This window comes from Ranitomeya imitator, chromosome 7 (assembly GCF_032444005.1).
Source record: "Ranitomeya imitator isolate aRanImi1 chromosome 7, aRanImi1.pri, whole genome shotgun sequence".
Classification (NCBI taxonomy): domain Eukaryota; kingdom Metazoa; phylum Chordata; class Amphibia; order Anura; family Dendrobatidae; genus Ranitomeya; species Ranitomeya imitator.
Window position 1 is genome coordinate 7834410 of NC_091288.1, and position 288358 is coordinate 8122767.

Here is a 288358-nt window from a genome sequence, read left to right on the forward strand (position 1 = left end):
TTTTTTTATTCGTTTCTCATAGTGTGGTTTTCTTTCTTCATATATTTTGGGCAAATTCATAATTTGACTTTTTGAAATTTTGCTAAATTTTTGCAAACTTGTACACCAGTGCCCTAGTGGAAGACACAATGTTTGACTTCATGTTTGCATCTTATTTATTAAGTGCTTTTTTCTTTGTTTGTCAATGTTGGTGTGGTTACATTATCCATATTTTTTTAGACTAATGCATCACTTTTGAGTTTTCCAAATATGTAAAATCCGTTTCATTTTGTTTTCACGCAGTTGAAGACTAACGTGCGACATTTTGAAGGAAAATGTAACGTTTTGTGCTAAAAAGATAGAAATTAAGAAAATTGCATCTTTGATTTGAGGCAACATTTATTTACCTTCCCCTGTTTTCCGTTTTGAAGATTTTGGCGCAAAAACGTCAATGAATAACACAAGCTGATAAAAGAAAAGTCACTTAAGCCCCCACAAATCGTGTATCGGGACTGCTCTTTTTTTTCTGTTTTATCTTTTTGCACCTTTTAAAAGTCATATGATCCTGTAAAATGCAAATGTTAAACTGTGCAAATATAAAATTATACTGATTTTCCATTTGTGCTAGCTTACTGGAGCACAATTGTGCAAAAATGTTGTGACATTTCAAAAAGATGTAAATGATGAATTAGGCTAAAACAACGGGATAATGAAAACCAGGCCAACACTGACAAATAAAAACAACACAAAAAAACAAGTAAAGTTAAGAAAAGGTGCAAATTAAATAATGAGATCAGTGCAAACATAAAACATATTAGAACCATTTCCAGAAAAAGGTGCAAAGACAGCGATACATCGGGGGCCAATGTATTTATAATATACGCATATGCGGTGCAAACAGATTTGTGTGTGATACACTAGACACACGACTTTCCTACATTGCGCTGTGCTGTTTCAATCATGCAATTCTCTGCCAAAAAATACATCAGCAGGACAAATGTCAGTCCTGAAAAATTGTTACACTGTATCAGTGCAGATAACATGTATCAGAGAGGAGTTCCGCTTGTTTACATAACACAAAATTGCCCAGATTGGATAGAACTATCATGTCTGTAATGTTAGGTTCTGCATATAGAAAGAATGTTTCTTTTCACTGATGGCATGTGGATATTTTATAAATGGTGATGACGAGAAAAACCTAAAGCTGCAGAAGTTTCTATGATCCTCTAGTCAGCCCTCATAGACCTCAGACGTGACGATCCCTTTGTTACCAACCAGCTTCATTTCTTGACAGCGGGTAGATATGCCGACATGCGAAATGGTGACATGACTCCACACCGTCCTCAGCCCTGTTGGCGTGTCCTTGCATGCACAGACTTTTCCGTTTTCTAATAATCGGCACATGTGAAGAATAAGGGTATGTGCACACGTCAGGATTTCTGGCAGAAATTTTCCTGACAAAAACCGGACATTTCTGCCAGAAATCCGCATGCATTTTTCTGCGCGGTTTTTGCTTGTTTTTGACGTGTTTTTTTTCTTGCGCGGATTTTTGCGTTTTTTTTCCGGACATTCCAATTTAATGGGAAATCCGCAAAAATAATGAACATGCTGCTTCTTTTTGCGGAATGCGGGTTTTTTTTTTGCGGAAAAAAAACGCATACATGTGCACAAAAAATGCGGAATGCATTCTAAATGATAGGATGCATAATGTATGCGTTTTGTAAGCGATTTAATAGCGGTTTTTATCGGTAAAATCCGCAAAAAAAGCGCAAAAAATACTGAACGTGTGCACATACCCTTACAATTGTGAATGTGCAATAATGATTCTCTTGATGCCACTTACGGATCCAGAGGGTTCAAAGGGGAATGTCAAGAATAAATAAGGTTGAGCGTGCTATTGTATGTCCACAATATAAATCCACAATACAGACGTATAATTAATTAATATGCATTATTCTTTTCGCATCTGATCAGCTTTTGTATCCGTATTTGCATGCATTGACGTTTTTTTTTCCTATTGGGTAAAACTGCATTGGAGAAAGGCCGTGTTCACATGTTCAGTATTTTGTACCAATATTTGTAACCAGTCAGTGATGACGCGTTTCTATTCTACTTGTCCTCTCCTGATTTTGGCTACAAACACTGATGTAAATTACTGACTGTATGAACGTGGCCTCAGTTTAATAGACATTGGTGGAAATGAATGCAATTAAGGGGACGAATCCTGATGTTATGATGAATCTGTGCGAGCAGTCCGACAATTGATTGCCCTCTCACCAGAGGCAGTAGTAACAAATGCAATCACTCATCAGTTTAATAAAGGGGCGATATGCGTCGGTGATAAATGGTAACGAGCGTTATAATAACGTTAGTAATTCGTGTAATTGATCTACAGAAATTCTCTGTCGGAGACCGGGGTGACCGCAGGTGGACGGTTGGCGTCCGGTCTTCCTCAGGGTTGACCTGTGAGATCTGAGAAGGTTAAACCTGACGGACGAGTGTCCTTATCGTAAAGCCGTGTTCACATTGCACCAGCGCTCTGCGTATGAGGTTCCGCGGCGCCGGCTGTGTCCATCCACATGGAGTTTAAGGCTGAAGACTTGGCGCCATTGGAGCTCCTTTCTGTCCGTCTTCCTACCTATAGGACACATAAGTGCAGTCATCTTCACAGACCTCCATGGACCACATGTACAGCCTTGGGCTATTCCCTTCATCTATGTATCCACCCTATAGCACCGTGTGACCACCACCTGCCCTGCGGCTCCTGGCGACCGGTCGCGCTCGGGTGCAGCGCAGATGTCATTAACATTCCTCCCCCGACTGGCGGCAGCAGAGCCATGATCAGGCCTAATGTCAGCTGCCGCTAATTCAATCAACTTATTGAGCTGATGTGTCCCTTTATTACAATTATTGTCAGATCGGGGCTTTCATTCCATCACGGAGAATAAACATCGTTTATCATAGTTTTATAGATTAGCTCTTGACAGGCCGGCGCCTGCTTTGCATAAATGTGTATTAATGCCAGGCAGCAGCGCAGACAACCGCGCGCCCCGCGTCTGATTAATCCGTGTCACCGCCGCTTTAAGGAGAGTCTCATCATGGCGGATAATCAGTGAGTGGAACAAAAAAAAGAAGGGAAACCAATTTATTGTGTGGATGGTGCGTTTCCTGAGGAGCAGGCCCAGCCGAGCGGAAAAAACTGGACCCCCACAAAGTCACAAAATACAAATGGAGGCGAGAATGACCCTTCGCTGCCTGGAAACCTGCGGGATCTCTGCCATCACATTCTATCTTCACATTTGACATTTCACCCATGCGGTTGTGTTTTCGCCCCATCGTGTAAAATAGCGATGACCTGGTGTGAGCATTGAGCGCAGGGGCAAAAAGATGCATCAAAGTTTGGGCAAATTGCTCCAACGCTGTGATGAGGCTCAGACCGTGATGGACGTTATTCTATGCACTTGTTTTATCCTGCAGCCAAAGCGTCGCACAGAAACGGCGCTCACACGGTGCAGTCCTGGGGCGGCGCTGCTGCAATGCTTCAAAATAAGGGCAAAACCTCAAGATGTGATATGTTGTTTTCAATAAAGTGACTGCAACATGTGAACACAGCCTAAAACTGTGTCATCAAAGCTCAAAAGATGCAGAAATCAATTCTCCTATAGCAAGTGTTCCATCCACTTTCTGTCCTCTCCGGGGAGACCTACTGGAGCGTGGGAAGATTTCTACTGGATGTTTTGATCACATGATAAAAACCACAAAGGTGACGGGGGCGGTCACCAGATACTGATGATGGAGGAGACGGGCGGTCACCAGATACTGATGATGGAGGTGATGGGAGGTCACCGGATACTGATGATGGAGGAGACGGTCGGTCACCAGATACTGATGATGGAGGAGACGGGCGGTCACCAGATACTGATGATGGAGGAGACGGGCGGTGACCAGATACTGATGATGGAGGAGATGGGCTGTCACCAGATACTGATGATGGAGGTGACGGGCGGTCACCAGATACTGATGATGGAGGAGACGGGCTGTCACCAGATACTGATGATGGAGGAGATGGGCTGTCACCAGATACTGATGATGGAGGTGACGGGAGGCCACCAGATACTGATGATGGAGGAGACGGGCGGTCACCAGATACTGATGATGGAGGAGATGGGCTGTCACCAGATACTGATGATGGAGGAGACGGTCAGTCACCAGATACTGATGATGGAGGAGACGGGCGGTCACCAGATACTGATGATGGAGGAGATGGGCTGTCACCAGATACTGATGATGGAGGTGACGGGAGGCCACCAGATACTGATGATGGAGGAGACGGGCGATCACCAGATACTGATGTTGGAGGAGATGGGCTGTCACCAGATACTGATGATGGAGGTGATGGGCAGTCACCAGATACTGATGATGGAGGAGACTGGCGGTCACCAGATACTGATGATGGAGGGACGGGCGGTCACCAGATACTGATGATGGAGGGACGGGCGGTCACCAGATACTGATGATGGAGGTGATGGGCGGTCACCAGATACTGATGATGGAGGGACGGGCGGTCACCAGATACTGATGATGGAGGAGACGGGCGGTCACCAGATACTGATGATGGAGGAGACGGGCGGTCACCAGATACTGATGATGGAGGAGACGGGAGGTCACCAGATACTGATGATGGAGGGACGGGCTTTCACCAGATACTGATGATGGAGGCGACGGGCGGTCACCAGATACTGATGATGGAGGCGACGGGCGGTCACCAGATACTGATGATGGAGGAGACGGGCGGTCACCAGATACTGCTGATGGAGGAGATGGGCGGTCACCAGATACTGATGATGGAGGCGACGGGCGGTCACCAGATACTGATGATGGAGGGACGGGCGGTCACCAGATACTGATGATGGAGGTGACGGGCGGTCACCAGATACTGATGATGGAGGAGACGGGCGGTCACCAGATACTGATGATGGAGGAGACGGGCGGTCACCAGATACTGATGATGGAGGAGACGGGCGGTCACCAGATACTGATGATGGAGGAGACGGGCGGTCTCCAGATACTGATGATGGAGGAGACGGGCGGTCACCAGATACTGATGATGGAGGAGACGGACGGTCACCAGATACTGATGATGGAGGAGACGGGCGGTCACCAGATACTGATGATGGAGGAGACGGGCGGTCACCAGATACTGATGATGGAGGAGACGGGCGGTCTCCAGATACTGATGATGGAGGTGACGGGCGGTCACCAGATACTGATGATGGAGGAGACGGGCGGTCTCCAGATACTGATGATGGAGGAGACGGGCGGTCACCAGATACTGATGATGGAGGAGACGGGCGGTCACCAGATACTGATGATGGAGGAGACGGGCGGTCACCAGATACTGATGATGGAGGAGACGGGCGGTCACCAGATACTGATGATGGAGGAGACGGGCGGTCTCCAGATACTGATGATGGAGGAGACGGGCGGTCACCAGATACTGATGATGGAGGAGACGGACGGTCACCAGATACTGATGATGGAGGAGACGGGCGGTCACCAGATACTGATGATGGAGGAGACGGGCGGTCACCAGATACTGATGATGGAGGAGACGGGCGGTCTCCAGATACTGATGATGGAGGTGACGGGCGGTCACCAGATACTGATGATGGAGGAGACGGGCGGTCTCCAGATACTGATGATGGAGGAGACGGGCGGTCTCCAGATACTGATGATGGAGGAGACGGGCGGTCACCAGATACTGAGGGGATTTACATTTCTGTTTTGTTCATTCACTTTTCATTTTGTTAATTAATAAAAAATAATCTATTAACTATTCTAGTTTTCAAAGCTTCTTACTTTGCAGTGTATTTTTAACTTATCTAACACTCTTGCAGACTACTATGTATAAGAAATAGCACACTACACAAGCAATGTCAAGAAAGCAAACCTAAAAGTGAAATAATATCACGAAGCTTGCTAAGGGGTAGCTATATAAATGGCAGACCATTCGGAAAATACAGGGCAATAAAAACAAACAAACCGAACAACAAAGGTCCAGAAAAATAAATAAACACATGATACGATACGATACGATATGATACGATACGATACACTTTATTGATCCCGTGGGAAATTGTGGTATCACAGCAGCACGACTTAAATCATAAAAAACATAAAGGAATTACATAGTTGACATGACAGTTTGTTGACAGAAGAACATTATACATTAGAATAGGTCATACACAACGAGTGAACTGAAATGTAGAGAAATAAGTAGACATTCACCTTGGTGGTTTAACCCTAATGTTGTTGTTGTACATCCCCATGGCAGTTGGCACAAACGATTTCCTATATTTTTCCTTCTTACACCTCAGAAGTATTAGCCGGTTACTGAAGGTGCTCTTCTGTCTCATGAATAGCTCATATAGTGGATGTGCATTATTGTTCATAATCGCCACACACTTTTTCAGAGTTCTTTTCTCCACTACCTCCCCAAGAGTCCAGATTACAGCCCACAGCAGAACTTGCCTTCTTGATAATCTTATTCAGCTTATTAGCATCAGAGGCCGCACACTACTACCCCAGCACGTGATTGCATATATAATACGTGAAATCATCAAAAATGAAAATTTTATTAATGGTATATGGGGACAAAAAAAGGAAAGAAAACTATGGCAATGTGGAACCAAAACACACACAATGTGTGCGCGTCTGTCCACACTTACCACACCTTCCAGGTAACCGCTCCCCTATGATTCATATGCTGGGACCGTTACTTTGCAGCTGCAGGTTACGCTTGCTGCTGGGTCTTGCGTAGTGCAGCTGGCATTTCTTGTATATTCTCACATGTTTGCGCATACAGTGCAGCTGGTACTTTTTGTATACATCTTACTTTTACATGTTTACTGACCACTCTATTTTTAGTACACATGCACTTATGTGAATTAGCTGATACTAGTCTGCCCTTTACTGATTGGTTGGTTACCTGTTTATCTATTTATTATACTATATGGACATTTGTATGTACATTTACATGCCCTCTGTACTTATATATATATATATATATATATATATATATATATATATATATATATATATTTTACAGTTTTTATGGGCTATACTATTGACAGATGTTACTTGTATTATATACATTTAGTCCATTTGTATTTGTAATATACCTATTAGGTGTGTTCTGTGTGGGCTGATACACATTGTGTGTGTTTTGGTTCCACATTGCCATAGTTTTCTTTCCTTTTTTTGTCCCCATATACCAGTAATAAAATTTACATTTTTGATGATTTCACGTATTATCATGTGTTTATTTATTTTTCTGGACCTTTGTTGTTCGGTTTGTTCGTTTTTATTGCCCTAGACTACTATGTATGTATATATGTATACAGGGCTGCCACCAGGAATTTCGGGGCCCCATACTGGCAAAATTTTCGGGCCGACTTGAGACTCCGCCCAGACTCCACCCCAGCTCTGACTCCAACTCATTAAACCTTCCACAGTCCCACCACCCGCTCATAGATAAACTCCTCTTCTGCGCCGCGTTCTCACCAATCACACATTATCAGTTCCCATCTAACACCAGATCCACACACACAGCCAGCAGCTTTTCTTTTGGCTAAGACATTTTTTTTAATCCGCCACTACGACTAGGTAGACTCTTTTGGCAGCACCCTACAATACTCTGACCTATTAAATATTTGTTAAAATACCCTTTACTCTTTTTAGATATACAGTATTTTTATTTATGTTTCTTTAAGGAAATGTCACATACTTTTTTTTTAAATGAACAATAATACCACATACAAGGGACAAATACCATTACACCATGACCAGACCACATATTACCACCATATAGTGACCAAATAATACCACATACAAGGCACAAATACCACCACAGCATGGCTGGACCACATATTACTACCACATAGTGACCGAATAATACCACGTACAAGGGACAAATGCCGTCACACAATGGCCAAACCCCATATTACTACCACATAGTGACCAAATACTACAATACTGATCATTAATAGAAATAACACAATACTAATATTACCATAAGTGCCATTACACACAGGAGCTTTGTGTATAGCACACAGTGTATAGTGTCAGTGTACAGGTAATACAGTAATCACCAGTGACATTATATACAGGAGCTCTGTATATAGTGTCAGTGTACTGGTAATACAGTGATGACCAGTGACATTATACACAGGAGCTCTGTATGTCATGTCAGTGTACAGGTAATACAGTGATCACCAGTGACATTATACACAGGAGCTGTGTATATAGTGCATAATGTACAGGTAATACAGTGATCACTAGTGACCTTATATACAGGAGCTCTGTATATAGTGTCAGTGTACAGATAATACAGTGATCACTGGTGATATTATACACAGGAGCTCTGTATATAGTATACAGTATATAGCATCAGTGTACAGGTAACACTGACTCACTGGTGATGTCTCTAGTTGAAGTCCCTCATCTTTTCTTCTTCATCCAATTCAGAGCGCCATCCCTTCTTCCAGCCAGGACTCGTATCTACAGAAAATAAGTTATCTAGAGCACATTCCCCAATTTTTTCCCAACCTCTACACTATGCCAGATGAAGAAAAAAAAGCAATTGTCACCCTGCACAGTAACAGGACCTCTCCTCCCCACACTGAAAACAGTATCCTTAAAAATAATATCCTTTAATTAGCACCTACAGTAATAATATCCTACATTCTGGACCCCATGTGTCCTCCCGTTCTGCCTCATGTCTCTCCATACTGCCCCCATGTCTCTCAATATTGCCCCATAGTCATCCATAATAGTATAATGCATCCAATAATCATAGAAGTGTAATGCAGCCCCATAGCAGTATAATGCAGCCCCATAGCAGCCATTTTATGGGCGGGTTTTTAGGTGAGTAGGTAAGAGATGGGTGGGGCACCTACTCTCCATATCTCCACCTCAAGGGTGTGGCTGGGGAAATAATATATATTAGTGTGTATGTTACAGTGTACATATACATAATACTGTATACGTGATCCATGTGAATATTTTTACTGAAGGTGATAGTATTAAATAGACCTGTTCTTGTGAAGCATATAGTTTATAGAATTATATAGACTTATATAAACCTCTAATTTAGCTTTCCTGCACATATTCACCCCATCAAACTCTGCTGTGCTCTGAGCCAAGTGTGGGAGCAGCACAGCCGAATTTAGCTCTGCAGGTACAACACTGCTTGGAAAATCCTCCAGAACGGTTCAAGCACGCTTTCTTCAAAAACATATGATATTTGCAAAATTGTGGCCATGTCCGTTATGTCCCAATGGGGCCTGTGTGTTGTATTTCTCTAGTAATGCTGCTGTTTGTGATCCAGTGACCAGCAGTATATACAATTGTGTGAAAGTGTTTGCCCCTTTCCAATTTCCTATTCTTTTGCATGTTTTTCACACTTAAATGTTTCATATCACCAAACAAATGTAAATATTAGACAAAGATAACACAAGTAATCACAAACTGCAGTTTATAAATGAAGGTTGTTGTAATTCAGCCACATTGGAGGTTTCCGAGCATGAACCGCCTTTTTAAGGTCATGTAGGAGGGTGGTGCTGTCATGAACAGTAAGGAACACGCTGTTACTTTAAGAGACTGCACCCCCTTGTCTGGCGTGATGGAATGTTCTGGTTCTCCCCTGCAATAGACTGTATGAATGGACTGGACTGTGCAGATGGCAGGGGTGGAGCCTGAACTGTGTGTGTGAGCTGAGGCTGCTGCACAGAGAACTTTGTGCTGATAGCTGCAAGAGAGAACTGTGTCCTGATATAGCTGCAAGAGAGGACCCCCAGCCTGTAACGGAGTGGACTTGTGAGATTTGACACTTTTCCGGGTGCAGCGAGGGTGGCTGACCTGTGTTAGTTCTAGGAGCCACGAAGATACCGAGAAAGGGATTTACAGTTTCCAGGAACAAACTCACGGTGATGTTGGAGACTCAGATCCAGTCCCAGGGGGGCCCCCAGCAGTCTAGTACGGCGGTGCGCACGTCTCTCTGCCAGCTCTGTGAAACGTGGTCTTCTCCTTGCAACTGGGTCCGGGAGGTGCTCTTGGAAACTGTAAATCCCTTTCTCAGTAGAGATGGCTGGACATACTCCTTCAGGATTTTTTGGTAGGCAGCAGAATTCATGGTTCCATTTACCACAGCAATTCTTCCAGGTCCTGAAGCAGCATAAAATCCCCAGCCCATCACACTACCACCACCATATTTTACTGTAGGTATGATGTTCGTTTTCTGAAATGCTGAGTTACTTCTACACCAGATGTAATGGGACATTCACCATCAAAAAAGTTTTAACCTTTGTCTCGTCAGTCCACAGAGTATTGTCCAAAAGTATCATCAAAATGTTTTCTGGCAAAACTGAGACAAGCCTTTTATGTTCTTATTGCTAAGCAGTGGTTATCATCTTGGAGCTCTGCAATGCAGGCCATCTTTGCACCGTTTCTTTCTTGTGGTGAAATCCTGAATACTGACCTTAACTGAGGCAAGGAGGCCTGCAGTTCTTTGGATGTTGTTGTGGGGTGTTTTGTGACCTCTTGGATGAATCCTCTCTGCGCTGTTTAGTTAATTTTGGTTGGCTGGCCACTCCTGGAAAGATTCATCACTGTTCCATGTTTTCACCATTTGTGGATAATGGCTCCTACTGTGGTTTGCTGGAGTCATAAAGCTTTAGAAACGGATTCATAGATTTTCCAGACATAGATTTCAATTACTTTGTTTCTCTTTTGTTCCAGAATTTCTTTGGATAGCGGCATCATGTCTAGCTTTTGAGGATCTTTTGGTCTGCTGCACTTTGTCAGGCAGGTCCTATTTAAGTGATTTATTGATTGAGAACAGACAGGTGAGACAGTAATCAGGCCTGGATGTGGCTAGGGGATGTGAACTCCACTTAACAAAGATGTGATAAATCACAGTTTGTTTTAAGGGTGGGGGCAATCACGTTTTCACACAGGGCCCTGTAGGTTTAGATTTCTTTTTCCCTTCATAGTAAAGATCTTCATTTATAAACTGCATTTTGTGATTACTTGTGTTATCTTTGTCTAATATTTACATTTGTTTGATCGGAAACATTTAAGTGTAACAAACATGCAAAAGAATAGGAAATCAGGAAGGGGGTAAACACTTCGCGCAACTGTACAGTGGACTATGTCAGTCCAGCTCTACGTCACTCCAGCTCTACATAATTTTAATGTTGTTATTTCCCTTGTCTGTAAAGATCTAGCGTATATTTCACATCGGCTTTGATGATTTTGTTACAGCCCTCAGTATCCATTACACAAACCAATAATATCTGGGACATTGGCTGAAAAGTCCCGGAGTCTTTCACCAGGATCTATTAGATTAAAAGAAATCTTACATTTATAGAAAACTGCAGTTTATCATTAGTGATCTCCAGTTGCTCCATTAACAGGTTCTGCTCTTCGTGTCCTTCTGGTAAATGTGGTACAATCAGTGTCACCTTCTGTTGCAAGGATCAGTAGGGAAAGGGTTAAATCCCTGCACCTATCGCCAGTGATTAATGAGGGTTTGGATCCTGATGGTCAGGTTGGATCCAGGCACCGATTTTACCTCCTAATAAATCGACATCTTTTATTATCATTATCACTAATAATACTTTATTGTGTTACTTTGACTTAATTGGCTGGAAATGACACCGAGGTGGTGAAAACAGATTGCAGATGTTGAGAAGCAGATGTGAATGTAACGATAATGGGAACATGAATATTTATGTGAAAGCAATGAGCTCTGATTACATGATTTACCTAAAAAGTGCAAACCCCCCTGAATAATGAAATAATGGGACGGAGAATATGACTGTGCGTGAGATTAGTGATAAGAAGCAAACCTGGAAACTCAAGAGTGCGCTAAAAGATGTCTGAAGATAACGTCCAGCTCCACGACAGGACTTCAAGGGGCCCTCGGAAGGTGAGTATATGTTTATTTTTTATTTTAAGTCTTTTTTAACCACGCATATAGTGCCCACATTGCTATATACTACGTGGGCTGTGTTATATACTACATGGCTGCTATGTACTATGTGGGCTGTGTTATATACTACATGGCTGCTATATACTACGTGGCCACTGTTATATACTGCGTGGCCTGTATTAACGCATCGGGTATTCAAGAATATGTCGTGGCTTGTGCTATATACTATGTGGCTGCTATATACTTACATATTCTAGAATACCCGATGCATTAGAATCGGGCCACCATCTACTTTAGTACTTATATAATACTAACTACTATTGTAGCAATTCACTGAAAAGGGCGTGAATCCAAAAAACTACCCAAAGAAAAGCAGCCATGCTTACCAATACCTGCTTATTTGGATCGGACTGGCCACCAGTTAACAGGTGAATCCCCTGGTAGGCCTCTCTCATCAATCATTTAACAAATTACCCATTGTTTTATTTTTTATATGTACAGACGATGTATGAATAAGAGTAATATAATAATTGCATATTGCTGCACTGTGGGTCCTTGGCACCAAAGTTACTGGTGGGTCCTTGGCACCCAAGTCTGACACTGCTGATGAATGGCAACAGTGTGAGGGGTTCCTCAGTATTTTACAACGTATTGCCTCTGCTTCTTTTTCATGGGATCTATCTGCATTCTGCAGTACAATATTACTGTGGACAGATAGTACTTAGTATGGCTGATGTTTTCTGTAATGTCAACTACTACTACAGCACTGCCCCATATGTACAAGAATATAACTACTATAATACTGCTCCTATGTACAAGAATATAACTACTATAATACTGCCCCTATGTACAAGAATATAACTACTATAATACTGCTCCTATGTACAAGAATATAACTGCTATAATACTGTCCCCTATGTACAAGAATATAACTACTATAATACTGTCCCCTATGTACAAGAATATAACTACTATAATACTGCTCCTATGTAGAAGAATATAACTACTATAATACTGACCACTATGTAGAAGAATATAACTACTATAATACTGCTCCTATCTACAAGAATATAACTACTATAATACTGCTCCTATGTACAAGAATATAACTACTATAATACTGCCCCTATGTACAAGAATATAACTACTATAATACTGTCCCCTATGTACAAGAATATAACTACTATAATACTGCCCCCTATGTAGAAGAATATAACTACTATAATACTGACCACTATGTAGAAGAATATAACTACTATAATACTGCTCCTATCTACAAGAATATAACTACTATAATACTGCCCCTATGTACAAGAATATAAATACTATAATACTGCCCCTATGTACAAGAATATAACTACTATAATACTGCTCCTATGTACAAGAATATAACTACTATAATACTGCTCCTATGTACAAGAATATAACTACTATAGTACTGCTCCTATGTACAAGAATATAACTACTATAATACTGCTCCTATGTACAGGAATATAACTACTATAATACTGCCCCTATGTACAAGAATATAACTACTATAATACTGCCCCCTATGTACAAGAATATAACTACTATAATACTGCCCCTATGTACAGGAATTTAACTACTATAATACTGCCCCTATGTACAAGAATATAACTACCCCTATGTACAGGAATATAACTACTATAATACTGCCCCTATGTACAAGACTATAACTACTATAATACTGCCCCCTATGTACAAGAATATAACTACTAAAATACTGCCCCTATGTACAGGAATTTAACTACTATAATACTGCCCCTATGTACAAGAATATAACTACTATAATACTGCTCCTATGTACAAGAATATAACTACTATAATACTGCACCTATGTACAAGAATATAACTACTATAATACTGCCCCTATGTACAGGAATATAACTACTATAATACTGCCCCCTATGTACAAGAATATAACTACTATAATACTGCCCCTATGTACAGGAATTTAACTACTATAATACTGCCCCTATGTACAAGAATATAACTACTATAATACTGCCCCTATGTACAGGAATTTAACTACTATAATACTGCTCCTATATACAAGAATATAACTACTATAATACTGCCCCTATGTACAAGAATATAACTACTATAATACTTCTACCATGAACGTCCACTATGATAATTTTCTTTGCCTGTGCCCTGGGATACTGCGATGTGTAGGACTAGGAGCCTGATAATGTTGCTGTTCCGCCATATTCATTAGTGTGCTCAGTGTAGCAGAATATACAATGTAACATACACACAGAACAGAGCCAGAAGGAGCCAAGTGTAAAAAGTACAGGTTTAATATACAAAATGTGTATTTACAAGGCAGTTTGTAAACTGTAAAAAATGCGTCTATTTATCACGGAATATAAATCTCTTGGATCTGGCTCGGATATTGGGGGACAATTTATACAGAATATTTACAGGCTTGAAAGAAATACTTTAGTTGACACAGAACTCGCAAACAAAAAATATCTGTCCTGAACCCGGAGCGATGGCTGGTTGTAAGACATGCAGCCGATATGAGGACTAGAACTTGTGGAGACCATCGTAGTTAACCAGGAGATAAATTGGCGCTCATAGTGTTAATCAGGGGATGTCCTGGTTCAGTATTGCACTATAAAGACCGCAGAGGACACATCTCGTACTTTCCCTCCACATTCATTCGTGTAAAGGTCAATCAAATTAGTAAATGATTAATGTTATACACAGAATGTAGAATAATTGATTATTAATACAGGGACCATATTATTGTACCATACAATTAGATTATTAAATTGAGTAATTATTACATCATAAAGTAAGAGCATGGGGTAATGTAATGCAATCAGAGTGGGGGGCTGTACGATCAGTCAGAGGGGGGAAAGTGGTTCAGGCAGAAAGGAGTAATAACAAGAGTAATGGGTTAATATTTGTACCACAGAGTTCATAATTGCATCATACAGCCAGGGTTAATAAAAGTACCTTCCATCAGGTTGGGTGATGAACCATAGTGAGAGCAGTGGTGATTATTGTATCTACAGTCAAAACGGGAAACCTATAGTCAGAGCAGGGGGTCATCATTGTGCCTACAGTCAGAGCAGGGGGTCATCATTGTGCCTACAGTCAGAGCAGGGGGTGATCATTGTGCCTACAGTCAGAGCAGGGGGTCATCATTGTGCCTACAGTCAGAGCAGGGGGTCATCATTGTGCCTACAGTCAGAGCAGGGGGTCATCATTGTGCCTACAGTCAGAGCAGGGGGTCATCATTGTGCCTACAGTCAGAGCAGGGGGTCATCATTGTGCCTACAGTCAGAGCGGGGGGTCATCATTGTACCTACAGTCAGAGCAGGGGGTCACCATTGGACCTACAGTCAGAGCAGGGGGTCACCATTGGACCTACAGTCAGAGCAGGGGGTCATCATTGGACCTACAGTTAGAGCGGGGTGTCACCATTGTACCTACAGTCAGAGCAGGGGGTCATCATTGTGCCTACAGTCAGAGCAGGGGGTCACCATTGTACCTACAGTCAGACAAGGGGGTCACCATTGTACCTACAGTCAGAGCAGGGGGTCATCATTGTGCCTACAGTCAGAGCAGGGGGTGATCATCGTGCCTACAGTCAGAGCAAGGGGTGATCATCGTGCCTACAGTCAGAGCAGGGGGTGATCATCGTGCCTACAGTCAGAGCAGGGGGTCATCATTGGACGTACAGTCAGAGCAGGGGGTCATCATTGGACCTACAGTCAGAGCAGGGGGTCACCATCGTACCTACAGTCAGAGCAGGGGGTGATCATTGGACGTACAGTCAGAGCAGGGGGTGATCATTGGACGTACAGTCAGAGCAGGGGGTCATCATTGTACCTACAGTCAGAGCAGGGGGTGATCATTGGACGTACAGTCAGAGCAGGGGGTGATCATCGTGCCTACAGTCAGAGCAGGGGGTGATCATTGGACGTACAGTCAGAGCAGGGGGTCATCACTGGACCTACAGTCAGAGCAGGGGATGATCATTGGACCTACAGTCAGAGCAGGGGGTCATCATTGTACCTACAGTCAGAGCAGGGGGTCATCATTGAACCTACAGTCAGAGCAGAAGGTCATCATTGGACGTACAGTCAGAGCAGGGGGTGATCATCGTGCCTACAGTCAGAGCAGGGGGTCACCATTGGACCTACAGTCAGAGCAGGGGGTCATCACTGGACCTACAGTCAGAGCAGGGGATGATCATTGGACCTACAGTCAGAGCAGGGGGTCATCATTGTACCTACAGTCAGAGCAGGGGGTCATCATTGAACCTACAGTCAGAGCAGAAGGTCATCATTGGACCTACAGTCAGAGCAGGGGGTCATCATTGTACCTACAGTCAGAGCAGGGGGTCACCATTGTACCTACAGTCAGAGCAGGGGGTCACCATTGTACCTACAGTCAGAGCAGGGGGTCATCATTGTTCCTACAGTCAGAGCGGGGGGTCATCATCGGACCTACAGTTAGAGCAGGGGGTCATCATTGGAACTACAGTCAGAGCAGGGGGTCATCATTGGAACTACAGTCAGAGCAGGGGGTCATCATTGGAACTACAGTCAGAGCAGGGGGTTGGCATTTACAGTCGGAGTTTTGGATAATCAATGTCACAGAACTACATGTTGGGCTGTGCCATGTCTCTGATTACGTTTGTATATATTAGTGTTCGTATATAAATTATTCCATGGAGGTGAATGCGCTTTTCTACTTGATTTCTGCTGTTCTCCTACCCCTGTCCCCGTGTGTAGAGCTTCTTAATGGTTACACTGGAATATTTTCTATTATTGCTTTATTTCCCTCCGTAATGCGATTGACTGTCCGTCTCAGCCTAAAATACTGAGCTATGACAGAGGCCGGAAGATGACGACATGACCCTAAGGTCCGTGTGCGATAAGAGGTGCGGAGCAGCTGTGCGTTCATGGAGGAGCTGCCTCAGCCCCAGTGACACAATATGGCTTTTCACGACGTGAGAAATGACTGGCACAACATATGAACGACACACAATCCTCCTGTGCATAAGAAACGTGACACAACCGTAAACCGAGTATTTACACCGGATGTAAACAATGCGGAGGCTGCGATGGCTGAGGCAGTGTGAGGACTCGGTGTATCCCGTCTGCTTGACTGTGCGTAGCTTACACAGCAGCGGTCTGCGGGACAAGGCCTTACTGAAGGTCTGCGGGACAAGTCCTTACTGAAGGTCTGCGGGACAAGTCCTTACTGAAGGTCTGCGGGACAAGTCCTTACTGAAGGTCTGCGGGACAAGTCCTTACTGAAGGTCTGCGGGACAAGTCCTTACTGAAGGTCTGCGGGACAAGGCCTTACTGAAGGTCTGCGGGACAAGTCCTTACTGAAGGTCTGCGGGACAAGTCCTTACTGAAGGTCTGCGGGACAAGTCCTTACTGAAGGTCTGCGGGACAAGTCCTTACTGAAGGTCTGCGGGACAAGTCCATACTGAAGGTCTGCGGGACAAGTCCATACTGAAGGTCTGCGGGACAAGTCCTTACTGAAGGTCTGCTGTTACCCTCTGCACCAAAAACTTGGGAAACTCTTAGGATAACGTTTATTTTGGGCAGTTTGCAGTCCACAGCCGTCTTGGATCAGGGGAAGGATGTGGACTCTGGAGGAAGGAGAAGCTAAAGAAGGAAAATCAGCCGGTATAATGACTGACTGTGGACGTCTGGAAGACGCCTCCTGAGGTGTGCGGCCCTCCATCTTAGTCACATATCTCCTCCGTTCCTTTTACTTGCTTGGCAAGTGTCAGTCCTACAGTCCCCACAATACACTGCAGATTGTCCTGGAATAGTCCCAGCGGCTCCCACCATGATTGGCACTCACAGCTTCATGTTAGGACATGAGATTAAGGAATTTGTTTTCCTCTGCCAACGTGCTAAGCATAGAGCTCATATCCCCTATGGCCATATTGCTTATCCCAGCTGGGACAGAAGGAAAATTCAAAGAGTTTCTAGGAGTTGTGAGGCGAGAAGAGTTTTGGGAAAGGTTTTGGAGAAGGCCCGGACTTATGGTCCCTGACATGAGACTGGAATGGTCCCCGTCATCCATCATAGAATCGAAGTCTATGACAGGAGGTTGTTCCAGACATTGAGAGTCCACCACCGTGCTAGTGACCTGATTGACTCCCGGAGACAGCATGGTGGGCACCTGCCTCACTGAACAGTCTGGTGCAGAATTATAAATGCTGCTCTGGTCAAACACCTGTATGTGGCCTGAGTAATAGAGTAAACCATTGTCTTTAGCATTCATACACGAGGTGGTCTCGTGTTCCTCACTGGTTCTTTTCGGGGTGGCTTCTGCTGTTTGCTGGCACGGACTTTGCTCACTCACGGAGCCCCTCATGAACGTGGCAGGATGCCCTGAATGTATACTCCTCGGCCTGTTGGGGGGATGAGGTGGCGGTCTCGGCTGCATCAATAAGTTATTAATGCCCTGACCTGACATTGGCATGTTATGGAACAGGTTCGGGTCACTTGGGTTGGGATAGGAGTTTGCTGGTTGAAGGGTCTGATGTTTAGTCTGGAAATGATTAGTTGTGCGCCCGTCCCGGCAGCCGTTCATCATCACGTGCTGGTTATTACTGGCTGCGTTACTCTGAGGAGCGTGCACGTGGTGGCCAGGTCTTTCCAATCCATTGGATGAGGTTGAGAGTTGGCACTGGCCATCACTGGTGACTCTTGATGTATGCGGAGACTGGGTAAAGCCCTGCTGCTGGTTGTAGCTGATGCTGGGGTTCTGGCCCTGGTTCATGTGCTGGTGCCGGTGCTGAATGTAATGAAGTCTCTGCCCATTGACACTGCAGTTCCTCTGGGCTGGGTCTTGTTGTGCCGCCGGCAGATTATTCGCACCGGCCTGGAACGGCTGATGGTTGAAGTTTTGATATTGGCTGAAGTTTTGCGTCTGCTGTACGACCGCTAAGTTCCCTTGTATAAATGTCTGTTTTGGCACATCAGCGGGGACATCTACGGTGCCGGAGCTGACTTCGTTCCACTGTACTGGCATGTTGTTCTTCTGCAAGTCCGAAGCCGTGATCTGACACTGGTTCTGTGCAGGCTGCAGATAGTTCTTCATATTACTTGGAGGCTGATGACTGAAGTCAGCCGGAGGATTCTGCTCTGAAGCTCCTCTGCTCTGAGCATTAATATACTGGACGACATCGTCCGGCAGCACAAGGTCGTCCTCACCGCCAGGGACGTCCATATCGGCTGGGATGCCTTCCAGGATGACGTTCTCGCTGATGCTCGGTGGCCGTGGAGAATACACGTGTCTGTGAAGGTTTCCATCGGAGCAGGCGTACTGCTGGAGGACGATGTTCATCCTGTCCACGGGTTGTGAAGGGTGCAGCGTATTCATGCTGTTCATGCTGTGGAAACGCTGAACCCTTGGTACATGTTGGCCTTCTAGCCCCGCTGCCATCCTGACTGGGTCACTGGCGCGTCTTGTGCCGTTTCCAGGAACCTGATGTGGAAACATCGGTACTGGGGCATTTCCCAAACCGTCACTGCATCGTCTCGGACCCAGCTGCTGCCTGAAGGCGGGCAGGGGATAGTTCGATCCATCCAGTAAGGACATCTTGCTTCTTAAACTCATCTTCTCCATGTTGGGCAGGGGTGTAGGCGGCGGGCCGCCTGTCGCTGCGGCATACTTGGCCTTCAAGCGATACTGCTGCACAGGAGTCAGATTGAGCAGCGTGGGCAAACCATTGTGTTGGCTGGCATCACTGGATCTTCTGGACGCATCCGTGGAGATGGGGTCATAGGAGTCAGCAGAGCTGCCATTGTTCTGTCTCCCACAAAACTGAGAAGCTTCACTTGAACGGCGGCTGGAGAAATACGGGGAAATCCCCGAGGATCGCCGGCTGGTGTACGCGGAGCTGAGCGTGCTCGTGGCACTGTCACGCCTGTCATTTAACTGGTTCAACATCGTAATATCACTCAAAGACAGGTCTGAGATTCTTGGGTTTATATTCACACCGCCCGGGACACCGAGATTGTCAAACGATGGGCCTGCAAGAGAGAAGAGGAAAACTGGCCTTAAAATTGTGCCAAGGAGCAGCGCAGCATCCACAGCTCGTATAGGAGAGGCCAACAATATCCAATCTTGTGGGGTCCGACTCTGGGCTCCTGCATGGACTAGCTGTTTGGAGGGTCCGGTGAGCACTGCAGCCTCCTCTGCATGCCGTCACCATAGCAGTGGTCGTGTATCCCAGTGATGTCCCATGGAAGGGAATAGGTTAAAGCTGCAATTCCCCTCACTGCTGCCATTAAATTGACGACGTGCAGGTAATCGGGGGGCTTCTTCAGCACTTAAAGCTTTGTCGTTTCTTCAGAGTCGGACCCCAAGCAATCAGAAATAGATGGCCCATCCCTAGGATATTCGGAACCTGGAAAACACTTTTTAATATTGCAGTAAAAAAAGCTAAAAAAAGATAAAAAAAAAATAAAAAAATCGATCAAATACAGAAGAAAATCATAGAAAATAATAAGGAACCAAATGATAAATTGAAAAAGCTCCTGCACTATGCGTCTCCTTACATGCACCGTACTATTGATTCTGGGGTCCCAGTATAGATAATACAGATCAGCACACAGATCCACAGGACCCTGGTCCAGCCGCTACGTCGGTAGTGTATGGCCGCCCGACCTGAGCCCTGTGAATCGCCTCCTACCTGCTGGGATCCACAGGGACGCTCTGGATTAGTAGGCTGACTTGTGTGCGCCATGTCAGCGACACCTACTATTTAGAAGAGGCGCTAGGAATGCCAGAGAGGAGAATGTTCACTGGACTCTGCCCCGGCGGCCATGGAGGAGCGACGTACCACAAGACCAGTGTTCTGTGGATCTTCTTGCTCAACACTAATAATTACCATTCTTCTGCTTGGACCCTGGAGACGTGCAATGTCATCTCCCCACGCCACGACTAAGACACATTTACATAAGACAACAGTGGCTTTTAAACATCCGCCGACCGGCTTCATGCAACTTAGGCCGGGGTCACACTTGCGAGAAAATCGCGCAAGTCTCTCGCCTCAATACCCGGAACTTCTGCCGGTACTCGGGATCGGAGTGTGCAGAGGCATTTAATTCTATGTAGCTGGCAGTGCCGGGTATTGATGCGAGCGACTTGTGCGAGGGTAGGGTAGGATATTGTAGGGTAAGTATTGGCTCTTGTAGGGTAGGTATTGGCTCTTGTAGGGTAGGGTAGGTATTGGCTCTTGTAGGGTAGGGTAGGGTAGGTATTGGCTCTTGTAGGGTAGATATTGGCTCTTGTAGGGTAGGGTAGGGTAGGTATTGGCTCTTGTAGGGTAGGGTAGGGTAGGTATTGGCTCTTGTAGGGTAGCTATTGGCTCTTGTAGGGTAGGTATTGGCTTTTGTAGGGTAGGTGTTGGTTCTGGTAGGGTAGGTATTGGCTCTTGTAGGGTAGGTATTGGCTCTTGAAGGGTAGGGTAGGTATTGGCTCTTGTAGGGTAGGTATTGGCTCTTGTAGGGTAGGTTTTGGCTCTTGTAGGATAGGGTAGGTATTGGCTCTTGTAGGGTAGGTGTTGGTTCTGGTAGGGTAGGTATTGGCTCTTGTAGGATAGGGTAGGTATTGGCTCTTGTAGGGTAGGGTAGGTATTGGCTCTTGTAGGGTAGGGTAGGTATTGGCTCTTGTAGGGTAGGTATTGGCTCTTGTAGGGTAGGTTAGGTATTGGCTCTTGTAGGGTAGGTTAGGTATTGGCTCTTGTAGGGTAGGTATTGTCTCTTGTAGGGTAGGTATTGTCTCTTGTAGGGTAGGTATTGTCTCTTGTAGGGTAGGTATTGGCTCTTGTAGGGTAGGTATTGTCTCTTGTAGGGTAGGTATTGGCTTTTGTAGGGTAGGTGTTAGTTCTGGTAGGGTATGTATTGGCTCTTGTAGGGTAGGTATTGGCTCTTGTAGGGTAGGTATTGGCTCTTGTAGGGTAGGTATTGGCTATTGTAGGGTAGGTATTGGCTCTTGTAGGGTAGGTATTGGCTCTTGTAGGGTAGGTATTGGCTCTTGCAGGGTAGGGTAGGTATTGGCTCTTGTAGGGTAGGGTAGGTATTGGCTCTTGTAGGGTAGGGTAGGTATTGGCTCTTGTAGGGTATGTATTGGCTCTTGTAGGGTAGGTATTGGCTCTTGTAGGGTAGGTATTGGCTCTTGTAGGGTAGGGTAGGGTAGGTATTGGCTCTTGTAGGGTAGGGTAGGGTAGGTATTGGCTCTTGTAGGGTAGGTATTGGCTCTTGAAGGGTAGGGTAGGTATTGGCTCTTGTAGGGTAGGTATTGGCTCTTGTAGGGTAGGTATTGGCTCTTGTAGGGTAGGGTAGGGTAGGTATTGGCTCTTGTAGGGTAGGTGTTGGTTCTGGTAGGGTAGGCATTGGCTCTTGTAGGATAGGGTAGGTATTGGCTCTTGTAGGGTAGGTGTTGGTTCTGGTAGGGTAGGTATTGGCTCTTGTAGGATAGGGTAGGTATTGGCTCTTGTAGGGTAGGGTAGGTATTGGCTCTTGTAGGGTAGGGTAGGTATTGGCTCTTGTAGGGTAGGGTAGGTATTGGCTCTTGTAGGGTAGGTATTGTCTCTTGTAGGGTAGGTATTGGCTATTGTAGGGTAGGTATTGGCTATTGTAGGGTAGGTATTGGCTCTTGTAGGGTAGGGTAGGTATTGGCTCTTGTAGGGTAGGGTAGGTATTGGCTCTTGTAGGGTAGGGTAGGTATTGGCTCTTGTAGGGTAGGTATTGGCTCTTGTAGGGTAGGGTAGGTATTGGCTCTTGTAGGGTAGGTATTGGCTCTTGTAGGGTAGGTATTGGCTTTTGTAGGGTAGGTGTTAGTTCTGGTAGGGTATGTATTGGCTCTTGTAGGGTAGGTATTGGCTCTTGTAGGGTAGGGTAGGTATTGGCTCTTGTAGGGTAGGGTAGGTATTGGCTCTTGTAGGGTAGGGTAGGTATTGGCTCTTGTAGGGTAGGTATTGGCTCTTGTAGGGTAGGTATTGGCTCTTGTAGGGTAGGTATTGGCTCTTGTAGGGTAGGTATTGGATCTTGTAGGGTAAGTATTGGCTCTTGTAGGGTAAGTATTGGTTCTGGTAGGGTATGTATTGGCTCTTGTAGGGTAGGTATTGGCTCTTGCAGGGTAGGGTAGGTATTGGCTCGGGTAGGGTAGGTATTGGCTCTTGTAGGGTAGGGTAGGTATTGGCTCTTGTAGGGTAGGTATTGGCTCTTGTAGGGTAGGTATTGTCTCTTGTAGGGTAGGTATTGGCTCTTGTAGGGTAGGTATTGGCTCTTGTAGGGTAAGTATTGGCTCTTTTAGGGTAGGGCAGGTATTGGCTTTTGTAGGGTAAGTATTGGCTCTTGTAGGGTAGGTATTGGCTCTTGTAGGGTAGGTATTGGCTCTTGTAGGGTAGGTATTGGCTCTTGTAGGGTAGGTATTGGCTCTTGTAGGGTAGGTATTGGCTCTTGTAGGGTAGGTATTGGCTCTTGTAGGGTAGGTATTGGCTCTTGTAGGGTAAGTATTGGCTCTTTTAGGGTAGGGCAGGTATTGGCTTTTGTAGGGTAAGTATTGGCTCTTGTAGGGTAGGTATTGGCTCTTGTAGGGTAGGTATTGGCTCTTATAGGGTAGGTATTGGCTCTTGTAGGGTAGGTATTGGCTCTTGTAGGGTAGGTATTGGCTCTTGTAGGGTAGGTATTGGCTCTTGTAGGGTAGGTATTGGCTTTTGTAGGGTAGGTGTTAGTTCTGGTAGGGTATGTATTGGCTCTTGTAGGGTAGGTATTGGCTCTTGTAGGGTAGGGTAGGTATTGGCTCTTGTAGGGTAGGGTAGGTATTGGCTCTTGTAGGGTAGGGTAGGTATTGGCTCTTGTAGGGTAGGTATTGGCTCTTGTAGGGTAGGTATTGGCTCTTGTAGGGTAGGTATTGGCTCTTGTAGGGTAGGTATTGGATCTTGTAGGGTAAGTATTGGCTCTTGTAGGGTAAGTATTGGTTCTGGTAGGGTATGTATTGGCTCTTGTAGGGTAGGTATTGGCTCTTGCAGGGTAGGGTAGGTATTGGCTCGGGTAGGGTAGGTATTGGCTCTTGTAGGGTAGGGTAGGTATTGGCTCTTGTAGGGTAGGTATTGGCTCTTGTAGGGTAGGTATTGTCTCTTGTAGGGTAGGTATTGGCTCTTGTAGGGTAGGTATTGGCTCTTGTAGGGTAAGTATTGGCTCTTTTAGGGTAGGGCAGGTATTGGCTTTTGTAGGGTAAGTATTGGCTCTTGTAGGGTAGGTATTGGCTCTTGTAGGGTAGGGTAGGTATTGGCTCTTGTAGGGTAGGTATTGGCTCTTGTAGAGTAGGTATTGGCTCTTTTGCCCCCTCAGGAGTCACAGATTATATATACCATAGTGGCCTCTCCTCCCCTGAGCTCTGGCATCACGTACCATTTCCAGAGATGGCTGGGAATTTGGTGTTCCTGGCAGGTGGAGCTGGATTCATGAATGAGCACGATTCCTTCATTGTCTTCAGCTTCTCCTTCTTGAGCTGCTCCAGACGCTGCACCGCGGTGCCACCTTGTTTCCTGAGCTGCAAGCCCACCATGGCATTACCCGATGAGATGGTGGAGTCCACCACGGGGCTGGTGTCCTCCAAACCGAAGATGTCCCCCAGGCCTCCATCACCGTGAAACTCTACTCCGCTGTCAGTGTTGTTGGCGTTGCCAAGTGGAGATGGCTCACTGCTGCAGGACGACTGGCCGCCAGGGCTGGGCTGTATCTGAGGGACAGAACACGAGGTCAGTGCTGGAGGAGAACAGCGGCGACAGGTGCAACATGCATGGGGGTCATCATAGCTGGATGATGGGGGTTGTAGGCAGCATGCAGCAGCACACGTCACCCAGATGGACTCTCCTATTCATCACTACATCCAGAACCCGCAGGGTCAGAGGTGACCACCAGTCATATCTATGAGGCTTTTTTCACCGTGCAGCACCAGTTTGATGCACTCAGTTTCTATTTTTCACTGTTTTCAATATCTCTGCTTGCAGCCAGCAAGTTAATTTATTAGTGAGAAGCTATAATACGATTATATGTCTTCTCAAACAGATGAGGCTTTGTTACAATGAATCGGTGTTGTATCTCTTTTCCACAGCTTCATCTGGAGATACAGTGGCTTGCGAAAGTATTCGGCCCCCTGGAACTTTTCAACCTTTTCCCACATTTCATGCTTCAAACATAAAGATACCAGATGTAAATTTTTGGTGAAGAATCAACAACAAGTGGAACACAATTGTGAAGTTGAACAAAATTTATTGGTTATTTTACATTTTTGTGGAAATTCAAAAACTGAAAATTGTGGCGTGCAATATTATTCGGCCCCTGTAACTTAATACTTTGTTGCGCCTCCTTTTCCTGCGATTACAAGTCTCTTGGGGTTTGTCTCTATCAGTTTTGTACATGGAGAGACTGAAATTCTCGCCCGTTCTTCCTTGACAAACAGCTCGAGCTCAGTGAGGTTTGATGGAGATCGTTTGTGAACAGCAGTTTTCAGCTCTTTCCACAGATTCTCGGTTGGATTGAGGTCTGGACTGTGACTTGGCCATTCTAACACCTGGACACGTTTATTTGTGAACCATTCCATTGTAGATTTTGCTTTATGTTTGGGATCATTGTCTTGTTGGAAGACAAATCTCCGTCCCAGTCTCAGGTCTTTTGCAGACTCCAACAGGTTTTCTTCAAGAATTGTCCTGTATTTGGCTCCATCCATCTTCCCATCAATTTTAACCATCTTCCCTGTCCCTGCTGAAGAAAAGCAGGCCCAAACCATGATGCTGCCACCACCATGTTTGACAGTGGGGATGGTGTGTTCAGGGTGATGAGCTGTGTTGCCTTTACACCAAACATATCGTTTAGCATTGTTGCCAAAAAGTTTGATTTTGGTTTGATCTGACCAGAGCACCTTCTTCCACATGTTTGGTGTCTCCCAGGTGGCTTGTTGCAAACTTTAAATGACACTTTTTATGGATATCTTTGAGAAATGGCTTTTTTCTTGCCACTCTTCCATAATGGCCAGATTTGTGCAGTGTACGACTGATTGTTGTCCTATGGACAGACTGTCCCACCTCAGCTGTAGATCTCTGCAGTTCATCCAGAGTGATCATGGGCCTCTTGGCTGCATCTCTGATCAGTCTTCTCCTTGTGTGAGATGAAAGTTTAGAGGGACGGCCGGGTCTTGGTAGATTTGCAGTGGTATGATGCTCCTTCCATTTCAGTATGATCGCTTGCACAGTGCTCCTTGGGATGTTTAATGTTTTGTAAATCATTCATGTATCCAAATCCGGCTTTAAAGTTCTCCACAACAGTATCACGGACCTGCCTGTTGTGTTCCTTGGTCTTCATGATGCTTCACACAGAGCCCTGAGACTATCACAGAGCAGGTGCATTTATACGAAGACTGGATCACACACAGGTGGATTATATCTATCATCATTAGGCATTTAGGACAACACTGGATCATGCAACCACAATCAACTTCTGCACTGAAAGTAAAGGGGCCGAATAATATTGCACGCCCACTTTTCAGTTTTTGAATTTCCACAAAAGTTTAAAATAACCAATAAATTTTCTTCAACTTCACAATTGTGTTCCACTTGTTGTTGATTCTTCACCAAAATTTACATTTGGTATCTTTATGTTTGAAGCACGAAATGTGGGAAAAGGTTGAAAGTTCCTGGGGGCCGAATACTTTTGCCAGGCACTGTACATTGTAACATACCCATCTCCTGTGTGAGTAGGTACGGCTTTCAATGAGAATTTCCATTCACTTACAGTGAGCAGAGATTTTAAAAAAGGGAAAAAAAACTTAAACACCTAGGGCCCGATTCATTTTTGCATTTCCTCTTTCGCACCATATTTTTTATAATTTGCACCTATTTTCAGCTTGTTTGTCTGGTTTTTTTCTCTGTTCTGGGCGTGAATTTTGTAATTCAGATATCTGCGACAAATTCATTTTTTTTTTTGATGTTTTAAAAATCTGCACAGCCCCCACCTGGAGTTATAAGTTTTTATGCTCAAAATGTTTGCACAATTGTTAAGAGTTGTGCGCGACATTTTAACAGTTCATGTGACTTTTTGCTCTAAAGAAAAGTCTGTAAAAGGAAAAAATAAAAAGCATCTTTATTTTGCACGTTATTAATGAACCCGCGGTTCATGTTAAAGAAATTGGTGCCAAAGAAATGGCAATAAATACAAGAGAAAGAAGAAACGTGACTTAAAGCCCCCTCCCCATTACACCCCCCCCCCAAAAAAAAAAAAATGCAAGAGATGAATTGGGCCCAAAGTTCATTAGAAAGTGACAGAACTTTTCATGACATGATGAAGCCTGGATGTAATAAGTCCGGACACCGGCCCTTTAATATCCTAACTAGGAAGAATCACTGTATCTGCTTATAGTATAATTATAAGGGACTATTGGACCCCAATCATTTGTCATTGGGGTCCCGGCACGGACGTCTCTCACCTTGATAAGGTCTGTCCTTAGGAAAGTGTTAGAAAGGGAATAGAAAGAATAGGAGTAGTAGTTAGTAAGAGACAGTGGTGGTAATCCACATAATAGGAACATCATTAGGAAGAGATTTATGATGGTTGATTTTGGTACCGAACGTTCCATAAAACCAAGTCCTAAGTTTACTGCAAAAGTAAGTGCCCCCCTCGTCGTCTCTATAATATCCACGCCGCGGTCATACATGAGGCTCCGCGCAGCGCAGGATGAAGCATTACAGACTGCAGCCGGCTCCCATCCAGACATGAATGTATCCGCAGACGGAACTTTCCGCAGCTTCGCGCTCCCGCCACGATAATGTGGATAGAAAGCAGCGGCCTCATCCGCGCTAAAGTAAACGGCATCTGGAAATGCCTCCAATAAATACCCGATCAATGCGCGGTACTACCGGTCACACATCTGCCGTTACGAAGCTTCGCATGTGCCGCACACGCCGTCCCCGTCACCGCTGTGCAGTGCCATGTAAGTCTGTGCACCCCTGGTCAAAATGACTGTTAGTGTGAACAGTTAAGCAGGTTGTAGATGAAATGATCTAAAAGGGATAAAGTCACAGATGACACATTTCATTTGTATTTTAGGCAAAAATAATGTGTATTTTTATCTTTTACATTTTAAAAAAGTAAAATAGGCCAATGCATAAGTTTGGGCACCCTTGGAGATTTGTGTGCTCCGATAACGTTGACCGAGGTTTCAGACTTTAATTAGCCTGATAGGGTTCTGGCTCGTTCACCATCATCGTTAGGAAAGGACGGGTGATGCGAATTTCCAGCTTTATAAACACCCGTCCTCCTCTAACCTTGTGTCAAAAACCAGCAGCCACGGGTTCTTCTAAGTCGCTGCCGAGCACTCCGACAATGAACATGGTGGAGGCCACAAAGCAGGAGAAGGTTATAAGAAGATGGCAGATGCCTTTTCCTCAGTTCGAACTGTAATTAAAGGGGTTCTCCACCACTAGGACGACCTCTTCATGAACTAAACGTTTGACCCCCATAAAATAAAAAAGCTACACTCAACTCCCGTGTCGCCCCCTTACAGCAGTGTCTGCACTCGCGGTCTCAGGGTTGCTGTGATACATGATGCCCGGCGCCCAATCAGCGCTAGCGTCACTGTCTTCATACAGATTGAATATGAAGAGGAAGTCAGGGATCAGCTTCTGGACCACTAGTGCTGACACAGCTGGAAGGGCGCTGACATGGGAAGTGAGTATAGGTCTTTTTATTTTATGGGGGCCAAACATTTAGTTCAAGAAGGGGTTGTCTGAGTAGTGGACAACCCCTTTAAGAAATGGCAGTTATCAGGAACAGTGGAGGTCAAGATAAGGGCTGGAAGACCAAGCAAAATTTCAGTGAGCGCTGCTCATAGGATTGCTAGGGAGGAAATCAGAATCCCCAATTGGCTGCAAAAGACCTAAAGAAAGATTTAGCAGACTCTGGAGTTGTAGTACATTGTTCTACTGTTCAAAGACACCTGCACAAATATGGCTTTCATGGAAGAGTCATCAGAAGAAAACCTCTCCTGCATCCTCACCATAAAATTCAGCATCAGAAGTATGAAAAGAACATCTAAACAAGCCTGATACATTCTGGAACCAAGTCCTGTGGACCGATGAGGGTAAAATAGAACTATGGCCACAATGATCAGAGGTATGTGTGGAGAAAAAAGACACAGAATTTCAGGAAAAGAACATTTCGCCAATCATTAAGCATGGGGGTGATCAGGCTGTGGTGATGTGTTGCAGCCAATGGCATGAGGAACATTTCACAGGTAGAGGGAAGAATGGATTCAATTAAATTTCCACAAATTCTTGATGCAAACATAAAACCATCTGTAAAAAAAGCTGAAGGTGAGAAGAGGAAGAGGATGGCTGCTACACATGGAGAATGATCCTAAACACACGTCACAATCCACAATAGATGACCTCAAAAGGTGCAAGATGAGGGTTTCACAATGGCCCTCACAGTCCCCTGATCTGAGCATCATTGAAAATCTGTGTCTAGGCCCCAAAATAACAGAGGAAGCAAGACGACCAGATATCTCACAGAACTGGAGGAATTCTCCAAGGAAGAATGAAGGAAAATCCCTCAAAGAAGAATAGGAAGACTCTTGTCTGGCTACAAAAAGCGTTTACAAGCTGTGATACTTGTAACAGGGGAGCTACTAGGTAATTACCATGCAGGGTGCACAAACTTTTGCGCTGACACATTTTCATTTTATAATTTTTAAAATGTAAAAGATGAAAATATAGATATAAATTTTGGTCTAAAATACAAAGGAAATGTATCATCTGCAACTTTAACCCTTTTGGATCATTTCATCTTCCACATACTTAACTGTTCACAATAACAGTCATTTTGACCAGGGGTGCACAAACTTTTACCTACCGATGTATCTAATCATGATATCATTTATAAAGACGCCCGGCACCGTTACGCACCATACTGTCCTCCGTCTTGATAGTCCTGGACTGGAAGACGTCTTCTCTTCCTCTGAAGCCGCCATTAGACTCGACGTGTTCTGCGGACAGCCGGTTACCGGCCTCGCTGTCGCCATTTTCCCGGGGCCCGGGTCTGCCGTCATTGCGCTGCTTCTTGGTCACGTGGGCATCGGGGCCGTGCACGGTCTTCACGTGTTTCCGGAGAGAGCTGGGGTCTGTGTATCGCTTCGTACATCCTGGGATTTTGCAGATATAAGGTTTCTGGAAAAGTCAAAGACATAAATCTCACGCACTGAGCAAATCCTGCATTAACCCTTTCTACATGTATCTATTCTGCAGTAAGCAGAGGACGCCATGCTGGGTGGGGCAGTCACGCCGGGCAATTGTTTTTAGGACAAAGACCGTTTGGATTTTGCAAATTTTGCACCGGACAGAATCAATTCCACAACCAGGAATTCTTATCCGGCTTCCATTGTCCAAGTCGCCTAGCCGCTGTCCGAACACTAAAGACGCCATTCACATATGCTTCAAGCTACACGTAAAGTCTTTGCTTGCAGTCAGTGAACATTTGTACTTAGACAATGACCTATTATTAAAGTTCAATTTTTATGAAGTTTTTTTATTAATACTTTTTCCTGCAATTTTCACATTGAACAACTGGGGATTTTATCATTCTAATTTCCTATTGTTACAGAAATAATCACATCAGCGGCAATAGACGGATTCAGGCTCTTTCTCTTACTGACGCATCTAATGAGCGTGTGCGAAGGTGATCACTAAGGAGCAGAGCTGGGACCTCACCGGTGTGAATAGTGGGCTCTGCTGAAAACTCTTCCGGAAAGGACAGGAACTAGATAGTCCCTGTGGCCAGTGGGAAAAGTCCAAGATTTCTAATTTAGTTGTTTCATATAGATTGTGATACTTGGATTCTTAAATTTGGCAATGTTTTTTTATTTAACTCAAAAACCTGATTTGTCATTTTCTGGTGATATTTTCTCTTTAAAGTGAATGTGGCAGCAGGATTTCACCCCCAAACTATTTATATGTGCACGTAGCTCCGTCAAAGACAAAGTCCAGCAATCCCTTTACACGTCCGCTCCGTTCCTCTGTTATTGAGAAATCAGAGTTGGAATTAATATGCAAATGAGGCTGAAGAGCTATGGTAGATCTGAAGCCTCTGTCACCCCAGATCTATTCACCACCCTGCGTCGCCTGTTCCCACCTGACTGACGGCTCCTTTTCATGGAGTCACACATGTATAGAGACAGTCAGGCAGGAGGAGCTTGTGCTGCGTGGGGAACAGAGCTGGAGTGACAGAGGCTTCAGATCTACCATAGCTCTTAAGTCTCATTTGCATATTAATTTCAACATTGACAGGGCCGGACCGTTAACGAGTAATCAAAGTATTGCTGTTCTTGTCTTTGACAGAGCTACATTCACAAATAAATAGATTGGGGGTGAAATCCTGCCGATAAATTCCTTTAAATTTCTGCTTGCATTAGAATTCCGGTAAGTTTATTACAATGTATCATTTGTGTATCAGGGTGAAGCGTTGCATTGTTACAGTGATTTCAGCTTCTGGATATAAATGGGGCTTCATTCACTGACAACAAACAGAGCTTGAAAATAGTGAAGAGGTTTTTACACAAAGTGTATTAGCAACTGACGAACGTTTGGATAGAAGGATCGTTTATCTGATGTTACAATGTAACAGTGCAATGAATCGATGTCTAATATGGCGGCTCCGTCCAGCACCGTCGTGTGTCGCCCTGAATGTGACTGCACCCCTGCGCCACTGAGAACTAGAGAAAAGCGAATTTCATCGGGTCCCTGATTATTCGGCAAGTTATAGCGCTTACCGGCTAAGCTGCAGTGGGAACCCGGATATATGGAGCGCTCCGGCTGAGCAGCTGCATGTGTCACGGCTGTGTGATAGCACATACACGGAGAGCCCAACACACAGACTCTCACTGTCACACGGCCGCGACACATGAGCTGCGGAGCCGAACAGCTGATCAGCCGGAGCGATCCATATAACTGGGTTCCCGCTGCAGCTTAGTCGGTAAGTGCTATAACTTGCCAAATAGGCAGGGAGCTGAGCAAATTTGTGCAACTCTACTGAGCACCACTCTGCGGCACCGCGCACCACTCTGCGGCACCGCACACCACTCTGTGGCACCGCACACCACTCTGTAGCACAGCGCACCACTCTGCGAAACGGTGCTCATCTGCGGCACCGCGCACCACTCTGCAACACCGCCCCCAACTCTGCGGCACCGCGCACCACTCTGCGGCACCGCGCACCACTCTGCGGCACCGTGCACCACTCTGTGAAACCGCGCACCACTCTGCGGCACCGCGCACCACTCTGTGGCACCGCGCCCACTCTGCGAAACGGTGCTCATCTGCGGCACCGCGCACCACTCTGCAACACCGCCCCCAACTCTGCAGCACCGCGCACCACTCTGCGGCACCGCGCACCACTCTGCGGCACCGCGCACCACTCTGCGGCACCGCGCACCACTCTGCGAAACCGCGCACCACTCTGTGAAACCGCGCACCACTCTGCGGCACCGCGCACCACTCTGCGAAACCGCGCACCACTCTGCAACACCGCGCACCACTCTGCGGCACCGCGCACCACTCTGCGGCACCGCGCACCACTCTGCGGCACCGCGCACCACTCTGCGGTCTTCTGGTTTCCATCTGTCCCCTAATAATTAACCCCCGCCGGGCTGGATGTGTCTACTGGAGCAATAAAACTTCATGCAATGTGTGTGCGTCGGCCCAGGGGCGGCCGGAGGCGTCTGCACGCCGCACGTGGTGAAAATAAAAACCAGGACAGATTCCAGCTCTGCAGAACAGGTGCTTCCCATTTCCTCTGCTCAGACCAGACTGGTTTTATAGTCCACACCTATTTGGAATCAATGCACCAAACCGCCATCTGCTTCCACTTTAAGACACATAGGAACAGTCGGGGGTTGCGCTGATGCGGTTTGGCGTTCCGGCAAAATAAATTGTATAACAAGCTCGGTGTTTTCTCTTTACGAGTTGCCGTAAGGTGTAAATTCCCCGGTGTCAGCAGAACAGACTTCACCTCGTTGGAATGAGTCCGGTTCTGGTGCTTGGCGCGGTCAGACGCGTTGGAGAACGCCTTGTTGCAGCCCTCGTGCTCGCACACATACGGCTTCTCTCCGGTGTGCGAGCGCAGGTGAGTCTTCAGATTCTCCAGCCTGGAATATGCTTTATAGCAACCTTCAAACTGCGGATACAAGGAGGGAAGAAAATTATATAATGCACGCAACCTCCCCGAAAATGGAGGACTCTCGCCCCTGGCCCTCCACGGCCCCCGACTGGCATGCAACCTCCCCGAAAATGGAGGACTCTCGCCCCTGGCCCTCCACGGCCCCCGACTGGCATGCAACCTCCCCGAAAATGGAGGACTCTCGCCCCTGGCCCTCCACGGCCCCCGATTGGCATGCAATCTCCCCGAAAATGGAGGACTCTCGCCCTGGCCCTCCACGGCCCCCGATTGGCATGCAATCTCCCCGAAAATGGAGGACTCTCGCCCCTGGCCCTCCACGGCCCCCGATTGGCATGCAAGCTCCCTGAAAATGGAGGACTCTCGCCCCTGGCCCTCCACGGCCCCCGATTGGCATGCAACCTCCCCGAAAATGGAGGACTCTCGCCCCTGGCCCTCCACGGCCCCCGATTGGCATGCAACCTCCCAGAAAATGGAGGACTCTCGCCCCTGGCCCTCCACGGCCCCCGATTGGCATGCAACCTCCCCGAAAATGGAGGACTCTCGCCCCTGGCCCTCCACGGCCCCCGATTGGCATGCAACCTCCCAGAAAATGGAGGACTCTCGCCCCTGGCCCTCCACGGCCCCCGATTGGCATGCAACCTCCCCGAAATTGGAGGACTCTCGCCCCTGGCCCCCCGCGGCCCCCGATTGGCATGCAACCTCCCCGAAAATGGAGGACTCTCGCCCCTGGCCCTCCACGGCCCCCGATTGGCATGCAACCTCCCCCACTATTCTCCTCCATTGTTACATGCAGTCGCTAAGAGCAGCACTTTTCCCCGGCGTCCCCCCAGGACTTCCTCGGAGGCGCAGTAAGGATGGTGGTTAGTGACGCCCCCGGGGGCAGTGTCAGCTACTCTTTATGGGGAGGACGGTCGCAGCTGCTGATATCGGCACTTTGGCGGCCGCTTACCGTGCATTTATGAGGTTTCTCTCCTGTATGTCTCCTCATATGAACCACCAGCATGTACTGCGCTTTAAAGGGCTTCTGCTCCCGCGTGCAATCCTGCCAGCGACACACAAACTCCTTCCTCTCCCCGTGAATGTGCTCATTATTGATGTGCTGCAGAGAGAGCGCGGTGCAGGACAATTATCGGCGTGCTGCGACCGGGGCGCATCATACAAGAAATATCACCCACTTATACCGTCATGCACCATCATGAACGAAGAAACTGCAAAGTGAGCAAAATTGTGTCTCTGCTCATCCGCCCGTTAATTCAGAATATATGTTGCCGCATTATATGTGCGTATATCTATAGACACATATATATTTATTTTTGCTGGGATTTTTCTCATGTAGGGCTCCAGCGGAGCGATCGTCTGTCTGGAAAAACTTTCTAAAATTAAAGTAACAGCAATAAACTGTCCAGTCAGATGTGATGCAGGGTAGTGAGCATGTTCATCATGCATAAGATGTTCTGTACGATAATGAGCAAGTGCCTTAACGATAAGATCTGCTGTAGGATAATGAGCAGGTTCCTAAGGGGTTGATTTGTGACATTGAGCAGATTCCTCAGGGGTGGCATATGCTGTGATGTAGTAAGTTCAATCCTGAAGGGTTGGATTTGCTGTATGAAAATGAGCAGATTCTTCATGCATAGGACCTGTTGTTTCATAATAAGCAAGTACAAAGTGCGGGGTCTGCTGTGTGATAAGGCACAGGTGTTTTAAGGATGGGATCTGCTGTGTGATAAGAAGTAAGTTCCTCTGGGGCGGGTTCTGCTTTGTGGCAATGATAATCAGCAGGTTTCACAAAGGTATCATCAGCTTCAGCTTGGTGATAATGAGCAGGTTCCTCAGTGGTGGGATCTTACTTGTAATAATGATAATAAGCAGGTTTCACAAAGGTTGGATCAGCTTGGTGATAATGAGCAGGTTTCACAGGAGTGGGATCCGCTATTAGGTAATTATCAAAGACTCTTCAGAGCTGGAATCAGCCACAGGGCAGTGATAATAAGCAGGTTACTCCATGGGAAGGATCTGCTGCATGATAATGAACATATTCTTCAGAAACGGGATCTGATATGTGATAATAAACAAGGAATGGGGCCTACTGTGGTAATAATAACAAGCAGTTCCTTAGGGGTGGGATCTGGAAGGTAATATTAACCAGGTTCCCTGCGGATGGGTTCTGCTGTGCGACAATGAGCAGGTTCCTTTAGGATATGGTCTACCCTTGTGTTAATGATAATGAGCAGGTTCCTCGTGAGTGGATAATAAGCAGGTTCCTTTAGGATATGGTCTGCCCTTGTGTTAATGATAATGAGCAGGTTCCTCGTGAGTGGATAATAAGCAGGTTCCTTTAGGATATGGTCTGCCCTTGTGTTAATGATAATGAGCAGGTTCCTCGTGAGTGGATAATAAGCAGGTTCCTTTAGGATATGGTCTGCCCTTGTGTTAATGATAATGAGCAGGTTCCTCGTGAGTGGATAATAAGCAGGTTCCTTTAGGATATGGTCTGCCCTTGTGTTAATGATAATGAGCAGGTTCCTCGTGAGTGGATAATAAGCAGGTTCCTTTAGGATATCGTCTACCCTTGTGCTAATGATAATGAGCAGGTTCCCCATGAGTTGAAGCACGTGCTGTGTATAAAGGTCTGCTGCACTCACTTGGATGCTCATAATCCGGGGTCTCGGGGACCACTTACATGAACCAGTTGGTCTTGGGTGTCGAACTCCTTGCTGCAGCTTTCCCAGTGACAATTGGTTTCATAAATCACCTCTGTCTCTTGCTTACAATCCTCTCTGTCAAAGTCCTCTTTCAGCTCGGTCATATGGTCCTGCCAGGAGGATAAAAAAGGGTTAAATTGGTGATGGCAAGAAACGTAAAATCACATGAAATAAACAATGGAACAATAAAAGCAGGAAATTAACGTTACAGAAGACAGAGCCGCTGCCGGTGTCATCTGCAGCACTGGGCTGTCAGTGTCGGGATGTCGGGGTCACAGACTTCTAAGCTGAGGAGGATCACGTACCGGGGGGCTGGGGGAGTCCCTGCTCGCCGCCTCCTCCTCGATCTTCACTTTGCTTTTCTTCCCGACCACCTGATTGACCGTGCTGCTCACCGCCGACTCGCTGCTCTGCTTGTTCTACAGTTCATGAACGGAAAGGAAACACAACAAACGATTGTCAGAAATGAACGATTTGCTTTATACGAAAAACCCTTATTAGAGGCTACGTGTTCCAGAGGACGTCAGTAGTGGATACAATTATAAGAAACCTTCGGCTGCCTGAGATATCAGAAGATGTTCACTGACAGCAAGCAGAGGTCCTGATATAGAGTTCATGGTGTGTAAATGGTAACCCACAAGAGGCGGCTGCAGGAACTGGAGGCTGCAGGGGCTGCGGAGGCTGGCAGCTGCGGGGACTGGCTGCTGCAGAGGCTGGCTGCTGCAGAGGCTGGCTGCTGCAGAGGCTGGTTGCTGCGGAGGCTGGTTGCTGCGGGGGCTGGTTGCTGCGGAGGCTGGTTGCTGCGGAGGCTGGTTGCTGCGGAGGGTGGCGGCTGCAGAGGCTGGTTGCTGCGGGGGCTGGTTGCTGCAGGTGTGGACGGCAGTGGGGGCTGGCTGCTGCGGAGGCTGGTTGCTGCGGGGGCTGGTTGCTGCAGGTGTGGACGGCAGTGGGGGCTGGCTGCTGCGGAGGCTGGTTGTTGCGGGGGCTGGCGGCTTGCGGAGGCTGGTGGCTGTGGGGGCTGGCTGCTGCGGAGGCTGGTGGCTGCGGGGGCTGGTTGCTGCGGAGGCTGGTGGTTGCGGGGGCTGGTTGCTGCGGAGGCTGGTGGCTGCGGGGGCTGGTTGCTGCGGAGGCTGGTGGCTGCGGGGGCTGGTTGCTGCGGGGGCTGGCTGCTTGCGGAGGCTGGTGGCTGCGGGGGCTGGTTGCTGCGGAGGCTGGCTGCTGCGGAGGCTGGTGGCTGCGGGGGCTGGTTGCTGCGGAGGCTGGCTGCTGCGGAGGCTGGTTGCTGCGGGGGCTGGCGGCTTGTGGAGGCTGGTGGCTGCGGGGGCTGGCTGCTGCAGGGGCTGGTTGCTGCAAGGGCTGGTTGCTGCAGAGGCTGCTTGCTGCGGAGGCTGGCTGCTGCGGAGGCTGGCTGCTGCGGAGGCTGGTGGCTGCAAGGGCTGGTTGCTGAAGAGGCTGGTTGCTGCGGAGGCTGGCTGCTGTGGAGGCTGGTGGCTGCGGGGGCTGGCTGCTGTGGAGGCTGGCTGCTGCGGAGGCTGGTGGCTGCGGGGGCTGGCTGCTGTGGAGGCTGGTTGCTGCGGGGGCTGGCGGCTTGTGGAGGCTTGTGGCTGCGGGGGATGGCTGCTGCAGGGGCTGGTTGCATGCCAAGGCTGGTAGCTGCGGGGGCTAGCTGTTGCGGAGGCTGGTTGCTGCGAGGGTTGGTTGCTGCAGAGGCTGGCTGCTGCGGAGGCTGGCTGCTGCGGAGGCTGGTGGCTGCGCGGGGGCTGGCTGCTGTGGAGGCTGGTTGCTGCGGGGGCTGGTTGCTGCGGGGGCTGGCTGCTGCGGGGGCTGGTTGCATGCGGGGGCTGGCTGCTGCGGAGGCTGCAGGGGCTGCGGAGGCTGGCTGCTGCGGAGGCTGGTTGCTGCGGGAGCTGGCTGCTGCGGAGGCTGGCTGCTGCGGAGGCTGGTGGCTGCGGAGACTGGCTGCTCACCTGGCTGGGGCTGGATGCAGTGTGGTTGTTGTTGGCTGGCACTGGAGCTGGGCTGGCGGTGGGCACACACCCCTGCTGGCGTGATGCGAAGGTGGGAGATGGATGGATGAGCGGACTGTGCCCAAATGTGGCGTTCAGACTGCGCTGCTGGTTCAGAAGCTGCTGATAAGCCACTGGGTTGATCGGATGGGGGAAACTGAAGGCCGGGCTGGAAAAAAACGGAGCAAACCGTAATATTGTTATTATGTTTCATAGAAGAATGTAGCGGATTGTGAAGAATCCACAGAAGATCGTCAGCACCATGTGCACCAATGACGCCGCGCAGTCTGCAGAGCATCAGACGCTGCGTTCCTGGGTCTGACTGCGGACCCGTGTTCTGAACCGCGTCAGACGCTTGCAGGCGGCAGTGTGTCACCTACCTGATGGCGCCGGCTGATAAGTGCCCGTAGGAGCCGCTGGCGGCGGAGCTGCTCCTGGAGTTATTGATATAAGCCACCAAGGAGTTGGGAGAAGTGCGGATCATGGTCTGCAGGTCAATGCTGGCATCAGACAGGGGCGAGATAGACAGGGCCCGCTTCCGGCTTAACCTCGGGGTGACCCGGGGGCTTGAGAACCGAGATACTGGAAAGGATAAAGGATGGAGAATTAGGTCCAAATCAGTGCCGAAATCTCATCTAATACAGAATGTAATGAGAAACATGGAGGATGAGAAGTATCAGCGGCACACAGGAGGCGCCACTTTATTCTAGTGGTCAGTGGGGGCTCGGCTCTAGGAGATGGAGGTCCTGGAGCCCCTAATAGGCAGACTATCTGCTCTGGAGACCCCCAATCACGGGGGTTAGGTCGCTGCTCTCCGATTGTGTAATGAACACACACAATCTGCTGCCACCGATATAATTAATGACGCTCGGATCACATTGTGTTCTCCGCGCTTTCCCCCCGGCCTTCGCTCTAGTAGCTGGCGGAAGCAGGACGGCGCTGGCAGCCATATCTGTCTCTGTTACCTGCCCACCTCTGGGGACCCCTGTTTATTAATGCGCCACTTCCCTTGATAAATTATGAAACACAAAGAAAAACTTTGTGCTCATTTTTCTGTCCTCGTTTGCATTGATTTATGTTGGTGCTCGCCACTCACCTCGAGGCCCAATAAATTCACGTTCCCCTGCGTCCCGCGAATAACGCTGGTGTCCACTGCCTGCGGTGTGAACGTCGGTATTTTCACTGTGTCCCCCAGATAAGACATGGCCCCTTATCCGGCCAGTCAATGACCTCTGCTCAGATCCCGGGGGGCGTCCGGATACATTCACACTAAGGCCCGTGGGGGCAGCGCCTTATCCCCGCATCATGCGTCCCCCTTATGCCTGTATGTTCCCACTTTGCTATGTCTTCCTATAGCAGCCCCAGGACGGGGCGGAATGTCCCAGGTCTAATACAGAGAGTATGGCATCAGTAGATACCGGAACAGTCAGGATGTGCCGGCCCAGCACTTGGAATAACATAAAATAGGAGTTGTCTCGTGGCCAGCGTCCAGCAGCCGAGCAAATGCCCGACATCTGGCACGGTGCGAGCAATGAGAAGACAAGGGCATCACAGAACGGAGCCTGCAGCTGCCTGGACTTTATCAATCCCACACTGTGCGGCCCCGGAGCGCAGGCTCCTGTCCAAGGCAATGAAGTGCAGTCACAACAATCCCGAACCGATCCGAGACCACCCTGGGAATAGGAACTGATCAGACTTATTGATCTGTTCTCCCTTTAAATTCACTGTCAAATTTCCCATTCTGCAACCAACTAAAAACCAAAGGTAATGCAGGCATCAGGGCTATGGATAAGTATAGCCACAGCTTAAAGTTCTCTCCTTAGAGATCTACAATTCTCTGCTGATTTATTATATATTATGGTTTTATAACAGAACATTTTTTTAAACAAAGCTCAAAATACTCTGAACAGACAGAAATGCATGATACGGCTGTACTCTACTAACTATCAACCACTAATAGGAGGAGCTCCCTGTATACAGAGATACATGATAATATCCTGTCTGCAGCCACCACTAGGGGGAGCTCCCTGTATACAGAGATACATGATAAGATCCTGTCTGCAGTCACCACTAGGGGGAGCTCCCTGTATACAGAGATACATGATAATATCCTGTCTGCAGCCACCACTAGGGGGAGCTCCCTGTATACAGAGATACATGATAAGATCCTGTCTGCAGTCACCACTAGGGGGAGCTCCCTGTATACAGAGATACATGATAAGATCCTGTCTACAGCCACCACTAGGGGGAGCTCCCTGTATACAGAGATACATGATAAGATCCTGTCTGCAGTCACCACTAGGGGGAGCTCCCTGTATAAAGAGATACATGATAAGATCCTGTCTGCAGCCACCTCTAGGGGGAGCTCCCTGTATACAGAGATACATGATAAGATCCTGTCTGCAGTCACCACTAGGGGGAGCTCCCTGTATACAGAGATACATGATGAGATCCTGTCTGCAGTCACCACTAGGGGGAGCTCCCTGTATACAGAGATACATGATGAGATCCTGTCTGCAGTCACCACTAGGGGGAGCTCCTTGTATACAGAGATACATGATAAGATCCTGTCTGCAGCCACCACTAGGGGGAGCTCCCTGTATACAGAGATACATGATAAGAGCCTGTCTGCAGTCACCACTAGGGGGAGCTCCCTGTATACAAAGATACATGATAAGATTCTGTCTGCATCCACCAATAGGGGGAGCTCCCTGTATACAGAGATACATGATAAGAGCCTGTCTGCAGTCACCACTAGGGGGAGCTCCCTGTATACAGAGACACATGATAAGATCCTGTCTGCAGCCACCACTAGGGGGAGCTCCCTGTATACAGAGATACATGATAAGAACCTGTCTGCAGTCACCACTAGGGGGAGCTCCCTGTATACAAAGATACATGATAAGATTCTGTCTGCATCCACCAATAGGGGGAGCTCCCTGTATACAGAGATACATGATAAGAGCCTGTCTGCAGTCACCACTAGGGGGAGCTCCCTGTATACAGAGACACATGATAAGATCCTGTCTGCAGCCACCACTAGGGGGAGCTCCCTGTATACAGAGATACATGATAAGAACCTGTCTGCAGCCACCACTAGGGGGAGCTCCCTGTATATAGAGATACATGATAAGATCCTGTCTGTAGCCACCACTAGGGGGAGCTCCCTGTATACAGAGATACATGATAAGATCCTGTCTGTAGTCACCACTAGGGGGAGCTCACTGTATACAGAGATACATGATAAGATCCTGTCTGCAGTCACCACTAGGGGGAGCTCCCTGTATACAGAGATACATGATAAGATCCTGTCTGCAGTCACCACTAGGGGGAGCTCCCTGTATACAGAGATACATGATAAGATCCTGTCTGCAGTCACCACTAGGGGGAGATCCCTGTATACAGAGATACATGATAAGATCCTGTCTGCAGTCACCACTAGGGGGAGCTCCCTGTATACAGAGATACAAGATAAGATCCTGTCTGCAGTCACCACTAGGGGGAGCTCCCTGTATATAGAGATACATGATAAAATCCTGTCTGCAGCCACCACTAGGGGGAGCTCCCTGTATACAGAGATACATAATATCCTGTCTGCAGTCACCACTAGGGGGAGCTCCCTGTATACAGAGACACATGATAAGATCCTGTCTGCAGCCACCACTAGGGGGAGCTCCCTGTATACAGAGATACATGATAAGATCCTGTCTGCAGTCACCACTAGGGGGAGCTCCCTGTATACAGAGATACATAATAAGATCCTGTCTGCAGCCACCACTAGGAGGAGCTCCCTATATACAGAGATACATAATAAGATCCTGTCTGCAGTCACCACTAGGGGGAGCTCCCTGTATACAGAGATACAAAATAAGATCCTGTCTGCAGCCACCACTAGGGGGAGCTCCCTGTATACAGAGATACATGATAAGATCCTGTCTGTAGCCACCACTAGGGGGAGCTCCCTGTATACAAAGATACATGATAAGATTCTGTCTGCATCCACCAATAGGGGGAGCTCCCTGTATACAGAGATACATGATAAGATCCTGTCTGCAGTCACCACTAGGGGGAGCTCACTGTATACAGAGATACATGATAAGATTCTGTCTGCAGCCACCACTAGGGGGAGCTCCCTGTATACAGAGATACATAATATCCTGTCTGCAGCCACCACTAGGGGGAGCTCCCTGTATACAGAGATACATAATATCCTGTCTGCAGCCACCACTAGGGGGAGCTCCCTGTATACAGAGATACATGATAAGATCCTGTCTGTAGCCACCACTAGGGGGAGCTCCCTGTATACAGAGATACATGATAAGATCCTGCCTGCAGCCACCACTAGGGGGAGCTCCCTGTATGCAGAGATACATGATAAGATCCTGCCTGCAGCCACCACTAGGGGGAGCTCCCTGTATGCAGAGATACATGATAAGATCCTGCCTGCAGCCACCACTAGGGGGAGCTCCCTGTATACAGAGATACATCATAAGATCCTGCCTGCAGCCACCACTAGGGGGAGCTCCCTGTATGCAGAGATACATGATAAGATCCTGTCTGCAGCTACCACTAGGGTGAGCTCCCTGTATACAGAGATACATGATAAGATCCTGCCTGCAGCCACCACTAGGGGGAGCTCCCTGTATGCAGAGATACACGATAAGATCCTGTCTGCAGCCACCACTAGGGGGAGCTCCCTGTATACAGAGATACACGATAAGATCCTGCCTGCAGTCACCACTAGGTGGAGCTCTCTGTATACAGAGATACATAATATCCTGTCTGCAGCCACCACCAGGGGGAGCTCCCTGTATACAGAGATACATAAGATCCTGTCTGCAGCCACCACTAGGGGGAGCTCCCTGTATACACAGATACAAGATAAGATCCTGTCTGCAGCCACCACTAGGGGGAGCTCCCTGTATACAGAGATACATGATAAGATCCTGTCTGTAGCCACCACTAGGGGGAGCTCCCTGTATACAGAGATACATGATAAGATTCTGTCTGCATCCACCACTAGGGGGAGCTCCCTGTATACAGAGATACATGATAAGATCCTGTCTGCAGTCACCACTAGGGGGAGCTCCCTGTATACAGAGATACATGATAAGATTCTGTCTGCAGCCACCACTAGGGGGAGCTCCCTGTATACAGAGATATGAGATCCTGTCTGCAGCCACCACTAGGGGGAGCTCCTTGTATACAGAGATATATAAGATCCTGTCTGCAGCCACCACTAGGGGGAGCTCCCAGTATGCAGAGATACATGATAAGATCCTGTCTGTAGCCACCACTAGGGTGAGCTCCCTGTATACAGAGATACATGATAAGATTCTGTCTGCAGCCACCACTAGGGGGAGCTCCCTGTATACAGAGATACATGATAAGATTCTGTCTGCATCCACCACTAGGGGGAGCTCCCTGTATACAGAGATACATGATAAGATTCTGTCTGCATCCACCACTAGGGGGAGCTCCCTGTATACAGAGATACATGATAAGATCCTGTCTGCAGTCACCACTAAGGGGAGCTCCCTGTATACAGAGATACATGATAAGATTCTGTCTGCAGCCACCACTAGGGGGAGCTCCCTGTATACAGAGATATGAGATCCTGTCTGCAGCCACCACTAGGGGGAGCTCCTTGTATACAGAGATACATGATAAGATCCTGTCTGCAGCCACCACTAGGGGGAGCTCCCTGTATACAGAGATACATGATAAGATTCTGTCTGCATCCACCACTAGGGGGAGCTCCCTGTATACAGAGATACATGATAAGATTCTGTCTGCAGCCACCACTAGGGGGAGCTCCCTGTATACAGAGATATGAGATCCTGTCTGCAGCCACCACTAGGGGGAGCTCCTTGTATACAGAGATATACAAGATCCTGTCTGCAGCCACCACTAGGGGGAGCTCCCTGTATACAGAGATACATGATAAGATCCTGCCTGCAGCCACCACTAGGGGGAGCTCCCTGTATGCAGAGATACATGATAAGATCCTGCCTGCAGCCACCACTAGGGGGAGCTCCCTGTATGCAGAGATACATGATAAGATCCTGTCTGCAGTCTCCACTAGGGGGAGCTCCCTGTATAGAGAGATACATGATAAGATCCTGTCTGCAGTCACCACTAGGGGGAGCTCCCTGTATACAGAGATACATGATAAGATCCTGTCTGCAGTCACCACTAGGGGGAGCTCCCTGTATACAGAGATACATGATAAGATCCTGTCTGCAGCCACCACTAGGGGGAGCTCCCTGTATACAGAGATACATGATAAGATCCTGCCTGCAGCCACCACTAGGGGGAGCTCCCTGTATGTAGAGATACATGATAAGATCCTGTCTGCAGCCACCACTAGGGGGAGCTCCCTGTATAGAGAGATACATGATAAGATCCTGTCTGCAGTCACCACTAGGGGGAGCTCCCTGTATACAGATACATGATAAGATCCTGTCTGCAGCCACCACTAGGGGGAGCTCCCTGTATACAGAGATATATAAGATCCTGCCTGCAGCCACCACTAGGGGGAGCTCCCTGTATACAGAGATACATAAGATCCTGCCTGCAGCCACCACTAGGGGGAGCTCCCTGTATACAGAGATACATAAGATCCTGTCTGCAGCCACCACTAGGGGGAGCTCCCTGTATACAGAGATACATAAGATCCTGTCTGCAGTCACCACTAGGGGGAGCTCCCTGTATACAGAGATATATAAGATCCTGTCTGCAGCCACCACTAGGGGGAGCTCCCTGTGTACAGAGATATATATAAGATCCTGCCTGCAGCCACCACTAGGGGGAGCTCCCTGTATACAGAGATACATGATAAGATCCTGTCTGCAGCCACCACTAGGGGGAGCTCCCTGTATACAGAGATATATATAAGATCCTGCCTGCAGCCACCACTAGGGGGAGCTCCCTGTATACAGAGATACATAAGATCCTGTCTGCAGTCACCACTAGGGGGAGCTCCCTGTATACAGAGATATATAAGATCCTGTCTGCAGTCACCACTAGGGGGAGCTCCCTGTATACAGAGATATATAAGATCCTGTCTGCAGCCACCACTAGGGGGAGCTCCCTGTGTACAGAGATATATATAAGATCCTGTCTGCAGCCACCACTAGGGGGAGCTCCCTGTATACAGAGATACATAATATCCTGTCTGCAGCCACCACTAGGGGGAGCTCCCTGTGTACAGAGAGATATATAAGATCCTGTCTGCAGCCACCACTAGGGGGAGCTCCCTGTATACAGAGATATACAAGATCCTGTCTGCAGCCACCACTAGGGGGAGCTCCCTGTGTACAGAGATATATATAAGATCCTGCCTGCAGCCACCACTAGGGGGAGCTCCCATATGACTTTTCCTATATTGGAAAATACAAGGTTTCTGCTGCTTCGGTAAAAAGCTTTTTCATCTGAGATGTAAAAACAGTTTTCAAAAGAAGCCAAAACTGAGTCCATTCTACATTGACGACTTTCCTTCCCGTTTTCTGCCTACGCCCTGAGCTGACAGTAATGAGGCGGCGATCAGACATTTATGTTGTAGGTTTCCTCCTGAGATCGCTCTGGATAATGGCTCCTTTCTCCGCTCTCCGCTTCTGCCATAATGAACCCCATATCCCAGCCCCTCACACTTGCTGGAGAGGAACTGACAGCTCTCAGTGTTTGCTCTAAACCCCACCGATGATTCCTGGACTCCGATCCTAAAATGATTTTAAATACTTATACTTGTCAGAATGGTTTATAGATTGTAGAAATCCAGCGAGACTGAGAGCATGAGAAATACCCAGAGCTAAACACTGAGATCTGGGACCCGTCACCCCCGGATTAAGGTCATGAGCTGCGCCTGCCGGCTGCCCACCGAGCGCTGACAGCTAGACGTCTTCACTGAAGGGGAGTTCTGGGTTTATTGTAAAAAAATTCTGCAACTTTCTAACTTTCTTTGTGATTAAGTTCCTTATAATTTTCAATATCTCTGCTTGCTGTGAACCAATGGGACCAGAAAAAAAGGCTAAAAACCCAGAGCGTTGTAAGGTTTCTCACAGCTCAGGGTTTGCCATGCACTGATACATTGTAACAAAGAGGAGATACTGGAGCCGCTGCCTGTTTAGCTCACAAGCGAATACATTGTAGCAAACGCTGTGAAGTATCGGGTCGGGTCTGGTTAAACTTGGTCTTGAAAACTGTGAGGAATGGAATTGTGATGCCCAGGAGAAAGCTCCAGAACCGCTCTTTATAAAAGGATTGGAGATAATGAAGGATATACTGCAGCATTCATAGTGACAGCTGCATTCTCTGTTATCAGCCATTACACTGCGGCCTCCTGCGAGACATTGTGTGGCTGGTGGGAGACGTTGCTAACACAACGGCACTTTATAAGATCTGGACTGTGACCGGCCCTTTAATATTATTTCTATTGCAGCAGCAGAAAAGAGGTTAATTAAAGGATAATTTAACACTACGTTCTCTCCTGGACTCACATTTTCCGCCTGCGCCCAGATCTGGGTTTTAGTCCTAATCCGGTTGTGATGTTATTGTAAGTAATGACTGAGATGACAATTAAAGTAAACTGCGGCCGCTCTGCGCTGGCAAGAAGTCGCTCCGCGCACGTGACACATGTGCATCCAGAGAGCGGGGTCGTGCGAGGCCAATGAGATCAACTGAGGACCCCCGGAAACAAGAGGATGGGGATCAGCCTGACGACGACTGCGCCTAGACCCGTCCACAGCGGACTGAACCGCGAGGTTAAAGGGCGACTCCACCCCAAGGAAAAACGACCTTACAGATACTAACGGTGAATTCTTGAAATTATTGCATCATCTATCAATTATTTATCTATTATTATCTGCGGAATATGTTGGCGCTATATAAATAAAATTATTATCTATACATCTATCTCATTCCATCTATCTATCTATCTATCTATCTATCTATCTATCTATCTATCTATCTATCATGTATCTATTATCTATCTATCTATCTATCTATTATCTATCTATCTATTATCTATCTATCTATTAATCTATCTATCTATTATCTATCTATCTATCTATCTATCATCTATCTATCATCTATCTATCATCTATCTATCATCTATCTATCTATTATCTATCTATCTATTATCTATCTATTATCTATCTATCTATTATCTATCTATCTATCTATCTATCTATTATCTATCTATCCATTATCTATCTATTATCTATTATCTATCTATCTATTATCTATCTATCTATTATCTATCTATAGATCTATCTATCTATACAATCTAACCATCCATCCATCCATCATGTACAGGGTGAACTTACCATCCATAGGAGTCAGGTAATCATGGAGGTGGCCCACGCTCCCCGCGGCTCCAGTCTGCAGTAGGAGCTCTCCGTAGGGACTGGGGTGTCCGGCCAGCAGCGTCATCTGGTGGTAATAATCCGCAGGGTTGACGCCAGGTGGCGGGGGCGCAATTCCAAAGATGCCTCTTTCTTTTAAGTGCTCATGGGCCACTGTGAGGAGAGAGCAGAGCGGGGTTACCAGGTGACTCTTGCACTTCTCTACCCCGTTTGGAAATATTTCAGAAGGTTGAAGAATGGAGACTGGGAGTGTTTGTTCAGCCAGACAAAGGCCACCGGATGGACGCTGGATAATATCTCCATTTTCATCTCTGAGGTTATTTTTAGAAGGTTCTCATAATGGGGTCTTGACATTGACAGATATGCCCCTCCAACCACAGACAACCAAAACACAAGGAAAGCACAAAGCATCACTACAACACGTCATTAATATCAATGGTTACATTTTATAATACTAATAGTCACATTGTAACTAGTTACATAAAGTAAATTCTAGAATAGAAATTGAAACAAAAATAGGACTGGATGCAATGTGCCCCCACGGAATGTGCGGCTTGGTGCTATTGTTAGATTTACATTGTAAATTAATTTTTGATTGTTGGAAAGAAAAAGTAAAATTAGATAAAATTATGCTTTAAATATATATACAGGGGCTTCTCACAAAATTAGAATATCATTAAAAACGTTACTTTATTTCAGTTCTTCAATAGAAAAAGTGAATCTCATTCTATAGAGTCATTACACACAGAGTGATCTACAGTGGGGCAAAAAAGTATTTAGTCAGTCAGCAATAGTGCAAGTTCCACCACTTAAAAAGATGAGAGGCGTCTGTAATTTACATCATAGGTAGACCTCAACTATGGGAGACAAACTGAGAAAAAAAAATCCAGAAAATCACATTGTCTGTTTTTTTAACATTTTATTTGCATATTATGGTGGAAAATAAGTATTTGGTCAGAAACAAAATTTCATCTCAATACTTTGTAATATATCCTTTGTTGGCAATGACAGAGGTCAAACGTTTTCTGTAAGTCTTCACAAGGTTGCCACACACTGTTGTTGGTATGTTGGCCCATTCCTCCATGCAGATCTCCTCTAGAGCAGTGATGTTTTTGGCTTTTCGCTTGGCAACACGGACTTTCAACTCCCTCCAAAGGTTTTCTATAGGGTTGAGATCTGGAGACTGGCTAGGCCACTCCAGGACCTTGAAATGCTTCTTACGAAGCCACTCCTTCGTTGCCCTGGCGGTGTGCTTTGGATCATTGTCATGTTGAAAGACCCAGCCACGTTTCATCTTCAATGCCCTTGCTGATGGAAGGAGGTTTGCACTCAAAATCTCACGATACATGGCCCCATTCATTCTTTCATGTACCCGGATCAGTCATCCTGGCCCCTTTGCAGAGAAACAGCCCCAAAGCATGATGTTTTCACCACCATGCTTTACAGTAGGTATTGTGTTTGCAACTCAGTATTCTTTTTCCTCCAAACACGACAAGTTGTGTTTCTACCAAACAGTTCCAGTTTGTTTTCATCAGACCATAGGACATTCTCCCAAAACTCCTCTGGATCATCCAAATGCTCTTTAGCAAACTTCAGACGGGCCCGGACATGTACTGGCTTAAGCAGTGGGACACGTCTGGCCCTGCAGGATCTGAGTCCATGGTGGCGTAGTGTGTTACTTATGGTAGGCCTTGTTACATTGGTCCCAGCTCTCTGCAGTTCATTCACTAGGTCCCCCCGCGTGGTTCTGGGATTTTTGCTCACCGTTCTTGTGATCATTCTGACCCCACGGGGTGGGATTTTGCGTGGAGTCCCAGATCGAGGGAGATTATCAGTGGTCTTGTATGTCTTCCATTTTCTAATTATTGCTCCCACTGTTGATTTCTTCACTCCAAGCTGGTTGGCTATTGCAGATTCAGTCTTCCCAGCCTGGTGCAGGGCTACAATTTTGTTTCTGGTGTCCTTTGACAGCTCTTTGGTCTTGACCATAGTGGAGTTTGGAGTCAGACTGTTTGAGGGTGTGCACAGGTGTCTTTTTATACTGATAACAAGTTTAAACAGGTGCCATTACTACAGGTAATGAGTGGAGGAAAGAGGAGACTCTTAAAGAAGAAGTTACAGGTCTGTGAGAGCCAGAAATCTTGATTGTTTGTTTCTGACCAAATACTTATTTTCCACCATAATATGCAAAAAAAATGATAAAAAAACAGACAATGTGATTTTCTGGATTTTTTTTTCTCAGTTTGTCTCCCATAGTTGAGGTCTACCTATGATGTAAATTACAGACGCCTCTCATCTTTTTAAGTGGTGGAACTTGCACTATTGCTGACTGACTAAATACTTTTTTGCCCCACTGTATGTCACGTGTTTATTTCTGTTAATGTTGATGATTATGGCTTACAGCCAACGACAACCCAAAAGTTATTATCTCAGTAAATTAGGAAGCCATTACATGTGTTTATTGTTAATTATTCTAAGTGTTTATAAAGGTCCCTTAGTCTGTTTCAGTAGCTCCACAATCATGGAGAAGACTGCTGACCTGACAGATGTCCAGAAGGCGTCACTGACACACTCCACAAGGAGGGGAAGCCACAAAAGGTCATCGGTAAAGAAGCCGCTGTTCACACAGTGCTGTATCCAAGGATATTAATGGAAAGTGGAAAAAGTGTGGTAGAAAAAGGTGCACAAGCAACCGGGATAACCGCAGCCTGGAAAGGATTGTTAAGAAAAGGCCATTTAATAATGTGGTGGAGATTCACAAGGAGCGGACGCTGCTGGAGTCATTGCTTCACCGCACACAGACGTCTCCAGGACATGGGCTACAAGTGTCACATTCCTTGTGTCCGGCCACTCATGACCAATAGACAACGCCAGAAGCGTCTATTGTGGATTTTGACATGTGTTTAGGATCCATTTGTAGAATTTGTTCAAATTTCATTGAATCCATTCTTCCCTCTTCCCGTGAAATATTCACTAGTGCCTTTGAACAACACAACCCCAAAGAGTGACTGATCCACACCATGCTTAATGATTGGCAAAATTGTAATCAAACCCACAACCTGTATCATTGCAGGCAGCAGCTAAACTTATGAGCCGCAGCCTACGCTGGCATCACTGGGTGGATTCTCTGTACACCCCTGGTCAAAATTACTGTTATTGTGAACCATTATTTTTTGAGAGTCATTTTTTACATTTTAAAATTAACTAAAGGAAAATGGGCAGATGCAAAAGTTTGTGCACCCTTAGAGATTTGTGTGCTCAGATTACGCTGACCAAGGTTTCAGACCCTAATAAACCTGTTAAGGTACCGTCACATTCAGCGACACTGCAGCGATATAGACAACGATGCCGATCGCTGCAGCGTCGCTGTTTAGTCGCTGGAGAGCTGTCACACAGACAGCTCTCCAGCGACCAACGATGCCAAAGTCCCCGGGTAACCAGGGTAAACATTGGGTTACTAAGCGCAGGGCCGCACTTAGTAACCCAATGTTTACCCTGGTTACCATTGTAAATGTAAAAAAAACAAACACTACATACTTACCTACCGCTGTCTGTCGCGTCCCTCGGCGTCAGCTTCCCTGCACTGTGTAAGCGCCGGCCATAAAGCAGAGCACAGCGGTGACGTCACCGCTCTGCTTTACGGCCGGCACTCACAGTCAGTGCGAGAAGCTGACGCCAAGGGATGCGACAGACACCGGAAGGTAAGTATGTAGTGTTTGGTTTTTTTTTTACATTTACAACGGTAACCAGGGTAAACATCGGGTTACTAAGCGCGGCCCTGCGCTTAGTAACCCGATGTTTACCCTGGTTACCAGTGAACACATCGCTGGATCGGCGTCACACACACCGATTCAGTGATGTCAGCGGGAGATCCAGCGACGAAATAAAGTTCTGGACTTCTAGCTCCGACCAGCGATGTCACAGCAGGATCCTGATCGCTGCTGCGTGTCAAACACAACGATATCGCTATCCAGGACGCTGCAACGTCACGGATCGCTACCGTTATCGCACTAAAGTTGTACAGTGTGAAGGTACGTTAAGGGTTATGGCTCGTTCACTATCATCGTTAGGAAAGGACGGGTGATGCAAATTTCCAGCTTTATTAAAACCCAGCCTCCTCTAACCTTGTGCCAAAAACCAGCAGCCATTGGTTCTTCTAAGCAGCTGCCGAGAACTCTGAGAATGAAAATGATGGAGGCCACAAAGTAGGAGAAGACTATAAGAAGATAGCAAAGTGTTTTCAAGTTGCACATTCCTCAGCTTGAAACATTTACATCTGCCCATTTTCCTTTAGTTAACTTTAAAATGTAAAAAATGACTAAAAAATAACGGTTCACAATAACAGTAATTTTGACCAGGGGTGTACAGAGAATCCACCCAGTGATGCCAGCGTAGGCTGCGGCTCATAAGTTTAACTGCTGCCTGCAATGATACAGGTTGAGGGTTTGATTCCCGATGTGACCAGATTACAAGAAAGCAGAGAATTGTGTAATATGTCAGTGTGTGCAGAGAGATGGCGGCTTCTCCCCCGATGAGGAGCTACGGAGTGATGAAGGCGCCCTAAGAAGACGCTGCACAGAGAGAGAAGTGAGTATTCGGAGTCGGGATGAAGCCCGATGTGCCGGGACGGCGCTGGGACCTGTCCCCACAGAACATGCCGACTCTCCACTGCCCTGACATCATCTGTTGGAACGAATTGGGAAGACCAAACCTCTGCGGTAATTTGTATGGGCATCGCTGGATTTTATCACCAGGCGAAACTCTAGTGAGATGAGCATCATATACAGGACGACACCAGTGTGAACGCGGCCTCGCTACGCAACATCATTTCATGGAATGGGAAAGATAAAGTTGCATATTTTATAGCCAAACGTGTAGACATGTATGTGTGATATCACTATAGAGGGGGCGGCCGTGTGAACGCCCCCCATCCTGTAGGAAACTTCTGAACGGCCCCATTAATGTCGCCTCCACTCTCCGTGATGCTGAGGAGACACACATGGGCCTGGAGATGTGCTGGACGCGGCGAGGCTCGGCGTCTGGCTCCCTGAATCTCTGCACTTTGCCAGCGACAATTATAGAAATTCTCACAGCTGCAAATCCTCAAAACTCCATCCAGAGAGGAGCGAGGGGGCGGCGAACCCAGAGGAAAAATAAATAGTGTCACCCTCTGTCCAAATCCATTCAAGGAGAAAATGTTCAAGGCTGAGAACATGGACGAAGCCTCGCAGATGGCGATGAAGCGTGCGGGGAGATGGGAGGCCAATGGGATTAACCAACCTCCGCTGCAGGTTTTACAAGATACCGAGGCCAAAAATAAAGAACGTTGAAGACAAACTTCCAAGTCTTGGCCATTAGGTGAACATTCTAGCCTCACTTTTCTAACCCTCGACCTGTTGGGCTGTGTCCACAATACCGGCCTCTTCTCGGTGAATCTGCCCCGTGGCCTCCAGAACTCGCTCATGTACAGAATACAGACTATAGGGAAAACCTCATTGGCGCAGGGGAGTCTATCACTAGGGGATCTGCCCTGCAATAGACAGGAAGGACACTGTGTAATACCTCATATCCCCTGTGGGGGCACTGCAGATAAATGTACCACTTACTGCCAGGGTCACTACAGATCCCAGATGATTGCGGGGGATCTCAGAAGAATCACCAGATCCCAGAGGAGCTTTCTGACTAGAAGGGAATGTCAAAACTGGAAAACTCCTTTAAATGGTCGTCCCACTAAACCAACAAGTGCCACCATGCCCTATTGAAGTGATTTGATGTGAGCATGGTACTTCAAATGGGACCCCTCGGAGCCACAGCGGAGGGGCCCTAACAAAGGTCTCCTCCTGATATGGGGCCCCATTCATGGTTGGCCATCCATTTGAATATCTGGCATGTAAGTTCACGTTTACGTCCCATTAATTGATCGCTGGAGGTTTCTGAAGATCAACGTGTGGCAATGACATGATTACACGGCGACTTTCATATAAAAACGGTTGTCTTATTAAAGGCATTCGCCTAAAATGAAATATGTGCCATAAATATAGGGGCTGCCGACCGATGCCAAGAACAGAGGGACTTGTTCCAGCAGGGAGGTGGGCACTGGATGCTTTTGGGCATTGTGGGGGGTAACTGTTCATTTTTTATAGATTTGCTCTGGACCTTATATAAAATATATGGTTTGTGCGCTGGACCTGACTGGCGGCTCAGAGGCCTGTAACATCCTGGACCTGACTGGCGGCTCGGGGGCTTGTAACACCCTGGACCTGACTGGCGGCTCGGAGGCCTGTAACACCCTGGACCTGACTGGCGGCTCGGGGGCTTGTAACACCTTGGACCTGACTGGCGGCTCGGGGGCCTGTAACACCCTGGACCTGACTGGCGGCTCGGGGGCCTGTAACACCCTGGACCTGACTGGCGGCTCGGAGGCCTGTAACACCCTGGACCTGACTGGCGGCTCGGGGGCCTGTAACACCCTGGACCTGACTGGCGGCTCGGGGGCCTGTAACACCCTGGACCTGACTGGCGGCTCGGGGGCCTGTAACATCCTGGACCTGACTGGCGGCTCGGGGGCCTGTAACACCCTGGACCTGACTGGCGGCTCGGGGGCCTGTAACACCCTGGATCTGACTGGCGGCTCGATGGCCTGTAACTCCCTGGACCTGACTGGCGGCTCGGGGGCTTGTAACACCCTGGACCTGACTGGCGGCTCGGGGGCTTGTAACACCCTGGACCTGACTGGCGGCTCGGGGGCCTGTAACACCCTGGACCTGACTGGCGGCTCGGGGGCCTGTAACACCCTGGACCTGACTGGCGGCTCGGGGGCCTGTAACACCCTGGACCTGACTGGCGGCTCGATGGCCTGTAACACCCTGGACCTGACTGGCGGCTCGATGGCCTGTAACTCCCTGGACCTGACTGGCATCTCGGGGGCCTGTAACACCCTGGACCTGACTGGCATCTCGGGGGCCTGTAACACCCTGGACCTGACTGGCATCTCGGGGGCCTGTAACACCCTGGACCTGACTGGCATCTCGGGGGCCTGTAACACCCTGGACCTGACTGGCATCTCGGGGGCCTGTAACACCCTGGACCTGACTGGCGGCTCGGGGGCCTGTAACACCCTGGACCTGACTGGCGGCTCGGGGGCCTGTAACACCCTGGACCTGACTGGCGGCTCGATGGCCTGTAACTCCCTGGACCTGACTGGCGGCTCGGGGGCTTGTAACACCTTGGACCTGACTGGCGGCTCGGGGGCCTGTAACACCCTGGACCTGACTGGCGGCTCGGGGGCCTGTAACACCCTGGACCTGACTGGCGGCTCGGGGGCCTGTAACACCCTGGACCTGACTGGCGGCTCGGGGGCCTGTAACACCCTGGACCTGACTGGCGGCTCGGGGGCCTGTAACACCCTGGACCTGACTGGCGGCTCGGGGGCCTGTAACACCCTGGACCTGACTGGCGGCTCGGGGGCCTGTAACACCCTGGACCTGACTGGCGGCTCGGGGGCCTGTAACACCCTGGACCTGACTGGCGGCTCGGGGGCCTGTAACACCCTGGACCTGAAGTCTCCATGATTAACTATTTAACAGACACATCCAGATTAGTGAAGCAAAGCTGAATCATTGGGGAAACGTTCCCACCATCTTCACATTCTCCACTTGCTGTCAGTGAATAGAAACTATATTAAAAGTTTACAAATCTGGCCATATTAGATCATTGTCACTGAATTCTCTGGAGTCACCTACCTTCGGCGGGGCTCAGCCCTCTGGCGGCGGAGATCATGGACAGGGTGGGACTTCCATGGACAGATCGCAGGTAATGCTCCATGTGCGGGCTCACATAATGATGGGTGTGATTGAGATCTGTGGTGGTGCCCAGTGGGTGAGGAGACAGGCGGATGAGGGAGATGTCAGAGATGACGGGACTGCCACTGAGGCCTGGAGGACTGGGAAGAAAAACAGCATATCATTGCCAAGCCATAGTATACTCAGAGATGCCCAGGTTATACCAGCTGTATATATATAATTATATACAGGAGATACCCAGGTTATACCGTCTGCACATATATAATTATATAAAGGAGATGCCCAGGTTATACCAGCTGTACATATATAATTATATACAGGAGAAGCCCAGGTTATACCAGCTGTATATATATATATATAATTATATAAAGGAGATACCCAGGTTATACCGTCTGTACATATATAATTATATACAGGTAATGCCCAGGTTATACCGTCTGTACATATATAATTATATACAGGAGATACCCAGATTATACCAGCTGTATATATATCTATATATATATAATTGTCTAAGGGTTTTTCCGTCTGTCTGTCTGTCTGTCCTGGAAATCACGAGTCTCTGATTGGTCGAGGCCGCCAGGCCTTGACCAATCAGCAACGGGCACAGCATGGCGACGATGATGTCATAAAGGTTGCCTCGACCAATCAGCGACGGGCACAGTCTGCCGCAAATTCGCCTCGAGCAATCAGCGACGGGCACAGTATCGACGTAGATGTCATAATGGTTGCCATGGCGACGATGATGTCATAAAGGTTGCCTCGACCAGTCCGCGACGGGCACAGTCTGCCGCGAATTCTGGAATCATCATTGTCCATATACTACGGGGACATGCATATTCTAGAATACCCGATGCGTTAGAATCGGGCCACAATCTAGTAATTATATAAAGGAGATGCCCGGGTTATACCAGCTGTACATATATAATTATACACAGGAATGCCCAGGTTATACCGGCTGTACATATAGAATTATATACAGGAGATACCCTGGTTATACCGTCTGTATATGTGTGTATATATATATATATATATATATATATATATATATATATATATATATACAGTTGATGCCCAGGTTATACCGTCTGTACATATATAATTATATACAGGAGATACCCAGGTTATAGCAGCTGCACATATATAATTATATACAGGAGGTGTCCAGGTTATACCGGCTGTACATATATAAGTACAAACAGGAGATGCCCAGGTTATACTGTCTGTACATATATAATTATATACAGGAGATGCCCAGGTTATACTGTCTGTACATATATAATTACATACAGGAGATGCCCAGTTTATACTGTCTGTACATATATAATTATACACATGGTTAACTATATATTAGAGGCAGTACATATAGAATTATATACAGGAGATGCCCAGGTTATACCAGCTGTAAATATATAATTATCCAAGGAGAAAAAGGAAAATGCGGCACTCACTCAGGTAGATTGCGAATCAAAGTCCTTTATTCATCGTAACGTAACAACGGACATAGTAAGGAGAGGCGGCTGGGAGAGATCAGCGGTGCGGGGAGAAAGAACAGGACTACGATCGTTTCGCGCTTGTGCGCTTCTACGGGTCCAGCCTGGACTTTGATTCGCAATCTACCTGGGTGAGTGCCGCATCTTCCGTTTTCTCCTTGGATATTTGTTCACTGCTTTTTATGCTGAGCACCACCCGAACATTGCAGACTATATACGTGCTATAGGAGTCTTGCAGTGGAATCCTCAGGCTGCGGCTACACTGCCTGCTGCGATAACACCTAGTGCCGTTCATATTTTGTGCTTTTTGGTAAATATATAATTATATACAGGAGATACATAGGTTATACCGTCTGTACATATATAATTATATAAATGTGATGCCCAGGTTATAACCGTCTGTACATATATAATTATGTACAGGAGATACCCAGGTTATAGCCGCTGTACATATATAATTATACACTATACATTAGAAGCAGTACATACAGAATTATATACAGGAGATGCCCAGGTTATACCAGCTGTATATATAGAAATATATACAGGAGATGCCCAGGTTATACCAGCTGTATATATAGAAATATATACAGGAGATGCCCAGGTTATACCGTTTGTACATATAGAATTATATACAGGAGATGCCCAGGTTATACCAGCTGTACATATAGAATTATATACAGGAGATGCCCAGGTTATACCGGCTGTACATATAGAATTATATACAGGAGATGCCCAGGTTATACCGGCTGTACATATATAATTATATACAGGAGATGCCCAGGTTATACCGGCTGTACATATAGAATTATACACTATACATTAGAAGCAGTACATACAGAATTATATACAGGAGATGCCCAGGTTATACCAGCTGTACATATAGAATTAAATACAGGAGATGCCCAGGTTATACCAGCTGTACATTTAGAATTATATACAGGAGATGCCCAGGTTATACCAGCTGTACATATAGAATTATATACAGGAGATGCCCAGGTTATACCAGCTGTACATTTAGAATTATATACAGGAGATGCCCGGGTTATACCGGCTGTACATATATAATTATATACAAGAGGTGCCCAGGTTATACCAGCTGTACATATAGAATTATATACAGGAGATGCACAGGTTATACCAGCTGTACATATAGAATTATATACAGGAGATGCCCAGGTTATACCAGCTGTACATATAGAAATATATACAGGAGATGCCCAGGTTATACCGTTTGTACATATAGAATTATATACAGGAGATGCCCAGGTTATACCAGCTGTACATATAGAATTATATACAGGAGATGCCCAGGTTATACCGGCTGTACATATATAATTATATACAGGAGATGCCCAGGTTATACCGGCTGTACATATATAATTATATACAGGAGATGCCCAGGTTATACCGGCTGTACATATAGAATTATATACAGGAGATGCCCAGGTTATACCGGCTGTACATACATAATTATATACAGGAGATGCCCAGGTTATACCGGCTGTACATATAGAATTATACACTATATAGTAGAGGCTGTACATAGAGAATTGTGCCCGCGGGGCTGATGGCGCTGTGGCTGGTGATGGCAGCGGGCGCGGGTGCTATGGCCGGCACCAGCTGACGTTCGTGTACATTGCAGCCAGGATGCTTTGTAGTAGCAGATGTGAGCTGATGTTGCCCAGCTGGAGTCGGGCAGATCGGGGGATTAATGCCCATTAATGTGTAACAGAGACGTTGCCTTGTCTGCGGCACTCACAAATCTGGCAGCATCGGCCACTTAAAGAGACAGGCCGCCACTTGACATCTAAATGTGAATGCGATCGCAGGGACACTCTGGCAGTTCTCATGTTTCATTATGTGGAGTCTGCCGACTGCGGAGAAAGAATAATAAAATATTAAATCTGTTCTCCTAATAATCAGTCTGCAGAGGAAATGATCACACGAAGCGGCAAGAACGCCGCCGCGGACACTGCGCTCCAGAGTATTGATCCAGTGTGTCTGATAATCCAACACTTGTACTGACAGCTGAAGATTTGCTACGATTCGATCCAATCTAGACAAGCCTCCCCAGACTGATCTTATGATGTCTCACAGCTGAGGGTCTGTTTCTGTTGTATCTGGTCTAGACAATCCTCTATAAGGCCACATTTACAAGTTCAGTATTTGGTCAGTATTTTATATCCGTGTTTGTAGCCAAAACAAGGAGAGGGTGATAAATACAGAAGTGGTGCAGATGTTTCTATTATACTTTTCCTCTAATTGTTCCTCTCCTGGTTTTGGCTACAAATTGTGATGTAAAATACTGACCAAATACTGACCGTGTTAACGTGGAGTAAGAAAAATTCAATAAAAAAAAATCTCATTGCACTGGGACCAATGTTACGCTAGGGGGCAGATCCCAGCAGCCGATTTTTGTCGGCCGTTTTCCTCGGTCCGAGACATTCGCAGCATGCTGGTACTGTCACGGACACTCGGCCGACTCTCACCCATATGAGCCTATGAGACAGCGCACATCACTCGGATATCATCCGCTGACCCCGGCAATGGAGGAGATGGAGACATTTGTTTCTCCGCCTCCTCCGCAGCTGTGCTCCGCTCTGTGCAGCAGAGCAGGAGCCGAGGGTCATTAGCATATCGCATGCGATGATCTCGCATCAGGTGCAATACGCCAGTGTGACGCCGGCCTTACCAAGGAAAACTGTGATTGAAAGACTGACACTTGTTCTGTGCTTTGGAGACCCTCCTGGCATACAAATACCGATGAAATAACGATAAAAATTACTGATGTGTGAATGAGGCCTGAACTAGAAAGCCTGGACTCCAGACTGATACAATGTAAGAGTGCAGAGAAAATGCAACAAACTATCAGGACTACAGAATTGTGCTGCTGATGTCATTATTTCACTGACGATTGTCTGCTCTAGATACAATTGTAACAAACCCTAATCATATAAATAAGAATTAGTGATGAGCGGATAGACTTGTTGCTCGGGTGGTTTCCGAGTATTTTTTAGTGCTCGGGGATTTAGTTTCCATCGCAGCAGCTGAATGATTTACAGCTACTAGCCAGCTTGAATACATGTGGGGATTCCCTAGCAACCAGGCAACCCCCACATGTACTCAGCCTGGCTAGTAGCTGTGAATCATTCAGCTGCAGAAAGGAAAACTAAATCTTCGAACACTAAAAAATACTCGGAGGACCCCGGAGCAACGAGTACAATCGCTCATCACTAATAAGAATGTTTCCATTCACGAACAGCAAGCACAGAGCTTTATATTGATGTGAAATAAATTGGACCAAAAATGTTGCATCCTTTATTTGCAAACAACTTACATTAAAAACTTCAATTATTTTCTTGACACTCTCACAAAGCTGAAGTGGTTGGAAGTGGGCATGGTTTTCACTGAGCGGCGGGGTCTTCCCGGATAAGTTCACGCTACATATTTACGCACACATATATCTTTAGTTTTGCACAAGTCTAGGTGCCATTTACCAGCTTTAAGACCGGTCCAAATGCCCCAAAATTATTAAATGGCGCAAATCACGTGAACCATCTTTAAGACTAGAGGAAGAAATGCTGTTCTAATAAACGTGGGCTACCTGTGCCCCGCAGCTGGCCAGTGACCGTCTACTGTGGTTGCAGCTGGATGCTGACGTATGAAATGATGGAAAGTTCCGGATAAGGGATCCATCGTCCTGTGTGATAAATCGCTGCATCGATGATCCCACAATCTGCCGGAGTCCACATGTAAATCTGCCCTAATTACTTACTGCAGCTTGATTGAGACTAATTTACCGCAGGAGGAATATCGCTGTTCCAGGAGGTAATTAAGTCGGAATGTTCTGTAATTAACACAAGTGACATTTCCCGCGTGTAAACATGGAGCGGTGCAGAGCATCATCCCCCCACTATTACATTCAGGCCATGGTGGAATCAGTGTGACAATGTATCACCGCGGGGTGACGGTTCTCCAACAATGTAACACTGTCGCCCAGAGCAGAACTCATAGTGACGCACGGACCGGATCATGCTTGGCACAAAGGGACACAATCTCATGGCGGTCCTCCGGACAGGGAATCGGCAGACAAGGAGGGCTCATGGATTTCCTGACTATAGTGACAAATTAAAGGGGGTTTCAACTTTCAAAAAAGTCATCCCCAAATGATTACACAAAATTAAACTAGTAAACACCCGCGGTTCTCGCCTTCCCCTGGTCCAGCACTGATCTGTGTATATATTATATCATATTCACTGTCTGCCGCAGATACCTTGTGTCCTGAGATGTGACAATCCGGGACGGGCGACATGTCACCGCTACATTGGCTGTAATTAGCAGACGCCGACACTCAGGATGTGGGGGTGATGTATGAGGGTCCGAGGAACAATCACATTAATCATCAGCGCCAACAACCAGGCTCCAAATACAACTGGGAAATGGGGTGAGGGGTCCAACACTCCGCACAAAGAAAGGACAGCGCCGGGCGTAAAGGGTTAACTCTGAAATATATGGCAACCCCGCCAAAAGTGAGGCTGCAAATCATGACTATGTGATAATAATCATAATAATAATAATAATCTTTTTTATATAGCGCTAACATATTCCACAGCGCACACACACATCATCATCGCTGTCCCCAATGGGGCTCACAATCTACATTCCCTATCAGTATGTCTTTGGAATGTGGGAGGAAACCGGAGAACCCGGGGGAAACCCAGGCAAACATGGAGAGAACATGCAAACTCCCTGCAGATGTTGTCCAAGGTGGGATTAGAACCCAGGACTCCAGTGCTGCAAGGCTGCTGTGCTAACCACTGCGCCACCGTGCTGCCCTGTGTCATCAGTGATGTCACCACTAGGGGCGGGGCTGACAACCTCCCACATGTACACAGGCTGGTTGTCAGCAGCAATAGATGAGGAGCTGTAGTATAAGGGGCGTGGTCTTATCATTATATCAGTGATGTCACCACTAGGGGCGGGGCTGACAACCTCTCACATGTACACAGGCTGGTTGTCAGCAGTAATAGATGAGGAGCTGTAGTATAAGGGGCGTGGTCTCATTATATCAGTGATGTCACCACTAGGGGCGGGGCCGACAACCTCCCACATGTACACAGGCTGGTTGTCAGCAGCAATAGATGAGGAGCTGTAGTATAAGGGGCGTGGTCTTATCATTATATCAGTGATGTCACCACTAGGGGCGGGGCTGACAACCTCTCACATGTACACAGGCTGGTTGTCAGCAGTAATAGATGAGGAGCTGTAGTATAAGGGGCGTGGTCTCATTATATCAGTGATGTCACCACTAGGGGCGGGGCTGACAACCTCCCACATGTACACAGGCTGGTTGTCAGCAGCAATAGATGAGGAGCTGTAGTATAAGGGGCGTGGTCTCTTCATTATATCAGTGATGTCACCACTAGGGGCGGGGCTGACAACCTCTCACATGTACACAGGCTGGTTGTCAGCAGCAATAGATGAGGAGCTGTAGTATAAGGGGCGTGGTCTTATCATTATATCAGTGATGTCACCACTAGGGGCGGGGCTGACAACCTCTCACATGTACACAGGCTGGTTGTCAGCAGTAATAGATGAGGAGCTGTAGTATAAGGGGCGTGGTCTCATTATATCAGTGATGTCACCACTAGGGGCGGGGCCGACAACCTCCCACATGTACACAGGCTGGTTGTCAGCAGCAATAGATGAGGAGCTGTAGTATAAGGGGCGTGGTCTTATCATTATATCAGTGATGTCACCACTAGGGGCGGGGCTGACAACCTCTCACATGTACACAGGCTGGTTGTCAGCAGTAATAGATGAGGAGCTGTAGTATAAGGGGCGTGGTCTCATTATATCAGTGATGTCACCACTAGGGGCGGGGCTGACAACCTCCCACATGTACACAGGCTGGTTGTCAGCAGCAATAGATGAGGAGCTGTAGTATAAGGGGCGTGGTCTCTTCATTATATCAGTGATGTCACCACTAGGGGCGGGGCTGACAACCTCTCACATGTACACAGGCTGGTTGTCAGCAGCAATAGATGAGGAGCTGTAGTATAAGGGGCGTGGTCTTATCATTATATCAGTGATGTCACCACTAGGGGCGGGGCTGACAACCTCTCACATGTACACAGGCTGGTTGTCAGCAGTAATAGATGAGGAGCTGTAGTATAAGGGGCGTGGTCTCATTATATCAGTGATGTCACCACTAGGGGCGGGGCCGACAACCTCTCACATGTACACAGGCTGGTTGTCAGCAGTAATAGATGAGGAGCTGTAGTATAAGGGGCGTGGTCTCTTCATTATATCAGTGATGTCACCACTAGGGGCGGGGCTGACAACCTCTCACATGTACACAGGCTGGTTGTCAGCAGCAATAGATGAGGAGCTGTAGTATAAGGGGCGTGGTCTTATCATTATATCAGTGATGTCACCACTAGGGGCGGGGCTGACAACCTCTCACATGTACACAGGCTGGTTGTCAGCAGTAATAGATGAGGAGCTGTAGTATAAGGGGCGTGGTCTCATTATATCAGTGATGTCACCACTAGGGGCGGGGCCGACAACCTCTCACATGTACACAGGCTGGTTGTCAGCAGTAATAGATGAGGAGCTGTAGTATAAGGGGCGTGGTCTCTTCATTATATCAGTGATGTCACCACTAGGGGCGGGGCTGACAACCTCTCACATGTACACAGGCTGGTTGTCAGCAGCAATAGATGAGGAGCTGTAGTATAAGGGGCGTGGTCTCATTATATCAGTGATGTCACCACTAGGGGCGGGGCCGACAACCTCCCACATGTACACAGGCTGGTTGTCAGCAGTAATAGATGAGGAGCTGTAGTATAAGGGGCGTGGTCTCATTATATCAGTGATGTCACCACTAGGGGCGGGGCTGACAACCTCTCACATGTACACAGGCTGGTTGTCAGCAGTAATAGATGAGGAGCTGTAGTATAAGGGGCGTGGTCTCATTATATCAGTGATGTCACCACTAGGGGCGGGGCTGACAACCTCTCACATGTACACTGGCTGGTTGTCAGCAGTAATAGATGAGGAGCTGTAGTATAAGGGGCGTGGTCTCATTATATCAGTGATGTCACCACTAGGGGCGGGGCCGACAACCTCCCACATGTACACAGGCTGGTTGTCAGCAGCACACTTACCCATGGATGGCGTGGACGGCGTGGCTCTCGTAGTGATATCGCCCCTCTTGGTGCCGGATGTCAATAGGGAACGGAGTGTGGAATGTGGGGAAGAGATGATGCGCTGCGTCTACAGAGAAGGAAACAGTGGGAATTAGAAGAAACCGTGGCCAGGAAATGGCTACATATCAATATAATTAATAATTGTATTTCTGTAGCACCGACATTTTCCACAGCGTTGTACAAAAAGCAGAGATGTGTACAGACAATAAAGACATCACAAAGTAACAGAGGTCACCGTAACTTGATACAATGTTTCCATCTGTGAAGATCATCGTGTAATCTGGCTCAGATCTGTGGCCTCACATGGAGCCTCCCGTACGCCCCACGCCCAGGAGGCAGCAGTGACGGGGTTACTTCATCTGAGTGGGCAGATGATGAGACCCCCAGAATGTGCGGCCCCCTCACAGTATGGGACCTGTACAACAATGTGAGGATTTTCTGGCCGAGGATCCAGTGATGCAAACACCTGTTCTACATTCTCCACGGAGTGCAGCCGAAACTGACAAAGGGGAGGAACATAAAGGAGAGGAGGTTATATCAGTACTGGAGCGTTATAAGAGGGGCTGATATCAGTCACATATGATGTAATGTCTGGGGGTTATATCAGTACTGGAGCATTATAAGAGGGCTGATATCAGTCACATATGATGTAATGTCTGGGGGTTATATCAGTACTGGAGCGTTATAAGAGGGGCTGATATCAGTCACATATGGTGTAATGTCTGGGGGTTATATCAGTACTGGAGCATTATAAGAGGGGCTGATATCAGTCACATATGGTGTAATGTCTGGGGGTTATATCAGTACTGGAGCGTTATAAGAGAGGCTGATATCAGTCACATATGGTGTAATGTCTGGGGGTTATATCAGTACTGGAGGGTTATAAGAGGGGCTGATATCAGTCACATATGGTGTAATGTCTGGAGGATATATCAGTACTGGAGCGTTATAAGAGGGGCTGATATCAGTCACATATGGTGTAATGTCTGGGGGTTATATCAGTACTGGAGCGTTATAAGAGGGGCTGATATCAGTCACATATGGTGTAATGTCTGGAGGTTATATCAGTACTGGAGCGTTATAAGAGGGGCTGATATCAGTCACATATGGTGTAATGTCTGGGGGTTATATCAGTACTGGAGCGTTATAAGAGAGGCTGATATCAGTCACATATGGTGTAATGTCTGGGGGTTATATCAGTACTGGAGCATTATAAGAGGGGCTGATATCAGTCACATATGGTGTAATGTCTGGAGGATATATCAGTACTGGAGCGTTATAAGAGGCTGATATCAGTCACATATGGTGTAATGTCTGGAGGTTATATCAGTACTGGAGCATTATAAGAGGGCTGATATCAGTCACATATGGTGTAATGTCTGGAGGTTATATCAGTACTGGAGCGTTATAAGAGGGGCTGATATCAGTCACATATGGTGTAATGTCTGGGGGTTATATCAGTACTGGAGCATTATAAGAGGGGCTGATAGCAGTCACATATGGTGTAATGTCTGGGGGTTATATCAGTACTGGAGCGTTATAAGAGGGGCTGATATCAGTCACATATGATGTAATGTCTGGGGATATATCAGTACTGGAGCATTATAAGAGGCTGATATCAGTCACATATGATGTAATGTCTGGAGGTTATATCAGTACTGGAGCGTTATAAGAGGGGCTGATATCAGTATTGGAGCGTTATAACAGATTTTTGACTTCTGAATTATCAGTAAGAATTCTCCCACTCACTGACAGTCTACACAGATATAATATATGAGAACATTGCTGGTTTCCCGGTATCTGCTGACGCCGTTAACCCTTCGTGCCCCTCGCCCTATCCCCTGGGCCCCGGTAAGGAGATCATGTGCTCGGACGGCGGCGGTGAAAGTTGCTGAGCTTTATTTTCTCCTGGAACAGGAAGTCCTCGGTAATAAGAATAATATTCTTCAGGCCGAGTCATTAAAACTAGATTTTCTGTCTTAAACCGAAGGCATAAAAAAAAGAAATTACATATGAGGAAACAGGAAATTCCTGAAGAGCCGGATCAAGAAAAAATAACTGAGCTGATCCCATCGCAGCCACAGAGACTGACCCCAAAATGGGACCCCAAAGTCTGAGCGTGAGCTCTGCAGCAAAGGGGAATCACAGAGCGAGTGTGCAGCGCCGGCGTCCATCACTGGATCTGATCACAAAAATCACAACTGAACAGTATCCAGTGCAGAGCCTACAGGATGAATGACCAGTATATAATGCAGAGCCTACAGGATGAATGACCAGTATATAATGCAGAGCCTACAGGATGAATGACCAGTATACAATGCAGAGCCTACAGGATGAATGACCAGTATATAATGCAGAGCCTATAGGATGAATGACCAGTATACAATGCAGAGCCTACAGGATGAATGACCAGTATATAATGCAGAGCCTACAGGATGAATCACCAGTATCCAATGCAGAGCCTATAGGATGAATGACCAGTATATAATGCAGAGCCTACAGGATGAATGACCAGTATATAATGCAGAGCCTACAGGATGAATGACCAGTATATAATGCAGAGCCTACAGGATGAATGACCAGTATATAATGCAGAGCCTACAGGATGAATGACCAGTATATAATGCAGAGCCTACAGGATGAATGACCAGTATATAATGCAGAGCCTACAGGATGAATGACCAGTATATAATGCAGAGCCTACAGGATGAATGATCAATATCCAATGCAGAGTCTACAGGATGAATGACCAGTATACAATGCAGAGCCTATAGGATGAATGACCAGTATATAATGCAGAGCCTACAGGATGAATCACCAGTATCCAATGCAGAGCCTATAGGATGAATGACCAGTATACAATGCAGAGCCTATAGGATGAATGACCAGTATATAATGCAGAGCCTACAGGATGAATGACCAGTATATAATGCAGAGCCTACAGGATGAATGATCAGTATCCAATGCAGAGTCTACAGGATGAATGACCAGTATACAATGCAGAGCCTATAGGATGAATGACCAGTATATAATGCAGAGCCTACAGGATGAATGACCAGTATACAATGCAGAGCCTATAGGATCAATGACCAGTATACAATGCAGAGCCTACAGGATGAATGACCAGTATACAATGCAGAGCCTACAGGATGAATGACCAGTATATAATGCAGAGCCTATAGGATGAATGAGCAGTATATAATGCAGAGCCTATAGGATGAATGACCAGTATAATGCAGAGCCTACAGGATGAATGACCAGTATACAATGCAGAGCCTATGGCATCAATGACCAGTATACAATGCAGAGCCTATAGGATGAATGACCAGCATACAATGCAGAGCCTATAGGATGAATTACCAGTATACAATGCAGAGCCTACAGGATGAATGACCAGTATACAATGCAGAGCCTATAGGATGAATGACCAGTATACAATGCAGAACCTATAGGATGAATGACCAGTATACAATGCAGAGCCTACAGGATGAATGACCAGTATACAATGCAGAGCCTATAGGATGAATGACCAGTATACAATGCAGAGCCTACAGGATGAATGACCAGTATATAATGCAGAGCCTACAGGATGAATGACCAGTATACAATGCAGAGCCTATAGGATGAATGACCAGTATACAATGCAGAGCCTACAGGATGAATGACCAGTATATAATGCAGAGCCTACAGGATGAATGACCAGTATACAATGCAGAGCCTATAGGATGAATGAGCAGTATATAATGCAGAGCCTATAGGATGAATGACCAGTATAATGCAGAGCCTACAGGATGAATGACCAGTATACAATGCAGAGCCTATGGCATCAATGACCAGTATACAATGCAGAGCCTATAGGATGAATGACCAGCATACAATGCAGAGCCTATAGGATGAATTACCAGTAAACAATACAGAGCCTATAGGATGAATGAGCAGTGTACAATGCAGAGGCTATAGGATCAATGACCAGTATACAATGCAGAGCCTATAGGATGAATTAACAGTATATAATGCAGGGTCTATAAGATAAATGACCAGTATACAATGCAGAACCTATAGGATGAATGCTCATTATCCAATGCAGAGCCTGTAGGATGAATGAGCATTATACAATGCAGAACCTATAGGATGAATGCTCAGTATCCAATGCAGAGCCTGTAGGATGAATGAGCATTATACAATGCAGAGCCTATAGAATGAATGAGCAGTGTACAATGCAGAGCCTATAGGATGAATGAGAAGTATACAATGCAGAGCCTATAGGATGATTGAGCAGTATATAATGCAGAGCCTATAGGATGAATGAGCAGTATACAATGCAGAGCCTATAGGATCAATGAGCAGTGTACAATGCAGAGCCTATAGGATGAATGACCAGTATATAATGCAGAGCCTATAGGATGATTGCGCAGTATATAATGCAGAGCCTATAGGATCAATGAGCAGTGTACAATGCAGAGCCTATAGGATCAATGAGCAGTGTACAATGCAGAGCCTATAGGATGAATGACCAGTATACAATGCAGAGCCTATAGGATGATTGAGCAGTATATAATGCAGAGCCTATAGGATGAATGAGCAGTGTACAATGCAGAGCCTATAGGATGAATGACCAGTATACAATGCAGAGCCTATAGGATGAATGAGCAGTGTACAATGCAGAGCCTATAGGATGAATGAGCAGTATACAATGCAGAGCCTATAGGATCAATGACCAGTGTACAATGCAGAGCCTATAGGATGAATGAGCAGTGTACAATGCAGAGCCTATAGGATCAATGAACAGTATACAATGCAGAGCCTACAGGATGAATGAGCAGTATACAATGCAGAGCCTATAGGATGAATGAGCAGTGTACAATACAGAGCCTATAGGATCAATGACTAGTATACAATGCAGAGCCTACAGGATGAATGAGCAGTATACAATGCAGAGCCTATAGGATGAATGAGCAGTGTACAATGCAGAGCATATAGGATGAATGAGCAGTGTACAATTCAGAGCCTATAGGATGAATGAGAAGTATGCAATGCAGAGCCTATAGGATGAATAAGCAGTATATAATGCAGAGCCTATAGGATCAATGACCAGTATACAATGCAGAGCCTATAGGATGAATGAGCAGTGTACAATGCAGAGCCTATAGGATCAATGACCAGGATACAATGCAGAGCCTATAGGATATGATTGAGCAGTATATAATGCAGAGCCTATAGGATTAATGAGCAGTATACAATGCAGAGCCTATAGCATGAATGACCAGTATCAATGCAGAGCCTATAGGATGAATGAGCAGTGTACAATGCAGAGCCTATGTGATCAATGACCAGTATACAATGCAGAGCCTATAGGATGAATGAGAAGTATACAATGCAGAGCCTATAGGATGAATGACCAGTATACAATGCAGAGCCTATAGGATCAATGACCAGTGTACAATGCAGAGCCTATAGGATGATTGAGCAGTATATAATGCAGAGCCTATAGGATGAATGAGCAGTATACAATGCAGAGCCTATAGGATCAATGACCAGTGTACAATGCAGAGCCTATAGGATGAATGAGCAGTGTACAATGCAGAGCCTATAGGATCAATGACCAGTATACAATGCAGAGCCTACAGGATGAATGAGCAGTATACAATGCAGAGCCTATAGAATGAATGAGCAGTGTACAATGCAGAGCCTATAGGATCAATGACCAGTATACAATGCAGAGCCTACAGGATGAATGAGCAGTATACAATGCAGAGCCAACAGGATGAATAAGCAGTGTACAATGCAGAGCCTATAGAATTAATGAGCAGTGTACAATGCAGAGCCTATAGGATCAATGACCAGTATACAATGCAGAGCCTACAGGATGAATGAGCAGTATACAATGCAGAGCCAACAGGATGAATAAGCAGTATACAATGCAGAGCCAACAGGATGAATAAGCAGTGTACAATGCAGAGCATATAGGATAAATGAGCAGTGTACAATTCAGAGCCTATAGGATGAATGAGCAGTATGCAATGCAGAGCCTATAGGATGAATAAGCAGTGTACAATTCAGAGAGCATAGGATCAATGACCAGTATACAATAGAGCCTATAGGATGAATAACCAGTATACAATACAGAGCCTATAGGATGAATGACCAGTATACAATAGAGCCTATAGGATGAATAACCAGTATACAATACAGAGCCTATAGGGTGAATGACCAGTATACAATGCAGAGCCTATAGGATATATCAGCAGTATACAATGCAGAGCCTATAGGATGAATGAGCAGTATACAATGCAGAGCCTATAGGATGAATGAGCAGTGTACAATTCAGAGAGCATAGGATGAATAACCAGTATACAATACAGAGCCTATAGGGTGAATGACCAGTATACAATGCCAAGCCTATAGGATATATCAGCAGTATACAATGCAGAGCCTATAGGATCTATCAGCAGTATACAATGCAGAGCCTATAGGATGAATGAGCAGTGTATGGTATATAAGATTCACTGAGCAGTATACAGTTCACTCCATCTGATACGCAGCTCATCATGTATACAGCACTAACATAATACAGAACCTAAATGATTCAATCACCAGTATACATTGCAGATACATTTGATAATCAATAAAAATGCAAAATCTTGTTGTAAATTTGTGACCATCAGACTCCGTAAAATGTGTGAAGTCTGTGAACGAATATGACGGTGTCTCCAGCATACAATATAGAAGTACAAAATGACAGAAGGAATGATCGGTGCAGGGGAGAATACAAGGTGTCCAGTAATCCGCCACGTCTGACCGTCCGGCAGCTCTCCTTGTACCGGAGGAATCAGCCGTCTCCTCCACCTGTCAGCTGTTTCGGAAGTGGCGATATTTCATTTTAATTGGGTCGCGGTCGCCTCCTGGCTGCTACACCTGTGGTAGCTGGTATCCCACCCCTCCAGAAAGAGGGGAACGGAAAAAATCTACCAAGAATTGGGACAGAGCTTAAATTAGTTTTGTTTCTGCAGACCAGACAGTTCTGGGGGATATTAATATTCACACCGTGATGGCAGATGTGCGTGAAATGTGCACGAAAATGGGGGCCACATCCTTAAACCCCCCCAGACACAGCAGCGTCTACCTGCTGAACATGTAAAATACGGAGAATAACAGCTTTCTATCATCTGTATCCAATATCCGTCCGTTTCAGATCTATCCAGTATCGATCTACCATCCATCTTATTCCATTTATTAGTAGAATGGAAAGACTTTGCTATTCGCAATAAACCAATGAGACAAGAACATTGCAAATCGCCGAACACAACGAACAGAACAAGTGGCTTCTCCAAATCCAGGACGAGGAGACACTTTCCCTGACTTCTGCCGTCTCAGGAATATTCCGCCCTGATGGAATCCTGACGAGCGCATTTGTCTCCAGATCCGGATGTGATAATGAGGAGACTATAACCAACCATGGGAAGGACACCAGATACCCGGCCTGTCTACGGGGTGGTGACGGTGACGACTGATGGCATCTTAGAAAATGGCAAAATGAAGAGAACGCTCCAAAAAGTTGAGAAAAGATCATTGTGCTCAAGCCAGCAGAAGAATAAAAAGAGACAGCGCGGAGACTGTTCCTGGAGATGCACTTTGCTACCAGCTGTATTTAGGAATATTGACTGCAATACCTGGACGTGGCAGGAAGATGAAGCTGTCACCGGCTGTCACCAGATTCCTGTGCAGGCAGTCACCCTGCAATGACGGCAGAAGAGAAGCAGCCAAGGTTGGTGTCTGTGGGCCCTGCGGTCTCAGCTTCTCAGATTGTACAGTAAGGCACTTACTAAATGCTGGAGGTCACCATGATTGGACTCCAAGATATCCCCTCTACTGACCCAAAAGAACAAGAAACGTCACCTCCAATAGGCTCCAAATCATAAATATAACCACAGAAAGGTCTGGGATTCTGTTCTGTGGAGCAAACAAACCTGGAACTGTGCCTATGAATCAGGAGTATCTGGAAGAAGAATTAAACATCTACTGAAAAGTACTCTCTGCCTACAGTGAAGCATGGTGGGGGCTCATAATAGCTGAAGTGAACCATGGTGGGGGCTCATAATAGCTGCAGTAAAGCATGGCGGGGGCTTATTGATGGCTACAGTGAAGAACTGCAGGGGGGCTTGGTGATGTCTACAGTGGAGCACAGTGGAATGGGTGATTTCTCCAGTGAAGCATGGCGGGGGCTCTGTGAAGTCTACAGTGGAACTCAACAGGGGCTCGGTGATGACTACAGTGTAACACGATGAGGGCTTGGTGATGCCTAAAGTGAAGCATGGCGGGGGCTCGGTGATGCCTAAAGTGAAGCATGGCGGGGGCTCGGTGATGCCTAAAGTGAAGCATGGCGGGGGCTTGGTGATGCCTAAAGTGAAGCATGGCGGGGGCTCGATGATGCCTAAAGTGAAGCATGGCGGGGGCTCAGTGATGCCTAAAGTGAAGCATGGCGGGGGCTCAGTGATGCCTAAAGTGAAGCATGGCGGGGGCTCGGTGATGTTTACAGCAAAAAATGGCAGGGGGCTTCGTGAATTCTGGTAAAGCACAGAGGAGGCTCGGTGAGGCTCTGGGGACAGAAACCTGCAGGGTGTTGAGGGCAAGATGAAATTTGTCAAATATCAGGGACTCATATGAGAAATCATGCCATCTAGGAAGTTGAAGCATGAGCAACAGAACCATGTTCCCAGCACCCCGCAGTCCACCAAGATTTGGTTTCAGAAGAAATTCAAAGACTTGAAAATTCCATAGAAAATCATTGTTAGGATATGAATAAGGTGACTGCAACAAACCCAGGAACATTAGTGACCTGGAGGCCTTTCCCCATGAGGACAGGGTTAAGGTTTCGGAGGATGGGTGCCAGCAGCTGGTGTCTGGCGATGCATCACATGATCTACAGCAGGTTATAACAGCCAGAGGGGCTCTACCAACTACTAGAGATGGTGGCCATGAATAAGGAAATCATTCTGAGACTCCAGGACGGGTCATCAATGATACCAGGAGACATGCAGGAACCGGTCTCAGCTTTTTTTGCTGCTGTCACAGCGTATCACAGCAGCTCATAGGACGCTCAGGAGTTTCTATAAAGTGCAGATCGGCTCCATAAATCCCCCCGTGCCTCCACCGGTCAGGAGAAGCATGCAGATCGGCAGACCCGGTGTCTTCGCCTGTCATCGGGAGAGTTTATTCAGCAAATATCCACGGCTTTTGGTGAAAATCGCTGCTGGAAAGTCTGAACTTTCTGTGCCAAGAATCAAAGTGTTTTTCTTCCAACTCTCTAAAATAACGGCAGGACGAGTCTCCACACATTTACACCTCTCCAGAAAACATTGGAGGCTCTGACTACTGAGATAAATATGGTCGTGGTATGGTCGATGGTGCAGCTCTGTGCGAAGGGGACGACTATAAGGAGCAGCGGAGCCAAACCGGTGACAGGCAAAATACAGAGGCGCAAAATGACAGCGACGGTGGGGAGTTAACCGGCTGTAGGGTCTGTAGGACTTTATCTTACCAAAAACTGCACTAGGAACACAATAAAGGGAATCATTTATTAAAGGGGTATTCCAATGTTATGTAAAGAAGTTTTAAATAGGAATCCCAATAGCATATGTGTAATTCTTGGGAAAATGGGGCCCTGGGAGAAAGCAAAGCATCGCCCCCTGCTTCACATAGTGGTTCGTTTCAAACTCTATCATGGTCTATGGCAGTGAAAGAGTTAATTGAAAATTTCCTGATGATCTCATGCGGTAAAGTGGTCAATGCTGGAGGATTTTCCTGCTAAAGGGGTCTCCTAAGAAGCGATGTCCTCGGTCATAGCCCAGTTTACCACCCCCTAAATCCGGCACCGCAGGAGACCCGAAATAACCGTTCACCAGCCGCGAGTTCCACTGATTTTGAAGAACCTTGTACAGCCATAAAACCTGTCACAGCTGAGGGTTTGTTACAGTTTTAACCATTGGGTGTTAAACAGTCTGGACTCCAGACTGATACGTTTCACCTGCACTGATACAATGTAACACAGGAGCTGTGTGCTGGACATAGAGCTCTGGCTACACTGGATACAACTGTAACAAACCCTCAGCTGTGAGAAGCATTTTCCAGTTTTATAATGTTTTTAGCAGGGAATATTTCTATTTCTATGCAGACACCTTAAAAAAGAAAATGAGGAAGTTATAGAAGATTTCATTGAACAGAACACACAAGTAACATCAGATATCTCCAGTCCTATATTCCAGGGAATGCGGCATCGTGACCACCACTGGGGGCGCTCTTCTGTGTGGGGTACATGCTGGGGTTACTGGGATCATGCTTCTTGTGGTTGTCGCTCCCTTTGGGGGTCTCATCCTGTCAGCTCAATCTCTTTCCATGACCCCTGACTCTTGTGTTATTATTTCCATCGTTGCCTATGTCCCCACCCCTTCAGACCAGGAGGAACCAGTTGCAATGGGAAGAGCCAGCTGAGGGTCCCATCAAGGACTTTAAGGGGTCTAATGCCCTAGAATTGGAGGGGTGGTGCGTTAGTGGACCAGGACCAGCCCCCACCCTCCTCTGTAATGCTCAGTAGTGTTTAATGAGGAAAGTTCTGAGAAGTCATTATTGCAACTTACATAGTTACATAGTTACATAGTTATTAAGGTTGAAGGAAGACTATATGTCCATCTAGTTCACCCCATAGCCTAACCTAACATGCCCTGACATGTTGATCCAGAGGAAGGCAAAAAAAACCATGTGGCAAAGAGTAAGCTCCACATTGGGGAAAAAAATTCCTTCCCGACTCCACATACGGCAATCAGACTAGTTCCCTGGATCAACGCCCTATCAAGGAATCTAGTGTATATACCCTGTAACATTATACTTTTCCAGAAAGGTATCCAGTCCCCTCTTAAATTTAAGTAATGAATCACTCATTACAGCATCATACGGCAGAGAGTTCCATAGTCTCACTGCTCTTACAGTAAAGAATCCGTGTCTGTTATTATGCTTAAACCTTTTTTCCTCCAACCGCAGAGGATGCCCCCTTGTCCCTGTTTCAGGTCTATGATTAAAAAGATCATCAGAAAGGTCTTTGTACTGTCCCCTCATATATTTAGACATTAAAATAAGATCACCCCTTAGTCTTCGTTTTTCCAAACTAAATAGCCCCCAGTGTAATAACCTATCTTGGTATTGCAGACCCCCCAGTCCTCTAATAACCTTGGTCGCTCTTCTCTGCACCCGCTCCAGTTCAGCTATGTCTTTCTTAAACACCGGAGACCAGAACTGTGCACAGTATTCTAAGTGTGGTCGAACTAGTGACTTGTATAGAGGTAAAATTATATTCTCCTCATGAGCATCTATGCCTCTTTTACTGCATCCCATTATTTTATTTGCCTTTGTAGCCGCTGCCTGACACTGGCCACTGAATTTAAGTTTGTCATCCACCCATACACCCAGGTCTTTTTCATTGACGGTTTTGCCCAGAGTTTTAGAATTAAGCACATAATTATACATCTTATTACTTCTACCCAAGTGCATGACCTTACATTTATCCCCATTAAAGCTCATTTGCCATTTATCAACCCAAGCTTCTAGTTTACATAAATCATCCTGTAATATAAAATTGTCCTCCTCTGTATTGATTACTCTGCAGAGTTTAGTGTCATCTGCAAATATTGAAATGCTACTCTGAATGCCCCCTACAAGGTCATTAATAAATATGTTAAAAAGTAGAGGGCCCAATACTGACCCCTGTGGTACCCCACTGCTAACCGCTACCCAGTCCGAGTGTGCTCCATTAATAACCACCCTTTGTTTCCTATCCCTGAGCCAGCTCTCAACCCACTTGCACATATTTTCCCCTATCCCCATTATTCTCATTTTATGTATCAACCTTTTGTGTGGCACCGTATCAAAAGCTTTTGAAACGTCCATATACACTACATCCACTGGGTTCCCTTGGTCCAATCCGGAACTTACCTCTTCATAGAAACTGATCAGATTAGTCTGACATGAACGGTCCCTAGTAAACCCGTGCTGATACTGGGTCATGAAGTTATTCCTCTTCAGATACTCCAGTATAGCGTCCCTTAGAATGCCCTCCAGGATTTTACCCACAGTAGAGGTGAAGCTTACTGGCCGATAATTTCCGAGTTCAGTTTTTGTTCCCTTTTTGAATATTGGCACCACATTTGCTATACGCCAGTCCTGTGGTACAGACCCTGTTATTATGGAGTCTTTAAAGATTAAAAATAATGGTCTATCAATGACTGTACTTAATTCCTGCAGTACTCAAGGGTGTATCCCATCCGGGCCCGGAGATTTGTCAATTTTAGTGATTTTTAGACGCCGCCGCACTTCCTGCTGGGTTAAGCAGGTGACATTTAATTGGGAATTTTTATCACTAGACATTTTGTCTGCCATGGGATTTTCTTGTGTAAATACTGATGAAAAAAAGTCATTTAGCATATTGGCTTTTTCCTCATCCTCATCCACCATCTCACCCAGACTATTTTTAAGGGGGCCAACACTATCATTTTTTAGTTTCTTACTATTTATGTAGTTAAAGAATATTTTCGGATTATTTTTACTCTCTCTGGCAATGAGTCTCTCTGTCTCAATCTTTGCTGCCTTGATTTGCTTTTTACAGAATTTATTTAATTTTCTGTATTTATTTAATGCCTCCTCACTACCTACTTCCTTTAATTCTCTAAATGCTTTCTTTTTGTCACTTATTGCGCCCCTTACAACTCTATTTAGCCATATTGGTTTCCTCCTATTTCTAGTATGTTTATTCCCATACGGTATATACTGTGCACAGGTCCTATCCAGGATGCTAATAAACGTCTCCCATTTTCTTTGTGTATTTTTGTGTCTCAGGATATCGTCCCAGTTAATTGCACCAAGATCCTCTCTCATCCGTTGGAAATTTGCCCTCCTGAAGTTTAGTGTCCTTGTAACCCCTCTACTACACATCTTTTTAAAGGATACATGAAAGCTTATTATTTTGTGATCGCTATTTCCCAAGTGACCCCCAACCCTTATATTTGATATGCGGTCAGATCAGGAAAAAAGCCTTTGGACTATTCACTAAACTGTGAACATACGGCAATCTCAGGACCCGCACCGCCGTCTTCACCGCCATGGTGCAGCATACGGCAAGCACACGACCCGCGCCGCAGTCTTCACCACCATGGTGCAGCATACGGCAATCACACGACCCACGCCGCAGTCTTCACCACCATGGTGCAGCATACGGCAATCACACGACCCGCGCCGCTGTCTTCACCGCCATGGTGCAGCATACAGCAAGCACATGACCCGCGCCGCTGTCTTCACCACCATGGTGCAGCATACGGCAATCACGTGACCCGCGCCGCTGTCTTCACCGCCATGGTGCTCACATCTGAACTACCCGAGCAGAATACTAAGCGCTCTGCCCCTTTCTGCGCCGTCTTGTATGTCCTGCGACCCACACAAAGCTCAGAGTCTGCCTCTATTTTCCTGCACAGCAAGATATTTAATAATTGGGCTTTACCTCATGGTCCTCGGATATTGTAACATCCTGGGGGGAAAACGGCGAAAGCTCCAATGGACGGGGACAGAATGAATAAATTTCACGTGCATTAAACATTCACAAAAGTGAACTGGACGGGAAGATTTAGATACTTGTGAGCGGCATTGTGCCCCCGCAATGAAAGGCTTTCCTGTGACTGCAGATATGCAATCAAGGGGTGTACAGCTTTAAAAAATAAGGGGGGTGGGGGTGAGGTTGGTGGAAGGGGTAGAGTTATTCCTTATTTCATAGATTTTCCTACGAGTAAATATGCAGGAAGTGCCCCCCGTCCCCCAAATAAAACCTCGCTTACCAGTAACGCCCCAGTGATGGTGGAACACTGGAGTCAGTGATGGAACATTTTATCGCAGCCTTAGGCCGGCGTCACACTAGCGAGTTTTACGGACGTAAGAGAGGCGCAGAAAATACGGATTGCATACGGTACAATGATTCTCTATGCTCCTGCTCCTATCAGCCGCATTTTATGCATCCATATTATACGGCTTTCTACGACCGTAGAAAATCGCAGCATGCTGCGTTTGTCACCGTATTGCACAAAAAATCCACCAATGAAAGTCTATAGGGGCCAGAAAAATACGGATTACACACGGACCAGCAGTGTGACTTACGAGAAATACGCAGCGGTGTTAGAGAGAAAAGCCGGTAATTCAGTGCGGTGTACAGTAAAATCACACTGACAGGTTAGAATAGAATAGCTAAAATAAATGTCTACACATAGTATAGGGATATATATATATATATATATATATATATATATATATATATATATATGTTTAGACCTCGCCCTATCCTGGATCTCCTCGTACCTTTCCAACCGCACATTCAGCGTCTCCCACTTCCACACTACCTCCTCATCCCACCCTGTCTCTGTTGGTGTCCCCCAAGGCTCTGTTCTAGGACTCCTACTCTTCTCAAGCTATACACTTGGCCTGGGATAACTCAAAGTCCCATGGATTCCAGTTCCACCTTTATGCTGATGACACTCAGATCTACCTCTCTGGCCCAGACATCACCTCTCTGCTGTCCAGAATCCTGGAGTGTCTATCAGCCATATCCTCCTTCTCCTCTCGCTTCCTCAAACTCAATGTGGACAAATCTGAACTCATCACCTTTCCTCCATCTCATAGATCTTCCTTACCTGATCTATCTATCACTATTAACGACATCATGCTTTCCCCAGTACCGCAAGTCCGCTGTCTCGGAGTAATGCTGGACTCTGCCCTGTCCTTCAAACCGCACATTCAAGCTCTTTCCATCTCCTGTCGCCTCCAGCGCAAAAATATCTCCAGAATCCGTCCTTTCCTCAACCATCAATCTACTAAAATGCTTGTGCACGCCCTCATCATCTCCCGCCTTGACTACTGCAACATCCTTTTCTGCGGCCTCCCTGCTATCACCCTTGCACCTCTCCAGTCCGTCCTTAACTCTGCTGCCCAACTAATCCATCTCTCTCCTCGCTACTACCCCGCTTCCCCCCTCTGCAAATCTCTTCACTGGCTCCCATTCCCTCAGCGTATCCAGTTCACATTACTAATAGTAACCTACAAAGCCATCCATAACCTGCCTTCTCCGTATATCTCTGAACTAATCTCCCGATATCTTCCCTCACGTAATCTCCGGTCCTCCCAAAACCTCCTTCTCTCCTCCACACTTATTCGCTCCTCACCCAACTGCCTCCAACACTTCTCCCGAATATCCCCCATCCTCCAGAATTCTTTGCCCCAACACGTCCGACTATCAACCACATTCGGATCCTTCAGACGGAACCTGAAAACTCATCTCTTCAGGAAAGCCTACAGCCTGCACTGACCCCGCTGTCTCCTCACCAACACTGGAGCTACCGCCTTTACCCCATATCCCACCGCTACACGGGAATGGGAAGAGAGTGGCCAAGTGCCAGAATAGGCGCATCTTCCAGATGTGCCTTTTCTGGGGTGGCTGGGGGCAGATGTTTTTAGCCAGGGGGGGGCCAATAACCGTGGACCCTCTCCAGGCTATTAATATCTGCCCTCAGTCACTGGCTTTACTACTCTGGCGGAGAAAATTGTGCGGGAGCCCACGCCAGTTTTTTCTGCGATTTAACCCTTTATTTTAACAGCTAGAACGGCCAAATTTTGCACATACTACTAACATTAGTAGTGTGGAATATGCAAAAAAAATGGGGATATGAGATGGTTTACTGTATGTAATCATGTCTCAAATCATGTCGGGTTTGTGAAGGAGAAAGCAAAAGCCGGTAATTGAATTACTGGCTTTTCTGCTATATCGCGCTGAATTATATATATATATATATATATATATATATATATATATATATTAGACTGTATATATGTTTTAACGAATATTTGAGAACATGGATCCATTGTATGTCCGTTTTGCAAGCCTGCGAGAAAATCTCACAGTACAGATGCCATACGGATTACATACGGAGGATGCCATGCGCAAAATACGCTGCCACACCCTGCCTACAGAGGAGCTACGGAACACTATTTTGGGAACACTTCTGCGTATTACGGCCCTAAAAAACGGACCGTATTTTCATACACCTATTGTGACGCCGGCCTTAAAGGGGCACTTCTTCCTTTACATCAATGAAATTTTACAATTTTAGTTCTCGTTTACATCCAGAGCTGGAACGCTGGTACAGACCGAATATTTCTCACAGCTGAGGGTTTGCTACAATTGTATCCATCCAGGGAATCTTCTGAGAGCTGAAGAGCAGCACACATCTATCTCCTGTCTTTGTAGTTTGTTACAGAGTATCAGTCTGGAGTCCCAGCTGTTTGTTTACAGAGAATTAACTAGACCGGATTATTATTATTTATATAGCACCATTAATTCCATGGTGCTGTACATGAGAAAGGGTTACATACAGGGTTATAGATATCATTTACAGTAAACACATTTACAGTGATAGACTGGTACAGAGGGGCGAGGACCCTGTCCTTGCAGACTTATATTCTACGGGGATACAACTGTAACAAACCCTCAGATGTTAAGGATTTAGTTTGTATTAAAGAATTCTGCTTATTTCACCACTTATGAGCCACGTCAACTTTGCATTCACTGAAAAAAATTAAAATCCAACAAAATGACTGCCAATTCACTGAAGGAACAGATTACATCTGTCTACTGAATTATATGGAAAGGGCGACTCAGCGTTGGATTCACAGCTGCACTGCTCAGTACTGCTGTGTGCTTGTATCATGTCTTCCATACTGCTTCTGCTTCTACTGTGATCTCTCACCCCATACCTGGGTTCACAGATACAATTATTAGTGATACTGTATAAAGTCATCCATGTTGTTGCTTCTAGAAGGTGTGGAAGATCATCCCAGAGCTGGATTCACAGCTACACTGCTCAGTACTGCAGTATAATGTAATTCATGCTGCTGCTTCAGAACATATACTACCTAGAGACAGAAGAACAACAAGTACTCATGTCTGTGAGTGCTGCGGACGGGAGACACCATAGCGTCCCACCCACTAGCTCAGAGAAAATAAGAGATGGAACCTGCAGAGGAGAAAACTGGAAAAAATGTAGAAATAAGTCACATAATGGCCAGAAATAGTGTTACTCCTCCTGCACATATAGGACGCTCGTTCTGAGCAGTCAAGTGACGACAAAGAATTAACTACAACTCTCAGCTGAAGTCAGAAGGGAGATGATGAGAGTGGGGGAAGTAAAAACCGATGAGCAAACCATACTGTAAGCACCGGGCCGGAGAGCGCACACGCCTGCGGCAGCACAGGGGTTAAACGCGCATTCCTTGGAAGGTTCCAGTGTCTGGATCCCATCTCCCCGGATCTCCTCTGCTCCAGTCAGGATCTAAGCCGCCAGATCCGGAGAGAATACACAGATCACTCAGCACCGGGATGGAACCCAGAGACTGGAAACAGCTGGAGCAGAGGCCAGTGCAGCCCAGAGGGTGACAGGGAGAGGATGCTGGAGACGCAGGACTCCCTCAGGTCCCACAGGATGCCACCACCCGCTCTTAAAGGGGAGGTCACACCTAGAAATGAGCAATACAGTTTACGTTGCCCTGGATCGTCGCCCTCCATGGTGGAGCGCAGTATCCGCACTGCCGGCATTTCAGCTCTTACTAAGGCTCTGTGATGTCGGGGTGTTGAGGGCCCGAGGTAGCGCCTGTTATGGAGGACCAGACAGGACGCCAGCCCAGGGCAGCGCAAAAAATGACACATATTCTATGAACATCTTGTAGAAACATCAGGCTGCGTTCACACCATCCAGTCATGGTGCAGTGCAGCTTTTAATTGCAGCAAAATTAAGGCAATGCTCTGCGGCACGCATCATGGCAGCAACGCATGAATGCTGCCTCGGGGTATGTGCACACGTGGCGGATTTTTCCGCACGGATTCTGCAGAATCCACAGGTCAAATCACCAGCCTTTCACCTGCAGGTTTTGTGCGGATTTCGCTTGCGGTTTTACACCTGCAGATTCATATAGAGGAGCAGGTGTAAAACGCTGCGGATTCTGCACAAAGAATGGACATGCTGCGGAAAAAAAAGTGCATCGTTTATGGGCGTTTTTTTTCCGCAGCATGTGCACTGCAGATTTGGTTTTCCATAGGGTTACATGGTACTGCACAACGCATGGAAAACTGCTGCCAAATCCGCTGCGGATCCGCAGAAAAATCCGCAACGTGTGCACATAGCCTAAGCGTCTGCCTGGCGGTCTTATATGGCGGCCAGCTGCTGTCAATAACTAATTACAAGATCTCTGGTTGCTGTCAGGGAACTCTGGTGTTTACTAACATTCAGTGCAGACCCAATAGTGCTCACAGCTGAGGGTTTGTTACAAGGTATCAGTTGGGGGATGCTCCCTAATGCACCGGTTGCACTTGATTTCACATCCAGAGGCGGTGGCCTTTCTTCAGCAGGTTGCTGGGATCGGACGCCGCATTTTTGCGCAATTCCTCCTTAATATTTCCCCATGTAGATAATTACGTTGTCTCCATGATAACTGCGCTCATTAGACGGCGACGATCCATCATCTGGGGATGGGGCCCCGGATAAGGCCGGAGTGTGGAGCCCACCGCTCGCTTTATAGACTCGCACCGCGCAGGGCTGCAGCGTCTTCATAAAACATCATTTGTCCCCGCGCTCCAGGTAGTAACCGACACTAACAGCCCATAAACCGCAGCGAGGCGTCACTTCTGCCTGTAAATTATATCCTCAATCGCCGCTCCGCATCCTGCGCAGGAGGACCAGGTTCTTAAAGGGGCGCCGATAATACAGGGACAGGGGGCAAAGTGAAATGCCTTTAATCCGGCATCCTATAATCCAGCACACAAGCGTAATGTGGAATATCACAGGAAATGGACGGCCGACAAGAGAAGCAGCAAAACTGACACCTCGCCCTTTAATCTGGAACCTCTGGATATGGAATGTCCGCTAATCCAGAACTGAGCAAAAAACGTCACTGGAGCGAAGAGTCGGAAAGGGATAAATGTATCTGACACACGGAACTGTGGAAAAAATGCTGCAAAGAAGAAGAAGCTTTCAGGGATAAAGTCGCTGGACCTCATTCACACGTCCGTCTTCATGCACAAGCTTCATCCGTGTTTCCAGACAGAACTTGCACCGAGCGCCGTCCACGGGGGCCGTCCACACGTCTGATCTCTTTGTGCAAAATCACAGAGACGTGTCTGATATTGATCCAATGCCGCGAGTGCCACCAATTATTCACGGACTGATAGAGGAGGAAGAGAAACGGTTTTATCTCATTCCAGAAAAACTAATGAAAATATGAAATTCTCCACAAAATCAAAACTAAGATGTTTTTTTCGTATGTGAAAATACAGACATCTGGGTGAGGCCTAATAGATCCCATGTATCAACTAACAGAATACAAAGTGACTGAAAAGAATTGTAAAGCTTGTCAGTATCTGGCGACCGCCCGTCACCTCCATCATCAGTATCTGGTGACCGCCCGTCACCTCCATCATCAGTATCTGGTGACCGCCCGTCTCCTCCATCATCAGTATCTGGTGACCGCCCGTCACCTCCATCATCAGTATCTGGTGACCTCCCGTCTCCTCCATCATCAGTATCTAGTGACCGCCCGTCTCCTCCATCATCAGTATCTGGTGACCGCCCGTCTCCTCCATCATCAGTATCTAGTGACCGCCTGTCTCCTCCATCATCAGTATCTGGTGACCACCCGTCTCCTCCATCATCAGTATCTGGTGACCGCCTGTCACCTCCATCATCAGTATCTGGTGACCGCCCGTCACCTCCATCATCAGTATCTAGTGACCGCCCGTCTCCTCCATCATCAGTCTCTGGTGACCGCCCGTCTCCTCCATCATCAGTATCTGGTGACCGCCCGTCACCTCCATCATCAGTATCTAGTGACCGCCCGTCTCCTCCATCATCACTATCTGGTGACCGCCCGTCTCCTCCATCATCAGTATCTGGTGACCGCCCGTCTCCTCCATCATCAGTATCTGGTGACCGCCCGTCACCTCCATCATCAGTATCTGGTGACCGCCCGTCTCCTCCATCATCAGTATCTGGTGACCGCCCGTCTCATCCATCATCAGTATCTGGTGACCGCCCGTCTCCTCCATCATCAGTATCTGGTGACCGCCCGTCTCCTCCATCATCAGTATCTGGTGACCGCCCATCTCCTCCATCATCAGTATCTGGTGACCGCCCGTCTCCTCCATCATCAGTATCTGGTGACCGCCCGTCTCCTCCATCATCAGTATCTGGTGACCGCCCGTCTCCTCCATCATCAGTATCTGGTGACCGCCCGTCTCCTCCATCATCAGTATCTGGTGACCGCCCGTCTCCTCCATCATCAGTATCTGGTGACCGCCCGTCTCCTCCATCATCAGTATCTGGTGACCGCCCGTCACCTCCATCATCAGTATCTGGTGACCGCCCGTCACCTCCATCATCAGTATCTGGTGACCGCCCGTCTCCTCCATCATCAGTATCTGGTGACCGCCCGTCACCTCCATCATCAGTATCTGGTGACCGCCCGTCTCCTCCATCATCAGTATCTGGTGACCGCCCGTCTCCTCCATCATCAGTATCTGGTGACCGCCCGTCACCTCCATCATCAGTATCTGGTGACCGCCCGTCACCTCCATCATCAGTATCTGGTGACCGCCCGTCACCTCCATCATCAGTATCTGGTGACCGCCCGTCACCTCCATCATCAGTATCTGGTGACCGCCTGTTGCATTCATCTCTTCTCATCACTTCTACAGTCAGGGACTTTGTAAATCAGTTATTAACTGGATCAGGCGCAGTTGTGTGGAGGCTTAAAACTGGGTGAGGAACAGACAAACTACTATAAAGGTTGTGGAAGACAGTTCCCGGTCGCAGGTAATATGAACCGTGGTAAGACTGAGTGCAGCAGTAATAGACAGCAGGGAGTTATACGGCATCAGGCCGGCCAGGATGAGCAGATGGTTCCACATCACACCATAGTTACATTCTGATCTACCAGATGGCAGATTACAGGAATCCTCGATCATTCCTACAGCTGTGCGGTCTGGATCCTGGACGATCCCCAGCGCTCACCTGACGATGTGGCGCAGATAAGACGGTATATAATAATCCAGTATCTGCCATATAATATAAAGCGGGAGACGAAGGAGATTCCATATTCCACTGATATTCTTCTGTTTTTCCGGAGGATTATGGGTATGTGCACACATTGTGGATTCTCTGCGGATCTGCAGCGTTTTTTGAGGTGCAGAACCGCTGCAGATCCGCAATTGATTTACAGTACAATGTAAATCAATAAGAAAAAAAAATGCTGTGCACACTTTGCGGAAACGCTGCGGTTTAAAAGAAGTAGCATGTCACTTTTTTGTGAATCTGCAGCGTTTTTGTACCCATTCCATTATAGAAAACCGCAGGGGTAAAAAACGCAGCAAATCCGCAAGAAAACCCAGCAAAAACGCAAAAAAAATGCTGCGGAAACGCACAAAATACGCGACAAATCCGCTGGTGCGTTTTCTGAGAGACAGAATCCGCACCAGAAATTCCTAAGCCTAATCCGCAAGGTGTGCACAGAGCCTGAGAACTCTGCCGTCAGTGGGACACGCGGACGCGGTTACCGCTCCGAGCCTTTTCAGTTCACCCCGCGGCCATAGATCCTTCATGAGATCTGTGAACGGCGTCAGCCTGATGGAGAGCAGCCGGGGCCGGCAGAGGAGGCGCAGGGAGCCTCAGGCCTCCGCAGTGAAGAGGCCTCCACTATTCCCCAGAAGAGCAACCCGGCAATCCATCAACAGCGTGCAAAGCCGCGCCGCACAATGCGCTGCTGGCAGAGATCACGCATCAGAGTCCGGGAATCCACGGGGACAACGACATCAACCGCCACCGAGAACGAACAAGCGAAAACCGACAGCGACCGGATATTATACAGGTAAAGAGGAAACGGAACAGAGACCGGATATTATACAGGTAAAGAGGAAGCGGAACAGAGACCGGATATTATACAGGTAAAGAGGAAGCGGAACAGAGACCGGATATTATACAGGTAAAGAGGAAGCGGAACACAGACCGGATATTATACAGGTAAAGAGGAAGCGGAACAGAGACCGGATATTATACAGGTAAAGAGGAAGCGGAACAGAGACCGGATATTATACAGGTAAAGAGGAAACGGAACAGAGACCGGATATTATACAGGTAAAGAGGAAGCGGAACAGAGACCGGATATTATACAGGTAAAGAGGAAGCGGAACAGAGACCGGATATTATACAGGTAAAGAGGAAACGGAACAGAGACCGGATATTATACAGGTAAAGAGGAAACGGAACAGAGACCGGATATTATACAAGTAAAGAGGAAACGGAACAGAGACCGGATGTTATACAGGTAAAGAGGAAACGGAACAGAGACCGGATATTATACAGGTAAAGAGGAAACGGAACAGAGACCGGATATTATACAGGTAAAGAGGAAACGGAACAGAGACCGGATATTATACAGGTAAAGAGGAAGCGGAACAGAGACCGGATATTATACAGGTAAAGAGGAAACGGAACAGAGACCGGATATTATACAGGTAAAGAGGAAACGGAACAGAGACCGGATATTATACAGGTAAAGAGGAAGCGGAACAGAGACCGGATATTATACAGGTAAAGAGGAAACGGAACAGAGACCGGATATTATACAGGTAAAGAGGAAGCGGAACAGAGACCGGATATTATACAGGTAAAGAGGAAACGGAACAGAGACCGGATGTTATACAGGTAAAGAGGAAACGGAACAGAGACCGGATGTTATACAGGTAAAGAGGAAACGGAACAGAGACCGGATATTATACAGGTAAAGAGGAAACGGAACAGAGACCGGATATTATACAGGTAAAGAGGAAACGGAACAGAGACCGGATATTATACAGGTAAAGAGGAAGCGGAACAGAGACCGGATATTATACAGGTAAAGAGGAAACGGAACAGAGACCGGATATTATACAGGTAAAGAGGAAGCGGAACAGAGACCGGATATTATACAGGTAAAGAGGAAACGGAACAGCGACCGGATATTATACAGGTAAAGAGGAAACGGAACAGAGACCGGATATTATACAGGTAAAGAGGAAACGCAACAGAGACCGGATATTATACAGGTAAAGAGGAAACGGAACAGAGACCGGATATTATACAGGTAAAGAGGAAACGGAACAGAGACCGGATATTATACAGGTAAAGAGGAAACGGAACACAGACCGGATATTATACAGGTAAAGAGGAAACGCAACAGAGACCGGATATTATACAGGTAAAGAGGAAGCGGAACAGAGACCGGATATTATACAGGTAAAGAGGAAACGGAACAGCGACCGGATATTATACAGGTAAAGAGGAAACGGAACAGCGACCGGATATTATACAGGTAAAGAGGAAACGGAACAGAGACCGGATATTATACAGGTAAAGAGGAAACGGAACACAGACCGGATATTATACAGGTAAAGAGGAAACGCAACAGAGACCGGATATTATACAGGTAAAGAGGAAACGGAACAGAGACCGGATATTATACAGGTAAAGAGGAAACGGAACAGCGACCGGATATTATACAGGTAAAGAGGAAACGGAACAGAGACCGGATATTATACAGGTAAAGAGGAAGCGGAACAGAGACCGGATATTATACAGGTAAAGAGGAAACGGAACAGAGACCGGATATTATACAGGTAAAGAGGAAACGGAACAGAGACCGGATATTATACAGGTAAAGAGGAAGCGGAACAGAGACCGGATATTATACAGGTAAAGAGGAAACGGAACAGAGACCGGATATTATACAGGTAAAGAGGAAACGCAACAGAGACCGGATATTATACAGGTAAAGAGGAAACGGAACAGAGACCGGATATTATACAGGTAAAGAGGAAACGCAACAGAGACCGGATATTATACAGGTAAAGAGGAAACGGAACAGAGACCGGATATTATACAGGTAAAGAGGAAACGGAACACAGACCGGATATTATACAGGTAAAGAGGAAACGCAACAGAGACCGGATATTATACAGGTAAAGAGGAAACGGAACAGAGACCGGATATTATACAGGTAAAGAGGAAACGGAACACAGACCGGATATTATACAGGTAAAGAGGAAGCGGAACAGAGACCGGATATTATACAGGTAAAGAGGAAACGGAACAGAGACCGGATATTATACAGGTAAAGAGGAAGCGGAACAGAGACCGGATATTATACAGGTAAAGAGGAAACGGAACAGAGACCGGATATTATACAGGTAAAGAGGAAGCGGAACAGAGACCGGATATTATACAGGTAAAGAGGAAGCGGAACAGAGACCGGATATATTACAGGTAAAGAGGAAACTGAACAGAGACCGGATATTATACAGGTAAAGAGGAAGCGGAACAGAGACCGGATATTATACAGGTAAAGAGGAAACTGAACAGAGACCGGATATTATACAGGTAAAGAGGAAGCGGAACAGAGACCGGATATTATACAGGTAAAGAGGAAGCGGAACAGAGACCGGATATTATACAGGTAAAGAGGAAGCGGAACAGAGACCGGATATTATACAGGTAAAGAGGAAACGGAACAGAGACCGGATATTATACAGGTAAAGAGGAAACGGAACAGAGACCGGATATTATACAGGTAAAGAGGAAACGGAACAGAGACCGGATATTATACAGGTAAAGAGGAAACGGAACAGCGACCGGATATTATACAGGTAAAGAGGAAACTGAACAGAGACCGGATATTATACAGGTAAAGAAGAAACGGAACAGAGACCAGATATTATACAGGTAAAGAGGAAACTGAACAGAGACCGGATGTTATACAGGTAAAGAGGAAACGGAACAGAGACCGGATATTATACAGGTAAAGAGGAAACGGAACAGAGACCGGATGTTATACAGGTAAAGAGATAACGGAACAGAGACCTGATATTATACAGGTAAAGAGGAAACGGAACAGAGACCGGATATTATACAGGTAAAGAGGAAACGGAACAGAGACCGGATATTATACAGGTAAAGAGGAAACGGAACAGCGACCGGATATTATACAGGTAAAGAGGAAACTGAACAGAGACCGGATATTATACAGGTAAAGAAGAAACGGAACAGAGACCAGATATTATACAGGTAAAGAGGAAACTGAACAGAGACCGGATGTTATACAGGTAAAGAGGAAACGGAACAGAGACCGGATATTATACAGGTAAAGAGGAAACGGAACAGAGACCGGATGTTATACAGGTAAAGAGATAACGGAACAGAGACCGGATATTATACAGGTGTAGATGATGTTGGGGATTATTTTCGATTGTGGCGTTTTCCTCTGCTCTCTGCAGCTCCTCGTGTTCTCTCTTTCGGGGTCTTTCTGGGATGGTGATTGTTGCCTCGTGTGAACACAGCCCTGTGACGTGGGTGCGATCACCTCCTGTGTGAACAGGGTCCGAGCTCTCTGCTCTCTGCATGTTACAGGGCTCCGATTGTTGGAGAATCCCCTTTATCTGTTTTCATCAGTTGTATTTCCATAAAGTTTGCTACTTTTCTATGAAGAGACTGATTTGTAGCGATCAGACCGATGAGCAATCTGCCCCCATTTATGTTCACTCCCTAAATACTTTCTGCTGATTTTTGGCCTTACTTGGTGTAGATTTATGGAAGCAGCTGAAATAAGAACTATAAACGCCCAATAAAGGGGATTTTCGTGCCAGACTGACCCCCCAACCTCACACATGGACGCATCAGTCCGGGGTGGGAGACAGTAAACTACAACTCCCATTCTCTCCAGTCACTGGGAAGGAATCCCCGAATTTCTGTCTCAGAAAAGCTGAAGCGTTTGGGAGTTTGATAGTCGACGAAACGCCGTACGAGGGGCGAGACAGGTGACGGGTGGGCGCAGACCCCCAGGTGAGGGCTCAGGTGACTCCTCTCCTATTCACTCAATGAGGCCAGAATTTGTCGTCCATCATCATCAGCCATAAAGCGGATGAAGCCGCAGAGGGGGGCATAATAGGGGTCCTCGCTTATTAACTGGGATGAGCGGCCCCCTCCTGCTCCTCCTGGCAATTACTCATTGTTTATAAACTGGGCGCCGGCGTGGAGCGGAGGACAATGTCTCCATTATATCGGTGGACATGGCGGCCAGAGCTTGGGTCAGCGAGCCCTGAAATGTGACTCAGGCCCCTGGGAGCGTCCCGGAGGGAAACTAATGAGAAGCCGTTGAGAAGTGCGCCGATCCTGGAGCCGCGTTCTAGGAACTTCCCAGCAGTGATAACTAAATGCCGCACGTAGCGCCAGATCCCTCAGAAACCAGAACTGGACAGTTGTAAGGCTACATTCACATTTGCGTTGTGCGCCGTCGGCGACGCAACGCACAACGCAAATAAAAACGCACCAAAACGCGTTTTGCGACGCATGCGTCCTTTTTTGCCGAAATTTGGACGCAAAAAAAATGCAACTTGTTGCGTTTTCTGCGCCCAACGCTTGCGGCAAAAAAAAACGCATGCATCGCACAACGCATGTCCATGTGTCCCCCATGTTAAATATAGGGGCGCATGACGCATGCGTCGCCGCAGCGTTTCCCGACGCTGCGTCGGAAAATGCTAATGTGAACGTAGCTAAACGCCGCTAAAATTACTACATGTTGCATTTCTGCAACAAAACGCATGCAGAGAAAAAACGCATGCGTTGCAAAAACGCGTCAAAACGCATGCAAAAAAAAACGCATGCGTTTTTAATGTTAAGTATAGGGGAAAAAACACATGCTTTTTTTGCGTTTTGCAAATGTGAAACCACCCTAACGGCAGCGATCAAAAATAACAAAACACAATTGTATCCTCCCAATACACAAGAAATCACTGACTCGCCATGCTTTACACTGCAGCTCTGTCCTTCCCCCATGCTTTACACTGCAGCTCTGTCCTTCCCCATGCTTTACACTGCAGCTCTGTCCTTGCCCCATGCTTTACACTGCAGCTCTGTCCTTCCCCCATGCTTTACACTGCAGCTCTGTCCTTCCCCATGCTTTACACTGCAGCTCTGTCCTTCCCCCATGCTTTACACTGCAGCTCTGTCCTTCCCCCATGCTTTACACTGCAGCTCTGTCCCTCCCCATGCTTTACACTGCAGCTCTGTCCTTCCCCCATGCTTTACACTGCAGCTCTGTCCTTCGCCCATGCTTTACACTGCAGCTCTGTCCTTCCCCCATGCTTTACACTGCAGCTCTGTCCCTCCCCATGCTTTACACTGCAGCTCTGTCCTTCCCCCATGCTTTACACTGCAGCTCTGTCCTTCCCCCATGCTTTACACTGCAGCTCTGTCCCTCCCCATGCTTTACACTGCAGCTCTGTCCTTCCCCCATGCTTTACACTGCAGCTCTGTCCTTCTCCCATGCTTTACACTGCAGCTCTGTCCTTCCCCCATGCTTAAATTGCAGCTCTGTCCTTCTCCCATGCTTTACACTGCAGCTCTGTCCTTCCCCCATGCTTAAATTGCAGCTCTGTCCTTCCCCATGCTTTACACTGCAGCTCTGTCCTTCGCCATGCTTTACACTGCAGCTCTGTCCTTCGCCCATGCTTTACACTGCAGCTCTGTCCTTCCCCCATGCTTTACACTGCAGCTCTGTCCTTCCCCCATGCTTTACACTGCAGCTCTGTCCTTCCCCCATGCTTTACACTGCAGCTCTGTCCTTCCCCCATGCTTTACACTGCAGCTCTGTCCTTCCCCATGCTTTACACTGCAGCTCTGTCCTTCCCCATGCTTTACACTGCAGCTCTGTCCTTCCCCATGCTTTACACTGCAGCTCTGTCCTTCCCCATGCTTTACACTGCAGCTCTGTCCTTCCCCATGCTTTACACTGCAGCTCTGTCTTTCCCCCATGCTTTACACTGCAGCTCTGTCCTTCCCCATGCTTTACACTGCAGCTCTGTCCCTCCCCATGCTTTACACTGCAGCTCTGTCCTTCGCCCATGCTTTACACTGCAGCTCTGTCCCTCCCCATGCTTTACACTGCAGCTCTGTCCTTCCCCCATGCTTTATACTGCAGCTCTGTCCTTCGCCCATGCTTTACACTGCAGCTCTGTCCTTCGCCCATGCTTTACACTGCAGCTCTGTCCTTCCCCATGCTTTACACTGCAGCTCTGTCCTTCCCCCATGCTTTACACTGCAGCTCTGTCCTTCCCCATGCTTTACACTGCAGCTCTGTCCTTCCCCATGCTTTACACTGCAGCTCTGTCCTTCCCCCATGCTTTACACTGCAGCTCTGTCCTTCCCCCATGCTTTACACTGCAGCTCTGTCCTTCCCCCATGCTTTACACTGCAGCTCTGTCCTTCCCCCATGCTTTACACTGCAGCTCTGTCCTTCCCCCATGCTTTACACTGCAGCTCTGTCCTTCCCCCATGCTTTACACTGCAGCTCTGTCCTTCCCCCATGCTTTACACTGCAGCTCTGTCCTTCCCCATGCTTTACACTGCAGCTCTGTCCTTCCCCATGCTTTACACTGCAGCTCTGTCCCTCCCCATGCTTTACACTGCAGCTCTGTCCTTCCCCCATGCTTTACACTGCAGCTCTGTCCTTCCCCCATGCTTTACACTGCAGCTCTGTCCCTCCCCATGCTTTACATAGTTAACAAGGCCGAAAAAAGACATTTGTCCATCCAGTTCAGCCTATATTCCATCATAATAAATCCCCAGATCTACGTCCTTCTACAGAACCTAATAATTGTATGATACAATATTGTTCTGCTCCAGGAAGACATCCAGGCCTCTCTTGAACCCCTCGACTGAGTTCGCCATCACCACCTCCTCAGGCAAGCAATTCCAGATTCTCACTGCCCTAACAGTAAAGAATCCTCTTCTATGTTGGTGGAAAAACCTTCTCTCCCCCAGATGCAAAGAATGCCCCCTTGTGCCCGTCACCTTCCTTGGTATAAACAGATCCTCAGCGAGATATTTGTATTGTCCCCTTATATACTTATACATGGTTATTAGATCGCCCCTCAGTCGTCTTTTTTCTAGACTAAATAATCCTAATTTCGCTAAGCTATCTGGGTATTGTAGTTCTCCCATCCCCTTTATTAATTTTGTTGCCCTCCTTTGTACTCTCTCTAGTTCCATTATATCCTTCCTGAGCACCGGTGCCCAAAACTGGACACAGTACTCCATGTGCGGTCTAACTAGGGATTTGTACAGAGGCAGTATAATGCTCTCATCATGTGTATCCAGACCTCTTTTAATGCACCCCATGATCCTGTTTGCCTTGGCAGCTGCTGCCTGGCACTGGCTGCTCCAGGTAAGTTTATCATTAACTAGGATCCCCAAGTCCTTCTCCCTGTCAGATTTACTGCAGCTCTGTCCCTCCCCATGCTTTACACTGCAGCTCTGTCCTTCCCCGTGCTTTACACTGCAGCTCTGTCCTTCCCCGTGCTTTACACTGCAGCTCTGTCCTTCCCCGTGCTTTACACTGCAGCTCTGTCCTTCCCCATGCTTTACACTGCAGCTCTGACCTTCCCCATGCTTTACACTGCAGCTCTGTCTTTCCCCATGCTTTACACTGCAGCTCTGTCCTTCCCCCATGCTTTACACTGCAGCTCTGTCCTTCCCCATGCTTTACACTGCAGCTCTGTCCTTCCCCCATGCTTTACACTGCAGCTCTGTCCTTCCCCATGCTTTACACTGCAGCTCTGTCCTTCCCCATGCTTTACACGGCAGCTCTGTCCTCCCCCATGCTTTACACTGCAGCTCTGTCCTTCCCCTATGCTTTACACTGCAGCTCTGTCTTTCCCCATGCTTTACACTGCAGCTCTGTCCCTCCCCATGCTTTACACTGCAGCTCTGTCCTCCCCCATGCTTTACACTGCAGCTCTGTCCTTCCCCCATGCTTTACACTGCAGCTCTGTCTTTCCCCATGCTTTACACTGCAGCTCTGTCCTTCCCCATGCTTTACACTGCAGCTCTGTCCCTCCCCATGCTTTACACTGCAGCTCTGTCCTTCGCCCATGCTTTACACTGCAGCTCTGTCCCTCCCCATGCTTTACACTGCAGCTCTGTCTTTCCCCATGCTTTACACTGCAGCTCTGTCCTTCCCCATGCTTTACACTGCAGCTCTGTCCCTCCCCATGCTTTACACTGCAGCTCTGTCCTTCGCCCATGCTTTACACTGCAGCTCTGTCCTTCCCCCATGCTTTACACTGCAGCTCTGTCCTTCCCCCATGCTTTACACTGCAGCTCTGTCCTTCGCCCATGCTTTATACTGCAGCTCTGTCCTTCGCCCATGCTTTACACTGCAGCTCTGTCCTTCGCCCATGCTTTACACTGCAGCTCTGTCCTTCCCCATGCTTTACACTGCAGCTCTGTCCTTCCCCCATGCTTTACACTGCAGCTCTGTCCTTCCCCATGCTTTACACTGCAGCTCTGTCCTTCCCCATGCTTTACACTGCAGCTCTGTCCTTCCCCCATGCTTTACACTGCAGCTCTGTCCTTCCCCCATGCTTTACACTGCAGCTCTGTCCTTCCCCATGCTTTACACTGCAGCTCTGTCCTTCCCCCATGCTTTACACTGCAGCTCTGTCCTTCCCCATGCTTTACACTGCAGCTCTGTCCTTCCCCATGCTTTACACTGCAGCTCTGTCCTTCCCCCATGCTTTACACTGCAGCTCTGTCCTTCCCCATGCTTTACACTGCAGCTCTGTCCTTCCCCCATGCTTTACACTGCAGCTCTGTCCTTCCCCATGCTTTACACTGCAGCTCTGTCCTTCCCCATGCTTTACACTGCAGCTCTGTCCTTCCCCCATGCTTTACACTGCAGCTCTGTCCCTCCCCATGCTTTACACTGCAGCTCTGTCCTTCCCCCATGCTTTACACTGCAGCTCTGTCCTTCCCCATGCTTTACACTGCAGCTCTGTCCTTCCCCCATGCTTTACACTGCAGCTCTGTCCTTCCCCCATGCTTTACACTGCAGCTCTGTCCCTCCCCATGCTTTACACTGCAGCTCTGTCCTTCCCCCATGCTTTACACTGCAGCTCTGTCCTTCCCCCATGCTTTACACTGCAGCTCTGTCCTTCCCCATGCTTTACACTGCAGCTCTGTCCTTCCCCCATGCTTTACACTGCAGCTCTGTCCTTCCCCCATGCTTTACACTGCAGCTCTGTCCTTCCCCCATGCTTTACACTGCAGCTCTGTCCTTCGCCCATGCTTTAAGGTATGTGCACACGTTCTGGATTATTCGCGGATTCTTCGCGTTTTGTCGGCGGTATTCCGTGGCAAAAGCGCATAAAAAACGCATACATTATGCATCCCATCATTTCCAATGCATTCCGCAATTTCTGTGCACATGTTGCAGATTTTTCCGCAAAAAAAAAGCAGCATGTTCATTAATTTTTTCGGATTTTTTGCAGATTTCCCACTATGTTATTGAATTGGGAAGCTCCGGAAAAAAATGCAAAACATCAGCGCAAAAAAAGCCGCGACAAAACCGCGAGAAAAAGGCGCGTGGATTTTATGCGGAAAATTTCTGGTTTTGCTCAGGAAGTTTCCGCATAAAATCCTCATATGCGCAGGAACTTTTCGGAGCTTCCCAATTCAATAACATAGTGCGAAATCCGCAAAAAAATCTGCAAAATTAATGAACATGCTGCGTATTTTTCCGCATGCTTTTTTTTGCGGAAAAATCTGCAACATGTGCACAAAAATTGCGGAATGCATTGGAAATGACGGGATGCATAATGTATGCGTTTTTTATGCACTTTTGCAGCGGAATACCGCTGAAAAAAAATGCGCAAAAAACCGCGAGTAATCCAGAACGTGTGCACATACCCTAAATAGCGGGAAAAATGCAAAAAATCTGCAAAATTAATGAACATGCTGCTTTTTTTACCGCAGGAAAAAAAACACATCATGTGCACAAAAATTGCAGAATGCATTCTAAATGATAGGATGCATATGTCTGCGGTTTTATAGCGTTTTTATGCATTTTTATTGCGAAAAAAACACGAAAAAACGTGAACGTGTGCACATAGCCTTACACTGCAGCATGATGTGGGGTCGGGGAGAGGCAATGATGATCAGGGTATGGGGCACCGGGTTACACCTCGCCCATGTACCCCCATCCTGACTGATCAGAGTCTGGACGACGCGGCGTGATCCGTCTTCAGAAGATGAAGAATTAATATAAGGCGACTGTGATAGGACCGCGCCAATGTATAACAGATCAGAGGCCGCCGGGAACGCGGGGGAAGGGCAGGGAGAATAACGAGGAGGCGCTGCAGGAGGCGTCACGTGAGACCAGACAGGTGGGCAAGGGACACACACACACACTGTATACGCCGTACGCACCACACTGACACACACTGTATACGCCGTACGCACCACACGCACACACTGACACACACTGTATAGGCCGTACGCACCACACACACACTGTATACGCCGTGCGCACCACACACACACACACTGACACACATTGTATACACCGTACACCACACACACTGACACACACTGTATACGCCGTGCGCACCACACACACACACTGACACACATTGTATACACCGTACACCACACACACTGACACACACTGTATACGCCGTACGCACCACACGCACACACTGACACACACTGTATAGGCCGTACGCACCACACACACACACACACACACTATACGCCGTGCGCACCACACGCACACATACACACACTGTATACGCCGTACGCACCACAGACACACACACTGTATACGCCGTACGCACCACACGCACACACACTGACACACACTGTATACGCCATACACACCACACGCACACACTGACACACACTGTATACGCCGTACGCACCACACACACACACACACACACGCCGTACGCACCATACACACTGACACACACACTGTATACGCCGTACACCCCACACACACACACACTGACACACACTGTATACGCCGTATGCACCACACACACTGACACACACAGTATACGCCGTACGCACCACACACACTGACACACAGTATACGCCGTACGCACCACACACACACACTAACACACACTTTTACACATCATCGGCTGCAGCGCTGAGAACCTGACAAGGAGCCAAAATCTAATTATTGCTTTCATTAGTGAAAGTCCTTCCCAAAAGCTTCGCTGAGACTGTGCAGCCCGACATGACGGATCCTGCTGGCTGCACACATCCCAGAAACAACATGCCCACAACGTTACACCATGGAAGTCAATGAGTCACCTGCATACTATGGCCCCTAGAGCATGCCCACTATACTACACCATAGAAGTCAATGAGTCACCTGCATACTATGGCCCCTAGAGCATGCCCACTATACTACACCATAGAAGTCAATGAGTCACCTGCATACTATGGCCCCTAGAGCATGCCCACTATACTACACCATAGAAGTCAATGAGTCACCTGCATACTATGGCCCCTAGAGCATGCCCACTATACTACACCATAGAAGTCAATGAGTCACCTGCATACTATGGCTCACAGAGCATGCCCACTATGCTCCCCCATGAATGTCTATTGTTTTCTTTGACCCATGCGGCTGCTGTAAATCAAATCTCTATACGGTGGTACCAGAATCTCAGAGAAGGTAACGGCCCACACTATAATTTACAGAAAAGAAAATTATAAAATCCACAATCAGGAAACAAAACCAGATAAGACCCCCACGTCGCCCCGGATATTAGTGTGGTTCTGGGTGATTATTCATCACAGAAGATTCTGCATCAATTGCAACACTGACCACATACTGACCGTGTGAACGTGGCCTTAAAGGAAAATCCACGGAACTTCTGGACTGAATGTTCGGCCACCACGTTCAGAAATAGAACTTCACATTTACGACTCCTAAAACTTTAATTCTATGTCATTTGACTGTTTTTAGGGTAAATTACGCCGCGCTGCTTCTCTGCGGGTCCCTATAATTTGCTGAGGGGCGACGTGCTGCGGGGAATTCTCTGCTCCTCCTGCACTTTGTGCTGCCGGCAGCTGCCAAAAACCAGCAGTTCACAAAATCACGGCAACGTCCCTCATGAGTGGGCTGGGGTGGGGGTGCAGACACGGGGGGCTCATTAATAAACCAGACGCCCACAATACACGCACTCACTAAGGACACATCGGATATTATAGGGGGGGACAGGTTAACTCTGTAGCTCCAAAGAGGAAAGGACAATGGACGCATAGCCGTGGGACAAGCCAGTATTCCAAGGCCTCGCAGTGCGTCCTGAGCAAGAGCTATAGCACTGTTCATCCTGGGACCCCTGATTCATGTGAAAAGTGATACTTTCAGTCCGAGCTCTCAGTCCGGGCCCTCAGTCTGAACCTCCAGTCCGAGCTCTCAGTCCGAGGACTCAGTCCGGGCCCTCAGTCCGAGCCCTCAGTCCGAGCCCTCAGTCCAAGCTCTAAGTCCGAGCCCTCAGTCCGAGCCCTCAGTTCGAGCCCTCAGTCCAAGCTCTAAGTCCGAGCCCTCAGTCCGGGCCCTCAGTCCGAGCTCTCAGTCCGGGCCCTCAGTCCGAGGACTCAGTCCGGGCCCTCAGTCCGAGCCCTCAGTCCAAGCTCTAAGTCCGAGCCCTCAGTCCGGGCCCTCAGTCCGAGCCCTCAGTCCGGGCCCTCAGTCCGGGCCCTCAGTTCGAGCTCTCAATCCGGGCCCTCAGTCCGAGCTCTCAATCCGGGCCCTCAGTCCGAGCTCTCAATCCGGGCCCTCAATCCGGCCCCTCAATCCGGGCCCTCAATCCGGCCCCTCAGTCCGAGCTCTCAATCCGGGCCCTCAATCCGGGCCCTCAGTCCGAGCTCTCAATCCGGGCCCTCAGTCCGAGCTCTCAATCCGGGCCCTCAGTCCGAGCTCTCAGTCCGGGCCCTCAGTCCGAGCTCTCAATCCGGGCCCTCAGTCCGAGCTCTCAATCCGGGCCCTCAGTCCGAGCTCTCAATCCGGGCCCTCAGTCCGAGCTCTCAATCCGGGCCCTCAGTCCGAGCTCTCAATCCGGGCCCTCAGTCCGAGCTCTCAATCCGGGCCCTCAGTCCGAGCTCTCAATCCGGGCCCTCAGTCCGAGCTCTCAATCCGGGCCCTCAGTCCGAGCTCTCAATCCGGGCCCTCAGTCCGAGTCCTCATTCTAAACCCTCAGTCCGAGCCCTCAGTCAAGGCCCTCAGTCCAGGCCCTCAGTCAAGGCTCTCAGTCCGGGCCCTCAATCTGGGCCCTCATTCCAGGCCCTCAGTCCGAGCTCTCATTCTAAACCCTCAGTCCGGGCCCTCAGTCCGATCTCTCAGTCTGAGCCCACCCAGCGATATTACGGGGGACGAAGACTCTGCAAGTGACAAGATATAAGCCATTCAGGGTTTGGGGAAAGTTTGGTAAGGAGTGTTAATGGCGGCCGCTTTCTTCCAGAATCTTTTCTTTTGGCGGTTAGCGTTGTATTGTTTGAAAATATTGGTTATAAAGACAATAAAAACTGGTAAAAGGAGAAGAGTCTGACGTGTAGAAAGATGTGGAGGACGTCTCACGAGCGCAGGCTCCTCTAGTCTTACATTGTCTACACTCAGGACACGAATAATAAATTCGCCATAAAAGTCTCTCATCTAAATATATTATGTTTAACCATTGAGTGACGGGCGTCTCCATCGCGGGTCTTCAGATTAATGGCCCCTCTCAAGAACGTGGAATGTGAGACGCCATCCATCTCTCCCTTAATGTGTCGCCGTTTCCTGACAAGTCTCCAGTGCTGACGGCAGCTCCTGGGGGACGTTACTGGGGTTCTCGGGGGACCTCCTCCACTATTGTACTGTCTAGAAGTGAATGGTGAGTAATGGGCCGGGCCCTCGCGGGCGTCTCTTACTGAAATGGAGAGAACAACTCATTTGTTCTGAGGAAATCTATAAAAAGTGACAAATGACCGTCATTGTATGTACAGCGCCTGATACCCCAGAAATAATGGCTGCCCTGAGGATATACCCCCAGGCCTCCGTCATTGTATGTACAGCGCCTGATACCCCAGAAATGATGGCTGCCCCCGAGGATATACCCCCAGGCCTCCGTCATTGTATGTACAGCGCCTGATACCCCAGAAATAATGGCTGCCCCCGAGGATATACCCCCAGGCCTCCGTCATTGTATGTACAGCGCCTGATACCCCAGAAATAATGGCTGCCCCCCGAGGATATACCCCCAGGCCTCCGTCATTGTATGTACAGCGCCTGATACCCCAGAAATAATGGCTGCCCCCGAGGAGATATTCCCAGGCCTCCGTCATTGTATGTACAGCGCCTGATACCCCAGAAATAATGGCTGCCCCCGAGGAGATACCCCCAGGCCTCCGTCATTGTATGTACAGCGCCTGATACCCCAGAAATGATGGCTGCCCCCGAGGAGATACCCCCAGGCCTCCGTCATTGTATGTACAGCGCCTGATACCCCAGAAATAATGGCTGCCCCCGAGGAGATACCCCCAGGCCTCCGTCATTGTATGTACAGCGCCTGATACCCCAGAAATGATGGCTGCCCCCGAGGAGATACCCCCAGGCCTCCGTCATTGTATGTACAGCGCCTGATACCCCAGAAATGATGGCTGCCCCCGAGGAAACACCCCCAGGCCTCCGTCATTGTATGTACAGCGCCTGATACCCCAGAAATGATGGCTGCCCCCGAGGAGATACCCCCAGGCCTCCGTCATTGTATGTACAGCGCCTGATACCCCAGAAATAATGGCTGCCCCCGAGGAGATACCCCCAGGCCTCCGTCATTGTATGTACAGCGCCTGATACCCCAGAAATAATGGCTGCCCCCGAGGTTATACCCCCAGGCCTCCGTCATTGTATGTACAGTGAGCTACCTCCCAACCGTCCCGGATCCAGCGGGACTGTCCTGATTTTGACAGTCAGCCCCGTGATCCCGGGCGGGACATTAGTTGTCCTGCACTGGTTGGGAGGTGTGTGATATTACCCGGTCAGCTGAGAGCTCCCGGAGTCCCTGCACCCGGCCCGCACAGCAGCACACCACATGACGGCTGCTCTGTGCGCACAAGACCTGTGATGAGGTCACAGGATGGGAGGAGTCAGGGGTCACATGATCGAGAGGACATCCTTGTACATGACTCTGCTGGTTGCCATGGGCGCCGGAGGAGGGTAAGTGTATGTGTGTGAGGTGAGGAGGTGTTTACAGTGTGGATGTAGCAGAGCCGCGTGTGTAAGAGGTGTACGGAGCGCAGCCGCGTGTGTAAGAGGTGTATGGAGCACAGCCGCGTGTGTAAGAGGTGTACGGAGCGCAGCCGCGTGTGTACGAGGTGTACGGAGCGCAGCCGCGTGTGTACGAGGTGTACGGAGCACAGCCGCGTGTGTAAGAGGTGTACGGAGCGCAGCCGCGTGTGTACGAGGTGTACGGAGCGCAGCCGCGTGTGTACGAGGTGTATGGAGCACAGCCGCGTGTGTAAGAGGTGTATGGAGCACAGCCGCGTGTGTAAGAGGTGTACGGAGCACAGCCGCGTGTGTAAGAGGTGTACGGAGCCGTGTGTAAGAGGTGTACGGAGCGCAGCCGCGTGTGTACGAGGTGTACGGAGCGCAGCCGCGTGTGTAAGAGGTGTACGGAGCGCAGCCGCGTGTGTACGAGGTGTACGGAGCGCAGCCGCGTGTGTAAGAGGTGTACGGAGCGCAGCCGCGTGTGTACGAGGTGTACGGAGCGCAGCCGCGTGTGTAAGAGGTGTATGGAGCGCAGCCGCGTGTGTACGAGGTGTACGGAGCGCAGCCGCGTGTGTACGAGGTGTACGGAGCGCAGCCGCGTGTGTACGAGGTGTACGGAGCACAGCCGCGTGTGTAAGAGGTGTATGGAGCACAGCCGCGTGTGTACGAGGTGTACGGAGCACAGCCGCGTGTGTACGAGGTGTACGGAGCGCAGCCGCGTGTGTAAGAGGTGTACAGAGCAGAGCCATGCGTGTGCAAGGTATACGGAGCGGAGCAGCGTGTGCAATGTGTATAGAGTGGAGCCGTGTGTGTATGAGATGTATGGAGCGGAGCCGTGTGTACGGAGCGGAGCCGTGTGTGCAAAGCTTACAGAGCGCAGCCACGTGTGTAGGAGTAGCTATGTGTGGCCATTATACCGTACGAAGTATCATGTGTGGCTATTATACAGTATGGAGCATCATGTGCGATCATTATACAGTATGGAGCATTATGTGCGGTCATTATACCGTATGGAGCATCATGTGCGATCATTATACAGTACGGAGCATCATGTGTGGCCATTATACCGTACGAAGTATCATGTGTGGCTATTATACAGTATGGAGCATTATGTGCGATCATTATACAGTATGGAGCATCATGTGCGGTCATTATACCGTATGGAGCATCATGTGCGATCATTATACAGTATGGAGCATTATGTGCGGTCATTATACCGTATGGAGCATCATGTGCGGTCATTATACACTATGGAGCATCATGTGTGGTCATTATACCGTATGGAGCATCATGTGCGGTCATTATACAGTATGGAGCATTATGTGCGGTCATTATACCGTATGGAGCATCATGTGCGATCATTATACAGTATGGAGCATTATGTGCGGTCATTATACAGTATGGAGCATCATGTGTGGCCGTTATACAGTATGGAGCATCATGTGCGATCATTATACAGTATGGAGCATCATGTGCGATCATTATACAGTATGGAGCATTATGTGCGGTCATTATACCGTATGGAGCATCATGTGCGGTCATTATACACTATGGAGCATCATGTGTGGTCATTATACCGTATGGAGCATCATGTGCGGTCATTATACACTATGGAGCATCATGTGTGGTCATTATACACTATGGAGCATCATGTGCGGCCATTATACAGTATGGAGCGTCGTGTGAGGCCATTATACAGTATGGAGCGTCGTGTGAGGCCATTATACAGTATGGAGCACTGTGTGGCCATTATACAGTATGGAGCATCATGTGTGGCCATTATACAGTATGGAGCATCATGTGTGGCCATTATACAGTATGGAGCATCATGTGTGGCCATTATACAGTATGGAGCATCATGTGTGGCCATTATACAGTATGGAGCATCATGTGTGGTCATTATACAGTATGGAGCATTATGTGCGGTCATTATACCGTATGGAGCATCATGTGCGGTCATTATACACTATGGAGCGTCATGTGTGGTCATTATACACTATGGAGCATCATGTGCGGCCATTATACAGTATGGAGCGTCGTGTGAGGCCATTATACAGTATGGAGCGTCGTGTGAGGCCATTATACAGTATGGAGCACTGTGTGGCCATTATACAGTATGGAGCGTCGTGTGAGGCCATTATACAGTATGGAGCACTGTGTGGCCATTATACAGTATGGAGCATCATGTGTGGCCATTATACAGTATGGAGCACTGTGTGGCCATATTTTTTTGTTTATAATTATTCTCTATGAACAGTGTGATCAGCAGTGCTAAATGGGTGTGGTTGGGACGTGAATATGGGTGTGGCTAGTGAATGGGTGTGACCAGAGGTGTGGCCTAAAATTTGCCATGGGGAGGTATGACAGCGCCTGATACCCCAGAAATAACGGCTGCCCCCGAGGATACACCCCCAGGCCTCCGTCATTGTGATGGAGAGACGCAGCATATTTCAAGGTGCCACATCCAAGTATGTAGTGATGGAAATATGGGATCAGAACCACCATCATCCCCAGCCGCATCTGATAGGATCCTTCTCATCTACGCCCCTATAAGATGGGCAGCACAGAGAGAGGGGGGCACAAGCAAAAAACAAAGGGAGACCCCCGCTGGAGCCGGTCACTGCCATCACAATCCGCATCCCACACTGGAGTGTAGGGCGACATTCTCACCCCGTTTTTATAAGGATTTTCTGGTGTTATGTAAATTAATGTATGATACAAAGTGTCCCAACTGTTTGGTTTCAATGTATCGTTCTTGTAGAAAGCTCTGCTTGCTGTCAGTAAATAGATGGGACGGCGTCATCAAGGCTCCATTTACTGACTCTGAAAATACTGAGGAATTAATACAAAGTCTAGAGGAAAGTGTCAGAACTCTTGAATATACAGACTTCGCTTTATCTATCAGTGCATCATCCGCAATCACTACCCAACTTTCCCAGAGTCCTGAATGGTAATGAGCGGCACAGCACCGGAGGACACCTAATAGATGTGAAACTTCGAGTTCGGAGAAAACATCCCAAGAAAACTTCAGGAAATAAAACAAACAAATTACAGGGTTTTTTTTGAAAAGTTAAATCCACTTTTTTTTAATGGCCCCAAGGACTGTGACTCTCATCGGGCAGCGGGGAAGGAGATCTGTAAAGAATTAGGAACCACAAGAGCCTCTTGATTCACCAACCTATGATTGCAGGGGGGGGGAGTAATTGGATCAGTCTGCGCACGAGGCAAACACAAAACAAAGTGCAACCCTGACATTCTTCAGGAACTGCTTCTCCGGGTGGGACGGAATTCTGCGTCTGTTCCCCGAGACTTTAGTGCAGCTCCAGAATATGTGATCAGTCCGTCCAGATGCCGTCTGGTCCTGGGCTGCTATTTTCTTCTTCCCCCCATGCTTTACACTGAAGCATTGCTCAGCTACAGCCCATCTTTCATAATGGCTCCATTGGAGTAAAAGCCTGAAGTCCACCTTTTGTTTCATGAATAGCTCAGTCTGCTACCTTGTACCGCCATGCTTTACACTGCATCTCTGCTCATTAAGGCTCTGTGCACACCTTGCGGATTAGGCTTAGGAATTTCTGGGGTTGGATTCTGCCTCTCCTGGCAGAAAACGCACGTGCGGATTTGTTGTGTTTTTTGTGCGGTTCCGCAGCATTTTCTGTGCATTTTTTGCTGCGGTTTTGCTGCGTTTTTTACCCCTGCGGTTTTCTATAATGGAATGGGTACAAAAACGCTGCAGATTCACAAATAAGAAGTGACATGCTAATTCTTTGAAACCGCAGCGGATTTTCCGCAAAGTGTGCACAGCTTTTTTTTTCTCATTGATTTACATTGTACTGTAAATCAATTGAGAATCTGCAGCGTTTCTGCACCTCAAAAAACGCTGCGGATCCGCAGAGAATCAGCAACGTGTGCACATAGCCTTAGGGAATGTGCACATGTTGCGTCCTGGTGTGCGGATTTTTCCGCACTGATTTTGATAAATCCGCAGGGCAAAAACACTGCGTTTTTCCTGTGGATTTATCTCGGATTTCCTGCGGATTTTCCGCGTTTTTTGTGCAGATTCTACACCTGCGGTTTTTTAATATGGAGCAGGTGTTAAACCGCTGCGGATTCCGCACAAAGAATTGACATGCTGTGGAAAGTAAACCGCAGCGTTTCCGCACATTTTTTTCTGCAGCATGTGCCCAGCGGTTTTTGTTTTCCATAGATTTACATGATACTGTACACCGCATGGAAAACTGCTGCGAATCCGCAGTAAAAACCACAATGTGTGCGCATGGCCTTGGACTGACTGTAATGCCTAGGCACAAGATATACGGAGAGGCGATTCTTCTCACAGCGAGGACAAAAGATTCGAAACTACAAGCATTAAAATCAACAGTCAGCAAGAGAAAATGATCAGGAAACGGCAGCACATAGTCAAGGGGGAGGAGCCTCAATAAGAGGGAGGGGCCTCAGACATAAAGCAATAATTTGGTCTAAGCTGCAGATGTGATTCCAGATACATTGTATCCACAAGGGATGAGCAGGGAAAGGTTCCCACAGCTGCGGCTCTGAGTGACGGCTCATTACCTGTGACCTGTTTGTAGCTGCAGGTGATCGTCTCTTCCCGGCCGCGCCCTTTGCCACGAGACTCTCTGGCGTCTGCTCTACCTGTGTGCTAATACCAGAGGCTGCCGGGATTAAGAGTGCAAAACCTTTAAAAAACGGAGAATGTCGAGATATTAACACAGATCCGGAACACACACTCATCCCGGTCATCAATACTGTAACATCCCAGGAGGCGCCGACGCCGGGCGCAGGACAGAAAAGCAAATATTCAAGGGGCCTGGTGAGCTCTAGTATTACTACAGTGAAATACATCCCCTGACCTGACAAATTGGGAAGCAGAACAGTGAGTGCAGCTCTGGACTGTAATACAGGATGTAACTCAGGATCAGTAATGTAATGTATGTACACAGTGACTGCACCAGCAGAATAGTGAGTGCAGCTCTGGAGTATAATACAGGATGTAACTCAGGATCAGTAATGTAATGTATGTACACAGTGACTGCACCAGCAGACTAGTGAGTGCAGCTCTGGAGTATTATACAGGATGTAACTCAGGATCAGTAATGTAATGTATGTACACAGTGACTGCACCAGCAGAATAGTGAGCGCAGCTCTGGAGTATTATACAGGATGTAACTCAGGATCAGTAATGTAATGTATGTACACAGTGACTGCACCAGCAGAATAGTGAGTGCAGCTCTGGAGTATAATACAGGATGTAAGTCAGGATCAGTAATGTAATGTATGTACACAGTGACTGCACCAGCAGAATAGTGAGTGCAGCTCTGGGGTATAATACAGGATGTAACTCAGGATCAGTAATGTAATGTATGTACACAGTGACTGCACCAGCAGAATAGTGAGTGCAGCTCTGGAGTATAATACAGGATGTAACTCAGGATCAGTAATGTAATGTATGTACACAGTGACTGCACCAGCAGAATAGTGACTGCAGCTCTGGAGTATAATACAGGATGTAACTCAGGATCAGTAATGTAATGTATGTACACAGTGACTGCACCAGCAGAATAGTGAGTGCAGCTCTGGAGTATAATACAGGATGTAACTCAGGATCAGTAATGTAATGTATGTACACAGTGACTGCACCAGCAGAATAGTGAGTGCAGCTCTGGAGTATAATACAGGATGTAACTCAGGATCAGTAATGTAATGTATGTACACAGTGACTGCTCCAGCAGAATAATGAGTGCAGCTCTGGAGTATAATACAGGATGTAACTCAGGATCAGTAATGTAATGTATGTACAGTGACTGCACCAGCAGAATAGTGAGTGCAGCTCTGGGGTATAATACAGGATGTAACTCAGGATCAGTAATGTATGTACACAGTGACTGCACCAGCAGAATAGTGAGTGCAGCTCTGGGGTATAATACAGGATGTAACTCAGGATCAGTAATGTAATGTATGTACACAGTGACTGCACCAGCAGAATAGTGAGTGCAGTGGTCTTTTTTATCTCTTCCATTATTGGGGTCTCATTTCCTCCTCGTTTTCTCAGTGTCTGATCTTGTGATGGATTCCCTGACCCTCTCGGCTTATGAGGGGGACGCCGTCTGCTTACGTGGAAACTTGTGTGTGGGCTGAGAGCGGTTTCAGATGAGCAGCCAAAACCAAGTAATCTCTCTCTTTTAGGAAATGTGAAAAGTATGCGTTCACATCAAAAACCCAAAGCTGGAATGACATTTCCCTCCTTACAAGTTATCTCCTGCAGCCGCCAAATGCTCCTGGCAGAGACCCTGCGCCTGATGCAGGAGGTGCCGCATACCTGCGGTATTAGCCGGGCCCAGAACTTCCATGAAGGGCTTAGACCTGTCACCGCCATCACTGATAGCACTTAGCGAGGGGATAAAGAGAGCGGAGATGAAGGGGCCGAGAAGGAAACGCAGCAACCAAATAGGGGCATGGGCGCACGGCACAGAACAGCGTCACATCAGGCACCGGAGAGCCGCGGCCGAAAATCAGGAGACGGCGGAAAATCAGGAGACGGCAGAAAATCAGGAGACGGCAGAAAATCAGGAGACGGCAGAAAATCAGGAGACGGCAGAAAATCAGGAGACGGCAGGACGAGGACACGAATATGTGAGGAAAGTGCTGAAATAGCAATTGTAATAAGCCCAAACCCAGCAAGACACAGGCGACAGCTTAAAGGGAATGTTCCACCTACACATTTTTTTTATTAAAACCTGCCAGTGATGCATCTTTTTTTTATTTTTTTTTATCTTGTTTTCTGATTGTAAATTTTTATATTTTCTTTTCTATATATTATTGTGGCAGCAGAAATCTGCAGAAAGTTGTAGGTATGCTCTGTGCAGTGGTTACCGTGCAGGGAGGGGCAGAAGGTGAGCTGTGACATTATCTCTTGGTTTCTATTGGAGATTGTTGTGGGCATGCTCTGTGATCTGTGCAGTGGTTACTATGCAGGGAGGGGCAGGAAGTGAGCTGTGACATTATCTATTGGTTTCTATTGGAGATTGTTGTGGGCATGTTCTGTGATCTGTGCAGTGGTTACCGTGCAGGGAGGGGCAGAAGTAGAGCTGTGACCATTATCTATTGACTTCTATGTAAGAGTCTAGTGAGCTTGCTCAGTGATCTGTGTGCAGGAAGGGGCAGGAGGTGAGCTGTGACTATTATCTATTGGTTTCTATTGGAGATTGTTGTGGTCATGCTCTGTGATCTGTGCAGTGCTTACTATGCAGGAAGGGGCAGGAGGTGAGCTGTGACTATTATCTATTGGTTTCTATTGGAGATTGTTGTGGTCATGCTCTGTGATCTGTGCAGTGCTTACTATGCAGGAAGGGGCAGGAGGTGAGCTGTGACTATTATCTATTGGTTTCTATGGGAGATTGCTGCTGCCTGTAGACAGTGAGCGGGGTCTCACTAGAGGGGCCGCATTATATTCGGAATTCTCGGACCTTCCTCTGCTCACACTTCCGGCGATGGGACCGATCCACGGGGCGACGTAAACCTGAGACCCAGCAGAACTGGACGACATTCTCTTCTGCAGATTGTACGATCAAATCTTCACATCACAGCGCAGTTTGTGATACCGGGGGGCAACACAATGTAGAACCTTCCATTGGGAACACAAATTGTGGGCGCAAAAAGAGAAGATCCAAATGAATGGTGAAGACAAATATGGTGGAATGAGGACGAGCGAAAAGATGGAAGCGACTGAAAAAAGTCTAAAGATGAAGAAAGGAACACGTGACAAGCGGAGGTCAGAGTCAGTGGTGTCCGGCCGGCGTCCTCAGCTGTCGTGACCACAACTCCTAACATCCCCACACTGGACTATGACTAGGAGACCTCCGCGGACAGAACGTTCTCCGGTGACTGGAGTCCTGCTGAGGCCGGCGGTCCCATCTGGGTATTTCTGACCCTCCGGACTCGTGCGGTTCATGTAACCTCGTACTTTGAGGTTGTTTCCTCCTTCAGGATCTCGCTTGTTGAGGCTCTCTTGGGTTTTACCAGAGAACATTGCTGGCCTTGCACAAGCTGAAAATAAAGGCAGAGAGTTTCCAAAGTAAAAACCTGGAATAAGAGCCGGAAACCAGTGCTAAGTCCAGGATCAGGCATTCCTGCCCTGCACCACACGCCGCCCGCCATTCAGCCGAGAAAATGGCATCTGCCTGATGCAGCCATTGTGTTTGTCATTCACTGATGATATCTGGAAAGTGACAGGAAGAAATAAAGCAAGCAGAGATCTTACAATGAGAGCGGAACTGGAGCACAGAGTAGCAGAATGTTTCATTCCTCAATGATCCAGCTTTACTTCTTTGCTCCGGCCCTTTAAGTGACAGAAGCCGCTCGGTTTAGCTGCCGCCTCGTTATTTCTCGTGTTTTTGGCTCTGGGTGTTAATTCCCCCGTACAGTAACGACGAGGCGCACAAAGACGCCGCACTCAAGTCACCACCGCTTAAGGAGGTGGATTAACGAGATAATGCTCCATGAAAAGCTGCTGAGATATTTAGATCTGCCAAAGCCCCGTCCTCCCCTACATGAGAGCAATGAAAAAGCCATTTTATCCACAAGTAGATTAAAGGATCACGGACTTCTGCGCCGAACAATCGCCGGCACGGACGACTTACACAGCAAAACAGCGCAGAGAAAAGTAGGAGAAAGTTTGGGTCCAAGCGTCATAATCACCAGAAATAACAAAAATGAAGAGAACCGCTGTGTCCTAAAACCGACGGCGGGAACCTCGGAGGGCAGAAGACGCGCCAAAGTCACCACCCTGGTGCCGCCGAGTCAGTCCGGCACATTCTGATAGAAGTTGCTGATTTCACATCCACTAGAACGTTCATTAGCGCAATATAGGGTCACAACCCGATCCGGCGCAGGTTCTGGCTCCGCTGAAAAAGAAAAGCGCTCAGCGTCAGGCACAGACTATTAAATAAATGTATATTGCACCAGCTCACTGGCAAACAATTCTGCAAACATTTAGCCACATTTTAAAAAAATTGCAAATGATGAATTAGAATAAAACAGACGACACAGAATCTGCGCCCAAGATGTGAAAGAAACAGACGAAATCAAGGAAAGTTACAGTAACTTAAAAAAGACACAAATGAAATAATGAATACGGCGCAATAAAGTCACTATTAGGACCAATATTGCTCAAGAAAAAAAACAAAAATGATAAATGATAACTTTTTTTCTAATTACCCCATTCGGGTAAATTCTCACCCTGCAGATTTTGTTGCAGAAATATATAAGACTAAAAATCTCTTCCAGTTATCTGAAGGAACGTGGTAACAAAATGTGCAATAAAGATGCAATCGGTCAAAAATACCCGTAGGATTTTTTTCCCCTCATATTTTTTTTTTTTTACAAGCGTTGTGAATGGTGAGGTTTTTTTTACATCATTTATTATATTTTCACTTAGGCATTTCCTATAGGAAAGATCATAGTAAAAAGTCCAAAATGTCGCACCCAGAACATGCTGTGTTTTTTGTAAATGTCAAAAACACTCAAATGCTGCCCCTCCTCCCTCCTCCCCCCCCCCCAAAAAAAAAATAAAATAAAATAAACATGCTACATATATCTTATGGTTGCATGCAAAAGCTAAAATGAAAAATACTGTGAAAAATGCCCCAAAACGGGTAAATCTGCAATGTGTGGCGGCTCTTAAGGAGCAACTGACCCCTAAAATAACGGGAGTCCTTGAGCCGCCCGAGTTACTGGAAACTTCTCCCCAGCTGGACAGTCACGATATCGGCTCTTCATTCATCATTTCTATTGCTATAAGTGACATTTCTTTTCGCTTTGTTTTGTTCGTTGTCGTTTTTGTGATAACTTTTTTAACATATCTTCCAGGAGTTGATGAATTTTCCCGAAAATCAAAGTTGCCCTTTTATTGTCTTTTGTGTAATTTTAGAGCGGAAAGTCAGATTACACGTTACAAGGTCGCACGTTACAAGGTCGCACGTTACAAGGTCGCACGTTAGTCTTCAAATTCTCAAGTGATTGACAGATCTTCTGCCCGCTACGTTACTGGAGCACAACTGCAAAAAGTTTTACATCAGTTTGAAAAGTTGTAAATCATGAATTCTGGTTAAATATCTGGATAAAGAAAACGGCGCCAACACCAAGGAACAAAGACAAGACAAAAAAACGATGAAACCAAGTAAAAGGTAATTACGACCATTTTTATGCTAGAAAGAGTGTGAAAACGATTAATCGCGGCCTTGAAATCAAACATTTCTTCATCTTTCCTAAAGTCCTAGGGACGATATCGGGATAGTTGTAGACTGATGCATCCTCTGCTCCAGTGCAGTCAATATGGTAGATGGAAGAAGCCTGCGCTGCGGGAATACAATGCAGCCTGTCACAACCAGTATGGCCGCCTGCAGGTCTCCGGTGGTGGTTGCACAGTGCCACCAGAGTCCTATATGCTGGGTCTGAGGACTTTTCTATAGATGCAACAGCGCACAGAGATCCTATATATGGTGGTTACATATGGTGGTACTAATGGTCCGTTATAACGAGCCCAGTCACAACCAGTATGGCCGCCTGCAGGTCTCTGGTGGTGGCAGCGCAGTGTCACCAGAGTCCTATATGCTGGGTCTGAGGACTTTTCTATAGATGCACAGAGATCCTATATATGGCGGTTAGATATGGCGGTACTTATAGTCCATTATAACGAGCCCAGTCACAACCAGTATGGCCGCCTGCAGGTCTCCGGTGGTGGCTGCGCAGCGTCACCAGAGTCCTATATAAAGGGTCTGAGGACTTTTCTATAGATGCACAGAGATCCTAAATATGGCGGTTACATATGGCGGTACTAATAGTCCATTATAACGAGCCCAGTTAGTAAATCGTAAAGTGCATCCCATAGATCAGCAGCTCCGACACCTCCAGAGTTCACTCAAAATAAATTACCGGCCCCATGATAAATGGTTCTATTAGCGACCCAGATTATTCCGCCAGATACGGCACGTGGCAGCGAGCGCAGCGCCCGGCGCCGTCCTCACGGCTGTAAATAGGTTATTTTGTGTGTAAATAACACATTAAAAATCTGCATTAGCCGTGTTCTACCAAAGACCAGGAAAGTGTAAGGGATAAATAACGGCAGACAAGCGAGTAAAAATAAGGGACGGCTTTAACGGCGCTCGCCCGGAGGAAGCCACTTACACATGACGAACGTGATAACAATCTGAATATAGCCGCCATTAAACATGCACAGTCTGGCTACACACCAGGCCGTTACTCTGCCGCGGCTGGAAGAAATCAGAAGTGACAGAATTTGGAGAGTAGAAAACTGCGCAGAGATTAAACGATCAGATTTTTTGGTGGCGACCATAAATCAGGGGGCAGATCAGTGTCGTTAACCCTCTCCTGTCCACGGGCCGTCACTCAGGGATCCGCTGACAAAATGACCATTTTGCCAAATTTGTTAGGACGGGAAGTTGTTACAATGTAGCAATGCTGATGTTTTATTCCGATTGAGGTGCGATTGTTTCATGATACAACATGCAGTGATCCATTGTGACACCACAAAGAACACACGATCGTCCCCAACCCCGAGAGAGAGCGGCGATTTCTTGCGTTCGGGGTGAAAAATTAAGTTTGATTCCCCAACCCTGTATCCAAATAAGCAGGAGAAAGGAGAACGACATAATGTTCCTGGCCCAGCCCCCATCACCGGGGGTCCAGGACAAATGTCCTGACGGCCCCCAACTACTGTCCAGCTGACAACGCAACACATTACAACCAAATATTCTGGAAAAAAACAAATATTCTGCTTCAGTAAGAGCCGAATCACCTGTTATGGATATTGTGGAAAAAAAGTTCTGTAACTTTCTTAAAAACTTTGAAGAAGATTCGCTAAGTACCGTAACTTGCACCAGTTTTCTGGCGCTACAGAGCGGCTTATTTTGGAGGACGTATATTCTGCACAGAAATGTGTAACTTTGTTCATCTCTACGACTCTCTTGCCACTTTTACCAAAGTTGTTGGGGATTAGCGGGAAGGTGTAGAAACGACATCTATATATATAATTGTCTAAGGGTCACTTCCGTCTGTCTGTCCTTCTGTCACGGTTATTCGTTTGCTGATTGGTCTCGCCAGCTGCCTGTCATGGCTGCCGCGACCAATCAGCGACGCGCACAGTCCGGAAGAACACGGCCGCTCCTCACTCCCCGCACTCACTGCCCGGCGCCCGCATACTCCCCTCCAGTCAGTCCTCACACAGGGTTAATGACAGCGGTAACGGGACCGCGGTGTAATGCAGTCCGTTACCGCTGCTATTAACCCTGTGTGACAAAGCTTTTTACTATTGACGCAGCCTATGCAGGGTCAATAGTAAAAACATCCAGTGTGTGAGAGTTCTCACATCTGAGGGTTTGTTACAATTGCATCCAGATGAGACAAGCCATTCTAATCTAAACAGGGAGGACTCCAGACTGATACAGCTGCCTGCACTGATGCATTGCAACAAATTGTCAGGACGCACAGTATGTGCTGCTCAGGTACAAACCCTCTGCGTGAACAGGATTCCTTCTGGATAGATTTTCAGTCACTACATGTTAAGGCGACGTTCACACGCAGCGGATAATATTAAGGCGACGTTCACACACAGCGGATAATGTTAAGGCGACGTTCACACACAGCGGATAATGTTAAGGCGACGTTCACACGCAGCGGATAATATTAAGGCGACGTTCACACGCAGCGGATAATATTAAGGCGACGTTCACACGCAGCGGATAATGTTAAGGCGACGTTCACACGCAGCGGATAATGTTAAGGCGACGTTCACACGCAGCGGATAATGTTAAGGCGACGTTCACACGCAGCGGATAATATTAAGGCGACGTTCACACGCAGCGGATAATATTAAGGCGACGTTCACACACAGCGGATAATGTTAAGGCGACGTTCACACACAGCGGATAATGTTAAGGCGACGTTCACACACAGCGGATAATGTTAAGGCGACGTTCACACACAGCGGATAATGTTAAGGCGACGTTCACACACAGCGGATAATGTTAAGGCGACGTTCACACACAGCGGATAATGTTAAGGCGACGTTCACACACAGCGGATAATGTTAAGGCGACGTTCACACGCAGCGGATAATATTAAGGCGACGTTCACACACAGCGGATAATGTTAAGGCGACGTTCACACACAGCGGATAATATTAAGGCGACGTTCACACACAGCGGATAATGTTAAGGCGACGTTCACACGCAGCGGATAATGTTAAGGCGACGTTCACACACAGCGGATAATGTTAAGGCGACGTTCACACACAGCGGATAATGTTAAGGCGACGTTCACACACAGCGGATAATGTTAAGGCGACGTTCACACACAGCGGATAATATTAAGGCGACGTTCACACACAGCGGATAATATTAAGGCGACGTTCACACATAGCGGATAATGTTAAGGCGACGTTCACACACAGCGGATATTAAGGCGACGTTCACACACAGCGGATAATATTAAGGCGACGTTCACACAGAGCGGATAATATTAAGGCGACGTTCACACGCAGCGGATAATGTTAAGGGCGACGTTCACACACAGCGGATAATATTAAGGCGACGTTCACACACAGCGGATAATGTTAAGGCGACGTTCACACACAGCGGATAATATTAAGGCGACGTTCACACGCAGCGGATAATATTAAGGCGACGTTCACACGCAGCGGATAATGTTAAGGCGACGTTCACACGCAGCGGATAATGTTAAGGCGACGTTCACACACAGCGGATAATGTTAAGGCGACGTTCACACGCAGCGGATAATGTTAAGGCGACGTTCACACACAGCGGATAATGTTAAGGCGACGTTCACACACAGCGGATAATATTAAGGCGACGTTCACACACAGCGGATAATGTTAAGGCGACGTTCACACACAGCGGATAATGTTAAGGCGACGTTCACACACAGCGGATAATGTTAAGGCGACGTTCACACACAGCGGATAATGTTAAGGCGACGTTCACACGCAGCGGATAATGTTAAGGCGACGTTCACACACAGCGGATAATGTTAAGGCGACGTTCACACACAGCGGATAATATTAAGGCGACGTTCACACACAGCGGATAATATTAAGGCGACGTTCACACATAGCGGATAATGTTAAGGCGACGTTCACACACAGCGGATATTAAGGCGACGTTCACACACAGCGGATAATATTAAGGCGACGTTCACACAGAGCGGATAATATTAAGGCGACGTTCACACACAGCGGATAATATTAAGGCGACGTTCACACACAGCGGATAATATTAAGGCGACGTTCACACACAGCGGATAATATTAAGGCGACGTTCACACGCAGCGGATAATGTTAAGGCGACGTTCACACACAGCGGATAATATTAAGGCGACGTTCACATGCAGCGGATAATATTAAGGCGACGTTCACATGCAGCGGATTTGGTGCAAGTAACTTTGCTACAATTTTAGCTGCAAAACTGCCATGAAGTTGTGGCCACATCTGCATGTGCTGCCTGCGGGTGTTATCACAATTGTTGTTGCAGACATTCCGCGAACTTCATTCTGTGTATTACGAGGGTGAAGTCTGTAAGGAAATGTAAAAATAATGGAAATTGCTGCATTACTGCAAAATGCGCACTGGCAAAACCAGAACTGACTTGTTCCATGTGCGTTCATCCTCACAGGAATGTTTCCATTCACTGTCACCAAGCAGAGATCTTTAAGTACAAAGAAATATAAAAAAAAGTACAGAACCTTTAATTATAAAGTGATTCTGGGTTGTGTAACCAGAAGTCCCAGCAGAACTCAGACCCGCAGCGGAGCATTCCGAGACCCGATTCTTCCATCGGAATTATTTGACATTTCTTTCAGTTTTTCCCCCGATCTCATCGTTAACATGTAACATAATTGCGGCAATGTTGCGCACAGGACGGCGGTCTCCCTGCCGGTCACCGTGACTTATTTATTAGGGTCCTTTAAGGGCTTTTTAGAACTGATTAGACGTCTCTTTCATCATCTCTCCGCTCAGTCTTCAAACGCTGTCGCTGTAAGTTGTGCGCCGGCGCCGCACGTAACATCTCCGCTTTCATCCTCCATTCGACAGGCGATGAGAGCGGGCGCAGCGGGCAGGGGGCTTCTTACTCACAGGATATTTCATGCACGACGTGAAACTTCTGATGACAGGAGAATATTGTGCGAGTGGCGGTGTACGGTCGGAGGAGGCGCAGAGCGTCGCCACCATCAACGTTCCTACATGTAGCAATACTGCAGATCCCAGGAAATGAGCCGGAGTCGGCGTACATGCCTTGTGTAGGCGCACGTTCACACTACGTCCATTTCACAACAAAAACGCAAGAAAAAAAAAAACAAAACAGCTTTTTGCATGTAACCAATACTGTAACCACACGGCCAATCTCAGGCATTATTGTGCTAATTTCGGTGCAGTTTTCAGCCAGACAGTTTTTGACAAGTAAATCATGTCTATCTTGTCTGTATAAACGCTATGTGCAAAGAAGGCGAGAAACTCCTGCGAGTCTCTGGCCTCCATATTCGGCACTGCCTAGAAACACGCGGAGCCGCACGCTCCGCTCCCGAGTGCCGCGTATTGGGCGAGTTTCTCGCATTGCCTTTTCCATTTCATCTGCTGGAGCTTTTCCCCTCGGAGGGTCCCGGGGTCTGCAGTAATAATTCTGGGACATCAGGGGGGGTGATTCCTGGAAACCATCAGTCCGGAGCCGCAGCATCCAGCACTGGTGGGAATGGCCTGTGTACAATCGCACCTCAGCATCTGCCACAAGGGCAATTAAAGCCGCAGGAGCGACCCCTGCTGTATTCAAAGTCTCCCCCTCCCCCGCCATGAGGCTCCTGCCAGTCAGCAGCCCCTAATAAAATGCAAAGCGCCCCCTAAAAGTGTCAGATCCCAAAATCCTTCACACAGGGAATCAATCACCAGGAACAAATGGTCAATTCTGATACAAGTGAGAGACCCCCCGGTGGGTGGGGGGCTACAACAAAGACTCAGCCACATTCCTATAATCCGGAATCATCTGCTAGTCAGGAAATCTGGATTATTGAGAACAGATAATAAATCCACAAACTGGAAACCGTCCAATGTTATGGACAATATGGGGGCAACTGCCGGAATTCTGCCCCCATCATGTATGCCGGACTTCACCTGTAGAAATCATGTGTGATACTGTCTGCGGAGCCGTGTATCTAATCCTCTCCTGTGTGATACTGTCTGCGGAGCCGTGTATCTAATCCTCTCCTGTGTGATACTGTCTGCGGAGCCGTGTATCTAATCCTCTCCTGTGTGATACTGTCTGCGGAGCCGTGTATCTAATCCTCTCCTGTGTGATACTGTCTGCGGAGCCGTGTATCTAATCCTATCCTGTGTGATACTGACTGCGGAGCCGTGTATCTAATCCTCTCCTGTGTGATACTGTCTGCGGAGCCGTGTATCTAATCCTCTCCTGTGTGATACTGTCTGCGGAGCCGTGTATCTAATCCTATCCTGTGTGATACTGACTGCTGAGCTGTGTATCTAATCCTATCCTGTGTGATACTGTCTGCTGAGCCGTGTATCTAATCCTCTCCTGTGTGATACTGTCTGCGGAGCCGTGTATCTAATCCTATCCTGTGTGATACTGACTGCTGAGCCGTGTATCTAATCCTATCCTGTGTGATACTGTCTGCTGAGCTGTGTATCTAATCCTATCCTGTGTGGTACAGTCTGCTGAGCTGTGTATCTAATATTATCCTGTGTGATACTGTCTGCTGAGCTGTGTATCTAATCCTATCCTGTGTGGTACGGTCTGCTGAGCTGTGTATCTAATCCTATCCTGTGTGATACTGTCTGCTGAGCAGTGTATCTAATTCTCTCCTGTGTGATACTGTCAGCTGAGCCGTGTATCTAATCCTATCCTGTGTGATACTGTCGGCTGAGCCGTGTATCTAATCCTATCCTGTGTGATACTGTCTGCTGAGCAGTGTATCTAATTCTCTCCTGTGTGATACTGTCAGCTGAGCCGTGTATCTAATCCTATCCTGTGTGATACTGTTGGCTGAGCTGTGTATCTAATTCTCTACTGTGTGATACCCTCTGCTGAGCCATGTATCTAATCCCATCATGTGTGATACTGTCTCCTGAGCTGTGTATCTAATCCCATCCCTTGTGACACTGACTGCTGAGCCGTGTATCTAATCCCATCATGTGTGATACTGTCTGCTGAGCCGTGTATCTAATCCTCTCTTGTGTGATACTGTCTGCTGAGCTGTGTATCTAATTCTCTACTGTGTGATACTGTCTGCTGAGCCGTGTATCTAATCCTCTCCTGTGTGATACTGTCTGCTGAGCTGTGTATCTAATCCCATCTTGTGTGATACTGTCTGCTGAGCCGTGTATCTAATCCTATTCTGTGTGATACTGTCTGCTGAGCCGTGTATCTAATCCTCTACTGTGTGATACCCTCTGCTGAGCCGTGTATCTAATCCTGTCCTGTGTGATACTGTCTGCTGGGCTGTGTATTTAATCCTCTCCTGTGTGATACTGTCTGCTGAGCCGTGTATCTAATCCTATCCTGTGTGATACTGTCTGCTGAGCTGTGTATCTAATCCTATCCTGTGTGATACTGTCTGCTGAGCCGTGTATCTAATCCTATCCTGTGTGATACTGTCTGCTGAGCTGTGTATCTAATCCTATCCTGTGTGATACCCTCTGCTGAGCCGTGTATCTAATCCTGTCCTGTGTGATACTGTCTGCTGAGCCGTGTATCTAATCCTATCCTGTGTGATACTGTCTGCTGAGCCGTGTATCTAATCCTATCCTGTGTGATACTGTCTGCTGAGCTGTGTATCTAATCCCATCCTGTGTGATACACTCTGCTCGGTGCGGTACCTCCTGGTGACGTGTTGAGGACCCCGGACCTTTTGCCCATGTCGGAGAATCCGTTTCCATCCAGAATGGAGGCTTTGGGGTCTTTCTTGTGCGCTGCCATCACCGGGCCGGAGTTCTCCATGTCAGCCGCTCATGTCCCACAGACGGAGCCTGGAATGAGAGGGGTCGCAGTGTTAGGAGGGGCTCCTGTGACACCTGGGGACAGACCGTATTATCTGGGGGTACGCCGATATTCTGTATATGACAGTCCTGTGTGTGGACCCCCAATTACTAGCTATAAGTTATGGAGGACCCCAACCAATGACACAGGACCCTCGCAGAGGAGGGCGACCCGCACCCATGGCAGACTGACCCGGGGACACAGGAACATGTGAGGGGCTGCGGCCATGGTGGGTCACGTCACCCTCCTGTCCCCTAATCCAAGCCTGACCCCAGGGCGTGTGGGAGGAAGGACACACAGTGTGAGCTCCTGGACCCAGAGCGTGCGGGAGGAAGGACACAGTGTGAGTTCCTGGACCCAGGGCGTGCGGGAGGAAGGACACAGTGTGAGCTCCTGGACCCAGAGCGTGCGGGAGGAAGGACACAGTGTGAGTTCCTGGACCCAGGGCGTGTGGGAGGAAGGACACAGTGTGAGCTCCTGGACCCAGGGCGTGCGGGAGGAAGGACACAGTGTGAGCTCCTGGACCCAGAGCGTGTGGGAGGAAGGACACAGAGTGTGAGCTCCTGGACCCAGAGCGTGCGGGAGGAAGGACACAGTGTGAGTTCCTGGACCCAGAGCGTGCGGGAGGAAGGACACAGTGTGAGCTCCTGGACCCAGAGCGTGCGGGAGGAAGGACACAGTGTGAGCTCCTGGACCCAGGGCGTGTGGGAGGAAGGACACAGTGTGAGTTCCTGGACCCAGAGCGTGTGGGAGGAAGGACACAGTGTGAGTTCCTGGACCCAGGGCGTGTGGGAGGAAGGACACAGTGTGAGCTCCTGGACCCAGGGCGTGTGGGAGGAAGGACACAGTGTGAGCTCCTGGACCCAGAGCGTGTGGGAGGAAGGACACAGTGTGAGCTCCTGGACCCAGGGCGTGTGGGAGGAAGGACACAGTGTGAGCTCCTGGACCCAGGGCGTGTGGGAGGAAGGACACAGTGTGAGCTCCTGGACCCAGGGCGTGTGGGAGGAAGGACACAGTGTGAGCTCCTGGACCCACAGCGTGTGGGAGGAAGGACACAGTGTGAGCTCCTGGACCCAGGGCGTGTGGGAGGAAGGACACAGTGTGAGCTCCTGGACCCACTGCATATGTCTCCAGACAGACAGCTGCTGAGATCAGGAGCGTCAGTGCCCACGGGGGAGGGGAGGCCGCAGCTGTCACAAGGTGTCACCTCCTGGACATAAGGGGTCGGCTCCCCCCTGGATCAGAGGAAACTCAGAGAAACCAAAAACATCCCCAAAAATACACCCTGGAGGTTCCATATTCTCACCCTGCAGAGACCCCCACGTCATGTGACCCCCGTGTACGACAAGTGACGGGAGGATGGAGCTTCTCATTGTATTCCAGTATTTAATGAGAAGTTCTGTTACTTTGTATCAAGATCTCAAAACATTTCTGTGAGATTGCAAAACCTGCTCTGGCCAAATACTTCTCACAGCTGAGGGTTTGTCACAGTGTAAGAAAATCAGTAGAATAAACTGGTAACTTATTCTCTGAAGTCACAGCTCTTTCTAGGCTTAGAAGTCCAAGGGGCGGTCCTAATGTGTGATTGACACATATCTCTGACCGCCCACTGGACTGATGAGAATGTGAATCATACAGAATCTTGTCCTATAAAAGTATAGATCAGTCGGCTCCCACTGCGCAGATCCACTTATACATGGAGTATAACACATATATAGCACGTCCAGATCCCAGGAGCAGCAGGAATCACTCGCTGTTTGCTCAGACATCTTCAATGTTTTCTTATCAGCTAATTAACTTTATCTGTTTGACTAATGAGCAGTTTATAATGAGAATAAACAGCAAGAATAGAGAGAAGACACAAAGTAACAGCGCACAGCTATACTGTCCCAGGTACACTGCATGGAGAGAAGTGCCGAGACCCCAGGATCAATCACTGGATCCCATTCCAGAGACCCCAGGATCAATCACTGGATCCCATTCCAGAGACCCCAGGATCAATCACTGGATCCCATTCCAGAGACCCCAGGATCAATCACTGGATCCCATTCAGTTTTCTCATTGCATCCCATTGCCTGCCCCCCTCCCATGTATAACACAAGGCCCCTCACTCCCCCCTCCCTCTTGGTGTATAACCTCTGCACCTCGTCCATATTTTTCTCCATTATACTGTATGGACTATTAGGTGCATTATCTTGTATGGACTACGGGGTGCATTATACTGTATGGAGGAATATGTGGGGGCTGTTATAATATTTGGAAGGCTATGTAGGAGTCTTTATGCAAGCAATTATATAGTGTGAAGGTTTGTGTGGAGTCCATCATACTGTGTGGGAGCCATTATACTGTGTGGATGCCATTATACAGTGTGGAGAGGTGTGGGGCCATTATATTGTATGTAGGCTCATTATACTGCATGGAGAGCTGTGTGAAGGTCACTGTTGGGGAATCATACTGTGCTGGGGTCACCATACTTTTCTGGGGCAGCTGAGGGGTGGGGTACAGTAGGGTCATCATACTGTGTGTAGAAGGTACTGTATAGGAAGTTACTGTAGGGGTAACTTACGTGTTTGTGGGGCACTTCTGTTGACATCATACTTTGAGTGCAATGAAAGGGGAATCTAGGGCTCCAGTGGGAGGAATATTAGCGGGCACACAGTACTATACAGGAGGTGCAGTAATAGGGACACATACGGCAGCAGAGGCTCAGTATTGGGGTATCAGGTGCAGTAATAGGGACACATACGGCAGCAGCGGCTCAGTATTGGGGTATCAGGTGCAGTAATAGGGACACATACGGCAGCAGAGGCTCAGTATTGGGGTATCAGGTGCAGTAATAGGGACACATGCGGCAGCAGAGGCTCAGTATTGGGGTATCAGGTGCAGTAATAGGGACACATACGGCAGCAGCGGCTCAGTATTGGGGTATCAGGTGCAGTAAAACACACATTCTGTGGGAAACACACATTCGCCAGAAGACTCGCTACACTCATCAGGAGGGCGTTAAACTAGAAGAAGAGGGGACGGGAAGAAAAACATTAGACTTGAACAAAGAAGACCCAGGAAAACATACTCAGAAGGGAGGTAAGAACATTTCTAAAACAATCCACAGCGAGGAGATTGGAACAAAACAAAATCCTCTAAACTGCATGCTCGCAAACGCCAGAAGCCTGACAAACAAGATGGAAGAACTAGAAGCAGAAATATCTACAGGTAACTTTGACATAGTGGGAATAACCGAGACATGGTTAGATGAAAGCTATGACTGGGCAGTTAACTTACAGGGTTACAGTCTGTTTAGAAAGGATCGTAAAAATCGGAGAGGAGGAGGGGTTTGTCTCTATGTAAAGTCTTGTCTAAAGTCCACTTTAAGGGAGGATATTAGCGAAGGGAATGAGGATGTCGAGTCCATATGGGTTGAAATTCATGGAGGGAAAAATGGTAACAAAATTCTCATTGGGGTCTGTTACAAACCCCCAAATATAACAGAAAGCATGGAAAGTCTACTTCTAAAGCAGATAGATGAAGCTGCAACCCATAATGAGGTCCTGGTTATGGGGGACTTTAACTACCCGGATATTAACTGGGAAACAGAAACCTGTGAAACCCATAAAGGCAACAGGTTTCTGCTAATAACCAAGAAAAATTATCTTTCACAATTGGTGCAGAATCCAACCAGAGGAGCAGCACTTTTAGACCTAATACTATCTAATAGACCTGACAGAATAACAAATCTGCAGGTGGTTGGGCATCTAGGAAATAGCGACCACAATATTGTACAGTTTCACCTGTCTTTCACTAGGGGCACTTGTCAGGGAGTCACAAAAACATTGAACTTTAGGAAGGCAAAGTTTGACCAGCTTAGAGATGCCCTTAATCTGGTAGACTGGGACAATATCCTCAGAAATAAGAATACAGATAATAAATGGGAAATGTTTAAGAACATCCTAAATAGGCAGTGTAAGCGGTTTATACCTTGTGGGAATAAAAGGACTAGAAATAGGAAAAACCCAATGTGGCTAAACAAAGAAGTAAGACAGGCAATTAACAGTAAAAAGAAAGCATTTGCACTACTAAAGCAGGATGGCACCATTGAAGCTCTAAAAAACTATAGGGAGAAAAATACTTTATCTAAAAAACTAATTAAAGCTGCCAAAAAGGAAACAGAGAAGCACATTGCTAAGGAGAGTAAAACTAATCCCAAACTGTTCTTCAACTATATCAATAGTAAAAGAATAAAAACTGAAAATGTAGGCCCCTTAAAAAATAGTGAGGAAAGAATGGTTGTAGATGACGAGGAAAAAGCTAACATTTTAAACACCTTCTTCTCCACGGTATTCACGGTGGAAAATGAAATGCTAGGTGAAATCCCAAGAAACAATGAAAACCCAATATTAAGGGTCACCAATCTAACCCAAGAAGAGGTGCGAAACCGGCTAAATAAGATTAAAATAGATAAATCTCCGGGTCCGGATGGCATACACCCACGAGTACTAAGAGAACTAAGTAATGTAATAGATAAACCATTATTTCTTATTTTTAGTGACTCTATAGCGACAGGGTCTGTTCCGCAGGACTGGCGCATAGCAAATGTGGTGCCAATATTCAAAAAGGGCTCTAAAAGTGAACCTGGAAATTATAGGCCAGTAAGTCTAACCTCTATTGTTGGTAAAATATTTGAAGGGTTTCTGAGGGATGTTATTCTGGATTATCTCAATGAGAATAACTGTTTAACTCCATATCAGCATGGGTTTATGAGAAATCGCTCCTGTCAAACCAATCTAATCAGTTTTTATGAAGAGGTAAGCTATAGGCTGGACCACGGTGAGTCATTGGACGTGGTATATCTCGATTTTTCCAAAGCGTTTGATACCGTGCCGCACAAGAGGTTGCTACACAAAATGAGAATGCTTGGTCTGGGGGAAAATGTGTGTAAATGGGTTAGTAACTGGCTTAGTGATAGAAAGCAGAGGGTGGTTATAAATGGTATAGTCTCTAACTGGGTCGCTGTGACCAGTGGGGTACCGCAGGGGTCAGTATTGGGACCTGTTCTCTTCAACATATTCATTAATGATCTGGTAGAAGGTTTACACAGTAAAATATCGATATTTGCAGATGATACAAAACTATGTAAAGCAGTTAATACAAGAGAAGATAGTATTCTGCTACAGATGGATCTGGATAAGTTGGAAACTTGGGCTGAAAGGTGGCAGATGAGGTTTAACAATGATAAATGTAAGGTTATACACATGGGAAGAGGGAATCAATATCACCATTACACACTGAACGGGAAACCACTGGGTAAATCTGACAGGGAGAAGGACTTGGGGATCCTAGTTAATGATAAACTTACCTGGAGCAGCCAGTGCCAGGCAGCAGCTGCCAAGGCAAACAGGATCATGGGGTGCATTAAAAGAGGTCTGGATACACATGATGAGAGCATTATACTGCCTCTGTACAAATCCCTAGTTAGACCGCACATGGAGTACTGTGTCCAGTTTTGGGCACCGGTGCTCAGGAAGGATATAATGGAACTAGAGAGAGTACAAAGGAGGGCAACAAAATTAATAAAGGGGATGGGAGAACTACAATACCCAGATAGATTAGCGAAATTAGGATTATTTAGTCTAGAAAAAAGACGACTGAGGGGCGATCTAATAACCATGTATAAGTATATAAGGGGACAATACAAATATCTCGCTGAGGATCTGTTTATACCAAGGAAGGTGACGGGCACAAGGGGGCATTCTTTGCGTCTGGAGGAGAGAAGGTTTTTCCACCAACATAGAAGAGGATTCTTTACTGTTAGGGCAGTGAGAATCTGGAATTGCTTGCCTGAGGAGGTGGTGATGGCGAACTCAGTCGAGGGGTTCAAGAGAGGCCTGGATGTCTTCCTGGAGCAGAACAATATTGTATCATACAATTATTAGGTTCTGTAGAAGGACGTAGATCTGGGGATTTATTATGATGGAATATAGGCTGAACTGGATGGACAAATGTCTTTTTTCGGCCTTACTAACTATGTTACTATGTTACTATGTTATGTAATATCAGTGCTGATCTTTGTATAGAGATTTTTATTAGTAACAGTGCGGTCATCTGCTGAGGTTCCCCTATACCCACATTTCGGGGGCGCCACCATAGTTTAATCAGGGTTACCTGGTTTGGGGCCCACTCAGAGGTTTTGCGCCGCCCCCACAACCAAACCCCTAGGTCCGGCTCTGCTAGACACAGATTTCTCTTCTCTACACCGTCCTACATGACACCTGTAATGTTTGCTATAGATGATACATTGCGGACGTTCCTCGTTACATTGTTGCACTGTTTAGTCTTCTACAGTAAATATTATGACTATCGTCCACTGTTCACTCATCACAATCATCTACTGAACGCTGGAGTATTGCTGGGATCACAATCAGGGATCGATCACCAGCAGGAACGATTATCGGATTCTAAATTATTAATCTGTCAAAACCGATCGACAATCACCGACGAACCAGCAAAACGTTCAGCATAAAAACCACTGGTCTCGGCAGCACTTTGCCAGGAAAGGAGGATGTGCGCACGTTGCGGATTGGTGTGCGGATTTTTCTGCACTGTTTTTGGTAAATCCGCAGGTAAACCGCACTGTGGATTTACCGCAATTTTGTTGCGATTTTTTTTTGCGTTTTTTGTGCGGATTCCACCTGTGGATTCCTATTATGGAGCAGGTGTAAACCACTGCGGAATCTGCACAAAGAAGTAACATGCTGCAGAATAAACAACGCTACGTTTCTGCGCGTTTTTTCCGCACCATGGGCAGTGTGGATTTTGTTTTCTATAGGTTTACATGGTTCTGTACAACGCATGGAAAACTGCTGCAAACCCACAGCAAAATCTGCAATGTGTGCACATAGCCTAAAGAGGATGTGCTGCCGATAACGAGTGCTGCATACGGCGCAGTCATCGCGATCGTCCTGTCCCATCACTGTTGGCCGATGTGTTCAGGACAATAGTCGCCGCAGATCATCGCTTGTGCGTCTACATGAGCCGCTACAGACAGTGCACGCGTCATACAGCGCCACAGACGATGTCAGCGCCACAATGTCAGATACACAGGACAGGCAGCGAGACACAATACAAACACCTCAAAGCAGAAACCCGAGACCCCGCGCTCCGGTCACTGCCAAGAACCTCCAGAACTTCCTGCTGCCGACAAGTCGCTGCCTGTCCGTCCTCAGGATCCTCGTCTGCTCCGCAGATCTGCGCTAATAATCCCAAAGTGAAAGATACCAGGACAGAAACCCCCCACAGTGTCACCAGGGGACAGGGAGCTGTATCCAAGGCTATGACTACTGTACCTAATCCCATCACACATGATATGGTCTGCTGAGCCGTGTATCTAACCTTATCCTGTGCGAACCTTCTGCTGAGCGTGTATCTAATCTTATCCTGGGTGATACTGACTGCTGAGCCGTGTATCTAATCCTATTCTGTGTGATACAATCTGCTGAGCAGTGTATCTAATCCTATCCTGTGTGATACTGTCTGCTGAGCCGTGTATCTAATCCTCTCCTGTGCGAACCTTCTGCTGAGCCGTGTATCTAATCCTATCCTGTGATACTGTCTTCTGAGCCGTGCATCTAATCCTCTCCTATGTGATACTGTCTGCTGAGCCGTGTATCTAATCCTATCCTGTGTGATACTGACTGCTGAGCCGTGTATCTAATCCTATTCTGTGTGATACTGTCTGCTGAGCCGTGTATCTAATCCTATCCTGTGTGATACTGTCTGCTGAGCCGTGTATCTAATCCTATCCTGTGTGATACTGAATGCTGAGCCGTGTATCTAATCCTATCCTGGGTGATACTGTTTGCTGAGTCGTGTATCTAATTCTATCCTGTGTGATACTGAATGCTGAGCCGTGTATCTAATCCTCTCTTGTGTGATACTGTCTCCTGAGCCGTGTATCTAATCCTATCCTGGGTTATACTGACTGCTGAGCCGTGTATCTAATCCTATTCTGTGTGATACAATCTGCTGAGCCGTGTATCTAATCCTATCCTGTGTGATACAATCTGCTGAGCCGTGTATCTAATCCTATCCTGTGATACTGTTTGGTGAACCTTGTATCTAATTCTATCGCCTGATACAGGTAGCACGGTGGCTCAGTGGTTAGCACAGCGGCTCAGTGGTTAGCACAGCACGGTGGCTCACTGGTTAGCACAGCACGGTGGCTCAGTGGTTAGCACAGCACGGTGGCTCCGTGGTTAGCACAGCACGGTGGCTCCGTGGTTAGCACAGCACGGTGGCTCAGTGGTTAGCACAGCACGGTGGCTCAGTGGTTAGCACAGCACGGTGGCTCAGTGGTTAGCACAGCACGGTGGCTCAGTGGTTAGCACAGCACGGTGGCTCAGTGGTTAGCACAGCACGGTGGCTCAGTGGTTAGCACAGCACGGTGGCTCAGTGGTTAGCACAGCACGGTGGCTCTGTGGTTAGAACTGCAGCTGTGCAGCGCAGGGGTCCTGAGCTAAAATCCAACCAAAGACGCCATCTGCCAGGAGTCGGTCTTTCCCCATGTTTGGGTGTCATATGAATGCAGACAAGACAGCAATTTCCTGGGCTCATGGGGCCACACAACTGTAGGGAAGCCCCTCAGGACGTTGGGGGTCGAGGAGGGGGCGGCTGACACCCGTGTTCCCGGTCGCACACTTCTGGGGGAATAAATGCAGCCGAGTGTTCAGGGCTGTGAGGGGCGAAGACGGGATTAGGATTTCTCTGAACTCTGGTGACTCAGTGATGCCCCCACATTACTCATCACTGCTCCAGTCCCCCCTTAACCAGCGATCACCATAAAAGGGAGAAACTGGGATCCAATAAAACCAGACAATCATTACCCAGAAGCCTCTGCAAACCCACGCACCCGCGGCCGGTGGCTGCGGGCGACTGCGGCTTAACATCACATCTGGGAATAAAGCGTCTTCATCGCAGTCTGGGACTTTCTCCTAGATTTTATGGAGATTTCTTTCCATTGCAAGATCTCTGCTTGCTGTCAGTAAATGGCAACTTTCCTGTTTATTTCTCGAGACTGAAAACTTGTGCAGGTTTTGGCTGTGTGCCACGATCCGGAAGGAGCAGCGGTAAATCTGCATGTGATCACTGAACCGTGTGAATTCGCTGTAATTGACATGCGGCGGCGATCCTGGAAGATGCGGCAGAACCTGCTCTCTTGGCAGTAAAGAAGCTGCTTACAGAAAGCGGGCATTGCTGCGTTTTTTGCTGCATGTTTGTTGTCTCTTGTGCATGGTGATAAAGTTTTACTGCCCCCCAAAAATCATGATGCAACTTCATTAGGGTTTTTACACTTACTCATTGATTTCTTTAAGTGAAAAAAATGCTGCAAAAACACTGAAAGAAGCGACATGCAGCAGTTTGCAAAAACGCAGCAGTTTCCCAAATCAGTCAGGTAATAAAACCCAATGTGTGCGCAGATTTCTGAAACCTCATAGCTTTTTGCTGGCACTGTAAAACGTAGCTCAAAATTTGGGTTAAAAAAAAAAACTCAGCAAAAATGCAACGTGTGAACATAGCTCTGTGCATTTACACCAATTACAGATTATTTGGGGTCCGCTACAAGTTATACAGCTCCGGCAAAAATGAAGAGACCGCTGCAGAATGTTCACTTTGTCTGATTTTTCTCTTTATATTTTTGAGTAAAATGTAAATAGTTCTTTTATTCTATAAACTTCTGACAACATGTCTACGAATTTTCAAGCAATAATTTTTTTTTCTTCTGAGGGAAAAAAAAAAATGGTCAAAATAACAAATAATGGAAAGAAAACAAGTTCATAATCATTTAGAAACAACAACACTAATGTTTTACCTCAGGAAGAGTTCAGAAATCAATGTTGTGTGGAATAACCATGATTGTTAATCCCGGCTTTCCTGCGTCTCGGCAGCTTTCCTCCAGTCTCTCACACGGCTCCTGGGTGACCTGATGCCGCTCCTGGTACAATAATGTCGGCCGTTCTTCTTTGTTTGATGGCTTGTGACGATCCTTCTTCCTCCTGATTACACTCCAGAGGTTTTCAGTGGGTTCAGGTCTGGAGATTGGGCGGCCATGACAGGGATGTGATGTGGGGTCCTTCATCCACACCTTGATTGACCCAGCTGTGTGGCACGGCACATTGTCCTGCTGGAGAAACCAGTCCTCAGAGTTGGGGAACATTGTCTGAGCAGAAGGAACCAACTGTTTTTCCAGGATAACCTTGTATGCGGCTGATTCATACGTCCTTCACAAAGAACAACCTGCCCAATTTCAGCCTTGCTGAAGCATCCGCAGATCATCACCGATCCTCCACCAAATCTCACAGTATGTGCAGGACACTGTGGCTTGTACGCCTCTCCAGGTCTCCGTCTAACCATTAGACGACCAGGTGTTGGGCAAAGCTGAAAATTAGACTCATCAGAGAAGATTACCTTACTCCAGTCCTCTATGGTCCAGTCCTTATGGTCTTTGGCAGTCTTCAGCCTGGCTCTGCTTTGCTTCTCATTGATGAAAGGCTTTTTCCTACCTTTACATGACTTGAGTCCTGCCTCTAGGAGCCTGTTATGAACTGTTCTTGCCGTGCTCTTCACCCCTGCTGCCATTTGCCATTCCTTTTGTAGGTCACTTGATGTCATCCTGCGGTTGCTGAGTGACATTCGAATAAGATGACGGTCATCCCGGTCAGTGGAGAGTCACATTCGCCCTCTGCCGGTCTGTAGCTTTGTTGTCCCTAATGTCTGCTGCTTGACCTTGTTGTAATGGACTGCCCTCTTAGAAATTTTAAGGATGGAGGCAACATGATGCTCACTGTGTCCCTCTGTTAGTAAAGCCAGAATTGAGCCCTTCTTTTCCTCACTCAAGACTTTTCTTTTCTACTCCTTTGGCATGGATAAAAGTAATTTTTTCATTCCCATTACTTTTGGGATATTTCTAGCACTTGTTTTGCCATCCAGCTTGTCCTATTGCAGGAGGATTGTGATCACCACAGCAGGGTTTTTATACTTTCCTTCGTTAAATAAGATTTGGTTCAGGTGATCACCTAATCAGAAGCACAGTAAGTAGAATGAGGCGAACTCTGGTGGGAATTCACCTGACACTGGACTGGAACGGCTCAGACATGGAGAGATGGTGATTTTTTATAAAACTGTGGAGTGGGCTCTTCATTTTTGCCAGAGCTGTATATACTGTTTGCTGAGCCGTGTATCTAAGCCTATTCTGTGTTATACTGACTGCTGAGCTGTGTATCTAATCCTATTCTGTGTGATACTGACTGCTGAGCCATGTATCTAAGCCTATCCTGTGTGAAACTGACTACTGAGCTGTGTATCTCATCCCATCCTGTGATACTGTCTGCTGAGCCGTGTATCTAATCCTATCCTGTGTGATACTGACTGCTGAGCCGTGTATCTAATCCTACCCTGTTTGATACTGACTGCTGAGCCGTGTATCTAAGCCTATCCTGTGTGATACTGACTGCTGAGCCGTGTATCTAAGCCTATCCTGTGTGATACTGACTGCTGAGCCGTGTATCTAATCCTCTCCTGTGTGATACTGACTGCTGAGCCGTGTATCTAAGCCTATCCTGTGTGATACTGACTGCTGAGCCGTGTATCTAATCCTCTCTTGTGTGATACTGACTGCTGAGCCGTGTATCTAATCCTATCCTGTGTGATACTGACTGCTGAGCCGTTTATCTAAGCCTATCCTGTGTGATACTGACTGCTGAGCCGTGTATCTAATCCTCTCCTGTGTGATACTGTCTACTGAGCCGTGTATCTAATCCTATCCTGTGTGATACTGACTGCTGAGCCGTTTATCTAATCCTCTCCTGTGTGATACTGACTGCTGAGCCGTGTATCTAATCCTATCCTGTGTGATACTGACTGCTGAGCCGTTTATCTAATCCTCTCCTGTGTGATACTGACTGCTGAGCCGTGTATCTAATCCTCTCCTGTGTGATACTGTCTGCTGAGCCGTGTATCTAATCCTATCCAGTGTGATACTGACTGCTGAGCCGTGTATCTAATCCTATCCAGTGTGATACTGACTGCTGAGCCGTGTATCTAAGCCTAGCCTGTGTGATACACTCTCTTAGATGCACACAGATCAGATGTCACATTTTCCTCCGCTGTCACTTTGTTCTGTGTTTCTTCTCCAGACTTGGATATTTAAGGAGCCCTGTGTAAGGTCACGACCATTAACCTCTGACCCCGGCGACCTCTGATTATTACCCTAAAAGCCCCTAAATTTAGCTCTCCCCATAATATGAAAAGATCCATTGATTGTTGCCATGAATGATTAGGCTTGTCATTGTTATGGGACCCTTCAGATCCATAATGGGGGTCACTGGTCCCCGACACAGGGCCTGATATTCAGGGTGGAGGAAGGGGAGACTATGGCCACCGAATAAATAGAACTTGAAAGCAGAGCGATGCGGCCATGCAGGCGGGAATGGCGGCCAGCGCAGGCGCACATCACACGTACAGCTTCAGGGGATCTGCACTGCACAACTTATTTTTTCTAAATGTAGTTTCCATGTTTCTTAGTTTTTGCCCCTCGAGGTCCCAGCTATGGCCGGGGCTCCAGCCTGGCTCCATTGTCACTTGCAGACTCTTGTCCCCTGCTTTACACTGCAGCACTGCTTGTGTATGAGCACAAGACAATTCATGCAGATATTCTATGTATTACAGAGTTATAAACTATTGTGACCCCAAAATACGCGCCTGTAACGCACGGCGGCGTGTGGTCAGTATTACATGGCGGAAATGATAAATCCGAAACTACGAGCGCTGAAGATAGAGACCCCTGAGCCGAACAACGTGAGCCTCCACCTTCCTGATCACAGCGGAGCGGCCATTACAGATGTGCGGACTGTACCCGGCAGGAGAGCGGCCATTAAAGATGTGCGGACTGCACCCGGCAAGAGAGTGGCCATTACAGATGTGCGGACTGCACCCGGCAAGAGAGTGGCCATTACAGATGTGCGGACTGCACCCGGCAAGAGAGCGGCCATTACAGATGTGCGGACTGTACCCGGCAGGAGAGCGGCCATTACAGGTGTGCGGACTGCACCCGGCAGGAGAGCGGCCATTACAGATGTGCGGACTGTACCCGGCAGGAGAGCGGCCATTACAGATGTGCGGACTGCACCCGGCAGGAGAGCGGCCATTACAGATGTGCGGACTGTACCCGGCAGGAGAGCGGCCATTACAGATGTGCGGACTGTACCCGGCAGGAGAGCGGCCATTACAGATGTGCGGACTGTACCCGGCAGGAGAGCGGCCATTAAAGATGTGCGGACTGCACCCGGCAAGAGAGTGGCCATTACAGATGTGCAGACTGCACCCGGCAAGAGAGTGGCCATTACAGATGTGCGGACTGTACCCGGCAGGAGAGCGGCCATTACAGATGTGCGGACTGTACCCGGCAGGAGAGCGGCCATTACAGATGTGCGGACTGTACCCGGCAAGAGAGCGGCCATTACAGATGTGCGGACTGCACCCGGCAAGAGAGTGGCCATTACAGATGTGCGGACTGTACCCGGCAGGAGAGCGGCCATTACAGATGTGCGGACTGTACCCGGCAGGAGAGCGGCCATTACAGATGTGCGGACTGCACCCGGCAGGAGAGCGGCCATTACAGATGTGCGGACTGCACCCGGCAAGAGAGCGGCCATTACAGATGTGCGGACTGTACCCGGCAGGAGAGCGGCCATTACAGGTGTGCGGACTGTACCCGGCAGGAGAGCGGCCATTACAGGTGTGCGGACTGTACCCGGCAGGAGAGCGGCCATTACAGATGTGCGGACTGTACCCGGCAGGAGAGCGGCCATTACAGGTGTGCGGACTGTACCCGGCAGGAGAGCGGCCATTACAGGTGTGCGGACTGTACCCGGCAGGAGAGCGGCCATTACAGATGTGCGGACTGTACCCGGCAGGAGAGCGGCCATTACAGGTGTGCGGACTGCACCCGGCAAGAGAGTGGCCATTACAGATGTGCGGACTGTACCTGGCAGGAGAGCGGCCATTACAGATGTGCGGACTGTACCCGGCAGGAGAGCAGCCATTACAGATGTGCGGACTGTCCCCGGCAGGAGAGCAGCCATTACAGATGTGCGGACTGGAGAGCGGCCATTACAGGTGTGCGGACTGTACCCGGCAGGAGAGCGGCCATTACAGATGTGCGGACTGTCCCCGGCAGGAGAGCGGCCATTACAGATGTGCGGACTGTCCCCGGCAGGAGAGCGGCCATTACAGGTGTGCGGACTGGAGAGCGGCCATTACAGATGTGCGGACTGTCCCCGGCAGGAGAGCGGCCATTACAGATGTGCGGACTGTACCCGGCAGGAGAGCGGCCATTACAGGTGTGCGGACTGTACCCGGCAGGAGAGCGGCCATTACAGGTGTGCGGACTGTACCCGGCAGGAGAGCGGCCATTACAGATGTGCGGACTGGAGAGCGGCCATTACAGATGTGCGGACTGTCCCCGGCAGGAGAGCGGCCATTACAGATGTGCGGACTGGAGAGCGGCCATTACAGATGTGCGGACTGTCCCCGGCAGGAGAGCGGCCATTACAGATGTGCGGACTGTCCCCGGCAGGAGAGCGGCCATTACAGATGTGCGGACTGGAGAGCGGCCATTACAGATGTGCGGACTGTACAGATGTGCGGACTGTACCCGGCAGGAGAGCAGCCATTACAGGTGTGCGGACTGTACAGATGTGCGGACTGTACCCGGCAGGAGAGCGGCTATTACAGGTGTGCGGACTGTCCCCGGCAGGAGAGCAGCCATTACAGATGTGCGGACTGGAGAGCGGCCATTACAGGTGTGCGGACTGTCCCCGGCAGGAGAGCGGCCGCACAATCCTACGCCGTCTACACCATCAGTGTTTGTAGCCAAAACCAGGAGAGGAACAATCCGAGGAGAAGTAGAATGGAAACATTTGCCCCAGTTCTGTATTTATTGCCCACTTCTGGCTACAAATACTGATGTGAAATACTGACCGAATACTGCTAGTGTGAACGCGGCCGAACACTCAATATCCGGTAATTTGTGGGTTTCGGCTGGATCCTAAACTTGACGATGGACTTGGGGAAATCTGCTCCTTTCTCGTCATCTGCCGTCCAGGATCCATGCTGGGAATCCATAGAAGAAATGAAACCCGGATGTGGAGAAGAGAGGCTGCGGGGAGGAGGCGTGTGCGTGGGCAGCGTGGACGCCGTCCAGGAACCGCACAGCCATGAAACCTATGGAAGAAGCCGACACATTTCACGTCACCCTGAAAATGATCCAGAAGAGGCGATTATTGAGCTTCATCCAACAATCAGACGTCGGGTGAAAACCTCCGACAACCACCTCTCCAGCACACACAGGAGTTGTCACCAAGAATCAATCCAGTCACTGCTACTCTGATGTTACATGTATGAAGCAGGGGGCTCAGGATGAGCAGAAGTATACATTGTGCCTGGGTGGAAGTGCAAGGCCTTGTGTGAGGACTGAGCGGTCAGATACATGTACGTGATAAATCCTTTTGTATATGATAAAACATGAATTTGCGACTTTACCCGCTTACACTTCTGGATTGACACCTACACCTCCATGTTGTGGATTTGGGGTGTTGGTTACCTGTGTGGTTCGGGGACTTCTGGACACAATGTTATATAATACACCTGCAGGATGTATCATTATTTTTCATATTGTTTCAGAATGTAATATTTGTTTTCATACAATTGCAGGATGCACCAATACTGTCGGAATTAGCCGACACTTTTTTTTTTGCAGATTTATCAGAATTCTTTGAAATTAAGAGGCTTAAAACAAAACAAAAATGTCTCCACTTTCCGTTTCAGGCAGGTGAACACACAAGTCCCTCTATATTTTCACGGATAGAAGTAGAGTGAATATATCACATTATGTAAGGGGAAAAAAGCCGGCGAAATGCCGCAGGACATGGAGGGGGATCAAGGCGTTAAAGAGCGCAGGAATCCATGGAGCCACAACAGCTGCACAATGGTCTCTCTCTGCTTGTTAATGTCGAGCCTGCACAAGACGCCCCATAAAATCATTGCTATTCATGGCCGCTAATAGCCATTAAAATTCAATCAATTCAGCTTAACACAAGTGTCCTCCAGGCCGCGCTGGATGTGACTTCTCGGCGCATTGTGTCAGCGCAGAGAGCGGCTCCTCGTCCTGAGAGCTCTTCATCTTCTTGTTTACTAAGAAAACTGCTTAACTCGCACCCCATGGTCAGGGCCGCTCTACAACACGATCAGGGCCGCTCTTCAACACGGTCAGGGCCGCTCTACAACACGGTCAGGGCCGCTCTACAACACGGTCAGGGCCGCTCTACAACACGATCAGGGCCGCTCTACAACACGATCAGGGCCGCTCTACAACATGGTCAGTGCTGCTCTACAACACGGTCAGGGCCGCTCTACAACACGGTCAGGGCCGCTCTACAACACGGTCAGGGCCGCTCTACAACACGGTCAGGGCCGCTCTACCCCATAGTCATGGCCGCTCTACCCCACAGTCAGGGCTGCTCACATCTCACGTTCAGGGCCGCATGTACCCCACGGTCAGGGCCGCTCTACAACACGGTCAGGGCCGCTCTACAACACGGTCAGGGCCGCTCTACAACACGGTCAGGGCCGCTCTACAACACGGTCAGGGCCGCTCTACAACATGGTCAGGGCCGCTCTACCCCACAGTCATGGCCGCTCTACCCCACAGTCAGGGCTGCTCACATCTCACGTTCAGGGCCGCATGTACTCCACGGTCAGGGCCGCTCTACAACACGGTCAGGGCCGCTCTACAACACGGTCAGGGCCGCTCTACAACACGGTCAGGGCCGCTCTACAACACGGTCAGGGCCGCTCTACCCCACAGTCATGGCCGCTCTACCCCACAGTCAGGGCTGCTCACATCTCACGTTCAGGGCCGCATGTACCCCGAGGTCAGGGCCGCCAGTACCCCATAGTCAGGGCTGCTCACATCTCACGTTCAGGGCCACTTGTACCTCAATGTCAGGGCCGCTCGTACTCCACACTCAGGGCCGCTCTACCCCACAGTCAGGGCTGCTCACACCTCACGTTCAGGGCCGCATGTACCCCGAGGTCAGGGCCGCTCTACAACACAGTCAGGACCACTTTACCCCACAGTCAGGGCCTCTCTACCCCACAGTCAGGGCTGCTCACATCTCACGTTCAGGGCCGCTCTACCCCACAGTCAGGGCTGCTCACATCTCACGTTCAGGGCCGCTCTACCCCACAGTCAGGGCTGCTCACATCTCACGTTCAGGGCCGCTCTACCCCACAGTCAGGGCCGCTCTACCCCACAGTCAGGGCCGCTCTACCCCACAGTCAGGGCCGCTTGCACACAGCAAGGGAAGGGTTAAAAGAGACAAGACGAAGAAGTAGTGTTAATGCAGAGCAGATCCTGGATATCACTGCCGCAGCACAAATCTATAAGTGCACACAATTCATCATGTAGTCAGGTAACATGAGAGCGGCAAAAACGCCTTCACTGGGGAGGCACTGTCATGGCCAATTAAATTATAATAGAGTATGGCGCAATCCACGGCGCTATTGTATCAGGTATCAGCCATAAGGATGGAAGCACACATGCAGATTTTGATGCAGTTTTGGAGCCTAAGCCAGAAGTAGATCAAGCAGGAGGAACAAGTACAAGTCCTTCCTTTATACCCTTCATTCCTTTTGAGTCCTCTTCTGACTTTGGCATAATAAAAAACAACATAAAACTGCAGTGTGCCTAAGGACGTGTTCACACAGAGTTCTTTAATGTGGTAATTGGGGTGGATTCTGCACAAAAATCCATATATAAAACAAAAAAACCCGCTTGCAACAAGCGTGCCATTTCTATAGCGCAGATGGTGTTTTTTCCATGCATTTTTTCCCACATCAGGTCTATTCTTTGGTAAGTTGTGTGCATGCTTCATGCAGTTGTTACTGCTGTTTTTGCAATGGAAATACGGTACTCCAACAGCCATATGAATATACCCCATAGTATACGGTAAATGAAAAACATCAAACTCAAAGTTGTGTTCTGAAATAACTGTGATGAAAACCAGGCGTCTTTTATAATTAAGTGAGAATACTCAGTGTGAATACACCAGAAAAATACATTCTCCCAAAAATAAAAAACAAACAAACAAGAAAAAAATAAATAAAACATAACTAGTAATATTGTAGCAATTCCAGCATCCACTGCTGCAGAGCGGTTATACACTGATACAACACCCCCTAGATACAGTGTAGGCTGCTGGGAAAACTGGGTGACAAGTAGACGCCATGACAGCAGCCAAATGTGTCCCCAAAACATGAGGATGGACAGAAGCGGACGCTTATTAGCACCACGGCAGGGAAACAATAGAACCGGGCAAAAACAAATCTCCAGATCTCAGGAGTCTAATAATAACTTCACCTCAAGTATAAGAACTATCTGGGACCTTTCGTTACGGCGCACAGACTTGTGCAAATAGTAATTGTAGTAGTGTGTATATGTAAGTGTAAGGTGTTCAGGGGTCCCATATAACTGCGTGACCCCCAGACTCTGCTCCCGGGGCTGGGAACCTGCAGGCTGCTGAGTAGAGTGTCATTTCTTTACATTCAGTCACTCCATTCTTTGTAACCCCTGAAACCCTGCATTCAGGACAATGGAGGTGACAGTGGCTTTATTCTCATGTTAATCCTCAACAGTCCATACTGACAGTAACTGAGACAAGCCCCCAGCAAAAAAAAGACTCAAATATTTACCAGCCACTTAAGGGTTAAACAGTCTCAATAAAAAGGGGTCTGACACCTCCAAAATGTTAACTAAATCACTTATACAGGAAAGTAGGAGTCCTAGCTCCACTAAAGGTACCTTCACACATAACGATATCGTTAACGATATCGTTGCTTTTTGTGACGTAGCAACGATATCGTTAATGAAATCGTTCTGTGTGACAGCGACCAACGATCAGGCCCCTGCTGGGAGATCGTTGGTCGCTGAGGAAAGTCCAGAACTTTATTTCGTCGCTGGATCTCCCGCTGACATCGCTGGATCGGCGTGTGTGACCCCGATCCAGCGATGTCTTCACTGGTAAACATAGTGTTATTATACCTGTAGTGTTATTTCAAGCACAAATGAGGAGGGGTTGGGGGCCTCTTTAGAGTAGAAAAGGGCTCAGTGCACCGCGATGTCCCTAAATGTGCATGCTGAGCACTGTCATACATCGATTGTCAGCAGCCGGGCAAACGCTGCCTGCTGCCGATCACATAAGTGTCATTGCCGGCTCTCGTCGCTGGCTCCTGTCTGCGGTACAGTACTGAGCAGCAGCTGCAGACAGGAGCTGGTGAGCCGGACACTATGTGAGTGCAGCTGCAGGGCAGAGTCGCTGATTGTCACATCTTCATTGACAGCACTGAACTCAATCATTCTGCGTCTCCGCGAGGACACTGTAGTCACAGAGTGGCATCGCTGGCTCCTGTCTGCGGCTGCCGGCTGAGTAACATACTGCAGACAGGATTCACATGGCGATTCTTTAATATCCTGTACATGAACGTACACTTCGTAAGCTGCCATTGTCCTCGGCAGCACAACTCCTATTTACTCAAGATGATGCGCTGCCGAGAATGATGGTCTTTTGAGCTACTTAAAAGATAACTTTGTCTAGCAAATGACAATTTTTCTCGTGCATCGGATGATTGGCAGCCTGTTTACGCTGAAAGAATGTTCGTTTCAAAATCTTTTTTCAATTTTTCAGTATAAATGTATCATGCTGCATTTTGGTCAGTATTTTCCCTCAGTATTTGTAAGCCAAGACAAGGAACAGATCCAAAACATGGGAGATGTGCAAACCTCTCCATAATACTTTCTCTCTCTTCAGTTTTCTCAACTGGTTTTGGCAATAAACACTGACCAGACTATATGTGCGAATGAGGCCTCTCTTTGGATGTCTGCAAATACTCTGCCAATATCTAGGTCCAACTTTATCTGATGATTAATTTCTAACTAAATATTTATTGACAACTAAGCAAAATTTCCCTATTACAAATAAATAAGTCACCTGAATAGCTATAGTGTTACATCATAATATTCTGTGTGCAGTCACCACTAGGGGGAGCTCCCTGTATACAGAGATACATGATAAGATCCTGTCTGCAGCCACCACTAGGGGGAGCTCCCTGTATACAGAGATACATGATAAGATCCTGTCTGCAGTCACCACTAGGGGGAGCTCCCTGTATGATACATGATAAGATCCTGTCTGCAGCCTCCACTAGGTGGAGCTCCCTGTATGATACATGATAAGATCCTGTCTGCAGCCTCCACTAGGGGGAGCTCCCTGTATATGGAGATACATGATAAGATCCTGTCTGCAGCCACCACTAGGGGGAGCTCCCTGTATATGGAGATACATGATAAGATCCTGTCTGCAGCCACCACTAGGGGGAGCTCCCTGTATATGGAGATACATGATAAGATCCTGTCTGCAGCCACCACTAGGGGGAGCTCCCTGTACACAGAGATACATGATAAGATCCTGTCTGCAGCCACCACTAGAGGGAGCTCCCTGTATACAGAGATACATGATAAGATCCTGTCTGCAGCCTCCACTAGGGGGAGCTCCCTGTATACAGAGATACACGATAAGATCCTGTCTGCAGCCACCACTAGGGGGAGCTCCCTATATACAGAGATACATGATAAGATCCTGTCTGCAGCCTCCACTAGGTGGAGCTCCCTGTATGATACATGATAAGATCCTGTCTGCAGCCTCCACTAGGGGGAGCTCCCTATATACAGAGATACATGATAAGATCCTGTCTGCAGCCACCACTAGGGGGAGCTCCCTATATACAGAGATACATGATAAGATCCTGTCTGCAGCCTCCACTAGGTGGAGCTCCCTGTATGATACATGATAAGATCCTGTCTGCAGCCTCCACTAGGGGGAGCTCCCTGTATATGGAGATACATGATAAGATCCTGTCTGCAGCCACCACTAGGGGGAGCTCCCTGTATATGGAGATACATGATAAGATCCTGTCTGCAGCCACCACTAGGGGGAGCTCCCTGTATATGGAGATACATGATAAGATCCTGTCTGCAGCCACCACTAGGGGGAGCTCCCTGTACACAGAGATACATGATAAGATCCTGTCTGCAGCCACCACTAGAGGGAGCTCCCTGTATACAGAGATACATGATAAGATCCTGTCTGCAGCCTCCACTAGGGGGAGCTCCCTGTATACAGAGATACATGATAAGATCCTGTCTGCAGCCACCACTAGGGGGAGCTCCCTGTATGATACATGATAAGATCCTGTCTGCAGCCTCCACTAGGGGGAGCTCCCTGTATACAGAGATACATGATAAGATCCTGTCTGCAGCCACCACTAGGGGGAGCTCCCTGTATATGGAGATACATGATAAGAGCCTGTCTGCAGCCACCACTAGGGGGAGCTCCCTGTATACAGAGATACATGATAAGATCCTGTCTGCAGTCACCACTAGGGGGAGCTCCCTGTATACAGAGATACATGATAAGATCCTGTCTGCAGTCACCACTAGGGGGAGCTCCCTGTATACAGAGATACATGATAAGATCCTGTCTGCAGCCTCCACTATGGGGAGCTCCCTGTATACAGAGATACATGATAAGATCCTGTCTGCAGTCACTACTAGGGGGAGCTCCCTGTATATAGAGATGCATGATAATATCCTGTCTGCAGCCACCACTAGGGGGAGCTCCCTGTATACAGAGATGCATGATAAGATCCTGTCTGCAGTCACCACTAGGGGGAGCTCCCTGTAAACAGAGATACATGATAAGATCCTGTCTGCAGCCTCCACTAGGGGGAGCTCCCTGTATACAGAGATACATGATAAGATCCTGTCTGCAGCCTCCACTAGGGGGAGCTCCCTGTATACAGAGATACATGATAAGATCCTGTCTGCAGTCACCACTAGGGGGAGCTCCCTGTATACAGAGATACATGATAAGATCCTGTCTGCAGCCACCACTAGGGGGAGCTCCCTGTATACAGAGATACATGATAAGATCCTGTCTGCAGTCACCACTAGGGGGAGCTCCCTGTATACAGAGATACATGATAAGATCCTGTCTGCAGTCACCACTAGGGGGAGCTCCCTGTATACAGAGATACATGATAAGATCCTGTCTGCAGCCTCCACTAGGGGGAGCTCCCTGTATACAGAGATACATGATAAGATCCTGTCTGCAGTCACCACTAGGGGGAGCTCCCTGTATATAGAGATGCATGATAATATCCTGTCTGCAGCCACCACTAGGGGGAGCTCCCTGTATACAGAGATGCATGATAAGATCCTGTCTGCAGTCACCACTAGGGGGAGCTCCCTGTATACAGAGATACATGATAAGATCCTGTCTGCAGCCTCCACTAGGGGGAGCTCCCTGTATACAGAGATACATGATAAGATCCTGTCTGCAGTCACCACTAGGGGGAGCTCCCTGTATACAGAGATACATGATAAGATCCTGTCTGCAGTCACCACTAGGGGGAGCTCCCTGTATACAGAGATACATGATAAGATCCTGTCTGCAGCCTCCACTAGGGGGAGCTCCCTGTATACAGAGATACATGATAAGATCCTGTCTGCAGTCACCACTAGGGGGAGCTCCCTGTATATAGAGATGCATGATAATATCCTGTCTGCAGCCACCACTAGGGGGAGCTCCCTGTATACAGAGATGCATGATAAGATCCTGTCTGCAGTCACCACTAGGGGGAGCTCCCTGTATACAGAGATACATGATAAGATCCTGTCTGCAGCCTCCACTAGGGGGAGCTCCCTGTATACAGAGATACATGATAAGATCCTGTCTGCAGTCACCACTAGGGGGAGCTCCCTGTATACAGAGATACATGATAAGATCCTGTCTGCAGCCACCACTAGAGGGAGCTCCCTGTATACAGAGATACATGATAAGATCCTGTCTGCAGCCACCACTAGGGGGAGCTCCCTGTATACAGAGATACATGATAATATCCTGTCTGCAGCCACCACTAGGGGGAGCTCCCTGTATACAGAGATACATGATAAGATCCTGTCTGCAGCCTCCACTAGGGGGAGCTCCCTGTATACAGAGATACATGATAAGATCCTGTCTGCAGCCTCCACTAGGGGGAGCTCCCTGTATACAGAGATACATGATAAGAATAAATACAATTCTGAGCTCATTCACTAGCATTGTCTTCTAAACTGGATGATTTTTTATATTACTGTATTTCTAAAAATGTTGAGACTCCATCATCAGTGTCCAATACTATCATACTGTCTAATGTGTTCCTGTATGTAATCCTATCATGTATGACTCTTATCATTTTAGCTACTGTATCTAGTTCTATCCTGTGTGATACTGAGCAGCTGTATCTAAGCTTACTGTGTGTGATACTGGCTGCTTATCTGCTCTCTCGCCCTAACACTGTCTTTTCAGCTGCTGTATCTAAGCCTCTGACCTGTGATACCTGCAGCTCTCCGTCCTCCTACGTATTACTGCACAATGCGGCGGCCATGACTCGGAGCCGTGATCGTGGGCCGCACTCTTGCCCCTGTGTATCGCAGTCGGTCACCGTATCCCGGGGTAAGCCGCTGTTTTATTAATGATCATTATGTGAGGATCCAGTAGATTTCTGTGACGTGTGTTAGACTAACATGTGAGAGCGACTGATGCCGCCGCCGCCCCGCGCTCTGCTGTATATTTTGGATTACCGGCCCTTATTTACTTTATTTTTTGGCACCGGCCGTTCGCAGGGAGCACAATATTTGTTTAAATTCTCTTTCATGCAGTGCATAGAAAAAATATCTTTTTTTTTCCTCCTCTCGGAATTCTCGCACAATGAAAGAGCCAGTTTATAACTCTGCACCCGGATCCCACCCTCAGCTCCACTGCAAAATAATATTTAGATGAATGTTCTCAGCCCCCCGGCCCCGGAGCCTCGCACCCAGAAACGACGGCTTTATTTAATCCAGAAATCTGCATCTTCTGCCTGTTTATCACCTTGTAAAACCTGTGATGGGAACAAATTATGGAGGGAAGTTGTCTGCGTTTTCATTTCATCTGGATACAAACATAAAAATAGGAATGTGCAGAAATAAATGAGACGCAATCATCATCCAAATGTATCAAAATAAAGCAAAAGTGTCTGATAATGATGTCAGGAAGCGCGGACTTCACTCCATGGGTTATTGTAGCTAGAATTGCTACAATTCTCAATACATCAATATGTCTGTCCGTATACCAGCCAGTATGACCGAAACATCCATCATGGTGCCAGGTCCAGCATTACTCATGGTCTCTATAAACTTTCATCTGCCCAATTTGCAAAAATCGCCAGCACATTGAAGGCCTTGGATGCTTTAATTTGCTAAGTTTTTGCTTAAAAGTCAGTCAGAAGGCAGAACAGTATTTTACCCATTTTTCCTCATTGTGGAGATTGCAAATCACTGAAACTGGAATCTTGCAGGTTAATTCCCTATGAAGCAACTTCCCTGTGTACATTATCTGCCACCACCACCACTCCAGCTCTACAAAGCTCTGATGGTTGGTTACAATGTTAAGGCTAAGTTCCCACAAGCGCCTAAAAAAAAAAAATCATCAGATTTTCATCCAAAAGAAAACAGACGATTATTCTTCCATTTCGCATTAATTTTTAGACATCAGCAATGAACAAAATTTACAAGACAAAGAACAAATTCCTACATTAATAACAACAATGTATCCTTAAAAATTAAAAATCTGATGCTATGTGGCTTCTCACTATGGGATCCAACTTTTTTGCATTTATAGACTTGAATAATCGCGTCTTATCTAAAATCCTGGACTGAATAACGGATACTGTAATATTGGTCCCTGTTAAGGATGATGATCTTTTGAGGACTTTTTTTTTTTTTTTTGGGGGGGGGGACTTTTCTGCACCCATTAAGTAAAGTAGGTTACTTATGTTTTTTTATAATCTGCAGCATGAAAAACGTACCAAAAACGCATCGTGTGACCGTAGCCAAACAAAAACATCATCTTGATTAACATTGGTCCGAGTGGTGCTGTCCGTTTTTTTCCACTGACATAACTCGGACCCAAGATATGGTCGTGTGAAAGTTCCCGTCATTGTACAGCGTATAATTCGGGAGTCCTGGCGAGCGTACACGAGAATGCTACTGCAGCAAAGCCTCAGATGTGAGGAGGTTTAGGTCACATAATAGATTCTCATTTATTGAAAACAAGCAGAGATCTTAGAAGATAAAGCTCAAAGAGAAAGTTGCTGAAGTTTCTGTGATAAAATGAGTATTTTTTTTTTACATAAATTGACACATTTTTAGACCACGTTCACACGCTCAGTATTTGGTCAGTATTTTGCATCAGTAGCCAAAACCAGGAGGAACAATCAGCGGAAAAGTATAAGGCCGGGATCACACGTACGCGAGATACGGCCGAGTCTCGCAGGTGAAAACCCAGCTCTGGCGCCAGCACTCCGGAGCGGAGCGTGCTGCCGCACAGCAATACACGGAGTAGCACAGCAATACACGGAGCCGCACGCTCCGCTCCGGAGTGCCGGCGCCAGAGGAGGGATTTCACCTGCGAGACTAGACTCGTCCGTATCTCGCGTATGTGTGATCCCGGCCTTATAGAAACCCGTCACCACGTCTGCATTTATCACCCGCTCCTGGTTACAAATACTGATGTGAAATACTGACCGAATACTGAGCGTGTGAACCGGGCCTATACTAAAAAAGCCGGAATCCGAAATCTTCAGCTCAACAAGATTTGACTCTTTGTGTCTCCAGTTCTGGCAACTTTAGTAACATCATCTGTGAGATGCAAGAAGCAGAGATTGTTACAGTGTGGGGCAGTAATGGGGGGCAGTCATGGGGGCTCCGTATGGAGAGCGGCTGGCCGTGATTTGATATCTTGGGAACCTTTTAATGGCCTGACTTGAACGTTCCTCAGAGGTGATGTCATGAAGACCTTGCAAGTCTATTCAAGTTTTTAGAAGACCTCAGGGACAATCGGAGGCTTCCAAACATATGCAGGAAAATAACACCCCCCTCCCAAAAACATTGCAGGGCTGTGGGTGATAACTTCCCCCACCAATTTACAAGGGAGCTTTCAGCTGGTTATGGCCCAAGGGGCGGCACATTTGCTTGATATATTCTTATTGCCCTATGTCAATGGCTGTGACATCATTTCATGGCCGTGCTGTATCTGTCCTGGCGCCCTGAGCAGGCTGAGCTGTAATGATGGTGGCGGTGATGTTGCTGCAGTCATGTGACCGCGGCTATGTAACGCCGTGTGCTATAAGGTGACGTTGCTGCAGTCATGTGACCGCGGCTATGTAACGCCGTGTGCTGTAAGGTGATGTTGCTGCAGTCATGTGACCGCGGCTATGTAACGCCGTGTGCTATAAGGTGACGTTGCTGCAGTCATGTGACCGCGGCTATGTAACGCCGTGTGCTGTAAGGTGATGTTGCTGCAGTCATGTGACCGTGGCTATGTAATGCCGCGTGTTATAAGGTGATGTTGCTGCAGTCATGTGACCGCGGCTATGTAACGCCGTGTGCTGTAAGGTGATGTTGCTGTAGTCATGTGACCGTGGCTATGTAATGCCACGTGTTATAAGGTGATGTTGCTGCAGTCATGTGACCGCGGCTATGTAATGCCGTGTGCTATAAGGTGATGTTGCTGCAGTCATGTGACCGCGGCTATGTAACGCCGTGTGCTATAAGGTGATGTTGCAGTCATGTGACTGCGGCTATGTAAAGCCGTGTGTTATAACCTGAGGTCTATGACATTCCACTCACGAAACTGCCGCCATATAATATTGGCTCAGGAATAAGGAAGATGCACGGTCTCGCTCATGGTGGTATTAGTGGTTGCATTTTTCCAAAGGATGAATATTCCGCCACTTATTACTAATGAGCGGCATACGATATATACAGGACATTATTACAGCAGGAAGGATCTTCAGGAAACTTTGCCACCATTCCCAGCAGATAAACTCAGCAGGTCCTTTATTGTCCTCATTCCTGGTCTTCGGTCCTTACTATGTCAGAGGGGCGGTCGGGAATGTGAATGAGACAATAATCGGTAATAATGCCGCTCCATAATAAATACCTGTCTACAATATGAAAAAAAAAGGAAAAGCCTTGTAACTTGGGGGCTGCATTCTGCGAGAGCTCGTAATAGGCGCCGGGTCCAGAGCCCCTGCTGCTCCGGAGTCATCATAGATCAGGTTGCAGCAGAGAAAATTTTTCAAATTCCTTTAGAAAATGACTTAAGAAGGTCACCCCTGCCCCAAAATCCCAGCAGGGTACCATCACTGCAAACCTGGCGTGCTATCTGCAGGGGTGGAGGACAACAAATGCTGCTCCCCTGCGCTGCACCGCGCCAGCCGGACGCTCTGATTGGTAGAAGCTCAGTCCTTACTTCATTCAGGGGAATATTCTGGGGGTCAGTCCTGGGACATCTCAGGAAACAAAGCCGCTAAGGGGGAAACGGAGAAACACGAATAACAGCAAATCATTCACTAAAAGGGGATTTACATCACAGCGGCTGAGCTCCCTGCGGCTGACGATGAAATCAAAGCCACAAGTTTGTGTACTTAAGACCAATACTGTAACCACAACAGCGCACCCGCTATCCAAACAATGTGTCCATCACCGAGGGCGCAAAACTGGATCATAAGACGTATGGAGGGATCCGAGACCAGCAACACTGAGAAGATCAAGAAGATCTGCAGCAGCTAAGGCATCCGTTCACACTGAGTTCATCACCCAGAACCCCCAATGATCAATTGTTTTCAGCTCTGACAGCATGTAAGCAATGAACGGAGCCGGATCAGCACAGCTCCGCACACTATGTATTGACGGCTGCTCTGAACTGCAGCTCTGCTCCTATTGAAATGAATAGGAAATGACTTGTAGTACCTGAGAGTGGCCACTACATGGTGTGTGGCGCTGTGCTGACCCGGATCCGTTCAGTGTTCACATCCAGTAGACCATAATTAGGGTAAGTTCACACTAAGTGTCTTTTCAGCGTTTTTGTCTGCAGCAAAACCTGATCTTTTGGCAAGAAAGAAGCTGCAGAAAAAAACAAAACATGTTTTCCTTGTGTTTTTTTTTTTGCTGCATTTTTGGCATTCTAGATTTGTCTCTTGTGTATGCTGATAAAGTTTACTGTTGAAAAAAAAGGCCTTTTCTATAGAATTAGGTTTTGGTACAAAAAACGCAGCAAAACCTGATACCTGCGTTTTTGGTGAGTTTTTTGATTATTTTTTTCAGCACACATTCATTTCAATGGGTGAAAAACGCTGAATTAAGTAACACTGTGCAAAAAAACAATGCAAACCACAAAATCCTGGTGACAAAAAAATACAAGCTGTGAGCAGGAGATTTCTGAAATGTCACAGACTTTGCTGATACTGTAAAACACAGATGAAAATTTGCATAAAAAAGCTGCAAAAATGCCCAGTGTTAAATATAACAGAGCGAGTGCAGAACTGGAGTCTGGGGCCCTACACTATGGACAATATAACACACCGGGCAGGAGCCCCATACTATAAATATCAGGCCCTGAATATAACACACCGGGCAGGAGCCCCATACTATAAATATCAGGCCCTGAATATAACACACCGGGCAGGGGCCCCATACTATAAATATCAGGCCCTGAATATAACACACCGGGGCAGGGGCTCTATACTATAAATATCAGGCCCTGATTATAACACACGGGGCAGGGGCTCTATACTATAAATATCAGGCTCTGAATATAACACAGGGCAGGGGCCCGGGGCTCTATACTGTAAATATCAGGCCCTGGTTATAACACACGGGGCAGGGGCCCAGGGCCCTATACTGTAAATATCAGGCCCTGGTTATAACACACGGGGCAGGGGCTCTATACTATAAATATCAGGCCCTGATTATAACACACAGGGCAGGGGCCCAGGGCTCTATACTGTAAATATCAGGCCCTGGTTATAACACACGGGGCAGGGGCCTATACTGTAAATATCAGGCCCTGGTTATAACACACAGGGCAGGGGCTCAGGGCCCTATACTGTAAATATCAGGCCCTGATTATAACACACAGGCCCGGGGCCCTATACTATAAATATCAGGCCCTGATTATAACACACAGGCCCGGGGCCCTATACTATAAATATCAGGCCCTGGTTATAACACACGGGGCAGGGGCCCAGGGCCCTATACTGTAAATATCAGGCCCTGGTTATAACACACGGGGCAGGGGCTCTATACTATAAATATCAGGCCCTGGTTATAACACGGGGCAGGGGCTCTATACTATAAATATCAGGCCCTGAAAATAACACACAGGGCAGGGGCCCTATACTATAAATATCAGGCCCTGAAAATAACACACAGGCCCGGGGCCCTATACTATAAATATCAGGCCCTGAATATAACACACAGGGCAGGGGCCCTATACTATAAATATCAGGCCCTGAAAATAACACACAGGCCCGGGGCCCTATATTATAAATATCAGGCCCTGAATATAACACACAGGGCTGGGGCCCGGGGCCCTATACTGTAAATATCAGGCCCTGATTATAACACACAGGGCAGGGGCCCGGGGCTCTATACTGTAAATATCAGGCCCTGATTATAACACACAGGCCCGGGGCCCTATACTATAAATATCAGGCCCTGATTATAACACACAGGCCCGGGGCCCTATACTATAAATATCAGGCCCTGATTATAACACACAGGGCAGGGGCTCTATACTATAAATATCAGGCCCTGATTATAACACACAGGGCAGGGGCCCTATACTATAAATATCAGGCCCTGAATATAACACACAGGGCAGGGGCCCTATACTATAAATATCAGGCCCTGAATATAACACACAGGGCCGGGGCCCTATACTGTAAATATCAGGCCCTGATTATAACACACAGGGCAGGGGCCGGGGCTCTATACTATAAATATCAGGCCCTGAATATAACACACAGGCCCGGGGCCCTATACTATAAATATCAGGCCCTGAATATAACACACAGGGCCGGGGCCCTATACTGTAAATATCAGGCCCTGAATATAACACACAGGGTCGGGGCCCTATACTATAAATATCAGGCCCTGAATATAACACACAGGCCCGGGGCCCTATACTGTAAATATCAGGCCCTGAATATAACACACAGGGTCGGGGCCCTATACTATAAATATCAGGTCCTGGTTATAACACAGGGCACGGGGCCCGGGGCCCTATACTACAAACCTTCTCTCGGTCGCTACCATACAGTGCGGGTTGTGAGCAGCGAATCTTCCTATTTATGCCGAATACGTTTGATCTGGATACAGTAAATATTTACAGATTCTATAAGACAATAAACACAAATGTTACAATTCGTCTCCTCACATTATAATTTCCCGCAGACTCTGGATTTCTCTGAACCTTTCTTCTCCAATGTTTCTGGCGTTCGCAGCCTTCCTCCCTCTCGCTTGCTCTGGGCTCATTTGTATCCAGCCCACTGCCGCCACATTCACATCCATCCTGTTTTCACTCCACGATTGTGCAGGATTAAGTCTAAAACAAACTTTCTTCACAATCTCCCAATCCCTGCACAAAATGTTCTTAACAGCGACAACTTCAGTGCAAACAGAAGACATGTGCCGTCGCCCCAGGGTCCAGCAGCCACCCTGGATCCTCGGCCTGCACTCGCCCCTGGGGCACTTAAACAGTTAACATGTGATGTGAGCAATGCTCAGGGCTGGAGGAAGTGATTGTCTCTGATGCACATTCCTCTAACCCTGGATGACTCTCGGCTTTATCACTGAGGTCTCCAGCTGCTCAGCTCCAGACTTGACCCTCAGTTCTTCTTCCTATCTCCTATCAGTATTTCCCTGAAGAGCAGTCCCTCAGATAACACCTCTGTCTTCAGACTATTGAGGAGTGATGAGGAGTCTGAGCTTCTCACCTTCCCCACATAATGTGGCAGATACATAGTTACATAGTTACATAGTTATTAAGGTTGAAGGAAGACTATAAGTCCATCTAGTTCAAGATAGCGCCGAGCACTAGCACAACTGCTGCTTATATCTCAGAATGGACTGTGCACAGAAATGTGTCCATCATACCTGGAATGTTTCTTGCAGAAATTTCTGTGACTATTCCTCCCATTCAACATATAATATAACCATTTCAGAAAGAGCAGAATGTATCAGAATCCATGATACTTCACAGGAATAGTATGAAAATGGGAACAGGACTTATAAAATGGTTCTGCATCAATATAAGCAAGTTCTGATAGGAGAGCTTTGGAAATGTGCTCACGCAGCTCAAAATACAGCTCTAATTTATGGGGACAGAGTCTGTGTGTTCTCCAGGTGTAGATTCTTAGTGCAGTCCCTGGGTATGGGGAATATAGCTGGCATCTCTGGGTATGGGGCATGGAGGTGGCAGCTCTGGGTATATGGGGCATGGAGGTGGCAGCTCTGGGTATATGGGGCATGGAGGTGGCAGCTCTGGGTATATGGGGCATGGAGGTGGCAGCTCTGGGTATATGGGGCATGGAGGTGGCATCTCTGGGTATATGGGGCATGGAGGTGGCATCTCTGGGTATATGGGGCATGGAGGTGGCAGCTCTGGGTATATCGGGCATGGAGGTGGCATCTCTGGGTATGGGGCATGGAGGTGGCATCTCTGGGTATATGGGGCATGGAGGTGGCATCTCTGGGTATATGGGGCATGGAGGTGGCAGCTCTGGGTATATGGGGCATGGAGGTGGCAGCTCTGGGTATATGGGGCATGGAGGTGGCAGCTCTGGGTATATGGGGCATGGAGGTGGCAGCTCTGGGTATATGGGGCATGGAGGTGGCATCTCTGGGTATATGGGGCATGGAGGTGGCATCTCTGGGTATATGGGGCATGGAGGTGGCAGCTCTGGGTATATCGGGCATGGAGGTGGCATCTCTGGGTATGGGGCATGGAGGTGGCATCTCTAGGTATATGGGGCATGGAGGTGGCATCTCTGGGTATATGGGGCATGGAGGTGGCAGCTCTGGGTATATGGGGCATGGAGGTGGCAGCTCTGGGTATATGGGGAATGGAGATGGCAGCTCTGGGTATATGGGGCATGGAGGTGGCAGCTCTGGGTATATGGGGCATGGAGCTGGCATCTCTGGGTATACGGGGCATGGAGGTGGCAGCTCTGGGTATACGGGGCATGGAGGTGGCAGCTCTGGGTATACGGGGCATGGAGGTGGCAGCTCTGGGTATGGGGCATGGAGGTGGCAGCTCTGGGTATATGGGGCATGGAGGTGGCCGCTCTTGGTATATGGGGCATGGAGGTGGCAGCTCTGGGTATGGGGCATGGAGGTGGCATCTCTGGGTATATGGGGCATGGAGGTGGCAGCTCTGGGTATATGGGGCATGGAGGTGGCCACTCTGGGTATATGGGGCATGGAGGTGGCAGCTCTGGGTATGGGGCATGGAGGTGGCATCTCTGGGTATATGGGGCATGGAGGTGGCATCTCTGGGTATATGGGGCATGGAGCTGGCATCTCTGGGTATATGGGGCATGGAGGGCATGGAGCTGGCATCTCTGGGTATATGGGGCATGAAGGGCATGGAGCTGGCATCTCTGGGTATATGGGGCATGGAGGTGGCAGCTCTGGGTATATGGGGCATGGAGGTGACAGCTCTGGGTATATGGGGCATGGAGGTGGCAGCTCTGGGTATATGGGGCATGGAGGTGGCAGCTCTGGGTATATGGGGCATGGAGGTGACAGCTCTGGGTATATGGGGCATGGAGCTGTCACACTTTCGTTAGGTTTTGCTCATCTGTTCTGGCTCCTTATGGCTTCTCGGTTCTTGGCATCACACAGATTGTAAACTTTGCAACAAACTTCTCCCAACTATATAATGAGGGGCAGGAGACGCGCTCGCACCAGGAGACTATTCACACAGTGAGCGGCTTTACCCCCAGCATTGTGCTCCACATAAAGGAGGATTGTGTCATTGTCCCTGCGGCATTGTCTGCTCCTCTGCGGCTTCTGTCACTGAGCTGCGACCCCGGCACATGAATAAAGGGGGCAATGCACAGGGGACAATGGGGCAAATACTGACCAGAGAGAATCGGGGGTCCATGAAGCAGCGAGATCTCCACAGAGGGGCACATGGCAGGACGGGGCCCCCAATAATGGAGCGGCAGCCCCCCATACAGCACAGAGCATTAGCCATGTACAGGGCAGTGAGGGGCATATAGCACTTACCTCAGGGGTAATAATCCTCGGGAACAGCAGGCATGGGGGTCCCGGCAGATCAGGAGGAGGGAGCCATGGTCAGAGCTGCCAGCAGCCGGGATCCATTGGGGTTCAGCCCAGGGGCCCCCAGAACAGAAGCCAGAAAGAGCGGAGCAGAGGGGTCCAGGCTCCGGGGGTCCAGGGAGGGGTCGGGGAGGGGGTCCTCAGTCCGGGGAGGGGGTCCTCAGTCCGGGGAGGGGGTCCTCAGTCCGGGGAGGGGGTCCTCAGTCCGGGGGTCGGGGAGGAAGCCCCGGATTGTCGGGGAGCGCAGCCTGCAGCAGCCTGAAGTCCCGGGGAAGTTGAGCGCAGAATAAAGTTTGGAGCCTCCTCCCCCCAAACTGTGTCACTGCCCCCCTGACTGGAGTCAGATGATCTGAGCCCATTACTTCAGCCCGGACTGATCTGTTTTCAATCTTCCCTCCTCCTCCTCTTCCCTGACCCCCCCTTCCCCCCTCATCACCCCTCCCTGCCCCCCCTCACTGCATCCATTTGCTGCTCCGGATGGGAATGGGGCTCATTAAAGTCCCAGCTCAGGCGCTGAGGGGTTAACCCTGCATGGATGACGGGGGTGATGGTGGTGTCTGCGGGGGATCCTCTGCACAGCCCCCCGGTACAATCATCACTGATCAGACCCTCGTCACCGTCTGACACGGAAAGTTTCCCCGATTTGTTACATTGTTGCAGCCTCCGGTCCAATCAGGATGATTCTCTGCTCATCTGGAAATTGCATCCAGCTTCACTCAGAGTAAATTATTGATCCGGAGTGATCGTTCCACCATGAAATTGCCGCAGGATTTGATGCTCGCCCTGTGTTGCGGTTTTAACACGTTTTCTTCCTTGTAGTTTACTTTGTATTATTCGCATTAATTGTATCTAAAGCTGCATTTACGCTCCGCACAGTTTGTGGTTTCTGGGGGAATTTACTGTGCAGTTTATTTGTGGTCTGATCAATCTATTGTTTCTGCGATACGTGCGGTTTTGCTGCGCATTATTAGTACTCATTTCCACTTGCGAGAAAAAAAACTGTCCGTAATCTGGATCGAAAAAAAGGGATGAAAAGTATGCGATTGTCATGCGAGTTCAATGCGATTTTTTTAATCGCACCAACCGTATGACATCCGTATGCAATCCGTTTTTTTTCTCTGCAACTATTTTTATACAGTCATTTACAGGACCATTTACAGTGTTCTATGCCACAGAATGGTGAGGTATCCGTAAAAAACGGACGGAATATGGATGGTACGTATTCCGTGTGTTTTTTTTTCTCGCACCCATTGACTTGCATTGGCGAGTCTCGTCCGAGAACCGCAGCAATACGCAGCATGCTGTGATTTTTTTTCTCTGTCCGATTTCGGCTGAGAAAAAAAAATCGCAAATGAAAAGACACATAATGAATAACATTGGTCCAAGTGCAATCTGATTTTTTTATCGGATTGCACTCGTCCGTTTTCCTCGCAAGTGGAAATGAGCCCTTAGAGTGACTTTCTGCCGCTATGTGTGAACAGACCCTAAAAATAAATTCTTTACTTCTCTACAATAAAACTTGTGGACTGATGTGAAGATGCAGCGATTCTTCCCCAACCGTCCATGTCTGGCGAGGTTTTATGCTGCAGAAGTCGTGCATTTGTTTTCCGCGTAGATCCATATATGTGGCGGCTCAGTCCTCCCCTTACAGAAAGGTTATACGTCCGTGGGCACATGTGGATTCTGTAGATGAACCCTATACGAGCACTGGGACCCTACTGACATCTGCCATTGGTGTATTGGACGTGTGTTGGTATCTGGATAAAACTGCGTCATTATTTGGACCTGATTGGTTGACACCAAGTATTTGCATTCCAACGCCGGCTGCCCAGTACTGACCATTGTTCTCAGAGGAAGTCTCAAAGAAGACCCCTAACCTCCTTTATGGGGTCAGGTCATTTGCCCATTGGCTTCCAGGCAAGGATTGGATTCACCATCTAATGTGATGTGCCACACAAGTTCACAGTCCTATCAGGCAATCGTCTGGTCCATTCCTGTTGCCACTAAAATCTGTCATAAAATGTCAGAAGGCTTCAGGAAAAATTTGGATAAATCGTTATCCTCTTGATATAACCTCACTACAACAATTTTAATGTCATATTAATGAGCGTAAACTCTTCATACTCAGGGTCTGTATCTGGTATTTCTGTTTATCTCGCAGTCAAGAGAATATGAAATGCACTCCAGAGATTAATAGGCCCTGTCGGAAATTAAATGAATATTGTGATATTATATTTTTCACATGTACAGCAGGTAAAACACACACTAAGGAAGTACTTCTGCTCACAAAGAAATAAGATAAGATCCTGTCTGCAGCCACCACTAGGGGGAGCTCCCTGTATATAGAGATACATGATAAGATCCTGTCTGCAGTCACCACTAGGGGGAGCTCCCTGTATACAGAGATACATGATAAGATCCTGTCTGCAGCCACCACTAGGGGGAGCTCCCTGTATACAGAGATACATGATAAGATCCTGTCTGCAGCCACCACTAGGGGGAGCTCCCTGTATACAGAGATACATGATAAGATCCTTATCATTATTAGCGTGCCCTAAAAACTCATTTGTTCAGACTGGCCTACCGCCTCAATGCATTAACCTAACGATCCCTGTGTGGCCTATACTAAAAAAAAAAAAAAAAAAATTAATTAACTGGTTCATGCAGCTTTACATGAACACCCAAGCCTTACACTATGGCTGGTCCGAATAACTATAGCAATTGTTACCATCCACCTCTCGTGTCTCCCCTTTTCCTCATAGTTTGTAAGCTTACGAGCAGGGCCCTCACTCCTCTTGGTATCTGTTTTGAACTGTATTTCTGTTATGCTGTAATGTCTATTGTATGTACAAGTCCCCTCTATAATTTGTAAAGCGCTGCGGAATATGTTGGCGCTATATAAATAAAATTATTATTATTAAAATTATTATTATCCTGTCTGCAGTCACCACTAGGGGGAGCTCCCTGTATACAGAGATACATGATAAGATCCTGTCTGCAGTCACCACTAGGGTAAGCTCCCTGTATACAGAGATACATGATAAGATCCTGTCTGCTGCCACCACTAGGGGGAGCTCCCTGTATACAGAGATACATGATAAGATCCTGTCTGCAGTCACCACTAGGGTAAGCTCCCTGTATACAGAGATACATGATAAGATCCTGTCTGCAGCCACCACTAGGGGGAGCTCCCTGTATACAGAGATACATGATAAGATCCTGTCTGCAGCCACCACTAGGGGGAGCTCCCTGTATACAGAGATACATGATAAGATCCTGTCTGCAGCCACCACTAGGGGGAGCTCCCTGTATACAGAGATACATGATAAGATCCTGTCTGCAGTCACCACTAGGGGGAGCTCCCTGTATACAGAGATACATGATAAGATCCTGTCTGCAGCCACCACTAGGGGGAGCTCCCTGTATATAGAGATACATGATAAGACCCTGTCTGCAGTCACCACTAGGGGGAGCTCCCTGTATACAGAGATACATGATAAGATCCTGTCTGCAGCCACCACTAGGGGGAGCTCCCTGTATACAGAGATACATGATAAGATCCTGTCTGCAGCCACCACTAGGGGGAGCTCCCTGTATACAGAGATACATGATAAGATCCTGTCTGTAGTCACCACTAGGGGGAGCTCCCTGTATACAGAGATACATGATAAGATCCTGTCTGCAGCCACCACTAGGGGGAGCTCCTGTATACAGAGATACATGATAAGATCCTGTCTGCAGCCACCACTAGGGGGAGCTCCCTGTATACAGAGATACATGATAAGATCCTGTCTGCAGTCACCACTAGGGTAAGCTCCCTGTATACAGAGATACATGATAAGATCCTGTCTGCAGCCACCACTAGGGGGAGCTCCCTGTATACAGAGATACATGATAAGATCCTGTCTGCAGCCACCACTAGGGGGAGCTCCCTGTATACAGAGATACATGATAAGATCCTGTCTGCAGCCACCACTAGGGGGAGCTCCCTGTATACAGAGATACATGATAAGATCCTGTCTGCAGCCACCACTAGGGGGAGCTCCCTGTATACAGAGATACATGATAAGATCCTGTCTGCAGCCACCACTAGGGGGAGCTCCCTGTATACAGAGATACATGATAAGATCCTGTCTGCAGTCACCACTAGGGGGAGCTCCCTGTATACAGAGATACATGATAAGATCCTGTCTGCAGCCACCACTATGGGGAGCTCCCTGTATACAGAGATACATGATAAGATCCTGTCTGCAGCCACCACTAGGGGGAGCTCCCTGTATACAGAGATACAAGATAAGATCATGTCTGCAGCCACCACTCGGGGGAGCTCCCTGTATACAGAGATACATGAAAAGATCCTGTCTGCAGTCACCGCTAGGGGGAGCTCCCTGTATACAGAGATACAAGATAAGATCCTGTCTGCAGTCACCACTAGGGGGAGCTCCCTGTATACAGAGGTACAAGATAAGATCCTGTCTGCAGCCACCACTAGGGGGAGCTCCCTGTATACAGAGGTACAAGATAAGATCATGTCTGCAGCCACCACTAGGGGGAGCTCCCTGTATATAGAGATACATGAAAAGATCCTGTCTGCAGTCACCGCTAGGGGGAGCTCCCTGTATACAGAGATACATGATAAGATCCTGTCTGCAGTCACCACTAGGGGGAGCTCCCTGTATACAGAGATACATGATAAGATCTCGTCTGCAGCCACCACTAGGGGGAGCTCCCTGTATACAGAGATACATGATAAGATCCTGTCTGCAGCCACCACTAGGGGGAGCTCCCTGTATACAGAGATACATGATAAGATCCTGTCTGCAGCCATCACTAGGGGGAGCTCCCTGTATACAGAGATACATGATAAGATCCTGTCTGCAGCCACCACTAGGGGGAGCTCCCTGTATACAGAGATACATGATAAGATCCTGTCTGCAGCCACCACTAGGGGGAGCTCCCTGTATACACAGATACATGGTAAGATCCTGTCTGCAGCCACCACTAGGGGGAGCTCCCTGTATATAGAGATACATGACAAGATTCTGTCTGCAGCCACCACTAGGGGGAGCTCCCTGTATACAGAGATACATGATAAGGTCCTGTCTGCAGCCACCACTCGGGGGAGCTCCCTGTATACAGAGATACATGATAAGATCCTGTCTGCAGTCACCACTAGGGGGAGCTCCCTGTATACAGAGATACATGATAAGATCCGGTCTGCACTCACTACTAGGGGGAGCTCCCTGTATACAGAGATACATGATAAGATCCTGTCTGCAGCCACCACTAGGGGGAGCTCCCTGTATACAGAGATACATGATAAGATCCTGTCTGCAGCCACCACTAGGGGGAGCTCCCTGTATATAGAGATACATGACAAGATTCTGTCTGCAGCCACCACTAGGGGGAGCTCCCTGTATACAGAGATACATGATAAGGTCCTGTCTGCAGCCACCACTCGGGGGAGCTCCCTGTATACAGAGATACATGATAAGATCCTGTCTGCAGTCACCACTAGGGGGAGCTCCCTGTATACAGAGATACATGATAAGATCCGGTCTGCACTCACTACTAGGGGGAGCTCCCTGTATACAGAGATACATGATAAGATCCTGTCTGCAGCCACCACTAGGGGGAGCTCCCTGTATACAGAGATACATGATAAGATCCTGTCTGCAGCCACCACTAGGGGGAGCTCCCTGTATATAGAGATACATGACAAGATTCTGTCTGCAGCCACCACTAGGGGGAGCTCCCTGTATACAGAGATACATGATAAGATCCTGTCTGCAGTCACCACTCGGGGGAGCTCCCTGTATACAGAGATACATGATAAGATCCTGTCTGCAGCCACCACTAGGGGGAGCTCCCTGTATACAGAGATACATGATAAGATCCGGTCTGCACTCACTACTAGGGGGAGCTCCCTGTATACAGAGATACATGATAAGATCCTGTCTGCAGCCACCACTAGGGGGAGCTCCCTGTATACAGAGATACATGATAAGATCCTGTCTGCACTCACTACTAGGGGGAGATAAGATAAATTGACATGTTGCGGTCTGGAAAGACACTTTTCATGTCCAGGTAAGCCGCGGGCGTCTCTGGATGCATAGTGGGCATGGGATTTCTTGAAATCCCATCCATTAAACTGTAACATCTCGATGCTGCAGGTTGGACTCTGCGGAGGTACAAAGCGTTCAACTCACATTCACGTTCATTACTAATGAACATCTGGATGATTCTGTGAATGATTGGGAGAAGGTGCTGTGGTCAGATGAGACAAAAATTAAGGTCTTTGGCATTAACTCAACTCGCCGTGTTTGGATGAAGAGAAATGCTGCCTATGACCCAAAGAACACCATCCCCACTGTCAAGCATGTAGGTGGAAACATTATGTTTTGGGGGTGTATATCTGCTAAGGGCACAGCACTACTTCATCGCATCAATGGGAGAATGGATGGAGCCATGTACCGTAAAATCCTGAGTGACAACCTCCTTCCCTCCGTCAGGACATTAAAAATGGGTCATGGCTGGGTCTTCCAGTAAGACAATGACCCAAAACATACAACCAAGGCAACAAAGGAGTGGATCAAAAAGAAGCACATTAAGGTCATGGAGTGGCCTTGCCAGTCTCCAGACCAGAATCCCATAGAAAACTTATGAAGGGAGATGAAGCTCCGAGTTGCCAAGTGATGGCCTCAAAATCTTAATGATTTAGAGATGATCTGCAAAGAGGAGTGGAGCAAAATTCCTTTTGACAAGTGCGCAAACCTCATCATTAACTACAAGAAACGTCTGACTACTGGGCCTGCCAACAAGGGTTTTGCCACGAAGTATTAAGTCTTGTTTGCCAGAGGGATCAAATACTTATTTCTCACTGCAAAATGCACATAAATGTATATAATTTATACAATGTGATTTTCTGGATTTTATTTTTGATATTCTATCTCTCAATGTTACAATTAACCTACCCTTAAAATTATAGACTGTTCATGTCTCTGTCAGTGGGAAAACTTACAAAATCAGCAAGAGATCAAATACTTATTTCCCCCAACTGTATCTATTATACTGATATACTATTTTCGCCTTTGGATGATGGATGCCACTGTCATGGCTGTGGAAGTGTATTCATTGAAACTAAGCTTTGACTTCTGTAAAGAAGCACCGAAAAACTACATTAGTCCTCTGCCTGCTATGTTTATTTGCACTCTGTTACCATGTGGACTCATTGGTCAGCACTGGTGCTGTGTACACAAAACTAAAGAGGATTTTCGTTAGGACAACTTGCACCATTTTTATTTCAGATGTATTGGGACAATGAAATGTTCACCTCTGCTTTGGTAAAATAAATCCAGAAATGAAATGTCTCAATGTATCCACATATCAGACCGAACCCATCAGAACCATTCAGGGATTGTTGCTTTCTGCTATTGATCTGACGGCGGACCTGCGGCTTGGGCTCATTTCCGTCATCCTCGTGTTTCTTGAACGTTATGTATTTGCTGTTACCGGAAGGCGCTGGACTCGAGGATATTACTTTCTGGCAGATACTCGGGAATCTGTCTTCACTTGCTGACTTTCCCATCTCATTAATGTAGAAATACTTTTCCAGGAGGAGCCGCGCCCGGGATGATCGTTCCCAGATCCGCGAGAACAGGAATCTCGTACTTTCCTGATAACGGATCAGCTGTCCTGACCTAGTGGCAGACGGTTGGGAAACCTCCAGGTGAACATAGGTGGGAGAAGGAGATTCTGGCAGGGCCCTGAGTATGTGGCCGAGGCCGGTCAGTGATGGCGCAGGCTCAGCTCCTGAGCGCGCACCATCAATGTGCCATACATCATGTACCAAACATTTAGGCGTCATTCACACATTCAGTGTTTGCTCAGTATTTACAGCAGTATTTGTTTCAATATTCTTATTATTTTAACATTTTTATATATATACATAAAATGGAAAAGGGGGCAAAGGTAAGGAAAGGCACATTATATATTGGGTAGGAATATAGGGAAAAAAAGGAAAGAAGGAAAAGGAAACATTATTTATCTGAGGCAAACTGCTTGCTTTATAGGAGATTTAAACAAGATTGAAAAAAAACCAAAACCCTACATATTAAAATGGGAAAAGGACTTGAAATGATCTTTCTCTGAGGATCAATGGGAAAAAGGAATCGGCTCAACATATTCCTCCTGTATTTATCTCTTTACATCAGTATTAGTAGCAAAAACCAGGAAAGGAACAATGGAAGGAAAAGTATAATAGACACTCGTCTGCATTTGGTAGAAGGGGTCATAGCACAGAACTGCTTCTCCAGCTTCATCTCACACACATAGGATCTTTCTGACTGCCACTACATGATCAATCAATGTATACAGAATTCTAATGCTCATATTTAGTTATTTATTATTTGTATGCACTATTCTCCCCCTAGTGGTGACTGTATAATCTGTATGTAGTGAGCTCCCTCTAGTGGTGACTGTATAAATCTGTATGCAGTGAGCTCCCCCTAGTGGTGGCTGTATAAATCTGTATGTATTGAGCTCCCCCTAGTGGTGACTGTATAAATCTGTATGAAGTGAGCTCCCTCTAGTGGTGGCTGTATAAATCTGTATGTATTGAGCTCCCTCTAGTGGTGGCTGTATAAATCTGTATGTATTGAGCTCCCCCTAGTGGTGAGTGTATAATCTGTATATACTGAGCTCCCCTAGTGGTGGGTGTATAAATCTGTATGTATTGAGCTCCCTCTAGTGGTGGCTGTATAAATCTGTATGCAGTGAGCTCCCCTAGTGGTGACTGTATAATCTGTATGTAGTGAGCTCCCCCTAGTGGTGGCTGTATAAATCTGTATGTATTGAGCTCCCTCTAGTGGTGGCTGTATAAATCTGTATGTATTGAGCTCCCCCTAGTGGTGAGTGTATAATCTGTATATAGTGAGCTCCCTCTAGTGGCAGCTGTATAAATATGTACGTTGTGAACTCCCTCTAGTGGCGGCTATATAAATCTGTATGTTAGGAGCTCCCTCTGGTGATGACTGTATAAACTTGTAGTGACCTCCCATTTATGGTGACTGTATAAATCTGTATGTAGTGAGCTCCCCCTAGTGGTGGCTGTTTAAATCTGTATGTAGTGAGCTCCCTCTGGTGGTGGCTGTATAATCTGTTTATAATCAGCTCCCCTTAGTGGTAGCTGTATAAATCTGTATGCAATAAACTTCCCCCAGTTGTAACTGTATAAAGTATTGAGCTCTCTCTAGCGGTGGTTGTATAAATCTGTGTGTACTGAGCTTCCCCTATTGGTGAGAATAAGAGGCAGAAGTCCGGATAATGAGGGGCAGAAATCTGAAGAATAAGGGGCAGAAATCTGGAGAATAAGGAGCAGAAATCTGGAGAATAAGGAGCAGAAATCTGGAGAATAATGGGCAGAAGTGTGGAGAATAAGGGACAGGAGTGAGGAGAATAAGGGGCAGAAGTCTGGAGAATAAGGGACAGGAGTGAGGAGAATAAGGGGCAGAAGTCTGGAGAATAAGGGGCAGAAGTCTGGAGAATAAGGGGCAGAAGTCTGGAGAATAAGGGGCAGAAGTCTGGAGAATAAGGGACAGGAGTGAGGAGAATAAGGGGCAGAAGTCTGGAGAATAAGGGACAGGAGTGTGGAGAATAAGGGGCAGAAGTCTGGAGAATAAGGGACAGGAGTGAGGAGAATAAGGGGCAGAAGTCTGGAGAATAAGGGGCAGAAGTCTGGAGAATAAGGGGCAGGAATCTGAAGAATAAGGGGCAGAAATCTGGAGAATAAGGGGCAGAAATCTGGAGAATAAGGAGCAGAAGTCTGGAGAATAAGGGGCAGGAGTCTGGAGAATAAGGAGCAGAAGTCTGGAGAATAAGGGGCAGGAATCTGGAGAATAAGGGGCAGAAGTCTGGAGAATAAGGGGCAGGAGTCTGGAGAATAAGGGGCAGAAGTCTGGAGAATAAGGGGCAGGAGTGTGGAGAATAAGGGGCAGAAGTCTGGAGAATAAGGGGCAGAAGTCTGGAGAATAAGGGGCAGAAGTCTGGAGAATAAGGGGCAGAAGTCTGAGAATAAGGGGCAGAAGTGCGGAGAAAAAGGGGCAGAAGTCTGGAGAATAAGGGGCAGAAGTCTGGAGAATAAGGAGCAGGAGTCTGGAGAATAAGGGGCAGGAGTAAAGGGGCAGAAGTCTGGAGAATAAGGGGCAGAAGTCTGGAGAATAAGGGGCAGGAGTCAAGGGGCAGAAGTCTGGAGAATAAGGGGCAGAAGTCTGGAGAATAAGGGGCAGGAGTCTGGAGAATAAGGGGCAGAAGTCTGGAGAATAAGGGGCAGAAGTCTGGAGAATTAGGGGCAGGAGTCTGGAGAATAAGGGGCAGAAGTCTGGAGAATAAGGGGCAGAAGTCTGGAGAATAAGGGGCAGGAGTCTGGAGAATAAGGGGCAGGAGTCTGGAGAATAAGGGGCAGGAGTCTGGAGAATGAGGTGCAGAAGTCTGGAGAATAAGGGGCAGGAGTCTGGAGAATAAGGGGCAGGAGTCAAGGGGCAGGAGTCTGGAGAATAAGGGGCAGAAGTGTGGAGAATAAGGGGCAGAAGTCTGGAGAATAAGGGGCAGGAGTCTGGAGAATAAGAGGCAGAAGTCTGGAGAATAAGGGGCAGAAGTCTGGAGAATAAGGGGCAGAAGTGTGGAGAATAAGGGGCAGAAATCTGGAGAATAAGGGGCAGGAGTCTGGAGAATAAGAGGCAGAAGTCTGGAGAATAAGGGGCAGAAGTCTGGAGAATAAGGGGCAGAAGTCTGGAGAATAAGGGGCAGGAGTCTGGAGAATAAGGGGCAGGAGTCAAGGGGCAGGAGTCTGGAGAATAATGGGCAGAAGTGTGGAGAATAAGGGGCAGAAGTCTGGAGAATAAGGGGCAGAAGTGTGGAGAATAAGGGGCAGAGATGGGGATATCTTTGCAGCATGAGATGGAGCATTGTCAGCATGAAGATGATTTTGCTCCTGGTTTCTGCTTTTTATACCATGTAAGAAAGTTGTCAAAAACTCTATATACTTTACAGAGGTCATTTTCACACCTTCAGGAACCTAAAAGCGTCCTACCAGCTGTTTCTCCATGATTCCGGCCCAAATCATGACTCCTCCACCTCCTTGCTGACGTCGCAGCCTTGTTGGGACATGGTGGCCTCCACCAACCATCCACTACTCCATCCATCTGGACCATCCAGGGTTGCTCGACACTCATCAGTAAACAAGACTGTTTGGAAATTAGTGTTCATGTATGTCTGGGCCCACTGCAACAGTTTCTGCTTGTAAACACTGTTCAGGGGTGGCCGAATAGTAGGTTTATGCACCACAGCAAGCCTTTGCAGGATCATTCACCTTGAGGTTCGAGGGACTCCAGAGGCACCAGCAGCTTCAAATAACTGCTGCTTTGTAATGGTATTTTGGCAGATGCTCTCTTAATCCAATAAATTTATCTGGCAGAAACCTTCCTCATTATGCCTTTATCTGCATGAACTCTGTCTGTGCTCTGTTTCAGTCACAAATCTCTTCACAGTATGATGATCACTCGTAGGTTTTCGTGACATATCTAATGTTTTTGGATCGCCCCCTAAGGGCAGTGGGGTACTCGGTACCGGGTCCTTCGGTTCTCAAGGGGGATGTCACGGTGGTTGACCCGGTCCGTGGCCCTAGGGACTTCTGTTGTAAAACGGAAAGGTCTTTAAAGGGATTTGTTTGTGACGCCACCTGTGGCATTCAGTCAGAGTGACCGATGCTGCTTAGGGGTCCGCTGGGGTGATGTTATGGCAGCTGGATAGTATACCTTCCCACAAGTGAAGTGTGTCCCCAGGGCTTCCCAGTGTATAGATGATGTATGGTGTGAGGCGCAGTGAATAACGAGGACACAAGGGTGCAGTCTCTTTATCTTTTACTGAAGGCTTCAGCATCCACAGTCCAGAGCACCAGATCACAGGGCAGGCAGAGTCCGGCCGGTCAGAAGGCAAATCCAGAGTCCCCTTACCCAGGTGGAAATCAGTAGCCTTCCTCTAGTGCCTGGCTGTTGTAGTCCCTTCCTGCTGAGCTTCTCGGTGAGGTCCTCACAACTGTTGTAGATGTTATGTCTCTCTCTCTCTGTCTCCCTGATGGCCTGAGGCTTTTTACAGGGACTCTAGTACGCTCCAGCCCCCACAAGTTGCCACCGTGCCTCCTGGGTATAGGTCGGGCAGGTAATATGAAATTAGCTGTCCTGCCTGTCTCTGGAGCAAGGCATGGAGACAATTGCTCCCTCGGTGTTCCGGCTACCAGCTACTGCGCCTCAGAAGAAGGCAGCCTATATAGGGCAGAACTCCTTCTGGTTTCCTCTCTTTTTGTTATGACTTCAGTTCTCACCCTCTACAATACAATTCACTGTTCTTGTCTTAGGATGCTGCCGCACATGGGGCAGTCGCAGCTCCGTGGCCTTCTGTCCAGGCCTCTGACAGGATCCCATCCCTGTCAGGGACCAACTACCTGAGCGGAGCTCAGATAGCAGCTCACTGGGTGAAGCCCAGCTCGCTTCTGCCTGACTTCCTATCCAGACCACCAGTTTTACCTAATTGTGAAGAGTGCCCTAATAAATAGGAGCATAGCATAGCTCCCCCTGGTGGACTGGAGTATGAAATGTGTTGGGTGGTTTGTGATACCTGGTAAAGTGATCTCCTTTATTGCCTTCAGACGTAACATCACTCCTCCCTAGAGGAGAACGATATTACTGCAACGACCAGGACCCTGGGGCGCTGCATTTTCATACCTTGTCCAAGGCATTGCACTATTTAACGCTTTTCAGCAGCAGAGATCCTTTTTATTTCCCATATTGCATGAAAACTGTGGCTGCTTAATAATGTGGATCATTTTTATTTAGTTTCTCTTTAATTAGAATCACTAATTAGAAAAACTAATTATCACATGTGTTTAAGATTGATTTCAGTGATCCATTGAGCCCGGAGACACAATGCCATCCACGAGTTTATTTGAAAAACAAAACAATTAAATCTTTATGACACTTAAATCCAATTTGCATAATAATTTGGAACACAGTGTATGTCAGTCTGTAGACACGGGGTGCAATAGTATTTTGGGCCCTTGCCTTTACCTTGCTTCTATCAAGGGTGCAGTGATTTAGGGTTCACCTTCTGTTATCAGTCATGAATGTTTTATGTGACAATATTGTCGTAGACAAAACAAATGAAACATATTTTGTCACAATGTAACAGTCGCAGAATTTCCATTCGGTTGAATGTTGGGGTAAATGTTCAGTATTTCATATAAGCAGGCGGTAATAGGGAACAGCCAGGTTGTAAATCAACCAAAACGAGGCCACAATTCAAAATAAATACATAATTTACTGCGTTTTACATCCAGGGAATGTCATCAAATCTACATGGATAAATCAGAATAAATGTACAAGATCCATAATAAGGCAGTCGCTTGCCGCGGTCATCGGAGGGAGGAAATCACCCAAAATTTTGGCATGTGCCACAGTACTAACAGTCAATTACTTGCTGAAATAAAGGAATTTTCTGTACATTTGCAGCGGGAGTTCTGAGAAATTATATTAGTGACGTTACTAGTCAAGCAACCAATATGGCCGCCTTCTTTAGTGGTAGTCGCTCAGTTTACCCAGTCTCATAATTGGCAAATCTGTCCAAATCCCCCCGCAAAACGCAATCTACTGCGTCTGAGTGTCCGCCTCCGGTAGGCATAACGCCTGACAATGATGCACGCCAGGACCGCCATTATAGTCTATGGCCCTGTCCACACAACTGAAAGTTTCAGAACTTTTTTTTTTCTACAGCTTTAGGATTTAAAGGAATTATTCAATAAAATATCTAAAACAGCCGATGTGATAAAAACCAAACAGAAACCCCTGTTCTCGACTATTCTGCTCGCCCACAATCCGTGAAGAGGCTCCGATCTTTGTCGCTGCACGATCACACACTGGGATACCGTTACTATGGTGATTAGCGGTGTGGCCATAAATACAACATGCCACTGTATTCTGGGGGCTTAGCTCTCTCTCTTCCTCTTCACGCTCATTTTTGAGGTCCCAGACTTTAGCCCCCCTCTTATAATATGGACAGGTAATATAATAATGAAATGTGCACGCCCCTTTAAGAGCCCTGTTCACGGATCAGTCGCTCATCAGCTTTGGGTTTTGCATTCAGAATTTGGCCTCAGCTATTTTGGCGTCTTTAGATGCGATTCACACAGGCCATCACGCCCCGCGCCATAAATTTGAGGCGCGTTATTAGGAGGATGTTTTAAGCAGGGGCGTTCTCCGGGGAGTCACAATTTATGCATCACTGCTCGGCGCGGACTCTATTTCTCTTGCGGGGCATGTTTAGAATCGTGGCCGAGGTCCCCGAGCAGCGCCGCTCCGGCTCCTGTCATTAGTCTTCAATTGTCCTGCTGTAAAAAATCCAAATTGTGATAGTTTATAATCCGGGCGCGGGGGGGACGCGGAGCCTTGTGGGTCAGCTCGCGGTGCCGCCCGCTCCGCAGCACTCCATCATGTTTCCCAGAAATTAGTGACTCCCATAATTCTTCCCGTGCAGCGGATCTGCTCCCGGTCTCCTGACGCCGCGGCTTTGTTTGTATAATTATGCGCGCCGGTGATGTATAGATATCGCGCGCTGTGATGTTATATTGCCGCCAGCACCACTTCTGACACATTGAATTTTTGACAATCACCACATGTAAGCGATTTGTTTTCATCCTGAAGCCATAAATTGGGGGCGCTAAAACTCATACAAATATTGTGACTTGGTTGTAAGTCACTTGTGCAAAATCATACACACAATAACCGCATTGCAAAACCACGTCACGGCACGTGTGCGGGCGTCCACTATATGGAATTGAAATATATCAGCAGCACTCATCTGTCTCCTGGTAATTTGTTACAATGTGTCAGTGCGTGAAAACATAGTCCGGAGTCCATTGTGTCCCCTCTCGGGTAGTGCCGGACGGTGCGGCTGAGACTCACAATCTGTCACGTGCAGGCAGAGATGCCGTCGTGCTGCCACCGTATCGCGGCCGCACCACCTGGCTGTGACATCGGGGGATTTTCTAGATTGAATGCGACTGTAACAAACCCTCAGCATTAGGGTGCAGTCAGACAACCGTATAACACGGACGACAATCGCATTGCAAAACTCAGAATGGCCGATGGCTCTCCTGACCCGAGTGTGACAGATTCATGGAAATACATGCTGTCAGCATAGCCGCCGGCCAGTCCGAGCAGTGCGGTGCGATCATCGTCCGTGTTATACGGCCATCTTACTGCGCCTTAGGTCTGCACACATCCACTGACAGCAAGCAGATATATTGGACTGAGAAAACTAACAAGCGGTTATGATATAAAGTTGGAGAACTTTTTATTGTTCAACCATTAACTTTAACTTTACATAAAAATGGACAAACACTTGAAAAGGCCTCTGTCGGCACAGAATGACTGTACAAACCAAGCCCAGGCGCTTGGTGCATCATGGCGTGGCCAGCTATTTCAGTGCACCTTCCCACCTGCGTGTTTCCCATCAATCGCCACCCGCCTCCTCTTTGATTGACAGCTCTGGCTTTTCCCTAGGCTTACTGGGAAAACAAGCAGGTGGGAAGGTGTACTTAAATGTTTGGCCACCATGATGCACCGAGGATTGAGCAGTCATCCTGTGCTGACGGAGACTCTTTAAGGCCATCTCTGCCTCATTAGGTCGGGACTGGTGCAAATATCCGGGCCTGCAGTGACATGAGATCTTAGGTCGTCAGACGCTCGCTCAGACAGTCGCTCGCTCAGACAGTCGCTCGCTCAGACAGTCACTCGCTCAGAAAGCCGCTGCCGCGTTACTCCTTTGTTTCCTTTTCTTTCACTCTACGACTTATGGTGTTAATTTTAACTTAATTTAGACCACATGAGCTGGCGCCGCTCCAAGAGCTGGATTTTATGTAAAATTCCAGTGCCTTTCCTCATTTCTCACTTACTGCCGTATCGCATCATGGAACAAAGAAAATCACTCTATGCCAAGTCCCTGAATATGGCAGCGTCCATAAATAAGTCAGGTCTGGAGGGAGCCGGTGTGTCAGGTCTGGAGAGAGCCGATGTGTCAGTTCTGGAGAGAACCGCTGCGTCAGGTCTGGAGAGAACCACTGCGTCAGGTCTGGAGAGAGCTGCCTGGTCAGGTCTGGAGAGAGCCACTGTGTCAGGTCTGGAGAGAAGCGCTGCATCAGGTCTGGAGCGAGCCGCTGCGTCAGGTCTGGAGAGAACCGATGCGTCAGGTCTGGAGCTAGCCGCTGCGTCAGGTCTGGAGAGAGCCGCTGCGTCAGGTCTGGAGAGAAGCGCTGCATCAGGTCTGGAGAGAACCGCTGCGTCAGGTCTGGAGAGAGCCGATGTGTCAGGTCTGGAGAGAAGCGCTGCATCAGGTCTGGAGCGAGCCGCTGCGTCAGGTCTGGAGAGAACCGATGCGTCAGGTCTGGAGCTAGCCGCTGCGTCAGGTCTGGAGAGAACCGCTGCGTCAGGTCTGGAGAGAGCCGATGTGTCAGGTCTGGAGAGAAGCGCTGCATCAGGTCTGGAGCGAGCCGCTGCATCAGGTCTTGAGAGAACCGATGCGTCAGGTCTGGAGCTAGCCGCTGCGTCAGGTCTGGAGAGAGCCGCTGCGTCAGGTCTGGTGAGAAGCGCTGCATCAGGTCTGGAGAGAACCGCTGCGTCAGGTCTGGAGAGAGCCGATGTGTCAGGTCTGGAGAGAACCGATGCGTCAGGTCTGGAGAGAGCCGATGTGTCAGGTCTGGAGAGAAGCGCTGCATCAGGTCTGGAGAGAGCCACTGTGTCAGGTCTGGAGAGAACCGATGCGTCAGGTCTGGAGCGAGCCGCTGCGTCAGGTCTGGAGAGAGCCACTGTGTCAGGTCTGGAGAGAACCGATGCGTCAGGTCTGGAGCGAGCCACTGCGTCAGGTCTGGAGAGAGCCGCTGCGTTAGGTCTGGAGGGAGCCGCTGCGTCATGCCTGGAGAGAGCCACTGCGTCATGCCTGGAGAGAGCCACTGCGTCAGGTCTGGAGAGATCTGCTGCGTTAGGTCTAGAGAGAGACGCTGCATCAGGTGTGGAAAAAGCTAGTGCGTTAGATCTGGAGAGAGCCGGTGCATCTGGTCTGGGAAGAGCCGCTGCGTCAGTTCTGGAAAAAGCTAGTGCATCAGGTCTTGAGAGAGCCGCTGCGCCAGGTCTGGAGAGAGTCGCTGCGTCAGGTCTGGAGAGAGCCGCTGCGTCAGGTCTGGAGAGAGCCGCTGTGTCAGGTCTGGAGAGAACCACTGCATCAGGTCTGGAGAGAGCCGGTGCGTCAGGTCTGAAGAGAGCCGATGCGTCAGTTCTGGAGAGAAGCGCTGCATCAGGTCTGGAGAGAACCGCTGCGTCAGGTCTGGAGAGAACCGCTGCGTCAGGTCTGGAGAGAGCCACTGTTTCAGGTCTGGAGAGAACCGATGCGTCAGGTCTGGAGCGAGCTGCTGCGTCAGGTCTGGAGAGAGCTGCGTGGTCAGGTCTGGAGAGAGCCGCTGCGTCAGATCTGGAGAGAGCCGCTGCGTCAGATCTGGAGAGAGCCGCTGCGTCTGATCTGGAGAGAGCGGCTACTTTAGTTCTGGAGAGAGCCGCTGCATCAGGTCAGGAAAAAGCTAGTGCGTCAGGTCTGGAGAGAGCCGGTGCGTCAGATCTGGAGAGAGCCTCTGCGTCAGGTATGGAAAAAGCTAGTGCGTCAGGTCTGGGAAGAGCCGCTGCATCAGATCTGGAGAGAGCTGCTGCGTCAGGTCTGGAGAGAGCTGCATCTTCTGGTCTGGAGAGAGCCTCTGCGTCAGGTCTGGAGAGAGACAGTGCATCAGGTTTCTCCTTTCATGGTTTTCACCATATTTATGGTGCCGGTTATAAGAGAAGACAGATATTGGAACTTCTTAGCCACGACCACTATCAATTTAATAAGAAATTCCACATTATGTTCATGTTTCCACCAACACCATTACATTTCCCAATGTACTTGTGTAAGAGGAAGCAGCGATTCTTCACACAAGGGCTCTTCAGGGGCGACATTAGTGTGGAAAGACCGCCATCTGCTGTCTGGGCAGAACCAGGTGGAACCAATTTGTACCAGAAGAATTGGAGGGGGAGGGATTTCTTATGCTGACCTGGTCAGGTAACCCGTATGATAGAGTTCCTGGATATAAAAGCCCTGCACGACAAACCGTAGAGTGATTTGGCGCCAAGAAAGAGAACAGAGCAGATACGGACCAAGGATGGTGCAGAGGCCAGCATGACAAGCCTCAGTGGAAAACCTACACCACTAAGTTTCAGTCATCGCTTGACAAGGTCCAGGCAACGCCCGGAGAGACCAGAGTCCAGACTGTGCAAGTCACGATCCAGAGTCCCAAACTGTTCCAGTCAAGACCCATAGTCCAGACTGTGCTGGCAAGACCAGGACCAGCACCCTATGCCGGTCACGTTCCAGGGACCAGACAACACCCGTTAAGAGTTGAGACCCAGTTCTTCCTGCCCCAGGCCTAGGAGACATCGGCTGACAGCAATGAAGACCTGCGACCAGAGGAGCACGCCTGCGGTTGCAGAGGGACAGCACAAGTGAGCAGAGCCGTCACTTCCAGCTATCGCATACTGTATGGTACAGGGGCTGACCTGGGCTAGGACATCAGGTGGGGACAGGTCCGTTTGATGTGTGGGAGGCTCAACGCGCTTTACTAGACTTTGTCAGAAAGACTTGTGGCCTAGCGGGAAAACCAGGTGACCCCCGCTAGGGTCAGAATTGCAGTAAGAACTTACGTGGCGAGCCTTGTGAACGGACCTGACCACCTTGTATAAGGGACATTATTGGTATATGGAGCAGAGTTTTCATTATTACAGTTGCCTCGTTATTTGGTTCATTGTGAATTTTCCTTGTTTAATGTCCCCAATTGTGTAAATTACACCGTGCTCGGACCGTTCTCGCCTCGTGTCCTTTGTGAGTTGCATCCAGTCACCTGTGTTACATTTGCATTATTTTGCTGGCCACCATGTTTGTTGCGGTTTCTTCCTGCATGTAAGGGGTTAACCCCGGGATATTTTATGAGGTGGGAGAGCGTGGTTTGGGCCTCATTGAACTCTTACACGGTGAGAAGGTTTTTGTAGCTGTAAGTTAATAGCTCCGGGACACGGTGGGGTCAGGAATGACGTTTATCAGGAATTCACCTATAAAATGGAACCTGGTGGATGAGTGAGAGCAGAAAGGCGGAACATTGTGACGCACCGGAGGGGCCGCAGCGGGCCAGGAATGGAGTCTTCTGCAATCACTAAGAGTGGCGTCTACGTTGTTACACTTTTTGGACTTGAACGAGGGTTTGCATTAGGGATATAGCGAGGGAGAGGCATAGAGTTAGGACAGGACCAGACAGGTGTATTTCACGGTCTGCACACGAGCCACAATGCCCGGACTGACCACGGGTCTCCAGACCCCGACATAAAGCCTGATAAACACTTATGAGGCTGGAAGGTCGTTCTGGAGAACCGTAACATCCGCATGTGTCAACTAGACCTTAGGGATAGAGTTAGGGCTAGTCTTAGGCTTACAATTTGCGCTAAGCTCAGAGTTAGGGCCAGAGATAGGGCTAGGTCTAAGTTTAAGGGTAAGGACAGAGATAGTGTGATAAACAGAAGTACAACACAACATTACAAAGTGAAAAAAATACATATAAAATGTGTAAGTTTAATTTTATGACAGATTTCAGCAGAAAGAGAAGAATAGAGGATTAAAAGCCAAAGTGTATTAATATCAGTATTTGCTTTGAGATAAGAGGCTCAAGGAGTCTGTATGTTCCCCGTATTTGGGTGGGCTTCCTCCAGGTTCTCCGGTTTCCTTCCACGCTCCAAAGACTGATGGGGAATGTAGAGTGTGAGCTCCAATGGGGACAGAGATGATGATGATGTCTGTACAGCGTTGTAGAATATGATGGCGCCACGTAAGAAAGTAAAACAAATATCGAGAATAAATAAGATCCTGGACTGGAGGAAGGGAATCAAAGAGGATGAACTGTCCATGGATTACAGGATGCAAAATACTAACAGCTCACACTACGTCACTGATCCAAATAACACCATTATTCAGTGTCAGTAACATCACTGTACACTGTTCCTGGGATGCCGCTATCCAGCTTCCTTACAATACCGCCACATAGGACACTACACATAACTGCAGTATACATAGCCAGGAAACAGTGCAGGATACACTGCCCCTAAATACTGACATTGGCATCAAGTGCTACCTAAAAGCAAAAGACTGAACACATAAGATCCTCATACTGGCACCATATATACTGCCTTTTACTATCACCATATACTGCATATATATTCTGCCTGTCATAGAGAAGAATTAAAATCCATAAAGACATTTCTAGAGGAGCTGGCACTTCAATCTCCATTGAAGTAGGCCTTCACATAGAACATATGGGATTTATTATACCTAGGAACAGAGCGATTAATTAAAACAAGGGAAATGAGAGAGATGACACTTCAATCTCCATTGAAGTAGGCGCCTCCTGCAATGACCTGGTAATTACAGCAGAGAAAGAGAGATTCGGCTGAGATCCGTATATTCAAGAGGCAGATAAGTGGAAAATCTAAAACCTTCAGAGCTAACTTGTTCTTTTCAAATAAAAACTGGACAATTGCAGTTAGACGCTTTTTCTCCTGTGTCCAGATATGAATATTGCTTTCAGCAGGCTCTTGCCGCATGTTCACATTCCTTATGAGCACGGATTGTTTTATCACGTATTCTATGGATTAATAAAGGACTTTTAATTGGAAGGAGCTGGAACACTTCTACATTTTTTCATGTCTTCAGCTGATGCTACGTCTGGGTCCGGACGAGTTCACGTGCTCCTGTGGTCTGTTGGTGAGCTGACTGGGCTCTTGTAGCCCCAACATTTTCTATTATTATTTATTATGAATATTGGGGTTTGCATCGATCTGATATTCAGGGAGATATATTTTCAGTGTCATAGTGAAGGGATGGATATAAGGCATTCACTTGTATCACCAAAAGACTGGCAGGACCCCTATAAATTAAGGAAGGACCAATGGATGATGCTATAAAAAAGGCTGGAGGATTTCCTCAGTACACATAACATTGCAGGTTATAGATAATTTAGTGACAAAATGTACAATTGGTGGAGAAAGGTTGAACCTGATGGACCAAGGTCTTTTTTCAACCTATGTAACTATGTAATTATCTAGGTCATGTTTCATCTCTATGTAAAGATAAAATTGTGGAAAGAAATATTACAACAATATCTACCACCTTGGACCTCCAGGGGTAACGATATCCTGTCCATTGGGAATCTCATAAAATTGTGAAAGACCTAACACATTCCACAACCAGCCCACACATGAGCTCACCAAGGGGCGGTATGAGGGCGTAACCTCCATCTAATAAAATGTGGGTCATTTGTCAGTTCTTGAAGGTTCTGCTTGCTGTTGTTCTGTCTGTTTTCCTGAGGAATACCTCCCTCCTCTAAGCTCTGAGACATTTCAGTGACATCAGGTTTAGTAATTTTCCTTTGTTATCCTGTTTATGTGATTGTATATGTCATATTTTTTCCCATTTTTTTTACCTTTTCATAAACACCGCCTATCATTCTGGATTAACATAGTAACATAGTAAGGCCGAAAAAAGACATTTGTCCATCCAGTTCAGCCTATATTCCATCATAATAAATCCCCAGATCTACGTCCTTCTACAGAACCTAATAATTGTATGATACAATATTGTTCTGCTCCAGGAAGACATCCAGGCCTCTCTTGAACCCCTCGACTGAGTTCGCCATCACCACCTCCTCAGGCAAGCAATTCCAGATTCTCACTGCCCTAACAGTAAAGAATCCTCTTCTATGTTGGTGGAAAAACCTTCTCTCCTCCAGACGCAAAGAATGCCCCCTTGTGCCCGTCACCTTCCTTGGTATAAACAGATCCTCAGCGAGATATTTGTATTGTCCCCTTATATACTTATACATGGTTATTAGATCGCCCCTCAGTCATCTTTTTTCTAGACTAAATAATCCTAATTTCGCTAATCTATCTGGGTATTGTAGTTCTCCCATCCCCTTTATTAATTTTGTTGCCCTCCTTTGTACTCTCTCTAGTTCCATTATATCCTTCCTGAGCACCGGTGCCCAAAACTGGACACAGTACTCCATGTGCGGTCTAACTAGGGATTTGTACAGAGGCAGTATAATGCTCTCATCATGTGTATCCAGACCTCTTTTAATGCACCCCATGATCCTGTTTGCCTTGGCAGCTGCTGCCTGGCACTGGCTGCTCCAGGTAAGTTTATCATTAACTAGGATCCCCAAGTCCTTCTCCCTGTCAGATTTACCCAGTGGTTTCCCGTTCAGTGTGTAATGGTGATATTGATTCCTTCTTCCCATGTGTATAACCTTACATTTATCATTGTTAAACCTCATCTGCCACCTCTTGGCCCAAGTTTCCAACTTATCCAGATCCATCTGTAGCAGAATACTATCTTCTCTTGTATTAACTGCTTTACATAGTTTTGTATCATCTGCAAATATCGATATTTTACTGTGTAAACCTTCTACCAGATCATTAATGAATATGTTGAAGAGAACAGGTCCCAATACCGACCCCTACGGTACCCCACTGGTCACAGCGACCCAGTTAGAGACTATACCATTTATAACCACCCTCTGCTTTCTATCACTAAGCCAGTTACTAACCCATTTACACACATTTTCCCCCAGACCAAGCATTCTCATTTTGTGTACCAACCTCTTGTGCGGCACGGTATCAAACGCTTTGGAAAAATCGAGATATAGCACGTCCAATGACTCACCGTGGTATAGTTCTGTTCCTTTTGATCTGTAAACCGCACCCTGAAGCCATAAGCTACCTGTAGCAGGTGTCCAATGGGCCTGTATAAAAGATTGGTGGTGGCAGCGAGTAGTTTCTTTTGTTATTGTGGAACTGGTAGTGACCGTACTGAGGTACATACATACAGTCATAGCTGAAAGTGTTGGCACCATTGAAATTGTTCCATAAAATGAAGTATTTCTCCCAGAACATTATTGCAGTTATGCCTTTTGTTATGCACATGTTTATTTCCTTTGTGTGTATTGGAGCAATGCAAAAAAATAGAAAAACATGCAAACTGGATATAATTTCAAACAAAATTCCAAAAATGGGTCGGACAAAATTGTTGGCACCCTCAACTTGATATTTGGTTACACCTTTTGAAATAAATAACTGCAATCAATCGCTTCCTATAACCACCCACAAGCTTCTTACTCGTCTGACCTGGAATTTTGGAGGACTCCTCTTCTTACAATCTGCTCCAGATCTCTCATATGTGAAGTCGCCTTCTCCCAACAGTAAGATCTCTCCACAGAGGATCAATGGGATTTCCATCCAGACTCATTGCTGCCACATCAGAGTTCTCCAGCGCTTTGTTTCCACCATTTCTGGGGTCTTCTCGAAGTATGTTTGGGGTCATTGTCCTGGTGGAAGACCTGTGACCTTGGACGCACACCCAGCTTTCTGACATTGGGTATTACATTGCCACCCAATATCCTTTTGGTAATCTTCAGATTTCATGATGCCTTGCACACAGTCAGGGTCCTCAATTCCAGAGGCAGCAAAAGAACCCCAAAATATCTGTGACCTTCCACCATATGTGACTGTAGGCACTGTGTTCTTTTCTATGTAGGCCTCTTTCCGTTTTCGGTAAACTGTAGAATGATGTGCTTTACCAAAAAGCTCTATCTTGGTCTCATTTGTCAACAAGACGCTTGCCCAAAAGGATTTTGGTTTAGTCATGTACATTTTGGCAAACTGCAGTCTAGCTTTTTATGTCTCCTTCAGCAGTGTGTTCCTTCTTGGTCTCCCGCCATAGCGTGTCATTTCATTCACGTGGGGATGGATAATCCGTACTGACACTGATTCCCCCTGAGCCAGCAGGACAGCTTGAATTTCTTTGGACCTTGATTGTGGCTTATTTACCATCCGGACTATCCTGCGTTGCGACCTTTCATCAATTTGTTGCTGCCATCCGTGTCCAGGGAAATTATCTTAATTGCCATGGGTTGTTAAGTTCTTGATTATGCTGTGCAGAGTGGACAAAACATCAAGGTCTCTGGAGATGGACTTGTAACCTTGAGATTGTTGATATTGTTGAACAATTTTGGTTCTCGTGTCCTCAGACAGTTCTCTTCTCCTCTTTCTGTTCTCCATGCTTAGTGCGGCACACACAGACACACAATGCAAAGATTGAGGTAACGTCTCCCCCTTTATTTGGTTTCAGGTGTGATTTTCATATAGGCGATACCTGTTACTTGCCACAGGTGAGTGTGAACGAGCATCACATGCTGGAACTACAGTTGTTTACTCAAATTTTGGAAAGGTGGCAACAATTGTGTCCGACCCATTTTTAGAGTTCTGTGTGAAATTATGTCCAATTTGCCCTTTTTTTCTCTGTTTTGTTTTGTTTACATTCACACAAAGGAAATAAACCTGACTATAACAAAACATGGGGAATTGTGATAATTATCTGGGAGAAATACTTCATTTTCTGGAACAATTTGAAAGGTGCCAACACTTTCGGCCATGACTGTATATTCCATGTAATCGGAGGTGTAACCATACGCTCACTGTGAGTTCTCCAATACCCGGCCTTGTAGTTGAAGCAGCCGCGGCCTCGTCCATCACTCATCAGACAATTGCATAACTGTCCTGATGATTGGTGGCAGTGGTTTTGTGTTCCTTGACAAACGTGTGGCAGCGGTGGGATCTGCGTGACCTCTCCGGTGTCATCTGTGACACAGTGGTAACAGTGGTGGGATCTGTGCAGCCTCCCCGTCCCCCCATTATCCTTGACACTGAGTAAAACAATGCATGCACATAAGTACCGCAGCACGCTGCCCTGTATAGACCTGCTATCAGCTGCTGCAGGTATTATTGGTGCAAGATGGCAGGCTGCCCCCTAGCGTCACAGCATCAGGACACAACACCAGTTGGGCAGTGATACCAAGTGAAGCTCCATATTACAGCTACTTTCATGGACACAACCCAACTTTTCTGGTGTACAGAATGGCAATCTGGCGAGTTATCCAGGAATATGAGCACAAGGTTATATAGCAGCATTGGTGAGATTAAGGAGTCCAGGAAAGCGGGGTAACGACCTTCTGTTATTAGCGGCTGTGCAGTGCGTCACTCTACTACTCCAGAAATACATTGATAGAAGATCCTCTCTGTAGATTTTTTAAAAAAGTTTTTTTCCAGCGAAGGTTGATCCGTGGTGTGATATTATGGAGGTGGGGGGGGGGGGGGGTGCTGCGATTTAGGATCATTAGGGTCTACTTTACTTCCACTCGTTTGTCCCCCGCCCCGGCGGCTGCAGGTGGCATTGTGCACATGTGAATGGCGTGTTTGTGTCCAGCACAGGAGGCCTATTGAGTGACATGATGTCATGCGTGTCACAGGTGCGTCCTAAGAATGTCCCTATACATTCACCTCAGACCCCCGACCTGGGGAGAAATGAGCCTGCGGCCCATAAAACAACGACAAGTTTGGACTGAACCCAAACACAACAAACCTGCCCCATAAAAATGAAAGTGCTCCGCTTTCTAGATGGCGCGGGGCGGAATATTGTGCTCAGCGACCGCGGCTCCAGCTGCTGAGGAGGAGGAGAGCGCCGTCCTCACCTTGTCTACAGCGATTATAATCTCCACCTGGGGTGAAGCTGCAGGGGGCGCAGGGGCCCGAAACACAGGAGCCCCCAGGGGTGCAGAGAATCCAATATATTGGAGTGAAGACAAAGATGAAAAGTTCTGCACCTTCCTGACACACTTTGTGATACAATTTCTCGCCATTCTTGAGATCTCTGTTTGCTGTCAGTCAGTTAATTTGATCCAGAGGCTGAAACCCATAAAGTGGAGACAGAAGAGGCCCCTGGTAAGGACAGTACACGGGCCCTAAAGAGCTCATCAGAATGCACAATCCCCCCCTATCTGGAGGTGGATGTGGACCCCTGACTTCTTGGGCCCCTGTATGGCTGCACAGGATGCGCCAATTGTATGTCCGCCTCCGCTCACAGCTGAGAGTTTGTTACAATCATGTCAGCGAGCAAAGCACAAACCTCTGGTCTCCTGATTGATACAATGTATCAGTGCAGGTAAATGTATCAGTCTGGAGTCCAGGAGTGTAAGATTCTCTAGATACATTGTAAGAAACAAAACAAAATCGATTTAATCCGGACACTCATTAAAGCTGATCTTGTGGAAGAGGCTGAGAGCAAACCTGCCTGTAATGTGCCAGGGTGAAGAACATTAAAATTGCACTTGTGGGGGATTTGTGGCCATGTGACTCCAGCGCCCAACAAATTCCATGCGGAAACCCGGTGTAAGTCCTTCCAAACGCTCTCCTGACTTGTCTGCTTTGTTAGATGTGTTTTCTCCAAGAAGTGCGGCATTCATTAATCCATTAGACCTTTGTTGTGACGTTCCTCTGTTACTATTCCTGGAAGTATAACATGACTCGCCCTTGATATCGTGTGTCCCTTTGCAGTCTGACGCTGGCAGAAGTGGTCGGTGTCAGTATTAAGGATGGAGGTCGGGGCGCTGTCAGGTGTTGGAGTGAGATGGGACCACCACGCCTGGACTGGCCGCGGCTCCCCGGCCTGACTGTGACAGCTGCTTAGAAATACATGAAGCTGCCACTCTCGGGTGGGGAGAGCTGCCGTCCAGTCCAGGCTCGGATCTCACTACGATTTATATGGCCGTCTGATTGCGCCCTAACTCTTAGCAAATTGTTTCCACTTTTCCAGAAGGAATAATCGGAAAACACAAGGTAAAGTTTACAGAAATGGAGCTCCAGGATTATAATGGAAAGACAAGCATTTTTGAGTTTCCAAATCTATCATTCTGGATCTTGGTAAAGTCCGAAGTTTCCTGAATTGTCTTCTAATCAGAGGGAGGTGGGATTCACTGCGACTGTTTTCTCAACTGTTTAATCAGTTTTTATGAAGAGGTAAGCTATAGGCTGGACCACGGTGAGTCATTGGACGTGGTATATCTCGATTTTTCCAAAGCGTTTGATACCGTGCCGCACAAGAGGTTGGTACACAAAATGAGAATGCTTGGTCTGGGGGAAAATGTGTGTAAATGGGTTAGTAACTGGCTTAGTGATAGAAAGCAGAGGGTGGTTATAAATGGTATAGTCTCTAACTGGGTCGCTGTGACCAGTGGGGTACCGCAGGGGTCAGTATTGGGACCTGTTCTCTTCAACATATTCATTAATGATCTGGTAGAAGGTTTACACAGTAAAATATCGATATTTGCAGATGATACAAAACTATGTAAAGCAGTTAATACAAGAGAAGATAGTATTCTGCTACAGATGGATCTGGATAAGTTGGAAACTTGGGCTGAAAGGTGGCAGATGAGGTTTAACAATGATAAATGTAAGGTTATACACATGGGAAGAGGGAATCAATATCACCATTACACACTGAACGGGAAACCACTGGGTAAATCTGACAGGGAGAAGGACTTGGGGATCCTAGTTAATGATAAACTTACCTGGAGCAGCCAGTGCCAGGCAGCAGCTGCCAAGGCAAACAGGATCATGGGGTGCATTAAAAGAGGTCTGGATACACATGATGAGAGCATTATACTGCCTCTGTACAAATCCCTAGTTAGACCGCACATGGAGTACTGTGTCCAGTTTTGGGCACCGGTGCTCAGGAAGGATATAATGGAACTAGAGAGAGTACAAAGGAGGGCAACAAAATTAATAAAGGGGATGGGAGAACTACAATACCCAGATAGATTAGCGAAATTAGGATTATTTAGTCTAGAAAAAAGACGACTGAGGGGCGATCTAATAACCATGTATAAGTATATAAGGGGACAATACAAATATCTCGCTGAGGATCTGTTTATACCAAGGAAGGTGACGGGCACAAGGGGGCATTCTTTGCGTCTGGAGGAGAGAAGGTTTTTCCACCAACATAGAAGAGGATTCTTTACTGTTAGGGCAGTGAGAATCTGGAATTGCTTGCCTGAGGAGGTGGTGATGGCGAACTCAGTCGAGGGGTTCAAGAGAGGCCTGGATGTCTTCCTGGAGCAGAACAATATTGTATCATACAATTATTAGGTTCTGTAGAAGGACGTAGATCTGGGTATTTATTATGATGGAATATAGGCTGAACTGGATGGACAAATGTCTTTTTTCGGCCTTACTAACTATGTTACTATGTTACTATGTAACTGTGAAAGCTGAAGGGTCGTCCCAATGTGTCAGTGACCTTAGGGTGTTCACTACACTGCGGTTTCTCTCTCTTATACAACGTAATGTAAAACATTTGAAAAATACAACTTTCTAATTAAAAATAAACAAAAGTTAACTTCAATATTGAAACAATCTTTTGCTCTTTCCTCTTTGCATTCTGGCAAATATGACTTATTTTGTTCAGTTTGATGGCTCTACATGAAGTTTTGGCCTTTGCAGAATGAGGTGGGTTTTACTTACAGGGGCTTCTCATAAAATTAGAATATCACTAAAAGTGAATTTATTTCAGTTCTTCAATACAAAAAGTGAATCTCCTATATTCTATAGAGTCATTACAGAGTGATCTATTTCACATGTTTATTTCTGTTAATGTTGATGATTATGGCTTACAGCCAATGAAAACCCAAAAGTCATTATCTCAGTAAATTAGAATACTTTATAACACCAGCTACAAAAATGATTATAAAATCGGAAATGTCGTCCTAGTGAAATGTATGTTCAGTAAATGCCCTCAATACTTGGTCGGGCTCCTTGTGCATCAATTACTGCATCAATGCGGCGTGGCATGGAGGCGATCAGCCTGTGGCACTGCTGAGGGGCTATGGAAGCCCAGGTTGCTTTGATAGCAGCCTTTAGCTCGTCTGCATTGTTGGGTCTGGTGTCTCATCTTCCTCTTCACAATACTCCATAGATTTTCTATAGGGTTAAGGTCAGGTGAGTTTGCTGATAATCAAGCCCAGTGATACTGTTGTTTTTACACCAGGTATTGGTACTTTTGGCAGTGTGGACAGGGGCCAAGTCCTGCTGGAGAATGACATTTACATCTCCATAAAGCTTGTCAGCAGAGGGAAGCATGAAGTGCTCTACAATGTCCTGGTAGACGGCTGCGCTGACTTTGGTATTACCTATTTTTATACATATTTATATAATTATTTTCTTTTCTTTTGCGAAACTGCAGAAAAGCAATTCTGCTGTAGTTTTTATTATATAATACATTTTATAGGTTGTTCCTGTCACAATAGCACCAAATACATGGATATTATGTGACACCCCAGGAGTTCGGTTACCACAGAAGTGCTGCCTTTCTCTCGGGGAGGGTAGTGCTATGCCTGGTAACAAGAGGGATCTCTTTGGCACGTAAATCACACACACAATACCATCTGAATCCAGGCCAGGAGGGGGAGCTCAAAACCCGGTTTTAGGGCAGCTTCACTGAATAAAGATCCTGGTCTGGAGGAGGAGCTAGATCAGTTGAGAGTGAACAAAGATAGGAAAGGAGCACAGAGGAAAGATTTGAGGGCTCAAGGAAGCTGTGAGTGGGCCTCCGAGGAGCTGGAGCGCAGAGACCAGGTACCGGGAGCCCGAGGCTGTGCGGACCTGCAAGCCCCATAGCAGAACCGGAGGGCACAGAACTACACGTATATTGCCCAAATTAAGCCTGTGGTACAGCAGCATTCTGGAGCCTGGAGTCACCGTGCAGAGACCCCAGGAGGAATGGCTCAAGCTGCCTACCATACAGGTACCTGTCCCAGGACAGGGGAAAGGACAAGGACCTTGTTAGGACACTTCAGGCAGCAAGGGACTTACAGCGAGCGCAAAGTGGAAGTCTCCCAACCTGACTTGCCAAGGGGATTTCACTTGTTTCCAGGCTGCCTGGACACCTAATGTACCTGTTGCCGGTACCCTGGACTGAGGCTTGTTATACTTCAGTAAACCAGGTAAAGACTGCAACGCTGTGTCCTTTACTCATTAGCCGGTATACACCACCATCGCCATACAACTTGGGAGCCCTGGGGACCCCGCTTCACCTGTGGGAAGCATCACCATCATTGCTGCAACCACATGCCCCAGAGGACCCCTTTAAAGCAGCGTTGGTCCCCCTATTGACCGAACTCCATAGGTGACATCATGAGTGACATACTTTATCACAATCCCGTTTAAAGACCGTTCCCTTTTACAGTGAGTCCCAGGGCCATGGACCGGGTCGCAGCCACCGTGACATCCCCTTTAATAGCGACCGGACCTTGTGCCGAGTACCCCGTTGCCCTATTGGGCGACTCAATTACAATTTATGAAACTTTATTCTAAAAAAATGTGCATGTGTGTGTGTATATATATATATACAGGGTGGGCCATTTATATGGATGCACCTAAACAAAATGGGAATGGTTGGTGATATCAACTTCCTGTTTGTGGCACATTAGTATATGGGAGGGGGGAAAACTTCAAGATGGGTGCGGACTATGGTGCTGACTATGATTTTGGATCCAACTTTGTGAATGGCCCACCCTGTATACACACAGTGGGGAAAAAAAGTATTTGATACACTGTCAATTTTGCAAGTTTTCTCCCTGCAAAGAATGGAGGGGTCTGTAATTTTTATCGTAGGTACCCTTCACGTGTAAGAGACAGAATCTAAAAAAAAAAAAAAAAGAAAATCTCATTGTAGGACTGATATATAATTAATTTTCATTTCATTACATGAAATAAGTATTTGATTCAATGAAAAACAGAACTTAATATTTGGTGCAGAAACTTTTGTTTCCTACTACAGAGGTCAGACGTTATCTGTGGTTTTTGCCCAGGTTTGCACACACTGTAGCAGGGATATTGGCCCCCTCCTCCATACAGATCTTCTCCGGATCTTTCAGGTTTCGGGGCAGTCACTGAACAATATTGAGTTTCAGCTCCTACAAAGATTTCCTATTGGGTTCAGGGCTAGGGATCGGCTAGGCCACTCCAGGATTCTGAAATGCTTCTTACGGAGACTCTCCTTAGTTGCCCTATGTGTTTAGGGTCTTTGTCATGGTGGAAGACCCAGCCACTACACATCTTCAATGCTCTTACTGAGGGAAGGAGGTTGTTGGTCAAAATCTCGGGATACCTGAACCCATCCATCCTCCATTGCAGTGCAGTCGTCCTGTTGCCGTCTCACCAAGCTGCTTGCCTATTGACCTGTAGCCCATCCCAGCCTTGTGCAGGTCTTTGTCCCCGGAGTCCTTAGACAGCTCTTTGGTCTTGGCCATGGTGGAAAGATTGGAGTGTGATTGTGTGTGTGGACAGGTGTCTGTTATACAGGAAACGAGGTCAAATAGGTGCAATTAATCCAGGTAATGAGTGCAGAGTAGGAGGCTTCTTAGGGTATGTGTCCACGTTCAGGATTGCATCAGGATTTGGTCAGGATTTTTCATCAGTATTTGTAGCCAAAACCAGGAGTGGGTGATAAATACAGAAGTGGTGAATATGTTTCTATTATACTCTTCCTCTAATTGTTCCACTCCTGGTTTTGGCTACAAATACTGATGAAAAATCCTGACCAAATCCTGATGCAATCCTGAACGTGGACACATACCCTTACAGGAAAACTATCAGGTCTGTGAGAGCAGAATTCTCGCTGGTCGGTCGGTGATCAAATATTTATTTGATGCAACAAAATGCAAATTAATTATGTAACAATCCTACAATGTGATTTTCTGATTTTTATTTTTAGATTCTTTCTCTCACAGGTGAAGTGTACCTACGATAAGAATGACAGCCCTCTCCATTCTCTGTAGGAGAAATCGTCCGTGTATCCAATACTTATTTTTCCCACCGTATTTTTAAGGCTGTGTGCACAAGTTGCAGATTTCCTGCGGATCCGCAGCGTTTTTTTCCGCGCAGAAACGCTGCAGATCCACAAAGTGATTTACAGTACAATACAATGTAAATCAATAGGAAAAATGATCCGGAAAATTCCGTATGGAAACATTGCGGATAAAAAGAAGTAGCTTGTCACTTCTTTTGTGCGGATCTGCAGCGTGTCTGCACCCTTCCATTATAGAAATCCGCAGTGGTAAAAACGCAAGAAATCCGCACCAAATCCGCATAAAAAACGCGTCAAATCTGCACCTGCGTTTTCTGCCAGGAGATGCAGACTTTGTGCAGAAACTTCTGCACCCCAATCCACAACGTGTGCACATCGCCTTAGATATTTTTCTTCTACGTTGTATTTTCTTTTTTAATTTGATGTTCAATTTTTAACTGCAATGTATTGGAAAATGTATATATTCCAAAGCAATGGGGGTCTGGTCAGACAGCTCAGGGGTCCTTTAAATGGTTTCTAGCCTGTCTGCCTATACAACCTGTGACCACTGTTAGAGGGGCTCTTCCTTAGTCTTTTCCTCTTAATCACCATTGTAGCATTGAAAGGGTTAAACCGCAGAGGTTTCTTTGATGTCCTCCATTAGACCTGGGCACTTGCTGTACGTTAGGTCTCATTCAGAGTTGCGTACGTGTTATGTGTTGTTATCACGGCCAGAGCCCATTATAGTCTATGGGACTGTTCAGATGTGTGTGGAGCTTTACTGTGGTTCAAATGAAATCACAGAAACCTTAGATCGGAGTCCAAGATCAAAATCGTCCATATAAGTTTTTAGAGGACGAGGAGGGGAGGAGGGGAATTATCTTGCTTTGGTTTTGGGGAGTCAAAGCTTAAGGATCCACGAACTGACAACTACTTCTTCATGGGTGTAAGCAGTGACGCGCTGCCACCTGGTGGTCAAACTGAAGAATACATACATTACATACACTGGAAATTTGCTTATCGGTGTTACCTTTAGATATGACTGAACAGTTCACACAGTGATGTCACAGTACAGAGATAATACACACAGTGATGTCACAGTACAGGGATAATAAACACAGTGATGTCACTGTACAGGGATAATACACCCAGTGATGTCACAGTACAGAAATAATACACACAGTGATGTCACAGTACAGGGATAATACACACAGTGATGTCACAATACAGGGATAATACACACAGTGATGTCACAGTACAGGGATAATACACACAGTGATGTCACAGTATAGGGATAATACACACAGTGATGTCACAGCACAAGGATAATACACACAGTGATGTCACAGTAATAATAATATAATAATAATAATAATTTTTATTTATATAGCGCCAACATATTCCGCAGCGCTTTACAAATTATAGAGGGGACTTGTACATACAATAGACATTACAGCATAACAGAAATACAGTTCAAAACAGATACCAGGAGGAGTGAGGGCCCTGCTCGTAAGCTTACAAACTATGAGGAAAAGGGGAGACACGAGAGGTGGATGGTAACAATTGCTATAGTTATTCGGACCAGCCATAGTGTAAGGCTTGGGTGTTCATGTAAAGCTGCATGAACCAGTTAATTAATTTTTTTTTTTTTTTTTTTTTTAATATAGGCCACACAGGGATCGTTAGGTTAATGCATTGAGGCGGTAGGCCAGTCTGAACAAATGAGTTTTTAGGGCACGCTTAAAACTGTGGGGATTGGGGATTAATCGTATTATCCTAGGTAGTGCATTCCAAAGAATCGGCGCAGCACGTGTAAAGTCTTGGAGACGGGAGTGGGAGGTTCTGATTATTGAGGATGCTAACCTGAGGTCATTAGCGGAGCGGAGGGCACGGGTAGGGTGGTAGACTGATACCAGGGAGGAGATGTAGGGTGGTGCTGAGCCATGGAGTGCTTTGTGGATGAGGGTAGTAGTTTTGTACTGGATTCTTGAGTGGATGGGTAACCAGTGTAATGACTGGCACAAGGTAGAGGCATCGGTGTAACGGTTGGTGAGGAATATGATCCTGGCAGCAGCATTCAGGACAGATTGGAGCGGGGAGAGTTTGGTAAGAGGGAGGCCGATTAGTAGAGAGTTACAATAGTCCAGACGAGAATGAATAAGTGAAACAGTAAGAGTTTTTGCAGAGTCGAAAGTAAGAAAAGGGCGAATTCTAGAAATGTTTTTGAGATGCAGGTAAGAAGAGCGAGCCAGTGATCGGATGTGGGGGGTGAATGAAAGGTCAGAATCAAGGATGACCCCAAGGCAGCGGGCATGTTGCTTTGGAGTAATGGTGGAACCGCACACGGAGATGGCACAGTACAGAAATAATACACACAGTGATGACACAGTACATGGATAATACACACAGTGACGTTACAGTACAGGGATAATACGCACAGTGATGTCACAGTACAGGGATAATACACACAGTGATGTCACAGTACAGAGATTATACACACAGTGATGTCATAGCACAGGGATAATACACACAGTGATGTCACAGTACAGGGATAATACACAGCGATGTCACAGTACAGAGATAATACACACAGTGATGTCACAGCACAGGGATAATGCACACAGTGATGTCACAGTACAGGGATAATACACACAGTGATGACACAGTACAGGATAATGCACACAGTGATGTCACAGTACAGGGATAATTGTTGTGAATTCTGTGGCAGAGCTCCCTCCTGTGGTCACAAGTGGTACTTCGGCTGATTCTCTATGTGAGCTTCCGTTGGTGGAGGAAAGTGGTACTGCGGCTTCTGAGTTTCCTTCCTCAGGTGATGTGGTGAAGTCGTTAGGTGCTGCTCTATTTAACTCCACCTAGTGCTTTGATCCTGGCCTCCAGTCAATGTTCTAGTATTGGACCTGTTTCCTCCTGGATCGTTCCTGTGGCCTGCTGCCCTGCATAGCTAAGTTCCTCTTTGCTATTTGTTTGCTGTTTTTTTCTGTCCAGCTTGTCAATTTGTTTTTTTCTGCTTGCTGGAAGCTCTGGGACGCAGAGGGTGTACCTCATAGTAACATAGTAACATAGTAACATAGTTAGTAAGGCCGAAAAAAGACATTTGTCCATCCAGTTCAGCCTATATTCCATCATAATAAATCCCCAGATCTACGTCCTTCTACAGAACCTAATAATTGTATGATACAATATTGTTCTGCTCCAGGAAGACATCCAGGCCTCTCTTGAACCCCTCGACTGAGTTCGCCATCACCACCTCCTCAGGCAAGCAATTCCAGATTCTCACTGCCCTAACAGTAAAGAATCCTCTTCTATGTTGGTGGAAAAACCTTCTCTCCTCCAGACGCAAAGAATGCCCCCTTGTGCCCGTCACCTTCCTTGGTATAAACAGATCCTCAGCGAGATATTTGTATTGTCCCCTTATATACTTATACATGGTTATTAGATCGCCCCTCAGTCGTCTTTTTTCTAGACTAAATAATCCTAATTTCTCTAATCTATCTGGGTATTGTAGTTCTCCCATCCCCTTTATTAATTTTGTTGCCCTCCTTTGTACTCTCTCTAGTTCCATTATATCCTTCCTGAGCACCGGTGCCCAAAACTGGACACAGTACTCCATGTGCGGTCTAACTAGGGATTTGTACAGAGGCAGTATAATGCTCTCATCATGTGTATCCAGACCTCTTTTAATGCACCCCATGATCCTGTTTGCCTTGGCAGCTGCTGCCTGGCACTGGCTGCTCCAGGTAAGTTTCTCATTAACTAGGATCCCCAAGTCCTTCTCCCTGTCAGATTTACCCAGTAGTTTCCCGTTCAGTGTGTAATGGTGATATTGATTCCCTCTTCCCATGTGTATAACCTTACATTTATCATTGTTAAACCTCATCTGCCACCTTTCAGCCCAAGTTTCCAACTTATCCAGATCCATCTGTAGCAGAATACTATCTTCTCTTGTATTAACTGCTTTACATAGTTTTGTATCATCTGCAAATATCGATATTTTACTGTGTAAACCTTCTACCAGATCATTAATGAATATGTTGAAGAGAACAGGTCCCAATACTGACCCCTGCGGTACCCCACTGGTCACAGCGACCCAGTTAGAGACTATACCATTTATAACCACCCTCTGCTTTCTATCACTAAGCCAGTTACTAACCCATTTACACACATTTTCCCCCAGACCAAGCATTCTCATTTTGTGTACCAACCTCTTGTGCGGCACGGTATCAAACGCTTTGGAAAAATCGAGATATACCACGTCCAATGACTCACCGTGGTCCAGCCTATAGCTTACCTCTTCATAAAAACTGATTAGATTGGTTTGACAGGAGCGATTTCTCATAAACCCATGCTGATATGGAGTTAAACAGTTATTCTCATTGAGATAATCCAGAATAACATCCCTCAGAAACCCTTCAAATATTTTACCAATAATAGAGGTTAGACTTACTGGCCTATAATTTCCAGGTTCACCTCCGTGCCGTTAGTTCGGTATGGAGGGTCTTTTTGCCCCTTTTGCGTGGTTTTTGTAGGGTTTTGTGTTGACCGCAAAGTTTCTTTTCCTATCCTCGCTCTGTTCAGAAAGTTGGGCCTCACTTTGCTAAATCTATTTCATCTCTACGTTTGTCTTTTCATCTTAACTCACTGTCATTATATGTGGGGGGCTGCCTTTTCCTTTGGGGTATTTCTCTGAGGCAAGGTAGGCTTATTTTCTATCTTCAGGCTAGCTAGTTTCTCAGGCTGTGCCGAGTTGCATAGGGAGCGTTAGGCGCAATCCACGGCTGCCTTTAGTGTGGTTTGAGAGGATTAGGGATTGCGGTCAACAGAGTTCCCACGTCTCAGAGCTCGTTCTTGTTTTTTGGGTTATTGCCAGGTCACTGTATGTGCGCTGACCTCTATGTCCATTGTGGTACTGAATTACCTTTCATAACAGATAATACACACAGTGATGTCACAGTACAGGGATAATACACACAGTGATGTCACAGTACAGGGATAATACACAGCGATGTCACAGTACAGAGATAATACACACAGTGATGTCACAGCACAGGGATAATGCACACAGTGATGTCACAGTACAGGGATAATACACACAGTGATGACACAGTACAGGATAATGCACACAGTGATGTCACAGTACAGGGATAATACACACAGTGATGTCACAGTACAGGGATAATACACAGCGATGTCACAGTATAGAGATAATACACACAGTGATGTCACAGTACAGGATAATACACACAGTGATGTCACAGTACAGGGATAATACACACAGTGATGTCACAGTACAGGGATAATACACACAGTGATGTCACAGTACAGGGATAATACACACAGTGATGTCACAGTACAAAGATAATACACACAGTGATGTCACAGCACAGGGATAATACACAGTGATGTCACATACAGGGATAATACACACAGTGATGACACAGTACATGGATAATACACACAGTGACGTTACAGTACAGGGATAATACACACAGTGATGTCACAGTACAGGGATAATACACACAGTGATGTCACAGTACAGGGATAATACACACAGTGGTGCCACACTACAGGAATAATACACACAGTGATGTCACAGATCAGGGATAATATACACAGTGATGTCACATACAGGGATAATACACACAGTGATTTCACATACAGGGATAATACACACAGTGATGTCACAGTACAGGGATAATAGTTAAGTAAATAAGGCAGCACACTGCAGCGCTAAAACATGTAAACTTGAAAACACGAAATTTGAACTGCATTACTGCACTAGAAATATGAAAAATGAGAGCGTTTAGCGCATAAAAATGGCCAATTTTATGTGTACCTGGTAGCCCCTTTACGGCATCTCTCTTATACCAGGTCCTACACTTGCCTTACCTCGCTGAGAATAAACGTCTCCATCTGAATAGCCATTTTTATGCGCTAAACGCTCTCATTTTTCATATTTCTAGTGCAGTAATGCAGTTCAAATTTCGTGTTTTCAAGTTTGCATGTTTTAGCGCTGCAGTGTGCTGCCTTATTTACTTAACTATATAGGAGTTGGCGACACTAGGTTCAGCACCTGTTCACATTGAGTCTATGTTTGGATGTGCCGGTCAGGTTTTTGAAATGTATTCTCTAGCCTTCTGATCGTGCACTCCGACTCCTAGCCACAGGTGTTTTAATTACAGCAGGTCCAATACCCCTCCATAGAGAGAGAGAATTTTAATTTTAGTCTAGGAAGAGGTTTCACATGTACCCATTCAGATGGAGACGTTTATTCTCAGCGAGGTAAGGCAAGCGTAGGACCTGGTATAAGAGAGATGCCCTAAAGGGGCTACCAGGTACACATAAAATTGGCCATTTTTATGCGCTAAATGCTCTCATTTTTCATATTTCTAGTGCAGTAATGCAGTTCAAATTTCGTGTTTTCAAGTTTGCATGTTTCAGCGCTGCAGTGTGCTGCCTTATTTACTTAACTATATACGAGTTGGCGACTCTAGGTTCAGCACCTGTTCACACTTAGTCTATGTTTGGATGTGCCGGTCAGGTTTTTGAAAAGTACAGGGATAATACACACAGTGATGTTACAGCACAGGGATAATACACACAGTGATGTCACAGTTCAGAGATAATACACACAGTGATGTCACAGTACAGGTATAATACACACAGTGATGTCACAGTACAGGGATAATACATACAGTGATGTCACACTACAGGAATAATACACACAGTGATGTCACAGATCAGGGATAATATACACAGTGATGTCACAGTACAGGGATAATACACACAGTGATGTCACAGTACAGGGATAATACATACAGTGATGTCACTGTACAGGGATAATACACACAGTGATGTCACAGTACAGGGATAATGCACACAGCGATGTCACAGTACAGGATAAGACACACAGTGATGTCACTGTACAGGGATAATACACACAGTGATGTCACAGTACAGGGATAATACACACAGTGATGTCACAGTACAGGGATAATACACACGGCGATGTCACAGTACAGGGATAATACACACAGTGATGTCACAGTACAGGATAATACACACAGTGATGTCACAGTACAGGATAATACATACAGTGATGTCACTGTACAAGGATAATACACACAGTGATGTCACAGTACAGGGATAATGCACACAGCGATGTCACAGTACAGGATAATACACACAGTGATGTCACATACAGGGATAATACACACAGTGATGTCACAGTACAGAGATAATACACACAGTGATGTCACAGTACAGGGATAATACACACAGTGATGTCACTGTACAGGGATAATACACACAGTGATGTCACAGTACAGGGATAATGCACACAGTGATGTCACAGCATAGAAATAATACACACAGTGATGACACAGTACATGGATAATACACACAGTGATATCACAGTGCAGGGATAATACACACAGTGATGTCACAGTACAGGATAATACACACAGTGATGTCACAGTACAGGCATAATACATACAGTGATGTCACTGTACAGGGATAATACACACAGTGATGTCACAGTACAGGGATAATGCACACAGTGATGTCACAGTACAGGAATAATACACACAGTGATGTCACAGTACAGGGATAATACACACAGTGATGTCACAGTAGAGGGGTAATGCACACAGTGGTATTACAGTACAGAGATAATACACAGTGATGTCAGTGATGTCACTGGGTTAATCTGACAGGGAGAAGGACTTGGGGATCCTAGTTAATGATAAACTTACCTGGAGCAGCCAGTGCCAGGCAGCAGCTGCCAAGGCAAACAGGATCATGGGGTGCATTAAAAGAGGTCTGGATACACATGATGAGAGCATTATACTGCCTCTGTACAAATCCCTAGTTAGACCGCACATGGAGTACTGTGTCCAGTTTTGGGCACCGGTGCTCAGGAAGGATATAATGGAACTAGAGAGAGTACAAAGGAGGGCAACAAAATTAATAAAGGGGATGGGAGAACTACAATACCCAGATAGATTAGCGAAATTAGGATTATTTAGTCTAGAAAAAAGACGACTGAGGGGCGATCTAATAACCATGTATAAGTATATAAGGGGACAATACAAATATCTCGCTGAGGATCTGTTTATACCAAGGAAGGTGACAGGCACAAGGGGGCATTCTTTGCGTCTGGAGGAGAGAAGGTTTTTCCACCAACATAGAAGAGGATTCTTTACTGTTAGGGCAGTGAGAATCTGGAATTGCTTGCCTGAGGAGGTGGTGATGGCGAACTCAGTCGAGGGGTTCAAGAGAGGCCTGGATGTCTTCCTGGAGCAGAACAATATTGTATCATACAATTATTAGGTTCTGTAGAAGGACGTAGATCTGGGGATTTATTATGATGGAATATAGGCTGAACTGGATGGACAAATGTATTTTTTCGGCCTTACTAACTATGTTACTATGTTACATACAGGGATAATACACACAGTGATGTCACATACAGGGATAATGCACACAGTGATGTCACATGCAGAGATAATGCACACAGTGATGTCACAGCATAGAAATAATATAAACAATGACGTAACAGTACAGGGATAATAATCACAGTTATGTCACAGAACAGAGAGGCATCATGGGGTGAACAGTATGAGATGTGTAGTGTAGGGGGACACTATGGATAAGTGCCACAAGGAGACAGTATGGAGAGGGAAACGTGGGGACAGTATGGAGAGGTGGCAGTTTGAAGAAGGGCAGCATGGGGGACAGAATGAAGAGAGATAGTGTGGGGGTACAGTATGGAAAGGTGGCAGTGTGAGGGTTAGTTTGGAGAATGTAAGCTTAGAGGGACATTATGAAGTGATGCAGTGTGGGAGTACAATTTGAAGAGGTGGAAGTGTTGGGGGGCCGTATAGAGAGGAGCAGCATGGGGGCATAGTTTAGGGAAGGGCAGCATGTATGAATAGGAGCAGTGTGGGGGGACAGTTGGAGAGGATAGCGCATGTAGGTAGCAGTAAGTAGAGGTGCCGGTAATGACTCTGCTGTTGGGTGTCCCAGGACCAGGGGCTGCTTCTCTGTCCCTAGGGGGCGCTCTAGCTGTTGAAGATGGAGAAGATGCCGGGGCCACATAACTTGCCTTAGCTCCTGAATCTGCCCTCAGTCTGTACCTTTCCCCTACCAAGGGAAGAGGGGAGTAGTAGTGTACCGTAATACACCAACCAGACTAACAATTTAATACAAATAGGGGTAACAAAAAATAACAATCATACACATACACTCACACATATAACAGAGGAATGCACCGGGGAGTGGAGGATGGGGTAAAACCAAAGTAGGATAAGAACGGGAATTATCACACACCCAAAACCTAGCAACAGTCAAAGATAAATCCACCAAACACATTCTCCAATAACCACCAACAACTGCCAATCATGCAGCATAAGCTATCTCTGACAATGAGTGCTGGCCAGGGCCCAGATTATATAGGGGATGGGAGTGGCAAACAGTGAACAGCTGAGAGCCTTAATGCAGGAAAGCTTCCAGAAGCCTCAACTGAGCAGATTAACCCCTGCACGGCCCAAAAAAATTTACACCATTTAATAAGAAGGTGAAGTGCTTCTAATCAGTGCAAGAGATGAGAAATTAGAAGTTGGGGTCTTCTGGATCCTCTCTGTTGCCGTATCCATGACAGTGACAGTGTGGAAAGACGCTGACGATGGGAACAGTGTGAGGGAGGACAGTGTGGAAGTCATAGTTCATAAGGAAGGACAGTGTGGTAGTTTAAATTGGTAAGGGGTGACAGTGTGGAGAGAGTGTATTATAAAAGAGACAGTGTGGGAAGTTTTATATTATGCAATGAGCACAGTGAGCAGCAATTAATTATTCTGAGGCACATCATGGGAGATATTATTATTCATAGATCTTTATATTAACACTTTACTTTTTAAGGGCAACATGTCAGGATGGGCTTCAGAACTCCAGAGAAGGGGAAACTTGAGAAGTTGAGGATCTGAAAAGTAATCATGGTGTCACGAGATGGAGACAAAACTGATGAGAGCGAATCCAATCGGAGAAAACATTACCTGATGACGGATGATATCAACAACTCCCATCATTTACTTTCTCTCATTAAGGACATATTAAAAGTTGTGGATTCATGAGATACAAATGTGTATAATAGAAGCGGACTGGAGATTACAATTAATCGCTGTACATGGCTTTTGTGCTGTATACATGTACTGACGGTGGCTCTAGTCATGTATTCATGTACCGATAATAGTTCTGGTGCTGTATTCTTGTATATAGAATAGAAGTCCAGCTCACCTGCATGAATGATTGCAGTAGTCGGAGGAAGGACACGTCTGCGCCAAGACATGTCTGAGAGGAGAATAGAAAATAATGAAGGGTGCTGTTGCACCAGTAACACGTTGACATGATGTTTTTAATTCCATTCCTTCCTTGCACATTTTAATTGTACTTTGTACATGTCTATGTCTTTGTACTCATCCACTAAATAAATATTTTTGGACCTTCATGGAGCTGGACATTTTCTCTTTTTCACTGTACTCTTGAACTGATGGTAGCTTTGGTGCTGTATTCATGTATAGATAATGGTTCTGATGCTATGTTCATGTACTGATTATGGTTCTGTTGCTGCACTCATGTAGTCAATGGTTTTGGTGTAGTCATGTAAATGCCACTTTTTAGTGTTTTTGTGGCACAGGGGTTTGGCTCAGTATGACAGGGTGGCTCTTCGACCAAAAAAAGTTGTGCACCCCTGCTCTAGAGGTTTGATACATTTGTTATTTATATCACCATTAAATCTCTTGTATCCTTTTTCTTTCAGTTGTTACATCAAGAGTGTGGGGGGTGGGGGAAGAAGAAAGGTGAGCATTTTGCCCCCCACCCTATCATTTTTGTAAGAATGACAATAAATACATTTGGAGAAGCCCTGCTTATCTGGAGGCCTAACACCCAGGCAGCATAGAAGTCTTCTGTAAATGGGTAACAATAGGGTGGTGCAGCTACAAAAGGCGATCCTCACCGTGAATACACAGGGTACACATGTTTACCAAGCGTGGACACTCGTTGTCAATGAGGGCAGCCATGCTTTTGAGAGTCCCCTCAATGGCAGAACTATTCCCCTTCCGAATAATGTAGATTTATTCTGACATGAATCCTCGTACACAATAAGGGAGCGCGGTCCCACGGTGACACCCGAATACAACCTCCATGTACGGGAACTGGGGCAGAATCATGGCTGATCTGGGGGAGAAAGTGATATAAAAACTAAGAGGGGCTGATATCAGTCACATATGGTGTAATGTCTGGGGGTTATATCAGTACTGGAGCGTTATAAGAGGCTGATATCAGTCACATATGGTGTAATGTCTGGAGGTTATATCAGTACTGGAGCGTTATAAGAGGCTGATATCAGTCACATATGGTGTAATGTCTGGGGTTATATCAGTACTGGAGCGTTATAAGAGGGGCTGATATCAGTCACATATAATGTAATATCTGGGGGTTATATCAGTACTGGAGCGTTATAAGAGGCTGATATCAGTCACATACGGTGTAATGTCTGGAGGTTATATCAGTACTGGAGCGTTATAAGACGCTGATATCAGTCACATATGGTGTAATGTCTGGGGGTTATATCAGTACTGGAGCATTATAAGAGAGGCTGATATCAGTCACATATGGTGTAATATCTGGAGGTTATATCAGTACTGGAGCGTTATAAGAGGCTGATATCAGTCACATACGGTGTAATGTCTGGAGGTTATATCAGTACTGGAGCGTTATAAGACGCTGATATCAGTCACATATGGTGTAATGTCTGGGGGTTATATCAGTACTGGAGCATTATAAGAGAGGCTGATATCAGTCACATATGGTGTAATGTCTGGAGGTTATATCAGTACTGGAGCATTATAAGAGAGGCTGATATCAGTCACATATGGTGTAATATCTGGAGGTTATATCAGTACTGGAGCGTTATAAGAGGCTGATATCAGTCACATACGGTGTAATGTCTGGGGGTTATATCAGTACTGGAGCGTTATAAGAGGGGCTGATATCAGTCACATATGGTGTAATGTCTGGGGGTTATATCAGTACTGGAGCGTTATAAGCGGGACTGATATCAGTCACATATGGTGTAATGTCTGGGGTTATATCAGTACTGGAGCGTTATAAGAGGCTGATATCAGTCACATACGGTGTAATGTCTGGGGTTATATCAGTACTGGAGCGTTATAAGAGGCTGATATCAGTCACATACGGTGTAATGTCTGGAGGTTATATCAGTACTGGAGCGTTATAAGAGGCTGATATCAGTCACATACGGTGTAATGTCTGGGGTTATATCAGTACTGGAGCGTTATAAGAGGCTGATATCAGTCACATACGGTGTAATGTCTGAGGTTATATCAGTATTGGAGCGCTATAAGAGGGGCTGATATCAGTCACATACGGTGTAATGTCTGGAGGTTATATCAGTACTGGAGCGTTATAAGAGGCTGATATCAGTCACATACGGTGTAATGTCTGGGGGTTATATCAGTACTGGAGCGTTATAAGAGGCTGATATCAGTCACATATGGTGTAATGTCTGGGGGTTATATCAGTACTGGAGCGTTATAGGAGGGGCTGATATCAGTCACATATAGTGTAATGTCTGGGGGTTATATCAGTACTGGAGCGTTATAAGAGGGGCTGATATCAGTCACATATGGTGTAATGTCTGGAGGTTATATCAGTACTGGAGCGTTATAAGAGGGGCTGATATCAGTCACATATGGTGTAATGTCTGGAGGTTATATCAGTACTGGAGCGTTATAGGAGGGGCTGATATCAGTCACACATGGTGTAATGTCTGGAGGTTATATCAGTACTGGAGCGTTATAAGAGGGGCTGATATCAGTCACATACGGTGTAATGTCTGGGGGTTATATCAGTACTGGAGCGTTATAAGAGGGGCTGATATCAGTCACATATGGTGTAATGTCTGGGGGTTATATCAGTACTGGAGCGTTATAAGAGAGGGCTGATATCAGTCACATACGGTGTAATGTCTGGAGGTTATATCAGTACTGGAGCGTTATAAGAGGCTGATATCAGTCACATACGGTGTAATGTCTGGGGGTTATATCAGTACTGGAGCGTTATAAGAGGGGCTGATATCAGTCACATATGATGTAATGTCTGGGGGTTATATCAGTACTGGAGCGTTATAAGAGGCTGATATCAGTCACATATGGTGTAATGTCTGGGGGTTATATCAGTACTGGGGCGTTATAAGAGGGCTGATATCAGTCACATATGGTGTAATGTCTGGAGGTTATATCAGTACTGGAGCGTTATAAGAGGCTGATATCAGTCACATACGGTGTAATGTCTGGAGGATATATCAGTACTGGAGCGTTATAAGAGGCTGATATCAGTCACATATGGTGTAATGTCTGGGGTTATATCAGTACTGGAGCGTTATAAGAGGGGCTGATATCAGTCACATATAATGTAATATCTGGGGGTTATATCAGTACTGGAGCGTTATAAGAGGCTGATATCAGTCACATACGGTGTAATGTCTGGAGGTTATATCAGTACTGGAGCGTTATAAGAGGGGCTGATATCAGTCACATATGGTGTAATATCTGGGGGTTATATCAGTACTGGAGCGTTATAAGAGGCTGATATCAGTCACATATGGTGTAATGTCTGGGGGTTATATCAGTACTGGAGCGTTATAAGACGGGCTGATATCAGTCACATATGGTGTAATGTCTGGGGGTTATATCAGTACTGGAGCGTTATAAGCGGGACTGATATCAGTCACATATGGTGTAATGTCTGGGGTTATATCAGTACTGGAGCGTTATAAGAGGCTGATATCAGTCACATACGGTGTAATGTCTGGAGGTTATATCAGTACTGGAGCGTTATAAGAGGCTGATATCAGTCACATACGGTGTAATGTCTGAGGTTATATCAGTACTGGAGCGCTATAAGAGGGGCTGATATCAGTCACATACGGTGTAATGTCTGGAGGTTATATCAGTACTGGAGCGTTATAAGAGGCTGATATCAGTCACATACGGTGTAATGTCTGGGGGTTATATCAGTACTGGAGCGTTATAAGAGGCTGATATCAGTCACATATGGTGTAATGTCTGGGGGTTATATCAGTACTGGAGCGTTATAAGAGGGGCTGATATCAGTCACATATGGTGTAATGTCTGAGGTTATATCAGTACTGGAGCGTTATAAGAGAGGCTGATATCAGTCACATACGGTGTAATGTCTGAGGTTATATCAGTACTGGAGCGCTATAAGAGGGGCTGATATCAGTCACATACGGTGTAATGTCTGGAGGTTATATCAGTACTGGAGCGTTATAAGAGGCTGATATCAGTCACATATGGTGTAATGTCTGGGGGTTATATCAGTACTGGAGCGTTATAAGAGGGGCTGATATCAGTCACATATGGTGTAATGTCTGGAGGTTATATCAGTACTGGAGCGTTATAGGAGGGGCTGATATCAGTCACACATGGTGTAATGTCTGGAGGTTATATCAGTACTGGAGCGTTATAAGAGGGGCTGATATCAGTCACATACGGTGTAATGTCTGGGGGTTATATCAGTACTGGAGCGTTATAAGAGGGGCTGATATCAGTCACATATGGTGTAATGTCTGGGGGTTATATCAGTACTGGAGCGTTATAAGAGAGGGCTGATATCAGTCACATACGGTGTAATGTCTGGAGGTTATATCAGTACTGGAGCGTTATAAGAGGCTGATATCAGTCACATACGGTGTAATGTCTGGGGGTTATATCAGTACTGGAGCGTTATAAGAGGGGCTGATATCAGTCACATATGATGTAATGTCTGGGGGTTATATCAGTACTGGGGCGTTATAAGAGGGGCTGATATCAGTCACATATGGTGTAATGTCTGGGGGTTATATCAGTACTGGAGCGTTATAAGAGGCTGATATCAGTCACATGGTGTAATGTCTGGGGGTTATATCAGTACTGGGGCGTTATAAGAGGGCTGATATCAGTCACATATGGTGTAATGTCTGGGGTTATATCAGTACTGGAGCGTTATAAGAGGCTGATATCAGTCACATACGGTGTAATGTCTGGGGGTTATATCAGTACTGGAGCGTTATAAGAGGGGCTGATATCAGTCACATATGGTGTAATGTCTGGGGGTTATATCAGTACTGGAGCGTTATAAGCGGGACTGATATCAGTCACATATGGTGTAATGTCTGGGGTTATATCAGTACTGGAGCGTTATAAGAGGCTGATATCAGTCACATACGGTGTAATGTCTGGGGTTATATCAGTACTGGAGCGTTATAAGAGGCTGATATCAGTCACATACGGTGTAATGTCTGGAGGTTATATCAGTACTGGAGCGTTATAAGAGGCTGATATCAGTCACATACGGTGTAATGTCTGAGGTTATATCAGTACTGGAGCGCTATAAGAGGGGCTGATATCAGTCACATACGGTGTAATGTCTGGAGGTTATATCAGTACTGGAGCGTTATAAGAGGCTGATATCAGTCACATACGGTGTAATGTCTGGGGGTTATATCAGTACTGGAGCGTTATAAGAGGCTGATATCAGTCACATATGGTGTAATGTCTGGGGGTTATATCAGTACTGGAGCGTTATAGGAGGGGCTGATATCAGTCACATATAGTGTAATGTCTGGGGGTTATATCAGTACTGGAGCGTTATAAGAGGGGCTGATATCAGTCACATATGGTGTAATGTCTGGAGGTTATATCAGTACTGGAGCGTTATAAGAGGGGCTGATATCAGTCACATATGGTGTAATGTCTGGAGGTTATATCAGTACTGGAGCGTTATAGGAGGGGCTGATATCAGTCACACATGGTGTAATGTCTGGAGGTTATATCAGTACTGGAGCGTTATAAGAGGGGCTGATATCAGTCACATACGGTGTAATGTCTGGGGGTTATATCAGTACTGGAGCGTTATAAGAGGGGCTGATATCAGTCACATATGGTGTAATGTCTGGGGGTTATATCAGTACTGGAGCGTTATAAGAGAGGGCTGATATCAGTCACATACGGTGTAATGTCTGGAGGTTATATCAGTACTGGAGCGTTATAAGAGGCTGATATCAGTCACATACGGTGTAATGTCTGGGGGTTATATCAGTACTGGAGCGTTATAAGAGGGGCTGATATCAGTCACATATGATGTAATGTCTGGGGGTTATATCAGTACTGGGGCGTTATAAGAGGGGCTGATATCAGTCACATATGGTGTAATGTCTGGGGGTTATATCAGTACTGGAGCGTTATAAGAGGCTGATATCAGTCACATGGTGTAATGTCTGGGGGTTATATCAGTACTGGGGCGTTATAAGAGGGCTGATATCAGTCACATATGGTGTAATGTCTGGAGGTTATATCAGTACTGGAGCGTTATAAGAGGCTGATATCAGTCACATACGGTGTAATGTCTGGGGGTTATATCAGTACTGGGGCGTTATAAGAGGCTGATATCAGTCACATATGGTGTAATGTCTGGAGGTTATATCAGTACTGGAGCGTTATAGGAGGGGCTGATATCAGTCACACATGGTGTAATGTCTGGAGGTTATATCAGTACTGGAGCGTTATAAGAGGGGCTGATATCAGTCACATACGGTGTAATGTCTGGGGGTTATATCAGTACTGGAGCGTTATAAGAGGGGCTGATATCAGTCACATATGGTGTAATGTCTGGGGGTTATATCAGTACTGGAGCGTTATAAGAGGGGCTGATATCAGTCACATATGATGTAATGTCTGGAGGATATATCAGTACTGGAGCGTTATAAGAGGCTGATATCAGTCACATACGGTGTAATGTCTGGGGGTTATATCAGTACTGGGGCGTTATAAGAGGCTGATATCAGTCACATATGGTGTAATGTCTGGGGGTTATATCAGTACTGGAGCGTTATAAGAGGTTGATATCAGTCACATATGGTGTAATGTCTGGAGGTTATATCAGTACTGGAGCGTTATAAGAGGCTGATATCAGTCACATACGGTGTAATGTCTGGGGGTTATATCAGTACTGGGGCGTTATAAGAGGCTGATATCAGTCACATATGGTGTAATGTCTGGGGGTTATATCAGTACTGGAGCGTTATAAGAGGGGCTGATATCAGTCACATATGGTGTAATGTCTGGGGGTTATATCAGTACTGGAGCGTTATAAGAGGGGCTGATATCAGTCACATATGATGTAATGTCTGGAGGATATATCAGTACTGGAGCGTTATAAGAGGCTGATATCAGTCACATATGGTGTAATGTCTGGAGGTTATATCAGTACTGGAGCGTTATAAGAGGCTGATATCAGTCACATACGGTGTAATGTCTGGGGGTTATATCAGTACTGGGGCGTTATAAGAGGTTGATATCAGTCACATATGGTGTAATGTCTGGAGGTTATATCAGTACTGGAGCGTTATAAGAGGCTGATATCAGTCACATACGGTGTAATGTCTGGGGGTTATATCAGTACTGGGGCGTTATAAGAGGCTGATATCAGTCACATATGGTGTAATGTCTGGGGGTTATATCAGTACTGGAGCGTTATAAGAGGGGCTGATATCAGTCACATATGGTGTAATGTCTGGGGGTTATATCAGTACTGGAGCGTTATAAGAGGGGCTGATATCAGTCACATATGGTGTAATGTCTGGAGGATATATCAGTACTGGAGCGTTATAAGAGGGGCTGATATCAGTCACATATAATGTAATATCTGGGGGTTATATCAGTACTGGAGCGTTATAAGAGGCTGATATCAGTCACATACGGTGTAATGTCTGGAGGTTATATCAGTACTGGAGCGTTATAAGACGCTGATATCAGTCACATATGGTGTAATGTCTGGGGGTTATATCAGTACTGGAGCGTTATAAGAGGGGCTGATATCAGTCACATATGATGTAATGTCTGGGGGTTATATCAGTACTGGAGCGTTATAAGAGGGGCTGATATCAGTCACATATGGTGTAATGTCTGGGGGTTATATCAGTACTGGAGCGTTATAAGAGGCTGATATCAGTCACATATGTAATGTCTGGGGGTTATATCAGTACTGGAGCGTTATAAGAGGGGCTGATATCAGTCACATATGGTGTAATGTCTGGGGGTTATATCAGTACTGGAGCGTTATAAGAGGGGCTGATATCAGTCACATATGGTGTAATGTCTGGGGTTATATCAGTACTGGAGCGTTATAAGAGGGTCTGATATCAGTCACATATGGTGTAATGTCTGGGGGTTATATCAGTACTGGAGCGTTATAAGAGGAGCTGATATCAGTCACATATGGTGTAATGTCTGGAGGTTATATCAGTACTGGAGCGTTATAAGAGGGGCTGATATCAGTCACATATGGTGTAATGTCTGGAGGATATATCAGTACTGGAGCGTTATAAGAGGGGCTGATATCAGTCACATATAATGTAATATCTGGGGGTTATATCAGTACTGGAGCGTTATAAGAAGGGCTGATATCAGTCACATATGGTGTAATGTCTGGGGTTATATCAGTACTGGAGCGTTATAAGAGGGGCTGATATCAGTCACATATGGTGTAATGTCTGGGGGTTATATCAGTACTGGAGCGTTATAAGAGGCTGATATCACTCACATATGATGTAATGTCTGGGGTTATATCAGCACTGGAGCGTTATAAGAGGGGCTGATATCAGTCACATATGGTGTAATGTCTGGAGGTTATATCAGTACTGGAGCGTTATAAGAGGCTGATATCACTCACATATGATGTAATGTCTGGGGTTATATCAGCACTGGAGCGTTATAAGAGGGGCTGATATCAGTCACATATGGTGTAATGTCTGGGGGTTATATCAGTACTGGAGCGTTATAAGAGGCTGATATCAGTCACATATGGTGTAATGTCTGGAGGTTATATCAGTACTGGAGCGTTATAGGAGGGGCTGATATCAGTCACATATGGTGTAATGTCTGGGGTTATATCAGTACTGGAGTGTTATAAGTGGGGCTGATATCAGTCACATATGGTGTAATGTCTGGAGGTTATATCAGTACTGGAGCGTTATAAGAAGGGCTGATATCAGTCACATATAATGTAATGTCTGGGGTTATATCAGCACTGGAGCGTTATAAGAGGCTGATATCAGTCACATATAATGTAATGTCTGGGGTTATATCAGCACTGGAGCGTTATAAGAGGCTGATATCAGTCACATATGGTGTAATGTCTGGAGGTTATATCAGTACTGGAGCGTTATAAGAGGGGCTGATATCAGTCACATATGGTGTAATGTCTGGGGGTTATATCAGTACTGGAGCGTTATAAGAGGGGCTGATATCAGTCACATATGGTGTAATGTCTGGGGTTATATCAGTACTGGAGCGTTATAAGAGGGGCTGATATCAGTCACATATGGTGTAATGTCTGGGGTTATAGCAGTACTGGAGCGTTATAAGAGAGGCTGATATCAGTCACATATGGTGTAATGTCTGGGGGTTATATCAGTACTGGAGCATTATAATAGGCGCTGATATCAGTCACATATGATGTAATGTCTGGGGTTATATCAGCACTGGAGCGTTATAAGAGGCTGATATCAGTCACATATGGTGTAATGTCTGGAGGTTATATCAGTACTGGAGCGTTATAAGAGGGGCTGATATCAGTCACATATGGTGTAATGTCTGGGGTTATATCAGTACTGGAGCGTTATAAGAGGGGCTGATATCAGTCACATATGGTGTAATATCTGGAGGTTATATCAGTACTGGAGCATTATAAGAGGGGCTGATATCAGTCACATATAATGTAATGTCTGGGGTTATATCAGCACTGGAGCGTTATAAGAGGGGCTGATATCAGTAACATTTGGTGTAATGTCTGGAGGTTATATCAGTACTGGAGCGTTATAAGAGGGGCTGATATCAGTCACATACGGTGTAATGTCTGGAGGTTATATCAGTACTGGAGCGTTATAAGAAGGGCTGATATCAGTCACATATGGTGTAATGTCTGGAGGTTATATCAGTACTGGAGCGTTATAAGAGGGGCTGATATCAGTCACATATAGTGTAATGTCTGGAGGTTATATCAGTACTGGAGCGTTATAAGAGGGGCTGATATCAGTCACATATGGTGTAATGTCTGGGGTTATAGCAGTACTGGAGCGTTATAAGAGAGGCTGATATCAGTCACATATGGTGTAATGTCTGGGGGTTATATCAGTACTGGAGCGTTATAAGAGGGGCTGATATCAGTCACATATGGTGTAATGTCTGGGGGTTATATCAGTACTGGAGCATTATAAGAGGCTGATATCAGTCACATATGATGTAATGTCTGGGGTTATATCAGCACTGGAGCGTTATAAGAGGGGCTGATATCAGTCACATATAGTGTAATGTCTGGAGGTTATATCAGTACTGGAGCGTTATAAGAGGGGCTGATATCAGTCACATATGGTGTAATGTCTGGGGGTTATATCAGTACTGGAGCGTTATAAGAGGGGCTGATATCAGTCACATATGGTGTAATGTCTGGGGGTTATATCAGTACTGGAGCGTTATAAGAGGGGCTGATATCAGTCACATATGGTGTAATGTCTGGGGGTTATATCAGTACTGGAGCGTTATAAGAGGGGCTGATATCAGTAACATTTGGTGTAATGTCTGGGGGTTATATCAGTACTGGAGCGTTATAGGAGGGGCTGATATCAGTCACATATGGTGTAATGTCTGGAGGTTATATCAGTACTGGAGCGTTATAAGAGGGGCTGATATCAGTCACATATGGTGTAATGTCTGGGGGTTATATCAGTACTGGAGCGTTATAAGAGGGGCTGATATCAGTCACATATGGTGTAATGTCTGGGGTTATATCAGTACTGGAGCGTTATAAGAGGGGCTGATATCAGTCACATATGGTGTAATATCTGGAGGTTATATCAGTACTGGAGCATTATAAGAGGGGCTGATATCAGTCACATATGGTGTAATGTCTGGGGGTTATATCAGTACTGGAGCGTTATAAGAGGGGCTGATATCAGTCACATATGGTGTAATGTCTGGGGGTTATATCAGTACTGGAGCGTTATAAGAGGGGCTGATATCAGACACATATAATGTAATGTCTGGGGTTATATCAGCACTGGAGCGTTATAAGAGGGGCTGATATCAGTAACATTTGGTGTAATGTCTGGAGGTTATATCAGTACTGGAGCGTTATAAGAGGGGCTGATATCAGTCACATACAGTGTAATGTCTGGAGGTTATATCAGTACTGGAGCGTTATAAGAGGGGCTGATATCAGTCACATATGGTGTAATGTCTGGGGTTATATCAGTACTGGAGCGTTATAAGAGGGGCTGATATCAGTCACATACGGTGTAATGTCTGGAGGTTATATCAGTACTGGAGCGTTATAAGAGGGGCTGATATCAGTCACATATGGTGTAATGTCTGGAGGTTATATCAGTACTGGAGCGTTATAAGAGGGGCTGATATCAGTCACATATAGTGTAATGTCTGGAGGTTATATCAGTACTGGAGCGTTATAAGAGAGGCTGATAGCAGTCACATATGGTGTAATGTCTGGGGGTTATATCAGTACTGGAGCGTTATAAGAGGGGCTGATATCAGTCACATATGGTGTAATGTCTGGGGTTATATCAGTACTGGAGCGTTATAAGAGGGGCTGATATCAGACACATATAGTGTAATGTCTGGGGGTTATATCAATGCTGGAGCGTTATAAGAGGGGCTAATATCAGTCACATATGGTGTAATGTCTGGGGTTATATCAGTACTGGAGCGTTATAAGAGGGGCTGATATCAGACACATATAGTGTAATGTCTGGGGGTTATATCAATGCTGGAGCGTTATAAGAGGGGCTAATATCAGTCACATATGGTGTAATGTCTGGGGGTTATATCAATGCTGCAGTAGAGGAGCAGAATGATACATTGTTTCCAGCAGACACCTTCTCCTCAGTTTCTATAGGTTTATGTCCTATTACTTCCAATTGCTATAATTTATATAAAATGTTGCATCTCATTTAATTGACATCTGATTTTCCGCTCTCACCCCTCTCCCATCAGCACCACGACCTTATTCCCAGGGACCTGTAAATTTTCTTTTATGTCCTTTTATAAATGAGTTGCGGTCGGTAGGTGATTATTCTGGATTTTTTGTGCCGCCAACAAGATCTTAGTAAAACAAATATTTATCTTATTTTCCACTGGATTATGGGGTAGATGTCACCTCGAGGCTACAGGCCAGACCCCAGCGAGACAGCATTGCCGTCTATTATACAAGAGATAGAGGACGCGGCAGATAACAGCGATCAAAGGCTAAAAGCACCCGCTCCGGAGATGAAAGTGGGGACTGGGTTTGCGGTGCCCTGAAGTATCCAACTCATGAAGCATGAAAAAGGCAACATAAAATTCTATATCATAAAATAATACCCAAAGGATAAGAAGCTAAAACAAATATTCACAGATCAGACCTGGTGGTAACTGAAGGCTAATGGCCTGGACAAAGTGCAAGCCACCGGCCCATATGTCACATTGTTCAAATGTAAGAATAATACAAAATTCACAGCCTGAGTTACATCCTGTATTATACCCCAGAGCTGCACTCACTATTCTGCTGGTGCAGTCACTGTGTACATACATTACATTACTGATCCTGAGTTACATCCTGTATTATACCCCAGAGCTGCACTCACTATTCTGCTGGTGCAGTCACTGTGTACATACATTACATTACTGATCCTGAGTTACATCCTATATTATACTCCAGAGCTGCACTCACTATTCTGCTGGTGCAGTCACTGTGTACATACATTACATTACTGATCCTGAGTTACCTCCTGTATTATACTCCAGAGCTGCACTCACTATTCTGCTGGTGTAGTCACTGTGTACATACATTACATTACTGATCCTGAATTACATCCTGTATTATACCCCAGAGCTGCACTTACTATTCTGCTGGTGCAGTCATTGTGTACATACATTACTGATCCTGAGTTACATCCTGTATTATACTCCAGAGCTGCACTCACTATTCTGCTGGTGCAGTCACTGTGTACATACATTACATTACTGATCCTGAGTTACCTTTTGTATTATACTCCAGAGCTGCACTCACTATTCTGCTGGTGCAGTCACTGTGTACATACATTACATTACTGATCCTGAGTTACATCCTGTATTATACTCCAGAGCTGCACTCACTATTCTGCTGGTGTAGTCACTGTGTACATACATTACATCACTGATCCTGAGTTACATCCTGTATTATACTCCAGAGCTGCACTCACTATTCTGCTGGTGCAGTCACTGTGTACATAGTAACATAGTAACATAGTAACATAGTTAGTAAGGCCGAAAAAAGACATTTGTCCATCCAGTTCAGCCTATATTCCATCATAATAAATCCCCAGATCTACGTCCTTCTATAGAACCTAATTGTATGATACAATATTGTTCTGCTCCAGGAAGACATCCAGGCCTCTCTTGAACCCCTCGACTGAGTTCGCCATCACCACCTCCTCAGGCAAGCAATTCCAGATTCTCACTGCCCTAACAGTAAAGAATCCTCTTCTATGTTGGTGGAAAAACCTTCTCTCCTCCAGACGCAAAGAATGCCCCCTTGTGCCCGTCACCTTCCTTGGTATAAACAGATCCTCAGCGAGATATTTGTATTGTCCCCTTATATACTTATACATGGTTATTAGATCGCCCCTCAGTCGTCTTTTTTCTAGACTAAATAATCCTAATTTCGCTAATCTATCTGGGTATTGTAGTTCTCCCATCCCCTTTATTAATTTTGTTGCCCTCCTTTGTACTCTCTCTAGTTCCATTATATCCTTCCTGAGCACCGGTGCCCAAAACTGGACACAGTACTCCATGTGCGGTCTAACTAGGGATTTGTACAGAGGCAGTATAATGCTCTCATCATGTGTATCCAGACCTCTTTTAATGCACCCCATGATCCTGTTTGCCTTGGCAGCTGCTGCCTGGCACTGGCTGCTCCAGGTAAGTTTATCATTAACTAGGATCCCCAAGTCCTTCTCCCTGTCAGATTTACCCAGTGGTTTCCCGTTCAGTGTGTAATGGTGATATTGATTCCCTCTTCCCATGTGTATAACCTTACATTTATCATTGTTAAACCTCATCTGCCACCTTTCAGCCCAAGTTTCCAACTTATCCAGATCCATCTGTAGCAGAATACTATCTTCTCTTGTATTAACTGCTTTACATAGTTTTGTATCATCTGCAAATATCGATATTTTACTGTGTAAACCTTCTACCAGATCATTAATGAATATGTTGAAGAGAACAGGTCCCAATACTGACCCCTGCGGTACCCCACTGGTCACAGCGACCCAGTTAGAGACTATACCATTTATAACCACCCTCTGCTTTCTATCACTAAGCCAGTTACTAACCCATTTACACACATTTTCCCCCAGACCAAGCATTCTCATTTTGTGTACCAACCTCTTGTGCGGCACGGTATCAAACGCTTTGGAAAAATCGAGATATACCACGTCCAATGACTCACCGTGGTCCAGCCTATAGCTTACCTCTTCATAAAAACTGATTAGATTGGTTTGACAGGAGCGATTTCTCATAAACCCATGCTGATATGGAGTTAAACAGTTATTCTCATTGAGATAATCCAGAATAACATCCCTCAGAAACCCTTCAAATATTTTACCAACAATAGAGGTTAGACTTACTGGCCTATAATTTCCAGGTTCACTTTTAGAGCCCTTTTTGAATATTGGCACCACATTTGCTATGCGCCAGTCCTGCGGAACAGACCCTGTCGCTATAGAGTCCCTAAAAATAAGAAATAATGGTTTATCTATTACATTACTTAGTTCTCTTAGTACTCGTGGGTGTATGCCATCCGGAGATTTATCTATTTTAATCTTATTTAGCCGGTTTCGCACCTCTTCTTGGGTTAGATTGGTGACCCTTAATATAGGGTTTTCATTGTTTCTTGGGATTTCACCTAGCATTTCATTTTCCACCGTGAATACCGTGGAGAAGAAGGTGTTTAATATGTTAGCTTTTTCCTCGTCATCTACAACCATTCTTTCCTCACTATTTTTTAAGGGGCCTACATTTTCAGTTTTTATTCTTTTACTATTGATATAGTTGAAGAACAGTTTGGGATTAGTTTTACTCTCCTTAGCAATGTGCTTCTCTGTTTCCTTTTTGGCAGCTTTAATTAGTTTTTTAGATAAAGTATTTTTCTCCCTATAGTTTTTTAGAGCTTCAATGGTGCCATCCTGCTTTAGTAGTGCAAATGCTTTCTTTTTACTGTTAATTGCCTGTCTTACTTCTTTGTTTAGCCACATTGGGTTTTTCCTATTTCTAGTCCTTTTATTCCCACAAGGTATAAACCGCTTACACTGCCTATTTAGGATGTTCTTAAACATTTCCCATTTATTATCTGTATTCTTATTTCTGAGGATATTGTCCCAGTCTACCAGATTAAGGGCATCTCTAAGCTGGTCAAACTTTGCCTTCCTAAAGTTCAGTGTTTTTGTGACTCCCTGACAAGTCCCCCTAGTGAAAGACAGGTGAAACTGTACAATATTGTGGTCACTATTTCCTAGATGCCCGACCACCTGCAGATTTGTTATTCTGTCAGGTCTATTAGATAGTATTAGGTCTAAAAGTGCTGCTCCTCTGGTTGGATTCTGCACCAATTGTGAAAGATAATTTTTCTTGGTTATTAGCAGAAACCTGTTGCCTTTATGGGTTTCACAGGTTTCACTTTCCCAGTTAATATCCGGGTAGTTAAAGTCCCCCATAACCAGGACCTCATTATGGGTTGCAGCTTCATCTATCTGCTTTAGAAGTAGACTTTCCATGCTTTCTGTTATATTTGGGGGTTTGTAACAGACCCCAATGAGAATTTTGTTACCATTTTTCCCTCCATGAATTTCGACCCATATGGACTCGACATCCTCATTCCCTTCACTAATATCCTCCCTTAAAGTGGACTTTAGACAAGACTTTACATAGAGACAAACCCCTCCTCCTCTCCGATTTTTACGATCCTTTCTAAACAGACTGTAACCCTGTAAGTTAACTGCCCAGTCATAGCTTTCATCTAACCATGTCTCGGTTATTCCCACTATGTCAAAGTTACCTGTAGATATTTCTGCTTCTAGTTCTTCCATCTTGTTTGTCAGGCTTCTGGCGTTTGCGAGCATGCAGTTTAGAGGATTTTGTTTTGTTCCAATCTCCTCGCTGTGGATTGTTTTAGAAATGTTCTTACCTCCCTTCTGAGTATGTTTTCCTGGGTCGTCTTTGTTCGAGTCTAATGTTTTTCTTCCCGTCCCCTCTTCTTCTAGTTTAACGCCCTCCTGATGAGTGTAGCGAGTCTTCTGGCAAATGTGTGTTTCCCAGGTTTGTTGAGGTGTAGTCCGTCTCTGGCGAGGAGTCCATCATACCAGTAATTCACACCGTGGTCCAGGAATCCGAATCCTTGTTGTCTGCACCATCGTCTTAGCCAGTTGTTTGCATCAAGGATCCTGTTCCATCTCCTGGTGCCATGCCCGTCTACTGGAAGGATAGAAGAAAAAACTACCTGTGCATCCAGTTCCTTTACTTTCTTCCCCAACTCTTCAAAGTCTTTGCAGATTGTCGGTAGGTCTTTCCTTGCCGTGTCATTACATTACATACATTACATTACTGATCCTGAGTTACCTCCTGTATTATACCCCAGAGCTGCACTCACTATTCTGCTGGTGCAGTCACTGTGTACATATATTACATTACTGTTCCTGAGTTACATCCTGTATTATACCCCAGAGCTGCACTCACTATTCTGCTGGAGCAGTCACTGTGTACATACATTACATTACTGATCCTGAGTTACCTCCTGTATTATACTCCAGAGCTGCACTCACTATTCTGCTGGTGCAGTCACTGTGTACATACATTACATTACTGATCCTGAGTTACATCCTGTATTATACCCTAGAGCTGCACTCACTATTCTGCTGGTGCAGTCATTGTGTACATACATTACTGATCCTGAGTTACATCCTGTATTATACTCCAGAGCTGCACTCACTATTCTGCTGGTGCAGTCACTGTGTACATACATTACATTACTGATCCTGAGTTACCTCCTGTATTATACTCCAGAGCTGCACTCACTATTCTGCTGGTGCAGTCATTGTGTACATACATTACTGATCCTGAGTTACATCCTGTATTATACCCCAGAGCTGCACTCACTATTTTGCTGGTGCAGTCACTGTGTACATACATTACATCACTTATCCTGAGTTACATCCTGTATTATACTCCAGAGCTGCACTCACTATTCTGCTGGTGCAGTCACTGTGTACATACATTACATTACTCATCCTGAGTTACATCCTGTATTATACCCCAGAGCTGCACTCACTATTCTGCTGGTGCAGTCACTGTGTACATACATTACATTACTGATCCTGAGTTACATCCTGTATTATACCCCAGAGCTGCACTCACTATTCTGCTGGTGCAGTCACTGTGTACATACATTACATCACTGATCCTGAGTTACATCCTGTATTATGCTCCAGAGCTGCATTCACTATTTTGCTGGTGCAGTCACTGTGTACATACATTACATTACTGATCCTGAGTTACATCCTGTATTATACTCCAGAGCTGCACTCACTATTCTGCTGGTGCAGTCACTGTGCACATACATTACATTACTGATCCTGTACTGAACCTGAGTTATGTCACGATGATGCAAAAAACATAGCTGAGGGATTTTTGCACATCTGACCATGGTCCTGAAAGCACATGGCAGCTGTGACCCCCCCCCCCTCAATCTCTCTCCCCCTCCCTGAATACAACAAACCAGCCCTATGGCAGACACTGGGTAACTTGAAGCTAGTGTGTGAGCAGGGTGTGGCTTTAAACTGTAGGTGACCAATCCTGCAAAGCCACCTGTTGTCCCTCCCTTCTCAGTCAGGAGTTTCTTTTGTCTCCAGAGTCTAAGAACATAAATATCTCTGACCTCAGTACATATCATTAACCAGCCTTTTAGTGATGTCACGAGGCTGCAGTTTATAAGTCTCTACACTTAACCCAGCCTTCAGTTTTGCCTGAGGAGCTGTACTATGCACTGGGACATCTGGGCTCCAGCATGGTTTTGCCTGAAATTATCTGAGAACATGTGAGTTTTACCTCTTCTCATTTAATCCCGTTATTTTATAATTGCTTGTACATATTTTCAATTGTCTCTTATTGTAACATCCTTGTAATATTTTGATAAACACTGCCTTAATATTTCGGAGTAAAATATTTAAATTACTAGTTTTCGTTCTTCCTGCTTTAAAACGTACCCTAAGTCTTCTGAAGGGAATTACGCTACTGTTTTGGGTTATGTTTGGACCCGTTTAATTGAAGCTGGTGGCAGCATACCTTGTTCTGTGCCTTTGGGAGTCGTTGCAGCGACGACGGCATTGATAATTATTGTTCCTGCCTGAGTGGGAGTAGTTATCGCCTCGCTGCAGCGTGCCCAATAGCCAGTACATAGCAGGCAGCCTTTCTGGTAACTAATTACCCTAGGTGCAGTACCTAATCTGACCTGAGGGTAAGGGGGGCGCCAGAGAGTTGCAAGTTTTCAAGCGGAACTGTAAAGCGGGATATCCATAAATCCCTGCAGTTCGTGTTATATTGTAGGGGCAGTGGGATAACTAAAATAAGCCCCTGCGGTAAACTAAAAGGTCAATAGCTTTGTGTGTTTTCATCACAGTGTAGCAGTGGAGGGATAACTAAGATAAGCCCCCCTGCACATGTGATAGTCGTCTGTTGGCCTAAAGTCACCCCGATCCGTGACGTGGGGGAGACGGTCACGGTGTGAATTGTAACATATTGGTGGCAAGGCGGTGGGATCTTAGAGCATTAGTGATTTGGTTTGAACAATCATTCCTCTCACTAAAAACTTGCAAAGTTCTTGCGAGGACTCTGCGCAAATAAGTTTGGAGAACGAACTCAGAGTTTATTAGTCCTGAGACAATTGTGTGTACTGGTAATTATCCCCTACCCTTCTCTTTGTTTTTCTGTCCTACCTTTTATTTGGCAACCATGGTTGTGCTGGGAGAAACCTTTTATAAGAAGCAGTCCAAGGACACTCTTATTGCCTTATGCAGGTCACAGCAGATTGACTTTGCAGGCAAAACCAAAGACCAACTGGTCTCAGATCTGGTGCAATGGGAAGCCGCTCTAGGCCAAGCCAGGCCACAGAGCCCAGTGGCCGCAGAAGCCAGCACAAGCGAACATGGTGCTGCAGCAGAGGTCCAACCACTGAATGCCGGCCCTATTAGTAATCAGGGCGAATTAGACCCCCACCTGCTGGCGGCCTTGGAAGAACTCCCCACTGACGACCATGATGGACGTCTGCCGCTGATTCAGCAATACCGGCAGGAGGCCCGAACCGAGCACCAAGCCCAGCGAGGACATGAACTGGAGATGCTCCGGCAGGGGGGGATGCCCTCCACCGCCCGGAGCCGTGAGCCCAACAGCGCTCAGATACCGAAGCCACGGCCCGAGCACTTTCCTGTTATGGAAAAGGACGGGGACTTGGCCACTTTTCTGCGGGCCTTAGAGAAAGCCTGCAGACAGTACCGGCTGCCTACACAAGAATGCGCACAATACCTGACACCAGGGCTGAGAGGCAAAGCTCTGGAGGCGTTTGATGCCCTCCCTCAAGAACAAGATGGTGACTATGAGGCCATCAAGCAGGCCCTGATAGCAAAGTACCAGCTTACACCCGAGGTGTACCGTAGAAAGTTCCGGACCCTCCAACGTGGCCCACACGACAGTTACAGTGATGTGGTGCATGGACTGGGGACCCACTTTGACCAGTGGACCCAAGGACTGTCAGTGACCACCTTTGCACAGCTGCGAGACCTGATGATCAAACACCAGTTCTTTCATCTTTGCCCAGCTGAGGTGCGACAGTTCGTGATGGACAGAGAACCCAAAGACGTGACGAAAGCAGCACAGATTGCCGATGCCTATGAGGCCAACCGTAGATCGGAAGCGCGGAAGCCAGTCACCACCAGCTGGAGAGGGGGTAAGCCTGCAACCAACGCCAGTACCCCTGCCAGCCAGCACACCAGAGGTCCTGTCCACGTAGCCAACAGCACCAGACCTACCACCGAACCTCGCCAGTGTTTCTTCTGCAAGCGGACTGGCCATATCAATGCCAACTGTCCAGAGAAGCAGAGGAATCCCCCAGCCAAGGCCCCAGGGCCTAATGCAGCAGTTCTTTTGGTGGGTGGGGTGGTTGGGAGGGTGTATGACAACGTACAGCACGTCACTGTTGGAGGCCATATTGCTACCGGCCTCAAGGACACCGGGGCTGAACGAACCCTCATCCAACCCGAACTGGCGGCCCCTGAAGAAATCATTCCGGGGGAAACCATAACTGTCACTGGGATTGGGGGCATCAGCTGTCCCTTACCGATGGCCCGGGTTTATATTGATTGGAGTGAAGGAAGTGGGGCTGTCTGATAATTTGCCCACTGATGTTTTGTTGGGGACTGATTTGGGGAGGATGGTTGCATACTACGTTCCTGACACCCCTCCCCAATCTACTAATGAGGGTAACGTTAACCCTGATGATGATGATGATGATGGGAAATCGCATGTGTTACCTGACCATGCTTTATCTTGTAATGATGCATCTAATAACCATTTTTTCCCTAGGATTGATGGTGAAAATGTTGTACCTGTGCCAGCTGAACCTGATAATGATTCTTCTGTGAAGGTTAATGTGTCCATAGGTACAGGCGTGCCCAGCCACGTCGCTCTGCGGAGTGAGACGGCTGAGGAACCGGTAACAGGGGCAAGTGTCGGTGCTACAGGAAATGGGGAGATGCATGGGAACCGTGAGGAAGGTGATGCCATGAAAGTGACCAGTGCCACCGAGGAAGGTAACTGGCCCATAAGTAGCACTGCCCCTGGAGTGTTGGGGGTGGATGGGGAGGTAGAGCCCATAGCAGCGCCGGCTGATGGGACTGTAGAAACCCCCGGGGAGACAGCCTACGTAGCTGCTGTCACCCGCAGTCAGAGTGCCCGGAACGCAGATAACTGTCTGCCTTCTGGACCCTCCTCAGTCATCACTGTGACTGAACCAGAGGTGGACCCAGAGCAGGTCCAAGAGGGTTCCCGTGGGGAAGGGACCCTGACATCGCTGCTGGCTTCCCCTAGCCAGGAGTTTCAGGCCGCTCTGCGCACAGATGCGAGCCTAGAGAGTTTGAGACAACTCGCCGAGACGCCCACCTCCGGGACTGAGAAGGAGAAGGTGTTCTGGGAACGAGTATCCATCCTGCCCCATATGATCTCCCCATTCTGCCCCATATGATCTCCCCATCCTGCCCCATCAGTCTCCATCGTATCCATCCTGCTCCAGGGCAGCACGGTGGCGCAGTGGTTAGCACAGCAGCCTTGCAGCGCTGGAGTCCTGGGTTCAAGCCCCACTAAGGACAACATCTGCAAAGAGTTTGTATGTTCTCCCCGTGTTCGCGTGGGTTTCCTCCGGGCACTCCGGTTTCCTCCCACATTCCAAAGACATACTGATAGGGAATTTAGATTGTGAGCCCCATCGGGGACAGCGATGATAATGTGTGCAAAAGTGTAAAGCGCTGCGGAATATGTTAGCGCTATATAAAAATAAAGATTATTATTTATTATTATTATTATGATCCTGCACAATCTGTCTCCAATCCTGCCCCATGTCTTTCATTCTGCCCCGTTTCTCCAATCCTGCCCCATCTGTCTCCAGTCCTGACCCCAGTGTGTCCAGCATCTCTGCCCCCAGTATCCAGCATTTCTCCCCCCAATGTCCAGCATCTTTGCCCCAGTGTCCAGCATCTCTGCCCCCAGTATCCAGCATCTCTGCCCCCAGTATCCAGCATCTCTGCCCCCAGTATCCAGCATCTCTGTCCCCAGTATCCAGCATCTCTGCCCCCAATGTGTCCAGCATCCTGCCCCGTGTGTCCAGCATTCTGCCCCCAGTGTGTCCAGCATTCTGCCCCCAGTGTCTCCAGTATATTACCCCCAGTGTGTCCAGCATTCTGCCCCCCAGTGTCTCCAGCATATTACCACCAGTGTGTCCAGCATTCTGCCCCCAGTGTCTCCAGCATCTCTGCCCCCAGTGTGTCCAGCATTCTGCCCCCAGTGTGTCCAGCATATTGCCCCCAGTGTGTCCAGCATTCTGCCCCCAGTGTCTCCAGCATCCTGCCTCCAGTGTGTCCAGCATTCTGCCCCCAGTGTCTCCAGCATCCTGCCCCCAGTGTGTCCAGCATTCTGCCCCCAGTGTGTCCAGCATATTGCCCCCAGTGTCTCCAGCATATTGCCCCCAGTGTGTCCAGCATTCTGCCCCCAGTGTCTCCAGCATCCTGCCTCCAGTGTGTCCAGCATTCTGCCCCAGTGTGTCCAGCATCCTGCCCCCAGTGTGTCCAGCATATTGCCCCCAGTGTGTCCAGCATTCTGCCCCCAGTGTCTCCAGCATCTCTGCCCCCAGTGTGTCCAGCATCCTGCCCCCAGTGTGTCCAGCATATTGCCCCCAGTGTGTCCAGCATTCTGCCCCCAGTGTCTCCAGCATATTGCCTCCAGTGTATCCAGCATCCTGCCCCCAGTGTGTCCAGCATATTGCCCCCAGTGTGTCCATCATACTGCCCCCAGTGTGTCCAGTATTCTGCCCCCAGTGTGTCCAGCATATTGCCCCCAGTGTGTCCAGTATTCTGCCCCCAGTGTGTCCAGCATATTGCCCCCAGTGTGTCCAGCATATTGCCCCCATCCTGCCCCCAGTGTGTCCAGCATCCTGCCCCCAGTGTGTCCAGCATTCTGCCCCCATTGTGTCCAGCATTCTGCCCCCAGTGTGTCTGTCCAGCATTCTGCCCCCAGTGTGTCTGTCCAGCATTCTGCCCCCAGTGTGTCCAGCATCTCTGCCCCAGTGTGTCCAGCATTCTGCCTCCAGTGTGTCCAGCATTCTGCCCCCAGTGTGTCCAGCATTCTGCCCCCAGTGTGTCCAGCATTCTGCCCCCAGTGTGTCCAGCATCTCTGCCCCCAGTGTGTCCAGCATTCTGCCCCCAGTGTGTCCAGCATTCTGCCCCCAGTGTGTCCAGCATTCTGCCCCACTGTGTGTCCAGCATCTCTGCCCCCAGTGTGTCCAGCATTCTGCCCCACTGTGTGTCCAGCATCTCTGCCCCCAGTATCCAGCATCTCTGCCCCCAGTGTGCCCAGCATTCTGCCCCCAGTGTGTCCAGCATCTCTGCCCCCAGTGTGTCCAGCATCTCTGCCCCCAGTATCCAGCATCTCTGCCCCCAGTGTGCCCAGCATTCTGGCCCGGGCCCCCCGGATTGCCGTTTGCAATAAAATAAAAACAAAAAATGAGTTCCCCTCAACTGTCCACGCTCCTTCGGTGATGCTCCCTCCAGCACCGCGCACTCGCCGGCGACTGACAATGACGTTAGACGCCGGCGACATGCGCGCTGCGGCTGACTTTAGCTGCCAGCCTCCACTTGTCTGGTGGCTGTTAACTATTGACATGTGGGCGCGCGCCCGCACGTCAATAGCGTTAAACTGCCGCAGCGCCTGCAGGGGGGGCCCGGGGAGTAGATGAGACGTGGCCCAATGCGGGCCCCCTCTGCTCACCGGGCCCGTGCGTGAGTCAGAGCAGTAATGCCCTGATTGGGTGGGGGTCAATCTGATTGGTTGCCCGGGGCCCCCCCACACCACTGGGCCCTGGGCTAACGCCCAGATTGACCTCATTATAATCTGCCACTGCATGGGCGGTTACATGGGCTCTCATTGGGGTTTTCTTAATTATTAGTATTATAGAAACCTGCTGTTTTTACGCTGGATAAAGACTTGTATCTGGACTAAACGTTGCACAGTATTTGGCAGAATAAAAGAAGATTTACCTTCTTCCCCCCAAGCCTGGACGCCGTCTCTTAGTGTATAGCGATCTCTCCTAATGAGCTCCTTGGAGGTTTGGACGTTGCGTCTGTCTGTGGGTTCGGTGACCCGGTCTCCTGAGTGTCCTTCCGTCCTCTGTACTTCTGCAGCACAGCATCCCATCTCAGTGCCCTTACAATGAGCTGTGTAATCATAATGCTCCTGAATAAAACGATCTGCCCCACGCTGTGACCTGAAATACATGATTGCCCCTCATTGTGCTCCCTGCACAAAATGTGACCCCACATGGTCCCTTTTATGCTGCATGTCCGCTACACTGCCCTCTCTTATTAAATTTTGCCTCAACACTATCTGCCTTTATGAACTATAAGTGTCCTTAGTAACTGTCAGTGTCTTCATCTAAAGTGTCACCCTCATACTGCCCCCTCACAATTTTCTCCCCATACTGTTCCCCAATTATCATGGATGACTCCTGTATCTGGAGCACTTACCTTACCGGTGACTGTACTCCTCGGTGATGCAGGGGTGACGTCAGCAGGGTGATCTCATCGCCGGATCTCAGTCTTGATGTCGCCCTGATCTTAGAGGGGCAGGCAGTCTGGGCCGCAGGCAGTCTGGGGCTCAATGGTACTGGACCCTAACATATTGCAACTGAGTGTTGGAGTCGAAATCTTATGTTCTTACCACCTGTCAATTTGCAACTGTCTCGGAGACTGAATCCCCCACCATGCTCCCAAAATTCTGCTCGGGAGACACCTCGGACAGCCACATAGTGCCCTGATGGTGCCCCTCTTTTGGACTGTTCCCAGGGCAAGGGCTGTGCCTGCCCCCAAGATGCTTACCTGATAACATATATGTCTTTATCATTCTCCATCTCTCGGGTGAACTTGATGGACATGTGTCTTTTATAAAATCCACATCTCCTATGTAACTATATACATATGTATGAGATCTGAAGTAATATTGTACATTGACATTAGATCTCTGCCCGATCTGTGCCTGTGTAATCCGTCAGTAGAGGGCGCTGGGACACCGTTAATTGGACTGATCTAAGAACAGAAGAAAGAAGAGAATGTCAGAAAGTGGTGCAAGAATTATTGATACAATGTGACCGGGGAGAGCGGCCTGCACCCTGTCATTTCCCTGCAGGATAAGTGAGTACACCAACATTCCGCCTCCTAACTAACAAGGACGGAATCGGGTGACAGCGTCTCCACCCAGATCCCAGTATCTGCCATTAGATCACATCTGACCCTGCGGCGCCGCTTATTAGTGACATCCACCCACTAATTACACTAACCGTTCTGGTCACGAGTGGTTGTCATTGCTCGCCCCTGTGATCCGGACTCATGGTTGTCAGGGGGTTTACATGCAGTGTTTTTCTTTGTGGGGTCCGGGTGATGTTTTGCCTGAAAAAGGGGCCATGTCCAATTTGGTAATATGTATAACCCTGAGAACATCAGCAAGCAGGCCCTAAACAAAACTCCGACCAGAACCACCCGCAAACATTGCACCCTGAACAATATATTTATATAAATGTTATTATTTCTATTTCTGATATCTTTTGTTTTCCATTCCATGCTGAAATACAACGGATCCCGTCTATTATTGCATTTTGCCTATTTTTTTAGTGTTTTTTTTTTTCATGTTTTTGCCGTCTTTTGTTTAGCGCTAAAGTTTTGTTTTAAATTGCGCATTTTTTAAGTTTACTTTTACTTTTTCATCCATTCTGTGCCATTGTGGGCGTGGATTTTGTAATCCAGATTGTCGCGGCGATTCATTATTCACGACTTTTTGTGACATTTTGCTACATAAAGGCACAAAAAGTTACAAGAGCAAAATCGAAACCAATTTGGATTTCATGACCCTGCATGCGGCATTTTGACTAATTTAACCAACAACAAATAAATATCACAGCTAAAGCAAATGGACTTATAAAAAACACAAATGGATTGGGCCCAAATAATTTATTTATTTATTTATTTATATTTTTTTAACATTTCCACTAGGGGGCAGTACGACACTGCAGGAATTTAAAGGGAAATTCCAAGCAGCACGTCAGGTATTTTTTAGAAACTGTGAAAGAAAATTATCATGAGAACTGGAGCGGGATCTGTTTCCATGGGATGAGATTATTGTATTGGGAAATAATCCACAAAATGCAATAGAAATAAAGGTAACAACCAGAAAGTGAAAAAAATGGGGAATCTTGGCATTTAATAATGTGACGCATGAAATAAAAGTAACGGTCTGGTGGTAAAGTCTTCTGTGAAGAAAGCCTAACAATGGGACGATGACTATGTCAGTATCTTTCTAATATACTTTGTGTTTCAATTCCTAAACTCCAGTTTCAAGACCACTGCTTGCTGTCAGAGAAAGCTAACAATCTGCAGCTGAAAACCGGTCTTGGAGATGTTTTGCTGACAGAGAATCCCAGCTTGTTACCACACAGAGCACTGATACATTGTAGCGACCTTTGGATGTGAGCAATAACATTCCTGTACACCGACAGCAAGCGGAAATCTGGAATAAGAAGAAATAAAGAATTTTAGAATCCAATTACAAAATAAACAGTCACCAGAACTGATATCTGCCGTTATGACCTAATCCTCCCTTATAGGTGATCTAGGGGTGCAGGAACCAGCCCCCGTCTCAGAATGTTACATTTTGGCTCATTTTGACAAATATGAAACAGTTGGTAACATCTTCATTTTTATATTATTCTTCTTTAACATTAGCTATTTTGTAAATGTACTGATTTTACCCCTAGAAAAGTGCCAAATAAAAGTACAATTACTAACTATTAATATAAGGTGATAATATTGAATAGTTCTTGGAAGCAGTCAGCAAGGTTGTTGACTTTCACTCGATAGCAGATGACTTTACAGTTCGTGGTGTGAAGAAAACACTTCCCAGAATGCAGACCAGCAAGGCAAGCGCTGTACAGACACTGCACAAGCAGGGGATGCCAGGAGCTTTCAGCAATGAAGCCTCCTGAATTCCAGAATTGGGAATGCAGATCTGGAGAATTAGCCCGCATTCACATATCTGCTTTTGTTCTTGGGGATCACTAGGACCCATAGAGTTTCATTGATCCTTACACAAATCTGTTGGATTCATCTGTGCATCATCTGTTTTCACGGATCCATTGTTAAAAATCAGTGGTTAAATAAAAGTTCAGAAAGTTTATATCTCTTCCATTTTGTAAAAAACGATGAGGATCCACAGTACACGGATGTAAGGACAGACACGGATGTAGGGATAGACACGGATGTAAGGATAGACACGGATGTAGGGATAGACACGGATGTAAGGACAGACACGGATGTAAGAACAGACACGGATGGAAGAACAGAACGGATGTAAGAACAGGCACGGATGTAAAGATAGGCACAGATGTAAGGACAGACACGGATGTAAGGATAGACATGGATGTAAGGATAGACACGGATGTAGGGATAGACACGGATGTAAGGATAGACACGGATGTAAGAACAGACACGGATGGAAGAACAGAACGGATGTAAGAACAGGCACGGATGTAAAGATAGACACAGATGTAAGGACAAACACGGATGTAAGGATAGACACGGATGTAAGGATAGACATGGATGTGAGGATAGACACGTATGTAAGGACAGACACAGATGTAAGAACAGACACGGATGTAAGGACAGACACGGATGTAAGGATAGACACACATGTAAGGACAGACACGGATGTAAGAACAGACACAGATGTAAGAACAGAACGGATGTAAGAACAGAACGGATGTAAGAACAGACACAGATGTAAGGATAGACACGGATGTAAGGACAGACACGGATGTAAGAACAGACACGGATGTAAGGATAGACACGGATGTAAGGACAGACACGGATGTAAGGACAGACAGATGTAAGGACAGACACAGATGTAAGGATAGACACACATGTAAGGACAGACACGGATGTAAGGATAGACACACATGTAAGGACAGACACGGATGTAAGAACAGACACAGATGTAAGAACAGAACGGATGTAAGAACAGACACGGATGTAAGGATAGACACACATGTAAGGACAGACACGGATGTAAGGATAGACACACATGTAAGGACAGACACGGATGTAAGAACAGACACAGATGTAAGAAGAGAACGGATGTAAGAACAGACACGGATGTAAGGATAGACACGGATGTGAGGATAGACACGGATGTAAGAACAGGCACGGATATAAAGATAGACACAGATGTAAGGACAGACACGGATGTAAGGATAGATACACATGTAAGGACAGACACGGATGTAAGAACAGACACAGATGTAAGAACAGAACGGATGTAAGAACAGACACGGATGTAAGGATAGACACGGATGTAAGGACAGACACGGATGTAAGAACAGACATGGATGTAAGGATAGACACGGATGTAAGGACAGACACAGATGTAAGGACAGACACGGATGTAAGGACAGACACGGATGTAAGGATAGACACACATGTAAGGACAGACATGGATGTAAGGATAGACACACATGTAAGGACAGACACGGATGTAAGAACAGACACAAATGTAAGAACAGAACGGATGTAAGAACAGACATGGATGTAAGGATAGACACACATGTAAGGACAGACACGGATGTAAGGATAGACACACATGTAAGGACAGACACGGATGTAAGAACAGACACAGATGTAAGAACAGACACAGATGTAAGAACAGAACGGATGTAAGAACAGACACGGATGTAAGGATAGACACGGATGTAAGGACAGACACGGATGTAAGAACAGACATGGATGTAAGGATAGACACGGATGTAAGGACAGACACGGATGTAAGGATAGACACGGATGTAAGGATAGACATGGATGCGAGGATAGACATGGATGTAAGGACAGACACAGATGTAAGAACAGACACGGATGTAAGGACAGACACGGATGTAAGGATAGACACACATGTAAGGACAGACACGGATGTAAGAACAGACACAGATGTAAGAACAGAACGGATGTAAGAACAGACACAGATGTAAGGATAGACACGGATGTAAGGACAGACACGGATGTAAGAACAGACATGGATGTAAGGATAGACACGGATGTAAGGACAGACACGGATGTAAGGACAGACACGGATGTAAGGACAGACACAGATGTAAGGACAGACATAGATGTAAGGATAGACACATGTAAGGACAGACACGGATGTAAGGATAGACACACATGTAAGGACAGACACGGATGTAAGAACAGACACAGATGTAAGAACAGAACGGATGTAAGAACAGACACGGATGTAAGGATAGACACACATGTAAGGACAGACACGGATGTAAGAACAGACACAGATGTAAGAACAGAACGGATGTAAGAACAGACACAGATGTAAGGACAGACACGGATGTAAGGATAGACACGGATGTAAGGATAGACATGGATGTGAGGATAGACACGTATGTAAGGACAGACACAGATGTAAGAACAGACACGGATGTAAGGACAGACACGGATGTAAGGATAGACACACATGTAAGGACAGACACGGATGTAAGAACAGACACAGATGTAAGAACAGAACGGATGTAAGAACAGACACAGATGTAAGGATAGACACGGATGTAAGGACAGACACGGATGTAAGAACAGACATGGATGTAAGGATAGACACGGATGTAAGGACAGACACGGATGTAAGGACAGACACAGATGTAAGGACAGACACAGATGTAAGGATAGACACACATGTAAGGACAGACACGGATGTAAGGATAGACACACATGTAAGGACAGACACGGATGTAAGAACAGACACAGATGTAAGAACAGAACGGATGTAAGAACAGACACGGATGTAAGGATAGACACACATGTAAGGACAGACACGGATGTAAAGATAGACACACATGTAAGGACAGACACGGATGTAAGAACAGACACAGATGTAAGAAGAGAACGGATGTAAGAACAGACACGGATGTAAGGATAGACACGGATGTGAGGATAGACACGGATGTAAGAACAGGCACGGATGTAAAGATAGACACAGATGTAAGGACAGACACGGATGTAAGGATAGACACACATGTAAGGACAGACACGGATGTAAGAACAGACACAGATGTAAGAACAGAACGGATGTAAGAACAGACACGGATGTAAGGATAGACACGGATGTAAGGACAGACACGGATGTAAGAACAGACATGGATGTAAGGATAGACACGGATGTAAGGACAGACACAGATGTAAGGACAGACACGGATGTAAGGACAGACACGGATGTAAGGATAGACACACATGTAAGGACAGACACGGATGTAAGAACAGACACAAATGTAAGAACAGAACGGATGTAAGAACAGACACGGATGTAAGGATAGACACACATGTAAGGACAGACACGGATGTAAGGATAGACACACATGTAAGGACAGACACGGATGTAAGAACAGACACAGATGTAAGAACAGACACAGATGTAAGAACAGAACGGATGTAAGAACAGACACGGATGTAAGGATAGACACGGATGTAAGGACAGACACGGATGTAAGAACAGACATGGATGTAAGGATAGACACGGATGTAAGGACAGACACGGATGTAAGGATAGACACGGATGTAAGGATAGACATGGATGTGAGGATAGACATGGATGTAAGGACAGACACAGATGTAAGAACAGACACGGATGTAAGGACAGACACGGATGTAAGGATAGACACACATGTAAGGACAGACACGGATGTAAGAACAGACACAGATGTAAGAACAGAACGGATGTAAGAACAGACACAGATGTAAGGATAGACACGGATGTAAGGACAGACACGGATGTAAGAACAGACATGGATGTAAGGATAGACACGGATGTAAGGACAGACACGGATGTAAGGACAGACACAGATGTAAGGACAGACACAGATGTAAGGATAGACACACATGTAAGGACAGACACGGATGTAAGGATAGACACACATGTAAGGACAGACACGGATGTAAGAACAGACACAGATGTAAGAACAGAACGGATGTAAGAACAGACACGGATGTAAGGATAGACACACATGTAAGGACAGACACGGATGTAAGGATAGACACACATGTAAGGACAGACACGGATGTAAGAACAGACAGATGTAAGAACAGAACGGATGTAAGAACAGACACGGATGTAAGGATAGACACGGATGTAAGGACAGACACGGATGTAAGAACAGGCACGGATGTAAAGATAGACACAGATGTAAGGACAGACACGGATGTAAGGATAGACACGGATGTAAGGATAGACATGGATGTGAGGATAGACACGGATGTAAGGACAGACACAGATGTAAGAACAGACACGGATGTAAGGACAGACACGGATGTAAGGATAGACACACATGTAAGGACAGACACGGATGTAAGAACAGACACAGATGTAAGAACAGAACGGATGTAAGAACAGACACGGATGTAAGGATAGACACGGATGTAAGGACAGACACGGATGTAAGAACAGACATGGATGTAAGGATAGACACGGATGTAAGGACAGACACAGATGTAAGGACAGACACGGATGTAAGGACAGACACAGATGTTAGGACAGACACGGATGTAAGGATAGACACACATGTAAGGACAGACACGGATGTAAGGATAGACACACATGTAAGGACAGACACGGATGTAAGAACAGACACAGATGTAAGAACAGAACGGATGTAAGAACAGACACGGATGTAAGGATAGACACACATGTAAGGACAGACACGGATGTAAGGATAGACACACGTAAGGACAGACACGGATGTAAGAACAGACACAGATGTAAGAACAGACACAGATGTAAGAACAGAACGGATGTAAGAACAGACACGGATGTAAGGATAGACACGGATGTAAGGACAGACACGGATGTAAGAACAGACATGGATGTAAGGATAGACACGGATGTAAGGATAGACACGGATGTGAGGACAGACACAGATGTAAGGACAGACACGGATGTAAGGACAGACACAGATGTAAGGACAGACACGGATGTAAGGATAGACACACATGTAAGGACAGACACGGATGTAAGAACAGAACGGATGTAAGAACAGACACGAATGTGAGGATAGACACGGATGTACGAACAGACACGAATGTAAGGACAGGCACAGATGTAAGGATAGACACGGATGTAAGGATAGACACAGATGTAAGGACAGACACGGATGTAAGGAAAGACATGGATGTAAGGATAGACACGGATGTAAGGATAGACACGGATGTAAGAACAGACACGGATGTAAGGACAGACACGAATGTAAGGATAGACACGGATGTAGGGATAGACACGGATGTAAGGACAGACACGGATGTAAGAACAGACACGGATGTAGGGATAGACACGGATTTAAGGACAGACACGGATGTAAGAACAGACACGGATGTAAGGATAGACACGGATGTGAGGATAGACATGAATGTAAGAACAGACACAGATGTAAGGATAGACAGGGATGTAAGGACAGACACAGATGTAAGGATAGACACGGATGTAAGGATAGACACGGATGTAAGCATAGAAACTGATGTAAGGACAGACACAGATGTAAGGATAGACACGGATGTAAGGATAGACACGGATGTAAGGACAGACACAGATGTAAGGATAGACACGGATGTAAGAATAGACACGGATGTAAGAATAGACATGGATGTAAGAATAGACATGGATGTAAGGATAGACACAGATGTAAGGACAGACACGGATGTAAAAACAGACATGGATGTGAGGACAGACACGGATGTAAGGATAGACACAGATGTAAGGATAGACAAGGATGTGAGGATAGACAGGGATGTAAGGATAGACACAGATATAAGGACAGACACGGATGTGAGGATAGACACGAATGTAAGGACAGACACGAATGTAAGGATAGACACGGATGTAGGGATAGACACGGATGTAAGGACAGACACGGATGTAAGAACAGACACGGATGTAGGGATAGACACGGATTTAAGGACAGACACGGATGTAAGAACAGACACGGATGTAAGGATAGACACGGATGTGAGGATAGACATGAATGTAAGAACAGACACAGATGTAAGGATAGACAGGGATGTAAGAACAGACACGGATGTAAGGACAGACACAGATGTAAGGATAGACAGGGATGTAAGTACAGAAACGGATGTAAGGATAGACACAGATGTAAGGATAGACAAGGATGTAAGAACAGAACGGATGTAAGGACAGACATGGATGTGAGGATAGACACAGATGTAAGGACAGACACGGATGTAAGAACAGAACGGATGTAAGGACAGACATGGATGTGAGGATAGACACAGATGTAAGGACAGACACGGATGTAAAAACAGACATGGATGTGAGGATAGACACAGATGTAAGGATAGACAAGGATGTAAAAACACAGGGATGTAAGGATAGACACAGATGTAAGGACAGACACAGATGTAAGAACAGAACGGATGTAAGGACAGACATGGATGTGAGGATAGACACAGATGTAAGGACAGACACGGATGTAAAAACAGACATGGATGTGAGGATAGACACAGATGTAAGGATAGACAAGGATGTAAAAACACAGGGATGTAAGGATAGACACAGATGTAAGGACAGACACGGATGTAAGAATAGACACGGATGTAAGGATAGACACAGATGTAAGGATAAACACGGATGTAAGAACAGACACGGATGTAGGGATAGACACGGATGTAGGGATAGACATGGATGTAAGGATAGACAAGGATGTGAGGATAGACAGGGATGTAAGGATAGACACAGATATAAGGACAGACACGGATGTAAGGATAGACACGCATGTAAGAACAGACACGGATGTAAGAATAGACATGGATGTAAGGATAGACACAGATGTAAGGATAGACACGGACGTAAGGATAGACACTGATGTAAGGACAGACATGGATGTAAGAATAGACATGGATGTAAGGACAGACACAGATGTAAGGACAGACACGGATGTAAGGATAGACACGGATGTAAGGACAGACATGGATGTAAGAATAGACATGGATGTAAGGATAGACACAGATGTAAGGATAGACACAGATGTAAGGATAGACACGGATGTAAGAACAGACACGGATGTAAGAGTAGACATGGATGTAAGGATAGACACAGATGTAAGGACAGACACGGATGTAAAAACAGACATGAATGTGAGGATAGACACGGATGTAAGGATAGACACAGATGTAAGGATAGACAAGGATGTGAGGATAGACAGGGATGTAAGGATAGACACAGATGTAAGGACAGACACGGATTTAAGGATAGACACGGATGTAAGAACAGACACGGATGTAAGAACAGACACGGATGTAAGGACAGACACGGATGTAAGGACAGACACAGATGTAAGGATAGACACAGATGTAAGGACAGACATGAATGTAAAAACAGACATGGATGTGAGGATAGACATGGATGTAAGGATAGACACGGATGTAAGGATAGACACGGATGTAAGGATAGACAAGGATGTGAGGATAGACAGGGATGTAAGGATAGACACAGATGTAAGGATAGACACGGATGTAAGGATAGACACAGATGTAAGGACAGACACGGATGTGAGGATAGACATGAATGTAAGAACAGACACGAATGTAAGGATAGACACGGATGTGAGGATAGACATGAATGTAAGAACAGACACGGATGTAAGGATAGACACGGATGTGAGGATAGACATGAATGTAAGAACAGACACGAATGTAAGAACAGACACAGATGTAAGGATAGACAGGGATGTAAGAACAGACACGGATGTAAGGACAGACACAGATGTAAGGATAGACAGGGATGTAAGTACAGACAGGGATGTAAGGATAGACACAGATGTAAGGATAGACAAGGATGTAAGAACAGAACGGATGTAAGGATAGACACAGATGTAAGGACAGACACAGATGTAAGAACAACGGATGTAAGGACAGACACAGATGTAAGGATAGACAGGGATGTAAGTACAGACAGGGATGTAAGTACAGACAGGGATGTAAGGATAGACACGGATGTAAGAACAGACACGGATGTAAGAGTAGACATGGATGTAAGGATAGACACAGATGTAAGGACAGACACGGATGTAAAAACAGACATGAATGTGAGGATAGACACGGATGTAAGGATAGACACAGATGTAAGGATAGACAAGGATGTGAGGATAGACAGGAATGTAAGGATAGACACATATGTAAAGACAGACACGGATGTAAGGATAGACACGGATGTAAGAACAGACACGGATGTAAGAACAGACACGGATGTAAGGACAGACACAGATGTAAGGACAGACACAGATGTAAGGATAGACACAGATGTAAGGACAGACATGGATGTAAAAACAGACATGGATGTGAGGATAGACACGGATGTAAGGATAGACACAGATGTAAGGATAGACACGGATGTAAGGATAGACAAGGATGTGAGGATAGACAGGGATGTAAGGATAGACACAGATGTAAGGATAGACACGGATGTAAGGATAGACACAGATGTAAGGACAGACATGGATGTAAAAACAGACATGGATGTAAGGACAGACACAGATGTAAGGACAGACACGGATGTAAGGATAGACACGGATGTAAGGACAGACATGGATGTAAGGATAGACACAGATGTAAGGATAGACACAGATGTAAGGATAGACACGGATGTAAGAACAGACACGGATGTAAGAGTAGACATGGATGTAAGGATAGACACAGATGTAAGGACAGACACGGATGTAAAAACAGACATGAATGTAAGGATAGACACGGATGTAAGGATAGACACAGATGTAAGGATAGACAAGGATGTGAGGATAGACAGGGATGTAAGGATAGACACAGATGTAAGGACAGACACGGATGTAAGGATAGACACGGATGTAAGGACAGACACCGATGTAAGGATAGACACGGATGTAGGGATAGACACGGATGTAAGGACAGACATGGATGTAAAGATAGACACGGATGTAAGGATAGACATAGATGTAAGGACAGACACGGATGTAAAGATAGACACGGATGTAAGGATAGACACAGATGTAAGGATAGACACGGATGTAGGGATAGACACGGATGTAAGAACAGACACGGATGTAGGGATAGACACGGATGTAAGGATAGACACGGATGTAAGGACAGACACGGATGTAAGAACAGACACGGATGTAAGAACAGACACGGATGTAAGAACAGACACGGATGTAAGGACAGACACAGATGTAAGGATAGACAGGGATGTAAGAACAGACACAGATGTAAGGATAGACACAGATGTAAGGATAGACACGGATGTAAGGATAGACACAGATGTAAGGACAGACACAGATGTAAGAACAGAACGGATGTAAGGATAGACACAGATGTAAGGACAGACATGGATGTAAAAACAGACATGGATGTGAGGATAGACACGGATGTAAGGATAGACCCAGATGTAAGGACAGACACGGATGTAAAAACAGAGATGGATGTGAGGATAGACACGGATGTAAGGATAGACACAGATGTAAGGATAGACAAGGATGTGAGGATAGACAGGGATGTAAGGATAGACACAGATGTAAGGACAGACACAGATGTAAGGATAGACACGGATGTAAGGACAGACATGGATGTAAGAATAGACACGGATGTAAGGATAGACACAGATGTAAGGATAGACACAGATGTAAGGACAGACACGGATGTAAGGACAGACATGGATGTAAGGACAGACATGGATGTAAGGACAGACACAGATGTAAGGATAGACACGGATGTAAGGATAGACATAGATGTAAGGACAGACACGGATGTAAAGATAAACTGCAGTAATGCAGTTCAAATTTCGTTTTTTCAAGTTTGCATGTTTTGGCGCTGCAGTGTGCTGCCCTATTTATTTAACTATATACGAGTTGGCGACTCTGGGTTCAGCACCTGTTCACACTCAGTCTATGTTTGGATGTGCAGGTCAGGTTTTTGAAATGTATTCTCTAGCCTTCTGATCGTGCACTCCCCGCCTCCTAGCTGCAGGTGTTTTAATTATAGTAGGTCCAATACCCCTCCACATAGAGCGAGAATTTGAGTCCAAGAAGAGGTTTCTACATGTACCCATTCAGATGGAGACGTTTATTCTCAGTGAGGTAGGTCAAGCGTAGGACCTCGTATAAGAGAGATGCCTTAACGTGGCTACGAGGTACACATAAAATTGGCCATTTTTGTGCGCTAAAAGCTCTCATTTTTCATATTTCTAGTGCAGTAATGCAGTTCAAATTTCGTTTTTTCAAGTTTGCATGTTTTGGCGCTGCAGTGTGCTGCCCTATTTATTTAACTATATACGAGTTGGCGACTCTGGGTTCAGCACCTGTTCACACTCAGTCTATGTTTGGATGTGCAGGTCAGGTTTTTGAAACGGATGTAAAGATAGACACGGATGTAAGGATAGACATAGATGTAAGGACAGACACGGATGTAAAGATAGACACGGATGTAAGGATAGACACAGATGTAAGGACAGACACGGATGTAAGGAAAGACACGGATGTAAGGACAGACACAGATGTAAGGATAGACACGGATGTAAGAATAGACACGGATGTAAGGATAGACACGGATGTAAGGATAGACATAGATGTAAGGAAAGACACGGATGTAAGGACAGACACTGATGTAGGGATAGACACAGATGTAGGGATAGACACGGATGTAAGGACAGACACAGATGTAAGGATAGACATAGATGTAAGGAAAGACACGGATGTAAGGACAGACACTGATGTAAGGATAGACATAGATGTAAGGAAAGACACGGATGTAAGGACAGACACTGATGTAAGGATAGACACGGATGTAAGGACAGACATGGATGTAAGAATAGACACGGATGTAAGGATAGACACAGATGTAAGGATAGACATAGATGTAAGGACAGACACGGATGTAAAGATAGACACGGATGTAAGGATAGACACAGATGTAAGGACAGACACGGATGTAAGGATAGACACGGATGTAAGGACAGACACGGATGTAAAGATAAACTGCAGTAATGCAGTTCAAATTTCGTTTTTTCAAGTTTGCATGTTTTGGCGCTGCAGTGTGCTGCCCTATTTATTTAACTATATACGAGTTGGCGACTCTGGGTTCAGCACCTGTTCACACTCAGTCTATGTTTGGATGTGCAGGTCAGGTTTTTGAAATGTATTCTCTAGCCTTCTGATCGTGCACTCCCCGCCTCCTAGCTGCAGGTGTTTTAATTATAGTAGGTCCAATACCCCTCCACATAGAGAGAGAATTTGAGTCCAAGAAGAGGTTTTTACATGTACCCATTCAGATGGAGACGTTTATTCTCAGTGAGGTAGGTCAAGCGTAGGACCTCGTATAAGAGAGATGCCTTAACGTGGCTACGAGGTACACATAAAATTGGCCATTTTTGTGCGCTAAAAGCTCTCATTTTTCATATTTCTAGTGCAGTAATGCAGTTCAAATTTCGTTTTTTCAAGTTTGCATGTTTTGGCGCTGCAGTGTGCTGCCCTATTTATTTAACTATATACGAGTTGGCGACTCTGGGTTCAGCACCTGTTCACACTCAGTCTATGTTTGGATGTGCAGGTCAGGTTTTTGAAACGGATGTAAAGATAGACACGGATGTAAGGATAGACATAGATGTAAGGACAGACACGGATGTAAAGATAGACACGGATGTAAGGATAGACACAGATGTAAGGACAGACACGGATGTAAGGAAAGACACGGATGTAAGGACAGACACAGATGTAAGGATAGACACGGATGTAAGAATAGACACGGATGTAAGGATAGACACGGATGTAAGGATAGACATAGATGTAAGGAAAGACACGGATGTAAGGACAGACACTGATGTAGGGATAGACACAGATGTAGGGATAGACACGGATGTAAGGACAGACACAGATGTAAGGATAGACATAGATGTAAGGAAAGACACGGATGTAAGGACAGACACTGATGTAAGGATAGACATAGATGTAAGGAAAGACACGGATGTAAGGACAGACACTGATGTAAGGATAGACACGGATGTAAGGACAGACATGGATGTAAGAATAGACACGGATGTAAGGACAGACACTGATGTAAGGATAGACACGGATGTAAGGACAGACATGGATGTAAGAATAGACACGGATGTAAGGATAGACACAGATGTAAGGATAGACATAGATGTAAGGACAGACACGAATGTAAAGATAGACACGGATGTAAGGATAGACACAGATGTAAGGACAGACACGGATGTAAGGATAGACACGGATGTAAGGATAGACACGGATGTAAGGACAGACACAGATGTAGGGATAGACACTGATGTAGGGATAGACACGGATGTAAGGATAGACATAGATGTAAGGACAGACACGGATGTAAAGATAGACACGGATGTAAGGATAGACACAGATGTAAGGACAGACACGGATGTAAGGATAGACACGGATGTAAGGATAGACACGGATGTAAGGACAGACACAGATGTAGGGATAGACACTGATGTAGGGATAGACACGGATGTAAGGATAGACATAGATGTAAGGACAGACACGGATGTAAAGATAGACACGGATGTAAGGATAGACACAGATGTAAGGACAGACACGGATGTAAGGATAGACACGGATGTAAGGATAGACACGGATGTAAGGACAGACACAGATGTAGGGATAGACACTGATGTAGGGATAGACACGGATGTAAGGATAGACACGGATGTAAGGATAGACACGGATGTAAGGATAGACACGGATGTAAGGACAGACACGGATGTGTGGATGTAATATTGCAGGTAAAACAGTCGTAGTCGTCGGCTGTGACTTAGAGACGATTGGTTGCAATGAAGCGAGTGGTCGGAGCGCCAGCACTTGGTTGGCATGGTACAGACCCTTTATAGTGGGTGTGACCCCCGGACAGGTGGAGGTCTGAGGTTCGCGTTGCCTCCATGATTCAATGTTATTTGTCAGGTTTTCGGGATCACATGAATGTGTGATCTCAGCATCATTACAGTGCCCAGGAGCCGCTGCCATCAAGGTAACCTGGTATTGACAGATAAGATGTTTTTCCTCCCGGAGAATGTGTCCTCAGCTGAACTTTTGGGGTATCGTCTTTGCAGCAGCCCCTCCCGGCGAGCTCCATTCACTGCACTGCGCCCTTCTCCTCCGCACACATCTCCTCCAGAGGACCTGGCTCTACAATCAGCCGTCTCTGTATTGATGGCACCCCCCCTCCCGGAATCAGCGCCAAACACCACGTTCCCTCATCAACTATTCATGGGGATTCTTGTCACTAGATACTTGTCTTATTTCCTTAGGACTCAAGCATTGTCCGAGCAGAAGTCTTATGTGCGGCCGGGAAATGGCGATTTCTGACAGGAAACCTTCTTTGTGTTTTTGCAGATGCAAATTTAGAGGCGAAATAGGGACAGAGCGACATCTGAAAATCTGCACGTAAATTGCCCGAGCCCGGAATTCCACCAATTTAAAGTCTATGGGGCCCACATACCATGACCGGGGCCCGAGAGGTTACACCCGAGCAATCTATTGTCTCACCGGAGATGAGCGGCGCCAGAGGTGACTGACAGCTGCTTAATTCCTGAACATTCAGGGCTCCCTGCTGCTAAAAGATGAGCATCATCCATTATATAGTGACAGCTGAATTCCATCCATATTGCAGATCATTGACTGATATCATCACTTATCACTGCTGGGCTAGAGAAGCACATTTCATCCATACATGGAGACAGTCAGCATGGAGGGATATTACATGACATCATAAAGCACAATGTAAAGACAAAGAATGGAGCGGAATAGGAACTGGAGTCGTCAGTTACTCCGCAGTGTAAATATTAGGACCCATCCACGACCAGATAGAAGCCGATTCCTCCGCAGTCCGCTCACAGGCGACCATACACACGCACATGGGCGGACATATCATTGGTGCAACCTATGCAGCCGCACAGGGGCCAAAGGGGTCCAAAGCATTGGACTATTGGACTGCAAAGGGCCCATACATTGCTTTTGAACAAGGGCCCTTTTTGGTCTGTGTACACCGGTGGTGGTGGTCTCCGGGGAGCGCTCTCATAATCCTCCTGGCTTCATATCACTGTTTATGTTTTATTCTTATTTTAGGGACATTAGGAACCTTTTATTAACATACAATGTTACATTAGTCCGGAATCTCTCTGCTGAGGGTATAATGTGAGCCATCATTTGTATAGGGCAGCACGTGTATGTGTGCGCTGAACCCCATACATCACTATGCTCCAGCCCTAACCCTGCGCCTCATCACAGCCAGAGCTGGACGCTGGCGCCTCAACCAAACCATCCGAGCACAGGTCAAGACATGGACATCCTTCACCTGACCACAGACCGTCCACCACAAAGAGAACTCACAGGGGTCTACACATGTACGGGGGTCACATAGCAGAGGGGGGAGGTCAATACCAGCAGAGGAAAACCCGTCTGACCCCCTTCAATCTATCTCATATCTCTATATCTATCTATCTATTATATATCTTTTATCTATCTATCTATTATATATCTTTTATCTATCTATCTATTATATATCTTTTATCTATCTATTCTCTATCTATAATATATCTATCTATAATCTATTTATTATATATCTATTATCTATCTATTCTCTATCTATAATATATCTATCTATCTATCTGTTATATATCTATCTATAATCTATCTATCTATAATCTATTTATGTATTATATATCTATTATCTATCTATTCTCTATCTATAATATATCTATCTATATATCTCTATATCTAGCTACCTATCTATTATTTATCTATCTATATAGCTATTATCTATCTAGTTCTATCTATTATCTGTCTATTATCTATCTATATATTATCTATCTATCATCTATTATCTATCTATCATCTATTATCTATCTATTATCTGTCTATTATCTATCTATCTATACACAGTATCTATTATCTATCTAGTTTTATCTATTATCTTACTATTATCTAATATATAAAGTTGAATGTGTATGTGTGTGTGTATGTCCGGGACTGGCATCTGCACCGTCGCAGCTACAGCCACAAAATTTTGCACAGTCACACGTCTGGACCCCGAGAGCGTCATAGGCTATGTTGTGAGGCGAAATATTAACCCCGTGCGTTCCAATTCACCAAACAATTTTGCCCCTATCTACATAATGGGAAAAAAAGTGAAAGGAAAAGTGTTGGAGGCAAATTGACAGCTGCCAGATGTGAACAAGGGGGACTTAAAGAATGAGAGCGATGGCGCCAAAGAGTATATACCGTACAGTTGCTAAGGTGGGGCCCCGACATGGGATACTTACCACACACGGGGATATGAACACACACACAAAATGCACCACACACTACCACATGCTTGAACACATATACTACCCTCAGCACACATTTCACCACACATACACCAACCTCGCCACATAAAAGTCGAAACACAAAAGTCGCCACGTGCAAAACTCGCCACATGCAAAAACTAGGCTCACGCAAAACTCGCCACAAGTGCAAAACTCACCTCATGGAAAACTCACCTCATGGAAAACTCGCCACATGCAAAACTCGCTACATGTGCAAAACTCACGTCATGGAAAACTCGCCACACACAAAACTTGCACACGCGGAAAAATTGCCACATGCGCAAAAGTTGCAACACACAAAACTTGCACATACTCAAAAAGCACCACACATAAAACTCGCCACGTGCAAAACTCGCCATGCGCAAAACTTGCTGCACACAACTTGCTACACTAACCTGTCACATGCATGTCGCCACACACAACTCAACACACACAACTTGACACATGAAACTCGCCCTAAAACACACACAAGTCTGGTATTATCCTTCAAAAATAAAAATCTGATTAATAAGCAGACAAACTACAAGAGCAACAAATGTACCGTATAGGAATATAAGGCAGCTGTCAGTCACATGACCTGTCTATTATGTGTATGTGTGAGCTAATATATACTGCCAGGGGGAGGGCTTCCTGTTGGCTGTGGATTTATCAGGCTGCCAATTTATCTTACAAATACTGAGGTAAAAATACTGAGCAAATAACGTGTGAACGAGGTCTAATACAGGAGGAGATGACACACAGATATATACTATATACAGGAGGAGATGACACACAGGTATATACTATATACAGGGGAGATGACACACAGGTATATACTATATACAGGGGAGATGACACACAGGTATATACTATATACAGGAGGAGATGACACACACATATATACTATATACAGGGGAGATGACACACAGGTACATACTATATGCAGGAGGAGATGACACACAGGTATATACTATATACAGGAGGAGATGACGTACAGGTACATACTATATACAGGAGGAGATGACACACAGGTATATACTATATACAGGAGGAGATGACACACAGGTATATACTATATACAGGAGAATTAATCCTAAAGAATTTAGGGCACCCACACTAGCATAGAAGGGGTGCCAGGATGTAAGTAAAGAGGTCCAGTGCATATAAATACAGAAAACCAAAAAAGAAAGGAAGCACCGACAGAACCAGTATCACAAATATATAGTAATGATACACAGGTATATACTATATTCAGGAGGAGATGACATATACTGTAGGTACATACTATATACAGGAGATGACACACAGGTGTATACTATATACAGGAGCAGATGACACACAGGTATATATTATATACAGGAGATGACTTACAGGTATATACTATATACAGGAGGAGATGACACACGTATATACTATATACAGGAGGAGATGACACACAGGTATATACTATATAAAAGAGGAGATGACACAGGTATATAGAGGAGATGACATACAGCAGGTATATACTATATACAGGGGAGATGACATACAGGTATATACTATATACAGGAGATGACATACAGGTATATACTATATATAGGAGGAGATGACATACAGGTATATAGTATATACAGAAGAGATGACATACAGGTATATACTATATACAGGAGGAGATGACACATAGGTATATACAATATACAGGAGGACATGACATACAGCAGGTACATACTATTTACAGGGGAGATGACATACAGGTATATACTATATACAGGAGATGACATACAGGTATATACTATATATAGGAGGAGATGACATACAGGTATATAGTATATACAGAAGAGATGACATACAGGTATATACTATATACAGGAGGATATGACACATAGGTATATACAATATACAGGAGGACATGACATACAGCAGGTATATACTATTTACAGGGGAGATGACATACAGGTATATACTATATACAGGAGATGACATAAAGGTGTATACTATATATAAGGGAGATGACAAACATGTATATACTGAGGGGAAAATGAGAGGTGTGAGGTGAAAATGAAAAGGTGTGAGTGCAAAATGAGAGGAGTGAGGGAAAATAGTGGAGTGATCGGAAAATGACAGATGTGAGGTCGAAATGACAAGTGTTGGGAGGAATGAGAGGAGTGAGAGGGAAAATGAGAGGTGTAAGGGGGAAAATGAGAGGCGTGAGGGGAAAATAAGAGAAGTGAGGTGCTATAACTAACCGCAGATATTTACTATGCCCAAACAACGTCGGGCTCTTCAGCTATATATATATATATATATATATATATATATATATATATATATATATATATATATATATATAATCTATTATTTAGTTCTATTATCTATCTATCATATATTATCTATTATCTGTCTCTTATCTATCTATATATTATATTATCTACTGTATCTATTATTTATCTAGTTCTATCTATTATCTATCTATCATCTATTATCTATCTAGCTATCTATCTATGTATCTATTATATATCTATCTATTAAAAAATAAAAGAAAACACCAAATAATATCCCTAACAGGACCATGAAGCAACAACAATTAGAATACCAAAAAGAAAAACCTTCTCAAAAGGACCAAAAAATATGAATAAAAAATATATAAATTTTATTGAAACATACATATAAATAGAATAAAAAACAAGGCAGTAACCACCGGTGCAGCAGCAATGGTGGGACACACACGGGGACAACCTCAATGTAAAAATATATACGGCAGTAACATAAGGATAATCAACAACAGTGTCTAGCTATATATTGCATAACGAATGATAAGGTGCAAAGAAATACAAGTGGAGCATATAAGGCAACTAAGTAAATATTAGGGTAAATCATACCATGTAAGTATCCATATAAATCTCCACAGCGCACCCATCAGAGTAAGTAGAATAAGCTAAACAGCTAGCACACAATATACATATATATATATATATATATATATATATATATATATATATATATATATATATATATATATATATATATATATATATATATATATATATACACAGTTAGGGCCAGAAATATTTGGACAGTGACACAAGTTTTGTTATTTTAGCTGTTTACAAAAACATGTTCAGAAATACAATTATATATATAATATGGGCTGAAAGTGCACACTCCCAGCTGCAATATGATAGTTTCCACATCCAAATCGGAGAAAGGGTTTAGGAATCATAGCTCTGTAATGCATAGCGTCCTCTTTTTCAAGGGACCAAAAGTAATTGGACAATGGACTCTAAGGGCTGCAATTAACTCTGAAGGCGTCTCCCTCGTTAACCTGTAATCAATGAAGTAGTTAAAAGGTCAGGGGTGGATTCCAGGTGTGTGGTTTTGCATTTGGAAGCTGTTGCTGTGAGCAGACAACATGCGGTCAAAGGAACTCTCAATTGAGGTGAAGCAGAACATCCTGAGGCTGAAAAAAAAGAAAAAATCCATCAGAGAGATAGCAGACATGCTTGGAGTAGCAAAATCAACAGTTGGGTACATTCTGAGAAAAAAGGAATTGACTGGTGAGCTTGGGAACTCAAAAAGGCCTGGGCGTCCACGGATGACAACAGTGGTGGATGATCGCCGCATACTTAATTTGGTGAAGAAGAACCCGTTCACAACATCAACTGAAGTCCAGAACACTCTCAGTGAAGTAGGTGTATCTGTCTCTAAGTCAACAGTAAAGAGAAGACTCCATGACAGTAAATACAAAGGGTTCACATCTAGATGCAAACCATTCATCAATACCAAAAATAGACAGAAAAACACCTCAAGAAGCCAGCTCAGTTCTGGAAAAGTATTCTATGGACAGATGAGACAAAGATCAACCTGTACCAGAATGATGGGGAGAAGAAAGGGAACGGCACATGATCCAAGGCACACCACATCCTCTGTAAAACATGGTGGAGGCAACGTGATGGCATGGGCATGCATGGCTTTCAATGGCACTGGGTCACTTGTGTTTATTGATGACATAAGAGCAGACAAGAGTAGCCGGATGAATTCTGAAGTGGACCGGGATATACTTTCAGCCCAGATTCAGCCAAATGCTGCAAAGTTGATTGGACGGCGCTTCATAGTACAGATGGACAATGACCCCAAGCATACAGCCAAAGCTACCCAGGAGTTCATGAGTGCCAAAAAGTGGAACATTCTGCAATGGCCAAGTCAATCTCCAGATCTAAACCCAATTGAGCATGCATTTCACTTGCTCAAATCCAGACTTAAGACGGAAAGACCCACAAACAAGCAAGACCTGAAGGCTGCGGCTGTAAAGGCCTGGCAAAGCATTAAGAAGGAGGAAACCCAGCGTTTGGTGATGTCCATGGGTTCCAGACTTAAGGCAGTGATTGCCTCCAAAGGATTTGCAACAAAATATTGAAAATAAAAATATTTTGTTTGGGTTATGTTTATTTGTCCAATTACTTTTGACCTCCTAAAATGTGGAGTGTTTGTAAAGAAATGTGTACAATTCCTACATTTTCTATCAGATATTTTTGTTCAACCCTTCAAATTAAACGTTACAATCTGCACTTGAATTCTGTTGTAGAGGTTTCATTTCAAATCCAATGTGGTGGCATGCAGAGCCCAACTCGCGAAAATTGTGTCACTGTCCAAATATTTCTGGCCCTAACTGTATATATATATATATACTGCATAAACATAAGGTATAGTTACCAGGAGGAAGAACCCGGGGACCCACCACAGCCGACGCGCATTTCGCAACTGAAATGCTTCGTCCAGTTTTTCCTCCTGGTAACTATATATATATATATATATATATATATATATATATATATACTGTATATATTGTGTACTGATCCTGAGTTACATCCTGTATTATACCCCAGAGCTGCATTCACTATTCTGCTGGTGCAATCACTGTGTACATACATTATATTACTGATCCTGAGTTAAATCCTGTATTATACTCCAGAGCTGCACTCACTATTCTGCTGGTGCAGTCACTGTGTGCATACATTACATTACTGATCCTGAGTTACCTCCTGTATTATACTCCAGAGCTGCACTCACTATTCTGCTGGTGCAGTCACTGTGTGCATACATTACATTACTGATCCGGAGTTACATCCTGTGTTATACTCCAGAGCTGCACTCACTATTCTGCTGGTGCAGTCACTGTGTACATACATTACATTACTGATCCGGAGTTACATCCTGTGTTATACTCCAGAGCTGCACTCACTATTCGGCTAGTGCAGTCACTGTGTACATACATTACATTACTGATCCTGAGTTACCTCCTGTATAATACTCCAGAGCTGCACTCACTATTCTGCTGGTGCAGTTACTGTGTGCATACATTACATTACTGATCCTGAGTTACATCCTGTATTATACTCCAGAGCTGCACTCACTATTCTGCTGGTGCAGTCACTGTGTACATACATTACTGATCCTGAGTTACATCCTGTATTATACTCCAGAGCTGCACTCACTATTCTGCTGGTGCAGTCACTGTGTACATACATTACATTACTGATCCTGAGTTACATCCTGTATTATACCCCGGAGCTGCAATCACTATTCAGCTGGTGCAATTACTGTGTACATACATTACATTACTGATCCTGAGTTATATCCTGTATTATAGCCCAGAGCTGCACTAACCATTCAGCAGTATTCAGAGCTGAAATCTTCTAGTCTTTGTTATTTCTTCTGATATAGGAAAGATATACAGTGGGGCAAAAAAGTATTTAGTCAGTCAGCAATAGTGCAAGTTCCACCACTTAAAAAGATGAGAGGCGTCTGTAATTTACATCATAGGTAGACCTCAACTATGGGAGACAAACTGAGAAAAAAAAATCCAGAAAATCACATTGTCTGTTTTTTTAACATTTTATTTGCATATTATGGTGGAAAATAAGTATTTGGTCAGAAACAAAATTTCATCTCAATACTTTGTAATATATCCTTTGTTGGCAATGACAGAGGTCAAACGTTTTCTGTAAGTCTTCACAAGGTTGCCACACACTGTTGTTGGTATGTTGGCCCATTCCTCCATGCAGATCTCCTCTACAGCAGTGATGTTTTTGGCTTTTCGCTTGGCAACACGGACTTTCAACTCCCTCCAAAGGTTTTCTATAGGGTTGAGATCTGGAGACTGGCTAGGCCACTCCAGGACCTTGAAATGCTTCTTACGAAGCCACTCCTTCATTGCCCTGGCGGTGTGCTTTGGATCATTGTCATGTTGAAAGACCCAGCCACGTTTCATCTTCAATGCCCTTGCTGATGGAAGGAGGTTTGCACTCAAAATCTCACGATACATGGCCCCATTCATTCTTTCATGTACCCGGATCAGTCGTCCTGGCCCCTTTACAGAGAAACAGCCCCAAAGCATGATGTTTCCACCACCATGCTTTACAGTAGGTATGGTGTTTGATGGATGCAACTCAGTATTCTTTTTCCTCCAAACACGACAAGTTGTGTTTCTACCAAACAGTTCCAGTTTGGTTTCATCAGACCATAGGACATTCTCCCAAAACTCCTCTGGATCATCCAAATGCTCTCTAGCAAACTTCAGACGGGCCCGGACATGTACTGGCTTAAGCAGTGGGATACGTCTGGCACTGCAGGATCTGAGTCCATGGTGGCGTAGTGTGTTACTTATGGTAGGCCTTGTTACATTGGCCCCAGCTCTCTGCAGTTCATTCACTAGGTCCCCCCGCGTGGTTCTGGGATTTTTGCTCACCGTTCTTGTGATCATTCTGACCCCACAGGGTGGGATTTTGCGTGGAGCCCCAGATCGAGGGAGATTATCAGTGGTCTTGTATGTCTTCCATTTTCTAATTATTGCTCCCACTGTTGATTTCTTCACTCCAAGCTGGTTGGCTATTGCAGATTCAGTCTTCCCAGCCTGGTGCAGGGCTACAATTTTGTTTCTGGTGTCCTTTGACAGCTCTTTGGTCTTCACCATAGTGGAGTTTGGAGTCAGACTGTTTGAGGGTGTGCACAGGTGTCTTTTTATACTGATAATAAGTTTAAACAGGTGCCATTAGTACAGGTAATGAGTGGAGGAAAGAGGAGACTCTTAAAGAAGAAGTTACAGGTCTGTGAGAGCCTGAAATCTTGATTGTTTGTTTCTGACCAAATACTTATTTTCCACCATAATATGCAAATAAAATGTTAAAAAAACAGACAATGTGATTTTCTGGATTTTTTTTTCTCAGTTTGTCTCCCATAGTTGAGGTCTACCTATGATGTAAATTACAGACGCCTCTCATCTTTTTAAGTGGTGGAACTTGCACTATTGCTGACTGACTAAATACTTTTTTGCCCCACTGTATATCTTGGTACCATTTTAGCCAGTAGATAGAAAAATATTTAGAATTGAGAGTCTTCAGTGGTTGATACCTTTTAATGGCTAACTGAAAAGATGGTAACAAATTGCAGCTTTCGAGACTACTCAGGTTCCGTCATCAGGCATAGACTAAAAGAAATTCTGAAGAATCACATATTTATGTACAATACAGCCCGGAATAATGTCATAGATAAGACAGGTGATGTGAAGCAGAATTATCATTATGTGAGAGGGATAAACAGTTGTGTCTATAAATATTGGAACAGTTCATAGATAATGAAGTCTTAATGTTTTATGGTCCTCTGATTGGGGTCTGGTTCTGTGCTCTGATGACCCCACACGGTCTGAGGAGCAAATTCCTTAACTGATGTAAAAAGACATAAATCCATGCGACACATTCATTCCTGCACTGAGAGTGTCAAAGGTCATTGTCAGTTTATATTCCCAAACTCTTCTGTCTCTCTGAGATTTGAAATTACCCTTTAATACAAGTAATCTCATGTCCATGATGCTATGATCAGGGAGATAAAAATGTTTGGCCACAGGTACATCTATTCTTTTTTCTCTTATTGTATGGCGATGAGATTTCATCCTTGTTCTCAGTTTCTGCCCTGTCTTTTTTATGTCTTCCGTTTATTTGTATCCTGGGAGGCCTGCGTCTTGCATTTTGGAAGCTTTGGTCATCACTGCTGTAGTGAGCTATGAATGTCCACACGACAGCCCACTTCTACACTCGTAGCTGGTGACTGAGGCCTCACTTTACTGCCCTTTGTATTGCTGAAAAATATATTTGATTTTGGGTTCTTGAAACATTGGGCATGGACGTTCACTAAAGGGACAGGTGTATTGGCAGCCATATTGGTTGTCAGTCAGTTATTCAGCCACATGGTTTGTCACTAGAGTAGAGACATGCTTGCTGTGTGTTCGTTCTCCCTGCTGAGTCCTCCAGGACCCCGCCGTGGTCACCTGATCTGATCGCCAAGTCCCCCCTCCTTCAGCAGTGAGAGGGTTAACCCTCCCTAGATCTGACATGAAGGCTTCTGATAATCTGAAGACAAATATCTGCTCCAGAGAAAGACTTTGAAGATTTGCTGCTGAGTAAACACGGTGGTGCCGAGCGCCGGTGCTCCGAGCCTTTGATTCTTGCCTTGTTTCTGGAAGGAATAATTGGGGCGCTGAAATCTAAAATGCGAGCGGGCGATATTTGAAGTTTGCACGACGCGCTTCATGACTTTTTGAAGAGCTTAAAAATAGCTCCCTTATAATATTACAATGGAAAATATCAAAGGCTCGCGCCTGGTGATCTCGGGGTCTGTGCAGGTGGTGCCGGCGGAGGGGAAAAATCAGGGGCCAGGAAAGTGAGATATTTATAGAAGCTTCATTTGATATTTATTACCTGTTCAGTATCTCGTATAGGGATTGTAAGATGCAGTTTTTCACTGAATGGAATCTTCTCTGACATCGTCCCGATCACAGCTGGAAACCTACACTGACCTCGTCCCAATCACAGGTGGAAACTTGCACAGACCTCATCCCAATCACAGCTGGAAACCTGCACAGACCTCGTCCCAATCACAGCTGGAAACCTGCACAGACCTCGTCCCAATCACAGCTGGAAACCTGCAGAGACCTCATCCCAATCACAGCTGGAAACCTGCAGAGACCTCATCCCAATCACAGCTGGAAACCTGCACAGACCTTGTCCCAATCACAGCTGGAAACCTGCACAGACCTTGTCCCAATCACAGCTGGAAACCTGCACAGACCTTGTCCCAATCACAGCTGGAAACCTGCACAGACCTCGTCCCGATCACAGCTGGAAACCTACACTGACCTCGTCCCAATCACAGGTGGAAACTTGCACAGACCTCATCCCAATCACAGCTGGAAACCTGCACAGACCTCGTCCCAATCACAGCTGGAAACCTGCAGAGACCTCATCCCAATCACAGCTGGAAACCTGCACAGACCTTGTCCCAATCACAGCTGGAAACCTGCACAGACCTTGTCCCAATCACAGCTGGAAACCTGCACAGACCTTGTCCCAATCACAGCTGGAAACCTGCACAGACCTCGTCCCGATCACAGCTGGAAACCTACACTGACCTCGTCCCAATCACAGGTGGAAACTTGCACAGACCTCATCCCAATCACAGCTGGAAACCTGCACAGACCTCGTCCCAATCACAGCTGGAAACCTGCACAGACCTCGTCCCGACCACAGCTGGAAACCTGCACAGACCTCGTCCAAATCACAGCTGGAAACCTGCAGAGACCTCGTCCCAATCACAGCTGGAAACCTGCACAGACCTCGTCCCAATCACAGCTGAAAACCTGCAGAGACCTCGTCCCAATCACAGCTGGAAACCTGCACAGACCTCGTCCTGATCACAGCTGGAAACCTGCACAGACCTCGTCCCGACCACAGCTGGAAACCTGCACAGACCTCGTCCCAATCACAGCTGGAAACCTGCAGAGACCTCGTCCCAATCACAGCTGGAAACCTGCACAGACCTCGTCCCAATCACAGCTGGAAACCTGCAGAGACCTCGTCCCGATCACAGCTGGAAACCTGCACAGACCTCGTCCTGATCACAGCTGGAAACCTGCACAGACCTCGTCCCAATCACAGCTGGAAACCTGCACAGACCTCGTCCCAATCACAGCTGAAAACCTGCATAGACCTCGTCCCAATCACAGCTGAAAACCTGCAGAGACCTCGTCCCAATCACAGCTGGAAACCTGCACAGACCTCGTCCCAATCACAGCTGGAAACCTGCACAGACCTCGTCCCAATCACAGCTGGAAACCTGCACAGACCTCGTCCTGATCACAGCTGGAAACCTGCACAGACCTTCTCCTGATCACAGCTTGAAACCTACACAGACCTCATCCATATCATAGCTGGAAACCTGCACAGACCTCGTCCCAATCACAGTTGGAAACCTGCACAGACCACATCCATATCATAGCTGGAAACCTGCACAGACCTCGTCCCGACCACAGCTGGAAACCTGCACAGACCTCGTCCCAATCACAGCTGGAAACCTGCAGAGACCTCGTCCCAATCACAGCTGGAAACCTGCACAGACCTCGTCCCAATCACAGCTGAAAACCTGCAGAGACCTCGTCCCAATCACAGCTGGAAACCTGCACAGACCTCGTCCTGATCACAGCTGGAAACCTGCACAGACCTCGTCCCGACCACAGCTGGAAACCTGCACAGACCTCGTCCCAATCACAGCTGGAAACCTGCAGAGACCTCGTCCCAATCACAGCTGGAAACCTGCACAGACCTCGTCCCAATCACAGCTGGAAACCTGCAGAGACCTCGTCCCGATCACAGCTGGAAACCTGCACAGACCTCGTCCTGATCACAGCTGGAAACCTGCACAGACCTCGTCCCAATCACAGCTGGAAACCTGCACAGACCTCGTCCCAATCACAGCTGGAAACCTGCAGAGACCTCGTCCCAATCACAGCTGGAAACCTGCACAGACCTCGTCCCAATCACAGCTGGAAACCTGCACAGACCTCGTCCCAATCACAGCTGGAAACCTGCACAGACCTCGTCCTGATCACAGCTGGAAACCTGCACAGACCTTCTCCTGATCACAGCTGGAAACCTACACAGACCTCATCCCGATCACAGCTGGAAACCTGCACAGACCTCGTCCTGATCACAGCTGGAAACCTGCACAGACCTTCTCCTGATCACAGCTTGAAACCTACACAGACCTCATCCATATCATAGCTGGAAACCTGCACAGACCTCGTCCCAATCACAGTTGGAAACCTGCACAGACCACATCCATATCATAGCTGGAAACCTGCACAGACCTCGTCCTAATCACAGTTGGAAACCTGCACAGACCTTGTCCATATCACAGCTGGAAACCTGCACAGACCTCATCCATATCATAGCTGGAAACCTGCACAGACCTCGTCCCGATCACAGCTGGAAACCTGCACAGACCTCATCCCAATCACAGCAGGGAACCTGCACAGACCTCATCCTTATCCCAGTGGGGAACCTGCACAGATCTCATCCCAATCACAGCTGGAAACCTGCACAGACCTCATCCCAATCAGAGCTCAAAACCTGCACAGACCTTGTCCCGATCTCAGTTTTATAACCCGCACAGATCTAGTCCCAATAATTGCTGGGAACCTGCACAGACCTAGTCCCAATAACTGCTGGGAACCTACAGAGACCTAGTTTGGATCACTACTGGGAACATGCACAGACTTAGTCTGGATCATAGTTTGGAACCTGAACAGACCTCATCCCGATCACAGCTGGGAACCTGCAGTGACTTTGTATCAATCACACCTGGGAACCTGCACAGACCTAGTCGTAATCACAGTTGGGAAAAATTTCCAAGAGTTTTGTAGGCATTTTTTTAGGAGATTTTGGGGAATATCTGCCTTCAAAACCCAAACCTCTTAAAAAAAAGTCTGTGTGATCATAGCCCAACAATTGTATCCAGACTATAAAAACCTCTGTGATGTAATCATCCAGCACCCTGGACTCATAAATTGTAACAAACTATTAGGACTGGAGTAGAAGATTTGTGCTGCTGATGTGATCCACCCCTTGGATATAAATGATTATTTTCTTGAAGGTTAACTTACAGTTAGCATAGATGTTGAGATGGTGATGTGATGAGTGCAAATATTTATCAGACAGGTGCAGAACTTTACAGTGATTCCTATACAGTGTGACAAAGTCACTGGCAAAGTGCTGGAGGGGAGATGCGATTCATTGAGGCTATTAGGGTATGTGTCCACGTTCAGGATTGCATCAGGATTTGGTCAGGATTTTATGTCAGTATTTGTAGCCAAAACCAGGAGTGGGTGATAAATACAGAAGTGGTGCAGATGTTTCTAGTACAAAGAAGGGCAACAAAATTAATAAAGGGGATGGGAGAACTACAATACCCAGATAGATTAGCGAAATTAGGATTATTTAGTCTAGAAAAAAGACGACTGAGGGGCGATCTAATAACCATGTATAAGTATATAAGGGGACAATACAAATATCTCGCTGAGGATCTGTTTATACCAAGGAAGGTGACGGGCACAAGGGGGCATTCTTTGCGTCTGGAGGAGAGAAGGTTTTTCCACCAACATAGAAGAGGATTCTTTACTGTTAGGGCAGTGAGAATCTGGAATTGCTTGCCTGAGGAGGTGGTGATGGCGAACTCAGTCGAGGGGTTCAAGAGAGGCCTGGATGTCTTCCTGGAGCAGAACAATATTGTATCATACAATTATTAGGTTCTGTAGAAGGACGTAGATCTGGGGATTTATTATGATGGAATATAGGCTGAACTGGATGGACAAATGTCTTTTTTCGGCCTTACTATGTTACTATGATACTTTTCCTCTAATTGTTCCACTCCTGGTTTTGGCTTACAAATACTGACATAAAATCCTGACCAAATCCTGATGCAATCCTGAACGTGGACACATACCCTTAGAGTCAGTGATTTGAAACCCGGAGGTTTCCCCCAGCACACTATGTGTTGAGAGTGGTTAATCGGCCATGTTAAGGGGTGGGTTTTTGTGGACAACTATAGAGTGGGTGGGAGGTTGTCCACCTTATTTCCACCCCAGCCTCCAGAGCCACACAGTGTTCGGTAGGCCTGGAGTGTGGAACTCCAGTGCTAGGTGTCTTGACAAGGAAGCTGAACCTGTGAATGTTGTTTTTCTTTTTTCCTGAGCGGGCGGATCCCTGTAACCACACGGACTGTGCTGTGTGTTTTGCTTTTTTTTTTCCCTTATGCAAAGAAGGTCTTGTTTTATTTTGATAACTCTGCACTGGCTTATGCAGCACTCCTAATAAACCAGCGAGAGTCTTAAAGAGACAGTGTTCTGTTGTCTATCTTCATATGCAGCCGAGTGAGCCGATCTACCACAACAGGTACAAGTGGTGGAAACATCAGAAGATAGCAATGATACTACAGAACAATAATGAATGAGCGTTACCATAAATCCAACAATGGATGTAACACCCGGCATCGGCAGCCCAAACTGTCAGTGCTTAGGGGTCACCAGAAATCATTTTTCACCCCTGTAACAATTCTGTAAAATAAAATGCTGTGAACACTTTTGTAGGTTTTTTATTTTCAGATTCTAATGACCTGAGGCTGCGTTCCCATGATTAGTTCTTGGTGAGATTTTTTGGCTGCATATGCAAATAATCTATTTTACATAATGGGTGCAAATATAGTGCAGAAAACCTGCAACTTTAAAAACCTATCGTAGGAACATACAGTAAAAATAAAGCAGCTTCACAACTACAGATACCGTCCATTTTGTGTACACAGGTCTTAGCTCTATGTGTCTCCATGGTGACAGACTACACGTGCGCCCTGTGCAGTCTGATGATGTAGCCCTGCGCGGGTTATAGTGCTGCTGAGCTCCTTTTAATGCAGACCTGATGTAATGGGACCTTGTGAGACGTCTATGATCCCCCGTCTCATTGCGCATCACACAATGGCCGCCCCATCATAAGACGCCCTGACAGCCCTCATGTATGCCGATCACTCTCCTGCCCGGAGGTCGAGCCCACACCCCTGACACAACGGACAAGTTACAGTAGTTGGCAGATATTGTATCCGTATGATACGTGTAACGCACCTGCTGTGCCGCGCCTTGTGAAGGTCACATACCGGGCCGCACAGGCCGAGCCCTCCCCTCCGATCACAGATACAATATGTTACATTCTTCCCTTTGTTCTTGGGTAAAATGGATTCAAGTCCATGTCCAAGTAAAAAGAGTCTCCGGTAACTCAATCATAGACCTTTGTATCTGCTCTGACAAAGGGTAATGTGAGCTGCCTCGCCCCGGTGACCTCCACATACCAACGCCCTGTCCTCCTGCCCTCTACCACCGGGCCACCGCCTAGAACAAGGACAGAGGTGGAGGAAAAGCCAGAGGTCCCATCCAAGCAGCCAGAGATGGAGCCATATTCATCAATATCCCATTAATTCAACATTATGTATGATACCCGGAGGAGGGGGCAATAAGTGTGGGGGGCTGCAGCCTCTCCACCCCCCCATGACGAATGCCCTTATGTCTGCCCCATCCCCATGCACCCAGTAATGAGCCTCTCTCCGCATGCCCCATCCAGAAAGGTGATGGGGTTAAAGGGAATATGAGGTGAAGGCAGCTGAGTTTTTAAAGCGGTTGTCCGCTGCTCGCATCATCTGCTCCACTGGCCATTGTACGTAGCCCCCGGATGGGCACTGTTCCTCCAAATGGAGCGCTGTGCCCCCTCCAGTCATGTGACATTGCCCAATACCAACAGTGGAGCTGTTAAGAAACGGATGTCCATTAGTGCACAACCCCTTTAAGAGGATCACAATGAATGATGTCGACCTGATCTGTAAACTCTGGTTATCTGATTACTATGAACGTATAAGTGATTCCATCAGCAGCATAGTGAATGCAGCTCTGGAGTATAATACAGGATGTAATTCGGGATCAGTAATGTAATGTATGTACACAGTGACTGCACCAGCAGAATAGTGAGTGCAGCTCCGGAGTATAATACAGGATGTAATTCGGGATCAGTAATGTAATGTATGTACACAGTGACTGCACCAGCAGAATAGTGAGTGCAGCTCCGGAGTATAATACAGGATGTAATTCGGGATCAGTAATGTAATGTATGTACACAGTGACTGCACCAGCAGAATAGTGAGTGCAGCTCTGGAGTATAATACAGGATGTAACGCAGGATCAGTAATGTAATGTACAGTACAGACGAAAAGTTTAGATACACCTTCTCATTTAAAGATTTCTCTGTATTTTCATGACTATGAAAATTGTACATTCACACTGAAGGCATCAAAACTATGAATTAACACATGTGGAATTATATACTTAACAAAGAAGTGTGAAAGAACTGAAATTATGTCTTATATTCTAGGTTCTTCAAAGTAGCCACCTTTTCCTTTGATGACTGCTTTGCACACTCTTGGCATTGTCTTGATGAGCTTCAAGAGGTAGTCACTGGAAATGGTCTCCCAACAATCTTGAAGGAGTTCCCAGAGATGCTTAGCCCTTGTTGGCCCTTTTGCCTTCACTCTGCGGTCCAGCTCACCCCAAACCATCTAGATTGGGTTCAGGTCTGGTGACTGTGGAGGCCAGGTCATCTGGCGTAGCCCCCATCACTCTCCTTCTTGGTCAAATAGCCCTTACACAGCCTGGAGGTGTTTGGGGTCATTGTCCTGTTGAAAAATAAATTATGGTCCAACTAAACGCAAACCGGATGGAATAGCATGCCGCTGCAAGATGCTGTGGTAGCCATGCTGGTTCCGTATGACTTCAATATTGAATAAATCCCCAACAGTGTCACCAGCAAAGCCCCCCCACACCATCACACCTCCTCCTCCATGATTCACGGTGGGAACCAGGCATGTAGAGTCCATCCGTTCACCTTTTCTGCGTCGCACAAAGACACGGTGGTTGGAACCAAAGATCTAAAATTTGGACTCATCAGACCAAAGCACAGATTTCCACTGGTCTAATGTCCATTCCTTGTGTTCTTTAGCCCAAACAAGTCTCTTCTGCTTGTTGCCCGTCCTTAGCAGTGGTTTCCTAGCAGCTATTTTACCATGAAGGCCTGCTGCACAAAGCCTCCTCTTAACAGTTGTTGTAGAGATGTGTCTGCTGCTAGAACTCTGTGTGGCATTGAACTGGTCTCTAATCTGAGCTGCTGTTAACCTGCGATTTCTGAGGCTGGTGACTCGGATAAACTTATCCTCAGAAGCAGAGGTGACTCTTGGTCTTCCTTTCCTGGGGCGGTCCTCATGTGAGCCAGTTTCTTTGTAGCGCTTGATGGTTTTTGCCACTGCACTTGGGGACATTTTCAAAGTTTGCCCAATTTTTCGGACTGACTGACCTTCATTTCTTAAAGTAATGATGGCCACTCGTTTTTCTTTACTTAGCTGCTTTTTCCTTGTCATAATACAAATTCTAACAGTCTATTCAGTAGGACTATCAGCTGTGTATCCACCAGACTTCTGCTCAACACAACTGATGGTCCCAACCCCATTTATAAGGCAAGAAATCCCACTTATTAAACCTGACAGGGCAAACCTGTGAAGTGAAAACCATTCCCGGTGACTACCTCTTGAAGCTCATCAAGAGAATGCAAAGAGTGTGCAAAGCAGTCATCAAAGCAAAAGCTGGCTACTTTGAGGAACCTAGAATATAAGACATAATTTCAGTAGTTTCACACTTCTTTTTTAAGTATATAATTCCACATGTGTTAATTCATAGTTTTGATGCCTTCAGTGTGAATGTACAATTTTCATAGTCATGAAAATACAGAAAAATCTTTAAATGAGAAGGTGTGTCCAAACTTTTGGTCTGTACTGTATGTACACAGTGACTGCACCAGCAGAATAGTAAGTGCAGCTCTGGAGTATAATACAGGATGTAACTCAGGATCAGTAATGTAATGTATGTACACAGTGACTGCACCAGCAGAATAGTGAGCGCAGCTCTGGGGTATAATACAGGATGTAACTCAGGATCAGTAATGTAATGTATGTACACAATGACTGCACCAGCAGAATAGTGAGTGCAGCTCTGGAGTATAATACAGGATGTAACTCAGGATCAGTAATGTAATGTATGTACACAGTGACTGCACCAGCAGAATAGTGAGTGCAGCTCTGGAGTATAATACAGGATGTAACTCAGGATCAGTAATGTAATGTATGTACACAGTGACTGCACCAGCAGAATAGTGAGCGCAGCTCTGAATTAGCTCTCAATGACTCTTGTATTAATGAAGATTATTTCTATACGAAGTATAACATCAATTATATAAAAAACGAGTCAAAACTTAGTAATATGGTTTCATTATAATACGTAGCAGGAAAAACAATTTGAAAATATTTAAAATAGCACATAGATACCAAAAAGTTCCAGGATGCCCAAAACCAGGATAAGTGCTAGATTCATAACCCAACCTCTTATATTATACCTTCTTTGGTAAGAGAGATAATATCACTGTATAGTACAGTTATATAAAGCTGATTGAGGTTCCAAATTTCAATAAGCAAATACTGCACAATAGGAACAAAAGAAAATCTCACTTGATGTAAAAGTCTGAGGGGGCTTTCCACTTTCTTTGGAGCAGTTGGGCACTTCTCCTTGGGGGTCAGATACTGATATCTCTAATGTTGATATTGGCATTTAACTACATAGATCAAGGCTGGGTGAACTCTATGAACAATGTTTCCTATGAGTCTCCATTACTTTACACTTTTTCTTCTGAGTCTCTGTTACTCTACAATATTTCTTTTGAGTCTTCATTATTGGAAGATATTACTTCTGAGTCTCCATTGCTCTATGATGCATCTTCAAAGTCTCCATTTCTCTACAACGGTTCTTCAGAGTCTTCGTTTTTATACAATGTTTCTTCAGAGTCTCCATTTCTCTACAACGGTTCTTCAGAGTCTTTGTTTTTATACAACGTTTCTTCAAAGTCTCCATTTTTATACAATGTTTCTTCAGAGTCTTTGTTTTTATACGTTTCTTCAGAGTCTCCATTTCTCTACGTTTCTCCAGAGTCTCCATTTTTATACAATGTTTTTTCAGAGTCTCCATTTCTCTACAATATTTCTTCAGAGTCTCAATCTTTATACAATGTTTCTTCAAAGGCTACATTTTTATACAACGTTTCTTCAGTCATCATTTTTATACAATGTTTCTTTAAAGTCTCCATTTTTATACAATGTTTCTTCAGAGTCTTTGTTTTTATATGTTTCTTCAGAGTCTCCATTTCTCTACAACGTTTCTCCAGAGTCTCCATTTTTATACAATGTTTCTTCAGAGTTTTTGTTTTATACAATGTTTCTTCAGAGTCTCCACTTTTATACAATGTTTCTTCAGAGTCTCCATTTCTCTACAAGGTTTCTTCAGAGGCTCCATTTGTATACAATGTTTCCTCAGAGTCTCCATTTTTATACTATGTTTCTTCAGAGTCTTTGTTTTATACAATGTTTCTTCAGAGTCTTCGTTTTATACAATGTTTCTTCAGAGTCTTCCTTTTTATGCAAAGTTTCCTCTGAGTCTCCTTTTCTCTGCAATGGTTCTTTTTCTTCCAATAGATATTACAGCTCCCATACAAATTAGATGAAAATGGGCTGAAACGTGATTGTTCAATGATGGTCCCAAAAGCATCACAGACTATATTGGCCATTATTGGATATTTTCAGTAGATGTTGCAGGCGATTTGTGACCAGTATTTTGATAGATTATGAACATTAGTGGGTCATGGGTCAAATTGACGACTCATTAGTGTCACCGAACCTATGATTATTAATTAGGGTACATTATTATATAGGACATTTCATTCCACTGATCTGATGGCTGTCGTTCCTTACTCAGCAGATTGTCCAGTGCTCCAATGTTGTAAGAGAGTTGTTAATATTTCCTTTAAGTTTGATGTTGAGGAAACTTGGATCAAATGTTCCAGGATGAAGAATGAGGGTGTGAGATAGATCACTGCCACCCAAAGGACCTGTCTCGTGATGTCTATGGTCATAGTCACGATCTCTGAGCTCTGTAAAGTTTTATGTATCGAACGGGGGAGTTGTTTCGTTTAAATATGAAAGAAAATACAGAAACAAATTCAATTATACGAATGAAGTCCTAATTCTATTTGTATTGTAGAATATACAGTCATGTAATAACCCCCATCTTCATTTCCGGCAGTGACCTGAGTAGGTCGGAGGGCAGGTGTGTCGGGGCCAGGTGGGATGTGTCGGTCGTAGTGAATAACGTGCAGGATCCGTGGTGAGGACCTGAGGTCGGCTGTGACAAGGCCACCGTTCTTCCATTCTCACATCTCCAGGAGATAAGTTGAAGGTCGTTTCCTCGGGTTCCCAGTGTCCGTCATGAGACGTTATCTCCAGAGTTGGTCTTCAGCGACTCTCAGAGAAAATGTGAGAATCCAGTTAGAAAATGAAAGAATTCCGAGACGAGCGAATCCGTTCATAACTAACTGAATTTGTTACCAATTTCCTGACATTTGTGGATTTGTCAGAATCTCACGTTTTTGGGTTTTGTTTTGTTCGGATCCATAAAAACTGTCTCCCCTTTGGTGGATTCTTTGCAGGACCAGGAAATGGTTAAGAATAATAAAAGCTTACAGTCACCTGTCCTTGTGCGGCCCCTCACTTGTCCTGATCAGTGGCCCCCACCCAGGCCCTAAGCTCGCCTCCACCCCTCCATTTATTAGGCTTTATGGTCAGGAGAGACCTCAGAGAATTATAAACGCTTTTCGAGACACTTTCTGTTTGAACCAAATTGAATCATTTCCAAATATAAAACAGCATGAACTCGCACCGAGTGTGGCCATTCATAATTATCCCGCAAGTGCTACTTATGGCCCTGAAATGTCTCATCGAACAGCTTAAATCTGGTCAACCTGTACCAATCAGTGACCACAAACACCAGGAACCATGTTATTTATCCCCTAGGCCACCAGTGATATTATTATCAAACTCTGTGCGACTCGGACTTTCATTTCCTGGCCAACAGACCATGGGATTCATTATTTAATGGGGTTTTATTAACCTACTAAACACTAAAGAGATTTTTTATTAATCAAAATATACAACATGTATAGCAATACTAACCCACTAGACATTAGGGGAAATGTGAATTAGTTTAATAGACAATGGACATGTTATATATAAAGCAGCTCAACACTTTAGTGGTCATTATTGTCACCACTGGACCACCATGGCCCATTATCCAGCTCATACTGTAGACCAACAAAATGATTATTCTCATTAAACACCAGGATACCAGGGATATTATCATAACAAACAGTAACTAAGACAGTACTATAATGCAGCTACACCTCCGATATTGAAGGATACATACTGTACATACAGTTGAAACCAGAAGTTTCCATCCAATATACCGTACATAAAGACACATCTGCAGGTTTCTCTCAATATCTGACATGAAATCAGAATGAACCTTTCCCGTTTTAGAACAGTTAGGATTACCATAACTATTAATATTTGCCAAATACCAGAATAATGAGAGAAAGAGGATGTTTTAAGGCATTTTTATTACTTTCTGCAAAGTTAAAACTTTCCATCCATTTCATTAGTATTTGGTCTCATTGCCCTAAACCTGAATGACTTGGGTCAGATGTTTGGGATTTCCTTCCACAAGCTTCTCACAATAGTTGGTCGGAACTTGGTCCCATTCTTCCTGAGAACACTGGTGTAACTGATCCAGGTCTGTAGGTCGCTTGCTCACATCGGCCTTTTCAGATCTGTCCATAAATTATCACTAGGATTGAGGTCAGGGCTTTGTGATGACCGCTCCACAACATTGACTTTGTTATCCTGAAGCCACTTTGTTACCATTTTTGCAGTATGCTTCGGCTCATTGTCCATGTGGAAGACCCATTTCCACCCAAGCTTTAACTTCCTGGCTGATGTCTTGAGATGTTGCTTCATTATTGCCACATAATCTTCCTTTCTCATGATGCCATTGGCTATTTTGTGAAGTTCACCAGTCCCTCCTGCAGCAAAACAACCCCACAACATGATACTATTATACTACCACCACGTTTCACAGTTGGGATGGTGTTCTCAGGCTTCCAAGCTTCTCCTTTTCCTCCAAACGTAACGAAAAAAAAAGGTTTATTCTGATTTCATGTCAGATATTGAGAGAAACCTGCAGATGTGTCTTTATATATAGTGGACGGAAACTTCTGGTTTCAACTGTAGATGTTTTCACTTAAGTTTATTGCTTAGCACTGGACGCCAAGGTCCTTACAACAGATGACATAGGGTCAGCCAACGATAGGACGGCACTTTTTAACTCAATAGAGATCAGTGATATTATCTATTATCCATTTAGACAACAGTGTTAATAATTATGCTGACACTAGACCACCAGGAACTTTATTTTGACCACCTCAGATATGGATAATAAGAAATGAGAACTGGCCAGAAATGTTTCCAGAACTTGGCCTCCAGTGTGTGATCATTAAGGCCCCATGCACATTAGGGTTTGTTTCCACGTGCCGGATTACACCCGGATTAGCTGCGGATTGAATGCTGCATACAGCCGCAGAGTTCAATCCACAGCGTCCAGACGTTACAGCATAGTGGAGGGGAGTTTATGAAATCCCATCTCCACTTTGCGTGGGAACACGCATCCGGCGGCTCTGTGTTTACGGACATGCGGCGCATCTTTTTAGATCGCAGCATGTCTGCTTACCTTGTGGCGATGCTCCGTTGCCGCAAGGTAAGTAAGAGGGTCCTATGTGTGGGGTGCGGAGATTCTGGATGTGTGCAATGAACACATCCGGAATCACCGCGCGTACAGAAGGGGGCGGCGCTTTGGGCGGAGCGGGTTTTCCGCTCTGTCCAAAGCGCCATAATTACGGACCATGGACACGCACCCTTAGACTAATGCCGGCAGAACCCGCTGATATTGACCGCTACTATGTATGTGGGCGCCGTCTGACTGATCATTGGGAGAGATGGCAGATGATTTCGAACAGCCGTTCACATTGATCTCTGAGAGATAAGTCTCCAGTCGATGTGTCGGTCAGCAGCTTTCTTACAGGGGACACAGGAGCTGAACGAGGGTCCTGTGTACGGGAGAGTCCCTGAGATGGCGGATGGCCAGAGGATCAGCGGACAGCCTTATAATGTGCATGGCCAGCGTCAGGGGTGGACCACCCGGGAAGTTGTCACCAGATCGGCCACCAGGGACAGGACCCCAAATCCCTGGGTGATCAGCTGTGGGGCTTGTATGGGTAGTGGGAAGGAGCCATTTTTCGACGGTTCTGGCTCCAGGCCATTTCAGAGTCCGAGCGAGGGAAGAACTGATAAGTGGCAGGGCGTGCGAGGACAACGTCGGGGCCGCTGCGGATCGTGATCTGTAGATTATTCTTACACATTACACACATGGATCTTCTGTACCGAAAGAGATTTCACAATAAGAGAGGAAAACGATAAAGCGACTTCCCGGAGGTTCTAGCAGAATTCACCTCGTCACAGCGTTACCTCAGGGAACCTCCAGGCATGTTAAAGTGCGGAGCGCCCCCGCCTCCCCTTACTGTTCCTTGCAGGACAGGGTGACAAAACCCTTTGCTTGCTTTGCACAGTGGTCTAATTTATTTTGGGCTATTCACGGCTCTTCTGTGCTGCCATTTGAAGCCGACCAATGCATTTACTGATGAAAAGATGTACCCAAGGCAGAATGGGGCTGGATCCAGCGGGCACCGTGCCAGTCGGCCATTGATGGAACAAAACACACCCCTACAGTACCCAGCAGTCACCGCTCATTATCAAACGATGTTCTTTTCTCTTTTTTTCCTTCCTTATTTATCCCAGTTAAGTTGGGAAGTCTGAGAAATGCGCTCCGAGCGCACAAAGCATCCTAAAAAACGACTTTAGAAGCAGAAGAACGGAGGTTTGTGCTCTGAATCGCCCAGGATCTGGAACGAGACCCCACACAGATAAATACATTCGCTGGCTATAGAAATGGAGGCCGATCGGTGACAGTCGTGCAAATAATGACATTACCCGGTGATCACTGGTGGCATCCACCAGCAGCAAAATCCCCGCAGATCACAAAAAGAATAGGATGTTTAGTAGAACACAAATGTTGAAATGTTGCAGATATTGGAAACTTTGTTTCAACTTGTTTGTAGCAGAATTGAGAAACAATACGAGGTCAGCGCTAATATAAAATCCATGAAAGTAGCAAGTAAAACAATGGCGTAAAAACCTGCAGGTCGTAAATGAACTGTGTGAGATCAGCCGAAATCATCTTATCCCAGACAAAACCTACAAGGAGAAGATGTAGAAATGATGATCTCCAAACCGCTGCTCCGATTCTCTGTCAAGTGCCAATAACAGAATCAGTCCGATTCTCTCACATGAGAGAACTGACGCCAGCGTGAATGTAGTCATAATAATAATGGACCCAAAAAGTGATGATCAAACGTGCAAGCAAAGGAATAGATCAACCAGGGGACAGAGGCGCTGTGGTGGCCGCCGTCACGTGGACGAGGAGAACCGCGGGAGGAAAAACTATCCTTAATTAATAAATGTTAGTTTCTTTACTCTCACGGATCTGAGCGAACACGCGACAGCGGCCACCGCGATGCGACTTTCCCCTGATTGATTTGTTCCTATTACCATCTGTTAGAGTTGGGTATTGGATAAATGGCAATCTGCGTCTGGTTTTCATGATTTGTAATGTTCTTTAGTTCTAATTAAGGAAATGTTCAGCTTCGTTATCAAAGTTTGGAGAAAGTTCTTTCCTATAAGACTTTAAAACATTACTTGACTTCACAGAGTTCTTAGGTTTTCGGTCGCAGAAACTTTTGCACCAAATCTGCCACATGTCAATATATCTACAGCAGCAAAATGTGGCGACAAAGTGTTGTTGGAGGTACAGGGCTGATATTTGGGGGTGCACATACTTTTGCTCACATATTATAATCTTATAATAATATTTGCTGTTCCTATCATGAGGCTTTCTTCTTCTCTAGTAAATATTATTGAACACCAGTCATAACACATCATAGACAAGAAATGTGTATTCTCCTCTGTAATCTTCTGTGGGAAACCAGACACAATATTAACACTGGAGAGGCACGAAATGAATGGTGCCACCTCCACATCAGAGGATGGGTATAAACCGAGAAACAATTGGGCGTTGCGGGAAAAAAAATCATTAATAAACATAAATTACTTTGTATTCTCATAGACTTATTAATTTTCTATTTATTTAATTCATGTATTATTTATTTGATGCTAAGTATTTATTGTTGAATAAATCGGACACTGGAAAGGCTTGGTATGAATTATCACTCATCTTCCAGAGTTCAGCTCTGAAACAGAATACAGGATGTACATCAGGACCAGTAATGTAATGTGTGTACACAGTGACTGCACCAGCAGAATAGTGAGTGCAGCTCTGGGGTATAATACAGGATGTAACTCAGGATCAGTAATGTAATGTATGTACACAGTGACTGCACCAGCAGAATAGTGAGTGCAGCTCTGGAGTATAATACAGGACGTAACTCAGGATCATTAATGTACTGTATGTACACAGTGACTGCACCAGCAGAATAGTGAGTGCAGCTCTGGGGTATAATACAGGAGGTAACTCAGGATCAGTAATGTAATGTATGTACACAGTGACTGCACCAGCAGAATAGTGAGCACAGCTCTGGAGTATAATACAGGATGTAACTCAGGATCAGTAATGTAATGTATGTACACAGTGACTGCACCAGCAGAATAGTGAGTGCAGCTCTGGGGTATAATACAGGATGTAACTCAGGATCAGTAATGTAATGTATGTACACAGTGACTGCACCAGCAGAATAGTGAGTGCAGCTCTGGAGTATAATACAGGAGGTAACTCAGGATCATTAATGTACTGTATGTACACAGTGACTGCACCAGCAGAATAGTGAGTGCAGCTCTGGGGTATAATACAGGATGTAACTCAGGATCAGTAATGTAATGTATGTACACAGTGACTGCACCAGCAGAATAGTGAGTGCAGCTCTGGGGTATAATACAGGATGTAACTCAGGATCAGTAATGTATGTACACAGTGACTGCACCAGCAGAATAGTGAGTGCAGCTCTGGAGTATAATACAGGATGTAACTCAGGATCAGTAATGTAATGTATGTACACAGTGACTGCACCAGCAGAATAGTGAGTGCAGCTCTTGGGTATAATACAGGATGTAACTCAGGATCAGTAATGTAATGTATGTACACAGTGACTGCACCAGCAGAATAGTGAGTGCAGCTCTGGAGTATAATAAAGGACGTAACTCAGGATCAGTAATGTAATGTATGAACACAGTGACTGCACCAGCAGAATAGTGAGTGCAGCACTGGGGTATAATACAGGATGTAACTCCGGATCAGTAATGTATGTACACAGTGACTGCACCAGCAGAATAGTGAGTGCAGCTCTGGAGTATAATACAGGAGGTTACTCAGGATCAGTAATGTAATGTATGTACACAGTGACTGCACCAGCAGAATAGTGAGTGCAGCTCTGGGGTATAATACAGGAGGTTACTCAGGATCAGTAATGTAATGTATGTACACAGTAACTGCACCAGCAGAATAGTGAGTGCAGCTCTGGGGTATAATACAGGATGTAACTCCGGATCAGTAATGTATGTACACAGTGACTGCACCAGCAGAATAGTGAGTGCAGCTCTGGAGTATAATACAGGAGGTTACTCAGGATCAGTAATGTAATGTATGTACACAGTGACTGCACCAGCAGAATAGTGAGTGCAGCTCTGGGGTATAATACAGGAGGTTACTCAGGATCAGTAATGTAATGTATGTTTACAGTTACCAGATCCTGGGAATGGCCGAGGTACTAATATAACTATTAATGGTAGGATTGGGTGTCAGGTGTATGGATATATGGTGACGTGTGAGAAGAGTGGGCTTCAGGCCAGAGACTTATGTAAAGTCATTGGGATCTTATTAACGCTCCGGTGAAGTCTAGACGCCGTGATCTCTGGTCAGTGGTTGCAGCAGCCACATGCAGGTCAGTAGGCAAAGCTGCATTATATAACTCGTGACGTAACGTGCACAAACTTCCTTTCACCCCTGAGTCATAGACAGAGCTGATAATTACTTGATGATGGGTCATTACGGGTCCAGTATTATGAGACGCTTCGGAAATAGTAATTATTGTAATGAAGGTCAATTACACAACGATAAGAAACCTGCCTACCCCCCCTCCCCCCAGTTGACATTTCCACTATTTTTGATAGTAAATAGAGAACATTTTTGTAGCTTTGCTTTGTAATATAAAAATTAAATGGGTTTTAGTTAATTTAAAGGAGATTTCTGTTGTGGCAAATGTTTTTGTGAACGTTGTATTAGTGAAGTAGATGAGTTTCCAACTGTCCCCCCTTTCCATTGAAATGTTCCTCTATTGAGGACGTCTATCTGTTATTTTTGTGCCTGCACAAGAGAAGAAGCAGAACAGGAAATATTGGGGTACGAACCCTCAGCTGCTCACAATATTAGGCACATGTAGATTCTTCAGGCTTTGGATGGAAAAAAGAATTTTCAGATTATCTGACAGCAAACAGAGATATTGAAACAGTCCATGAAAATATTGTAATCATTTATCATACATTGCCTTACTGAAGCTATATTATCTCCTGTATACTCCAGAGCTGCACTCACTAATCTGCTGGTGCAGTCACTATGTACATACATTACATTACTGATCCTGAGTTACATCCTGTATTATATACTCCAGAGCTGCACTCACTATTCTGCTGGTGCAGTCACTGTGTACATACATTACATTACTGATCCTGAGTTACATCCTGTATTATACTCCAGAGCTGCACTCACTATTCTGCTGGTGCAGTCACTGTGTACATACATTACATTACTGATCCTGAGTTACATCCTGTATTATACTCCAGAGCTGCACTCACTATTCTTCGGGTGCAGTCACTGTGTACATACATTACATTACTGATCCTGAGTTACCTCCTGTATTATACTCCAGAGCTGCATTCACTATTCTGCTGGTGCAGTCACTGTGTACATACATTACATTACTGATCCTGAGTTACCTCCTGTATTATTCTCCTGAGCTGCACTCATTATTCTGCTGGTGCAGTCACTGTGTACATACATTACATTACTGATCCTGAGTTACATCCTATATTATACCTCATAGCTGCACTCACTATTCTGCTGGTGCAGTCACTGTGTACATACATTACATTACTGATCCTGAGTTACATCCTGTATTATACCCCAGAGCTGCACTCACTATTCTGCTGGTGCAGTCACTGTGTACATACATTACATTACTGATCCTGAGTTACCTCCTGTATTATACTCCAGAGCTGCACTCACTATTCTGCTGGTGCAGTCACTGTGTACATACATTACATTACTGATCCTGAGTTACCTCCTGTATTATTCTCCTGAGCTGCACTCACTATTCTGCTGGTGCAGTCACTGTGTACATACATTACATTACTGATCCTGAGTTACATCCTGTATTATTCTCCTGAGCTGCACTCACTATTCTGCTGGTGTAGTCACTGTGTACATACATTACATTATTGATCCTGAGTTACATCCTGTATTATACTCCAGAGCTGCACTCACTATTCTGCTGGTGCTGTCACTGTGTACATACATTACATTACTGATCCTGAGTTACATCCTGTATTATACTCCAGAGCTGCACTCACTATTCTGCTGGTGCAGTCACTGTGTACATACATTACATTACTGATCCTGAGTTACATCCTGTATTATACTCCAGAGCTGCACTCACTATTCTTCGGGTGCAGTCACTGTGTACATACATTACATTACTGATCCTGAGTTACCTCCTGTATTATACTCCAGAGCTGCACTCACTATTCTGCTGGTGCAGTCACTGTGTACATACATTACATTACTGATCCTGAGTTACCTCCTGTATTATTCTCCTGAGCTGCACTCATTATTCTGCTGGTGCAGTCACTGTGTACATACATTACATTACTGATCCTGAGTTACATCCTATATTATACCTCATAGCTGCACTCACTATTCTGCTGGTGCAGTCACTGTGTACATACATTACATTACTGATCCTGAGTTACATCCTGTATGATACCCCAGAGCTGCACTCACTATTCTGCTGGTGCAGTCACTGTGTACATACATTACATTACTGATCCTGAGTTACCTCCTGTATTATACTCCAGAGCTGCACTCACTATTCTGCTGGTGCAGTCATTGTGTACATACATTACATTACTGATCCTGAGTTACCTCCTGTATTATTCTCCTGAGCTGCACTCACTATTCTGCTGGTGCAGTCACTGTGTACATACATTACATTACTGATCCTGAGTTACATCCTGTATTATTCTCCTGAGCTGCACTCACTATTCTGCTGGTGTAGTCACTGTGTACATACATTACATTATTGATCCTGAGTTACATCCTGTATTATTCTCCTGAGCTGCACTCACTATTCTGCTGGTGTAGTCACTGTGTACATACATTACATTACTGATCCTGAGTTACATCCTGTATTATACCTCATAGCTGCACTCACTATTCTGCTGGTGCAGTCACTGTGTACATACATTACATTACTGATCCTGAGTTACATCCTGTATTATACCCCAGAGCTGCACTCACTATTCTGCTGGTGCAGTCACTGTGTACATACATTACATTACTGATCCTGAGTTACCTCCTGTATTATACTCCAGAGCTGCACTCACTATTCTGCTGGTGCAGTCACTGTGTACATACATTACATTACTGATCCTGAGTTACCTCCTGTATTATTCTCCTGAGCTGCACTCACTATTCTGCTGGTGCAGTCACTGTGTACATACATTACATTACTGATCCTGAGTTACATCCTGTATTATTCTCCTGAGCTGCACTCACTATTCTGCTGGTGCAGTCACTGTGTACATACATTACATTACTGATCCTGAGTTACCTCCTGTATTATTCTCCTGAGCTGCACTCACTATTCTGCTGGTGCAGTCACTGTGTACATACATTACATTACTGATCCTGAGTTACATCCTGTATTATTCTCCTGAGTTGCACTCACTATTCTGCTGGTGCAGTCACTGTGTACATACATTACATTACTGATCCTGAGTTACATCCTGTATTATACCTCATAGCTGCACTCACTATTCTGCTGGTGCAGTCACTGTGTACATACATTACATTACTGATCCTGAGTTACATCCTGTATTATACCCCAGAGCTGCACTCACTATTCTGCTGGTGCAGTCACTGTGTACATACATTACATTACTGATCCTGAGTTACCTCCTGTATTATTCTCCTGAGCTGCACTCACTATTCTGCTGGTGCAGTCACTGTGTACATACATTACATTACTGATCCTGAGTTACATCCTGTATTATTCTCCTGAGCTGCACTCACTATTCTGCTGGTGTAGTCACTGTGTACATACATTACATTATTGATCCTGAGTTACATCCTGTATTATTCTCCTGAGCTGCACTCACTATTCTGCTGGTGTAGTCACTGTGTACATACATTACATTACTGATCCTGAGTTACATCCTGTATTATACCCCAGAGCTGCACTCACTATTCTGCTGGTGCAGTCACTGTGTACATACATTACATTACTGATCCTGAGTTACCTCCTGTATTATACTGCAGAGCTGCACTCACTATTCTGCTGGTACAGTCACTGTGTACATACATTACATTACTGATCCTGAGTTACATCCTGTTTTATACCCCAGAGCTGCACTCACTATTCTGCTGGTACAGTCACTGTGTACATACATTACTGATCCTGAGTTACATCCTGTATTATACTCCAGAGCTGCACTCACTATTCTACTGGTGCAGTCACTGTGTACATACATTACTGATCCTGAGTTACCTCCTGTATTATACTCCAGAGCTGCACTCACTATTCTGCTGGTGCAGTCACTGTGTACATACATTACATTACTGATCCTGAGTTACATCCTGTATTATACCTCATAGCTGCACTCACTATTCTGCTGGTGCAGTCACTGTGTACATACATTACATTACTGATCCTGAGTTACATCCTGTATTATACCCCAGAGCTGCACTCACTATTCTGCTGGTGCAGTCACTGTGTACATACATTACATTACTGATACTGAGTTACCTCCTGTATTATACTCCAGAGCTGCACTCACTATTCTGCTGGTGCAGTCACGGTGTACATACATTACATTACTGATCCTGAGTTACCTCCTGTATTATACTCCAGAGCTGCACTCACTATTCTGCTGGTGGAGTCACTGTGTACATACATTACATTACTGATCCTGAGTTACCTCCTGTATTACACCCCAGAGCTGCACTCACTATTCTGCTGGTGCAGTCACTGTGTACATACATTACATTACTGATCCTGAGTTACATCCTGTATTATACTCCAGAGCTGCACTCACTATTCTGCTGGTGCAGTCACTGTGTACATACATCACATTACTGATCCTGAGTTACATCCTGTATTATACTCCAGAGCTGCACTCACTATTCTGCTGGTGGAGTCACTGTGTACATACATTACATTACTGATCCTGAGTTACCTCCTGTATTATACTCCAGAGCTGCACTCACTATTCTGCTGGTGTAGTCACTGTGTACATAAATTACATTACTGATCCTGAGTTACCTCCTGTATTATACTCCAGAGCTGCACTCACTATTCTGCTGGTGCAGTCACTGTGTACATACATTACATTACTGATCCTGAGTTACCTCCTGTATTATATTCCAGAGCTGCACTCACTATTCTGCTGGTGCAGTCACTGTAAGTATATGTCCATGATCTCCGAGGATCCCACACCTCATCAGTGTCTCCTGCTTGCTCTGGTGATTTTGCGTTTTGTTATCTTTATATTGGACACAGAGCAGTTACTTGATGTGGGAAATTCTAACCAGCGTGTTAAATTGATTCCAATAGCAACAAGCAGAATTATGATTGTAGCTGTGAATTAATTTTGCAAGTGACAAATTTACTAGTTTTTTGTATTCGGAAGCGTAAATATAAGTCATTAGAGTTTGGATGTATTGTCAGGTCCACATCTTTTCTTTACACATTTCCTAGACTTTCTTTTAGGGCTCCAGATTCGGGGTCCTCTACATTTATTTGATGAGGGGGCCGGCGATATCTTCTCCTCCTACCTTAATATTATGTATCATTTTCCCCACTGATTCTCCCCTCCTGTTTTCTGCAGATCTGGAGCATTGCTGCCATTGAGCGGGGCGGACAAAGCTCGCTATATGCAGAGGATCCCGCGCGTTTCGCTGCCCCGTCTTCATTCAATCAGATTCTTACAATCGGGGTTGTTTAAGGACAAGGGAAAGCAAATAGCTTCTTCCACTGATGGATGTTCCTGTAAAGTCATTTATTTCGCCCCTTTGGTTCAGGTTGGGAACAAAGGGCGTCCTCTGGCCCCTAGTCAAATATTAACAGAGTCCCTCTGTGACTTCACTCATGTACACGTATGAAGCCATACATTGTATCTCCATGGTCAAGGACAGGAAGGAGCCTGTCCTCAGATGTGCAGGTCATCGGCAGAGGTTGTCATGGGCCCAGGACGCTGGGCTTTGGCCGGCTCCGCACCCGGCTCCCTCTTCTTCCATCCGACTTGGTTCCCACAGTTCCAGCATAATCCTCGGGTCATTAATTAAAGTGTCAATGACTTCTTCAGCTAAGACTCTTATTGTCTCCTATCTTCAAAACCAATTCTATCGTATATTAACGGCTCTGGAAAAATAAAGGGTAGATAGGGTCTTACCTCACAAAGGGCGGCTTCAGGTTTTTATTTTACAGCTTAAATCTATTTTAGGAGAAAAGGAAGGAACGACCATTGTTACCGCGGCCACAGGAACAGAAATCTCAACAAACACTGAGAAATCTTCTGAATTTATTACGGTACTTTTTTTCTCTTTGTATCACGGCTCTGGTCACTTCCAAAGCTGCATCTAAATTTCTTTTAGTCTCCCGTTGCCTGTAAGACTTCACACTGCTGTTAGCATAGAGTTCATACAAACCTGCATGAGACATTGAGGAACCTGATGATTTCTTTATTTCTCTTAGCATCATCTCTCTAGTTATATCCAAAGCTGCATTCAAACTTCTTTCAATATCTTATGAGCTCCAAGGCTGCATTTGCAAAACAAATCTCCATACAACAGTGAGGAAACTTGTGAACGTGTCACTTTATTTCTCAATGAATCGTGTCTCTAGCCACATCCAAAGCTGCATCCGAAATCATCAGTGTCCTGTTAGTGGTATTGCTACAGGCCTTCACATTGTTACTGCCAGAAAAAGAGAATCTATACGAAACATTAAGGAACCTTATGAATTCTTTACTTTTTTTAAATCTTGAATTGTATCATGTCTCCAGTCACACCTAAAGCTGCATCTTTGTTAGATTCCCGGCTGTGGGAAATGACATCACTACCTTTTACTGCCGAGTATATTCTGTTGTCAGTTGTCGATTATTGGGCAAAGCAAAAGGTTAAAATGGCATCAGAAAGTTTTACTAAACTCTGCAACAACTATAAAGTTTTATCAATCATCAGATTAATAAAGTGTCACTAATCGAGATCAATATTTACTGTTCTGCAGATTGCGCTGTTGTCATGGAGAAAGCGAGAGATTCGGCTGATATGTGTCTACGGCAGCACTTCTCCTGGCTGAGTATTGTGCTGCAGAGCGGTGGAGACCCCCACACATATTAGGTACCACCAGACACTGTTGTGCTATACTCGGGATGAGCCCCCCATGCGGCTGGGTCTGTACAAACAGCGATCCAGCCTTATTTATATATCGGTTCACTGGGAAGATGAAATTAACACATGGCATGAAAGGCATCGTAAAATTGCAGAATTGAGAACGCAGCTCTGGATGTGACTGGAGACACAAAGTCCTTCACAATAAGTCTATGATACAAAGTAACAATATGACATAAATTGTATCTAGAAACGTTCACAAACTTCAGCCAGATATCTGATAATGAATTAATCCCCAGATGAGGATCCGATTGTGGCCACATCATTATGTCTACGGTCGGATTACTGACTTTAACCCATTTCCTGCCAGTGAGTGAGTTTTAAAGCGCTAGAGACTTTTCGTCTGTGGGATTTGTGCTCCTGGGGTAATAAATAAAAGTAAAGGTGCGGGAATTGCGCTGTAAACGGCGTCTGCCTTCAGACCACACTGCACTGTAAATGTTTCCTCACTGCAGAGACCACCACAAAGCCCCTATAAACTTCACCATCCACACATTATAAAAAGCAGGCACCAACTGAGACAGCGCGAGCCATTGTCTGCGCCCATACACCCGCGCCTTTATACGAGGAAAACGTGCTAACGGGCGCAGTAAAACCCTCAACATCATTAAGTGCAGCCCCGATTTTTCACACACAAAGGTATATTAGTCCCTTCATGGCTCGGGGAGTTCTGCGCCTTCTGTTCTGAGATCTGGATATTGACATAATCAGGGTCCCCTTAAAGGGCCAGCGCTGGCAGGATTTGTGCAATGGTCATGCATGGCTGAGGTGTCTGAGTAGTGTGATGAAGTGTTTATTGAAGAGTAACAATGGCGCCCCCCTCTGGTGCTGGTAGACACCGCAGATTGCAATATTTGCAGGAACATTTCAAAACATAATATTCATAACCCATAACTGCAGCCAGAGCCCCCCATTGTCAATGCCATGTTCAGAGGAACAGAAAGGGGATAAATAGGCTCTGAATGAGGAGGATCTGTCTTAAAGGGAACCTGTCAACAGGTTTTTACACGTGGCAGTATGCAATGATACCTTCTTTGCAGAGATCCAATCTAGTGTAGAAGCCGTATGCAAATCAGTGCATTGAGGGCGTGTCTAGGAAAGACCATTCAAATGCACTGACACACCCCAAGTGCACTTCCAGCCTGATTTGCATATGACTCCTACACTACATTTCTCATGATTGACACATCGGATCATTATTATTAAGGGACAGGCTCCCGTACAGCCACACCACTACTTCCGTACGGTCCTTTGCAGTAGATACAGTGCTAGGAGGGTCTCAGACATAGTGTAGTGTGAGCAGTTCAGGGAGTTGTTGCTTTCTCCTGCACCCAGAACGAGCCCCCCAGCTGCAGCTCAGGTACCCTCTGATACAGTGGGGTGTCACAGCACGCATTCTCATCACACATTACAACATGGCCATAGTTATCCCTTTTTGAAAACTTGACCTCATCTCGTATCTTAAATCCGACACTTCACCTTTAAGGGAATGAGCGAGTGCTGGCTCTGTCTCTCGCTCTGGCTGCGCACGTCGGCCATATTGTGAGTGAGTGGTGACCCCTCTGCCACCGAAACGCTTCATGTAAATTACCGTTTTCACGCTGACAGGGAATGATGGCGTTTGGCAGGAGTCCAGACCCCCTCAACATGGTAAAATGTGAAGAGAACCCTCAGAATGTGGCAGCACAATGGAGCGCATGTACGAGTTCAAATGGAGCAGAAAGTCCTGACTGAAGGATGAAAGTGCAGAGCGGCGGAGCTGTGAGAGGCAGGAGCGGACGCCTGGAGACGCACATTCACGATAATATAGCGTGAAACGTTCTGCATTCCTGACACAAAGACGCTGAGCGCATCTGCAAACCGTCCCCCCACCCCAGGGCGAGCCCCCGGGGTCTGCTGGAGACCGCTCACTCTGGTGCTGTCCATTGGGTTACATCTAAGCAAAGGGGCAACCAAAAGCTCCACCCCAGCTGTTATGGCTGGCAATCAGGCAACACAGCGTGCAGTAATCAGCGCACATACAGAGATCTGGCAATAACCCAAAACAATAGGACGAGCTCTGAGACGTGGAATCTCTGTAGACTGCAGTACCTGATCTATCCTCACACAACTGGAAGCAGCAGTGGATTGCGCCTATCCACTACCTATGCAACTCGGCACTGCCTGAGGAGCTGACTAGCCTGAAGATAGAAATACAAGCCTGACTTACCTCAGAGAAATTCCCCAAAGGAATAGGCAGCCCCCACATATAATGACTGTTAGCAAGATGAAAAGACAAACGTAGGAATGAAATAGATTCAGCAAAGTGAGGCCCGATATTCTAGACAGAGCGAGGATAGCAAAGAGAACTATGCAGTCTACAAAAAACCCTAAAACGAAAACCACGCAAAGGGGCAAAAAGACCCACCGTGCCGAACTAACAGCACGGCGGTGCACCCCTTTGCTTCTCAGAGCTTCCAGCAAAAGATAATAACAAGCTGGACAGAAAAACAGAAAACAAACTAGAAGAACTTATCTAGCAGAGCAGCAGGCCCAAGGAAAGATGCAGTAGCTCAGATCCAACACTGGAACATTGACAAGGAGCAAGGAAGACAGACTCAGGTGGAGCTAAATAGCAAGGCAGCCAACGAGCTCACCAAAACACCTGAGGGAGGAAGCCCAGAGACTGCAATACCACTTGTGACCACAGAAGTGAACTCAGCCACAGAATTCACAACAGTACCCCCCCCTTGAGGAGGGGTCACCGAACCCTCACCAGAACCCCCAGGCCGACCAGGATGAGCCACATGAAAGGCACGAACAAGATCTGGGGCATGGACATCAGAGGCAAAAACCCAGGAATTATCTTCCTGAGCATAACCCTTCCATTTGACCAGATACTGGAGTTTCCGTCTAGAGACACGAGAATCCAAAATCTTCTCCACAATATACTCCAATTCCCCCTCCACCAAAACAGGGGCAGGAGGCTCCACAGATGGAACCATAGGTGCCACGTATCTCCTCAACAACGACCTATGGAATACATTATGTATGGAAAAGGAGTCTGGGAGGGTCAGACGAAAAGACACCGGATTGAGAATCTCAGAAATCCTATACGGACCAATAAAACGAGGTTTAAATTTAGGAGGAAACCTTCATAGGAATATGACGAGAAGATAACCAAACCAGATCCCCAACACGAAGTCGGGGTCCCACACGGCGTCTGCGATTAGCGAAAAGCTGAGCCTTCTCCTGGGACAAGGTCAAATTGTCCACTACCTGAGTCCAGATCTGCTGCAACCTGTCCACCACATTATCCACACCAGGACAGTCCGAAGACTCAACCTGTCCTGAAGAGAAACGAGGATGGAACCCAGAATTGCAGAAAAATGGAGAGACCAAGGTAGCCGAGCTGGCCCGATTATTAAGGGCGAACTCAGCCAACGGCAAAAATGACACCCAATCATCCTGGTCAGCGGAAACAAAACATCTCAGATATGTTTCCAAGGTCTGATTGGTTCGTTCGGTCTGGCCATTAGTCTGAGGATGGAAGGCCGAGGAAAAAGATAGGTCAATGCCCATCCTACCACAAAAGGCTCGCCAGAACCTCGAGACAAACTGGGAACCTCTGTCAGAAACAATATTCTCAGGAATGCCATGTAAACGAACCACATGCTGGAAGAACAAAGGCACCAAATCAGAGGAGGAAGGCAATTTAACCAAGGGCACCAGATGGACCATTTTAGAAAAGCGATCACAGACCACCCAAATGACTGACATCTTTTGAGAAACGGGAAGGTCAGAAATGAAATCCATCGAAATATGTGTCCAAGGCCTCTTCGGGACCGGCAAGGGCAAAAGCAACCCACTGGCACGTGAACAGCAGGGCTTAGCCCTAGCACAAATTCCACAGGACTGCACAAAAACACGCACATCCCGTGACAGAGATGGCCACCAGAAGGATCTAGCAACCAACTCCCTGGTACCAAAGATTCCTGGATGACCGGCCAGCACCGAACAATGAAGTTCAGAGATAACTTTACTAGTCCACCTATCAGGGACGAACAGTTTCTCGGCCGGACAACGATCAGGTTTATTAGCCTGAAATTTCTGCAACACTCTCCGCAAATCAGGGGAGATGGCAGACACAATGACTCCTTCCTTGAGGATACTCGCCGGCTCAGATAACCCCGGAGAGTCGGGCACAAAACTCCTAGACAGAGCATCCGCCTTCACATTTTTAGAGCCCGGAAGGTATGAAATCACAAAATCAAAACGAGCAAAAAACAACGACCAACGGGCCTGTCTAGGATTCAAGCGCTTGGCAGACTCAAGATAAGTAAGATTCTTATGATCAGTCAATACCACCACGCGATGCTTAGCACCCTCAAGCCAATGACGCCACTCCTCGAATGCCCACTTCATGGCCAGCAACTCTCGGTTGCCCACATCATAATTACGCTCAGCAGCAGAAAATTTCCTGGAAAAGAAAGCACATGGTTTGAACACTGAGCAACCAGAACCTCTCTGTGACAAAACCGCCCCTGCACCAATCTCAGAAGCATCAACCTCGACCTGGAACGGAAGAGAAACATCAGGTTGACACAACACAGGGGCAGAACAAAAACGACGCTTCAACTCCTGAAAAGCTTCCACAGCAGCAGAAGACCAATTAACCAAATCAGCACCTTTCTTGGTCAAATCGGTCAATGGTCTGGCAATGCTAGAAAAATTACAGATGAAGCGACGATAAAAATTAGCAAAGCCCAGGAATTTCTGCAAACTTTTTAGAGATGTCGGCTGAGTCCAATCCTGGATGGCCTGAACCTTAACCGGATCCATCTCGATAGTAGAAGGGGAAAAGATGAACCCCAAAAATGAAACTTTCTGCACACCGAAGAGACACTTTGATCCCTTCACGAACAAGGAATTAGCACGCAGTACCTGGAAAACCATTCTGACCTGCTTCACATGAGACTCCCAATCATCTGAGAAGATCAAAATGTCATCCAAGTAAACAATCAAGAATTTATCCAGATACTCACGGAAAATGTCATGCATAAAAGACTGAAACACAGATGGAGCATTGGCAAGTCCGAACGGCATCACCAGATACTCAAAATGACCCTCGGGCGTATTAAATGCCGTTTTCCATTCATCTCCCTGCCTGATTCTCACCAGATTATACGCACCACGAAGATCAATCTTAGTAAACCAACTAGCCCCCTTAATCCGAGCAAACAAGTCAGAAATCAATGGCAAGGGATACTGAAACTTAACAGTGATCTTATTAAGAAGGCGGTAATCAATACACGGTCTTAGCGAACCATCCTTCTTGGCTACAAAAAAGAACCCTGCTCCCAATGGTGACGACGATGGGCGAATATGTCCCTTCTCCAGGGACTCCTTCACATAACTGCGCATAGCGGTGTGTTCAGGTACGGACAAATTAAATAAACGACCCTTAGGGAATTTACTACCAGGAATCAAATCGATAGCACAATCACAATTCCTATGCGGAGGAAGGGCATCAGACTTGGACTCTTCAAATACATCCTGAAAGTCCGACAAGAACTCTGGGATGTCAGAAGGAATGGATGACGAAATAGACAAAAATGGAACATCACCATGTACTCCCTGACAACCCCAGCTGGTTACCGACATAGAGTTCCAATCCAATACTGGATTATGGGTTTGTAGCCATGGCAACCCCAACACGACCACATCATGCAAATTATGCAGTACCAAAAAGCGAATAACTTCCTGATGTGCAGGAGCCATGCACATGGTCAGCTGGGCCCAGTGCTGAGGCTTATTCTTGGCCAGAGGTGTAGCATCAATTCCTCTCAACGGAATAGGACACCGCAAAGGCTCCAAGAAAAATCCACAACGTTTAGCATAATCCAAATCCATCAGATTCAGGGCAGCGCCTGAATCCACAAACGCCATGACAGAATATGATGACAAAGAGCACATTAAGGTAATGGACAAAAGGAATTTGGACTGTACAGTACCAATAACGGCAGAGCTATCGAACCGCCTAGTGCGTTTAGGACAATTAGAAATAGCATGAGTAGAATCACCACAATAGAAACACAGTCTGTTCAGACGTCTGTGTTCTTGCCGTTCTACTTTAGTCATAGTCCTGTCGCACTGCATAGGCTCAGGTTTACTCTCAGACAATACCGCCAGATGGTGCACAGATTTACGCTCGCGCAAGCGACGACCGATCTGAATGGCCAAGGACATAGACTCATTCAAACCAGCAGGCATAGGAAATCCCACCATTACATCCTTAAGAGCTTCAGAGAGACCCTTTCTGAACAAAGCCGCTAGTGCAGATTCATTCCACAGAGTGAGTACTGACCATTTTCTAAATTTCTGACAATATACTTCTACATCATCCTGACCCTGGCATAAAGCCAGCAGATTTTTCTCAGCTTGATCCACTGAATTAGGCTCATCGTAAAGCAATCCCAGCGCCTGGAAAAATGCATCAACATTACTCAATGCAGAATCTCCTGGTGCAAGAGAAAACGCCCAGTCCTGTGGGTCGCCGCGCAAAAAAGAAATAATAATCAAAACCTGTTGAATAGGATTACCAGAAGAATGAGGTTTCAAGGCCAAAAATAGCTTACAATTATTTCTGAAGCTCAGGAACTTAGTTCTGTCACCAAAAAACAAATCAGGAATCGGAATTCTTGGTTCTAGCATCGATTTCTGATCAATAGTATCTTGAATCTTTTGTACATTTACAACGAGATTATCCATTGAGGAGCACAGAGCCTGAATATCCATGTCCACAGCTGTGTCCTGAAGCACTCTAATGTCTAGGGGAAAAAAAAGACTGAAGACAGAGCTAAGAAAAAAAAATGATGTCAGGATTTCTTTTTTCCCTCTATTGGAAATCATTGAATGGCTCCTTGTACTGTTATGGCTGGCAATCAGGCAACACAGCGTGCAGTAATCAGCGCACATACAGAGATCTGGCAATAACCCAAAACAATAGGACGAGCTCTGAGACGTGGAATCTCTGTAGACTGCAGTACCTGATCTATCCTCACACAACTGGAAGCAGCAGTGGATTGCGCCTATCCACTACCTATGCAACTCGGCACTGCCTGAGGAGCTGACTAGCCTGAAGATAGAAATACAAGCCTGACTTACCTCAGAGAAATACCCCAAAGGAATAGGCAGCCCCCCACATATAATGACTGTTAGCAAGATGAAAAGACAAACGTAGGAATGAAATAGATTCAGCAAAGTGAGGCCCGATATTCTAGACAGAGCGAGGATAGCAAAGAGAACTATGCAGTCTACAAAAAACCCTAAAACGAAAACCACGCAAAGGGGCAAAAAGACCCACCGTGCCGAACTAACAGCACGGCGGTGCACCCCTTTGCTTCTCAGAGCTTCCAGCAAAAGATAATAACAAGCTGGACAGAAAAACAGAAAACAACCTAGAAGCACTTATCTAGCAGAGCAGCAGGCCCAAGGAAAGATGCAGTAGCTCAGATCCAACACTGGAACATTGACAAGGAGCAAGGAAGACAGACTCAGGTGGAGCTAAATAGCAAGGCAGCCAACGAGCTCACCAAAACACCTGAGGGAGGAAGCCCAGAGACTGCAATACCACTTGTGACCACAGAAGTGAACTCAGCCACAGAATTCACAACACCCAGCCACGTGTAATATAGTGGGGCCTTCACATCTAGCGGACCCCCACAACCTCCATGTGCAAATATATGTAGCCCCATGTGACTAACGTCCTCCGCCCTCACTTCTGCAACTTTCTAACTTTATGTTTCAGTTTTTCCCAGATTCCTCATTCTGACTCAGCTCCTGCTCTGCCAGCTGAGGGGTTGTTACAATGTATCAGCTTAAGCACATTTAGCTCCATTCTCATAAAGGATATTCATCATTTACTGGTCCGAAGTAACATAGTTAGCAAGGCCGAAAAAAGCCATGTGTCCATCCAGTTCAGCCTATATTCCGTCACAGATTTACGTCCTTCTAAAGAACCTAATAACTGTATGATACAATATTGTTCTGCTCCAGGAAGACATCCAGGCCTCTCCTGAACCCCTCGACTGAGTTCGCCATCACCACCTCCTCAGGCAAGCAATTCCAGATCCTCACTAAGAGAATCCTGTTATACTCCAGAACTGTCGCTTCCCAGCACTATCTGCTTGTTCAGTGTCTTACTTTAGTGATTTTCAATGAGATATCATTGTACCATGTAGAAAAGTCAGGAAAAGTTTAGAGTAATTGTCTATAAGAAAGTAATACGTAATCAGAACCACCATCAGTACATGAATGCATCACTAGAGCCAGCCATCAGTAGTATGTGAATATGTCACCAGAACCACAATCAGTACAGGAATATGACACAAGAACCACAATCAGTGCAGAAATACAGCACAATAACCACAATCAGTACAGAAATATGGCACAAGAACCACAATCAGTACAGAAATATGGCACAAGAACCACAATCAGCGCTGAAATACGACGCAAGAAAAACAATCAGTACAGAAATACAGCACAAGAACCACAATCAGTAAAGAAATATTGCACAAGAACCACAATCAGTACAGAAATATGGCACAAGAACCACAATCAGTACAGAAATATGGCACAAGAACCACAATCAGCGCTGAAATACGACACAAGAAAAACAATCAGTACAGAAATACAGCACAAGAACCACAATCAGTAAAGAAATATTGCACAAGAACCACAATCAGTACAGAAATACGGCACAAGAACCACAATCAATCAGTATAAAAATATGGCACAAGACCCATCATATGTTTTGTTGCAAGCTGTATTTGTCACATGATGCAAACACCAGCATACATATCCCTTTTCTATCATGGCGTGTGTCTAATTTCCAGTGGGGTATCCACCAAATGCTGGAAACCAAACGGCCCCCCATTATAGTTACATTATATACGGTAAGTTTCCATGGGTCTGACGTTTACAATATAGGACGTCCGAGATGAGTATTGCTACTTGTCCCTGGTATTGTGCAAATGGTCGGCAATTAGAGATTCTAACTAACTGTGAAATTGCACTCCTTGTTAAGCCTCACCCCTAAAGCAGGGGTGTCAAACTGCATTCCTCGAGGGCCGCAAACAGGTCATGTTTTCAGGATTTCCTTGTATTGCACAGGTGATAATTTAATCACCTACACACATAATGATTCCAGCACCTTGTGCAATGCTAAGGAAATCTTGAAAACACGCATGGTCTGAGGCCCTGGAGGAATGCAGTTTGACACCCCTGCCCTAAAGTACGGTACTTTGCTAGTATTTTTGGGTCAAAAAGGTAACAATTCTAGTGGAAGTGATCGTCAGAGCTTGTTACTTGATCCATTAGGGGTCCTGTTACCTTAGCTGATGACCCATTCTTTTGCTTGGGGTTGGGGGGAACCACTTGCTTAATCTTCCTAGGGCACAAGATACCTTGTCCCGGCCCCGAATACAGAGGCACAACAGGCATTATCACAACTATTAGAAACTGTGTTTTTTTTAATACTGCCACAAAGCGCACTGCCATTTACGTTTTCTGCTTAAACTCGCCCCATTTTGACAGACCTTGCCCTTTAAACACAATTTCCGCCCCTGAATGTGTGTTTGGATGCAGCATGTCAGCGCCGCGCACGATGATATTCCGGCTGCTGCTTTCCAGGAGACTTCTGCAGCCTCTGTGAGATTCAAAGGTGCTGTCCCCTCTCAGAAAACCTTTGGCACTGTGTCTCCGGTGTTTGTCTATGGGCTACAGCGGTGACACCACATTGACAGCGCTGCAGTCAGTCACTGAGCTCAGTGGTTCTGCCAATGTAGATGGCATGGTGTATCCAAGTGATGGCGCTGCTCCTGCCAAACATCAGCGCCCGGAACAGCGATGGAGATTGAGCGATGGCGTAAAGTGCGGTATATTATTCAGAAGGCAAAAGTTTTCTTAAAGGAGACAAACTCAGCACGGTGGCGCAGTGGTTAGCACAGCAGCGCTGGGGTCCTGGGTTCTAATCCCACCCAGGACAACATCTGCAAAGAGTTTGTATGTTCTCTCCGTGTTTGCGTGGGTTTCCTCCGGGCACTCCGGTTTCCTCCCACATTCCAAAGACATACTGATAGGGAATATAGATTGTGAGCCCAATCGGGGACAGTGATGATAATGTGTGCAAACTGTAAAGCGCTGCGGAATATGTCAGCGCTATATAAAAATAAAGATTATTATTTAATAACTTTTTTCGGTAGGTGTTTCCTCTTTTTCTGCTGTATCCCACATGCTCAGCTTAGATACCGTGCCCCACTATATGGCAGCTTATAGATGATGCGGTCAGACTTATTCTTCGCCTTCCTTTGTCGTTTTTCCATGTACGTTGTTTTCCCCTGATTTGTTGTCACTGGGCCTGGCGCGGCCGCTCCTCATGCGCTCGCACTCGACGCTCGGTCCTTTGTGTGGGGAGATACGTTGTGGACACTTCCGACAAGAAGCTCATTAAAGCACCAGGACTATTTTTGGGGAAACACATTAGAAAACAACAAGTATTTACTGAGTGGACTTCCCATTGACGCTGCTAATCAGAGTGGAAAACTGCAGTGTTTGTTTCGCTTCCCTGCAACTGGACAGAGAGAACGAATTCAGGGCATGAAATTGTCGTCCAGGATGCTGTGACAACCTTCTGTGACTTGACTCTGACCCCTGACCCCGCAGTGAATAGCTCCCAGAATAACTGTGCCATTCCCTCCAGTGGCCCGGCCCTCCGCATCCTCCGAGCAGCCAGAACCTGCCCTTTTGGGGGGAAACTGTTTGTGCCCCCTGTTTATTCCCAGGCTTTTAGAGCATCTCCTTCTCTCCTGGACTTGGGTGGACACAAATGAAATTCGGGGCTGATTAGATGTGACAGGAGGAGGGATGGAGTCACCAGGGGGAAGATGCTGCTCTCCGGAGAGATATACTTGTGAGAAAAGTTTCTGCGTAATGAAAAGTTCCACAAGTTTTAAAAAAAAAACTTTTTATTCCACTATTTCACAGTTTTCAAGATCTCTGCTTGTTGGTCAGTGAATGGAAACTTTCTTGTTTACATCCAAACTCTACAAGAACAATTGTGGCTGACTACTTCTGATATCTGAAGGTTGGTTACAATTGTATCTAAGGCCGGTTTCACACGTCAGTGGCTCCGGTACGTGTGGTGACAGTTTCCTCACGTACCGGAGCCACTGACACACGTAGGCACATTAAAATCAATGTGTGTCTGCACATGTCAGCGTGTTTTCACGGACCGTGTGTCCGTTTGGAAAACACGGAGACATGTCAGTGTTTGTGGGAGCGCACATATTACACGAACCCATTAAAGTCAATGGGTCCGTGTAAAACACGCACCGCACACGGATGCTGTCCGTGTGCAGTCCGTGTGCCGTGCAGGAGACAGCGCTACTGTAAGCGCTGTCCCCTGCGTGTGGTGCTGAAGCCGGAATTCATCCCTTCTTCCCAGCAGCTTTCGCTGGAGAGAAGGAATGAATAATCTTTTTTTTTTCTTTCCCCTTAAAAATAAAGTTTGTGCGTCCCCTCCTGCCTCCCATCCCCTGTGCGCCTACCCCCCCCCCCCCCCGCTAGCCAGGAAATGCTCACCGACACCCATCTCCGGCGATGTCTCCAGCGCCTAACTGTAGCGCTGTCTCCTGCACGGTCCGTGTGGTCCTCAGTCGGCACACGGCTGCTGCACGTGTGCCACACTGATGTGCTACGTAAGCACACGGACACGGATAATTCCAGTACCGATTTTTCCGGTACCGGAATTATCTGGACGTGTGGGACTGGCCTAATGCAGAGAGGCTAAGCTTCCACCTCTCTCCTGCCCCGGACTCCAGGCTGATCCCATTCACCTGTATTCTCAATACCTGTGTGCCATGTCAGGGAACACAGTAGTCACATAATGGAGGCTCCTGTACTAGGAAATATCGAATCTGCGGATAATGGAAACCTCTTGGATACAAAGACTGAAAAGCTATAATGTCAAATGTTTTACAGCTGAGGGTTTTGTGTCCAGTCGATTATAGGGCCCAGACTCCAGGCTGATACATTGTAACAATCAGGACAGTAGGGAAATACTGACCCAATGTGCAGAGCGTAAAAGAAGCCTAGAACTCTTCGTGGCTGAGGGTTTGTTACATTTGCATCCAGTCTAGAAAATCTACAATAAACAAAATCATCAGCACAAATCTCCCCGTCCTCACAGATTGTTACAATGTATCAGTCTGGAGTCCAGGCTCACGGGACAATGTTTAGACTGGATGCAATTGTAACAAAGCTTTAGCTGTGAGAAATATTTGGTCAGTGCAGGTTTTTGGCCTCTGGATGAAATCTTTACAGTCTGATTAATGGCAGTAAGCAGAGATCTTGAAATTGGTGAGAAATAAATTGAAAAGTATTTTACAAAGTTGCAGAACTTAACATTATACAGTGATTAAGGAATATAAAGTGGATTTTCACCCTCGGGTCTCCATGTAGCAGGGTTCACTATGCTCCACCTGAAGTGTCCACTAGGGGCGCTGCTCTGTGCTGCTGATTTACTGGGAATAATGGGAAAGTGCTGTCTAATATTCGTCAATGGATGATTTCTGGTAGAAGTGAATGTGCCCAGAAACCGCGGTGTAACAATGGTGCAGCGGCTGATCGCGCGGTCCAGGGGTTCACTTACTTACTTGTGCCCAGTGTTTTCACATAGGCCTCGCTCTCCCCACTGCCAAAAACTAATATTGACATTGTGAGGGAAGCAATATACCCCATGTGAGGCGGCCAGGCCAGCGTGTGAGGAGTTAATTAAAGAGGTCTATAGGCATGCTGGTGGATGACTGTGGTTTCTTTGGCTGGAGGCAATGAAGCAAGCGTGTTTGGCTGTTTGCCACCTCTCCTTAATCTTAAGGAACAAAGAGAAACAACTGTAGATGGATTAAAAAAGAAGCCGTGATGGAGCAATTCCACCCACCCCTCTAAATCCATAATTAAAGATATGAACTTCTCATGGGGATGGAAGGAAAAGGTGACGTCCCAAGGTCAAGAGGAGAAACTGCGCCCAAATGTGACAACTTCACTCCATAGTCATCCTTAAAGGGGCAGCAACACAGTGAAAAGTACTATCCAATGTTATCCACCATATCAGACGAGGGGCCGACTGTGGCGTCCATAACTAGAGTGACTGACAAGACGTCTACAAAACTTCCAGCCCCCCACCCAATAGCTCCTCATGAGGCACAATCTCACCTGCTTTGGAGGTGCTTGTGGCCCCCTTATCCCTTGTGCAGCTGACCAGATTACATCAATGGTAAATCAGCCCCTAATATATACACATATGTACACACAGCACAGTGCAAAAGTATTAGGTAGAAGTGGAAAGAAAACTGCAAAGTAAGAAGCTTCCAAAACTAGAAGAGTTAATTGAACTCAAAATCAAATAACTGAATGAAGAAAAGAGAAATGTAAATCTCATCAGTATATGGTGACCACCCATCTCCTCCATCATCAGTATCTGGTGACCGCCCGTCACCTCCATCATCAGTATCTGGTGACCGCTCATCACCTCCATCATCAGTATCCGGTGACCTCCCGTCTCCTCCATCATCAGTATCTGGTGACCGCCCGTCTCCTCCATCATCAGTATCTGGTGACCGCCCATCTCCTCCATCATCAGTATCTGGTGACGGCCCGTCACCTCCATCATCAGTATCTGGTGACCTCCCGTCACCTCCATCATCAGTATCTGGTGACCGCCCGTCTCCTCCATCATTAGTATCTGGTGACCGCCCGTCGCCTCCATCATCAGTATCTGGTGACCGCCCGTCTCCTCCATCATCAGTATCTGGTGACCGCCCGTCTCCTCCATCATCAGTATCTGGTGACCGCCCGTCTCCTCCATCATCAGTATCTGGTGACCACCCGTCTCCTCCATCATCAGTATCTGGTGACCGCCCATCTCCTCCATCATCAGTATCTGGTGACCGCCCCTCTCCTCCATCATCAGTATCTGGTGACCGCCCGTCTCCTCCATCATCAGTATCTGGTGACCGCCCGTCTCCTCCATCATCAGTATCTGGTGACCACCCGTCTCCTCCATCATCAGTATCTGGTGACCGCCCATCTCCTCCATCATCAGTATCTGGTGACCGCCCGTCTCCTCCATCATCAGTATCTGGTGACCGCCCGTCTCCTCCATCATCAGTATCTGGTGACCGCCCGTCTCCCCCATCATCAGTATCTGGAGACCACCCGTCTCCTCCATCATCAGTATCATGGCGCATAGCAAATGTGGTACCAATATTCAAAAAGGGCTCCAAAAGTGACCCTGGAAATTATAGGCCAGTAAGTCTAACCTCTATTGTTGGTAAAATATTTGAAGGGTTTCTGAGGGATGTTATTCTGGATTATCTCAATGAGAATAACTGTTTAACTCCATATCAGCATGGGTTTATGAGAAATCGCTCCTGTCAAACCAATCTAATCAGTTTTTATGAAGAGGTAAGCTATAGACTGGACCACGGTGAGTCATTGGACGTGGTATATCTCGATTTTTCCAAAGCGTTTGATACCGTGCCGCACAAGAGGTTGGTACACAAAATGAGAATGCTTGGTCTGGGGGAAAATGTGTGTAAATGGGTTAGTAACTGGCTTAGTGATAGAAAGATAACACTTTGTGGATGTTTTTCCCAGCAATATGCGCTCCTGAAGGATGATGATGGAACTCGATATTCTGATTGAAGGATGATTTTTATTTCAAACTAAAATACAACCGGTTTCAACTTCTTAGAGTCTTCCTCAGGTATAATGTCATGCATATTGGTGATAGAAAGCAGAGGGTGGTTATAAATGGTATAGTCTCTAACTGGGTCGCTGTGACCAGTGGGGACCGCAGGGGTCAGTATTGGGACCTGTTCTCTTCAACATATTCATTAATGATCTGGTAGAAGGTTTACACAGTAAAATATCGATATTTGCAGATGATACAGAACTATGTAAAGCAGTTAATACAAGAGAAGATAGTATTCTGCTACAGATGGATCTGGATAAGTTGGAAACTTGGGCTGAAAGGTGGCAGATGAGGTTTAACAATGATAAATGTAAGGTTATACACATGGGAAGAAGGAATCAATATCACCATTACACACTGAACGGGAAACCACTGGGTAAATCTGACAGGGAGAAGGACTTGGGGATCCTAGTTAATGATAAACTTACCTGGAGCAGCCAGTGCCAGGCAGCAGCTGCCAAGGCAAACAGGATCATGGGGTGCATTAAAAGAAGTCTGGATACACATGATGAGAGCATTATACTGCCTCTGTACAAATCCCTAGTTAGACCGCACATGGAGTACTGTGTCCAGTTTTGGGCACCGGTGCTCAGGAAGGATATAATGGAACTAGAGCGAGTACAAAGGAGGGCAACAAAATGAATAAAGGGGATGGGAGAACTACAATACCCAGATAGATTAGCGAAATTAGGATTATTTAGTCTAGAAAAAAGACGACTGAGGGGCGATCTAATAACCATGTATAAGTATATTATGGGACAATACAAATATATCTCCGGGGATCTGTTTATACCAAGGAAGGTGATGGTCACAAGGGGGCATTCTCTGCGTCTGGAGGCGGGAAGGTTTTTACACCAACATAGAAGAGGATTCTTTACTGTTAGGGCAGTGAGAATCTGGAATTGCTTGCCTGAGGAGGTGGTGATGGCGAACTCAGTTGAGGGGTTCAGGAGAGGCCTGGGTCGTAACAATATTGTATCTTACAGTTATTAGGTTCATTAGAAGGACGTAGATCTGTGACGGAATATAAGCTGAACTGGCTTTTTTCGGCCTTGTTAACTATGCTACTATCAGTATCTGGTGACTGTACATCGCCTCCATCATCTGTTTTCGTACGTAACTGAGTAGTTCGGACTTGTTTCCATGTAGAATATTTATGGCCACAATTCCTCCATGACGAAGACTTCTGGACAGACTTTTCTGAACAGTAAATTGGTGTAGCTGATTCTCAATAGTCGCTGCCAGTTCTGAGCTGATGGCACTGATGGAAATCTTCCCATTTCAAAGGGAAGTAAAATTATATATGTTTTTCATCTGCTGCATAAAGTTTTCTTGCATAAATTCCCAAAATGTTTGACAGCACATCATGAAACCCCAGTTGGCTTTGAGACATTTACCTGGGAGAAACCTTACTGGTGCAGTATAACTACCTTGTGTCTTGTTGCTGTGCTCAGTCTTATTATGGTCTATGACCTGTGACTTCAAACTGTCTTCCATAACCTCATCTTTATAGCTGGGCTTGACTGTGCCTCAACCAGTTTTAAGCCTCCCATGCAGCTGTTTTTGTTTCAGTTAATGACTGTGTTACACACTATGAAAATGAAGATCATTGTCACCTGATTAGCAGAATTGGTCACTCATACACCTAACTGTAATCCTGCAAAATCTCTCACCTTCTAAAAACGTACCACGGTATCACGGGCGGTGACCAAATATTTATTTGATTTAGTTTCCTCTCTGCATTTTAATTGACAATAATAAACCATCTGACAGTTTCTTACTTTGCAGCATTATTTCCACATCTGCTGGATCCAGGAGACAGACCCCAACTGACCACATATTGATGATCTTTCCTCTTTTTGTACAATTCCTGGATATGTTTGTGAACAGATACATTGGATACATGTGATAACTTATTAAACAATGTAATTTGAGTTTTGTAACTTTTGTAGTGTTTCCTTCTTATTTATTGTTCTTATGCTTGTTCATACAATAACAAATATCCAAAAAAAGATGGGGACAGTGCAGCCAAAACTCTGCCCAACCACAGCGGCCAATAGCTGCATGATTAAGTTTAATGTTAGTAAAACTTGAGGCCAACTGCCACTTTAAAGTGATTACCAAAACTGTAACACGAAAGCCCCGGACCGCACATCCCAATATAATACATTGATCTATTGCAGCTAAGAAACATATATGAGCCTGTTAGTTAAGACTGTGATCAGAATGTATAAAGCCCACTGCCACGTCATGCCGAACCTCTCATTAGGAGACCACAGCCCTCATGACACCGAACAAGCAGGGGAAGCGACCCACGGCACCCGGGCTGCAAAGCAAAGCTTCCACGACCCCAGGTCACACCATCCCACCGGCACAGCAACAATGGCCGCCACACAGCACCAACACCAAGAGAACAAAGCTAAACTCACCTTCCACATAGTCTCAGAGGGTAAGAAGAGAGCAAAATAGGCAGCACCCTTCTTGCAGTCTCCTGCTAATGTTTAATCACCTTGGCCAAGTGGTGGCAGCACTGGAACCAATAAAAACAACAAAATGAAGGGACAGCCTATGCCAGTGTTCCCCAACTCCGGTTCTCAAGAGCCACCAACAGGTCTTGTTTTCAGGATTTCCTTAGTATTGCACAGGTGATAATTGCATTAGCTGGAAAGGGATTACCTTTGCAATCCTTATATATTATTTCTAAACACTCTTTTTTGGTGATTCCTTTGTATCTCCGTTCATACTGCACCCACACACAAAAAATGATGCACCATTTGAAAGGTAAACTTGCCCCCTTCAGCAAGAAAATAGCCAATCAAGCCACACATCCACGATGTGATCACAAAATACAGTTGAAACATTATTTTTCATAAACCTGCAGTAAGGAAAAATGACCTGCAGGTGGCACCACACTACCCCAAAGCACATTACCACAAAGCTGCTTACAGACATCACAAACAAATCCTAACATTTGCCTTGGGGGTTTTCCAGCTTGCCGAACTCCTTGCCCAGACGATTTCAGGCACATTAGAGGATTGCACACTTCACTGCAGGTGAGTCACATATGCAAACACATTTGTAAACATGCACTGCATATTCAATTGCACACTTGCACCGTTTATACTCCAGCGACACGCACAAATGATACACCATTTCAAAGGTCAAATTACCTGCAGGTGGCATTTGCTTTGGGGTCTTTCCAGCTTGCCAAAGTGCTTGCCCAGCCTATTTCATGCAAATGCGAGGATTGTGCACTTCACTGCAGGTAAGTCACATATGCAAACACATTTGTAAACATGCACTGCTTTTTCTGTGATTACTTCACCCCACACACACAAGTAATACACCATTTTAAAGGTAAACTTGTCCCCTTCAGCAAGAAAAGACACAAACAAACCACACATTCACGATTTGATCAATAAATACAGTTTAAACATTCATTTTCAGAAACCTGCAGAAACAAAACAACCTTCAGGTGGCACCACAACCTCAAGACATTTTTTTTGCTTCTACTTATCAAACCAAGTTATTACCAATCTACATATATAAACACCTCTCTGTGTTCATCAGCTCATTAAATACATTTAAATTTGACCAGCTTGATTTTCCTGAAATTGCCTGCTCCCCCGACAACCAATGTTCCTAAAATTTTGTACTAATGAAATCCTGAATACATGACCTGTTGGTGGCTCTTGAGGACCAGAATTGGGGAGCACTGGACTATGCAATACAACACAAGTGTAGAATAAACAGCAGAACTGCACTTAGAGAACTTTTGATATTCGCAATCAGACAATGTTATCATTGGGGTGAAGGTGATGAAACTTTACACAGATGGATAAAACCAAGGGGCACAAGTGTTCACCCTCAATAGTCTCAATCATGGCGTCTCCGCAGCCAGACCCCTCTGATAAAAACTTCTGACCTGTCAACAGTTTCTGAAAGTTCAGTAACTTCCTAAGGAAATATTCACTG

General features: G+C 46.2%; 1 protein-coding gene across 3 annotated transcripts; it reads right to left on the bottom strand.

Annotated features, from left to right (window-relative positions):
- Window positions 1–14274: 14274 nt before the first annotated feature.
- GLI2 (GLI family zinc finger 2) lies at window positions 14275–152873 on the bottom strand. 3 transcript variants are annotated; one of them, XR_011314606.1, is made up of 15 exons: window positions 152473–152873; window positions 118991–119140; window positions 63763–63871; window positions 55038–55237; window positions 47257–47448; window positions 38311–38512; window positions 37892–38099; window positions 36230–36343; window positions 35903–36034; window positions 34169–34318; window positions 33052–33216; window positions 29955–30215; window positions 24406–24736; window positions 15526–20016; window positions 14275–15029 (listed from the first exon to the last, which is right to left on the bottom strand). XR_011314606.1 is itself a non-coding variant. In XM_069732642.1 (14 exons), the coding sequence occupies exons 2-14, from the start codon at window positions 119048–119050 to the stop codon at window positions 17843–17845; spliced, it is 4269 nt and encodes a 1422-aa protein (XP_069588743.1). In that variant the 5' UTR covers window positions 119051–119140; window positions 152473–152873; the 3' UTR covers window positions 14275–17842. The 3 variants fall into 3 exon arrangements, 2 of the variants coding, with proteins under 2 accessions (XP_069588743.1, XP_069588742.1); XM_069732642.1 differs by having other exon boundaries at window positions 14275–20016; window positions 119020–119140; XM_069732641.1 differs by having other exon boundaries at window positions 14275–20016.
- Window positions 152874–288358: the final 135485 nt, after the last annotated feature.

Excerpts from the sequence above, each read along its gene's own strand:
- GLI2 (XM_069732641.1), bottom strand. The coding sequence starts at position 119,111 with ATGGAGAACTCCGGCCCGGTGATGGCAGCGCACAAGAAAGACCCCAAA. Across the intron at positions 47,449-55,037 it reads AGGGCTGAGCCCCGCCGAAG|TGGCCCATGAGCACTTAAAA; the intron begins GTAGGTGACTCC and ends CTCTCCTCACAG. Across the intron at positions 34,319-35,902 it reads CCCAAGACCAACTGGTTCAT|CACATCAATAATGAGCACAT; the intron begins GTAAGTGGTCCC and ends CTCTCTCTGCAG.